This window comes from Heptranchias perlo, chromosome 19 (genome assembly GCF_035084215.1).
Source record: "Heptranchias perlo isolate sHepPer1 chromosome 19, sHepPer1.hap1, whole genome shotgun sequence".
Taxonomy (NCBI): Eukaryota; Metazoa; Chordata; class Chondrichthyes; order Hexanchiformes; family Hexanchidae; genus Heptranchias; species Heptranchias perlo.
The window spans coordinates 44,868,131-45,156,488 of record NC_090343.1 but is presented as its reverse complement, the minus strand read 5'-3'; the positions used below and the strand labels follow the sequence as shown (position 1 = coordinate 45,156,488).

The following is a 288,358-nucleotide window of genomic DNA, read 5'->3' as shown; positions in this document are numbered from 1 at the left end:
CCACAACATACACCTGGGAAGAATTTATTCCGTTCTTTTGCCAATGGACAGCCAAAAAAAGTATTGTGCATCTTAAATTACAATTTTCTGAGTGTGTTGAAATGCTTCTTTCCAGGAAATTCTGAGTTATGAACTCACAAACTCATGTAAGCTTGTTTGAATGCCTAGTGACTGATGCTCACATAAGTATCTGGACTATCTCAGTGTATTCTCAGAAATGCATTGCTTACATAGAATTTCATAGAATGTACAGCCCAGAAACAGGCCTACTGGTCCGTGCTGGTGTTTATGCTCCACCCGAGCCTCCTCCCACCCTTCTTCATCTAACCCCATCAACATATCCTCCTATTCCTTTCTCCCTCGTGTGTTTATCTAGCTTCCCCTTAAATGCATCTATGGAACCAATTGGGTTTTTCTGACAATCTGACAGCTTCATGGTCACTATTACTGGTACCAGCTCTTTATTTCCAGATTTATTTTTAACTGTATTTTTATTCGTTCATGGGATGTGGGCGACACTGGCAAGGCCAGCATTTATTGCCCTTGAGAAGGTGGTAGTGAGCCGCCTTCTTGAACCGCTGAAGTCCCTCTGATGAAGGTTCTCCCACAGTGCTGTTAGGTAGGAAGTTCCAGGATTTTGACCCAGGGACGATGAAGGAACGGCGATATATTTCCAAGTCGGGATGTTGTGTGACTTGGAGGGGAACGTGCAGTTGGTGTTGTTCCCGTGTGCCTGCTGCCCTTGTCCTTCCAGGTGGTAGAGGCCGCGAGTTCGGGAGGTACTGTCGAAGAAGCCTTGGCGAGTTGCTGCAATGTATCCTGTAGATGGTACATACTGCAGCCACGGTGCGCTGGTGGTGAAGGGAGTGAATATTTAGGGTGGTGGATGGGGTGCCAATCAAGTGGGCTGCTTTGTCCTGGATGGTGTCGAGGTTCTTTAGTGTTGTTGGAGCTGCATTCATTCAGGCATGTGGAGAGTGTTCCATCACGCTCCTGACTTCTGCCTTGTAGATGGTGGAAAGGCTTTGGGGAGTCAGTAGGTGAGACACTCGCTGCAGAATACCCAGCCTCTGACCTGCTCTTGTAGCCACAGTGTTTATGGGGCTGGTCCAGTTAACTTACTGGTAAATAGTGACCCCCAGGATGTTGATGGTGGGGGATTCGGCAATGGTAATGCCGTTGAATGTCAAGGGGAGGTGGTTAGACTCTTGTTGGAGATGGTCAAATGTTACTTGCCATTTATCAGCCCAAGCCTGGATGTTATCCAGGTCTTGCTGCATGTGGGCACAGACTGCTTCATTATCAGAGGGGTTGCAAATGGAATTGAACACTGCAATCATCAGCGAAAATCCCTATTTCTGACCTTATGATGGAGGGAAGGTCATTGATGAAGCAGCTGGAAATGGTTGGGCCTAGGACACTGCCCTGAGGAACTCCTGCAGCAATGTCCTGGGGCTGAGATGATTGGCCTCCAACAACCACTGCCATCTTCCTTTGTGCTAGGTATGACTCCAGCCTCTGGAGAGTTTTCCCCTGATTTCCATTGACTTCAATTTTACTAGGGCTCCTTGGTGCCACAACCAGTCAAATGCTGCCTTGACGTCAAGGCCAGTCACCCTCGCCTCACCTCTGGAATTCAGCTCTTTCGTCCATGTTTGGACCAAGGCTGTAATGAGGTCTGGAGCCGAGTGGTCCTGGTGGAACCCAAACTGAGCATCGGTTAGCAGGTTATTGGTGAGTAAGTGCCGCGTGATAGCACTGTCGACGACACCTTCCATCACCTTGCTGTTGATTGAGAGTAAAATGATGGAGCGGTAATTGGTCAGATTGGATTTGTCCTGCTTTTTGTGGACAGGACATACCTGGGCAATTTTCCACATTTTTCCCTCATGTTGATTCACTCACCACCTGCCGCAGGCCCAGTCTGGCAGCTATGTCCTTCAGGGCTCGGTCAGTAATGGTGCTACTGAGCCACTCTTGGTGATAGCTTCATGTCAGCACCAGCTTTCCTGCACTGAATTCAAATTCTCAAACTGCCATGGTGGGATTTGAACTCGTTCTCTGGATTTTTAGTCCAGTAACACATCCACTACACTACCATACCCATCACTGCTTCCATGCATATCCATCTGTACATGCAGCTCCTCTGTGCCCTGTGTGTATTAACACGGCTAGCTTCTGAGCTAATTGTCATGAATCTGTTTTTCACCTATTCTAAAGCTGATGTACATTGACCGTGTTAATGCAGCAGACTGCACTGGTCAACCACACAGTCGATAATGATAAAGTGTACAAAGTTAAGATCATAGGCTGGTTTTATGTACCTAGTCAGCGTACTCTGTCACAATGCACTGTTGGACTGGAACATTTTAATTTAGCTCTGTATTCTTGTGGTGTGCTCCTCCTTATCTTCTGTCTCATTCTTGCGAGGAAGTTCCTTCTCGTCCTCCTTATTTAATGCAGTGATTCCTTTTTCTTCACTAATGCCATTCTGTGGATTTCAGCTTCATGTCGGCGACAGCTTTCCACTGATTGATGAGCCGGTACTAATCCTCTGGCCACATCTTCCTCAGATATTGTGCTCTGTTTCCTTTGGATAATTTACTTAAACCAAGGAGGCTGTTTAAATTCAAGTTTGATATTTATCCCACTTGAATTGCCAGCAATAATTATAAGAAAGACTTGCATTTATATAGTGCCATTCATGACCTCAGGACTTCCCAAAGTGCTTTACGTCAATGAAGTATTTTTGAAGTGTAGTCACTGTTGTAATGTAGAAAACGAGGTAGCCAATTTGCGCACAGCAAGATCCCACAAACAGCAATGTGATAATGACCAGATAATCTGTTTTTAGTGATGTTGGTTGAGGGATAAATATTGGCTGGGACACCGGGGAGAACTCCCCTGCTCTTCTTCGAATAGTGCCATGGGATCTTTTACATCCAGCTGAGAGGGCAGATGGGGCCTCAGTTTAACATCTCCTATGAAATATGGCACCTCTGACAGTGCAGCACTGGAGTGTCAGCCTGGATTATGTGCTCAAGTTTGTGGAGTGGGACTGTGAACTCACAACCTACTGCCTTAGAGGCGAGCCTGCTACCACTGAGCCACAGCAGACACTGAAACTTCAAGCTCTCTCCCAACACTTCTGTCTTGTGTTCACAACAAGAAGACAGTTGCCATAAGCAGACTGAGTCCCCTGTGAACAGAAACCTGCCCCCTTCTACAAGCCATGTCTGGGTTAGCGTCTGCGGGTTTAACAATTAGCCTCTGGCCGTGGTATGTCAGTCATTGGAGAACTTGTGGCATACCCACCACACTGTCCTGTCCCTTCTGAAAGGCAAAAACTACTACGCTACCAAATCAATGTGTGCAGGCTAAGATTATTTAATCAGATTGATTTACAGGTCAAATATTGTAGAGAAGCCATATGATACAACACAATCAGAACAATACTTATAAACAATAACATTAGAATCAGTTCACAAGGAGTTAATACAACAATGATTTTAAATGGCTACTTTGCGTAAGTCCTCAGTACAGAAGACGATATTGAGTTGCCAATAATACGTCGTAGGGCCAATGCCATCAACGTGGATGCAGATATAGTCCTGGATCAAATAAGAGAATCTCAAAACAGATCTGGCCCTGATTCACCGCAGCTGCTCAAAGAGATGGGGGGCCATGCCCTGCCAGCCCCTCACTCATTTATTTAACAGCTCGCTGGGGCCTGGGATAGTTCCCATGGACTGGAGAGAGGCCCACGTGGTGCCAAAAAGTCAGAACTGGGAAACCACAGGCTCACTGGTTTGGCTTCAGTTGTAGGTAAGTCACTAGAAGGGATTACTAGAGGTACACTGTATGACCACCTGGACAGAGAAGGGTTAATTAGAAACTTGCAACATGGCTTTTTGAAAAGGTCATGACTCAGCAACTTGGTTGAATTTTTTAAAGGAAATTATTAGGTTTGTGGATGTAGGTAGTCCAGTCGACATTGTGCAGCTTTATGCATATGGTAGGGGCAACGCCATGCATGTGTACACAATGCAAGGTTGAGTGCTCAAAGTTGCTGAGTGGGGGGAAGGGCCTGGGTGTTACAGTATGTGAATCTTTGAAGGTCCATGACCAGTGCCACGAGACTATTGCAGAAGCATATAGAGTATTAGGATGTATTGCCAAGACGATTCAATACAAAACAAGAAATACTATGCTGTCTTTGTACAAGGCTTTGGTTAGACCTCATCTAAAATACTGTGTCCAGTTTTGGTTCCATCATATGATGGATGATATAGGACCCTGGAAAAGGTTCAGAGGAGGACCATTAGGGTGATCCCCAGTTTAAAAGCCCTCAGTTACCATGATGGGCTGAGAGAGCTGGGGCTGTTTACTCTAGAAAAGTGTAGAGATCGAGGAGATTTGATTGAGGCCTTTAAAATAATGAAAGGAACGTGTGTATGGAATATTCGAGCTAGATAGGTTAGGGAGGACTAGGAATACAAGTTACGAAAAGATACATCAGGAGGTACTTCTATTCACAGAGACTCATCGACCACTGGAACAAGTTGCTGGTTCATGCAGTGAGTGTGGATTCTCTGCAAGAGTTCAAAAGGGAGCCGGACAAGTTACTGAGTGTGGCCAATATAACCTGACATAGGAGGAGGAGGAGGAGGAGGAGTCACCGTGGTCTCCTGGTGTTTGCTTGATTGGTAGACGGAAAGGAATTTCCCAGAGTTTTTTCCAAAACTGGCCCACAGATTTTTCCCTCTAATTTTTTTGCCTCTCCCCTGAGATGGGTGGGAGGATGAAAGTTACTCCATGACTGTACAGGGTGGGCTCAATGAACCAGCTGCTCTTTTCCTGTCCTTTGTTTTCATACGTTTGTATGCACCCTTTTTAGAATATTTTTTTCAGAGTGTTGATACCACTGTGTCAGCCAATGAGTTGGACGTGGGGCAGGACTTACAGCAGGACTCGCAGCAAACACAGTCTATTTACTCAGTAAACAGTGCAGTTTAAACAGTGCACTACAGAAAACAGTCTACAGAGTCTATTTAGAAAGTGTCTCTATGAACTACAGCAAACAGAACTCATGACCGAAACTACAGCAACTTCTCCCGATAAAAGCAGGGTGATTTCTCCAGAAAAAATGCAGTGAGTGGTGGATAGTTACATAGTACAAATTTTGTGCATAAAATCAATCCTATTCACTTCCAGCAGTGTGCCTCCAGGCGTGACTGATGGGGGAATTACCCACTCATCTCCATTCTGGCTGGGAACAGTGGTGTCACTAAATGCAGCCTATATTTTTGAGCCCGACAAGCAACCAAACTTTTGGATGGGGATCTAGTTTGTCTGTAGTTTGTTTGCGGATGATGTGAATCTCAGTTCATCCGTGGAGTTCAGATCTCCTGTTAGAATTAAAGCTAAGCGATCAGAGCCTCGGGATATCTTTCACATTACAACTATTTTCCGAGAGTTTAACAGTTCTTAAACCTTGTGAAATGAAATGATAATGTCTGGACTCTCCAAAACTCAGAGAGATTAGAATCACCGGCCTGGATTTACCTGGTGAAGCCCATCCAATTTTGGGTACAGTTTGGGCTGCCAACCCTTCACGATTGGCCTGCGTCTCTGGGAATTATAGGTTAATCTCCAGAACTGCTACAAGCAACACAGGAGAAAAATCATTGGGGCATTAAAAAAAATTGTGTTTTTTAAAATTTTCTTTGATACTTTTGTTTATTAGTTCTATAAATATTGGAAATGAGGGGAATGGCTGTTTGACTGGGTAGAGTGGTTGGAGGCAGGAGGTCATGTGATGAAACCTCCAGGAATACAGGAAGCTAGAGTTGGCAACCCCAGATGCAGAGGCAGTACAAAAGAAACGGGTGGGGAGGCCTACTGCTGCAGGCCTTGTGTGACAGGCCTTTGTAGCCAACCTTATGGAAATCTCAATGGCTCACTTCTTGTGCTCTGCCTCCGGTCCCCTCCCCTCACCCTGCCTCACTCGCAGCCTTGAGGCAAAGTTAATCAACGTTCCTCAATCCCACCATTTGTTCACTCTCTACCCAGCTCCTACCAGGCATTTTCCCCACTAATTTACCCCTCTCTGTGCATAAGACTGAGCAGGGGTGAAAAAGAACCGGTAAAAAAGCTCAGCTTTTGCTTTTGTGATTTAAACCTGCATCTTAAAATATCGATTGTTGTAATATTGGGGTTTTAAAGCTCTATGTTACTGCAATGTCAGTGAACAACCACCAGATGGCAGGAAAGAGACATTAACCCAATAAATTAATTTTCTAAACTCTCTATGGGTTATTTTCTCCCTTCCTCTCCTGAAGACTCTGACTCCTGTTGTGGAACCAGTGCATCACTCAAACACCAAGGCAGTTACTGTGCTCCTATTGCTATCCCGGCTGAGATTAGCTAACTCAGCACAGAACTGAGCCTTCCTGCTCGGCCTGTCTCGTCCGCAGCAGGTGGTGCTTTAAACCAGAAGACCAGCAGAGGGAGCTGTTGTTAATACCCAACACTGCAGTGAAGGTGACCAACACTAAAACAGATTATCTGCTCATTATTGCTGTTTGTGGGATCTTGCTGTGCGCAAATTGGCTGCCGCGTTTCCTACATTTCAAAAGTACTTCATTGGCTGTAAAGCACTTTAGGACGTCCTGAGGTCATGAAAGACACTGTATGAATGCAAGTCTTCTCTTTTAAATGTAGGGGTGATCTTTGAATTTAAACGCACGGTGTGGTTAAACATTTAGGTTACATTATTTCTGATTACAATGTTGAATATTCAATGGGAAAAAATTTCAGGTGGAATTTTACATGAGGTAAAAATAATGGAGCAAATTATGAAAATATTTCACTATACAGCAGGTTCTGATTTAAGTGTCACCCACTTTTGACGCAGTGTTGGGCTTTAACAACAGAAAGAGACCATTTCCCCTGCTGGGCAGATGGGTTAAAGCACCACCTGCTGTGATTCTGAGACAGGCCCAGCAGGAACTACATGCGATCAATCCCTGGTCTGTGCCGTGTTAACTGATCTGGGACAGAGGTAGGGGACTGGTAACTCACTTGATGCAACTGGGCAAGGGAGATAAAAAAAAATCAGATGCTCTCGATTCCTGATCGATATCCAAGTAACCTCTTCCGAAAAGTGTTTGTGTGTGTTTGGACATCGGGTGAGAGCAGAATTGTGCTCACTTGATACCCTTTGAACAAATGGCTGACACTCACTGTCTGGGCTCACACATTGATTCACTTGAGTGAGGTACTGTACGGCATCCAGTGCCCTTGGAACTGTACCTGAGCAGACGGGAGCCAAGAGTTTTCAGGAGAGGAGGAAGTAAACAATAGAAAGAGAGTTTGTGGCACTTTCCTGCCATCTGGTGGCTAAACATTACAGAAACAAAGTTTTTTTACATTGAACTCTCAAAAGTGTACATTCACACATGTACTTTATTTACATTGTGCTTGCTCAGAGGAATCCATTGAAACACCCAAGTATCTTGGCCAGGATCTCCCTTTTATAACACAGCCTAGCAGTCATACATCTTCAGAAGAAACTTCCCATTCCACTGGCAGCTGGAGAGAGGTCTGTGCTCTCCTGAAGCTCCCACTGGGTCTGTCACCCCTCTTCCCCCCAGTCTGGTACCACAGCAAGTTCTCAGGAGGAATCACCTGGCATAAGAAATAGAACAGCAAATTAGAGCAACTCTTCCATGGGGATCAGGTTCAGACAATCATTGAATCTTACAGCACAGATGGAGGCCGTTCAGCCCATTGCGTCTGTGCCGGCTCTTTGAAAGAGCTATCCAATTAATCCCATCACCACCCCCCGCCCCTCCAGCTCTTTCCCTGTGGCCCTGCAAATTCTTCCTTTTCAAGAATTTATCCAATTCCCTTTTGATAGTTACTTTTGAATCTGCTTCCACCGCCCTTTCAAGGCAGTACTTTCCAGATCATAACAACGTGCTGTGTAAAAAAAATTCTCCTCATCTTCCCTGGTTCTTTTGCCATTTATCTTAAATCTGTGTCCTCTGGTTACCAACTCTCATACCAGTGGAAAGTTTCTCTCCATCTAATCTATCAAAACCCTTCTTTATTTTAAACACCTCTATTAAATCTCCCGTTAACCTTCTCTGCTCTAAGGAGAACAATCCCAGCTTCTCCAGTCTCTCCACATAACTGAAGTCCCTCATCCCTGGTACCATTCTAGTAAATCTCCTCTGTACTCTCCCCAAGGTTATGTCCTTCAACTAGTTAGCCGAAAAATATAATCTCTTCCCAGACAAGAAAGAAAATAAATTTGCATTTATATAGCGCCTTTCACGACCTCAGGATGTCCCAAAGTGCTTTACAGCTCATTAAGTACTTTTGAAGTGTAGCCACTGTTGTAGGAAATGCAGCAGCCAAATTGCACTCAGCAAGGTCCCACAAATGGCAATGCGATAATGACCAAATAATCTGTTTTTAGTGATGTTGGTTGAGGGATAAATATTGGCCAGGACACCAGGGAGAACTCCCCTGCTCTTCTAATATTGCCATGGGGACTTTCACATCCACCTGAGAGTACAGACGGGGCCTCGATTTAATGTCTCATCGGAAAGATGGCACCTCGGACAGTGCAGTACTCCCTCAGTCCTGCACCGAAGTGTTAGGCTGGACTATGTGTTCGTCTCAAGTAAGAGAACTCTTTGAAATAACCTTTTAAATAATATGCAGTGATTTCTTACCATTGCGGGGACCTGATTAATCTCCTCAATTCACACAAAGGGGAGTGGAAATCTGGAACTCCCTCCCCCCAAAAAGCTGTTGAGGCTGGGGGTCAATTGAAAATTTAAAAACTGAGATTGATGGATTTTTGTTAGGCGAGGGTACGGAACCAAGGCGGGTAGATGGAGTTAAGATACCGATCAGCCATGATCTAATTGAATGGCGGATCTGGTTCGAGGGGCTGACTGGCCTCTTCCTGTTCCTATCTTCCTACTCCGCTACCGTTTCTTGGACCTTCCGCTGGTTTTGTTCTCTTTCAGGAATCAAACTAATCAACTCTTTGCAAACAGATTTCTGATTCAAACAGAACCGTCTTTCTGTATCCTGAAAAAAAAATTACCGGGACTTCCCTGGATATTGAATAGTCCACTCCGTGGATTTAAAAAGGGATTAACAGTCAGCCATACACAAACTGAGCAAATCACGTGGCAATGTAGAAGTTTGAATTATCCTTTTCTCCAGCCTGTAACAGGTGAAACTTTCAGCATTGTATCGAAATGAACTTGGCTCAAGAATCTACTTTAATCAGCTTGCGTACAGTGACTGGATTTAAAGGGACAACCACGGAACTAGAATAAGACAAAACATCCAATTTTTGTCACGAGGATCTGACTGGCTGACTCATGTCAAGATGTGGATGAGCCAAAATTTCCTCCAGCTTAATTTCAGTAAAATCTAAATCCTCCTTTTGTTGGCTTCTCCCACACCTACATGATTCTGATCTCAACTCCAGCACACCCCGGACATCACCTCACGCTGAGTGAGAAATTGCAGAACACTGATGTGATATTCCACACAGGGCTTGGCTTCCTCTCCCACATAGAATCATACAGCACAGAAGGAGGCCATTGGGCCCATCGTATCTGTGCTGGCTCTTTGAAAGAACTATCCAATTATTCCCACTCTCCTGCTCTTTCCCCATAGCCCTGCAAATTTTCCCTTTTTAAGTATTTATCTAATTCCCTTTTGAAAGTTATTATTGAATCTGCTTCCACCGCCCTTTCAGGCAGTGAATTCCAGATCATCACAACTCGCTGCGTAAAAAAATGTCTCCTCATCTTCTCCCTGGCTTTTTTGCCAATTATTTTAAATCTGTGTCCTCTGGTTACTGACCCTCCTGCCAGTGAAAACATCTTCTTTTGAAACATCTTCTCTTTTGCCAAGAACATGCCTTTATCACCTGGAGGCTCAGCCTTTATAATGCTCTCCTAGTTGGCCTCTCTGCCACATTCCCATCACCCCATTGTATCATTACCTTCTCAGGACGACTAGGGATGGGCAATAAATTCCGGCCTTGCCAGCGACCCCCACATCCCGAGAATTAATTTTAAGAGAACAGGTTTTTAACATGAACTGAGATTGCAGAAGTATGATACTTGTGGCAAACCTCCAATGGGAATAAAGACAAGGGGAAATATTATTTGTCCCCTTCACAGAGCGAGAGAGACAGGAAGTGAGAGAGAGATGTGATTTTACAATGCTAAGCTCCCAGCAGAAAGTCATGCTCCTCTGGAGCTCAGCCTGTGATTTTCACCCATTCATTCAGCAAAAATAAAAAGATAAAAAGGACAGACTGAAATTAGTGAAGATACAAAGAATCATAAATTAGTTAAAAATACTGTGTACAGAAAGCCCTGGGACTTGTGCTGATGGTGTTGATGTATTTGATCAGATGTACGGTTGAACTATTAAATTAAACAACTTGCCTTTAAATAACCGCTTTCCCGACCTCAGGACATCCCAAAGCGCTTTACAGCCAATGAAGTACTTCTGAAGTGTAGGAAAAGTGGCAGCCATATTGTGCACAGCAAGATCCCACAAACAGCAATGTGATAAATGTGCCTTGTACACAGGGTCACGAATTCCTATCGTTTTAAAACAGAATGTGCAATTCTGCATTTAATTTCTTGCCCACGTATCAGTTCCTCTGCCCTGATCCTCAAATTTTCCAGGGAGAGAACTTGAAAGTCATTTGCTGTTATTAATAAAAACACACACTCGAATCAAACAGCACAAAGAGGAAATACATGTATCGTGAGCAGGCTCTGAAATGACTGTGGCTGGGTTCCCATTAAGTTGGTGCCTATCTACTCCATCAGCTGTGAAATTACATGGGGCTCCGAGGCAATCAGGGCCCCCGATTGGATCCCAGTGAAAGGGACACCCACACAATGGTAATAGCTGATCCCTCATCACTCTGTCAACTGTTGCCTATTGCAAACAGGTCTTTCCATGACCGTACGTGTTGAGGATCGGATAATGGATTAAGTAGGTGCTATTTGGCATCGTCGTGTAGTAAAATGGAGGGGGTCCCAAACCAAACCTTAGCACAGAGTCCCCGGAAGGGAGATGTCGCTCCTGTATGGTCACTAGTAGGTTGTTGAGGCCTCCTGTAAGGAGGTGTGAGCTCGCTCTCTCTCTCTCTCAATGTTTAGTGTTCGGGAGAAGCCAAACCCTGGCAGGTTCTTCAGGCTGGAATCAGAACATTTTGACTTTGTGTGCCTCGAATTTAAAATTCTCATCCTTGTGATCAAATCTCTCCATGGCCCCTTGCCCTTCCGTATCTCTGTAACCTCCTCCAGCCCTACAACCCTCTGAGATCGCTGCGCTCCTCCAATTCTGGCCTCTTGCACAGCCCTGATTTCCATCGGCCCACCATTGGCGGCCGTGCTTTCAGCTGCCTAGACCCTCAGCTCTGGAATTCCCTCCCTAAACCTCTCCGCCTCTCTTCCAATCTCTCTCCTTCTTTAAGAAATTCGTTAAAATCCACCTCTTTGACCAAGCTTTTGGTCACCTGTCCTAATATCTCTTCATGTAGCTTGGTGTCAATTTTTCTCTGATTACGCTCCTATGAAGAGCCTTGGGATGTTTTACTATGTTAAAGGCGCTATATAAATGCAAGCTGTTGTTATAGAATGGGCGATAGTGACTCGGCAGCCCGTTCTGCATCTCATTGACTTCGAGGAAGAATAGGAGGCCCTGCTGCAGAAGGTGTGCCAATGGGGTAAAAGTGCAGGTTCTAACAGAATGGAGGGAAGTCAGCGAGCGAGTCGACGCGGTGACTCAGGTGCCTTGTAACTGGCTGCAAATGAAGAAGTTGTTTTTGCTGGTATCAGGAGTAAGGCGAAGGTGAGTGTGCTCCTCACGTTTGTTGTGGGGCTCACTGGCAGTAGTGTAAAGCTAAGTTGGGAACTCCGACAGGCTCTGGGAGGACTCATTTTGAGCCCTGTAGAAAACACTCTTTCATTGCCCCTCAGCTGCATGGGAGTCTTTTCATGAAGATGGTGGGTCAGCAAACAGGTGTTGAGGAGTCTGGGCCGAGCTGCTCCTCTGCTGTTTGGGTCTTTCTCAGTGGGGGGTTGGCAGCCATGAATGAGCAGGATAATCCTGTTCTCCTAAGAGCAGCCCACCCAGTAGTCCTCCTCCTTCAAATAATGCGGGCAGATTGGAATGCTGCACGAGGAAGGCATCAAGGCTTCTTCCTGGACAACAAGCCACTGACGTACACAAAGATATTTCTGTGGTCAGATACCACCTGAACAGCGATTGAGTGCTAACCCTTGCTGTTCATGAAGACCATGGGGGTTGATATGGCGAGCCCTGATAACCACGGGTACCATGTGCGATCATCTGATGCCTCCTTTCAATAGGAAAAGTTATGATGTTGCTGCCCCTCGCGAATGTAGCGGGCATCACTCGTGGCAAAATGTCTCATGTGGCAAAATGTCTCCTGCGGCTTGCCTGGTCCAGATGTTCTGTGCAGGTCACTGGGCAGCTGGTTGCACAAATCCATAGCAGCCTGTCAGAGGTCCATTTACTGGTACGTGTGGAGGAGGCTCTGAGGTGGTGTTGGATGTGGCCCAAACATTTTGGAGGGACGTTGTATCTGTATTTGTATCTGGTCCTTCAGAAACTCCTCTTCTTTGTCCCCAAGAGAATATCCATCCTCATCTCTTTGCAGCAATCAAAAATAATGAAGCAAATTACAGGCAGGACAAAGAAACCCTCTAAAAATGTAAAACCAAATAACGCATGTAGCAAAATGCAATAAAAACACACACACATATACACACACACACATATATACACAAAAACTACTTCATGGAATTCTACCTACTTCTTGCCTCAGCAGGTCAGATCTCACAAGCCCCCTGCACCCAGTTTTTGTGGGCTAACCCTGTCTGAAGGCATCAGATTCAGCCTGGGAACCTAGCCAATGATATTCACTGTGTACAGATTTGGTCTTCTTATCTAAGGAAGGATTTACTTGCCTTAGAGGCAGTACAACGAAGGTTCACTAGATTGATTCCTGGGATGACCGGTTGTCCTATGAGGAGAGATTGAGCAGAATGGGCCTATACTCTCTGGAGTTTAGAAGAATGAGAGGTGATCTCATTGAAACGTATAAAATTCTGAGGGAGCTTGACAGGGTAGATGCTGAGAGATTGTTTCCCCTGGCTGGAGAGTCTAGAACTAGGGATCATAGTCTCAGGGTAAGGGGTCGGCCATTTAAGACTGAGATGAGGAGGAATTTCTTCACTCAGAGGGTTGTGAATCTTTGGAATTCTCTACCCCAGAAGGCTGTGGATGCTGAGTCTACCTGCCTTGGTTCTGTAACTCTTAATACCCTTACCTAACAAAAATCTATCAATCTCAGTTTTGAAATTTTCAATTGACCCCCAGTCTTAATAGTTTTTTAGGGGAGAGAGTTCCAGATTTCCACTACCCTTTGTGTGAAGAAATGCTTCCTGACATCACCCCTGAATGGCCTAGCTCTAATTTTAAGGTTATGCCCCCTTGTTCTGGACTCCCCCCTCCAGAGGAAATACTTTTTCTCTATCTACCCTATTGAATCCTTTAATATAAATAAAAAAACATAAACAAGGGTTAAAGCAGCAAGCTGCATCAGTCACCTCGACTGCAGGGGGTAGCCAGGCAGCATTATTATAGTCTTCTGCCCTCTTTCACTCTCTCACCTTTCTCCCTCACACTTTTATCTCTCTTCACAGCACGCACATCTCGCCAAGAAAGGAAGGAAACACTGGAGGCTGCGCTGTTCCAGCATTCACAGCAGTAATGAAAACCCTCCATTAAACTGCACGGCCTACAGCTTTAACTGTTGCTATGGATACCGCAATAGCTTCTAGCTTCATAACATTCTCTTACTTTCTACTGCTTTCCATTGAGAGAAAGCAAGAGAGATGCCGTGATATACTGGCACAGTGCAGACACATACAAGACCACATTCCTGAGGCGGGAGGGTGGGAGCCTAATCTCTTGCACAAGCCTCCCACTGAATTTCTTGTGCAAGAGATTTGTGCAAGGAAACACCGTGTTGGTGTTTTCCTTGCACAAATGGGATTGGCAGCAATTCCCAGGGAGGCCGTTCTCAAACCACCCACCTGATCACAGTCACTCAGCAATTACTTTGTTTTTATTTTGATTTAAGCATTATGAAACTTCCTTTATCTTGAACTTCCTGCTTAGGTTTGTGAGGCAAGTGAAGAGGCAGAAATCGATCTGCTTTTCAGAAAACACACACAAATCAAATCGAGAAGAGCCCATGTTCAGAGCCTCTGGATTGATTGGTTCGTTATATCTTGTTCAGAAAAGGCTGGAGATGGCTATCTGAAGGATTGAGGCAGTTGGTTTCTTCAGGTAGGATTGCACAAGTATTGGAGGTCGAGCAGCAGGGTTGGGAAAGACAGAGAGTCAACCTCCAACGGAGTGAAGTGCTCACAGAGCGAGGACATTCAACTGGGAATTTGCTGAGTGTGCGAATTAGGTGCAGAGGGGGAAGGAGGTGCTCAGCGATTTAAACCAAAGATCTAGAGACTAAGACTGAGCGAAGCATCAAGGGAGCCACACAAGGAATCAAAAATCAAGCAGAAGTCAAAAGGTGATGTTACAAGACAAGGAGAAGGGCCGAGGCTAAGTCAGTTAGTATTTAGTTCATTGGTGAGTGCTTATTGTTCTTAGTGGTTAGTGTCTTTAATGGTTGGTTAGTGATTTTTAGTAGTTAGTGTTTTAGTGTTAGATTATCAGTAAATTGCCTAAAAACTAAACAAACAGATTAAGTAACTGTTAGCTAACATGGCAGGAGAGCTGGGGCTTGTTGCACGCATGTCCTGTGCTGTGTGGGAACTCCAGAACACTTCGTGTGTCCTGGAAAACCACACGTGCAGGAAGTGCCGCCAACTGCTCGAGCTCAGAGTTTCTGAGCTTGAGGGTCGGCTGGCGTCACTACAGCACAGACGGGAAGCTGAGAGTTTCATAGATATCACGTTTCAGGAGGTGGTCACCCCGCAGCTACAGAGAGTTCAGGCGGAGAGGGACCAGCGGATGGACTAGGAGGAGCAGGCTGGCAGTGCAGGAGTCCCCTGGAAGCGTGGCACTCACAAACCAGAATACCAGTGAGGATGATAACACCTCGGGGGAGTGCAGTCAGGAGCAAATCCACAGCACCGTGGGAGACTCAGCTGCACGGGGGGGCAAGAGAAATGTCGTTATTATAGGGGATTCGATAGCCAAGGGGACAGACAGGTGTTTCAGCAACCGTGAGTCCCACATGGTGTGTTACCTCCCTGGTGCCAGGGTAAAGGACATCACTGAGAGGGTGCAAAACATTTTGTGGGGGGAAGGGGAACAGCCAGAAGTCGTGGTCCATGTGGGAACCAATGACATAGGAAGGAAAAGGGTCGAGGTCCTGCAGTCAGAGTTTCAGGAGCGAGAGAGCAATAAGGCACACAGAGCACTGGGAGGGACAAGTAGCACGAGAGTAAAGAATAGTTCAGAAATAGGAGGGATCAGACAGGGGGCAAATGCGAGGCAGTCTAAGATGAGATTGGAGTGCATGTGCGTAAATGCGTGTAGCGTGGTAAATAAGGTTGGTGAGCTGCAGGCTCAAGTCGTCACATGGGACTATGATATAGTGGCAATAACAGAGACCTGGCTCAAAGAAGGGGAGGATTGGGTACTTAATATTCCTGGCTACAAGGTATTCAGGAAAGATAGGGAAGGAAAGAAAGGCGGGGGGGTGGGTGACAGTATTGAGCAAAGAAAATATTATAGCACTGGAAAGGGATGATGTAGCTGAGGGGTCAAAGACAGAATCTATTTGGTTAGAATTAAGGAACAATAGAGGAACTATTACGCTACTGGGTGTATACTATAGGCCACCAAATAGTGGGAAGGAGATAGAGGAGCAAATTTGCAGGGAAATTACAGAAAGATCAAGAACTATAGAGTGGCGATAATTATCCCAATATAGACAGGGACAGTAACAGTGTAAAGGGCAAAGAGGGGGAGGGATTCCTGAAATGTGTTCAAGAGAACTTTCTGGAACAGTGTGTTTCCAGCCCAACCAGGAAGGAAACAGTGCTGGATCTAGTTCTGGGGAATGAAGTGAGGCATGTTTAACATGTTTCAGTGGGGGAGGATTTAGGGAGCAGTGATCACATCATTAGGTTTAGAATAGTTCTGGAAAAGAACAAGGAACAATCAAATGTGAAAATGCTTAACTGGAGGAGGGTTAATTTCAGTGAGTTAAAAGGGGATCTTACCCAGGTGGATTAGAATCAAAAATTGGTAGGCAAAACAGTAATTGAACAATGGGAGGCCTTCATGGAGGAGTTGGTTCTGGTACAGAGTAGACATATCCCAATGAGGGGGGAAAGGAAGGGCATCCAAAGCTAGAGCTCCCTGGATGACTAAAGATATAGAGATTAAAATGAAACAGAAAAAGGAGGCTTATGACGAATGCAAGGTTCATAATACAGTAGAGAACCAGGCTGAATACAGAAAGTACAGAGGAGATCTAAAAAAGGGAATAAGAGGGGCAGAGAGTGTGAGAATAGATTAGTCGCTAACATAAAAGGGAACCCAAAAGTCTTTTATAAACAGATAAATAGTAAAAGGGCAGTGAAAGGAAGGGTGGGACCGATTAGGGATGAAAAAGGAGATCTTCTTGTGGAGGCAGAGGGCATGGTTGAGGCACTAAATGAATACTTCACATCAGTCTTCACTAGAGAAGAGGATGCTGCCATTGTAGCAGTAAAGGAGGAGGTAGTAGTGATATTGGATAGGATAAAAATAGATAAAGAGGAGGTGCTTAAAAGATTGGCAGTACTCAAAGTAGAAAAGTCACCCGGTCCAGATGGGATGCATCCTTGGTTACCGAGGGAAGTAAGGGTGGAAATTGTGGAGGTTCTGGCCACAATCTTCCAATCCTCCTTAGATATGGGGGACAGTGCCGGAGGACTGGAGGATTGCAAATGTCACACCCCTGTTCAAAAAAGGGAGAGGGATAAACCCGGCAATTACAGGCCAATCAGCCTAACGTCGATGATGGGGAAACTTTTAGAGACAATAATCTGGGACAAAATTAATTGGCACTTGGAAAAGTAGGGGCTAATAAATGAAAGTCAGCACGGATTTGTTAAAGGAAAATCGTGTTTAACTAACTTGATTGAGTTCTTTGATGAGGAAACGGAGAGGGTTGATGAGGGTAGTGCGGTTGATGTGTTTTTGAATTTTCAAAAGGCATTTAATAAAATACCACATAATAGACTTGTTAACAAAATCCCATGGATTAAAGGCTCAGTGGCAGCATGGATACAAAATTGACTAGGGGACAGAAAGCAGAGAGTAGTGATGAACAGTTGTTTTACAGATCGGAGGGAAGTTTACAGTGATATTTCCCAGGGGTCAGTATTAGGACCACTGCTCTTTTTGATATATATTAATGACCTGGACTTGGGTATAAAGGGTATAATTTCAAAGTTTGCAGATGACACAAAACTTGGAAATGTATTAAATAATGTGGAGGATAGTAACAGACTTCAGGAAGACATAGACAGACTGGTGAAATGGGCAGACACATGGCAAATGAAATTTAACGCAGAGAAATGTGAAGTGATGCATTTTGGTAGGAAGAATGAGGAGAGGCAATATAAACTAAATGGTACAATTTTAAAAGGGGGTACAGGAACAGAGACCTGGGGGCATATGTACACAAATCTTTGATGGTGGCAGGACAAGATGAGAAGGCTGTTATATAGCAAATGGGATCCCGGGCTTTATTAATAGAGGCATAGAGTACAAAAACAAGGAAGTTATGCTAAATGCTAATTGTGTTCAATTCTGGGCACCACACTTTAGGAAGGATGTCAAGGCCTTAGAGAGGGTGCGGAAGGGAACTACTAGAATGGTACCAGGGATGAGGGACTTCAGTTATGTGAAGAGACTGGAGAAACTGGGGTTGTTCTCCTTAGAGCAGAAGTTTAAGGGCAGATTTGATAGAATTATTCAAGATCATGAACGGTTTTGATAGAGTAAATAAGGAGAAATTGTTTCCAGTGGCAGATGGGTCGGTAACCAGAGGACACAGATTTAAGGTGATTGGCAAAAGAGCCAGAGGCGACAGGAGGAATTATTTTTTTACGCAGTGAGTTGTTATGATCTGGAATGCACTGCCTGAAAGGGTGGTGGAAACAGATTCAATAGTAACTTTCAAAAGGGAATGAGATAAATACTTGAAGGGAAAAAATTTACAGGGCTATGGGGAAAGAGCAGGGGGAGTGGGACTAATAGGATAGCTCTTACAAAGAGCCGGCACAGGCACGATGGGCCGAATGGCCTCTTCCTGTGCTGTACCTATTATGATACTATGATTGCATAAATCCGTCTGAGGCACTGACAGAACTGGCCTGTGCAGGTAATGTTATACAAGAATGGCTCTCTCTTACTTCAATCACAACCTTTCTCCTCTCTCTATTTTATTGATATTATTACAGTCATTGTTCCTCTGAACTATCTTAATCCCCCTGAATTTCAGACACAATCCTCGTCCCACCTGATGGAAATAGGATTCATCGTATTGCCTCCTACTCTAGTTCATTCATTCTTTCCCAGGTCCTCAAAACTGTAGGACTCCTCACTTGCCTCAGTCTTCCTTTACAAACTTTTAAAACCCACGCTTGGAATCACTGAACTGCTATATCTGGGTGTATCCTATTGTCTCGCCCACTCTTTACAATCTTGGTGGTTTACTGCATATTGGGCCTTGGCCCTTCACATAGGTTTCTCAATTTGAAAAAAAGAAGTGGGGCTGGCTTAGTCAGCTAAGATTGTACAATGCAGCCCCAGGCAAGAACATAACAACATAAGAAATAGGAGCAGGAGTAGGCCATACGGTCCCTCGAGCTGATCTTGGCTGATCTTCTACCTCAACTTCACTTTCCCGCCCTATTCCCACATCCCTTGATTCCCTTAGTGTCCAAAAATCTATTGATCTCAGTCTTGAATATATTCAACGACTGAGCATCCACAGCCCTCTGAGGTAGAGAATTCCAAAGATTCACAACCTTCTCAGTGAAGAAATTTTTCCTCATCTCGGTCCTAAATGTCTGACCCCTTATCTTGAGACAATGACCCCCTAGTTCTAGACTCTCCAGCCAGGGGAAACAGCCTCTCAGCATCTACCCTGTCAAGCCCTCTAAGAATTTTATATATTTCAATGAGATGACCTTTCATTCTTCTAAACTCCAGAGAATTTAGGCCCATTCTACTCAATCTCTCCTCATTGGACAACCCTTTCATCCCAGGAATCAATCTAATGAACCTTCGTTGCACCCCCTCTAAGGCAAGTATATCCTTCCTTAAGTAAGGAGACCAAAACTGTACACAGTACTCCAGGTGTGGTCTCACTAGAGCCCTATATAATTACAGCAAGACGTCCTTACTCTTATACTCCATCCTCCTTGCATAAAAGGCTAATATACCATCTGCCTTCCTAATTGCTTACTGTACCTACAAGTTAACTTTCTATGATTTGTGTACAAGGACACCCAAATCCCTCTGACTAGCAACATTTCTTAGTCTCTCACCATTTAAAAAATATCTTGTTTCTCTATTTGTCCTACCAAAGTGGATAATTTCACATTTTCCCATATTATACTCCATCTGCCACCTTCTCGCCCACTCACTTAACCTATCTATATCTCTTTGGAGTCTCTTTGCGTCCTCCTCACAGCTTACTTTCCCACCTTGCTTTGTATCATCAGCAAACTTGGATACATTACACACGGTCCCCTCATCTAAGTCATTGATACATACTGTAAACATTAGAACATAAGAAATAGGAGCAGGGGTAGGCCATACGGCCCCTCGAGCCTGCTCCGCCATTCAATAAGATCATGGCTGATCTTCTACCTCAACTCCACTTTCCTGTCCCATTCCCATATCCCTTAATTCCCCTAGAGTCCAAAAATCTATTGATCTCAATCTTGAATATACTCAATGACTGAGCATCCACAGCCCTCTAGGTTGAGAATTCCAAAGGTTCACAACTCTCTGAGTGAAGAAATTTTTCCTCATCTCGGTCCTAAATGGCCGACTTCTAATCTTGAGACTATGACCCCCTAGTTCTAGACTCTCCAGCCATAGAGTCATAGAGTCATAGAGTCATACAGCACGGATAGAGGCCCTTCGGCCCATCGTGTCCGCGCCGGCCATCAGCCCTGTCTACTCGAATCCCATATTCCAGCATTTGGTCCGTAGCCTTGTATGCTATGGCATTTCAAGTGCTCATCCAAATGCTTCTTGAATGTTGTGAGGGTTCCTGCCTCCACAACCCTTTCAGGCAGTGAGTTCCAGACTCCAACCACCCTCTGGGTGAAAAAGTTCTTTCTCAAATCCCCTCTAAACCTCCCGCCTTTTACCTTGAATCTATGTCCCCTTGTTATAGAACCCTCAACGAAGGGAAAAAGCTCCTTAGTATCCATCCTATCTGTGCCCCTCATAATTTTGTACACCTCAATCATGTCCCCCCTCAGCCTCCTCTGCTCCAAGGAAAACAAACCCAATCTTCCCAGTCTCTCTTCATAGCTGAAGCGCTCCAGCCCTGGTAACATCCTGGTGAATCTCCTCTGCACCCTCTCCAATACTCACCAGCCAATCACTTACCTCTTCCAACCCTGGATCTATCCTATCAAGCCCTCTAAGAATTTTATACGTTTCAATGAGATTATCTCTCATTCTTCTAAACTCCAGAGAATATAGGCCCATTTTACTCAATCTCTCCTCATTGGACAACCCTCTCATCCCAGGAATCAATCTAGTGAACCTTTGTTGCACCCACACAGCTGAGGCCTAAGCACTGATCCTTGCGGCATCCCACTGGTTACAACCTGTCAACCTGAAAATTACCTGTTTATTCCTACTTTCTGTTTTCTATCCATTAACCAATACTCTATCCATGCTAATAAATTACCTCAAACCCATGAGCCCTAGTTTTGTGTAACAACCTTTTATGTGGCACTTTATCGAATGCCTTTTGAAAATCCAAATATACTACATCCACTGGTTCCCTCTTATCTACCCTACTAGTTACATCCTTTATAAACTCCAACAGATTTGTCAAACATGATTTCCCTTTCATAAAACCATGTTAACTCTGCCTAATCATATTATGATTTTCTAAGTGCCCTGTTACTACGTCCTCAATAATAGCATTTTCCCTACTACTGATGTCAGGCTAATTGGCCCGTATTCCCTGTTTTCTCTCTCCCTCCTTTCTAGAATAGCAGGGTTATATTTGCTACCTTCTAGGGAATTCTGGAAGGTCAAAACCAATGCATCCACTATCTCTGCAGCCACCTCTTTTAAAACCCTAGGATGTAGGCCATCAGGTCCAGGGGATTTGTCAACTTTTAGCCCCATTAATTTCTTCAGTACTTTTTCTTTACAAATATTAACTACTTTAAGTTCTTCACCCTTGGTTCCCCACTATTTCCGATGTTTTTTTGTGTCTTCGACTGTGAAGACAGATACAAAACATTTGTTCAACATCTCTACCATTTCCTTATTCCCCATTATAATTTCTCCTGTCTCAGCCTCTAAGGGACCCATGTTTATTTTCACTAATCTCTTCCTTTTTACATACTTGTAGAAGCTCTTACAATCTGTTTTTATACTTCTTGCTAGTTTACTCTCATACTGAATTCTCTCCCTCTTTATCAATTTTTTGGTCATCCTCTCTGAAGTTTCTAAAACCCTCCCAATCTTCAGGATAAATGGGTTTGATCGAGTAGCCATTACTGAGACGTGGTTGCAGGGTGACCAAGGTTGGGAACTAAATAGTCCAGGGTAATTGACTTTTAGAAAAGACAGACAAAATGGAAAAGGAGGTGGGTGGGTGGGGGTAGCCCTGATAATAAAGGATGAGATAAAGGCAGTCTTTAGTCTTCCTGCTCATGATGCAGTCTCCTCTACATTGAGGAGACCAAGCACAGATTGGGTGATCGCTTTGCTGAACACCTCCACTCTGTCCACAGGTGTGACCCTGACCTGCCGGTCACTTGCCATTTTAATTCTCCATCTCACTCCCACTCTGACCTCTCCGTCCTCGGCCTCTTACACTGTTCCAATGAAGCTCAACGGAAGCTCGAGGAACAGCACCTCATCTTTTGATTAGGCACTTTACAACCTTCTAACCAAATCTAAACCGTTACCTAACTATGGGGTGTGACCGTCTCCTGGGTCCAAGTGTCCAGGTAACTCTTCCCCCTCCCGGATGCATCGCAATGTCTGCACCTCGGACTCCAGCTCAACAACTCTGAGCCAAGGTTCCTCGAGCTGCAGACACTTACGGCAGGTGCGGTTGCCTGGAATCACGCTGCTCTCCACAAACTCCCGCATGCTGCAGTTACGACACACCACCTGCACCGCTATTCCTATCTAACCTTGTTTTATTTCTTTACTTAATTAAAGTTTTTATGTAATTAATTCACTTGGTTTATTTTTAAACTAATTAATTTATCTAGTTTAAGTTATTAATTTAATGAAGTATTAGCAAGTTATAGGTTCCTAGGGCTTCATTTAAACAACTCCCCTAGCTTAGAGAGGAAAAAAGTTTAATACTCACCAACCAGTCACCAATCTGCTGTCCCCCGATGTCACTCCTTCAAATTTCAATAAAGGAGTGGCTCATTCACCAATTACAACTTGCATTTATATCAGGGCTTCAACCTTGTAAAACATCTCAAGGACCTTCACAGAGGCATAAAAGAAACAAATGCTGAGCCAAAGAAGGAGAGATTAGGAAAGGTGACCAAAGCTTGTTCAAAGAGGTGGATTTTAAGAAGGGTCTTAAAAGAGGAGTGGGAGGTGGAGAAGTTTAGGGAGGAAATTCCAAAGAGTGAGACCTAGGTGGCTGAAGGCACGGCTGCTAATTGTAAGGCAAAGGGAGGGGGTTTTCACAACAGGCCAGAGTTAAAGGAACGGAGTGTTCAGGAGGGGGGGAGGTTGTAGGTCTGGAGGTGGTTACAGAGATTGGGAGGGGTGAGGCTGTGGAGGGATTTGAACACAGGGATTAGACTCTTAAATTCGAGGCACTGGGGGACTGGCAGCCAATGTAGGTCAGCGAGTGCAGGAGTGATGGGTGAACGGGGCTTGGTGTGAGTTAAGATACGGGCAGCAAAGTTTTGGATGAGATGAAGTTCACAGCGAGACTGGAGAATAGGAAGCCAGCCAGGAGATTGTTGGAATAATTGAGTCTGGAGATGACAAAAGGCAAGTACAAGGGTTTCAGTGTAGATGAGCTGAGATGTGGGTGGAGACGGACGATGTTACAGAGGTGGAAGTAGATGGTCTTTGTGATGGAGAGGATATGTGGTCAGAACTTCAACTCGAGGATTCAGGAACTGAAACAAAATCTCAGATGACTAAAAATGAAACTAACATTTCTCTGCTACTTCTGCATTAATTGTGTCTTGTTCAGAAAAGAGTGGAAAAGACTTGCCTGTCAGTGACTGTTCAGTGTCACGGTGTAGAACACATCGAGCGTGAGTCGAGATGCTGGCGAAGATGATCTGGATGGTGATGATCACTCTCCTTTTCGCTTCGCACACCTTGTGTAGAAACCCAGGACTGAAAGCAAGAGTAACACAGAAAGCCTTGGACTATGGTAAGCGTGCACAAGTTTATCAGTTTATACGTATGGGTTTTGATTATGTAAGGGTTGAAGGAGTCTGAGGAATTGCCATGTGCCACTGTTCAAACTGCTACACTTGGCTCATGGATCAGCTCCAACAAACAGAGCGATTTCACCCTCAAGAAGTTGAGTTTACAAATGTTACTTATTTTGATGTATGTGACTTCAGAAAAATTATGTTGTGCCTAACATTTCCCCATTGTTGACAACTCTTGGGCGTTATCCAAACCTGAAGCCCTCCTGTGCAGCTCCCATGCACTCCCACACACTTGTGCTTTTAATTCTATCAACCTCCCCTATTGCTCCCTTGGGCTAAGTCCGATGTGCAGTGCTTGATCCTGAACTTAGGTTTCTTGCCTAAATCCATTGCATCACCAAGATAGCCTTCCACCTTCGAAACATCACCCATCTCTGCCCTACCTCTCTCTTACTGCTGGTGAGTCTCTAATCAATGCTTCTATCACCTTGAGGCTCAATTTCTCTAATGTCCCCTTTCCCACTTCTATCCTCCATAAATTGCAACTAACTTCCCGCATCCATTACCCACTCACGATCCTGCACTTCCATCTTTCTGGTTCTCACTGGGCTCCACTGGCTCCCTGTACCCCCCATATCAATTGGCCTTGCCGTCAAATGCCTGCGTGGCCTTGACCCATCTTACCTCAGTGACCTCCTTTGACCCGATGTCTCTGCTCGCACTATTCCCTCCTCTGACCTCTTATTCCATGTCCACTTCTCTCCACTATTGGCAGCCATTCTTTGAGCCACCATGTCTCTGCCCCGCCCCCTGGAACCTCCTCCCTTAATCCACTCTGCCTTACCTCTTAATTCACTGCCTTCAAAAGTCTCCTCTACAATTAGCCACATCTGAGATGTATGCCTGACCTGAGGAATGCTATATAAATGCAAATTGTTATTATAGTACTGTTTCTGGATTGTACTAATATGAAGTAGTGTACACTAGTGGATACTATTGTGTAATTGTCTTTACTGATGTGTATTGATCTCACCAATGTGTATTTGTGGGTATTAATATGGATTGCTGTGTATTGATCCAGTGTAGTGAATACTCATAAGGAGTGGTCTGTATTGTTGTGTCCTAGCCCAGTGTTGTCCAGTAGAAATCGCTGACCAGCCACAGGTGTGGCTATGACATTATTGTGGCCACATGTACTAATTTTAATAGAAAATGTCTTACACACAATACAGGTAAATGTACTTCAGGTGTGTATATTTACTTAACAAACATCTTCCACCATTCAGTAACTAAGGAAGTATCACTCACAACGATCAAAAACACTTGCACACTCTGCCTTTCATCTTACCATTTTACCAACAAATACACAAAAAGGTTAAAGTTCACATGCTCATGCCATGCAAATATGAGTATTGAGATTGCATGCCCAACATTACTCATTGTTTATTTACTAACCAGATATGCAATTAGCCACATCTGCATTCCCAATGAGCCACATGTGGCCAGTGGTGAGTGTATGCACTAGTATTATCTGTGTGTACTTGTATGTATTGGTCATCTCATCGAATCTTCACACTCTTCCCTACCACAAGGCTACACGTGCTTCGACATCATCATTGTATGTGGCAAGGCCAGTAGCAATACAGGACTCAGACTGGAGTTGCCAGTAGAGCAGATGGTCCAGCAGCATCGTGGGGTTTGTAATGTGTAGTAGTGCCCAGTAACGATCACTAATTGTGAAGGAGAGTGCTGGCGTGTATTGCTGTGTAACAGAGCAATGGGTTGTACTGGTCTATTCTCCCTGTGTACTAGAAGGCTCTGGTATTCTCTGACATCTGGCTTGTCCCACAGGTCGGCAGGTCGGGGTCCAGGTGTTGCAACAGAAACTGCGGGAGATTCATATTCCAGACTTCAGCGGCTCTGCTCATGTGTCCGTGATTGGAAACGTCCATTACAAAATCACAGGGTGAGTGAATGGAATATTCTCCAGGAAAATGTATGAAGATGATTTGCTCCAAATTGACAACGTCCATCACTGAATGACCTAGAAATTGGACCGTGTTTGCTCCTGTTTTTCAGGCGCTAAGTGGTCTATTGAGTGCCCAAAACGGCTGGCAGGAAGTGCGCCACCCGCCATATTGGGTAAGGACAAACAACAGGCGTCCTTTACCCACACCTGAAACTCGCATTAGGCTCTTTGCATGTGCAAATAAAGGGTTTGCAAATAAGACAAAAATCAACAAGAAATCTAGAATCATACAGCACAGAAGGAGGCCATTCGGCCCATCGTGCCTGTGCGGCTCTTTGAAAGAGCTATCCAATTTGTCCCACTCCTCCACTCTTTCCCCACAGCCCTGCATAGTTTTCCTTTTCAAGTATATATCCAATTCCCTTTTGAAAGTTACTATTAAATCTGCTCCCACCAGCCTTTCAGACAAATGATTGTATCATCAGTGTCCAGACACCTCCATGACATGTGCACGCCACTCTTGTTCTTACACCAAAGTGCTGTGCAAGGAGAGGAATGAGTTAAAGGGGAAATGTATTCACATAGATAAGTACAGATGAGGGAAGCCATTCAGGCCATCTAGCTCATCCTTCCATAGAAACCTACGATCCTCCCATCGCAGCATATAACTAACTACCTCTTGAGTGATTCCAAACTTCCTATATCCTACCCAGAAAGCCAGTCCAGGTATTAATCCCTATTTCTGTAACCTCTCTGTGCTCCTTCAATTCTGGTTTCTTGCACATCCCCTACTTTCTTCGCTCCGACATTGGCAGCTGTGCCTTCAGGCTGCCGAAGCCCTAAGCTCTGTCATTCCCTCCCTAAACCTCTCCACCACTCTACTTCTCTCTCCTTGAAGATGCTCCTTAAAACTTACCTCTTTGACTAAGCTTTCAATCACCTGTCCTAATGTCTCCTTATTTGGCTTGGTGTCAACTTTTGTTTGATAATCACTCTTGTGAAGCGCCTTGGGATGTTTTGCTATGTTAAAGGCGCTATATAAATGCAAGTAGTAGTAGTAGTAGTAGTAGTAGTAGTAGTAGTTGTTGTTGTTGTTTGTTGTAATGCTTCTTAATATCAGTCCTGAAATTGCCTTTTACCAGTTTGTGCCTGAGTCCCCTTGTCCTGCACTCGTGGTTTAACTTGAAATGGTGCCCAGGAATGACCTATGCTATTACACTTGGTATCTTATATAGCACTACAAGGTTCTCGACCATTATCTCCTTTTAAGGCTGAAGAGTTTAAATGTTCCTAACCTTTCTTAATAACTCAGTCCTCTGACCCTTGAGATCAGGGTCTCTTGGCCTGGCCCTGCACCACTACCAGTAACTCAGTGACCAGAACTGAATGCAGTATTCAAAGCAAGGCCTGACCAAAGCATGATACAGCTTCAGTATGATGGCCTTATCCTTACACTCTACTTTTTCACACTCCGTTTGAAGTACTGCTTTCAATTGTGGGCACCAAACCTTAGGAAGGATATACTGGGCTTGGAGGGGGTGTAGCGCAGATTCAGCAGAATGATACCAGGGTTTAAAGGGTTGAATTATGAGGACAAGTTGCATAAACTTGGCATGTATTCCCTTGAGTATAGGAGATTGAGGGGTGAACTAATTGAACTGTTTAAAATGATAAAGGGATTTGATAGGGTAGATACAAAGAAACTATTTCCTCTGGTGGAAATAATCTTAAAATTGGAGGTGGGCCATTTAGGAAGGAAATCAGGAAGCACTTTTTCACACAAAGCGTTGTAGAAATCTGGAACGCTCTTCCCCCAAAAGACTGTGGATGCTGGGTCAATTGGAGCTTTCAAGACTGAGATCGATAGATTTTTGTTAGGTAAGGGTAGCGAGGGATATGGAGCAAAAATGGGTAAATGGAATTGAGGTGCAGATCAGCCATGATCTAATTGAATGGCGGAATAGGCTTGTTGGGCTGAATGGCCTACTCCTGTTCCTATGTTCCTTCTGATTTGGCAATATAGTTCAGCATTCTTTTTACTTTGTTATTTGATGCTCTGCAATGGTCGCTATTGGATATTCCGTCACTCACAGATCTCTTTCAGCCCCTTCCCTAGTTCATTCAAAACTACTCATTAAGTAAGTACTTCCCCTGTTATTATTTTTCCCCAGTGTATTGGATTGCATCAGCCATTGTTCTGCCTGCTTGTCTAACTTGGTGCATTGGAGTCTGTCACAGAAACTAATTAAAGGAAAGAAAGAAGGACTTGCATTTCTATAGCACCTTTCATGACCTCAGGACATCCCAAAGTGCTTTACAGCCAATTAAGTATTTTTGAAATGTAGCTGCTGTTGTAATGTAGGAATTTTTTTTTTATTCGTTCATGGGATGTGGGCATCGCTGGCAAGGCCGCATTTATTGCCCATCCCTAATTGCCCTTGAGAAGGTGGTGGTGAGCCGTCTTCTTAAACCGCTGCAGTCCGTGTGGTGAAGGTTCTCCCACAGTGCTGTTAGGAAGGGAGTTCCAGGATTTTGACCAACGACGATGAAGGAACAGCGATATATTTCCAAGTCGGGATGGTGTGTGACTTGGAGGGGAACGTGTAGGTGGTGTTGTTCCCACGTGCCTGCTGCCCTTGTCCTTCTAGGTGGTAGAGGTCGTGGGTTTGGGAGGTGCTGTCGAAGACGCCTTGGCGAGTTGCTGCAGTGCATCCTGTGGATGGTACACACTGCAGCCACTGTGCGCCAGTGGTGAAGGGAGTGAATGTTTAGGGTGGTGGATGGGGTGCCAATCAAGCGGGTTGCTTTGTCCTGGATGGTGTCGAGCTTCTTGAGTGTTGTTGGAGCTGCACTCGTCCAAGCAAGTAGAGAGTATTCTGTCACACTCCTGACTTGTGCCTTGTAGATGGTGGAAAGGCTTTGGGGAGTCAGGAGGTGAGTCACTCGCTGCAGAATATCCAGCCTCTGACCTGCTCTCGTAGCCACAGTATTTATATGGCTGGTCCAGTTAAGTTTCTGGTCAATGGTGACCCCCAGGATGTTGATGGTGGGGGATTCAGTGATGGTAATGCCGTTGAATGTCAAGGGGAGGTGGTTAGACTCTCTCTTGTTGGAGATGGTCATTGCCTGGCACTTGTCTGGCGCGAATGTTACTTGCCACTTATGAGCCCAAACCTAGATGTTGTCCAGGTCTTGCTGCATGCGGGCACGGACTGCTTCATTATCTGAGGGGTTGCGAATGGAACTGAACACTGTGCAATCATCAGCGAACATCCCCATTTCTGACCTTATGATGGAGGGAAGGTCATATACGGCAGTCAATTTGCTCACAGCAAGTTTCCACAAATAGCAATATGATATTTTTGCCATTTTAATTTCTCGTCCCACTCCCACTCTGTGCTCTCTGTCCTCGGCCTCCTACACTGTTCCAATGAAGCTCACGGAAGTAAGAGGAACAGCACCTCATCTTTTGATTAGGCACTTTACAGCCTTCCAGACTCAACATTGATTTCAATAACTTCAGACCATAACCACTGCTCCCATTTTTTGGACCGCAGCTGCTGGTAATGGTTCTGTTGTTGCCATTTACAGCTTTTGTTTCTTTACTTGTCCCATTCCCACCCTCCTTGCCTTGCACCATCATCCTTTTTGTCATTGAATCACTCCCGCTCTCCACCCTATCACAGACCTTCCCTTTTGTTCTTTCCTCCCTTCCCTCCCCCTCCGACCCCCCTCCTCTTTCCCTGGCTCACTACTTGCTTAAAAACTGTTGAATCTTTAACTTCCTCCAGTTCTGACGAAAGGTCATCGACCTGAAACGTTAACTCTGTTTCTTTCTCTATAGATGCTGCCTGACTTGTTGAGTATTTCCAGCATTTTCTGTTTTTCTTTATTTTCTTTTGGTATTGGTTGAGGGATAAATATTGGCTAGAACTCCCCTGCTCTTTTTCAAAATAGTGCCATGGGATCTTTTACCTGAGAGGGCAGACGGGGCCTCGGTTTAACTCCTCATCCAAAAGACGGCACCTCTGACAGTGCAGCACTCCCTCAGTACTGCACCTGAGTGTCAGACTAGATTATGTGCTTAAATCTCTGGAGTGGAATTTGAAACTTCTGACTCAGAGGTGAGTGTGCTACCACTGAGCCACAGCTGACAGTGAATAATTTACAACATACTAAAGCACCTTTATGTTGCATGCCTTTACATTGCAGAACGATTTGTTCTGAATCCCTCTGTACCATGGGAGATTCTGATCTTCACAGTTCCCTGTGCCTTGTGCGCGGGATCACTGGTTACCATCGTTTTACAACAGAATGCTCAATTCAGCATTTAATTTCTTGCCCAAGTATCAGGTCCTCTGCTCTGAACCTCAAACTTTCCAGAGAGAGAACTTGAAAGTCATTTGCTGTTATTAAAAAAAAAACACACTCAAATCAAACAGCACAAAGAGGAAATGCATGTATCATGAGCAGGCTCTGAAATGACTGTGGCTGGGTTCCTGTCAAATTCTGTTCTCTGGATCAATATATTCTAGAACCAACAAGAGGGCAGGCCATATTAGATTTAGTAATGAGTAATGAGCTAGACTTGTTAATAATCTAACAGTAAGGGAACATATATCTAACAGTGATCATAATATGATTGAATTCAATGTTTGGTTTGAAAACGAGAAACTTAACACAGTTACTAAGATTCTAGTGGGCATCGCTGGCAAGGCCGGAATTTATTGTGTCACTCACAGATCTCTTTCAGCCCCTTCTCGAGTTCATTCAAAACTACTCATTAAGTAAGTACTTCCCCTGTTATTATTTTTCCCCAATGTATCGGATTGCATCAGCCATTGTTCTGCCCACTTGTCTAGCTTGATGCATTGAAGCCCGTCAGAGGAAATTCACCAGAAACTAATTAAAGAAAAGAAATAAGAACTTGCATTTCTATAGCACCTTTCACGACCTCAGGACATCCCAAAGTCCTTTACAGCCAGATTTCTAATGACCATCCTGTGCTAATCCTACCCACCCCCCACATACAACATCCAATTCTGTAACTAATAGGGGAGCAAACATTGTAAAGTGGACTAGTAGGTTCCTGTCAAATTCTGTTCTCTGGATCAATATATTCTAGATCCAGAGATTTAAGCACATAATCTAGTCTGACACTCCGGTGCAGTACTGAGGGAGTGCTGCACTGTCAGAGGTGCCGTCTTTTGGATGAGGAGTTAAACCAAGGTCCCGTCTGCCCTCTCAGGTAAAAGATCCCATGGCACTATTTTGAAAAAGTGGATTAGTAGGTTCATGTTACATCTCCATTAGGGGAATTACTGTGTATCGGAAGGCAGTATTCAGCCTAATACTATGGGTCCTGTCATGGAGGATTTATTAGGAAGGTAATAGAAATTGTTGGGAGCTGGTTGTCTAACAGCACTGAACAAATTAAGATGTGTTTTACTGTTAGGGTGCGTTTGCTTTTAAGTTAATATTCCTGGAGGTAAAACTCTAACAACTGTGAGCTCCCTAAACGTTCTATTCCATGTAAAACACTTCACCCCGTTGCTTTTTATGGTTCATTTTCTTGATTCTGGCTGAGAAGGCGGGCACATGACCTGCTCCCAGACACGGCCTGCGCTCGAAGAGAGATAAATTCAAAACTCTGGAAAAATTCTTTCAGTTATTACGGCTGTAGTGAGAATGTAACGATAATTTGTGATGTAAATTTTGTTTCCAGGATGCGCATTGAGGATTTTGGTCTGCCTCAGTCTGCCGTGGGATTCTATGTCGGCACCGGCATTAAGCTCTCCATCGACAATGCCTACATACACATACATGGCAACTGGAGAGTGAAGTATCTTTTTATGTGAGTATTTTGTCTTTGTTTTTTTTTCATCAATTTCCTTTTGTCCCTTCCTGAAGCTGCTGAATCATTCCATGGTGCTGTCAACCCTCTGAAACCTCACCCAAGGGGCACCAGTTTTTGGTTGGACCTACTAGGTGAGCTTTGAACACTCCTCAGGAGTGGTAACCTGGCTGATTTTACCCCTCTGTAACCCAGGGGTCACTGAGGCCAATTTGCAGCTACTGCCCAGCTCCCATCTTCTAACCCAGTGCCGACCAGGGATTGGATTTTGGGCCTTCCTACTCTGTATGGTTTAGTACCACATCGGAAGGTGCATTTGGAGAGCGTGGAATAGATCTTAACTTTGTGCGATAGTGTAAAACGGGTGATAACGAGTCGGCAGCCCATTCTACATCTGTCCCGATTTTTATTTCCATTAAAGTCAACGAAAATGGGGAGAGATGTAAAACGGGCTGTTGACTCGCTATTACCTGTTTTATACTAGCGCACAAAGTCAAGATTTACCTGCGTGTTTTTTGTGTGTTATTTTAAAGTTGCTTTCTTTGGTTCATTTTCTTGACTCTGGCTGAGAAGGCGGGCACATGACTTGCTTCCAGACACGGCCTGCACTTGAAGGGGGATAAATTCAAAACTAATTTGCAGAAACATTATTTCAGTGAGCGAGTGGTCAATCTGTGAACAGGCTCCCTAGGGAGATGGTGGAAGCAGATAGCTGTTAGATTCATTCTGATTCATTCAAATGCAAATTAGATAGATTTCTTTCAGAAAATAACATTTTGGGATACAGTATATGAGTAATTTGAGATGTGACATGTGATAAGTGAAATATGCTTGGGAGGAACAGGTGACTTTTGACCTATGGTTCCCAAAGCTCTCCATCATTGTGGTTTTCCTCACCTCATGTCTGGGTCTGTTGTAGACTAATTGATAGAGATTGATTGCTATCATTAGTCAACAACTCCATTATTGTTGTATCATGTGATTATCTGCTGATAGGGTGAGATGAAGTAGGGAGGGAGGAGGCTCACGTACAGCACAGACCTGTTGGGCCGAGTGGCCTGTTTCTGTGCTGTAAATATTATGTAATGCTATAAAATACTACTGGAGCGTCCAATTTACGTAATTGCTCCTCATAATCCAATCCCTCCATCACCTGACAGGGTGGAATTTAATACTTTGCGTGTGGTTGGGTTGGTAATAACTGGCAGTGCCATGAGGACTCAGTTCATTCGTCAGTCTGTCTTCTGATATATCTTCTCTCCATCCAATGTCTTGCGACTGCTGATGTGTGTTTGTCTCTGCAGAAAGGACAGTGGCTCTTTTGACCTGTCCGTGAGCAGATTGTCAATATCGGAGGCAATAGGAATGAACCGCGATGCTACTGGCCGCCCTTCAGTGCGCAGTGCCACCTGCAAAGCCAACATTGGCAACTTGGACATCAAGTTCCATGGAGGAGGAAGGTAATGTGCTCAGTAATTAAGGAAAGAAATGGATCTGCCCCCGACCCCCCAGCCCCAGTTTCTCCCCTCCCTCTCTCCACTCCTCCTGATGGTAGGGCTCCATAAGTACCAGAAGCCCTCTGGTACCTTCCCCAATTGGCTGTTCTTCATTTGAGCTTAGAGGGTCATTGGCGGCAGGCTACTTGACAGCGGGGTCAATTCTGATATGTTCTTTCCTTACATAGCAGATTATGTGGTCATTTATCTCATTGCTGTTTGTGGGGTCTTGCTGTGTGTTAATTGGCTGCCATGTTTCCCTGCATTACAACAGTGACTGCATTTCAAAAAGTACTTCATTGGCTGTGAAGCACTTTGGAACATCCTGAGGATGTGACAGGCGCTATATAAATGCAAGTTCTTTGTTTCTCTTCTATTTTTAAGATATAATCTTTTCAAGGTCACGCTTTTCTCCCTCCTGGCAAGCCTTGGCTTTCAGCTCGATCCTGCGACTGTCGGTCTCGGCCTTGTTCAGTCCCACTCTACAATTGCTAGTGTTTTAACTCGCTGCACCCTTTCCCCACTGTTTCCAATAGCTGAGCCACTTGACTCCGGCTATCAGTAAATTTTTCTATAACCCTCACAGTTTCCCCATCCCTCCAACCCTGCTCTGGCCTCCGGTGCCTTGGACCAACCGCCATCAACCCCACCCCAGCATTCCTGCACCGAATGTCCAGGGCACTTCAGACCTATTCTTGACTCCAATGCATGAGGTCCCCTACTGGTACCCTCATGAAAGAAATAGCCATGGAGAAATTCAAAAGGAGTCAGCGGGCTGTGTTTGTGGGTTGCAATGGTTAAAGTTCTTGGCAGGGCTAATAGAAGGGCTGCATTCTGCAATTCACATTAAATACTTCTGTGCAAGTTCCAGCCTGTCCTGCTAGACAGGCACAGGAGCAATGTTGAGAGGCTCTGGTAGAGGCGGAGGTACCAGAATGGCCCAGGGTAATTGTTGCACTTACCTGACTCACAATAAACTGTCGAAGGCGCCGTCTTTCGGATGAAACGTTAAACCGAGGCCCTGTCTGCCTTCTCAGGCGGACCTAAAAATCCCATGGCACTATTTAGAAGAAGAGCAGGGGAGTTCTCCCCAATGTCCTGGCTAATATTTATCCCTAAACCAAGGGATTTATCACTAAAAAAACAGATGATCTGGTCATTTTTCTCATGGCTGTTTGCTGTGCACAAATTGGCTGCTGTGTTTCCTGCATTACAACAGCGACTTCAAAAAGTACTTAATTGGCTGTGAAGCGCTTTGGGAGTCCTGAGGTCATGAAACATACTATATAAATGCAAGTTCTTTCTTTTTTCTTTAAATAACTGCAGGCAACTGAGCTTGCTTTCAGTACTGATGGTGCTGTTCAGTATATAGACTAAATAAAGTGTTTATTGGATTGCTGGCGCTGATGTTTCTGGGTTTTGTTGGGTTTAACCCTAATCTTGGAAACCTTTTATGAATACTTCGGATTTAGTTAGGTTTAACGATGAAATCAGAAGACTTATTCACATGAGGGGCAGCTGATAAACCATTTGGTGACTTTTATTTCCAAACATCAACCTTCGCCCACTCATGAGTCTGGCTGCGTATTTGAGAATTATTTTGACTGCCACCTGATTTTTAAGAGACGGTTGTACGCACAGTGCAAAGATTTTCTAATTTAACCAAGCGTAACTGTTTTCTTTTACAGCTGGCTGTACAATCTGTTCTCCAGTTCTCTGGAGAACCCCATTCGCTCTTCTCTTAACCGCGAGGTAGGTCTGCTCATATCCAATTGCATGTCGGATAATTAGGCTGACTGTTCGTACAGCGACAGGGCTCTCACACTACAAACTCTACAAACTCTGGCCTGGGTTAAGTTTCTGTTAATCTTCTAATTTCCATTTACTTTCTTTTTTGACACAGATTTGTCCAAAAGTCTCCAGTGCAATCAATGGGCTGGAGCAACATCTGAAGACCATACAGGGTAGGCTGCTTTATTTCCCCTCATCCCCCTCTGACTTTCTCCTCCCCCCCCCCACCCCGATCGTCCCCCTCTGACTTTCTCCTCCCCCCCACCCCGATCGTCCCCCTCCCTCCTCTCTCCCCCCCAACCCCGATCGTCCCCTCTCCCTCCTCTCTCCCCCACCCCGATTGTCCCGGACTTCCAGTCCAGTGCCGGATGACGTCTGGCTCTCTCTCTCTTTCTCGCCCCCACCCGCCCCCCCACACCCGGCATCGCAGCTCCTGATGGCAGCCAGCCTGTCAATCAGGTTAGCTGCCGGACGCGAAACCCAGAGAGGACGTGCGATCGCATCGGAAACGGTAAGTTTGGTTCATGCGGGTTTGCCACGCGCCCACTCGCGCCCCCCCCCCCACCGCTGCCATCCCGCCTCCCCGCTAATATCGGGGCCTTTATGTCCTCCTCATAGCTTACTTTCCCAGCTAGCTTTGTATCGTCAGCAAACTTGGATACATTACACTCGGTCCTTCATCTAAGTCATTAATATAGATTGTAAATAGTTGAGGCCCAAGCAACGGTCCTTGCGGCACCCCACTAGTTACAGCCTCCAACCTGAAAATGAACTGTTTATCCCTTCTCTCTGTTTTCTGTTCTTTAACAAATCCTCTATCCATGCTAATATATTACCCCTAACCACATGAGCCCTTATCTTGTGTAACAATCTTTTATGTGGCACCTTATTGAATGCCTTTTGAAAATCCAAATATACCACATCCACTGGTTCCCCTTTATCTACCCTGTTAGTTACATCCTCAAAAAACTCTAATAAATTTGTCAAACATGATTTCCCTTCCATAAAACCGTGTTGACTGTGCCTAATCATATTATGATTTTCTAAGTGCCCTGTTACCTCTTCTTTAATAATGGATTCCAGCATTTTCCCGACGACCGATGTCAGGCTAACTGGCCTGTAGTTCCCTGTTTTCTCTCTCCCTCCCTTCTTGAATAGTGGGGTTACATTTGCTACCTTCCAGTCAACTGGGTCCATTCCAGAATCTAGAGAATTTTGGAAGATCTCAACCAATGCATCCATTATCTCTGCAGCCACCTCTTTTAGAACCCTTGGGTGTAGGCCATCAGGTCCAGGAGATTAGCTTTTAGTTTGCCCAATAGTTTTTCCCTGGTGATATTAATTGTTTTAGGTTCCTCACTCTCATTTACCCCTTGGTTCCTCACTATTTTTGGTATGCTTTTGTGTCTTCAACTGTGAAGACAGATACAAAATATTTGTTTAACGCATCTGTCATTTCCAGATTCCCCATTATAATTTCTCCTGTCTCAGCATCTAAGGGACCAACATTTATTTTTGCTACTCTCTTCCTTTTTATATATTTGTGGAAGCTCTTACAATCTGTTTTTATATTTCTTGCTAGTTTACTTTCATATTCTATTTTCTCCCTTTATTATTAATTTTTGGTTGTCCTTTGTTGGTTTCTAAAACTCTCCCAATCCCCAGGTTTATTACACTTCTTGGCAACATTATAGGCCTCTTCTTTCAATCTAATACTCTCCTTAACTTCTTTAGTTAGCCACAGGTGGATCACTTTTCCTGTGGAGTTTTAATTTCTCAATAGAATGTATATTTGTTGAGAATATTGAAATATTTCTTTAAATGTTTGCCATTGCTTTTCAACTGTTAAAGCTTTTAATTTAATTTCCCAATCTACCTTTGACAACTTGCCCTTCAAACCTATGTAATTGGCTTTATTTAAGTTTAAGACTCTAGTTTCTGACTTAAGTATGTTACTTTCAAACTCTATCATATTATTATCACTCTTCCCCAGAGGTTCTTTAACTGTGAGATTACTAATCTCATTACATAATACAAGTTCTAAAATAGCCTGTTCCCTGGTTGGTTCCATGATTTATTGCTCTAGGAAACCGTCTCAAATACATTCCATGAACTCTTCTTCCAAACTACCTTTGCCAATTTGATTTGCCAAGTCTATATGCAGATTAAAGCCCCCCATGATTACTGCATTACCTTTGTTACAAGCTCCTATTATTTAATGATTAATACTCCATCCAACGGTACTATTCGGGGATCTATAAACTACTCCCACCAGTGTTTTCTGCCCCTTGTTATTTCTTATTTCCACCCATACTGATTCTATTTCCTGATCTTCCGAGCCAAGGTCCTTTCTCACCACTGTCCTTATGTCATCCTTTATTATTAGGGCTACACCCCATCCTTTTCCATTCTGCCTGTCTTTTCTAAAAGTCAAGTATCCTGAAATATTTAGTTCCCAACCTTGGTCATTTTGCAACCATGTGTCTGTAATGGACTACTAGATCAAACCCATTTATCTCTATTTGTGCAATTAATTCATCTATCTTGTTATGAATGCTCTATGTATTCACATAAAAAGCCTTTAATTTTGACTTTTTACCATTTTTTCCTGCTTTGACCTTATTTGTTCTTGCACTATTATTGGTAAACTCCTGCTTATCTTTACCCAAGTCACTACACTGTTCTATTGTCTTAACTTTTCTCATTAGATTTCTAAATCTCCCCTCACCTGACCCCTCCACCCCCCACCCCCCACCATTTTAGTTTAAAGCCCTATCTACAGCCCTAGTTATTCGATTCGCCAGGACACTGGTCCCAGCCCGGTTTAAGTGGAGCCCGTCCCATTGGAACAGCTCCCTCTTTCCCCAGTACTGGTGCCAGTGCCCCATGAATCGAAACCCCTGTCCCCCACACCACGCTTTGAGCCATGCATTTAACTCTCTGATCTGTTTGTCCCTATGCCAATTTGCGTGTGGCTCAGGTAGTAATCCAGAGATTATTACCTTTGAGGTTCTGCTTATTAATTTGGACCCCAGCTCCTCAACTGTTTCAGCAGAACCTCACTCCTAGTTCTACCTATATCGTTGGTTCCTAAGTGGACCACGACAACTGGATCCTCCCCCTCATGCTCCAAGTTCTTTTCCAGTCGCGAGGAGATGTCCTTAATCCCGGCACTGGGCAGGCAACACAGCCTTTGGGTCTCTCGGTCGTGGCTGCAGAGAACGATATATTATCCCCTACCACTATCACATTCCTTTTTACTCCCCCCACTGAATGGCCTCCTGTACCACGGTGCCGTGATCAGTTTGCCCATCCTCCCTGCAGTCCTTGCTCTCATCCATACAGGTAGCAAGTATCTCATACCTGTTGGATAAGGTCAAGGGCTGAGGCTCCCCCATTACCAAATCCTGGGTCCCCATACCTGTCTGACTCCTCTGCCTGCACACTGAACAAATCTAAACTACCTAATCTAAGGAGTGTGACTGTCTCCTGGATCAAAGTGTCCAGGTAACTCTTCCCCCTCCCTGATGCATCGCAATGTCTGCAGCTCGGACTCCAGCTCAACAACTCTGAGCTGAAGTTTCTCGAGCTGCAGACATTTACTGCAGATGTGGTTGCCGGGGTTCACGCTGCTCTCCACAAACTCCCACATGCTGCAGTTACAACACACCATCTGCCCTGCCATCGCTTGTCGAACTAGAATTTATTTATATACTTTATAGAGTTTTTATTCTCTCGCTATTCTTAGTTTCATTAACTAATTAATTTATCTAGTTAAAGTTACTGATTTAAGTTCTTAGTTAAACCCCTGCCCTAACTTAGAGAAAAAAAACAGTAATACTCACCAATACTCACTCTATTTCTGCCTCTGGTGAGGTGACTACAACTGTGTCTCGCTCTCGCTCTCCTCTCGGGCTTTATCGCCTCCTGCTCTCCTCTCGGGCTTTCTCGCCTCCTGCTCTCCTCTCGGGCTTTCTCGCCTCCTGCTCTCCTCTCGGGCTTTCTCGCCTCCTGCTCTCCTCTCGGGCTTTATCGCCTCCTGCTCTCCTCTCGGGCTTTATCGCCTCCTGCTCTCCTCTCGGGCTTTATCGCCTCCTGCTCTCCTCTCGGGCTTTATCGCCTCCTGCTCTCCTCTCGGGCTTTATCATCTCCTGCTCTCCTCTCGGGCTTTATCGCCTCCTGCTCTACTCTCAGGCTTTATCGCCTCCTGCTCTTCTCTCGGGCTTTATCATCTCCTGCTCTTCTCTCGGGCTTTATCACCTCCTGCTCTTCTCTCGGGCTTTATCGCCTCCTGCTCTCCTCTCGGGCTTTATCGCCTCCTGCTCTTCTCTCAGGCTTTATCACCTCCTGCTCTTCTCTCAGGCTTTATCGCCTCCTGCTCTCCTCTCGGGCTTTCTCGCCTCCTGCTCTTCTCTCGGGCTTTATCATCTCCTGCTCTTCTCTCGGGCTTTATCACCTCCTGCTCTTCTCTCGGGCTTTATCGCCTCCTGCTCTTCTCTCGGGCTTTATCGCCTCCTGCTCTTCTCTCAGGCTTTATCACCTCCTGCTCTTCTCTCGGGCTTTATCGCCTCCTGCTCCACTCTCGGGCTTTATCACCTCCTGCTCTACTCTCGGGCTTTATCGCCTCCTGCTCTCCTCTCGGGCTTTATCGCCTCCTGCTCTACTCTCGGGCTTTATCGCCTCCCGCTCTCGCTCTGAGGCTGTAACTGAGTTCAACTTACTGGGATTCGACCCTCTGATCTCCCTGGTCTGTGCAGCTCCGCTCAGCACTGAATAATGCATTTATCAGTTGAACCACTGTAGCTTGGCTTTTGGTAAGAAACTCCCATTATGATGATTGTTTCTTATTCCTCTCCACATGGAAAGAATTCCCCTATTTTTCCTCCTCCAGTACAATCTTCTTCTAGCAGATGTCGGTTAATGTTCTGCTTGGTTATCTGTAACTATCACAGAGAGGTCAACACTTTGGTAAATTTTCTGGGACCACAATGTCTCCCACCTCGACAACAAAAACTTGGAGTCATTGCATAAAAGACTATGTCAGACTGCTTCACCAGGCAGAGAAGTGGATACTGAGCAGGAAAAGGGGCAAGAAAGCAAGAACAAAAGAACTTGCATTTATATAGCGTCTTTCATGAACTTAGGATGTCCCAAAGCACTTTACAACCAATTAAATACTTTTGAAGTATAGCCACTGTTGTAATGTAGGAAATGCAGCAGCCAATTTGCACACAGCATGGTCCCACAATCAGCAATGTGATAATGATCAGATCATCTGTTTTTTAGTGATATTGGTTGAGGGATAAATATTGGCCAGGGAGAACTCCCCGACTCTTCTCCGAATAGTGCCATGGAATCTTTTATGTCCATTTGAAAGGCAGGTCCTCGGTTTAATGTCTCAACTGAAGGACAGCACCTCCGACAGTACAGCATTCCCTCAGTACTGGACTGGAGTGTCAGCCTAGATTACGTTCTCAAATCTCTGGAATGGGACTTGAACCCACAACCTTCTGACTCAGATCTGAGAGTGCTCCCATTGAGCCACTGCTTACACTTGACATTTAATGATCAGGTGATGGGTTCTTGTGAGGATTTTGAAGGCAGGGAAGGAATTAGCCAGACAAAGTTGTTTTGGTAGATAATTTTGAGGGTGGGGCATAGTGATGGAGAGATTGGCCTCTGATGGTGGAGAGGAGGGAGTACAGAACAAGGAACAATCTAGAATCAGGAGGTCGGAGGAGGTAGGTAGGGATGTAGACAAAGGGAAGATCACTGAGATAGGGTACAGCAAGGCCATGGAGGGATTTGAAGATGAGGACAACGGTCTTGAAGTGATTCTCTGAAGGACAAAGAGCCAGTGGAGCTTGTCAAGGATGGAGGCAATGGTTGTCCGGGACTTTGTGCAGGAGATGATACGGAATGGAGTTCTGAATTAACTGAAATTTGTGAAGGATGGAACTGAGGAGCCTGGTGAAGAGAGTATTCAAGAAATCAATGCTCAAAGGGACGGATTAGGGTTTCAGCAGCAGTAGGGACGGATAGGGAAGTAAGTGACCTTGTTCTAAGGGTGGAGGAATGTGGTCTTGACAATGATGTAAAAAACCGTCTCCTTGCAAAACAGGATGCCGAGGTTGACCAGATGGTTTTGTTTCTTTCAACATTTGAGCTGAAGGAACTTTCAACACATCGAAAGATGGAGGGTATCAAGGCCAAACCTAATTGTGCCCTCATTAAAAGTCCACTCGTGCACTTTGAAGCAGGAGCCATTTATAGCCCTCGACCATTGCCCTGTCTGAGATCAGATAACTCAACACAGACTGGGATCGAACCTGAGACCTTTCGGGTTGCTTTGGCTCAGCAGAGAACACCTTTACCCACTAGGATATTGGCAGAACTGCTGAGAGATATAATGCTTTCTAGTTTAGAAGTACATCGCTTTTAGAAAACAAATAAGTAGGAAAACTCAATTCCTTCAATGTTGAATGGGATAATGTGAACATTCCAAGGCTAATAATTTTCTAACTTTCAGTGGAGCCCAGTCTGATATTTAATGTTCTATGTTTCCAGTCTCTTCCCGTGTTGACAAATATGCTGAGATTGAATATTCCCTGGTTAATCCAATTGCAATCACAAATATCTTCATGGACCTGGATTTTAAGGTATCCACTGATTCCTGATGTGTGTGTGAGTGAGTATGTGTGTGTGAGTGAGTACGTGTGTGTGAGTGAGTGTATGAGTGTGTTGTAACTTAGTTCAGTTGCCTTGAAACATGATCCTTGGTCATAGGCTGTGTTTCAGCTTTAACTTGTTTTTGTGAGTTGTCAGCGTTACTCTATGAAGCCGTTCCTCAGCTTGTCCAAGTTCTATAGGTTGGCATGTATGCTTGTTGGGTGAGTTCAGATAATACCCAGTAAAATCAGATGTAACTGAGTGAAGTGTGATTTGGATCCTAAACAATAAGAGGGTGTAGGTTCTGTTCTTTCGGCAGTTTCCTATCCTTCTCCTGTTCTTACTTCCTTTATTATATTTTTATTCCACTGGCTCAGAGTGATCAAAAGATCATTCATACTCAGAAGCTTGAGAAAGACTGAGTGGATATGTCTAAAGAGTGAAATTCAACTGCTCTGCAAACATCCCAATAACATGGAGCCTCTCAGAACAATAATCTGTCACCTCTGTATGTATGTATTGCGTATCTCAGGTTTGATGTATGTAATTATTTTTACAGGGTGAATTCTATAGTGTAGCACAGCATAAAGAACCTCCCTTCAGTCCACCCCCAGTCAGCCTCCCCAAACAAGCTGATCACATGATGTACCTGGGACTGTCGGATTTCTTTGCTAATTCGGCAGGATTTGCGTATTATGGAGCTGGAGCCTTGCAAGTGAATATCACCGATGATATGGTAGGTAGAGACTGTTCCTTCCATTCATTCACAACTGGCATAGTTGGTGTAGTCCCGTTAGTATTGGGCTCTTGTTCAGAGGGCACAGTGTTATCATTCAAACTCCACTTCCCCACTGACTGACTGGGTGAGTTTTTGGAATGGAATGATGTTGGTCAATGAAAGACCACACCACTAGAGGTACACCTGTCTTGTCCTGCTGAACAGCTGTATTATGAGATGGAACTAGGGCAGCCATTAATCTGATTTTGGACTGGATGGCCCCATTTGGGTGTGGTGTCTAAAAGCTTCAAAAAATGTAAACCAGATTCTAAAATTGGGTCTTTAAAACTACTTCTATTAATTATGGGATTTTCAGTGAACTTTCAATATCAGCAAAATATCAGAACTCAAGCCTTGAATCTTCAGTACCCTTTGCCCCACCCCTAACTTCCCCCCCATCCAGTTTTTAACTTGGCAAATAATAGCACCAGTAGACACAACGTATTTTGCTACTTGCCAGCAGCAGTTGTTGTCATATCAAGTTGCTCATTCTATCTTGAAATAGAAGGCATTAACAGAGTGGATTTCTCAATTGTCCAATGTAAACTAGACATTCATTTTCAAAACTCCCCTGTGTTCCCCACTCTGAAACTTCAAAATGTCTTTCAGGCCTAAATTTGTTGGTCCTTTTCTTTCTTTTTGGAGGTACAAGAGTTGAGGAATAATGCAAGTTTGAAATATGCTTAATTTCGTCTTCCGCACATCTTGATAAGAGGGATTATAAATACGATTTATCGTATTTTGACGGTGTGTTAATAATATTTTAATCCCTCCAAGAAGTGTGAGAGAAAAAAACAAATTAAGCACCTTCCAGATTGAAGCTCCTTCAATTTGTATTTTCCATTTGTGGGAGTCATAACACTGTATTACAGAAAATAATTCAAAAATAGAAATATTAGATTTGAATATTCATAGTGCAACAGACGTTAGACATGTGTCCCTGATTTTGGCCATTTGTCCATGGTTTTTGGAGCCTGTTTCCTTGATTTTTGAGTTTGCAGGTTAAGGGACATGCCCAGGATCATTGATCAATCACTTTAAGCCAATCCAAACTTAATTGTGAAGAGCAAATTCTTTAGAAATATTACATTCTTTGCAATGACTTCCAAAAGTCTCCATTGTCTCTGGGCTAGTATCTGCGATCAGCAAAGCCAATCGAGGAAGTAATCCAAATCCAACCTCAAAACCAACCTCAGAAGTGCACAGGTGTTTTGAAAGCCACACTACGTCCCACTAGTCCATTTATAACTGCTAGGTATCACTTTCCTTTGCAAATGGTTTGACATCATAATCACACCAAATATATAACAGCTTTAGTTAATTGACTTTTTGCTTTCTCCAGATTCCGAAACAATATCCCATCAGATTAAACACATCAAGCTTCGGTGCTTTAGTGCCTCAGGTAAGTGCTTCATGAGGTTTGCATACTTTGTTACCTGATATTAACAGTCAGTGCCGCCCCCTAGCCCCCACCAGGATGGGCACTGCCACCAGATGATAATACTTTGTAGCGCCTCCCCCCCCCCACCCCCGAGGGGAAAGAGATGCAAATATTAATAGCTTGTACCTCTCCCCAGGTGAGAAAGCTCTATCCCAACATGTTGATGCTAATGAACCTCCATGCCAATCGAGAGCCTGTTCTGAAGGCCGCACCGAACAACATCACCGTTCAAGCACTTGGCGCTATCGATGCATTTGCAATCCTCCCGAATTCATCCCTCGCACCGCTTTTTGTCCTGGACATTGTGAGTACAGTTCTAAAGTCTTTCTTGTCTGTGGTGTATCCTAACATTTTTACAGTCACCGAACTGCCACCGTGAGAATTTTTATTATGTGTTTTCGTCTGTTACAGTTTGCTAGTGTCTCCGCCAAGATGGCGATCTCTAAGATGAAACTGATTGGATCACTGAAACTCAACAGGTAAGAAAGAAAGACTTGCATTTATATAGCACCTTTCACAACCTCAGGGTGTCCCAAAGCGCTTTACAGCCAATGAAGTACTTTTGAAGTGTAGTCACTGTTGTGATATAGGGAAACACAGCAGCCAATTTGCGCACAGAAAGCTCCCATAAACAGCAATTGAAATAAATGACCAGATAATCTGTTTTAGTGATATTGGTTGAGGGATAAATATTGGCCAGGACACCAGGGAGAACTCCCCTGCTCTTCTTTGAAATAGTGCCATGGTATTTTTTACGTTCACCTGAGAGGACAGATGGGGCCTCAGTTTATCATCTCATCTGAAAGACAGCACTCCCTCAGTACTGCACTGGAGTGTCAGCCTAGATTTTGTGGTCAAGTCTCTGGAGTGAGGCTTGAACTCACAACCTTCTGACACAGAGGCAAGAGTGCTACCACTGAGCCAAGACTGACACCTTTCATACTTTGCAGCAGGGATCATTCGATCATGATCAATATTGTAAATATTTGATCAATATTATCCCCTCCATAGCTTGGGGATATGGAGACTGTTAAAGTTTTGGCTTTTGCCCAACCGTTTATCTCATGTTCACTTTCAGAAGGCAGTATCCATAAACGGACCAAGACATGAACTAAAACATGTGTCCTTTTGGATGCTGTGTGTGAGTTAGCGTGCCAAGGTTTAACAATTGACTTCTGGTACATTGATCACTAGAAAATACCTGCTGACCACAAGCTCCTGTCCCTTTCAAAAGGCAGAAAATACCATGCCATCAGACCAAAACATGCAGGCTAAAACTAGCTGGTCAGATTTATTCACAGATTAAGTAATACACAGAAGCAGAGCGACAGCACAACACTTAGAACAATTAAAATAGGTTTAATCCACAAAGGCTTAATATAGCCTTTCTAGAATGTGTTACTTTCAGTCTGAAAAGGACCTTTGAATGAAACAGACGGATTTGTCTCTTTATAAACCTTCAAGATATGATGTGGTATGTGGACAACACAAGTTCCAGTTCACCCATGGAGTTTGGTTGTCTTGCCAGAACTAAAGCTTAACAATCAGAACTATGATTGGTGCTGTATCTTTCATATATTTTTCCTTTGCTATAAAGAAGCAGACCGAGATGTGAATGCTACTTCCTCCATTTTTTCCCCTAGACAGAGTTATGTCCCTACAATGGATTTCCCTAATTACTGTGCATTCAGAGTGATTAGAATTGTCCTTTCCATTATCTGTCAATCTGCATATATTAATATTTCAAACAAACTGTTCCAGCCATGAAAATAACTTGAATTAATTGGTTTCTGAACAAAGACATTGGGCTCCAGTCCTCCATGTTGAATTTTGGTAAGGGAAGGCAGCTTCCATTTTAACTCTACTTAATTTGAAAACTGTACAAAATAGACAGAAATTTCCCTGTTTGTCTTAGAGGCAAATCCCCAACATCAACCAACTCCACACAGATCAGGGATCAAACCTGAGAGTTTCCTGGTTGGTATGGCACAGTTCTTCATTGAAGGAATTTAAGTATACAGTCTGTGTGCTCATGTTGCTTCAACATTATTATAAACTATGATTACTGACAATTTCCTCCATAACTCCTAATAGTGCTCTTTTATGTTTCTTTTGTATAGTCTGCACTTATCTCTTGGACATTCCGATGTTGGCCATTTTAAGGTAAGAACAACGTTTTACATCGTAGGCTAATTTTGTTTATTTGTCATGAAACACACTGAGATCAATACTTGACGGTGTTGCAAACTCAAGTCTTGTCACTGACTGTTCAAAGTAGCAGCCTTAGTCATTCATCATATTTGAAATGAACTGCTCAGTATAATGCTTTGCAGCTCCAAGATCTGACTGTGTTCCTCTTGACTTATGGCAACCCTGCCTGTTACCAACTGAGCATCGAGGACTGGTGACCAAAACACTTGTGCAAAGCACTCAATCCCCCCCACCTCTCCACCTCCAAAGCAGACAACCATTTATGGGCATGATGCTCTCTTACCCTCCCTCAAACCAAGAGACTCCTGACCATATATGGGAAAGACTCTTCACCTCTCCCATGGTAGCACACTTGAGGATATTATTTTCAGGGAACAATGGATAAAATCGCAGAATTCAATCACAAAAGAGCAGTAATAATCCAAGTTCCATGTAATAAAACCAGAATTTAATTTATTCTGCCATGATAAATCTTGGTCCTAAATTATAAAGAGACAGAACCACAGAATGTAAAAATCCTCAAAGACTGCAAAAATCCTGGAATCCCAGTCAGGAAATCAGAATTTGACTTATTCAGTCACCATAAATCAGGAGCTGTGCCAATGGTTCTTCTCCACTCATGTAAAGACACACTAAATTATTTCAGTCTAAAAGGTTTTAGTTTAAAATCTTCAGTGACAAAGGGCTTTTAAAAATGTCTTCATTCTGAAACTTGTATGTTACTTATATTTAAATAAATTACCTTGGCTGAGGCCATGTAAAGTGGGTAATGCTATGAGACTGCCACCTTCGCCCCCCATCCCCCATCCCCCATCCCCCATCCCAACTCCATGTTGACCCTCTGATCTCTACACTTTTGGCCTGGGTACCTGTACTCTACCATGAACTTCGCACCACTCTAGAAGGACTCTTAATCAGAGAGGAAACTGTTAATATTTCCTTTCGAATAATGTTTAAGCTCATTCTATGTCCTTTCTTATTGCAGGTGGCCAGTCTACAGGGGATATTGAACCTTGCAATAAAGATAGTGGTATTACCGAAAATCAATGGTAAGTCCACAGCGAAGACCATTTGGATAACAAAGATGAAAGTGGACAATAGTACTGAGCAGCATCGTCATTTAGAATACATAGGCTGAAATCTAGAAAAATATACTTTGCCCATTGTTACTATCAGATAATAGTGTTCCGTTTCTGAGCCTGTGTTCTTGCAAAAAAAAGGTCTGCTGTTATTGATTTTGTTATTGATGTCTTCATTGTTAGACAAATTAAGGAAAGAACTAGCATTAGTTTATCATCTTTGGCATATTTTCAGGACATCTCCAAGTGCTTCACAATCAATGAATTAGTTTTGAATTAGTCACTGTTGTTATTTAGGCAAATGCAGAAGCCAGTTTGCTCACAGCAAGGTCCCACAAGCAACACATGAGATGAATGATCAGTTAATATCTTTTGGATAGTTTGGTTGAGGGAGGAATATTGACCTGGCCACCAGGAGAATTGCCTGATCTTCTTGAAATAGTGTCATAGGATCTCTTATGTCCAGCTGAACTTGCTTCATCAAAAGGAAACAGCTTTGGCAATGCATGTAGCATACTGCACCATGTTCAGGTTCTGGAATGGGGCTTGAGCCCATAACCTTCTAACTTGAGTGCTACAAACTGAGCTAAGCTGACATTATTCCCATTTATATTTTTTCCAAAGTTTCTGTTTTTAATATTTTACCCTTACTACACAATAAATCAATACCAAATGTTAAAGGAGTGTAGGCAATGTGAAAGGAGGGGGAGGGATTTATGTAAAATTACAATAATTTAGTTCAGTGAATGATGTAGAAAAATTGTTACGTGTTTCGTTACAGCGAGACTGGCCAATGGATTTCCACTTCCAACTGTGGATCACTTAAGTTTCGTAAACCCACTCGTTAAGGTGAACCAGGTGAGTAACTACAGGATACAAGATCCTCTTAGTGATGTTCATTATGCTTGACATACCAAGGTTCGGCAATCTATCCAACTGGAAGAAATCATAAGGGGACAGTTATCCCCTAAAGAGACAAATGAGGTAGAGCCATGTGATTCTTCCTTCTTGTCCAATCTTGGGATGGCTGCCCACAGTTCATTTTCTTTCATTGCCAAGTAACATTATATCTATTTCATTACAAGTGATACCATTCTTGATCAATTGGATGGCCTTTGCAATTTTTGGTACAACTGTTTTTGTAATCTTGTGCCTAACTTCAAGTTCTGTATTCATCACAGAATACCCTTACAGACAGTGGCCTCCTGCCCTGAATTGTTTCACCATGTCATGTGAGACCTTAACAGGGTTCAATGGGAGAATGACATGAAAAAAGCTCCAGTGTTTGTAATCCTTCATAAGAAGGAGCTAATTAAGCACGTCCTTCCCTTCCTAATTTCTGGAAGTTAGCATAAATAACTCAAACTTTTGCAGCATTTCAAAACTTTCTTCAGGACTAACACCAGCAAAAGATTTCTAAATTGCAACCCACTGTGTTCAGCCTAGTGCCTGTCCAAGTTGTGTTTCTCCCCATTTTTAGTGTGCTAATACAGACAATGCCAAGGTCTAACCTGGACATTTGGCTCCATGCCAAACAATAGTCTCAGATGGACTACTTTACACTATTGATTATTGAAGCTTGTCAAATGGGGAAGGTAGTTTTGTTCTATGGTACTTGATTTGAGACATCGCACAGCTGTTGGGGAGAGCAGACATTCATTTTCTCTGTCTGGGAATTGAACCCAGGACAGTGTTGGAAATAAATAATGAGGCAACTTGAAAGAATATTACCAAGCCAAGACCCAACATTAGCAAAGTCCCATATCCAGACACGGGATCTGTACTTAAGATAGTCCAGCTCCAACAGTACTGTGGACTGTAGTTGCCAGTTGCAAGAACAAGCCCTTGTAGTCTACTCAATTAAAAGGGAAACCCTCCCTTATGTGACAAATGATTAGATGTGGAAAGTTTATCAAGTCCTATCACCTAGCATCAGGCCAAATATAGCCACTGCCATATATCTCAGGAGAACTGTCCTTGTGGGAGAGACTTCTCACTGGCCAACTCTGAAGTGTGGTTGGAGAGGGAGGTTGATCATGACATTGTCCTCTCAAAGGGGTAAGAGGAGGACACATAGTTGGTACTCAATACTACAGACAATATCATAGTTGTCTATTACCTTAATAAATAAGTATAAAATACAAGGTTCTAAATAAAGATGAACTAGAGTCAGAGCACCAGAAAAGTAGACAGTCATACTCACTACTCGGCTTCTAGTTAGAATAGAAAACCAAAAGAGCTGATCCCTTCTACCCTGATACCCACTCTACCTTCTATGTTGCCTCAGTATTTACTTTGCTTCAAACACTGTCCTTTGTAACCTGGGTTCAAATCCTTTCCTGATAGTTGAAATGAAGATCTACTCCCTAATAGCTACGGGGCAAATTAGACCCAGTACCACAGTTCAAATCTATCCTTTCCATTAGGCGCCAAGGGAAAACAACTAATAGTAAGATGTGGCAATATGTGGAGCTAGGGCTGTAGAGTTAGATTGCAATGCTGTGTTTCAGAGCATGCTGCAACAGTGTTGTGCTGAGAAAGGAGGGAACAACATTCATAATATTGTGATATTGCTGTTTTTTTTCAGGATATTCTGGTGATTGCGACTGACATCCATTACGGTTCTTAATCAGCTGCTGTTCCCAGCAAGTACACAGTGATGGAAACAAGGCCAGGCACTTGACTGCTTTGATCATCTGGAACAAGCCAACCATTTCTTAAGCTGAGAACCGGCAATGCTTACATAAAGCCATAGATTGCAGTTTTTCACCTTTTCTGTCTTAACTATTGTTAATTTCTAATTTGGTGCTTTTCAATCAAGGGAGATACCTAAAAAGATAAAGAAAAATAAATAAGTATCGCAGGCCCTGTTGGGAAAGTATAAAGCAAGGATTCCAGCCTAACAGGAATCGAGCCTTTCCTCTAACAAGTAACAAGCATGTGTCAAGCTGTATATATCCTTTTATTTCAACCTTTGTGTTTTTCTCCTGTGAGAGGGAAGGGAAGAGACAATTGGTGACTCACCTAAAACACCTTTCATGTGAGCTCGAAAGCTTGCTCTGAGCCTCAAATACTGTGGATTCCTCTGAAGTCTCTATATTTGTTGCAACTAAGCATGATTAAAAAGTAAAGGCTGTGGAATTTCTGTAGATGGTGCCTTTGCTTTCACAACAACAACTTGCATTTATATAGCGCCTATAATGTAGTAAAACGTCCCGAGGTGCTTCACAGGAGCAATGTTACGGAGGTAAGCGGTCTTGATGATGGAGGGGATATGTGGTCGGAAGTTCATCTCAGGTTCAAATAGGACGCCAAGGTTGCGAACGGTCTGGTTCAGCCTCAGACAGTGGCCAGGGAGAGGGATGGAGTCGGTGGTGAGGAATCAGAGTTTGTGGCAGGGACTGAAGACAATGGCTTTGATCTTCCCAATATTTAGTTGGAGGAAATTTCTGCTCATCCAGTACTGGATATCGGACAAGCAATGTGACAGATCAGAGACAGTGGCAGGGTCGAGAGATGTGCTATGAGGTAAAGCTGGGTATCGGCAGTGTCTCGCTTTACAACCCTGAGGACTAGCTCAATAGTCACGGGTTTATAAGAACAGCGACAGGAAAGTGAAACTAGTTTAGGTTGCTCTTTGATCAGAAATAAGGAACAAAGCCTCACTTTGTGGGATAAGTGAACTCTTTCAGAACTGAATTCACTTCCCCTTCAATGAAGCCGATTTGGCATTAGGTCGCTGATTATGAGTTTGTGGATTGTCACTAGCTGCTATGTGGTTCCTTGTCTCTCTTTTAATCAATGTACAAACTTTGAGGAACATACATTTAGTCTGTATGACCCACCTTATCAAGTCCTTCTCAACATACATTTGGGAGAGCACAAGGTCTGAGGAACTAAAATCAATGCTCCTGCAGAACTGATTGTGCATCAACTTCCCATACACTGGTTGGTACTTTGTGTACAGATAAATTTTTTAAAAACACAATGAACATGTCCATTGACCACTGTGGCATCCAGGGTCACGATCTTGTAATAGTATTCACTGGAGTGTGTTGCTGGAGTGTTTTGGATGTTATTCTGCCTCCAGCCATGGTAAAATTCAAAATATAAATGCACTGAAGAGAAGCATCAATAAAACCTCTCCGTACTTTGCTGCATACCTACCCCACAGTAGTAAACCTAACTTATGGATTTCATTGCTCACTAACAGATTCCCCATGGTGTTGCGCCTGGTTATGAGACAATATGCTGTTTTATAACAAAAAGGGTGCTATAAGAAAAGTATAATGCCATATCGTGGCTGCAATGTGCACTGTCTAAAGGATGCAGTGCAGAAACACACCAAGCCTTCTTCGACAGCTCTTCCCACCTAGAAGGATAGCAGGTGCATGGAAACACCATCGTCTCCAAGTTCCCCTCCAAGTCACACATCATCCCGACTTGGACATATATCGCCGTTCCTCTATCGTCGCTGGGTCAAAATCCTAGATCTCCCTACCTACCGGTACTGTGGGATCACCTTCACCACACGGACTGCAACGAGTCATGAAGGTGGCCCACCACCACCTCCTTCTCAAGGGCAACTAGGGATGGGCAATAACTGCTGGCTTTGTCAGAGACACCCAAATCCTGAGAATGAATAAAAAATGGAAAGTGATACAGGAAGTGCGCACCGCATGGAAGACTTTTAACATATTATTTTGTTTCTAAAATTTAAGGACAACTGTGTTGTGGGAAAAATCACCACTCGGAGTCAGACTTAAAGATTCAACATGCAGTTTATTGGACAAAGTACTTTGGGAGAAGACTGGGCATTCCGCAATGCACGCAGATAGCTTCTCAACTTTAAAATGGTTGTCATGCTTTTTTATACCTTTGAAATACAGATTTTCAGTAGCTTTTACATCATTAATCTTGATTACACACATTAACCAATTAAGTCCGCACAGCAACAACGGACAGTTTACACATTAACCAATTAAGTCCGCATAGCAACAACGGACTGCTTACGCATTAACCAATTAAGTCCGAACAACTATTATCACCTTAAGACAGCCTGCCTTTGTTTCATGCAGTCTGGTTCTATAGTTTTATCAGTTCGTTGTGAAATGTCCTTTGTATTCCCAGACTGTAAGCCAGTTCTGGAATGTACAAACTCAACACTTTTAACTGTCTTTCCCACAGTCACAGAATCCATTTTATTTAATAGTGTCCATTTTATTAGTAGTCAAGCGTTATATTTAAGCCTTTAATTAAGGTTAGTCTAATCTACACAAAAGCGCATTTCAGTGTGGTTTTAGGGTAAATACCACTGTCGTGTACCCATTAGTCACTTCATCGTTGCCTTTAATTCAACAGTCCAAAATCCACGCTAACAACTGTTATGTGCAACATAATAAATACTTGCAGAAACTGCAGTTGTGAGACTGACCAATAATAAAACATCAGTCCCCTGGTGTTAAATTTATGAAATCAAGTGTGTAATAATCATCTGCGAATATTCTAACACATACTTTGCTACTTTCAAAGCTCTTGCATCCATAATTTACCATTATAGCCCTGCACTGCAGTCAATATTTGTCTAAAATATCTATTCTCAAGTAATGATCAGTTTGTGTAAGGGTCATAGAATCACAGAAGGAAGCCATTTGGCCCATCGTGCCTGTGCCGGCTCTTTGAAAGAGCTATCCAATTAGTCCCAATCCCTGCTCTTTCCCCATAGCCCTGCAAATTTCTCCCCTTCAAGTATTTATCCAATTCCCTTTTGAAAGTTATTTTTGAATCTGCTTCAACCACCCTTTCAGACAGTACATTCCATATCATAACAACTCGCTGCGTAAAAAAAAATCTCCTCATCTCGCCTCTGGTTCTTTTGCCAATTACCTTAAATCTGTGTCCTCTGGTTACCAATCCATCTACATAAGAAATAGGAGTAGGGTAGGCCATATGGTCCCTCGAGACTGCTCTTCGGTTCAATAAGATCATGGCTGATCTTTGACCTCAACTCCACTTTCCCGTCCGATCCCCATATCCCTTGATTCCCTTAGAGTCCATAAATCTATCGTTCTCATTCTTGAATATACTCGTGATGTGGAGATGCCGGTGATGGACTGGGGTTGACAATTGTAAACAATTTTACAACACCAAGTTATAGTCCAGCAATTTTATTTTAAATTCACAAGCTTTCGGAGACTTCCTCCTTCCTCAGGTAAATGTTCAGGATCTCCTTGAAGCCTACGCATTTATACATATAGAACAATACATGGTGTTTACAGACTGCCCCTGCAACTGCCCGTTGCCAAGGCAATCACCGTGTTCAGACAGAGAGGTGTCACCTGCAGAACCCCCGAATACACATTCAACAAAAAAACAAACAGGGAAAAAAAACAGAGAAGAAAAACAGAGAGAGGCAGAAACATCCGGAAGGCAGAGAGAGCCAGCAAATGACCCATTATATTAAAAACAGATAACATTTGTTCGCTGGTGGGGTAACGTGTAGCGTGACATGAACCCAGACGGGCACCTCAGCACCTCACTCTACCGCAAGCCCACGGACAACCTCACGATGCTCCACTTTTCCAGCTTCCACCCTAACCACGTCAAAGAGGCCATCCCCTATGGACAGGCCCTGCGAATACACAGGGTCTGCTCAGACGAGGAGGAACGCGATGGACACCTACAGACGCTGAAAGACGCCCTAGTAAGAACGGGATATGACGCTCGACTCATCGATCGACAGTTCCGACGGGCCACAGCAAAAAATCGCATAGACCTCCTCAGGAGACTAACACGGGACGCAACCAACAGAGTACCCTTTGTCGTCCAGTACTTCCCCGGAGCGGAGAAACTACGCCATGTTCTCCGCAGCCTTCAACATGTCATCAATGAGGACAAACACCTCGCTATGGCCATCCCCACACCTCCACTACTCGCCTTTAAACAGCCACCCAACCTCAAACAGACCATCGTTCGCAGCAAATTACCTAGCTTTCAAGAGAACAGCGTCCACGACACCACACAACCCTGCCACGGTAACCTCTGCAAGACATGCCAGATCATCGATACAGATACCACCATCACACGAGAGGACACCACCCACCAGGTGCATGGTTCATACTCCTGTGACTCGGCCAACGTTGTCTACCTCATACGTTGCAGGAAAGGATGCCCCAGAGCATGGTACATTGGCGAGACCATGCAGACGCTGCGACAACGGATGAACGGACACCGCGCAACAATCGCCAAACAGGAGGGTTCCCTCCCAGTCGGGGAACACTTCAGCAGTCATGGACATTCATCCACCGACCTTCGGGTAAGCGTACTCCAAGGCGGCCTTCGAGACACACGACAACGCAAAATCGTCGAGCAGAAATTGATAGCCAAGTTCCGCACCCATGAGGACGGCCTCAACCGGGATCTTGGGTTCATGTCACGCTACACGTTACCCCACCAGCGAACAAATGTTATCTGTTTTTAATATAATGGGTCATTTGCTGGCTCTCTCTGCCTTCCGGATGTTTCTGCCTCTCTCTGTTTTTCTTCTCTGTTTTTTTTCCCTGTTTGTTTTTTTGTTGAATGTGTATTCGGGGGTTCTGCAGGTGACACCTCTCTGTCTGAACACGGTGATTGCCTTGGCAATGGGCAGTTGCAGGGGCAGTCTGTAAACACCATGTATTGTTCTATATGTATAAATGCGTAGGCTTCAAGGAGATCCTGAACATTTACCTGAGGAAGGAGGAAGTCTCCGAAAGCTTGTGAATTTAAAATAAAATTGCTGGACTATAACTTGGTGTTGTAAAATTGTTTACAATTGAATATACTCAATGACTGAGCATCCACAACCCTCTAGCGTAGAGAATTCCAAAGATTCACAATCCTTTGAGTGAAGACATTTCTCCTCCTCTCAGTCCTAAATGGCTGACCCCCTATCCTGAGACTATGACCACTAGTTCTAGACTCTCCAGCTAGGGGAAACAGACTCTCAGCATCTACCCTGTCAAGCCCTCTCAGAATCTTATATGTTTCAATGAGGTCACCTCTAATTCTTCTACACTCCAGAGAGTATAGGCCCATTCTACTCAATCTCTCCTCAAAGGACAACCCTCTCATCCCAGGAAGCAATCCAGTGAACCTTTGTGGCACTGCCTCTAAGTCAAGTATATCCTTCCTTCGGTAAGGAGACCAAAACTCTACGCAGTACTTCAGGTGTGGTCTCACCAAAGCCCTGTACAATTGCAGCAAGACTTCTTTACTCTTGTACTCCGACCCTCTTGCAATAAAGGCCAACATACCATTTGCCTTCCTAATTGCTTGCTGTACCTGTATGTTAACTTTCTGTGTTTCATGTACACGGATACCCAAATCCCTGTGAACACCAACATTTAATAGTTTCTCACAGTTTAAAAAATATTCCGTTTTTCTAATCTTCCTTCCAAAGTGAATAACCTCACATTTCCCCACATTATACTCCACCTGCCACCTTCTTGCCCACTCACTTAACCTGTCTATATCCCTTTGCAGACACTTTGTATCCTCCTCACAGCTTACTTTCCCACCTAGCTTTGTATCGACAGCAAACTTGGATACACTGCACTCGGTCCCTTCATCTAAGTCATTGATATAGATTGTAAATAGCTGAGGCCCAAGGACTGATCCTTGCGGCACCCCACTAGTTACAGCCTGCCAACCTGAAAATGACCCGTTTATTCCTACTTTCTGTTTTCTGTCCGTTAACCAATCCTCTCTCCATGCTAATATATTACCCCCAATCTCATAAGCCCTTATCTTGAGTAACCATCTTTTGTGTGGCAACTTATCGAAAGCCTTTTGAAAATCCAAATATACTACATCCACTGGTTCCCCCTTTATCTACCTTAGAATCATAGAATGGTTACTGCACAGAAGGAGGCAATTCAGTTCATCGAGCCCATGCCGGCTCTCTGCAGGAGCAATCCAGCTAGTCCCACTCCCCCGCCCTTTCCCTGTAGCCCTGCAAATTTTTTCCCTGCAAGTACTTATCCAATTCCCTTTTGAAAGCCACGATTGAATCCGCCTCTATCACCCTTTCAGGCAGTGGATCATAACACTCACTGCGTAAAAAAGTTTTTCCTCATGTCACCTTTGGTTCTTTTGCCAATTTCCTTAAATCTGTATCCTCTGCTTCTCGACCCTTCTGCCGATGGGAACAGCTTCTCTCTATCTACTCTGTCTAGGCCCCTCATGATTTTGAACACCTCTATCAAATCTCCTCTCAATCTTCTTTGCTCTAAGGAGAACAACTCCAGCTTCTCCACGTACCTGAAGTCCCTCATCCCTGGAACCATTCTTGTAAATCTTTTCTGCACCCTCTCTAAGGCCTTCCTAAAGTGCGGTGCCCACAATTGGACACAATACTCCAATTGTGGCTGAATCAGTCTTCTATAAAGGTTCATCATAACTTCCTTGATTTTGTACTCTATGCCTCTATTTATAAAACCCAGGATCCCGAATGCTTTTTTAACCGCTTTCTCAATCTGCCCTGCCACCTTCAAAGATTTGTGCACATATATCCCCAGGTCCCTCTGTTCCTGCACCCCCTTTAGAATTGTACCCTTTAGTTTATATTGCCTCACCTCATTCGTCCTACCAAAATGTATCACTTTGTACTTCTCTGCATTTAATTCCACCAGCCTATCTATATCCTCTTGACGTCTATCACTATCCTCCTCACTGTTCACTACACTGCCAAGTTTTATGTCATCTTCAAATTTTGAAATTGTGCCCTGTACATCCAAGTCCATGTCATTAATATATATCAAGAAAAGCAGTGGTCCTAGTACCAACCCCTGGGGGACACCACTGTGTACCTTCGTCCAGTCCAAAAAGCAACTGTTCATCACTACTCACTGTTTCCTGTCACTTAGCCAATTTCATATCCATGCTGCCACTGCCCCTTTTATTTCATGGGCTTCAACTTTGCTGACAAGCCTATTATGTGGCACTTATCAAACACCTTTTTGAAGTCCATATACATCACATCAACCACATTGTCCTCATTAACACACACTGTCTCCTCATCAAAAAACTCTCAGGTTAGTTAAACATGATTTGCCTTTAACAAATCTGTGCTGGCTTTCCTTAATTAATCCACACTTGTCCAAGTGATGGTTAATTATCGTTTCTAAAAGCTTCCCCACCACCGAGATTAAACTGACTGGCCTGTAGTTGCTGTGTTTATCCTTACCCCCTTTTTTGAACAAGGGTGTAACATTTGCAATTCTCCAGTCCTCTGGCACCACCCCCGAATCTAAGGATGTTTGGAAGATTATGACCAGTACTTCGCAATTTCCACCCTTACTTCCCTCAGCAAGCTAGGATGCATCCCATCCGGACCTGGTGACTTATTTGCTTTAAATACAGCCAGCCTTTCTAGTACCTCCTCTATCAATTTTTAGCCCATCCAGTATCTCAACTACCTCTTTTACTGTGACTTTGGCAGCATCTTCTTCCTTGGTAAAGACAGATGCACGGTGCTCATTTAGCACCTCTGCCTCTCCGTTTTGGTCCCTAATCGGCCCCACCCCTCCTCTTACTACCCGTTTACCTTGCTAGTTACATCCTCAAAAAACTCCAGTAGATTTGTCAAACACTATTTCCCTTTCATGAAACTATGTTGACTCTGCCTAATCATATTATGATTTTCTAAATGCACTGTTACCACGTCCTTAATAATAATTCCAGCATTTTCCCGACTACTGATGCCAGGCTAACTGGCCTGTAGTTCCCTGTTTTCTCTCTCCCTCCTTTCTTGAATAGCGGGGTTACATTTGCTACCATCCAATTCACTGGGACCATTCTAGAATCTAGGGAATTTTGGAAGATCACAACCAATGCATCCACTATCTCTGCAGCCACCTCTTTTAGAACCCTAGAATGTGGGCCATCTGGTCCAGGGGATTTGTCGGCTTTTAGTCCCATTAATTTCTCCAGTACTTTTTCTTTACTAATATTAACTACTTTAAGTTCCTCACTTTCAATAGACCTTTGGTTCCCTATTATTTCTGGTATGTTTTTTGTGTCTTCTACTGTGAAAACAGATACGAAATATTTGTTTAACGTCTCTGCCATTTCCTTATTCCCCATTATAAATTCTCCTGTCTCTGCTTCTAAGGGACCCATGTTTACTTTCGCCAATCTCTTCCTTTTTACATACTTGTAGAAGCTCTTACAATCTGTTTTTATATATCTTGCTGGTTTACTTTCATATTCCATTTTCTCCCTCTGTATCAATTGTTTGGTCATCTTTTGCTGGTTTCTAAAACTCTCCCAATCCTCAGGCTTACTACTTTTCTTGGCAACATTATAAGCCTCTTCTTTTAATCTAATACTATGCTTAACTTCTTTAGTTAGCCACGGATGGATCCGTGGGGTTTTTATTCCTCAATGGAATGCATATTCGTTGGGAATTTTGAAATATTTCTTTAAATGTTCGCCATTGCTTATCTACTGTCATATCTATTAATCTAATTTCCCGAATCAATTTTAGACAACTTGCCCCTCATACCTATGCTTGGTTTAAGTTTAAGACTCTAGCTTCAGACTTAAGTATGTCACTCTCGAACTCAATATGAAATTCTATCATATTATGATCACCCATCCCCAGAGGATCCCTTACTATGTGATTACTAATTAACCCTGTCTCATTACACAAAATGACCTTTTCCCTGGTTGGTTCCATGATATAATGTTCTGTAAAACTGTCTCAAATGCATTCCATGAACTCGTCCTCCAAACTACTTTTGCCAATTTGATTTGCATAGTCTATATGAAGATTAAAGTCCCCCGTGATTATTGCATTACCCTTGTTACGAGCTCCTCTTATTTCTTGATTGATACTCTGTCCAACACTATAACTATTGTTAGGGGGCCTATAAACTACCCTCACCTCTGTTTTCTGCCTCTTGTTATTTTTTATCTCCACCCATACTGATTCTATTTCCTGATCTTCCGAGCCAAGATTCTTTTTCACTACTGTCTTTATGTCACCCTTTATTGTCAGGACTTGCCCCCCACCCTTCCTTTTCCATTTTGTCTGTCTTTTTGAAAAGTCAAGTACCCTGGAATATTTAGTTCCCAACCTTGGTCACCTTACAACCACTTCTCAGTAACGGCTACTAGATCAAACCCATTTATCTCTATTTGTGCCATTAATTGTTACAAATGCTTGGTGCATTGAGATAAAGCCTTTAATTTTAACTCTTTACTATTTTTCCCTTATTCACTAATGCACTATTACCATTAAGCTCTCTGTCCCTTCTGCCACTGGAAAGTTTCTCCTTATTTACTCTTATCAAAACTCTTCATGATTTTGAACATTTCTATTAAATCTCCTCTTAACCTTCTCTGCTCTAAGGACAACAACCCCAGCTTCTCTAGTCTCTCCACGTAACTGAAGCCCAGTGTCCATGGTACCATTCTAGTAAATCACCTCTGCACCTTCTCTAAGGCCTTGACATCCTTCCTAAAGTGTGGTGCCCAGAATTGAACACAATGCTCCAGCTGGGACCTAACCAGTGATTTATAAAAGTTTAGCCTAACTTCCCTTTCCCTTTAATCACCTGTTATTTCAGCATCAGTTTGGAAAGCACGCTGTATACCAATTTTAATGGTAATGCATGCATTGTAATTGTAACATTGAGAAGCAGACCATAATAAGAGATAGGAGCAGGAGTAGGCCATTTGGCCCCTCGAGCCTGCTTTGCCATTTAATGAGATCGTGGCTGATCTGATTTTTACCTCAATTCTACTTTCCCGCCTTTTCCCCATATCCTTTGACTCCCTTACTGATCAAAAATTTGTCTAACTCAGCCTTGAATGTATTCAATGACTCAGCCTCCACAGCTTTTTGGGGTAAAGAATTCCAAAGATTCACGACCCTCTGGGAGAAGAAATTCCTCCTCATTTCCGTCTTAAACGGGCGACCCCTTATTCTGAGACTAGGCCCCCCAGTTTTAGATTCCCCCATGAGGGGTAACATCCTCGCAACATCTACCCTATCGAGTCCCCTCAGAATCTTGTATGTTTCAATAAGATCTCTTCTCATTCTTCTAAACTCCAATGAGTATGGACCCAGCCTGTTCAATCTTTCCTTATAAGACAGCCCTTCCATACCCGGAATCAACCTAGTGAACCTTCTCTGAACTGCCTCCATGCAAGTATGTCCTTCCTTAAATAAAGGCACCAGAACTGTACGCAGTACTCCAGGTGTGGTCTCACCAGCACGCTGTACAGTTGTAGCATGACTTCCCTGCTTTAATACTCCATCCCCCTAGAAATAAAGGCCAATATTCCTTTTGCCTTCTGGATTACCTGCGGCACCTGTATGTTGACTTTTTTTGTTTCATGTACGAGGACACCCGGATCCCTCTGTAGCGCAACATTTTGTCATATTTCTCCATTGAAATATTTTGCTTTTTTATTTTTCCTCCCAAAGTGGATGACTTCACATTTTCCCACATTATATTCATCTGCCAAATTTTTGCCCATTCGCTTAACCTGTCAATATCCCTTTGTGTTCTCATCGCAACTTGCTTTTCCACCTATCTTTGTATCATCAGCAAATTTGACCATAAGACACTCTGTTCCTTCATCTAAGTCATTGATATAGATTGTAAATAGTTGAGACCCCCAGCATTGATCCCTGCGTCACCCCACTAGTTACAGATTGCCATTTTGAAAATGACCCTTTTATCCCAACCCTTTGTTTTCTGTTAGTTAGCCAATCCTCTATCCATGCCAGTATATTACCCCCAACACCATGAGCTCTTATCTTATGCAGTAATCTTTTATGTGGCACCTTATCGGATGCCTTTTGGAAATCCAAATATACTGCATCCATTGGTTCCCCTTTATCCACCATGCCCGTTACTTCCTCAAAGAACTCTACTAAATTTGTCAGACATGATTTCCCCTTCATAAATCCATGTTGACTCTCTTTGATTGTATTATGAGTCTCCAAATGTCCTTAATAATGGATTCTAGCATTTTCCCAATGACAGATGTTAGGCTAACTGGTCTATAGTTATCTGCTTTCTGTCTCACTCCCTTCTTGAATAGGGGTGTTATGTTTGCGGTTTTCCAATTCGCTGGGACCTTTCCAGAATCTAGTGAATTCTGGAAGATTACAACCACTATCTCTGTAGCCACTTCCTTTAAGACCCTTGGATGCAAGCCATCAGGTCCAGGGGATTTGTCAGCCTTTAGACCCATTAGTTTACCTCGTACTTTTTCTCAAATGATAGTGATTGTTTTTAGTTCCTCCCTCCCCTTTGCCCCTTGATTTTCTACTATTATTGGTATGTTATTAGTGTCTTCTACTGTGAAGACAGATACAAAATATCTGTTCAATTCCTCTGCCATTTCCTTGTTTTCCATTATTATTTCCCTAGTCTCATCCTCTAATGGACCAATGTTTACTTTAGCTATCCTCTTCCTTTATATATACTTGTAGAAGCTTTTACTGTCAGTTTTTATATTTCTCGCTAGTTTACTCTCATAATTTATTTTCTCCCTCTTTATTATTCTTTTAGTCATCCTTTGCTGGTTTTTAAAGTTTTCCCAATCTTTGGGTTTACCAGTAATCTTTGCCATGTTGTATGCTTTTTCTTTTAACCTGATTCCATCCTTGACTTCCTTAGTTAGCCATGGTTAGTTCACCCTTTTTGTGGAGTCTTTCCTCCTCACAGGGATATATTTTTATTGCAAGTCATAAAATATCCTTTTAAATGTTTGCCACTGCTTATCCACCATCATACCATCTAATCTGTTTACCCAGTCCACCTTAGCCAATTCCGCCCTCATTCCTTTATAATTGCCCTGATTTAAGTTTAATACAGTAGTTTCAGACCCAAGATCCTCGCTCTCAAACTGGATGTGAAATTCTATCATGTTATGATCACTGCTTCCCAAGGGATCCTTTACTTTTATCATTAATTATCATTAATTAATCCTGTTTCGTTACCCATTACCAGATCCAAAATGGCCTGTTCCCTGGTTAGTTCCCCGACGTACTGGTCTAAGAAACAGTCCCTAATAGGAACATAGGAACAGGAGTAGGCCACTCAGCCCCTCGTGCCTGCTCCGCCATTTGAAAAGATCATGGCTGATCTGTGATCTAACTCCATACACCTGCCTTTGGCCCATATCCCTTAATACCTTTGGTTGCCAAAAAGCTATCTATCTCAGATTTAAATTTAGCAATTGAGCTAGTATCAATTGCCGTTTGCGGAAGAGAGTTCCAAACTTCTACAACCCTTTGTGTGTAGAAATGTTTTCTAATCTCACTCCTGAAAGGTCTGGCTCTAATTTTTAGACTGTGCCCCCTACTCCTAAAATCCCCAACCAGTGGAAATAGTTTCTCTCTATCCACCCTATCTGTTCCCCTTAATATCTTATAAACTTCGATCAGATCACCCTTTAACCTTCTAAACTCTAGAAAATACAACCCCAATTTGTGTAATCTCTCCTCGTAACTTAACCCTTGAAGTCCGGGTATCATTCTAGTAAACCTACGCTGCACTCCCTCCAAGGCCAATATGTCCTTCCAAAGGTGCGGTGCCCAGAACTGCTCACAGTACTCCAGGTGCGGTCTAACCAGGGTTTTGTATAGCTTCAGCATAACTTCTGCCCCCTTGTACTCTAGTCCTCTAGATATAAAGACCAACATTCCATTTGCCTTCTTGATTATTTTCTGCACCTGTTCATGACACATCAATGATCTATGTACCTGAACCCCTAAGTCCCTTTGGACATCCACTGTTTTTAACTTTTTACCATTTAGAAAGTACCCTGTTCTATCCTTTTTTGATCCAAAGTGGATGACCTCACATTTGTCTACATTGAATTCCATTTGCCACAGTTTTGCCCATTCACCTAATCTATCAATATCCCTTTGTAATTTTATGTTTTCATCTACACTGCTTACAATGCCACCAATCTTCGTGTCATCGGCAAACTTAGATATGAGACTTTCTATGCCTTCATCTAAGTCGTTAATAAATATTGTGAATAATTGAGGCCCCAAGACAGATCCCTGCGGGACTCCACTAGTCACATCCTGCCAATGTGAGTACCTACCCATTATCCCTACTCTCTGTCGCCTTTCGCTCAGCCAACTTCCTAACCAAGTCTGTACTTTTCCCTTGATTCCATGGGCTTCTATCTTAGCTACACCTCCTCAGGGCTATTTTTGCCAATTTGATTCATCCAATCTATGTGAAAGTTAAAATTGCCAATGATTATTGCATTACCTTTTTTACAAGCCCCCCTTATTTCCTGATTTATATTTTGCCCTACTACTGACAGGGGGCCTATATACTACTCCCACCAGTGATTTCTTTCCCTTGCTATTTCTTACCTCCACCCAAATTGATTCGACATCTTGATCTTCTGAGCCAAGATCATTTCTCACTCTTATACCAATTTCATCCTTTATTAACAGAGCTACCTTTACCTTTTTTCCTATCCTTCCAAAATGTTAAATAACCCTAAATATTTAGCTCCCAACCTTGGTCACCTTGCAACCACGTCTCTGTAATGGCCACGAGATCATACCCATTTGTTTCTATTTGTGCTGTCAATTCATCTATCTTATTACGAATGCTGCGCGCATTCAGATAAAGAACCTTTAATTTTGTCTTTTTACCATTCTTTCCTACCCCGGCCCCATTTGCTAGTGCACTCTAATGTTTGTACGCTCTGTCCCTTCCTGACACACTCTGTTTATCATTACCCCCATCACTTTCCTGTACTATTTCCTTGTCTTTTCTCTTTATCAATCTAAACTTCGCCCCACCTGAGCCCTCCTCCCCTCTATTTAGTTTAGTTCTCTACCGCCCTAGTTATTCAGTTTGCCAGAACACTGGTCCCAGCATGGTTCAGGCGAAGCCATCCCAACGGAACAGCTCCCTCTTTCCCCAGTGCCCCATGAATCGAAACCCACTTCTCCCACACCAATCTTTGAGACACGCATTCATCTCTCTGATCTGATTTACCCTGTGCCAATTTGCTCGTGGCTCAGGTAATAATCCGGAGATTATCACCTTTGTGGTTCTGCTTTTTAAATTTAGTCCCTAGCTGCTCAAACTCCCTCAGCAGAACCTCTTTCTTAGTCCTACCTATGTCGTTGGTACCTACGTGGACCACGACAACTGGATCCTCCCCCTCCCACTCCAAATTTTTCTCCAGCCCTGAGGAGATGTCCTTAACCCTGGTATCGGGTAGGCAACACAGCCTTCGGGACTCTCGCTCTTGGCTGTAGAGAACAGTGTCTATCCCTCTAACTATACTGTCGCCTAATACAACCACATTCCTTTTTACTCCCCCCATTTGAATGGCCCGCTGAGCCACGGTGCCGTGGCCAGTTTGCTCATCCTCCCTGCAGTCCCTGCACTCGTCCACGAGGGCTGCAAGAACCTCGTATCTATTGGACAAGTGCAGAGGCTGAGGCTCCTGCAATGCTACCTCCTGGATCCCCGTACCCGCCTCACTCAGTCACACCCTCCTGTCCCTGACCACGTGCCAATTCTACAGTATTTAGTCTAAGGGGCGTGACTGACTCCTGGGTCAAAGTGCCCAGGTAACTTTCTCCCTCCCTGATGCATCGCAATGTCTGCAGCTCGGACTCCAGCTCCTCAACTCAGAGCCGAAGTTCCTCGAGCTGCAGACACTTACCGCAGAAGTAGTCGCCCTAGACAAAACTGTCCAGTAGCTCCCATATATTGCAGCTGCAACACATCTCCTGCCCTGTCATAACTATTTTATTTATTTAATTGATTACTACAATGCCAATCAGATTATTTTTAGGTTGAATCAAGTACTGGCCTTGTTTAATTTATTAAATTAAGTTTAGTTTTTTTTTAAGAATTTAGTTTTATGCTATGTTACTTAGCCCACAGTCCTAAGAAAGAAGAAAACAGAAGAGATACTCACCACCAACCACCTACCTGCCTTACCTCTGACGTCACACTGCAGTTTTGTTGTTGCTGTGACCCGCTCTTGGTCCGCTCCTCTCCACTCTCGGTACGCGCCTGTCCGCTCTCGGCGCGCTCCCCTCCGCTCCCGGCCCGCTCTTCTCCGCTCTTGGTCCGCTCCTCTCCACTCTCGGTACGCGCCTGTCCGCTCTCGGCGCGCTCCCCTCCGCTCCCGGCCCGCTCTTCTCCGCTCCTCTCCACTCTCGGTACGTGCCTGTCCGCTCTCGGCACGCTCCTCTCCACTCTCGGCCCGCTCCTCTCCACTCTCGGTACGTGCCTGTCCGCTCTCGGCACGCTCCTCTCCGCTCTCGGCCCGCTCCTCTCCACTCTCGGTACGTGCCTGTCCGCTCTCGGTACGTGCCTGTCCGCTCTCGGCACGCTCCTCTCCGCTCTCGGCACGCTCCTCTCCACTCTCGGCCCGCTCCTCTCCACTCTTGGTACGTGCCTGTCCGCTCTCGGCACGCTCCTCTCCACTCTCGGCCCGCTCTTCTCCGCTCTTGGTCCGCTCCTCTCCACTCTCGGTACGCTCCTCTCCACTCTCGGTACGTGCCTGTCCGCTCTCGGCACGCTCCTCTCCACTCTTGGTCCGCTCCTCTCCACTCTCGGTACGCGCCTGTCCGCTCTCGGCACGCTCCTCTCCGCTCTCGGCACGCTCCTCTCCGCTCTTGGTCCGCTCCTCTCCACTCTCGGTACGTGCCTGTCCGCTCTCGGCACGCTCCTCTCCGCTCTCGGCACGCTCCTCTCCACTCTTGGTCCGCTCCTCTCCACTCTCGGTACGTGCCTGTCCGCTCTCGGCACGCTCCTCTCCGCTCTCGGCCCGCTCTTCTCCGCTCTTGGTCCGCTCCTCTCCACTCTCGGTACGCTCCTCTCCACTCTCGGTACGTGCCTGTCCGCTCTCGGCACGCTCCTCTCCGCTCTTGGTCCGCTCCTCTCCGCTCTCGGTACGCGCCTGTCCGCTCTCGGCACGCTCCTCTCCGCTCTCGGCACGCTCCTCTCCGCTCTTGGTCCGCTCCTCACACTCTCGGTACGTGCCTGTCCGCTCTCGGCACGCTCCTCTCCGCTCTTGGTCCGCTCCTCACACTCTCGGTACGTGCCTGTCCGCTCTCGGCACGCTCCTCTCCGCTCTTGGTCCGCTCCTCACACTCTCGGTACGTGCCTGTCCGCTCTCGGCACGCTCCTCTCCGCTCTTGGTCCGCTCCTCTCCACTCTCGGTACGCGCCTGTCCGCTCTCGGCACGCTCCTCTCCGCTCTCGGCCCGCTCTTCGTCCGCTCCTCACACTCTCGGTACGTGCCTGTCCGCTCTCGGCACGCTCCTCTCCGCTCTGCTGACTAATCAAATGCACCTCACCCCTTACTGCACCGACTCCCCTCACTCACCAAATTCCCAATTATAGACTCTGTCAAAACCAGACTCCGTTGATAGCTGCTACTCCGTGCTCCCTCACAGCAGAAAAATAAATAAAATGTGAAACAGTGAGTGAAATAGGCAGTGGCTTTTCATTAGTTTTTGAGTCAAAGACCAGTTGTATACTGTGACTGAATGCCAAGATGTACGTGTTTAAACTGCTGAAGGATGAACAACCTTTAACTAAACAGACGACGGACCGCCCTTAATCCAGTTTAAACAATTCCAATTCACTTCCATTCATTTTGATCTACAATGTACTACAGGAGCTTGGGGCCCAGCTATTCACAATCTATAATCAATGATTTGGATGAGGGGACCAAATGTAATATTTCCAAGTTTGCTGATGACACAAAACTAGGTGGGAATGAGTTGTGAGGAGGATGCAAAGAGGCTTCAAGGGGATATAGACAGGCTAAGTGAGTGGGCAAGAACATGGCAGATGGAATATAATGTGGAAAAATGTGAAGTTATCCACTTTGTTAGGAAAAACAGAAATGCAGAGTATTTTTTAAAATGGTGAGAGATTGAGAAATGTTGATGTTCAAAAGGACCTGGGTGTCCTTTTACATGAGTCACTGAAAGCAAACATGCAGATGCAGCAAGCAATTAGGAAGGCAAATGGCCTTTATTACAATGGTGAAGGCTGGTTGATGATGGCGCTGTTGAACATCATTGATGAAACAGCTGAAGGTGGTTGAGCTAAGGATGCTGCCCTGAGAAACTCCTGCAACAACGTGGGGCTGTGATGATTGACTTCGAACAACCATGGCCATCTCCCTGTGCATCAGATCGAACTCCAGCCACTGAAGTGTTTCCCTGTTGACCGCCCCAGATGCAACTGTCATCAGAACCCCAGCATTCACGTTAATGGGTCCTTAACAGTCAGTAAAATTTACCAGATTGCTTGACGTTGGGGGCTGATTGTGGCAGGAATTGATATCACTTGGACTTGCTCAAATGAATCCAGAGATGAAGACTGGGATATTGGGATATTTGAAACCTACAGATTGGGTGCATACTGCTCCAAAAAGGAGAAGTGTATGGGCTCAAAACACATGTCGGGGCTTAGTCTTGAGGATTAGACATTCACGCACTGTTGAAACTTAACAAGATGTTCCTAAGCCTTATTCCAAAATGGTATTTTGCCATTAAAGTGCATGCCCAGAGGCCCTGCGCAGGATATAAGAGGTCTTTATGTCTACATCAAATGCAGCCAGGAACTGTATTTCACTGGCACCCAAACATTTTTGATGTGACTTGCAGCAGTATTTATAGCAGATGGTCTCAGATCCCTTATATAGCTGCCGTATCTCACTCTAGACTTGCCCAGTAGACACGTTACATAAAATAGAGAGAAAAGCGGTGCTCGTTAAGTCCACCCTCTGCTCGACATCACCCAGCTTCCTTAATTCTTTATTGGGGAAACTAGGTTCTTGGTCCCTTTACTAATTGTAATTAGTCAATCTCAACAGCAAAGATTAGAGGTTCCATCAGTCTCCTGCAACCTTGTACAGCAACCATGGTAACTTTGTGGCTTTCCTCAGCCCCTGCTGAGGATGGATTTAACAGAAGGTCTACAGTACAACCGATGGAACGCTGTAGATTTTAGAAAGCATTTCCCCACCATAGGGATATTTAGCAATGTCTACTTTCAGCATCAATATCTGTAGATAAACCATCCATGAAATGTACTAAAATTACATTTATTTGGTTTAAAGGGGCACAGCAGGTAATCACAATTCAGAGATCAAATATCATTAAAACAGCTTATTTCAAGTGAGTTACATATGACTAAAACACACAAATATCAGCTCATTAAGTTCCACACATGGCCCTTCCCCTCTGTGGCCTGTGGTGATAATAGATACAGAATGCTGCTTGAGAACTATTTTGCTACAATACCGACCAACCCAATAAGCAAACAGGAGTCATGGGATTCATGTTTGTGCCTCAATTCCCCATACAGCAAGCTCCTGGACTAGGCTAAGGCATTAAGGGAGGTAGCAGCAGACAGAGGCTAGACACTTCCCCATAGGGGAGAAATAAAAAGAATGACTGCATTACAGTCTTGCTCACTCCCGTATAGAACACACCTATGCCCTGCCCCATGAATACCAAAGCAAATACACTCCAGTTCCTGAGGTCGAATGTGATGTGCTTCACACATCGTTAGTGATTTAATAAGTAAAATATTTTACAGCTATTAAAAAGAGCAAAGTTCCTGAAATTAAAATAAATATACAGATTGTCAGGGAATATCAGAGACAGGGAGGGGGACAGTGAGAGAGGAGAGAGAGAGAGAGAGAGAGAGAGAGAGAGGGAGAGAGAGAGAGATATGAGTAAGAGACAGAGAGAGAGAGACTAACATTTCAGGTGGAACCTTTCATCAGAAGGTCTCAGCTGAAATCATGGGGTAAAATTGACTCAGAAAAGGAAGCTGACTGCCCTGGCATTTCTCCAGGTACCGCCCCTGCATTACTCGTTCACTCTGTTCAACCCAAGCCCCCAATAAGGGATGGTCTCGATACCATTAGCAAGGAATAAGCAGTCTTACCCAAACGTATAGATCTAGGTCAGATCCTCGCTGTACTTGTAAGCATCACATAACCTGAAATCTACCACAATCCCATAATCGGTGAAAACTTTGCTGCCTTTAATAAAAATGTAAGGGGGGAGAAAGCTTGCAACTTCCATTTTATCCACAATCAACAGGAAAAACAGTTGAATATTTCTTCTGATTTCAATTCTTGTTGCTTGTGCATCTGGAAGAATTAGTTAACTGCATCTGAAAATTTAGTCAACTCTCCTGGTATCTCTAAATGTTATAATCACTACTGTCCTGCTTTTTGAATTGGGTCATAGTGACCTGTGTAGATGCCTATTGATATTAAATATTTTGCCACTATCTTAATTAAACCTGATTCTTGCTTCAACAACCATCCACCAGGAGTAAAAACGCTCAGTGGTAGTCCCTAAAGTTCATACCCTGTTTCCATAAGAGCTTTGTGTTTTTAAAAAATTAAGTAGAATTAATTTAAATAGATTGCGCAGTTTGTAATGAGGGGGTGGCTAAGAGCTGAGTAAGTTTTTGAGTGAGTAATCAAGTACATTCTTGCAGGTACAAAATAAGTTTGTGCTAGGGAGAGACTTCTTGAACTATGAGAGGCTAACTGAGCGAGATGTTGACAGGACGTGTCTTTGCTGAGAAGATAAAGAAGTGAGTTTGGCCTGAAAAGAAGTTTAGTGCTGAGACACAGTGGATCTGAATCTGCAAGATGCGGCTAGTGAGAATTAGTTCTAATTCATTTGTCTAGAATATCATAGCAGTAAGGAGCTAAGTAACGGCAGTTCAGGAGCTAGGCTAGTGATGTGCATGGCATGCATAATGTGGCATGTACTGGATCTGCAAAGTATCCAGGAAGAGAAGTACATAATGCAGGGACTGTCAGAGTTGTGTTGCCCTAGCAGAAGAGTACGGAGCTCGAGCACCAAATGACTGCGTTCCACAACATTCATAGGGAGGATTTCTAGAAGACATATTCCAGAGGGTGGTTACCCCACAAATAAAGAGGAATAGCGAACAGAGGAAGGAGAGTGAGTGACTGTCCCCGGGGGGAAAGAGAGAGGGGAGAAGAACTCAGGACACAAATACCCTGTGGATTATCCAATAGGTATACAGTTCTCAACACTCATGACGAGGACAAAGATTGAGGCATGGGGGATGTAATCAAGAACGACGCCATGGAACAAGAGGCTACACCTGGGCAAAAGAGAGACTCTAATAACAAGAGAGAGAATGGTAATAGTGGGGGATTCTATAATTAGGAAGAGAGACAGCCAGTTTTGCAGCCCTGACCAGGAGCCATGAATGGAGGGTGACTCCCAGTTGCCAAGGTAAGGAACATAATCAAACAGGCGGAAAAACTTTTGAAAAGGAGAAGGTATCCAGGCAGAAATCACAGTTTAGGAAGGAACCTGTGACACAAGAAAAAGTAGGATGGAGATCTTACAGAAAGAGTTTGAGGAGGCAAGATCTAAAGTGCAAGACATCAAGGGCAGGAATATCTGGATTCCAGCCTATGAAGTTCTTTTGAATTGCAGTCACTTTTGTAATGTAGGAAACACAGCAGCCAATAGGCGCACAGCAAGGTCCCACAAACAGCAATAAGATAATGACCAGATAATGTTTTTAGTGATGTTGGTTGAGGCCTAAATGTTGGCCAGGACACCAGGGGGAACTCCCCTGCTCTTCTTCTAATAGTGCCATAGGATCTTTCATATCTACCCAAGAGGTGATTACTCCTGGTACCATGAATGCACGCACTGGCCCAGCTAGGGAGAAACCGATAAATCTCTCAATATTATTCAAAATTCTTGAGGGAATAGATGAATTGAATCTCTATGATATGTTCAACACTGCCAAAAGCTCTAGAATCAGAGGACAGAGGCTCAAGCTTGGAAGAAGGAAGGTGCAGAGTTAGTTTAGACTTAAGTACTTTATGCAGAGGATAGTGAATGTGTGGAACAGTCTGTCCAGAGAGGCAGGTGGTATGGAAAAACGTAGGGAGAATTGGTCAGATATTTGAGGAAGTGGGCGATCAAATGGAAGACTGCAGTGTCTTTTCCGGACATGTACTTTTCTATGTGCCACTGATCGGGCATTACTGCAGTGTTTAATTACAAAATAGGGAAAATATAGAAGTTTAAAAATAACACTGCAAATGTCACAAGGAAACACCAACTGTAAATTTCCATGCATTTCCAGCACTTTCCTGGTTTCTAATTATTTTGCTTACACTTGTGTGTTAGATGCAGTGATCATCTTGTGGTCCTTTTTTTGTAAACATTTTTGGATAGAACATGCACTGGATTTCTGGTTCATTTTCTCCATGTAAAAGACGCACGATATATGCGAAAAATTAAGATAACAAGCTAAATCAAATGAGGTTGATTCAAATCAAACTTTGCTCCATTAAGAGAAGATAACTCCACTAATATTTGGTTACACCCATACCTCTGTTAAAATTTCTTGTCTATACAAATCAGTCACAGTGGCTTTTTGTTACTTTCCTGACTAATTATTAGACAAGTATAAATATTTCAATTAAAGTCAGCATTGGCACCAGGCTTATATATGTACATTTGTGGTATCAACAGGCTACTGGAGAGAGAGAAAAAAAAATCACATGGGACAATATGCTTCAATGTTGCACAATACATCTCACACAAAACTCTTAATTCATCACCTCAAAGTGCTCCTATGACAACCAGGAACAGATTGTAACCAGCAGTATTTTCCCCCCAATGTTGTACAGCTCAAAATACTCTTGACAAGGACAACCCAAATTTTAAGGAGCAAATCCATGTGAGCAGTTGGGTGTTTTTCCACAGTTCAAATGGACATACAAAAATTTCACACATCCTAGTGACAACACTGAAATGAATTTGATGCTTACACTGGTATCCCAATCCTTACAATTAGTCAGAGGGACCAGTCCATTCTCGATGCAATAGGTGACAATCTAACTAGTTCCAATCATGGACTGGAAAACATAGACACAAAGTTTAAAGCATAATACAGGCACGTCTTTGCACAGCAAATGTAAAACATGTGAAGCAGAACCCTGGGATCCTATACAGCATAGGCTCAAGGAGTCATCACTGGTGTATGACATCCTCCTCTTCACTGGCCTCGTTTGCCTCCCCATTCCTTAGCAGCAGCTCCATATCAATATCGGTCAATGTCATGTCATGGAGTCTGTCCATCCTTTTGTCTTTGGATGAGTCTGAGAAAGGGGAAAGACAACGATGGAAAACCAAAGTCAGAGAGACTCTGAATGAACGATGAAACTGTAATTATATATTTTTGACATTTGAGGTACTCAAAGTAAAAATCTGTATTTAAAATAAAAAATGTCTTGCATTAAATTCTTTGAGACTGAATGAGTTGATGAGATCACCCATGTTTCCAAACATAAGGATGTCCTGACCCTGCTTGTTCTGTAAGGGAGAACAGCCCGAGTTTCCCCAGAAAGCAGAGAGAAAATTTAAAAGCAAGTCACCCCAGACTATTAACATAAAGCTGCACTTCCAAACATAAGCTCAAAACAAGTTAAATCTCTCCTCACCCATAAACAAGCAAATATGTTTTGCCTGCGCCCAAGCAGAACCAGTTGAAATACACCTTTCGCCCACAACCTCTAACTAAGGAAAATCCTCGGTTCCGGAGCTCATGGTGAAGACAAGTTTTGAAGAAAAGTTTAAAGGAAAAATAGGAACAGCAGTAGGCCATTCAGCCCCTCAAGCCTGCTCCGCCATTCAAATAGATCAAGGTTGATCTGCACTTCAACTCTATTTACCTGGCTTTGCTCCATATCCCTTGATATAACTAACAATAATCTGTATAGCTCATAAGCCTCGACAGCTCCAATGATCCTAAGGGGGGGGGGGGGGGGGAGAGAAGAGAGCTCCAAATTTCTACTACCCTTTGTGTGGAAAAAGTACTTCCTGATTTTGCTCCTAGCTAGCTCTAATTGTAAGATTATCTCCCCTTGTTCTTGATTCCTCCACCAGAGGGAACAGTTTCTCCATATCTACCCTATCAAATTATTTTAACATTTTAAACACCTTGATCAGATCACCCCTCAATCTTCTAAACTCAAGGGAATATCAGCCAAGTTATGCAACCTGTCCTCATAATTTAACCCTCTAACCCCCTTCTAAATGGAAGGAAGAGAAGCAGAGTACATAAATAAATATAATTTTACACTAAAACTGCTTTGTGTGTGTTTTCAGGCTACTTGTCACTCAATTAAAAACTTTTACAATTTTGTTTTTTTACTTGTTCTTGGGATGTGGGCAATACTGCCAAGGCAGTATTTATTGCCCATCCTGAGTTGCACCGAGGGCATTAAGTCAACCACTGTTTAGTAAAAAAGTGTGTGGGAGAGGAGTCACAAGTAGACCAGACCAGGCCCGCGTGGCAGGTTTTCTTCCCTAAAGGACATTTGTGAACCAGTTGGGTTTTTACAACAATTTAGCAGCTTTAATGGTCAATATTTCTGGTGCCCACCCACAAATTACCAATTTATTGAATTCAATTCACAACTTAAGCACATGACATCTGGGTTACTAGTACCATAACCACTAGACTACCAACTTGATTCAGAGTTCATAAACTAATAAATAGTTTGGCCTTTTTACTGAAAGGAAAAGGAAAGGATTTGCATTCAGACTATCACAGTAAGAAATAACTTTACCTTCTGAATAAATGACTTTAAGTGCAACATGTAATGAGATTCCAGAGAGACACGCTACAAATCCCAACCAGTTCAAAGGGCTCAGCTGGTCACCCATCACATGGCTAGCAAGGATTAGTGTGCACACTTCCTGCAAGAGAAACACAAAGCTCCTTTGGTATCCATTTCCACAAGCTTGCTCTCCTTCCAGTAGATATAAAGCACATTCCAAAAACACACATTCCAAAAATACACAAGCCTTTTTTGGTCACTTAACACTGGCTAAAATGGATTTTCTTCTCCGTTTCAATTTCACGGCAATTCAATCAGTTGTTGCTTTGTCTTAACTGCAGATGGGAAGGAAAGGACAAGTATTACTGACTCACTGCAGGTGTAGTTACCTTCCATCTTCAAACGCAGTCAAACCTCCGTATACAAATAGGATATTTAATCAGTTGCACGGGAAAAAGTAGTGATGATGGCCAGTTATTAGTTTTGGGAGCATCTAAAAGTTGATAAGGCAATAAAATGCGCAAATAAAGTACTGGGGTTAATTTCCAGAAGAATAGAATGCAAAAGCAGGGAGCTAATGTTAAATGCATATAGAACCTTGGTTAGACCACACTTGGAGTACTGTGTGCAGTTCTGGTCTCCATATTACAAAAAGGGCATTACAGCACTGGAAAAAGTACAGAAAAGGATGTTACCGGAATTGAGAGGATGCAACCAGCAGGAATGATTGAGCAGATTGGGGTTCTTTTCTTTGGAACAGAGAAGATTACAAGGAGACCTGATAGAGGTCTTTAAAATTATGACGTGGTTCACTAGGGTGGATGTGGAGAAACAGTTTCCACTTGTGGGTGAGTCCAGAAGAAGGATAACCACTAACAGATCAAATAAAGAACTTAGGAGTAATTTCTTTACACAGAGTGGTGAGAATGTGGAACTCGTGGTGGTTGAAGTAGATGGCATTGATGTTTTTAAGGGCAAGTTTGATGCATATGTGAGGAAGAAGGGACTAGAGGGATACTAGAGGGCAGTGTGGGAAGAAGCAATTAGAGTGGGACAAAGCTCATCAGCCTTGAATGGCCAGTTTTAGTGCTGTAGATTCTATGTGATTCTATACAATCTAGAGGCCCATTTGCACTCAGTTGTACTTCTAGTCTTGCTCTGTACACACCATCGGCAGGGACATGGCCCAAGTATACAGTGGAGTAGAATATCCTATCTGTATGTGGAGACTGGTCAAAGAAGGTTATTTGTTTCTAATGGATCTTCAACCCCGTTCTTTAAAAAAAGTTTAAAATCACAACCCAAAATTAAAAAGTGGGCTAACTCGCCTTTTTTTTAAATCATTGCTCGAGAAGATAATACCCCACAAATATGAGTAAGATATGTAACCCAGAAAAATCAAAGATCAAGGTTGTCCCTTCATGAAACTTTTCAACTGAAACTCATAACTTTCCCGCAGGATCTGCCCTCTTTGTGCAACAGCTTCAGTCCTTCAAACATAGGAGCTTGAATTTTTTTTTTGTGTTCTGTAATAAAACCTTCAAGGGCAAACTATCACCAACACCCATGGAATTGTACCCCAGCAAATGTCTTCAGGAGAGAAGGCAGAGGACAAAACTACTAAGAGAGTGTCTAAAGCATGCAGTTTTTTTCTCCCCTCTTCTGCTGAAGGCACAGATTCCTGATGAAAAGTTCCATGGGCAACAGCAGCCCTCTGGCACCTCATCCAAATGGCCATTTGTCATGTGCAAGCCTAGGTAATGAGTATCAGCAGGAAGGCATCACAGCCAAGCAGAGTTCTGGTGAAGGGTAGACAACCGAAACATGAAGACCTGTCTTTTCTCTTTACAGATGCCAATTGACCTATTGTGCATTTCCAAGTTTTATTACAGCCAAGCTCATTCCTTTCCTCACTCATGCATTTTCTAGCAGGAGTTACTGGATAGTCATATACCAAAAAAAGGCAAACATTTTTTTAAAAGCAGCTTTTTGTATATCAAAAGCACGATTATAGCACAGGCTATTTTTGCAAGGAATGAATTTGCAATCTATGTGCTATTTAAATTTGCCCAAATCCTGAGACTTCTCAGTCACTCACATAACAATGGGCCAATATAGAGATCTGATGAAGGGTCCCACTCAAAACACTAACCTAACTTTCTCCTTCAAATGCTGAGTAACCCAGTATGCATTTTTAGAACGGTGTGTTTTTACTTCAGATTTCCAGCATCCGCAGTTCTTATTGCCTCCATAGTCCGGACAAATACTTTGCGATCACGACTAGAACTTTTCTCTGTGACAGTGTTCAAGACCAGAGTGGCTCACCTTAAAAATACCCGCTACGGATAGGGTCAGGCTGGAGGTTTTAGCAACCAATAGGAATTCTGAGAAGCACAGTCCAAATGCCAGAAGTCCTCCTGCAGCCAATACAAGCATTATATGCAGCAAAGTAGAGGCCTCGTGGTAACGAAAAAGTTTCTCCGAGGTAGACAGGCTTAGTCCTTGAGAAAGGGAAAACTCAATGTTAGTAGAGCGCCGAGGGCCAGTTAAACTAGCAGTGATTTAATTCCTGTTTAAAATACGAAAGGATTTCTTCTGCATTTCAGTGACAGCTTGGCTCAACGGTACCACTCTCACCTCCGAGTCGAAGGTCAGGGGTTTAAGCCATAGTCAAGGCTGACACTGCAGCACAGCACTGAGGCCATACATCACTACCTTCAGAAGAGAGGGGAAAAAAACCTGTGCCATTTGGAGATGTTCACCGAGCACCCTCCCAATTCTATTAAACCCTGGTACTGCCTTCCCAACTCCCCTCCCACAGCCATCAGTCCTCCAATGCTCTCACAGGCCATGCCTCTACTCCAAATTCTCTCAGGCCCAGCTTTCCCACAACCTCATCCTCACTACTTCCACACCCAATGGCTCTCCTCCCTAATTCCCCCAGAATCCAACACCTCTCCATTTTTCTCTGACCCCAGCACCCCATTTCTAGTGTTCCCGCAGCCAAGGACCACTAGTGCAACTCAAAACTTGCAACAAAGGAAGTAAGGATCTGTGGACACAATGTGCACATCATATGCAAGACTCATAATACATTGTCCTCCCAGAGTCTTGCAGTCTGGACAAACACCAGACATCCAAGATCTACTGAACCCTAAAAGATCCTTTTGTTTTATACACCTAATTCTTTAAAGATAGGGCTGTCAAACAATCATGATTGAAGCAACTATATTGCTTTGACCTGTAGAGGTTTTTTTTACAGAAGCTTTTTTTTTTAACATTAAAGAAAGAACAGCACAAATATGACAACTTGTGACACTTGCTGTAGAGTTCCAAAAACAGACTTGCATTGAGATTATCCAACACTCATTGATCTGTATAGGTGATTATAGTGAATTTTTGGCCCGAGTTGTTCTTCACTCAGGTCTACAGAGCATCGTCCATCATCCCAACGTACCTTCATTGAACACAAACAGTGGGAAAAGGCCAATGAACATCAGCGGCTGGAGATGGTACATGGTGTCAATGGGATTCTGGAAACCTGAACAACAAGACAGATTAAAGTTTAGCCATTCCTTCACATCCTGATATTCCTTGGAAAACTGTAATAGGGCAAGTCTACTTCAATTTAAAAACAAACTTTTTACTTCAGTGGTTTCATAATAGCCAAAATAAACATAGAAAATAGGAGCAGGAGTAGATCATTCGGCCCTTCGAGCCTGCTCCGCCATTCAATATGATCATGGCTGATCCTCTATCTCAATACCATATTCCCGCTCTCTCCCCATACCCCTTGATGCCTTTTGCGTCTAGAAATCTATCTAGCTCTTTCTTAAATATATTCAGTGACTTGGCCTCCACAGCTTCTGTGGTAGAGAATTCCACAGGTTCACCACCCTCTGAGTGAAGAAATTTCTCCTCATCTCAATCCTAAATGTCCTACCCTGTATCCTGAGACTGTGGCCCCTTGTTCTGGACCCAAGCCAGGGGAAACATCCTCCCTGCATCCAGTCTGTCTAGCCCGGTCAGAATTTTATGTTTCAATGAGATCGCCTCTCAGATATCTAAACTCGAGTGAATACAGGCCAAGTCAACCCAATCTCTCCTCATACCATAGACCTGCCATCCCAAGAGTCAGTCTGGTGAACCTTCGCTGCACTCCCTCTACGGCAAGTATATCCTTTCTTAGGTTAGGAGACCAAAACTGCACACAATACTCCGGGTGTGGTCTCACCAAGGCCCTGTAAAACTGCAGTAAGACATCCTTGCTCCTATACTCAAATCCTCTTGCAATGAAGGCCAACATACCATTTGCCTTCCTAACTTCTTGCTGCACCTGCATGTTTGCTTTCAGTGACTGGTGTACAAGGACACCCAGGTCCCTTTGTACATCAACATTTCCCAATCTATCACCATTTAAATAATACTCTGCCTTTCTGTCTTTCCTTCCAAAGTGGATAACTTCACATTTATCCACATTGTACTGCACTTGCCATGTATTTGCCCACTCACTCAACTTGTCTAAATCACCTTGAAGCCTCTTTGCATCCTCCTCACAACTCACGATCCCACCTAGTTTTGTGTCATTAGCAAACTTGGAAATATTATATTTGGTTCCCTCATCCAAATCACTGATATATATTGTGAATAGCTGGGGCCCAAGCACTGATCCCTGCGGTACCCCACTAGACACTGCCTGCCACCCCGAAAAAGACCCATTTATTCCTACTCTCCGCTTCCTGTCTGTTAACCAATTTTCAATCCATGCCAGTATACTACCCCCAATCCCATGTGCTTTAATTTTGCACATTAACCTCTTATGTGGGACTTTATCAAAGGCCTTCTGAAAATCCAAATAAACCACATCCACTGGTTCTCCCTTATCTATTCTACCAGTTACATCCTCAAAAGACTCCAGTAGGTTTGTCAAACATGATTTCCCTTTCATAAATCCATGTTGACTTTGTCTAATCCCGTTGATATTTTCTAAGTGTCCTGTTATCACATCCTTTATAAACAGACTCTATCATTTTCCCTACTACTAAAATAAAGCTGAAAACATGGAAATAAAATGGAAAATAAAAGCGTATAATACAGTGGCAACATTCAGTATGAGCAGAACCAACATGGGATATGAAATCTGGTAAAAAGACAAAAATGAAACAAGATTCACACAACCTTCTGCACCAAGGACACATTAAGAGTACCTAGGCTGTGCTGAGCAGGTCAGAGTTTAACAACTTTAAATCTTAACCACTGCACCCATTTTCTTGGACAGCAGGTATTGGTAATGGAGGATGGCTGCACCAGAGCCACTAGGAGTGGAGGAGGTGTGGGTTAGTGCTTGGGGTAGGGGTCCCCTATTGGCACACACTCCTGGGTTCTACCCGCCTTTCTCCGCCATGTACCTGGGCCACAGGAGCCATCTTCTCTTTGCCAGAGTTTCCATGCTTCCCTCTCCCTCTGCTTTCTGTTGTAACTCCTCTGAACATTTTTTTCTTTACTTGTCCCATTACCACCCTCCTTGCCTTGCACCATTATCCCTCGTCATTTAATCACTCCTGCCCTCCACCCTATCACAGACCTTCCCCATTGTTCTTTCCTCCCCCCTTTCTTCCTCCCACCTCCCGTTTCTGTACTTGCTTAAAAACTGTTTATTTCTAACATCTTCCAGTTCTGATGAAAGGTCATCGACCTGAAACGTTAACTCTACTTCTCTCTCCACAGATGCTGCCTGACTTGCTGAGTATTTCCAGCATTTTCTGCTTTTATTTCAGGATATATTTGGCAGCTTCTGGAACCAGAACACATGTTCAGACCTGGACTAACTCTGAAGCATCTGGAGTTATGAATAATCAGCACAGGCCAAACCCCAGGGTTCTGTCTAGGTCTTAAGTTGGAAATGAAGCAAATTTTCATCTATTTATTCACATAAATAAACAGTGTATTTTGATGGTGCACAGTTTCAATCGGTACCACTTCAATTTTTTCTCCAAATGTATCTGTGCCAGTTGAATTCAAAAAGGACCCCAATTCAATCTAATGACAAATCCAGTGTCAGTTAACAATATCTTAGAAGTAGTGCACTGTAATTCATTCTACCAACTATATGCCAAATAATACATAATTGTTTTCATTGTTGCAGGCAGAAAACCAAATTTTGCTAGTTTGTCAGGATCAAGCAGAATCCAGCTTTGAGACCCCATTCACCTGAAGCCTGACCCAGTTTCACAGGCACCAACAGGTGAGACAGGCACACTAATGTGTGTCATTCCTGCTAGCTCCCGGCCATGCAGTTTAGAGGTGCCACTAGATTTAGGGGATGAATTGCTGAATGATCCAAGTACAACAATTTTTGATTTTTGCACGAGAAAAATATAATAAATGGCTAGAAAGGCAGCACCTAGGGAGGGAAGAGCAGAGCAAGCAACTGCTCCCCTTGTGTTTCTTAAGAGATTGTCTTTACCTTATTCAGGGATGGGGTGGATTAATTCCCATAACTTCTCAGCTACTGCCTCAGTTGTTTGCGTTTGCCCTGGAGTTATACCAGACGTTTTAAAATTCCTGTACTCCAGGGAATCACCCCATCAGTCCCTATGGCTCCCCAGAGCACAGAAATTTTGAATCTGCTATTAACTCCCTCAGTGGGCGTGCACATTGTGCCTCAGTCCTACCTCCCCCAGTGCTTCGTGCAAGTTGGTGCTCATGTTGATCAGGGAGGAGTAGTTGGCCTCTATGAGGAGACAGACTGTCTGAAAAGCTCAAAAAAGCATCACATATGCACAATATTACACATATTACAGCTTTTACACAAAATCCCACCATGTAGATACCCAGTTATGGACTCCTTTCCACTCCAAAAAGGTGTCGTACTGAGGTAATGAAATTACCTAGCTCTGCCTTCTGAGTAAGAATCTGCGTCAGCGTCCACCGTATGCCTCCGACGAAGGATGCGACCAGCACCAGAATGAATCCTTTCATGTTAAACTGGGTTGACTTGTACGTAAACATGAAGAGGCCTCCAGCTATTAACAAGATTACCACGATCAGCCATGGTCTCTGGGAACAAAAACAGCAACACAGCCAACAGATTATTGAATAAATAACTAAACTATCAAATATATCTCCACTCAATAAAGTAAGCAGGCAATATATCAAATATTTCTAGTGTAAGGTTCCCACCCAAAACATTTCTTGCAGACAGTCTTTGCAGCACTTTGTTTGAGAAACCTGAAATAAAAACAGGTCAGGTATTCATGAAATTGAAATTAAGGAAGGAAAAAAAACACCAAGTGACATTGGACCAAATAGGCCTGGAGGGCGAGCGACATTATATAACTGCCCAAGAAAGCCCCCTTGGTGTATTCCATATCACCTTTTTTTTGAACGTTGTAAAACGTCATTATGAAAGCCAGGTTTGGGTGCCCTTTCAGCGATCTCCAAGGTTATTCAGCAGCGCAGTCTCCACCTGCTGCAACGGCCAGTTAATGGAAAGGTTATACTGTCACATCCCACAGTATGACACCACACTCAAAGCTGCTACACCAACTTCATGGCAGCATGTTCAGAGTTACTGCCTGTCATGTGCGACCTACAGCGGGAGTGGCTTTCAATTTCATAAGTGACATTATTTGCAATTTAAAAATAAACACAAAGTATCTTTAAAATATGCTGCACAAAGGACAAGTAATATCATCCAAAAGTTTCAAATGGAACACCTGACCTGCAGTGTTGACCCACAACTCTTTATAATGTAAAAAAGTTACAACATTCTCATTGCACTATTCTATTTTTTTAAAAACTAACTCCCCTGGCTACAATATACCCATTTTCACCCAATGCAGTCTCACGCACCCCAGTCACAGCTTACCTAGGAACACTGCCTGCAGCTCTGTGTCACTCATCCCAGCTCCAGGATCTACAGTTCAATATTACGCAGCTTGACTCTACTAAACCCATTTACACAAACTGCACACTCCAAAGACAGTCTCAATTTTAGTGACCAATATTCACCCATTCGCAAAGTGTTGCGCAATCACTTGCACACATACTTTTTAAAAAAAATTCATTCTCAGGAGCAAGGCTGGCATTTATTGCCCATCCCTAGTTGCCCTTGAGAAGGTGGTGGTGAGCTGCCTTCTTGAACTGTTGCAGTGTGGTGAAGGTTCTCCCACAGTGCTGTTAGGCAGAGAGTTCCAGGATTTTGACCCGGCAATGATGAAGGAACGGCGATATATTTCCAAGTCGGGATTGTGTGTAACTTGGAGGTGAACTTGGAGGTGATGGTGTTCCCATGGACCTGCTGCTCATGTCCTTCTAGGTGGCAGAGGTCACGGGTTTGGGAGGTGCTGCTAAAGCGCGGCCTTGACAAGTTGCTGCAGTGCATCCTGTAGATAGTACACACTGTGCGCCGATGGTGGTGGGAATGGATATTTATGGGTGGTGGATGGGCTGCCTATCAAACGGACTGCTTTGTCCTGGGTGGTGTCGAGCTTCTTGAGCCCATCCTGCCCACTGCTGGTTTGAGATTAAAAATAAAAGGGCTAGTTTATCCAATTAGCCCTTTCTATTCCCAATTTTTTTTTTAGGGTTTTTAACTCTTGACCTGTGCCAGGGGTATGGAACTCAACAGCAATGTTTCAAGTGATTTCATGGGTTGTCAAGTTACTTGCCACATACGTATTTCTCCAGTCACAAAAACAGTGTGCTTGTTTAACCTGCAAACATTCTCGATAGCTTTGTAGAGAAGTGCTGTGCTTAGTATGCAATTGGAACAACTAAACCAGAAGACCCCAGGTTTAATCTCTGCCCTGTGCCAAAGTCAGCTGTTGCTGAGATTTTTTTTTTGGGGGGGGGGGGGGGGGGGGGGTGGAAAACATACGATTGACTCCGGACCTTTGGGCTCGGGAGGAGGAGAACTAAAACGATCCAAGTTCCCACTTCTGATTGCTACAATGTGTTGGAGTCTGGTCATCGGTTCAGGAAAGAATCAGCCAGACAATGATGCCCTTCATGGTAGAAGAGCATGCCAATCCCCTTACCATCTACGCTCACCCATGAAAACAGCCACCTGACAAGGTGCTAGAGGGCTGTCAGCACACATGGGGCCAGGCCTCAGCACTTCTAGGAGAGAAGAGAAGAAAATAAAATGAAGCCCAAATATTCAGCACTTTACTTCCACAATGTCTGTAAACCACCCCTACTCTCCCACTCAAATCCAGATCAACTGTTATCTACTTACAAAAAAACCATCAACAACTTGCATTTATATAGCACCTTTAACATAGTAAAACGTCTCAAGGCATGTCACAGGAGCGTTATCAAACAAAATTTGAGCCACATAGAGATATTAGGACAGGTGACCAAAAGCTTTGTCAAAGAGGTAGGTTTTAAGGAGCATCTTAAAGGAGGAGAGAGAGAGGCGGAGAGGTTTAGGGAGGGAATTCCAGAGCGTTGGGCCTAGGCAGCTGAAGGCATGGCCGCCAATGGTGGAGTGAGTAAAGACGAGGATGCGCAGGAGACCAGAATTGGAAGAGCCAGAACTAGGGGCCACAGTTTAAAAATAAGGAGTCTCCCATTTAAGACAGAGATCAGGAGAACTTTTTTCTCTCAGAGGGTCGTGAGTCTGTGGAACTCCCTTCCCCAGAGAGCGATGGAGGTAGGGTCATTGAATATTTTTAAGGCCAAGTTAGATATATTCATGATTAACAAGGGAGTCAAAGGCTATAGTAGGTAGACGGGAAAGTAGGGTTGAGGTCACAATCAGATCAGTCATGATCTTATCAAATGGCAGAGCAGGCTCGAGGTGCCGAATGGCCTACTCCTGCTCTTAATTTGTATGTTCGTAGTTTTGAACACCCCCACAAACATCTTTAAGCTGCATTTACACCATAACTAGTATTAGCGTGTAGCTAACAGCACAGGTGAGGAAAGTGCAACTGGAGGAGGTTACAGAGATAGGGAGGGGCGAGGCCGTGGAGCGATTTGAAAACAAGGAAGAGAATTTTAAATTCGAGGCTTTGCTGGACCGGGAGCCAATGTGGATCAGCGATCACAGTGGTGATGGGTGAACGGGACTTGGTGTGAGTTAGGATGCGGGCAGCAGAGTTTTGAATGAGGTCAAGTTTATGGAGGGTGGAAGATGGGAGGCCAGCCAAGAGAGTATTGGAATAGTCAAGTCTAGAGGTAACAAAAGCATGGATGACTGTTTCAGCAGCAGATGAGCTGAGGCAGGGGCATGAACGGGCGACGTTACGGAGGTGGAAATAGGGGGTCTTGGTGATGGAGTGGATATATGGTTGGAAGCTCATCTCACGGTCAAATTAGGATGCCAAGGTTGTAAATGGTCTGATTCAGCCTCAGACAGTGGCTAGGGCACGGAGTTTGTGGCAGAGACTGAAGACAGTGGCTTCAGTCTTACCCATATTTAGTTGGAGGAAATTTCTGCTCATTCAGCACTGGTGTCAGACAAGCAGCGTGACAAATCAGAGACAGTGGAGTGGTCGAGAGAGGTGCTGGTGGTGGTGGTGGTGAGATAGAGCTCGGTGTCATCAGCGTACACGTGGAATCTAGTGTTATGTTTTTGGAACATGTTGCCGAGGGGCAGCATGTAGATGAAAAATAGGAGGGGGCCAAGGATAAATCCTTGGGGGCGCCAGAGTTAATGGTGTGGGAGCAGGAAGAGAAGCCATTTCAGGTGATTCTCTGGCTATGAATGGATAGATAAGAATTGAACTTGTGGAAACATTTTCTCTACGTCTACCCTATCAAACCCTTTCATTTTCTAGAGAAAAGAGCCCCAGCCTGTTCAGCCTTTCCTGATAAGGATATCCTCTCAGTTCTGGTATCATCCTTGTGAATCTTTTTTGCGTCCTCTCCAATGCCTCTACATCCTTTCTTTAATATGGAGACCAGAACTGCACAGTACTCCAAGTGTGGTCTAACCAAGATTCTATACAAGTTTAACATAACTTTTCTGCTTTTCAATTCTATCCCTCTAGAAATGAACCCTAGTGCTTGATTTCCCTTTTTTTTTTAATGGCCTTATTAATCTACGTCGCTATTTTTAGTGATTTGTGTATCTGTATCCCATTTAGACTCTTATTATCCAAGCAGTATGGGCCCTCCTATTCTTCCTACCAATAAATGTACCACCTCACACTTATCTATATTGAAGTTCATTTGCCAATTACGCGCCCCCATTCTGCAAGTTTATTAATGTCCGCTTGCAATTTGACGCGTTCTTCCTTTGTATTAACTATACCCCCCAATTTGGTGTCGTTCGCATATTGAGATTGTACTTCCGATTCCCGAATCCAAATAGTTAGTGTAAATTGTGAAGAACAGTGGTCCCAGCACCGATCCCTGTGGAACACCACTTCCCATCTTTTGCCAGTCTGAGTAACTGCCTTTAACCCCTACTCTCTGTTTTTTATTTTGTAGCCAGCTTGCTGTTCATTCTGCTACCTGTCTCCTGACTCCGCATGCTCTGACCTTAGTCATCAGTCTACCATGCGGTACCTTACTGAAGGCTTTTTGAAAATACAAATATATTACATCTACTGCGTTATCCTTGTCTATTCTTTCTGTTACTTCTTCAAAGAATTAAATAAGGTTGGTCAAGCATGGCTTTCCCTTCTGAAATCCATGCAGACTACTCTTCATTATATTTTCATTTTCTAGGTATATTTTTCTATTACATCTTTGAGTAATGATTCCATTATCTTTCCTACCACCGACATTAAGCTAACAGGAGAGGACTTGTTCTATCTCCCTTTTTAAATACAGGAATATTAGCTGTCCACCAGTCTTCTGGCACTATTCCCTTTTCTAATGAATTTTTACATATATGTAATAGTGCCTCTGCTATCTCCTCCCTAACTTCTTTTAATATTCACGGATGCAATCCATCCAGACCAGGGTTTTATCCTTGCTAAGTTTGATTAGTTTATCAATTATCTCCCTCCTTTCTATCTTAAATGTTTTAATATTTTTTTTGACCTCTTCTTCTGATGTCATGTCCACCCTGTTAATCTCTTTGGTAAATACTGAGGCGAAGTAATTATTCGATATTTCTGCCATTTCGCTGTCGTTACCTATGAGTTTATCTTGTGCATCCCTTAGTGGCCCTATCCCTATCCTGATTTTTCTTTTGTTATGTATGTGTCTGTAGAATACTTTACTATTTCTTCTTATATTTCTTGATAATTTAAGTGCGTAGTTCCTTTTTGCTTTCTTAATTTTTTTTTGACTTCTTTCCTAACCTCTTCGTATTCCCTTTTGTCATCCTCTCCTTTATTTTGTCAGTGTACTTAGTGTATGCCTTTTTCTTGAGTTTCAGTTTTACCCATATCTCTTTATTCATCATGGTGTTTCATTATTGGCTAGTTTGTTCTTGCTTTTTAGAGGAATATACTTCTCCTGATATATTTCTCCTGAACTCTATTGATCACCATTTTAAATATTTCCCACTGCTGTTCTATCTTTTTGTCTGTCAAAATTTTTTTCCCGTTTACCTTCCCTAGTTCCATTCTTATCCCCTCAAAATTCACTTTTTTCCAATCTATTACTTTGGTCTTTGTCTTACTTATATCTTTCTCAATCATTATTTTAAACCTTATTATGTTATGATCGCAATAGCCTAGATATTCCCCTACGCTTACTTCTCTTACCTGCTGTGGCTCATTTCCCATTACTAGATCCAGCAGTGATTCCTCTCTTGTTGGGCTTCTCACATACTGGGTAAGAAAGCAGACCTGTACACACTGTAAAAATCCCATTCCCTTTTCCCTTTCTCTTCTTGCCAATTTATTTGGGGGGGGCGGGGGGTAGTTGAAATCTCCCATGATTATTATTCAATGTTTTTTTTACTAATTTCATAGCTTTGTCTACATATTTCATCCTCCACTTCCCTTCCACTATTAGGTAGTCTGTAGAATATCCCTATTAACGTGACCGATCCCTTCTTATCCTTTGTCTCAATCCATATGGATTCTGTTTCTATCTTATTGTTACTACGTCCCTTTTTTTCTATTGCCATTATGTTGTCTCTAATTGGAACAGCTACCCCATTCCCCCCTTCTTCCTTCCCTATGCTTTCTAAATACATCATATCCTGCAATATTTAACTGCGAGTCCTGTTTCTTATGTAGCCATGTTTCAGTTAACCCTACCACATCTGGCTCCTCGTTATGAATTATTGTCTCCAGTGAGAAGTTTGGCTTGGTGGGCTAGGGGAAGGGAGGGAAGTGGCAGAGGCAGCTGAATGGATGGTCTCAATCTTCGCAACAAAAAAGTCCATGAGCTCCTTGTTCTTTTTGTTGGAGGTGAGGGTGGAGGAGGCACGGGAGAGGGGTTTAAGAAGATGTTTTTGTAGTGAAGAGAAGCAAGGGATTCTCTTTGCTGATCCTGGAATGAGCAGTTTTGGCAGAGGATAGCAGGACCAGATAGTGCTTTATGTGGTCCAGCCAGATCAGGTGATGAATGGCTAAACCAGTTGTCCACCATAAACGTTCAAATCTGCACCCCTTAGACTTGAGAGCAAAGATGAGGGCTATACCTGGGGAAATGACCTGGGTGAGAGACAGTAATGGTATTAATGGGGACAAGGGCACCAAAGGTAGAGGTGAGGGTGTGATTGAGCAAATTGGTAGCTGCAGAAATGTCGTGGTGAATGGTGGACCAAAGACTAGACAGTTGGGAATTTGAAAGCGCCATTGTAAGTGACTTAGGGGAGAGTTTTTTCCGGGTGGGGGGGACACAGAAGGAAATGGGGTTGGGAGGGGGAAGGGGGATGTGAGTAGAGAGGGATACATGGAAGATATCAGAGATGGCCTTATCTGTGATTGACAAGATGGGAGTAGAGAGGCCACGTGAGATGGCAAGGTCAAGGGAGTGGCCGCAAACATGGGTAGGGGGTTTATATGGAGGGAGAGATTAAGGGAGGGTAGGAGGGCCAGTGAACTCAGAGGAGACACAGCATGATGTGTTGAGATGGAGGTTGAAAGCATAGAGGATGAGAAGTCGCTTGGTCCAGAGGCTGAGGGAGGAAAGCAGCGAAGATATCGCGTTGAGAAACTTGGCGTGGTACTTGGGTGGGCGGTAGAGAACGAGAATTTTAAAAGGAATGGTGAGAGGGATTGAACAAGGTGTGATGTTCAAAGGAGGAGAAGGTGCCAGAGGAATAGGGGGACAGACCAAGGTGTTATTTGGTGATAAGGGCCACACTACCACTATGGCGTACTGGGTGGGGCAAGTGGTGGAAGGTATAGCCAGGCGGGGAGGCTTCATTAAGGGGGAAGGTATCATCACCCGTCAGCCAGATTTCCGTCAAGGCCATGATGTTGATGCAATCATCCACAACAAGCTCGTGGATGGCAAGTACCTTGCTAACAATTGAACGGACATTCTGGAGGGAGCTGCAAAGAGGGGTGGTGATTGCTGATCCGCTGGCAAAGTCCACAGGGTCAGTGCTGGGAGGGGCGAGTGAGACAGGAAGAAGATTGGCAAGATTAGGCCCCAGGGGCACGCTGGGTGGGAAGGTCAGAGAGAGTGTAGGATGGGGCAGTTGGGGTTGATACTTGTAAGGAGGCAGCGATGGGTGTCGCAATGGGCCCTTCGGAGGATGCCAAGTGAGGCACAGAGGGAAGCTGTGGGCTTATCTAAGAGGGAAGTCAAGCTTGGGATGGCGGCAGGACAGTAGGAAGGTCGAGGAGTGGTGAAGTGTTGGGGTAGGCATTTGCGGGGGGCAGAGTACCCGAGAGGGGAGAAATGAAACAAGGCATGATGACAGGAGAGAGAGGCCTAGGAGGGGTAAAGAGATAAGAAGCGATGGGCTCAGGTCTGGAGCGGCAGCCAAAACGTGATTGCAAATGGACACTCAAGTTACATAGGTGTAGTTACAAAGCAAGATTAGGATAGATATGTCCTGGTAATAATTGAGGAATAGAGAGAAGACAATGGGAGGGAGTCCAAAGTTAAAGTCAGAGGTCCCGTGGTAGGATAAACTTGATGTAGGTAGGTTGAAGTCAGCTTGGAGCATCAACGAATTGATGTCCAGGTTCGGAGACGGGTGTGGAGCATGATTGAGTAGGATAGGATATCGGAGGACACACTGCTGGAGGTATTTCCATGTTAATGAAGAGCCAGGAGGTGTGCAGAATCAATCGCAGGACAGGAAAACAGTGGCGAAGTTGGAGGTCACTCTAAGATCTAGAAGCAGCGGAGAAATGGACAACAGCTCAGGAGAGTGACTTTCTGGCCACGAACCACACTGTAGCAAAATAAAGCTGAAAAACCAGTAGGACAGTCATAAATCAGCAGGTAACAGCAGCGGTGGGGGATGGGCTGCAGGCTAGATAAGGTTACCTTACAACGTAAGCAATTGGATAGCAGATCAGAGTCACACCAGCTGAGTATTATAATGAAGTCCAGTGTAGTCTAGTGGAGTAGCGTAGTCTTGACGGCAGAGAAGTCCAGGAATTTGGAAGCCAAATTTGAACAAAGATCCAGAGCACACAGATAAAAACAAAGAGCAGGCATGGTTGGGGGATGGGCAGTGGGCCCAGCTAACTTCAACTTGCAGCTTGAACTTGTAGTTAGGGCTAAATGACCCCACTATTAGAGCAAGGTGAACTTAAACAGTGGAAGAGGGGAGATTGGGGGAGAAAGGGCAACAGATAACCAAGATTAGAGTCTCACAGCAAAGGATCTCCCTAGGGAGCTGCCAGCCTAGGAGCCATCTTGATAAATCACACTTCCAAAACCTCCAATCACATCATCAACAAGGTTATTCATCTCTGAACCTTCATCCTCTCACTCTAGATCACAACCTGTCTCTCCCACCGATCCATCAATACTATGCTCAGTGTTTCTCTGAACTGTTCTCTTGTCTTTTTAAGCTGCAAATATGCTGTCCTAAAATGCGTTTCCTCTTCCCTAATTCACCACTGTTGAAATCAAGACCATGTCCGACTAGCTCATTCTTTCCCAACATCTCAGAACTGTGGATCTTTTTACTTCCCTTATTCTTCACTTCCTATGGACTTTTAAAACCCAAGCGAGGCATAGGTCTCACCACTACTTCCTGATTTACTTCATCGGGGCTTTTCAGCCTAGGTAGTCCTGCACATTGGCCTCTGTTTCTCAACTAAAAAGTAACCTATCCACGGGAACCTTATCACATTCACAGTATGATTCCAGTAATGATTTACCCTCGTAGCTGAAGGGGCAATGCTTACCAATTTCTCTAGCTTGAATACGACTGAAAAAAATAAAATAAATAAGATAGCAGTTGATTTTGTCATTGTGTACCTGAAATAAAGAGAGAGCAGGATTTAGAACCAATGTAAGGAAGGAACACACATAATCTCAGTTATCATCAATCAGAATCAGTGCAAGGAAGCAACTCAAACATGTCTTCAGCTGAGAAATTTGTCATCCTTGAAAATGTAGAGACAATGAAGGTCTGGTGAGGTACTGGACCATATAGAATCAGGAGATACCAGAATCAATCCTTGGTGTCTCCTTAGTTCACAAGAGAAATACTAATGTGGAAGACCATTTGCCAATACAGAATAGAGACTAATCCCATATCACAGCAAGTGCCATTTCTTAAATGTCTCCAAGGCTGTTTCCTCCTCCACGTTGATCACTCTGTATGAACAGCTCGCTGACATCCGTCTTAAGTGTGCCTTTCGCTAGGTTCACCCCTTGCCCTATCAGTTTAATTTGAAGCAATGTTCTTGATTTACATTTACTATCTTATACACCCCCTTGAGGTCCCCACTTAATTGACTCCTTTGATGACTGAAAAGCCTGAAATTCTTTAGCCTCTCCTTATAACTCCTGATGCTAGCGTTCAGTCTCGTGGCTCACCTCTGCACCAGCTCCAGTGTTTCAATGTTGTCCTTATACCTCAAATGAACAAATGTGGACACAGTGTTCAAGGTGCTGACTGACCAGAGTACAGTTTTGAGAGGATATTATGCTTTATGCTGTTTTGTCTATACAGTACAGCATTCTATTTGCTTTATTGATGTCCTGTCACTGTAGGTGGGCAATGTTAAGAGCTGAACATACTAAAACCCAATGTCTTTAAATTTTCTTCCAATGTGCAGTACTTTATGCGTACTTGCACTGAATTTCATGTGCCACTTACAGATTCTAACCGATTTATATTGTAGGTCCTTGGCTGCCTCGCTAGTTTGTCATTGTTTGCCAATTTGACCAATTAACATTGTTGTTAATGGAAATTAGAATCAGTAGGGGTACCAATACTGATGCCTGGGGCACTCTGCTCAGTACTTGCGCCACTCAAATTCACTTCCCAAATAAATATCTGCTCCTTCCGACTGTTCATCCAACTCCTTACCCATTCCCAGGTTTTACCTTGAATTCCCACTTCAAGTTTTAACTAGTAGCCTTTTACCCAAACCGCAAATAGGAGTATGAACCCAAATAGGCTCCAGAGCAGGTTTAAATTCCTCCTTGTGCTGTTAGGGTACTTCGTAATTAATCAATAAAATGAAATAAAGTTAGTTTTTAAAATCGGTGTTTTGCCAGAAGGTCACTGGGCAATCTCCTGTCCTCACCCAACATTTCCGGTAGGAGTCACTGGAAGACAATCTAGAGCAAGAATATGCTCATTTTCCCCTACCAAACACAGGGCACCAAGGCTCAAAATCAGTTCACTCGCCCAAGTCAAACCCAAGACCTTCCTGGTTTGTATGGCTCAGCTACTTAATGCCTTAACTCGCTGAACCATCAGGGGAAGCAAAAGACCATAAGAAATAGGAGCAGGAGTAGGCTATATGGCCCCTCGAGCCTGCTCCACCATTCAGTAAGATCATGGCTGATCTTCTACCCCAACTCCACTTTCCTGCCCTATTCCCATATCCCTTGATTCCCTTAGTATCCAAAAATCTATTGATCTCAGTTTTGAATATACTCAACAACTGAGCATCCACAGTCCTCTGGGGTAGAGAATTCCAAAGATTCACTGGATGACAATCTAGAACAGGAACTCTGCTCATTTGGAGGAGGACCCAGTCTTTATGAGTGGGAAGGACTTCCCCCTTATCTGCTGAACACACCAGTCACTAATGGGGAGATAACTATGGATGAATTGGAAAACACAAAGGAAGTCCAACATACCAGGTTCAGTACTGGAACTAATGGAAATTTGGCTCATTCTTTGAAACATTTTGCTGAAGGGTTTGTGGTTTAGTCTGATAACACAGTGACAATGATAGTCTGCTGCATATTGTAAGCTCAGAGGGTCTTGATTCAGAAAGGGCTTGATATAGTAAGATGCCAAATCACAACAACAACTTGCATTTATATAGCACCTTTAACGTAGTAAAACATCCCAAGGCACTTCACAGCAGCATTATCAAACAAAATTTGACATCAAGCCACATAAGGAGATATTAGGACAGGTGACCAAAAGTTTGGTCAAAGAGGTAGGTTTAAAGAAGCGTCTTAAAAGGAGGAAAGCGAGGTGGAGGGGTTTAGGGAGAGAATTCCAGAACTTAGGGCCTACACAGCTGAAGGCAAGGTTAGAGATAGTTATCAGTGGTGAATAGATCTCAAAGATGCAAAAAGATACTAACAGACCAAATTAATAAAAGCCCAGCGACATTCCTCCTCCTGTGCGGAGAAATAACTCAGGACTAAACAATGGGCAGCAATGACTGGAGTATTAAGGTTCTTAATGAGGACCATCAGGGTCCCATAAATCAGTGATTAGTTGAAAAACACATTACCAATAACCTTATAATCAAAAAGCTTATAAAAAACCCTCGAACAAAAGCAGTTGATTGGAAACATAGTTATTCAAAAGGTCAAAGCATGTTGACAGTTACACAGAACGTCATTACCGCTCCAAGTAGCAAGATGGGTGACTTACAGTGAGACTGTAATAAACAGGAAGCTCCAATTAGACAGTCCGATGTCCAAGGCAGTCGCCAGGGCTGTAACAGCGAGACATAAAAAAGGACTGAGTAGGAAAAATTGGCACAATGAAGTTAATCACTAGCTGATCTCCCACAGTGGTACTAATGGATGAAAAAAAATTGTGTCTCTACATGTTTATCAGCTGCCCACTCTAATCCTTTGTGCCCTTTACGCCTTTCTTTTCATCTGCCACAATTTGTCTGTTTGCTTCTCCCACACCTTTTAGCACTCTTTCTATAAGTTTCCCCTTCCCGCTTGTTGCCTCTCTTTCTATTGTCACTGTAAAGCTCTCACACATGTTCTTTTACCAATATTCAATTTCTATGCCGTACCTTCATTAAAAGCCAAGGTACAGAACAAGTTGGCAGTCAACATGTACCATGTTAGAGATAGATACAGGGACTGGGTGACGATAGGCTGCCTGGGAGGTGGTGCAACATGTATGGAAGGCAAGAATTGGGGGGGGGGGGGGGGGAGGGGGAAAGAGGTGGCTAAACCCTGGGGTTGGCATGTGGGCAGAAGCAGTGGGACTAGACAACTAACTGGGGCTCAGTGGTCTATGGCCCGAGAGCTCTTAGGAGGCCATTTGAGTGAGGTAACGGAGGACCTGCTCTCATGAAACTGTCAGTTGGGTTGTTTTAAATACTCGCAAAGGTGAGGGAGACATTGCCTCAGGCCAATTTGACGTTGTACTGAGTCCAGTGTCACTCCAGCCTGATGAAAAGTTTCATTCTATAAGTGTAACAAAACTTAAACTTTATATCCTAACTTTTTCACTAGTTTTAATGCAGAAAGCAGACAACAACTTGGATTTATATAACACCTTTAACATAGTAAAACATCCCAAGGCGCTTCACAGGCAGGGGTTTAGGGAGGGAATCCAGAGCTTAGGGCCTAGGCAGCTGAAGAGACGACTGCCAATGGTGGAGCGATTAAAATCAGGGATGCACAAGAGGCCAGAATTGGAGGAGTGATTTGAAAACAAGGACCAGGAGCCAGTGTAGGTCAGCGAGCACAAGGGCGATGGGTGAACGGGACTTGGTATGAGTTAGGGAATGTACAGCAGAGTATTCCTGCCCGTGTTCTCCCAACTGAAAAATTAATCATTCGAAGAGTGTAACATTGGGCTTATGTTCAAGCACGCACCACACGAGCACAGTGCTACTTTCTAGATGCACTCAGTGCGATTGACAGCCAACATAACTACAGTCTGTCAGCTGAAAGCAGTTCCTGCAGCCTGGGATTCTGTCCCCCCACCATGTGTCTGTGTGAAGCAGACTCCCAATCTGTACAAATTTCACAGATTGCCAGTGCCTGGTGTGGGTGACAAAGAGAGATGGCGAGAGTAGGGAATAAAGTTACCTGTAGCAGCAACCCTCTTCAGATACAGTTTCCATGACAGGCAGATGTGTGACTTGCCAGTATACCACGAGGTGAGTGTTCGGCTTATTCCGGAGAACACAAAGATAATCACAAGGTGAACCAAAGTCATGAAGATAGGGTAATGAAAGTTCTAAGAAATGGGGGAAAAATACAATATTGCTTAACAATCATTAAAAAAAATTATAAATGTCCAATGCTTTCGCTGGGATTTTGGATGATACGGTTTTATAATGACAGGAGTCCAATATCATGTACTGTACAGTGTATTATGTAATATACAATGTATTAATCGGTTCATATGGTCAAACTATGTCCCTTTAACGTCACAAAGTCTATTTGCTATGAATTAAACACAGTGAGGTCAGAATCCAGGATGAAATACTGAGCTTACTTTTACTTTTTATTTATAAAAAGTATTTTTTCTAAGGTCAGAGGCTGAAGGAATTGCAAACTCTGTCAAGAAGTTATTTGTAAACAATTTTACAACACCAAGTTATAGTCCAGCAATTTTATTTTAAATTCACAAGCTTTCGGAGGCTTCCTCCTTCGTCAGGTAAATGTTCAGGAGCTCCTTGAAGCCTACGCATTTATACATCACAGAACAATACATGGTGTTTACAGACTGCCCCTGCAACTGCCCGTTGCCAAGGCAATCACCGTGTTCAGACAGAGAGGTGTCACCTGCAGAACCCCCGAATACACATTCAACAAAAAAACAAACAGGAAAAAAAAGAGAGGCAGAAACATCCGGAAGGCAGAGAAAGCCAGCAAATGACCCATTATATTAAAAACAGATAACATTTGTTCGCTGGTGGGGTAACGTGTAGCGTGACATGAACCCAAGATCCCGGTTGAGGCCGTCCTCATGGGTGCGGAACTTGGCTATCAATTTCTGCTCGACGATTTTGCGTTGTCGTGTGTCTCGAAGGCCGCCTTGGAGTACGCTTACCCGAAGGTCGGTGGATGAATGTCCATGACTGCTGAAGTGTTCCCCGACTGGGAGGGAACCCTCCTGTTTGGCGATTGTTGCGTGGTGTCCGTTCATCCGTTGTCGCAGCGTCTGCATGGTCTCGCCAATGTACCATGCTCTGGGGCATCCTTTCCTGCAACGTATGATGCCCCAGAGCATGGTACATTGGCGAGACCATGCAGACGCTGCGACAACGGATGAACGGACACCGCGCAACAATCGCCAAACAGGAGGGTTCCCTCCCAGTCGGGGAACACTTCAGCAGTCATGGACATTCATCCACCGACCTTCGGGTAAGCGTACTCCAAGGCGGCCTTCGAGACACACGACAACGCAAAATCGTCGAGCAGAAATTGATAGCCAAGTTCCGCACCCATGAGGACGGCCTCAACCGGGATCTTGGGTTCATGTCACGCTACACGTTACCCCACCAGCGAACAAATGTTATCTGTTTTTAATATAATGGGTCATTTGCTGGCTTTCTCTGCCTTCCGGATGTTTCTGCCTCTCTCTTTTTTTTCCTGTTTGTTTTTTTGTTGAATGTGTATTCGGGGGTTCTGCAGGTGACACCTCTCTGTCTGAACACGGTGATTGCCTTGGCAACGGGCAGTTGCAGGGGCAGTCTGTAAACACCATGTATTGTTCTGTGATGTATAAATGCGTAGGCTTCAAGGAGCTCCTGAACATTTACCTGACGAAGGAGGAAGCCTCCGAAAGCTTGTGAATTTAAAATAAAATTGCTGGACTATAACTTGGTGTTGTAAAATTGTTTACAATTGTCAACCCCAGTCCATCACCGGCATCTCCACATCAAGAAGTTATTTGCTGTTGCTGGGAGAGTTTTCTGTACATTGCAAGTGATTGGCTATTTTTAAAAAGAGCTACTTTTTTGAAGCATGACAGAAATTTGCATGTAAACAGGTGTGAGGAAGAAAACATGCACCTCACATACCATTTAAAAAATATATTTTCTTTATATCAAAAAAAATAATTTCCTCTTTCCAAGTTGCTATTCTTAATATGCAAGCCTAAATAGTAAGGATCAACAGGCCATTCAACCTTGGGGGATTATCGTAGCTGATATCTGCACATGCACACTTTCCACACGGTGAATCATCAAACAGCATCTCGTAAAGCTCATCAACAGCGAGTTAACGTACAACCCAAGTCTGTACAGAAAGCTTAAACCTCTCCTTTAGACGAGAAACAAAACGTGAAAGAAAATTAACAAGCAGATTGAAAGGCCTCTCACAGCCTTCTCTGTAACTGTTAGCTCGACTCAGTTGGGAGATGATCGGGAGCAGTAATTCTGGCTGATTTCTCCTTCCCTTCCCAAGCCCACTAGCCTTGAAGCCAATTGTATGAAGCACTTTACTGCTGCACCAACCAAGATCAGCCCACTCAGCACAGACTGCGAATTGAACCCAGGACCTTCTTGTCTATATGATTTAGTGCTACATCAGCACTAACAACTGAGATATCAGGGTAGCAATTCTGTCTCTTAACTACTTCGACCACTTGTGCAATTAAACAAACTCCAACAAATAAATCCGTCCGAGATACCAATCCTTAGTACAAACATTTAGAATGTAAAAAAGACATTTTAGTCCCATTTAGTTGTTATTCTGGATTCACTTTAAGCAGTTCCACCCGATAGAACGGTCTATCCTGTCAGAACAGTGGTGAGTGTTGTTGCTGACAAAAGGATCAGGAGATTAACCAGATAAGTCCAATAATCATAGCCGTATGCAAGTAAAATGTTTGCTAAGACAGTATGTAAGGAATCTTACAACACCAGGTTATAGTCCAACAGTTTTATTTGAAAATCACAAGCTTTCGGAGGCTTTCTCCTTCGTCAGGTGAAGTATACTAAGGCAGTATAACAATGTCTTGCAATACAGGTGCAGATCAACAACTAACATGCATTTAAACAAAATAAGATTTAATATAGACCTTCCAAATTACCTTCATTTCATAGGCAACACCATAACTTGTCATCACGCACCTTTTTAACATGAGTGCATTTATATTATCACAATACTGGGTTTGCTGGTAGATTCCTATCAAACAGAATGAAGGGTTTGTGCAAAACCCAGATCATCCCCTGGTTGATTTGGTACTTAGTCAAATCTTCCCCCCCTCAAAGTACTCCTCAGGTCAGAAGGTTTGCTCATACAACTCAGGGGCTGCCTTATAAAATGTCTTGCTTTTTAAGAAAAGAAATGAAATCACAGGTCTACAGAGGACCTTTAATCAACTCTGCCCATTGCTCTTCCCTCAACCCAAGGCCCAGTCTGCAACTGACAGCTCAGGTTTTTGATTTTATTTATGAAATGTATTACTTTGCCCTGAAAGAGATGTCAATGACATCCTTGGCTTGTGCATCTTTGCCATAATCCTTGACAACACAGCTGCAGCCTACAACTTTGCGAGGCTTCCCTTCTCGATCCATTTTGCACAGGCCTACCCATTCACCAAGTTTCTTCTTGTCATCAACCTTAATCAGGTGGATCTGATGCTCAGCACAGAGTGCCTCTACCAGCTTAACATACAGTGCCTCATTACAGTTGCCTGCCAGGACATAGAAGTGGGTCGTTTGTCATTTTAAATAGTAATTTTGTGTCAGCTATGGTTCAGTGGTAGCTCTCCTACCTCAAAGTCAGAAGTCATGGGGTTCAAGGCCTACTCGAGACTTGAGCACATAAACCAGGCTGACACTTCAGTGCAGTACTGACGTAGTGCTGAACTGTCAGAGGTGCCATCTTTCAGATGAGACGTTAAACCGAGGCCCCATCTGTCCCCTCAGGTGAATGTAAAAGATCCCATGGCACTATTTGAAGAAGAGCAGGGGCGTTCTCCCCGGTGTCCAGGCCAATATTTATCTCTCAACCAACATCATTAAAACAGATTATCTGGTCTTTATCACATTGCTGTTTGTGGAACCTTGCTGTGCGCAGATTGGCTGCCGCGTTCCTACATAACAGTGACTAAACTTCAAAATTGCTGTGAAGCGCTTTGGGACATCCTGAGGTTGTGAAAGGCACTATATAAATGCAAGTCTTTCTTTAGATAAATGCAAGTTGTTGTTGATTATCACCTTTGCAGCTTCAGTGAAGACCACAACAACAGGTCACAGCACCACCGCGGCCGAGACCACAACAACAGGTCACAGCACCACCGCGGCCGAGACCACAACAACAGGTCACAGCACCACCGCGGCCGAGACCACAACAACAGGTCACAGCACCACCGCCACGACTCACAGCACAAGCTATCATGGATGTCAGCACGTAACTCACCTTCATCACCCACTTGTTGTAGAAGGTGATCCCTATGGAGAAGCAGTAGTACAGGAGCACCAGTATAACGGTCAGCAGGGCTTTCCTCAGGAAGGACAGGCACAGGACAACCTCAGTCATGGCCCGGCCTGGCCCAGTCCCAACTCCTCGCTCCCTCCAACCGATGCCCAGGATCCTCAATCCGGCCACTACTCAGGGCTCAGTAGCGACTGCAGGCTGGTGAGGGTGCCTCGCTCGCCGGCCTGCCGACTCCATGCTGCTGCCCTGGCGGCCTGCAGTCACCGGCTCCGCTCACCGCCCGCCCGCCCGTCACTGACTGACTGACTGACTACTGACTGACGTGGCCTCCCGCCGCGCACCGTACCCTGGGCGGAGTTACTCGGAGTTATAATTTAATTATTCTCCCGTTGAACGATCGGTCTGCTCCTTCTCAAACGTACCCGTTGTAGATTTAATTTTTTTTTACGCGAAAGGATTGCATTTTTTTTTTGTCCGTTAGCTTTTTTTAATTTAAACAAACAGTCGAACCCGTCCCCGCCCGCCGGCCATGTTGGTAAGGTCAAGGATTGTGGCGCTGAATGAACGATTGCCTGCAGGAGGGCCATGGGAGGATGGCCATTTATTACATAGAATTAACAGCACACAAACAGGCCATTTGCATCAACTGCTTTATGCTCCACACGAGCCTCCTCCCACCTTACTTCACCTCACCCTATCAACATATCCTATTCCTTTCTCCCTCATGTGTTTATCTGGCTTCCCCTAAAATGTATCTCTGCTATTCACCTCAACTACTCCTTGTGGTAGCGAGTTCCACATTCTAACCACTCTTTGAGTAAAGAAGTTTCTCCTGAACTCGATGTTGGATTTGTTGGTGGCTATCTTATGTTTATGGCCCCTAGTTTTGGTCTCCCCCACAAGTAGAAACATCTCTACATCTACCCTACCAAACCCTTTCATAATCTTATCAGATCACCCCTTACTCTTCTCTTTTCTAGATTACTGATCCATTTAAATATAATGCATCAGTGTTTTATTTTTGAAGAGTGACATACATCAAAATGGTTCAGATGTTTAAATGAGTGCTTGTCACTTGACTGAATGAATGATACAAAACAGGTTTGCTGCAGGGCACTTAATTCATCTTTAAATGCAAATCCTGCATTTGCCTACATAACAGTGACCTCACTTCAAAAATAATCCATCACTTGTAAAAAGCACTTTGGGACACCGTGAGGACAGGATCAGGCGCTGTATAAAAGCAAGAAAAAATGTCTGATCATGATAAGTGGGTTTTGTTTTCGCAGCTATTACCAGGGTCTCCAAAAGAAATGATGTGGAGATGCCGGTGATGGACATTTTTCACATCGTTCACCTGACGAAGGAGGAAGCCTCCGAAAGCTTGTGAATTTAAAATAAAATTGCTGGACTATAACTTGGTGTTGTAAAATTGTTTACAATTCTCCAAAAGAAAGGCTTTGTGAAAAGATAGCATTTTTCTCACCCTCAGGATATCCCAAAGCACTTTACAGCCAACAAAGTGCTTTTGAAGTCTAGCTACTGTTGCAATGTAGGGAAAATGCAGCAGCCAAATTGCTCACAGCATGGTCCCTCAAACAGCAATGAGATAAATGACCAGACATGTTGGTTAAGGGATAAATATTAGTAATGTTGGTTAAGGGATAAATATTAGTCAGGATGCTGGGGAGAACTCCCCTGCTCTTCTTCAAATTGTTCCATGGGATCTTTTACGTCCACCTGAGAGGGCAGACGGGGCCTCGGTTTAACGTCTCATCCAAAAGACAGCACATGTTCTGTTATATTGTATCTTCCCAAAGAGCTTGTATTGTTAAGTAGGAGTGTTCTTTACATTCTCCAGATCTAAACAATATAACATTGCCACATTCTCTTAACTTCTCTAAACCCTCTTCTAACATCCTTAATCCTTCAAGTAACTTCCTAAAACCTTATAATTTTGGTCAATGATGTTTGACTTTAAATACCTCAAGCTACTGGTACTGATTGTCACTTCAGATAATCTAACCAATTAAATCAAATTTATCTTTGGGAGTCACATTGAAAGTACAATTCAGCTTTCAAATATACCATAGAAATTGTAGCCAAATTTAACTTTTCCTACATCAAACTTGCTCCCATGCCTCTGGTACTTGCATGGATACTGGTGGGATTTCATGCTATAATGATAATGTCCTCCCATCGCCTCAACTACAGTATAGTATTGGCCCCAAGAACAGGAGAATTAAATCCCTCTGCCTTAATTCTACTGATGATGTGGAGATGCCGGTGATGGACTGGGGTTGACAACTGTAAACAATTTTACAACACCAAGTTATAGTCCAACAATTTTATTTGAAAATCACAAGCTTTCGGAGGCTTCCTCCTTCCTCAGGTGAATGTCAAGAAATCCTCGAACCTTTTGCATTTATAAATCACAGAACAATACCTAGTGATTACAGATAGTCTTTCCAACTGCCCGTTGCCAAGGCAATCAAAGTGTTCAGACAGAGAGGTGTTACCTACAGGGCCACCGAATATACAAACAACCAAAAAAAAAACAGAGAGAGAGAGGCAGAAACATAGAAAAAACATCCGGAAGGAAGAGAAAGACAGCAAATGACCCGTTATATTAAAAACAGATAACTTTTGTTCGCTGGTGGGGTTACGTGTAGGGTGACATGAACCCAAGATCCCGGTTGAGGCCGTCCTCATGGGTGCGGAACTTGGCTATCAATTTCTGCTCGACGATTTTGCGTTGTCGTGTGTCTCGAAGGCCGCCTTGGAGTACACTTACCCGAAGGTCGGTGGCTGAATGTCCTTGACTGCTGAAGTGTTCCCCGACTGGGAGGGAACCCTCCTGTCTGGCGATTGTTGCGCGGTGTTTGTATATTCGGTGGCCCTGTAGGTAACACCTCTCTGTCTGACCACTTTGATTGCCTTGGCAACGGGCAGTTGGAAAGACTATCTGTAATCACCAGGTATTGTTCTGTGATTTATAAATGCAAAAGGTTCGAGGATTTCTTGACATTCACCTGAGGAAGGAGGAAGCCTCCGGAATTCTACTGCCCACTCCTCATTCATGCTAATACACCTTCAGCATTGCTACCATATGAGTTTTTTTTTAACCCCTGGGTAAAGAGTTCCTTTGTCTGGTCAATAATGCCTGCAACCCTACGCAGTGTTTGTTCTTCCATTTGAGTGCTCAAATCATGTAAGAAATTCACCGACAACTTCCCTAGAAACTGCTCTAGCAATTTTGTGTCCATCGAACAGGAACTGTCTGCATTAAGGAACTCAAACAATATAAAACCTCCAATAAATAAAATATAAATTATAAGTATCAAATGAATATCTCATTTAAGTTATTACTTTGTGTTGCTAAAAGTAGTTATAAGTTGTAAAGTTAGTTGTCAATAGTATGTTTATTTACAAACCAAAACGTTCAGAATGACGTGCTACATTTAGGGTACGCTTTCAACTATTCGAACATCAAATTGAAATCACACAATTATATCAAATAAAGGAATTGTAGGATAGAAATTATTCAGCAGACAACTGCTTACTGTGTTTGTATGGCATTCATTGGTCACTATTTTCACATATGCGTTAATCTGTTTGTCTTAAATGGGTTAACAGATCCAATAAAATAGCAAAGGAATGTCATATGAACATGTTAAGCATTCTTCCACTAATCGGCCAATTTATGGATTATGTGCTTAAATCAAATGTTAGACCAAGTCACGCTCACCCATCACCCCTGTGCTCGCTGACCTACATTGGCTCCCGGTCTGGCATCGCCTCGATTTTAAAATTCTCACCTTTGTGTTCAAATCCCTCCATGGCCTCGCCCCTCCCTATCTCTGTAACCTCCTCCAGCCCTACAACCCTCTGAGATCTCTGCACTCCTCCAATTCTTGCCTCTTGTGCATCCCCGATTTTAATCGCTCTACTATTGGTGGCTGTGCCTTCAGCTGCTTAAGCCCGAAACTCTGGAATTCCCTCCCTAAATCTCTCTGCCTCCCTATCTCTCTCTCCTCCTTTACATCGTTCCCTAAAACCTACCTCTTTGACCAAGCTTTTGGTCACCTGTCCCAACATCTCCTTATGTGGCTCGGTGTCAAATTTTGTTTGATAATTGCTCCTGTGAAGCGCCTTGGGATGTTTTACTATGTTAAAGGCGCTATATAAATGCAAGTTGTTGTTGTTGTAGTAAACCTGATTCATCGTAATGAATATACCTGAATGAATAAAAGTTACTGAAAGCAGATAAACCTCTTCTCATAGCCTGCGTTCATTACACTCCAAATCAGGGATAACCATGTGGGAAATGCTTGTGTCAGGTTATATAACAATCTCCTAAATGTTGCAGGAGTTCATTGGATTTCTTTTATTAAATGGTTGCAAACTGCAAATATTTCCAGTAACTAAATTTCATTGACGCAAGTTGTTGGTGAAGTTAATTAATATGCAAAAAGTATTCATTCTTTCTGTCATCGGTGTTAGGCTGAATTTAAAAAAAGCCTTACCAAAAAACCTTGCTCTGATGTAGAGATTTAACTAAGTTACTTTTCATCTCTACATTTGTGTTGTCGTAAAAAGATAAATTTAACAATCAATAGGTCTATATTTACCTATATTGTACAACTGGTACATCTAGTGTGCACCTCCTGTCCATCACACTTGAAGTGTCACACTTCCTGAGTCACACTCAGGTGTCACAACCTCATAACACACAAATTTCTCAGTTGATTGGCTTATATATAAAAATCCTCTAGCTCAATTCACTTTTTCTGTCAGGTTGCCATATTTCCATATGCAAACTTATTAATTGTGATTCAATTTTATTAATTGTATTTCAGTCATATGCAATTTCCTTGGAAAAGAGAGGTCAAACTAATCAAATTTCTCAAAATATTTTTAGAACAATTTTTCAACATTAATTTCTTCCCCTCAGCTTGCCAACCATTGGCTCGAAATAAGGTTTCTAACATAATAAAACATTTTAAAAATATATATATTGCAATGCTTTATCCATAAAATTGTATTTTGTGTCTTTGAGTGCCTTCTTTTAGGATTTAACTTGGAGGCCTCAGCCTCTCACAAAAACCTGGGCTTGCGGTTGATATTTATCCTACAGCTATCACTCTGTGCCCGCAATTCCTTGGATGCCACAGCCTGAGCATGTGGAGAGTACAGAATTTCCCAGCATTAACAGAACGATTCTTCCAGTGCACACACTGAAGCTTCCCCATCCTTGTGTTGTGACAGGATTTCTGAGTTTATTTGTTTTTCTGAATGATTTGAAAACCAGAAGGAGGATGAATTTTAAAAGCTTTTTGCACTGTCAGTTTCACATTCAAAATATTATATCACATAATGCATAATTTTTATTTCAGAGAGACAACCTGGTGTTTATAAGCACACCCCTTGCAGTATAATGGAAATGCTTGAGGTAATTCATTTTTTGTATAAAAGTCTGGTAACAATGCAATCCAGAGATTTTAGTGGGACTTTTAATCTAAGAAAATTATGTTTATCTGAGGGAAATTCTAGAACCATTTTATGATTGGCCACAAGACTGACCACTCAAAGCATGCAAGAACATGCTCTTTGTAAAACATACATTATTACAAAGACATTGAGAATTGTTGACAGAACAAAGACAGGAACCATTTTTGGGATTAATGGTAAGAATAAATGTGACTTTTTTTGTACAACAAAATGGAAACAGCATAAACCATTTACTTTGTAGCTTTAAAGAGGCACAAATCTACATTTTGCCTGGTATAATGTTCCACCAAAAGCAGGGTATCCTCCGACTGATTATGAGCAGCATCACAAGAGATTTTCCAGTCTACATATAAAAATCAGGAATTATATTACAAAGCGTCAAAACCATAAAAAAGGGAGACATAAAAGCAGTCATTTCATGCTGATTTCTTCTGACCCAGCGCTGGAATTTACAAGCACCTGTCACTCTGCAAAATTAAACTTTAAATCCCCTCAGGATGTGCCATTTTACAGAATTTAGACTTTGTGGCTTTAAAAGGACGGGCCACATTAAATGCAGATTCATCGTTAGCAGCAGAATAATACATTGTGCGTCACATGGTATAACACTCCTGTCATTATAAAACAATGTATTCTTCAACTTGAGCAATATCATGGGAGATCTGCTGGTGTATTTTAAAATGTATGATATAAACAGAATATACCACTGGTTGACTGGGGTGGGCAGAGCAGCAACATGGCATAAAGAGCCTAACGCAAAGATCCACTAAATGGAAGGTGCAGATTCCACTCCCTAGTCAGCTTAGAGCCTTAACCTCAGCTTTTTCTATATTGCCCCCTCAAGCAATCACAGGGCAGGTGAAGCAAGAAGTAGATAGAGAGTAAAGCTGTCTCTACCTTAACAATGTACTTTATCCCAACTCTTATAAAGCTAACTCCATTGCATCAGTGTGACAGTTTTATTTCTCGCCTATGAGTCAGAAGGTTGTGGGTTCAAGTCCCAGTCCAGATCACAATATCTAGGCTGACACTTCAGTGCAGTTCTGAGACAGTGCCACACTGTCGGAGGATGCCGTCTTTCAAATGAGACGTCTGCCCACTCAAGTGGATGTAAAAGATCCCATGGCACTATTTTGAAGAAGAGCAGTGGGGTTCTTCCCGGTGTCCTGGCCAATATTTATCCCTCAACCAATATCACTAAAAAAAATTTTGAACAGGTTATCTGATCATTTATCTCATTGCTGTTTGTGGGATCGTGCTGTACGCAAATTAACTGTCGCCAAAATAAATTCTTTCTTTCTTTCCCCCTTGCCTGAGCCTCTGAAAGATACTGCCGACTTCCTGAAGGAAAACAGTATCATCATTGTGGAACCCGTGTTTTATTTATCTCTTGTAACATTGTGTATAGGTAGTTTGGAATCTGGAGCACAGTTGTGAGGGTAGATTTTACTGCCCCCCCCTTCCCCAACCCCTGTTATGTCATTGGTTAATGTAATAAGCTCTGTCAATGCCATTGTCACATTAGAGTCCATAGTTTGTGCATTTCCATAGAGTGGTTATCCTTGCACTTTGTATTCCATCAGGCCACATGCACAGGCTCTGGAGAGTCACCAGCTATCTCCAGGTGAACAAGAGCTGTCACACCGCCAATACCTTACCATCTGTTGGAGCCTCATTTTTGCAACTATGACTTCAGCAGTGCACTGCTTAACACCGCCCTTATCCAACTCCATCAGTGCCACCTCTCCTACATTTAGCTTTTCAGTTGGTTTTAACCGTTTGAAGATTTCTGTAGAATTTTAGCACAATATTTGTGTGTGGGATGTGGGCGACCACAACTAAAACTAGATGAAAACTAGAGCAAGATGTGAACCAAGACATCTTTTTTGACCTGGGTCATTCTCCAATTCTATTTTCTAACATTCCCCATTAAAAATCTGCAACTACATTTTTTTTAAGGAATGTTGTATCAAAGAGACATGGTGGAGGTGGGGGTTAGTTGGCTCAGTGGGATTACCCCTGCTCATCCATCGTGGGTCCTAGGTTTGAATGTAACACAGACTCAAGGGCTGAAAGTCTCCTGTCTTTGTCTTGGCTGTAAGAGTCTTACATGAAATGAGTTGGAACAATTTCATCTCAGTTCCTGTGCAGCGCAAACTCACAGTACAATGTTCCCCATGATTGAGAATCAATTGGTTTTAAATTGGTATTCTTACCTGGACCACTGGTATTACAGGTGTGAGAGGTAAAAAGAAAGAATTTACATTTTTATAGTGTCTTTCATGACCTCAAGAAGTCCCAAAGCGCTTTACAGCCAATGAAGTACTCACCTCCGAGTCAGATGGTCATGGGTTCAAGACCCACTCTAGAGACTTGAACACATAATCCAGGCTGACATTTCAGTGCAGTACTGAGGGAGTGCTGCACTGTTGGAGGTGCCGTCTTTCGGATGAGGCATTAAACCAAGGCTCCGTCTGCTTTCTCAGGTAGACGGAAAAGATCCCATGGCACTATTTCAAAGAAGAGCAAGAGAGTTCTCCCTCATGTCCTCAATATCTATCCCTCAATCAATGTCATTAAAAAAACAGATCATTTGATCATTTATCAGCGAGTTCCCACACTTGCTGTTTGTGGGACCTCGCTGTGCGCAAATTTGCTGCTGCATTTCCTACATTACAACAGTACTTCAAAAGTACTTCATTGGCTGTAAAGCGCTTTGGGATGTCCTGAGGTTGTGAAAGGCGCTATATAAACGCAAGTTTTTCTTTTATTATTCCCTTTTTTATGGATTGTGTTGAACTTGAGTCACAGCTTCACAGCCTGTCAAACAACACTGATGTTCATCCAAAAGAACACAGTCACTGGTGGGGTGAGTGACCATTAGTTTGTTGCCATTTAGGGGACGCTTTTAACTTGGGGCAGGATCGGTGCACACAGGTGCCGGGGCTAGCGACAAGCACACCGGCCCTCCGCAGCATGAGGCCTAGAGTATTTTAATCTAACGGGCCTCATTTAAATGGAGCTTGCCGCGGGCAGGAGCGGGATTTCAGCCTCCCACTCCTCCTGGCCCACAAGGAAAACGAATAAAGGATATTTAAAACAATTTACCTCGCTGGGCCTTTTCTGGCCCTTGTGCAGCTCCCGGCTGGATTGGCCTGGCGGGTAAAGCACCACATGCACCCACGCTCAGGCCTCAGGCTAAAATTGCAGTTAAGGCCCCGATTACATCATCGGGGCCTGATCTCCATATTTAAAGCAGGACTCACTGCCTTCCAGCGAGTGTCCTGCGTGCCTGCTGAAAACAGCAGTTTAAAATCAAATCCTCCAGGAATCCTCCGGGATCTGGGGGGAAGGCAGGTAAATTACTGCTCTTATGTTAACTGCCCCCCCTTGCCCCGTTTCCATCGGGAGGGGGCTAAAATTTCCCGCTTAGTTGCACCGATCAGGAATGGATGCAAATGTGTCTCCCAGTTAGGTAGGGGCTCATGTCTGTGCAATCCCTGTCACCTCCTATAGGGGACACTGGCACTAGGGTGGCAGCCTGCGAGCAGTCCATGTGTTGGCTGGAGACGCATCAAGCCAGGTGGGACAGGAAGGGGACTACAAATAAAAGCACGGTCACTGAGATCTGCAGGTTAACATTTGCTAGCGAAAGGCTTTCAGCCAATTCTTCCTCCTGCATGTTCTGCTCTGCCCCAGGGTACACATAGACAGCAGATGTCGGCCTGAGTGTGGTCCGAGATTGGTAGCTGCAGTTCAGGTTCCAGCCAGGCAGAATCCTGTTTACATTGCATTGCTCCTGACTGTTTAGGAGAGAGCTCTGCGTGTTCCTGGATACACCCGAGGACAAAGCTAGCCCCAAAAACATTAGAAACTCAGATCTTCAGATTTACCAGAATTAAATTATGAGGACAGGTTGCATAAACCTGGCTTGTATTTCTTTGAGTTTAGGAGGTTGAGGGGTGACCCGATCGAGGTTTTTAAAATGTTAGAAGGATTTGATAGGGTAGATACAGAGAAACTGTTTCCTCTGGTGGGGGAATCAAGATCAAGGGGGCACAATCTTAAAATTAAAGCTAGGCCGTTCAGGAGCGAAATCAGGACGCACTTTTTCACATAAAGAGCAGTAGAAATCTGGAATTCTCTCCCCCACAAAGGCAGTAGATGCTGGGGTACAATTGGAGCTTTCAAGACTGAGATCGGTAGATTTTTGTTGGGTAAGGGTATCAAGGGATATGGAGCAAAGGTGGGTAAATGGAGTTGAGGTACAGATCAGCCATGATCCAATCGCATGGCGGAGTAGGCTCAAGGGGCTGAATGGCCTACTCCTATTTCTAATGTTCCTACGTTACTAAATTTAAATGTTTAGAGAGTGCGAGGCAAGAATCTCAGTCCTCTAAACACCTGCGTCCTCTCTCAATGCTGCATATGCTTTTTTTGTGTAGTGGTGACTTAGTATTCCAAGTGTGAGCTGACCATTGTAAAGCCCAGAGGCGTAGCCACAGGTGGGCATACACAGGGAGAGCAGAACAACAGGATTAAAGCCCAATGAAAAAAGGGATGGGCTGTGTGGAAAGATCAAACTGTGCAGTCTAGACTTAATCCTGTTAAAAACATAAAGTAAAGGCAGGATATTAATTCAAATTAAACCAGGAAAGTGGGGCTAGGAGGATATAATTTAAATTAGTGAATATAGAAAACAGATATTACAAAGACCTTCCTTGTAAAGTCAGAGCAGTGGAAAGCATTCAAGGGGCAGATTCAAGGGGTTCAGAGTAAACATGTTCCCACAAAGATAAAGGGTGGGGCTGCCAAATCTAGAGCCCCCTGGATGTCACAAAGTATACAGGGTAAGATAAGGCAAAAAAGGAAAGCTTATGTCAGACACCGAGAGCTCAATACTAGAGAAAGCCTAGAGGAGTATAAAAAGTGCAGGGGTGAAATTAAAAAGGAAATTAGGAAAGCAAAGAGAGGGCATGAAAAAATATTGGAAGTAAAATCACAGTAAATTCAAAGATGTTTTATAAATACATTAAGAGCAAGAGGATAACTAAGGAAAGAGTAGGGCCTATTAGAGACCAAAAAGGTAACCTAGATGTGGAGGCGGAAGATGTTGGTATGGTTCTTAATGAATACTTTGCGTCTGTCTACGCTAAAGAGAGGGACGATGCAGACGTTGTAGTTAAGGAGGAGGAGTGTGAAATATCGGATGGGATAATCTTAGTGAGAGAGGAACTATTAAGGGAATTAGCAGCTTTGAAAGTAGATAAATCACCAGGGCCGGATGAAATGTATCCCAGGCCGTTAAAAGAAGCCAGGGAGGAAATAGCCGAGGCTCTGACCATCATTTTCCAATCCTCACTGGATACAGGCTTGGTGCTGGAGGATTGGAGGACTGCTAACGTTGTACCGCTGTTTAGAAAGGGAGAGAGGGATAGACCGAGTAATTACAGGTCAGTCCGTCTAACCTCGATGGTGGGCAAATTATTGGAAACAATTCTGAGGGACAGGATAAACCGTCACTTAGAAAGGCATGGATTATTCAAGGACAGTCAGCATGGATTTGATAAGGGAAGGTCGTGTCTGATTAACTTGATTGAATTTTTTGAGGAGGTACCAAGGAGAGTCGATGAGGGTAACGCATTTGATGAAGTCTACATGGATTTTAGCAAGGCTTTTGACAAAGTTCCACATGGCAGACTGGTCAGAAAAGTAAAAGCCCATAGGATCTAAGGGAAAGTGGCTAGTTGGATCCAAAATTGGCTCAGTGGCAGGAAGCAAAGGGTAATGGTCAATGGGTGTTTTTGTGACTGGAAGGCTGTTTCCAGTGGGGTTCCGCAGGGTTCAGTACCAGGTCCCTTGCTTTTTGTGATATGTATTAATGATTTGGACTTAAATGTAGGGGCCATGATTAAGATGTTTGTAGATAATACAAAAATTGTCTGTGTGGTTGGTAGTGAGGAGGAAAGCTGTAGACTGCAGGAAGATATTAATGGATTGGTCAGGTGGGCAGAAAAGTGGCAAATGGAATTCAATCCGGAGAAGTGTGAGGTAATGCATTTGGAGAGGGCAAACAAGGCAAGGGAATACACAATAAATGGGAGGATACTGAGAGGTGTAGAGGAAGTGAGGGACCTTGGAGTGCATGTCCACAGGTCCTTGAAGATAGCAGGACAGGCAGATAAGGCGGTTAAGAAGGCATATGGAATACTTTCTTTTATTAAACGAGGCATAATATATAAGCGCAGGGAGGTTATGCTAGAACTGTATAAAACATTAGTTAGGCCGCAGCTTGAGTACTGCGCACAATTCTAGTCACCACATTACAGGAAGGATGAATTACACTAGAGAGGGCACAGGGGAGATTTATGAGGATGTTGCCAGGACTGGAGAATTTTAGCTATGAGGAAAGATTGGATAGGCTGGGGCTGTTTTCTTTGGAACAGAGGAGGCTGAGGGGAGATTTAATTGAGGTATACAAAATGATTAAGGGCCTAGATAGAGTGGATAGGAAGGATCTATCTCCATTAGCAGAGAGGTCAATAACCAGGGGGCATAGATTTAAAGTAATTGGTAGAAGGATTAGAGGGGAGCTGAGGAAAAAAATGTTCACCCAGAGGGTGGTGGGGGTCTGGAACTCACTGCCTGAAAGGGTGGTAGAGGCAAAAACCCTCATTGCATTTAAAAAGTGCTTGGATATGCACTTGAAGTGCCGTAACCTACAGGGTTACGGACCAGGTGCTGGAAAGTGGGATTAGGCTGGGTGGCTCATTTTCGGCCGTCGTGGACACGATGGGCCAAATGGCCTCCTTCTGTGCCGTAAATTTTCTATGATTCTATGATGCTATCCTTTATGCCAGCCATGGCTCAGTTGGTAGCATGCTCACCTCTGAGTCAGAAGGTTTGAGTCCCACTCCAGCGATTTGAGCATGTAATCTAGGCTGACACTCCAGTGTTAGAGGTGCTGTCTTTCAGATGAGATATTAAACTGAGGCCCTGTCGACCCTCTCAGGTAGATGTAAAAAATCCCATGGCACTATTTCAAAGAAGAGCAGGGGAGTTCTCCCTGGTGTCATGGCCAATATTTATCCCTCAACCAACATCATTAAAAACAGATTTCCTGTTCATTATCTCATTGCTCTTTGTGGGATCTTGCTGTGCACAAATTGGCTGCTGCGTTTCCTACATTACAACAGTGACTACACTTCAAATATGTACTTCATTAGCCGTAAAGCACTTTGGGATGTCCGGAGGTCATGAAAGGCGCTATATAAATGCAAGTCTTTCTTTCTTTTCTTTTTTATTCTAATTCTATTGTTAAATGTTTGGAACAATCTGATGCGTGGGGTCAGATTACTATGCAGGGTCCAGATTCCAACCATCATGCTGGACTTTGACTGCCAGGTAGACGTGGAATCCAACAGTCAGGCGGGTCCTGTACTTTGACCACCATCCTCAAGCTATATCTCACACTCTTATCATCATGTATAACTGAGCTCACAGTTTGTCATGTGATTTGAAGCTACCACTCTGTGTCCACTTATATGAACGTGTTGGCTGCTGCTCTGGTTCCAATCTCACTCCCTTTCTTTGTGACTGTGTCTCAGTCCCACTCTGTTCCCCTCTTCATTATCCCGCCACCCCCTTCTGATTTCTTTCCTTAACACTTCCCATCTCGCCTCCATCTTATTGCATCAAGTCCTTTTCAAATCCCCCCCCCCACCTGTCATTACTCCCCCATTAATCTCCTTCACTGCCACTCTCCCAGGCTCAAGTACCTCATAAAAAAACCTATGGTTTCCCTGTGTTCCGACGTAAACATCCTCCACCTTGCCCAGCACAACATCCACCACTGTCTACCCTGAAGGCAAGATCACTTGCCTCATCCTCTTCTCCTGATGCACATCCCATTCAATTCATACCTAAAGGTAAGCTTCTTGAACCTCCTCCCCATCCCCTTTTCTCCTGTGGGTCCCCCTCCTACTCAGCCACTCTCTATCACCCTGCTCCAATATGAACAAGAGCCTCCCCTTCCATGATGTCATCCTGATGAATACATCAACACCTTGGGCCTGACCAAATCCTAGTCCTCCTCAGCTTTCAATATGGTTGACACTCCATCTTTCCGTACTACCTTTCCTCTGGTCAACCTCTGCGACACCACCTTTTCGTGGTTCCACTCATACTGGTTCAATGTGGCCAAATGCATCTCCTGCAATGGCTTCTTCTCCTATGGTCATGCCTAGTATGTCCAAGTGTCCATCCTTGGCACTCCCCTTTTCCTCTTCTACGTGCTGCTCCTCAACACCGTTACCTATTGACATGGGTTCAGCTTCCACCTGTATGCTCACCAGGCTCAGCTTTGCCTCTCTGCCACCAGCTGGACTTCATGACTGTTGCTGTGTTGTCCAACTACCTGCGCCAAAATCAAACCGTGGATGAGAACCTCCTCCAGCTAAACACTGGCATTATTGAAGACATCCTGTTGGGTTTCTGCCAGAAGCTGTGCAGCTTAATCTGCGATTCCACCTCCTTGCCAGTTGCTTGCTCAGGCTAAACCCTAAAATACGCAGCTTTGGTGCCATGTTCAATCCTGAGCTCAGCTTCAAACCTTACATCATGAAGACTTTCGTTTCCATGGCTGCATCCATCGCTACCTCATCCCCACTGCCATTTACAACCTCATCCAGTTTTGGCATCTCCAGCCTTGATTTTTCCAATGCTCTCCTTGTCGGTCTCCAAAGCTGCACCCTGCAGAAACACAGAGTTATCCAGAACTCCAGTGCCCACAGCCAACCTTGTATTAACCCCAGCCCACTTAATACCCCTGTCTTTGTCAACCTCCAGTAGCTCCCCAGCACACAGATTTAAAAATTCTACTCCTTGCTGTCAGCTGTGGCTCAGTGGGTAACACACTCACCTCTGAGTCTAGAAGATTGTGGGTTCCAGTCCTACACCAGGGAATTGAACACAAAATCTAGGCTGATACTTCAGTGTAGTATTGAGGGAATGCTGCATTGTTGGAGGTGCTGTCTTTTGGTCCAAGTCTGCCCTCTCAGGTGGGCGTAAAAGATCCCACTATTTCAAAGAAGAGCAGGGGAGTTCTCCCCAATGTCCTGGTCAATATTTATCCAACATCACTAAAACAGGTTATCTGGTCATTATGTGGGACCTTGCTGTGCACAAATTGGCTGCCACATTTCCTACATAACAGTGATTACATTTCAGAAGTACTTCATTTGCTGTAAAGCGCATTGGGATGTCCCGAGGTCATGAAAGGCGCGATATAAATACAAGTTCTTTCTTTTCATTTATAAATGCCTCAATGACCATTGCTCTACCCTACCTCTAAATGCTCTTCCAACCCTACATCCAGTTCACAGCCTCTGCTCTACTGACTCTGGTCTACTTTGCCTACAGAAGCTGCCTTTTGCAGTGAGAACAAGTAACAATGACTGCCTGCAAGCCCAAACCATATTACCCCTGTGCTCACAAATTCTCTAACTAAGCCCCTCTTTCTTACCTCTCACTGCTCACCTTCAAAAGCCTCCTCAATACCTACCTCTTCAACCACTCCTCAGTCACTCTCCTTAACTCTTTTCCTAATATGGTACTAGAAGGATGAGTTTTAATGGGCCAAATGGCCTTTACCTTATGTCCTTGCATCACAGTATCTTGAATCATAGCACAAGGACATAATGGCCCCATAAGTTCATGGCTATCACCAGATTTATTTCAATGGACAATTAGAGTGTACTTAATTCTACCTAATTAGCTTCAATTACGAAAAAAAACTATTAAAGGTAAATTATGATCCATGAAATGCAGAATGCAAACCTCTGAAGTGAGTTTAAAGTAAGAATGAGTTATATTTTATGTCCTTTAGAGACTGCTGCAGCTGGTCCGACTCATGTGTTTAATTTAGTTTCATTATATTGCAGGCCTTTGACAGTGTAGAGATATGGCATGCCTTGAGGATGTATGGTATTCCTGAGAAACTTGTCAAATTGATAGAAAACATCCATAACAAGTCCCTGAGCACTGTTAGAGTGGAGAGGAAACTGACAGAATTGTTTAGATCAACAGTTGGGGTGAAGCAAAGATGCACACTGATTTATTTAATCTAGTACTGGAAGCAGTAATGAATTTTGCAGTAAAAGATGATATTGGAGGAGTCTCCTTACGTGGCAAGTTTTTAACCAATCTCAGATTTGCTGTTGTCATTGGCCTTATAGCAACATCTAAAATAGATTTGGAGAGATTAACTGATAAGGTGGACGTGGAATTTGGATTACAGATTAACACAAAGAAGACAACGTTCATGCTATTTGGGAAGCATCAGGAAGATGTGCACATTACAGTTGGAGGAAGTGCAGTTGAACGGGTGGAAAAGTCTGTATACCTTGGTGGGTTAGTGTTAGAGAATGGGAATTGCGAAAAAAACATCAAAAGAAGGATCGGACTTGCTTCTGCTGCTTATGGAAGATTAAGCAGGATATGAAAGACTAAAGATATTTAGGTAAAAAGGAAGGTAAGAGTTCATGGAGTGATAGTTATCCCCATATTTTTATACGAATCTGAGTGTTAGAACATGAAAAAAGTGGACGAGCAAGAATACTAACAGCAGCGATGAGTTGGCTGAGAGGAATACTGGGAGTATCCAGGATTCAAAGAGTGATATAATAAGAACACGGCTTGGACAAGGAACAACACTTATACAGAAGACCCAAGAAAGACGACAGGGGTGGTTTGGGCACATTTCAAGAATAGAAACAGCTAGAACACCTTTCATGGCCCTGCACACAGAGGTAGACGGAACAAGGAGCGAGGAAGAGTAAGGAAGTGTTGGATAGACAATGTCAAGAGTGACTTGCCACAGAAAGGATACAGATGCCTGAATTGGCCAGGCTAGTTCACAACAGTAGAGGGAATTTATCGTCACTGCTGAGCTGACAGACGGGAATTTAGTTAGTTAGTTAGATATATTACAGGATCCACCAATGTTTAAAATCACACTGCTTAAAGGACAAGAAATGCCTGCAAATGCTGAAAAATATCTTGCAAACATGTACTTTTTTCTCTTAATAATTCAGTTACTATTTTACAATCACTCCCCTGAGATGGTTTAAGGGTTAGGAACATAGAAACAAGAGTAGGCTATTTGTCCCCAACGAGCCTGCCCCACCATTTTGTTACCTATGTCATCTCTTTATCTTTCTGATCCTATTTCTCTGCCCTTTCTCCATGTCCCTTAACATCCTCCCTTCTATGAGTATTTGTAGGAGCTTATAGGGTTTGGGAGACATTGATAGCAATGCTTGATTTTAGTACAGGGTCCTTACAAAGAAAAAAAAGACTTGCATTTATATAGTGCTTTTCATGACCTCAGGACACCCCAAAGTGCTTTACAGCTAATTAAATATTTTTGAAATGTAATCACTGTTGTATTGTAGGAAATGCAGCAGCCAATGTGCGCTATTTTGAAGAATGGGATATGACGCTCGACTCATCGATCGACAGTTCCGACGGGCCACAGCAAAAAATCGCATAGACCTCCTCAGGAGACTAACACGGGACGCAACCAACAGAGTACCCTTTGTCGTCCAGTACTTCCCCGGAGCGGAGAAACTACGCCATGTTCTCCGCAGCCTTCAACATGTCATCAATGACGACGAACACCTCGCTATGGCCATCCCCACACCTCCACTACTCGCCTTTAAACAGCCACCCAACCTCAAACAGACCATCGTTCGCAGCAAATTACCCAGCTTTCAAGAGAACAGCGTCCACGACACCACACAACCCTGCCGCGGTAACCTCTGCAAGACATGCCAGATCATCGACACAGATACCACCATCACACGAGAGGACACCACCCACCAGGTGCATGGTTCATACTCCTGTGACTCGGCCAACGTTGTCTACCTCATACGTTGCAGGAAAGGATGCCCCGGAGCATGGTACATTGGCGAGACCATGCAGACACTGCGACAACGGATGAACGGACACCGCGCAACAATCGCCAAACAGGAGGGTTCCCTCCCAGTCGGGGAACACTTCAGCAGTCAAGGACATTCAGCCACCGACCTTCGGGTAAGCGTACTCCAAGGCGGCCTTCGAGACACACGACAACGCAAAATCGTCGAGCAGAAATTGATAGCCAAGTTCCGCACCCATGAGGACGGCCTCAACCGGGATCTTGGGTTCATGTCACGCTACACGTTACCCCACCAGCGAACAAATGTTATCTGTTTTTAATATAACGGGTCAGTTGCTGTCTTTTCTATGTTTCTACCTCTCTATCTCTGTTTTTTTTTTGTTTGTTGTTTTTTTTGGTGATTTGTATATTCTGAGACCTGGCAGGTAACACCTGTCTGTCTGCACACTGATTGCCTTGGCAACGGGCAGTTGAAAAAACTGTCTGTTATCACCAGCATTGTTCTGTGAATTATAAATGCGACTTCATTTCGAGGACTTCATTTCCGCATCGTTCACCTGAGGAAGGAGGTAGCCTCCGAAAGCTTGTGAATTTAAAATAAAATTGCTGGACTATAACTTGGTGTTGTAAAATTGTTTACAATTATTTTGAAGAAGAGCAGGGGAGTCCCGGTGTCCTGGCCAATATTTATACCTCAACCAAATGCTAAAACAGATTATCTGGATTATCTGGTCATTTATCTCATTGCTGTTTGTGGGACCTTGCTGTGTGCAAATTGGCTGCTGCATTTCCTACATTACAACAGTGACTACACCTCAACAGTACTTCATTGGCTGTAAAGTGCTTTGGACTGTCCTCCCTTTTACAGCATAGCTAACGACGTTAAGGTTTGTAGATGATTAGGTTACAGTCCAGCCGTACGTGAACAATGAATGTGAGTACTTCCCAGATAATCCACTAGGTGGGGATGTTTCATAGCAGACAGATCTATAGAACCATCTGCCTTCTGTCAAAATGAAGTTTAAATTCTCAATTATATAAAAAAATCTAATTCTGAAAACTAAATGTGCATCTCAGGGAAGGCACTTGCAGCTCCTGTTCCTGTAGAATGACACCTGTAATATTCGGAGCAGGGACTAATTATAGAAGGCAGGGGCTCTAATTTTATACAGATGGGCAGTGAAATGCTGCTATCCAACTGCTCATTTAGAAAAAGTTTACCATTAAAAACTGCTGTTACTGGAGCTGCCTCTCTGACAGGCCTTCTGGTCTTCAGACACCAGTAACTCAGTAAACCCTGGCTGAAGGCTCCAACATAACTAGGGATCAACCTTTTTTGTTTGCCAGACTGAAGTTGTTACAGGGTCAGACCCGGGGAGTCCCCTTTTACATCAGTCACTGTAGTTGATCAAGAGACAGGGTGGGGGACCAACGGGGCTGACGGCACACTAATGTAGTCTCCCCTGGGTGCACTGTCCCTGGGAGCCAGCTTAGGGAATAATGCACTGGGATTAGAGACTACACCCATAGTGAATGCACAGTGCACCCAGAGCAGTCTGCATGGTGAATAAAGCACCCAGAGGAGGCTGCATGGCAAATAATGCACCCAGAGGAGACTGTATGGGTGACAGTGCATGCAGAGGAATCTGCAAGGGAATAATGCAACCAGAGGAGTTTGCATGGGGAATAATACAACCAGAGGGGCCTTCATGGAGAATAATGCACCCAGAGGGACACTCTATTTTTTTTTATTCGTTCATGGGATGTGGGCGTCGCTAGCGAGGCCGGCATTTATTGCCCATCCCTAATAGCCCTTGAGAAGATGGTGATGAGCCCCCTTCTTGAACCGCTGCAGTCCGTGTGGTGAAGGTTCTCCCACAGTGCTGTTAGGAAGGGAGTTCCAGGATTTTGACCCAGCGATGATGAAGGAACGGCGATATATTTCCAAGTCGGGATGGTGTGTGACTTGGAGGGGAACGTGCAGGTGGTGTTGTTCCCATGTGCCTTCTGCCCTTGTCCTTCTAGGTGGTAGAGGTCGCGGGTTTGGGAGGTGCTGTTGAAGAAGCCTTGGTGAGTTGCTGCAGTGCATCCTGTGGATGGTACACACTGCAGCCACAGTGCGCCGGTGGTGAAGGGAGTGAATGTATAGGGTGGTGGATGGGGTGCCAATCAAGCGGGCTGCTTTGTCCTGGATGGTGTTGAACTTCTTGAGTGTTGTTGGAGCTGCACTCATCCAGGCAAGTGGAGAGTATTCCATCACACTCCTGACTTGTGCTTTGTAGATGGTGGAAAGGCTTTGGGGAGTCAGGAGGTGAGTCACTCGCCACAGAATAACCAGCCTCTGACCTGCTCTTGTAGCCACAGTATTTATATGGCTGGTCCAGTTAAGTTTCTGGTCAATGGTGACCCCCAGGATGTTGATGGTGGGGAATTCGGCGATGGTAATGCCTTTGAATGTCAAGGGGAGGTGGTTAGACTCTCTCTTGTTGGAGATGGTCATTGCCTGGCACTTGTCTGGCGCGAATGTTACTTGCCACTTATCAGCCCAAGCCTGGATGTTGTCCAGGTCTTGCTGCATGCGGGCTCGGACTGCTTCATTATTTGAGGGGTTGCGAATGGAACTGAACACTGTGCAATCATCAGCGAACATCCCCACTTCTGACCTTATGATGGAGGGTAGGTCATTGATGAAGCAGCTGAAGATGGTTGGGCCTAGGACACTGCCCTGAGGAACTCCTGCAGCAATGTCCTGGGGCTGAGATGATTGGCCTCCAACAACCACTACCATCTTCCTTTGTGCTAGGTATGACTCCAGCCACTGGAGAGTTTTCCCCCGATTCCCATTGACTTCAATTTTACGAGGGCTCCTTGGTGCCACACTCGGTCAAATGCTGCCTTGATGTCAAGGGCAGTAACTCTCACCTCACCTCTGGAATTCAGCTCTTTTGTCCATGTTTGGACCAAGGCTGTAATGAGGTCTGGAGCCGAGTGGTCCTGGCGGAACCCAAACTGAGCATCGGTGAGCAGGTTATTGGTGAGTAAGTGCCGCTTGATGGCACTGTCGACGACACCTTCCATCACTTTGCTGATGATTGAGAGTAGACTGATGGGGCGGTAATTGGCCAGATTGGATTTGTCCTGCTTTTTGTGGACAGGAGATACCTGGGCAATTTTCCACATTGTCGGGTAGATGCCAGTGATGTAGCTGTACTGGAACAGCTTGGCTAGAGGCGCAGCTAGTTCTGGAGTACGAGTCTTCAGCACTATAGCCGGGATGTAGTCAGGGCCCTTGGCCTTTGCTGTATCCAGTGCACTCAGCCGTTTCTTTATATCACGTAGAGTGAATCGAATTGGCTGAAGACTGGCTTCTGTGATGGTGGGGATATCAGGAGGACGCCAAGATGTATCATCCACTCAGCACTTCTGGCTGAAGATGGTTGCAAACACTTCAGCCTTGCCTTTTGCACTCACGTGCTGGACTCCGCCATCATTAAGCATGGGGATGTTTACAGAGCCTCCTCCTTCCGTTAGTTGTTTAATTGTCCACCACCATTCATGACTGGATATGGCAGGACTGCAGAGCTTTGATCTCATCCGTTGGTTGTGGAATCGCTTAGCTCTGTCTACAGCATGCTGCTTCTGCTGTTTAGCATGCATGTAGTCCTGAGTTGTAGCTTCACCAAGTTGGCACCTCATTTTTAGGTATGCCTGGTGCTGCTCCTGGCATGCTCTTCTACACTCCTCATTGAGCCAGGGTTGATGCCCTGGCTTGTTGGTTATGGTAGAGTGAGGAATATGCCGGGCCATGAGGTTACAGATTGTGCTGGAATACAATTCTGCTGCTGCTGATGGCCCACAGCACCTCATGGATGCTCAGTTTTGAGCTGCTAGATCTATCCCATTTAGCACGGTGGTAGTGCCACACAACACGTTGGATGGTGTTCTCAGTGCAAGGACAGGACTTCATCTCCATGAGGACTGTGCGGTGGTCACTCTTACCAATAACTGTCATGTACAGATGCAATTGCGACAGGTAGATTGGTGAGGACGAAGTCAAGTAAGTTATTCCCCTCGTGTTGGTTCGCTCACCACCTGCCGCAGGATCCAGTCTGGTAGCTCTGTCCTTCAGGACTCGGCCAGCTCAGTCAGTAGTGGTGCTACCGAGCCACTCATGGTGATGGACATTGAAGTCCCCCACCCAGAGTACATTCTGTGCCCTTGCTACCCTATACCCTAAGTGCTTCCTCCAAGTGGTGCTCAACATGGAGGAGGACTGATTCATCAGCTGAGGGAGGACGGTCGGTGGTAATCAGCAGGAGGTTTCCTTGCCCATGTTTGACCTGATGCCATGAGATTTCTTGGGGTCCAGAGTCAATGTTGAGGACTCCCAGGGCCACTCCCTCCTGACTGTATATCACTGTACCGCCACCTCTGGTGGGTCTGTCCTGCCGGTGGGACAGGACATACCCAGGGATGGTGATGGAAGAGTCTGGGACGTTGGCTGAAAGGTATGATTCTGTGAGTATGGCTATGTCAGGCTGTTGCTTGACTAGTCTGTGGGACAGCTCTCCCAATTTTGGCACAAGTCCCCAGATGTTAGTGAGGAGGACTTTGCAGGGTCAACTGGGCTTGGTTTGCCATTGTCGTGTCCGTTGCCTAGTGGTACGTCCGGTTTAATTTTTATTTTGACTTTTTGTAGCGAGATTGTACAACTGAATGGTTTGCTAGGCCATTTCAGAGGGCAATTAAGAATCAACCACATTGCTGTGGGTCTGGAGTCACATGTAGGCTAGACCAGGTAAGGACGGCAGGTTTCCTTCCCTAAAGGTCATTAGTGAACCAGATGGGTTTTTATGACCATCTGGTAGTTTCATGGCCACCATTACTGATACTAGTATTTTAATTCCAGATTTTTATTTAATTAATTGAATTAAAATTCCCCAGCTGCTATGACGAGAATTTGAACTCATACCTCTGGATTATTCATCCAGACTGCTGGATTACTAGTCCAGTAACATAACCACTATGCTATCATACCCGATTCTCTCTGTATGTTTGTCTTTCTCTATGTTTGTGTCACTCTCTATGTTTGCCTCAGAAACATCTCAAAGCTCCTCACATACAATTGCAGTGACTGTTACTATGCTTGTAGCAGCCATTCTGTATATAGTAGGATTCCATAAACAGCAATGAGATGAATGAACAGTTAATCTGATTTTGATGGTGGTTGATGGGGGAGGTATGTTGGCTAGGACAATGGGAAATCTCCTTGCTCTTTTTCGAATAATTCCATGGGATCTTTAACATCCACCTGAACCACTGGAGCAGGCAAATGGGGTCTCAGTCTCATCTGAAGCATGGCACCTCTGACAATGCAGCACTCCCTCTGTCCTGCACTGGAGCATCAGCCTAGATATTAATCTCAAGACATGGGCTGGGGCTTGAACCCACATCCTTCTGACTCAGTTGGTAGCATATTGAAACATTGAAACTATGGTGGTGTATAGCTAAATGATAAATTGTGTGCCATTCAGAATTATTATTATTTTGCTAATTAATATAAGAAAAACTGCCCTTCCATACCACGGTCCACCATTGATCTTAAATTGGATTGTTGCATTGTCCAATAGAGAAAATGATAGGGGGTGTGGGAAAGCTGTCTCTGTGTACAACACATTGAAAGTGTGTTTTCCTGTGCACATAGAATTCACTATGGTATTCTCTGGGAGTCCTGTCTACCATTTATTAATGTTTAAAGTGTCAGCTTGGCTCTGAGGTAACATTCTTACTTGTGAGTCAGAAGGTTGTGGGTTTACATCCTGCTCCAGGGCTTGAGTGTCTAATGCAAGCTGACACTTCAGTGCAGTACTGAAGGAACGCTGCAGTGTTGGAGGTGCTGTCTTTCAGCTGAGATGTTTAAACTGAGGCCCCATTGCCCTTTGCAGCCAGATGGTAAAGATCCCATGGCACTATTTGAAGAAGAGCATGAAGTGTCCTGGTCAAAATTCATCCTTCAACTGACACACATTGTCTGGTCATTTATCGCATTGCTGTTTGGCTATTTGTGTGGAAATTCATTGCGAAACGGTAACCACACTTCAAACATAATTCATTGGCTATGGAGCACTTTGGGATATGGTGAGGACATGAGAGTATATGTAAATGCAGGTCTTTCTTTAACAACATATCATATTACACAGAATGTACAGCACAGGAGCAGGTCATTCGGCCCACAGTTCTATGCTGATGTTTATGCTCCACACGAGCCTCCTCCCACCCCTCATCATCTAACCCGATCAGCATTCCTTTCTCCCTCATGTGATTATTTAGCTTCCCCTTAAATTCATCTATTTGTTTATTTCTTTATAAATGAATATTTAGAGGTGTTCACTATTAAATCCCGGAGATTGACTTTGCAATTAAAATTAGGTGTTTTAAGCCATTAATTCGCCACCGTCTATTTTAACCTGAATAAACCGTTCAGAGTATACATCAATATCCAATAATATATGATAACTTTGCGGGCGCTGCGTTTCGCTTTAATTAGTGTTTACAGTAAAACGTCGCCAAGCACCCCTTTGCAACAGAGAAATGATTGACAGCGGGTTGGACCAATCGGATTCCAGCTTCGGGCCGTCTCGGGCGATTGACAGCGCCCCGCGGGGGAGGGCTGGGCCAATGGGAAGGTTTGGCTCGGCGGCGAGTCCCGCCTTGCCCCACAGGGACCCGAGCTCGCGGAGCAGGGTAGCGGAGCAGTGTAGCGGAGCAGTGTAGCAAGAGAGGCAGAGCCGGAGAGAGAGAGAGGACTGGGGGGCTTTCCTCAGGGCAGGGGCTGCAGCCGGACCGAGCTCAGGTAAGATGCAGGTGGAGGCTGAAGGATGTTCCTGGATATTAATGCTGTGTTTCCTCCTCCTCCTCCTCCTCCTCCTCCTCCCGCAGTAGTGCAACTGGCTCATTCAGACAACACTCTATCCCTGTAGCAGGGTTGCAAATCGGGGTTGTTTGATTTAATTTAAAAAACAACTGTTCTTCAAAAGGAACAAACCCCCCCCCCCCCCCCCCCCCCCGCCAAAAAAAAAATGCGTGTGTGTAATTTCCTCAAGAGGTATTCACTACCAGTGGAAAAATTGTGTCCTGATGTTGATGTCCTTCTTATTAGATAAAGTTTAAAAATAATAATAAGCTTGTCCTAAGGGAAGCAGAACAGCCTTGGGATGGAGATATTACCACAAAGGGAATGAATAATCATCCAGAGGAATTATTTAATTAGACGAAAAATAGTGTGTGTGTTTGTAAGTGTAGTCACAGCAAGGACAGGAGAATGATTCACACCTGCAAGAGGGAGGCAGAAGCTGTTTTGCAGCCATATGGAGAGGCTGATGCTGGAAAATTACAACACAAGCTCTTAGGTGTAGCATATTTCAAATGTATTTTTGCATTTTTCTCATGTGTATATATATGTGTGTGTGTGCAGGCTACTTGAAAGGATCAAGTGGAACAGTTTTATTCTGTGTTTTGATGCACATGTCGAAAAATTCTGAGCTGCATCTAATTCAAGACTGAATTTATCACGTGTGTGTCAAAGGGGGGTGAGAGTGAAGTGTTTTGATAGATGAAATATTCAAATGATGAACTTGGAAGTGTGGAAAGTACTTTGATGTTCCCCTCAATCAGAAGGTTTTACCTTTTTTATCCCCCAGAGGTGCTAGGCCACCATTTTGAAAATTCCTGCAAAAAGGATTTGAATTAGACTCTGCCCCTGTTCACCATCAAACAGTTTTAAATAATGCTGGTCAATCTTCCATGGTGTTACATGTGGGGTGTGGAGATGGTGTAGTCTTTAAGTGAAGTCAGGATAGAGGATGGGGGTTAATTTGTACAGAATAACAAGTTTTCATAGGCAATTCCCTTTATAAATGTGGACATGGGAATTTATAATGGCAATTCAGAAATAAGGCCAGATTGAATGACTTTAAAGTGAGGATTGAATTAAATCTGTACAAATTAACCCCCATCATCTATCCTGACTTCACTTAAAGACTACACCATCTTCACACCCCACATGTAACACCATGGAAGATTGACCAGCATTATTTAAAATTGTTTGATGGTGAACAGGGGCAGATTAGCTACATAAGAAATTTATAAAGGGAATTGCCTATGAAAACTTGCTCTGTCCTGTTAGTGGTGGTGCAGTGCCTCTCATGGTGGGAGGGTGTAATTACAGCATAGCAAGTTTACATAGGTAGTTTCCATTATAAATGTGGGTATAGGAATTTATAACAGAAAAAATTGATAGGAAGTATGAGCAGACTTTTAATATATTTAGATTTTTCTAGTGAGAAATTTAGGTGACTGGACTAATACCTGTAGTATAGGTTAGTACCAAGGTTAAAAGTGTGAAAGAGAAGGTGAGCTACATTGGGAAGTGGTGATTAGATGATGTTAGGTTTGAGTTTTAAAAGTCTTGATGATTGTAGGAAGAAGGGAAGACTGAAGGAGGTGAGTGGTCCCAACAGTTTTGAGGTCATGGGAAAGAATGAGTTAAGAGTAGGAGTTGATGTGATGAGCCTTGATTTCAATGTGGTGATAATGCAGGGATGAGGAAGAGTATGTAGGGATGTGTATTTGCAGCTTAGGAGGAACAAGGGAAGGTTGTTCATTCAGCAGCACTGACTAATAGAAGAGATTTAAAAATGTTATGACAGAGAGAAAATGTTGGAGGGAAAGTTGAAAGAAACATCTATAAGATGGCAAGTATTTTTTTCTTGTCTCCAAGAATACAAAAGATGCTGGAAGAACCATCTTTTTAAATTTGGAAACAGTATTCAGATCTTTGGAATTGGGCGAGAGAGAGGAGTTGTTGAGTGGAAATGAAGTTCTTGACGGAACAGGAAACGGAGCTCCTTGGAGGCACGTTTAGAACTGGAGGTTGGAGTTTGACTCGAATAGTTCTGTGATAAATTAGAAGATATGTCATTTAAAAAAAAAATTCTTGAGACTTTGTGCAAAGTGTTCCTCTGGTGGGAGAGTCCAGAACAAGGGGGCATAAGCTTAAAATTAGAGCTAGCTTGTTCAGGGGTGATGTCAGGAAGCACTTCTTCACAAAGGGTAGTGGAAATCTGGAACTCTCTTCCTCCCCAAAAAACTGTTGAGGCTGGGGGCTCAGTTGAAACTTTAAAATCTGAGGTTGGTAGATTTTTGTTAGGTAAGGGTGTTAAGGGTTACTGAACCAAGGTGGGTAAATGGAGTTAAGATACAGATCAATCAGATCATGGCTGAATGGTGGAACAGGTTTGAGGGGCTGAATGGCCTACTGACGTTCCCATGTTCCTGTCAGTGACTACGATGTGGATTGCTACATTTGCTGGCCTCCCCCTCTTGCTAGGAAGCAGGTGATGGCAGCTTTCCAGCACTTCACCCAAGTGGCCATTCTTTACATATGAGCCAAGGCAGTGTGTTGCCATGCTATTTGCCTGAGTAGGGAGTTAGAGCCAAGACAAATTCTGAGACACATCTTTAATCAATGTACAGGGACTTTAAAGGGGTCACTTTCTAGCAATCAGTGAGTGGGAACCCTAGTTCATCCTAGGGCTCCCCCAGCCCAGATGTGCTGAGGAGGTATGTTGTAGCACTCCAGCTGCTGCCTCACTCCAGCCTAGTCAGCTAGCTCAGCTTCTCACTGGGCAGAGCATTTTTTTATTTTCACTTTTCACCAACTTTTCTCCACTCCCCTTCTGGAGGTTTTGACTCCTTCCTTGTTGACCTCTGGTACCTTGCCTAAGTGACCCTCGTTTATTTGTGAGCCTTGTCAATAATGTTGCTGGGCTACTAGACTACAAGGGGGCACCTTAGCTGAGTTCAATCCTGTCCTTGCCTGATGGCCATGCACGTGCACTTCCAGCGTGGCTGTCAGCTGTGGCTCATTTGGTAGCATTCTCGCCTCTGAGTCAGAAGGTCGTGGTTTCAAGTCCTACTCCAGGGACTTGAGTGCAAAATCTAGGCTGACACTCCAGTGCAGTACTGAGGGAGCGCTGCACTGTCTTTTGGACTGAGGCCCCGTCTGCCCCCTCAGGTGGATGCAAATGTTCCCATGGTACTATTTCGAAAAAGAGCAGGGGAGTTCTACCCGTTGTCCTGGCCGCTATTTATCTTTCAACCAACGTCACTAAAAACAGATTATCTGGTCTTTATCTCATTGCTGTTTGTGGGACCTTGCTGTGTGCAAATTGGCTGCTGTGTTTCCCTACATTACAACAGTGACTACGCTTCAAAAATATTTAATTGGCTGTAAAGCGGATTGGGACGTCCTGGTTGTGAAAGGCGCAATATAAATGCAAGTCTTGCTGGGTTATGATGAGGAACAGGAGCCCTGGCCACTTGTACTGCTGTTTGGATTATATTTCAGAGGGATTCTAGCTCAAGTCTTTTGAGGGTAGAGATGGCCTGTAAGATCAATTTTACTTGTGAAAGTCAACAACACAGTCTGTCCATTCACAGGAACTGTTCTGTCGACTGATCCTCCTGGCAAGTGCAGCACAGTTGAATCCCTGCCTCTGTGTTCTGTTGAAACTAGGAATTCTTTATAATGGGAGTGAATGGTACTTTGGAATTCCTTATTTGGATGAGGACATTTATCCGGAATTCATTGTAAAAATGTTAATGGCATTTCAAGGGAGTTGCATGCCAATTGGTTTGGCAGTTTTCTTGTCTGATGTAATTTGAATCTGTAGCCAGAACTTTTATAATTTATTTATTTGTTATAATCATTGTGAGGGTATGAATGCCTCTCTTTTCTTCCCAATTTTCTTGAGACCATGTGTGCAACCTGCAGATGAGTGGCAGGCACCCGATCTGCCTCTGGATCCCTGCCAATCCTGCTCTTGAATGGGTAGCTAGGAGGCAAGAAACAGTTGCCCAAAGATGACACTTCCTATTTTCTATCTTCCCCTGCACCCCCCCCAGCCTCCATAGTATTGCAGAGATCCTGAGCTCAGACTCCTGTGTCCCACCCCTGCCATAGTGCAACCGGTAGCTCTATGGCACTGCTGTCCATAGGAGTCGGTATTTATTTGCACACTACATTTTCACCTGCACTTTATTTTGCCCTGTGCTTAGGCTGTAGGCTCAGTTGCATCCCCCTTTAATGCGGTCGCTTGCTTTGCATATTAAGTGACTTTATGTAGTTGGTCATTTTTCCATTGCTTTCCGACTCCTACGACTGCTGGCAAGTCCATGAAATTCCAGGCTCCCTGGATGACTATTATTTTTAACATTTTTCAGCTCCCACACAGAGGCTGAAACAAAACATTATTATTACAGTAATAAAGCTACTGAAGCATTAGCTTAATTAGCCCATTAGTTGAAATAGTATTTTAAGTGTGCAATTTAATTGTAATGTATTTTAAACATTAATTCTAATTGCTTGCCCTTTCTTTTGTTTCTCCCCATTCTAATGTTTTATTTTTGTCTAATACATCCTGGCCTGTTTTTAAAGTTGCAAACCATTTTCCTTAAATTTCTTAAACGAAAGCAAAAATACTGCGGATGCTGGAAATCTGAACTAAAAAACAGAAAATGCTGGAAAACAGTCCGCAGGTCAGGCAGCATCTGTGGGGAGAGAAATGGGGTTAATATTTCAGGTCGATGACCTTTCATCAGAACGGGATGATGTTAGAGATTTAACAGTTTTTAAGCAAATAGAGTGAGGGAGAAGGGGGCAGGAAACGAACAAGAGTAGAAGGACTGTGGTAGGGTGGAGGGCAGGAGTGATCAAATGATGAAAGTGATGATGGTGCAAGGCAAAAAGAGATGATAATGAGACAAGTATAGAAACAAACGATGGGTCCAGAGGTGGTGTAAATGGTTATAGCGGAGGAGGAGGGAAGCATGGAAAATCTGGCAAAGAGATGGCTCCCATGGCCTGGAAATGTGGTGATAGAAAGGCAGGTAGGTCCCAGGTTTACTTAAATTTCTTTCCATGCCCTAAAAGACCCACTTTCCATTTTGGAAACTTATTTAACTGCATTGCCAAAGGGCCGGGAGGATGGGATGGGGTGGGGTGGGGGGGGCACTCCTGTTCCTGCTCCTCGACCCCTGGAGGTAAGGGATGAAAATCTGGCCTTATCCACTTGATCTTATTAATCTTCCAAGTCAGCATGTCCAATGATAGTTGTTGAGTTATTTGTGCTTCTGTGGCTGCTTCTGTGGGAAAGGATGTGTGGTGGCCTTGCCTGGTCTTGTAAATTATGAGCTATATTGGGTTATTGTGCAACATCTGTGGGTCAAGTGGGAAAGGGAAGAAAAATTTTCCTTGGGTGATGACCTTGGTTCCAACATTGCAGATGAAAACTGAAGCGGATTGGGAGATTATGCAAATAGCCACGTGCTGATTCAGGGAAAATCAAAGTCCGAAAGCTTCTCAGAATTGTGCTGATATAGTAGGAAATGCTGCAATTCAGCAAATTAAGTCTACTGCAGTAAACTTCTGCATTTAGAAGTCAGAGTACCAGAACAATGCTGGCGAACCCAACTCAGTTTTTCTCAGGCTTTGCTAACTTGCTGTTCTGAGGGAAGGAAAGGAGAAGCTGTGCTCCATAGGGAGCAGGATTCCAAACCTAGCAGTCTGTTCAGAATCGCATCTTTTAACTTTTTTTCAGGATTTCAGTATTCGATGCAGGAAGTCAAAGTGGGGAAAGCAGTAACTGGTGAACTGTCCCTAGACCTCACTAGCATGCTTTGTAAATGTGATGTATTTACACACATGACTTTGTCAAGATGGTGATCTACTTCTACCAGTAAATGAATTAATGACTTGTGTTGGGCAGTGCAGATTCACCAGAATGATGCTGGGGGTTGAAAGGTTAAATTATGAGGACGGGTTGCGAAACCTTGGCTTGTATTCCCTTGAGCATAGAAGATTGAGGGGTGATCTGATCGAGGTGTTTAAATTGATAGAAGGATCCAATAGGGTCAATAAATACAATCTCTTTCCTGGTGGGGAAATCCAGAACTAGAAGGCATAATCTTAAAATTAGAGCTAGGCCATTCAGGAGTGAATTCAGAAAGCACTTCTTTACACAAAGGGTAGTAGAAATCTGGAACACTCTTCCCTCTAAAGATTGTGGATGCTGGGGTTCAGTTGAAGCTTTCAAGACAGAGATTGATCAGATTTTTATTAGGTAAGGGTATCAAGGGATATGGAGTATAGGCAGATAAATGGAGTTGAGGTGCAGATCAGCCCTGATCTAATTGAATAGCAAAACAGGCTCGGGGAGCTGAATGGCCTACTCCTGTTCCTGTGCCCAAGTCACCTTTAATCACTCTAGAGACTCCATTTGGAATGTCAGTTTGTTATTAGAGCTTTGGCATATGCCTATATCCAACCCTGGAGGTGGAACATCCATTGGCCAGTCACAATTTCACTTTTTTTTAAAATGCTTATCATGATCTGTGCTGAGGACTGGAATAATATTTCCACTTGCAGCAGCAAAGATCACTCGGATTGCCAGTTTTCTGGACAAGTCTGTTTGTTCTTTAGCAGGTTGACTAGATATTTCCAAAATGTAAACTAGAAGGAATTTTTTCCCCCCACTTGTGTGTTGTGTGGAGACATTGGAGGAGACTTTCTTGGTCTTCGCCCGGGCGCATTGCAAATGTAAGAATCGGGCCGGTTCAAGTGCCTGACTTTCCTGCCTTTCCTCCACTCATTTAATTGGAGGAATCAGGCGGGTTCCTTTTACAGCCATGTGAAAGAAAGAACTTGCATTTGTACAGCGCCTTTCACAACCTCAAGACATTCCAGAGCGCTTTACAACCAATTCAGTACTCGTGACGCATGGTCACTGTTGTAATGTAGGAAATGTGGCAGCCAATTTGCTCACAGCTAGGTCCCAAAAACAGCAATGAAATTAATGACCAGATCATCTGCTTTAGATTTAGTTTTGAGGGATAAGTATTGGCCAGCACACTAGGGAGAACTCCCCTGCTCTTCTTCGACTAGTGTCATGGGATCTTTTACGTCCGCCTATGAGGGCAGATGGGGCCTCGGCTTAACATTCCTATGAAAGGCGGCACCTCCGACAGTGCAGCACTCCCTCAGTACTGCACTGGAGTGTCAGCCTAGATTATGCACTCAAATCTTTGGAGTGGGGCTTGAACCCACAACCTTCTGACTCGGGCGATAGTGCTACCACTGAACCGCGGCTGACACACAAGATTTCCCAATATTTGCTATGTTTAAGTGCAGCCCCAGGAAAATCTACTCTATTAACTGGTTTTATACCCTGCCCGATTTTAGTCACTGAAGAGTAATATTGGGCTGAGTGTGAAACTGGCATTGCACCCGACCCTGTGGCTTTCCTGCCCGGCTGGTTGCGACAACAACTTACATTTATATAGCGCCTTTAACGTAGAAAAACATCCCAGTGTTCTTCATAGGAGCGTTATCAGACAAAAATTGACACCAAGCCACATAAGGAGATTATGGTCCAGCTCTTTGCTGAAAAAATAACAGCATGTGAACTATGCACGCTGTTATTAATGTGCAAATTGGCCAGCAAGTTGTACCGCTCTGCTGTTAGCTACGCAGCATCTTGCCCTTAACTTCCCCGTGATTTTCATGAAGTTGCTACAATAGCATGTTAATTGCCCACTAAACTCACTACAGAAAGTCAAGTCTAGTAATTAACAGCGTAAGTACCCTTTTTTTATTCGTTCACGGGATGTGGGCGTCGTTGGCAAGGCCGACATTTATTGCCCATCCCTAGCGAGATTTTTACAACTGAGTGGCTTGCTAGGCCATTTCAGAGGGCAATTAAGAATCAACCACATTGCTGTGGGTCTGGAGTCACATATAGGCCAGACCGGGTAAGGACGGCAGGTTTCCTTCCCTAAAGGACATTAGTGAACCAGATGGGTTTTTACGACAATCCGGTAGTTTCATGGCCATCATTACTGATACTAGTATTTTAATTCTAGATTTTTTATTTAATTAATTGAATTTAAATTCGCCAGCTGCCGGGATTTGAACTCGTGACTCTGGATTTTAGTCCAGGCCTCTGGATTACTAGCCCAGTAACATAACCACTACGCTACCGTACCCTATATTTAACAACATGATAATTGTTAGTGACTGCCAGTCAACCTCCCTTGCCCTGAAAGTGAACAGTTACTTGTGGAGTCTCATTCCATCAGGTTGTGAATTGTTGTTGGGACATTTTAAAAATATCAATTTTTAAATTAATTTTTTTTTCTTTTTCCTTTTTTCTCACTTAATTCAATCTTTCCCTCTTTTTATTTCTCTTCTGCACCTGATTTGACATTGAATTCACCCACTCTAATTCACCCTCCTTCTCAGTCCTTCCTCTTTATTTCTCAGTCCTTTCATCTAATTGGTTAAGGAGATACAATGGTGGCCCCGTTGTTCACCAAGGTCCCAGATGTCCCATTGCCCTCATCGTACGGTTATCAGCTCGCACTTCCAGTAACTTTTTGTGCAAAACATTTTTGAGCTGAAGGATGCAGGAACAAGTCTAACTGACTGGGCACGTCGTGAGATGCCCTGTCCCAGCAAATTCTGGGCCATTAGTATAGGTGACCAAAAGCTTGGTCAAAGAGGTAGGCTTTAAGGAGCGTCTTAAAGGAAGAGGGACAGGCGGAGAGGTTTAGGGAGGGAATTCCAGAGCTTAGGGCCTAGCCGGCTGAAGGCATGGCCACGGATAGTGGAGCAAAGGACCTCGAAGATGCGCAAGAGGCCAGAATTGATGGAGCGCAGAGATTTGAGGGTTGTAAGGTTGGAAGAGGTTACAGAGATAAGTTAAATGACCCTCTTTATTTCTATTTGCAAACTATAACCGTGAGTTAATTTGGAAATTTGTTATTTCCAGGCATTGCACACTGGCATTGTGTGTTCCACTGACATGTAGTCACAAAGGAGGCGGGAAAGGGCTAATTTGCCCTAGCTTGGTTCAGATTCCAGTCTGAGCCACATTGAGTGGAGGCTGGGGGGGTGCTGGAATTGGATAGGATGACATACCTCTTGAGTAGGTATGACATACCTCACAAAAGATGATATCACCAGTCTAGAAACTGGTTGCTTGCTCATCTTGTCACCATAGAAACACAACAAGGAGAATCTGAGGGTGTTTGCCAGGGGCACTGGCCATCCTCCAGTGACTCTTCTTCAATGACATTGAATGTCAGCAGGCTATTTGAAGGTGAGGGGATCATAGCTGAGCCTGGACTTGTCACCTGCACTTGTCAATAGGGTTGCTGGATAGCAGCTATGGCCTAATCTTATTTTTAATATTCCCCCTTTTCCACCCCCCCCCCAATAGGCCAAGGGCACTGAGGCCACTTGAAATGCTCCAACTGGCTGAAATCAGCCAATTAATACACAGCCTGTGACATTCTGGTCTGTATGGAGTGGTACTGCACCAGACAGTGCCTATACCTATAGGCCCTTACCTACTAAGCCTTCAGTATTTCTGGCAGGATGTATTTCTGGAGATTTCATTGCATGACTTCCTCTCCAACTGCCCTGCCCCCATGTATCTGCTCTTCTTCCCCCACCCCCACCCCCACCCCCCACCCCCCCCCCCCCACCATTGGTCACCTGACATGTCCATTCTCATGGTGCAACACTTTTCCACTTCAATTGGACTCTTTACCCAATTGGATGATTCTTGACTGTCAGTCAAACAGCCTCTTCTTTCCCATCTCCAACATTTTTATAACTAATATACAAAAGTGTTGAAAGATTTTTTTTTAATGCCCCAATAATTTTTCTCCTGTGTTGCTGCCAGCAGAGTATCCTGAACATTAAACTTTAATTCCTGGAGACTGCAGGACAATTTTGGAGGGCTGGCGATTGTAGGCTCCAGAGAATAAATATTCTTTTCAAAGAATGTAGCCAAGATCAACACTATCATGAGAATATGTACTTAACACCCACTTTCTTAGAAAATATGTTTTTTTTTCAATTCATGATACCAAATTTTAATTAGTACTTATAACATCTATTTATGTTCATAGTGCCCCCCCCCACCCACTGTATTTAAAAAAAGACAAACTGAAAGTGAGTCTCTAGATTTGTGGCTGTAGTGTTTGTAATTCTATATCTGACTGCATCCCCAGATAAAAGTTAATTAAAAATGTTTTTCACATGATGATTTTTGTAAGTGTGGGAGTGCCCTTACTTTCCCCCAGGATATTTCTAATCTTGGCGAGTGAGCGATTTGGAGAGGCTTTATAATATCAAAACATAATCCCGCGTTCTGGTTTATTTAAAGTGCCACTCCTCCTGAAATTATAACTGATTTTTAAGAAGACAGAGTACACAGGGGCTGGATACAATGGGTCAGGCAGTGACCTTTCACCTCTGCAATTAGGGCTCAAATGCAGTCCAGATTAGTGGGGTGAAAGCCTTCTGTGTATGCTGGGGGTGAGAGTTCAACACAAACTGATCATTCATTTCTTAATGTCCTGAGGCCATCTGTGCAAAACCAATCCTGACTTCAGCATAAGCTGGCAGATCTGACTTGGAGAGGCCACGGGATGCCTGGTGTGGGAAATGGAGAAAATGCAGTAGGGATTGGGGCTGTGACTATTGTTGCCAACCCTCCAGGATTGGTCTGGAGTCTGCAGGAACTGGACACTGCTCTGAGCGACCCGGGAGAAAAATCATAGGGACATTAAAAAAACACTCTTTTTTCCATTTTCTTTGAACATTTCTCTTTATTAGTTATAAAAAAGGCTATTTGACTGACAGTCAAGAATCATCCAATTGGGTAATGAAGTGTCTGTTCGCTTTCCAATTGACGTGCGAAGGCGGTGCGCTGTGAGGATGGACGTGTTAGGTGACCAATGGCGGGAGTGTGGGGACAGGTCATGAGATGAAACCTCCAGGAATACATGGTAACCTCAGCTGTGATGCCTTGGTGTAATAGAATAAAGGGAGCTTCACTGTGAATCCAGCCTTGCAATACCTTGACCTGGGGGTGCTTGATGGTGACATAGGTTCCTCAGAAAGAGAAGTGTTGCATTTCCTGCACTGAGATCCTCCAACTTGATGAGGGCAAAATTCCAGGATTTATACTTCAATGAGCCAAATGGCCCTTTCTTATCTCTGACTTCTCCAGTTGCACTTTTTTAAAAATAAAAATGTAATTGTTGCTATGACCAGCCCTGCATATAATTGTATAAAGAGAAGTAGTTCAGATAATCTGACTGTTTCAAATTGATGACACGCAATCACAGGATGTGTCTAAAAAAGAACTTTTTTTCATGGTGCCTTGGGCATGAAGTAATTTTCTCAGAAGAAGCTGCAGTTTTCATATCCCCTGAATGACTCAGGCAGCCAGCCATGAGCAAATTAGTTTTGAGTTGGAGACATTCATCACCACGGGTCAATTGATGGATTTTCTCCCCCCGGCTAAAATGGCTACTCTATACTGTCAGTGTCTTTTCCCAAATCAATGCTGCCACCACCACAACTAATACACCCCAATGGCACAAGTTATCAGGAGATGCAAGTCAATGTAAGTCCAACTTATTATAGGGTCTTCATTGTGTGAAGTAATTTTCAAACTACCTAGCAGTGCCTTGGCTACAATCTCATTTGTGATTGTTGGAGAGAAATGGCCTGGGCCTACCAGCCAAAGTCTGGCAGCCTGTGTGGTCAGAATTTTAATGTCCTTAAAGATTTACTCTTCGTAGTGTCTTTTTTTACAAAAAAAATCGGAAGCGCACTTAAAATTCTCATCCTTGTTTTCAATTCCTTCCATGGCCTTGCCCCTCCCTATCTCTGTAACTTCCTCCAGCCCTGCAACCCTCCGAGATCTCTGCGCTCTTTTAATTCTAGCCTCTTGCACATCCCCGATTTTAATCACTCCACCATTGGACGCCGTGCCTTCAGCTGCTTAGGCACTAAGCTCTGCAATTCCCTCCCTAAACCTCTCCACCTGTGCTAATATCTCCTTTGTGGCTTGGTGTCCAATTTTGATTGATAACTGTCCTGTGAAGCTCCTTGGGATGTTTTACTATGTTAACACCACTATATAAATCCAAGTTGTTGTATATAGAAAGTACTTACAATTTCACTACAAATAGCAAACAGAGCATATCTTTCTCCCACCTTTCTCCTCTTTCCCTGTCTAGTAATTACAATGTAATCTTCGATTACTAGTTAGTATCTGGGCCTGTGTCCACAACAGCTTTAACATACTGAGATTGGTGCATTTCCAAGAGCTTGACTATGTGGAGGGGGGGAAAAATAATTAAAATTCTGATATGGCAGCAGTGAATAGTTTTGCTTGGAACAGAATCCAGATTTAACAACGCAAGTCCAGTGCAGGTGAGCTACAGGTTGCTCTGAGATTTCTCGGGTTGCAGTGGGAAGTCTAGAAGGTTAGTTATCGTCCTTGAAAGAGGCAGAACTGGTTCCTTCCGGGAAGGCATCACTGTCGTACTGTCTGCAACAAAGAGGGCACAGATTTAAGATGATCGGCAAAAGAGCCAGAGGTGATATGAGGAAACATTTTTTACGCAGCAACTTGTAATGATCTGAAATGCACTGCCTGAAAGGGTGGTGGAAGCAGATTCAATAGTAATTTTCAAAAGTGAATTGAATAAGTACTTGAAAGGGGAAAATTTACGTGGCAGTGGAGAAAGAGTAGGGGAATGGGACTAAATGGATAGCTCTTTCAAAGAGCCAGCACAGGCACGATGTGCCGAATGGCCTCCTCCTGTGCTGTACCTACTATGATATCATTAATTTACATCAATGCCCAATTTATAACATCTCAGCATATACTGAGCCCCCCCCCCCCCCACCCCATTACCAAAGATAGCCAACGTTTTGTATCAATCCTAATCATAATTTGGAAGCAGGTGTGACACTGTTAACCATCGAGATGCCATGAGGCATAACCATTTGCATACCAACCTTGATGTCCATTTTTAGTGGCATCTTCCCACTCCCCCCATTTCATTCCCTTGGGAGAGCCCCAGAAGCATTCAGGAAAATGTTGTCCGTATAAACTATAATCTCTCTAAATAATTCTGAGATCATAATGCAGCACGTGTCCTCTAGTGCCCGCAGGTTAGAGGGATTCCAATGGATGCCATTGGTTATATTTACACCAGGATGTGCTGGAGAGGTCACATTATTATTGGCCAATAACTTGCATTATTAATAATAAAGCCAATAATTGTTGAGTCTATGGAAATGGAGCTCCCAGCTTTTCAGAGTCTATTATATTTGGATTTGAAGGGCCAACTGTTCTCCTTTTTGTCTCCACACTCAAAGGCCTGGACCCTTAGCCAGCGGAAAGAAACTGTCATGTTCTCAAAGGGAATTACACTCCCATATAAGTTTTTACATATATATCCGATCTGTGTTAAGTTGGTGGATCTAAATGAACCAAGTGATTCGAAAGGTTAATGTCATTTGATGCCAGGGTGCAGTCCAGACAGAGAGCACCAGATATCGGGAGCATATCTGCTAGACTAGGGAAGCTGGGATTGTTCTCCTTGGAGCAGAGAAATTTAACGGGAGATTTAATAGAGTTGTTCAAAATTATGAAGGGTTTTGATGGAGTAAATAAGGAGAAGCTGTTTCCACTGGCAGGAGAGTCAGTGACCAAAGGGCACAGATTTAAGATAATTGGCAAAAAGAAGACAGTGGGAAGATGAGGGGAATTTTTTTTTAGGTAGTGAGTTATGATCTGGACTGCACTGCCTGAAAGGGTGGTGGAAGCAGATTCCAAAGGGAACTGGATATACTTGAAAAGGAAAAATTTACAGGGCTATGGGGAAAGAGCAGGGGGAGTGGGACTGATGGGGTAGCTCTTTCAAAGAGCTGGCACAGGTACAATGGGCTGAATGGCCTCCTTCAGTGCTGCATGATTCTATGAAGATTTATGCAAAGTAGAATACATGAAACCCCAGCCCAATAGAATTGTGGGTGGGGGGCGGGTGGTGGGTGGGGGGAACAGTGAGGAGCTCATCACAATTTCATAGGTGATGTTTTAAGGTATTTTGATGCAATTGATTTCATTGGGTGCTGTTAAACAGATTCCAAGAATGTGTGCAAACATTTTTTTTTATTAAGATGGTGCTCTTTAAATTGTAAATTAAATGACCCAGATCCTAGCAGGTGTGCTGCTTGCTGACTTCTTTGAGCACTGCCTCACTGAAATGCAGCAGCCTAACCTCGGCCCTCTGCATGCAGAATGGGTATTACAGAAGGATCATATTTCTGTGCCTAAAGATACCAGTCGCTCATTGCTGCAGTGCGAGTGATGATATTGGAATAATTCTGACGCTGCAAAGATTTTTCTCTGTACTCGTTAACATTTATACATAATGCCTGTTTTGTGTTGTCTTCTGTAGAAAGTGAAGAGAACCTTTTTTGGGGCTTGGCTTTTGTTCTGGATGCGGTATCCTTGGCAGCTCGTGAAGGTGAGTTTGACATTTTGTTCTCTCAATGAAACACTGCCCGTATTAGTGATCTACGACAATCTCCTTCAAGGTTGAATCAGTACTGGAGCTCCTTATATCCCTCAGTCTTTCCTTCCTTCCACTACCTTCAGGCTTTTTAAAACCAAAGCTTGGCATCACCTAATCACTCCATCTTGATTCACCACCTTCTTTCTGACTCTTCTCAGCCTAGGTGGAATCCTGCACCGAGGGCCCTGGTCCTTTTTACTTTGAAGGTAATCAGTTTTTTTAAAAAGAACAAAATAATTGTTCCATTAGCACGCACTTACAATCTGGTTTGACCAGACTACAAACAGGATGGCCGTACTGTTTCAAGCATGACGGTGACATAGATCAGTAACCCACAACTCATTATTCACTCATTCATCATTTACCCATTATAGCTGTCATTGTGAGAATCATGGCAAGAATCAGTCAAAGGGATGCACGTTGCCCTGAGATTTTTCAACTGAGACCTTCCCTTTCTGGGGCTGAGAAGAAGACAGCCATCTTGTTTCTTCAGGCCAGAAGAGGCATCTCAAAGGGTCAATATTAGACTGTCCAGTCTTATTTCTATATGACTGACATCAAGGTTAGGAAACCATCCCTCCATCTCTGCGTGATGTTGGCTGACCCATTGTGAGGTTTGGGCTGCCTTTTTCAATGGTATTTCACTTTGTTTTGTTCACTCATACTGCGGCAGTCTCTAAATGACTAAATGCTAAAAGCTGAAACCGACAATCGCAAAGAAAGATCACGTGGACTAGTGAGATTGGTCAATGGAAGCACTAGTAAAGCTGCTGAGATCAGTTAGATTGTTAAAATGTTCATCATAACACGTGAGAGAGCTTTAGGAAGGAAATAAATCACTTCCATGCATAGGGCTTGGCTGTGGCCTACTTGATACCCAAATCCTGGCAGGTGAGTAGCAGGCCGATCCCAGTGCGTACTGACCTCCTCCTGTCAGGTTACTCAGGTTTACCAGTCAAGAGACAAAATTGAGTAGAATGGAAAAAATAAAACACAAGGGCTATAAACCTAGTCCTCCACAAAAATCGGCGCACTGTAGGTTTCAATTTGACTTGAGACTAATGTATAGAGCGTAATCGTACAGAACTACGTGTAGGGTCCTAAATTAAATTTGTTCCTTTAATCATTCACCTCCCGTACACTAACAGCAGCTGGAAATGCCAGGGACTTGTTGTTCCAAGTGCTGTTCTTTCAGCTGGCTGCAGACGGCATTGAAAATAATGAGTTGGTGAGGTTGCCAAGGTAATGGCAGCACGTCTTGATGAGGAGTACTCCTACTGGGCTCACTTAAGCTCTGCGTGTGTATATCTGAATTGCCGCTGTGTGCAGGTTAGATTTCTGTAGCTATATTTCACACTGAAGCATGTTGCAAATGTCGTCATGCATTTGTGGAACATATGACCATAGTTGCAGCACTCGAACAGGCTGTTCAGCCCATCAGACCTGCAGCATCACGGGCAGTATAAAGTTGTTTGCAGTGTGACTTCAGATAATGAAGTAGGACTTTGATTAGCTCAGTGAGCTGTTCATCGCACTTCCTCGCCCAAATTATTGAATTCTTCCTATAGTGGCAAACTATAAATGGAGCACATACATGTCTCTAAATATAACCAGCAACAGTCCACTTAGTGTACAAATTATGCACACTTGTTCAAAAATAACACGTGGCTGTGTACTGGGTGTCCACTGCTCTGTAAATAGTGTGCGTGCATGTGTTTGTTCTCATTCGGGTCAGCTAACTTCAGACAGACTCTTCTTCACCCACCCCCCCTATAGATCAACGACTCACTGCCCCCACTTCCCTGAAGCATCATTCTCGCTCAACATCTGTGAAATATCACTTTAATTTCTGTCCTTTTCAATCATCTCTCGCGCTCTCTCTCCATTCTACGTGTCCCCACAGACAAAGCAATCTGAAAATGTCCAATAAATTTCTTTTTTTAAGTGTTCTCCATAAATTCAATTAATTAAATAAAATCTGGAATTAAAATACTAGTATCAGTAATGGTGGCCATGAAACTACCGGATTGTCATAAAAACTCATCTGGTTCACAAATGTCCTTTAGGGAAGGAAACCTGTCATCCTTACCTGGTCTGGCCTACATGTGACTCCAGACCCACAGCAATGTGGTTGATTCTTAATTGCCCTCTGAAATGGCCTAGCAAGCCACTCAGTTGTAAAATCTCGCTTAAAAAAAAAGTCAAAGAATAAAACCGGTCGGACCACTAGGCACTGGACACAACAATGGCAAACCAAACCCAGTCGACCCTGCAAAGTCCTCCTTACTAACATCTGGGGACTTGTGCCAAAATTGGGAGAGCTGTCTCACAGACTAGTCAAGCAACAGCCTGACATAGCCATACTCTCAGAATTATACGTTTCAGTCAACATCCCAGACTCTTCCATCACCATCCCTGAGTATGTCCTGTCCCACCGGCAGGACAGACCCACCAGAGGTGGCGGTACAGTGATATACAGTCAGGAGGGAGTGACCCTGGGAGTCCTCAACATTGACTCTGGCCCCCAAGAAATCTCATGGCATCAGGTCAAACATGGGCAAGGAAACCGCCCTCCCTCAGTCCTCCTCCATGTTGAACACCACTTGGAGGAAGCACTGAGGGTAGCAAGGGCACAGAATGTACTCTGGGTGGGGGACTTCAATGTAGCACCACTACTGACCGAGCTGGCCGAGTCCTGAAGGACATAGCTGCTAGACTGGGCCTGCGGCAGGTGGTGAGCGAACCAACACGAGGGGAAACATTTACTTGACCTTGTCCTCACCAATCTACCTGTCGCAGATGCATCTGTCCATGACAGTACTGGTAGGAGTGACCACCACACAGTCCTGTCTTCGCAGTGAGGATACCATACAATGTGTTGTGTGTCACTACCACCGTGCTAAATGGGATAGATTTAGAACAGATCTAGCAGCTCAAAACTGGGCATCCATGAGGTGCTGTGGGCCATCAGCAGCATCAGAATTGTATTCCAGTACAATCTGTAACCTCATGGCCTGGCATATTCCTCACTCTACCATCACCAACAAGCTAGGGGATCAACCCTGGTTCAATGAGGAGTGTAGAAGAGCATGCCAGGAGCAGCACCAGGCGTACCTAAAAATGAGGTGCCAACCTGGTGAAGCTACAACTCAGGACTACATGCATGCTAAACAGCGGAAGCAACATGCTATAGACAGAGCTAAGCGATTCCACAACCAACGGATCAGATCAAAGCTCTGCAGTCCTGCCACATCCAGTCGTGAATGGTGGTGGACAATTAAACAACTAACGGGAGGAGGAGGATCTATTAAACATCCCCATCATCAATGATGGTGGAGTCCAGCACGTGAGTGCAAAAGACGAGGCTGAAGCGTTTGCAACCATCTTCAGCCAGAGGTGCTGAGTGGATGATCCATCTCTGCCTCCTCCTGATATCCCCACCATCACAGGAGCCAGTCTTCAGCCAATTCGATTCACTCCACGTGATCTCAAGAAACAGCTGAGTGCACTGAATACAGCAAAGGCTATGGGCCCTGACAACATCCCGGCTGTAGTGCTGAAGACTTGTGCTCCAGAACTAGCTGCGCCTCTAGCTAAGCTGTTCCAGTACAGCTACAACACTGGCATCTACCCGACAATGTGGAAAATTGCCCAGGTATGTCCTGTCCACAAAAAGAAGGACAAATCCAATCCAGCCAATTACCACCCCATCAGTCTACTCTCAATCATCAGCAAAGTGATGGAAGGTGTCATCGACACTGCTATCAAGCGGCACTTACTCACCAATAACCTGCTCACCGATGCTCAGTTTGGGTTCCACCAGGACCACTCGGCTCCAGACCTCATTACAGCCTTGGTCCAAACATAGACAAAAGAGCTGAATTCCAGAGGTGAGGTGAGAGTTACTGCCCTTGACATCAAGGCAGCATTTGACCGAGTGTGGCACCAAGGAGCCCCAGTAAAACTGAAATCAGTGGGAATCGGGGAAAACTCTCCAGTGGCTGGAGTCATACCTAGCAGAAAGGAAGATGGTAGTGGTTGTTGGAGGCCAATCATCTCAGCCCCAGGACATTGCTGCAGGAGTTCCTCAGGGCAGTGTCCTAGGCCCAACCATCTTCAGCTGCTTCATCAATGACCTTCTCTCCATCATAAGGTCAGAAATGGGGATGTTTGCTGATGATTGCAGTGTTCAGTTCCATTCGCAACCCCTCAAATAATGAAGCAATCCGAGCCGGTATGCGGCAAGACCTGGACAACATCCAGGCTTGGGCTGATAAGTGCCAGGCAATGACCATCTCCAACAAGAGAGAGTCTAACCACCCCCCCTTGACATTCAACAACATTACCATCACCGAATCCCCCACCATCAACATCCTGGGGGTCACCATTGACCAGAAACTTAACTGGACCAGCCATATAAATACTGTGGCTACAAGAGCAGTTCAGAGGATGGGTATTCTGCAGCGAGTGACTCACCTCCTGCCTCCCCAAAGTCTTTCCATCATCTACAAGGAACAAGTCAGGAGTGTCATGGAATATTCTCTACTTGCCTGGATGAGTGTAGCTCCAACAACACTCTGAGCTCGACACCATCCAGGACAAAGCAGCCCGCTTGATTGGCACCCCATCCACCACCCTAAACATTCACTCTCTTCACCACTGGCGCACTGTGGCTGCAGTGTGCACCATCCACAGGATGCACTGCAGCAACTCGCCAAGACTTCTTCGACAGCATCTCCCAAACCCGCGACCTCTACCTCCTAGAAGGACAAGGACAGCAGACACATGGGAACACCACCACCTGCACGTTCCCCTCCAAGTCACACACCATCCCGACTTGGAAATATATCATCGCTGGGTCAAAATCCTGGAGCTCCCTTCCTAACAGCACTGTGGGAGAACCTTCACCACACGGACTGCAGCGGTTCAAGATGGCGGCTCACCACCACCTTCTCAAGGGCAATTAGGGATGGGCAATAAATGCCGGCCGCGCCAGCGACGCCCACATCCCATGAACGAATTTTTTTTTTTAAAATGTGATTTATTTTTCTGACCTGGAGCACATTGAGTGGCAATATCTACACCTCCATCTTGGGAGAATGATCACAAATCGTGTCTTCCAACATTAAGTTTTTTTTTAAACCTTTCTTCAAGAAATAAAGAATGAGATTTGCTGCTTTATTAACTTGTCCCCTATCTTCCCCTTCATGACCAAGGCATCTTTTGAACGAAAGTAAGAACTTGCATTTATATTAGCGTCTTTCATGACCTCGACGTCCCAAAGCACCTTTATAGTACGTTTGAAGTGTGGTTGCCATTGTAATCTAGAGAAACCTGGCAGTCGGTTTGCACACAGCAAGGTCCCACAAACAGCAATATGATGATGATCCGATAATTTGTTTTATAGTGATTGTTGGTTTAGGGATAAATATTGGCTAGGATGCTGGGGGAAATCTCCCCTGCTCTTCAAATAGTGCGGTGTGATCTTTTACATCTACCTCAGAGGGTAGAGGGAGCCTCTGATTAACGTCTTGTCCGAAAGACAGCACCTCCGACAATGCAGCACTCACTCAGTACTGCACTGGAGTGTCAGCCTGAATTATGTGCTCAAATCTCTGGAGTGGGACTTGAACCCACAACCTTCTGACTTGGAGGTGAGAATGCCAACCACTGAGCCACGGCTGGCACCTTTGCTAATGAAGGGGCAGGCATTCTGCCAGCTAGCAGATTGTTGGAAGTATGTTTCGTGACCAGCTACCAGTAGGACCCAGAGCAAACCAATGCGACTCCTTCCAATTCTCCCCTTTTTCTTTGCAGAGAGATACTGCAAGCTCTGGCTCGATTGGGAATTGAGCAGAGCAAGAATCGGACTTGTGATTGTCCCCACTCTCTGGATGAGTTCCACCACCCATTTCCTTCCCTCACCCCAACCCCTTTGCTCCTTGCCTTATTTATTGATTAGTCCCTGTCCATCTACATTATACTGCACAATACTGAGAATTCACCCTGCATGAAAAATTGTAATCCAATCCAACCCATTTAACTGGCCACAGAATTAGACAGGTACTGCAGATGGACAGATGAAAGGCCTGTGAATGACGAATGTGTTGAACTAATATTGGGCAAAGGGCCAAGAATATAATTAGCTCATCGTCTCCGCCTTGCATGTTGCTGGGCCTGGCGATTGGTCGTGTTCTGACAGACCCAGACCCAGACCCAGACTCTCGTGACTTCCTGTGAAACTCTGGCCCTGATCCCATCTGTCTCCCTCCCATGCCAGGTTTGGGTTAAACACCTTGCTGATCCATTATAACATCCGTGCTGCTGGCTTGAATTGTTTCCATGGTAACCAAGTGTGACGAAAATAGAACTTTTTTATGCCTTTTTGTTTTCCTGTATGTTTTAAAAGCGCAATCTCAGCATGTAAACACGTGATTGTTGTGATTACTGCAGTATGGTCACCTGACACTATGGTGCTTTCACGAAACACAAACACTGGTGAGATTATCCTGCCAAAGTTAGAAAACTGTTCTCACAAGTGACATTCTTCAGGACCCTCTTGGGTGAGGAGGGAGGGAGGCAAGACTTGTATTCGTATAGCACCTTTCACGACCTCAGGACGTTCCAAAGTGCTTTACAGCCAATTAAGTACTTTTGAAGAGTAGTCACTGTTGTAATGTAGGAAACGCCGCAGCCAATTTGCGCACAGCAATGAGATCTGTTTGTGATGTTAGTTGAAGGATAAATATTGGTCAGGACACCGGGGAGAGCTCCCCTGCTCTTCTTTGAAATAGTGCCATGGGATCCTTTCGGCCCACCTGAGGGCAGACAGGGCCTTGGTTTAATGTCTCATCTGAAAGATGGCACCACTGATAGTGCAGCACTCCCTCACTACTGCACTGGAGTGTTAGCCTAGATTTTTGTGCTCAATTCTCTGGTGTGGGACTTGAACCCACAACCTTCTCATTCGGAGGCGAAGAGCACTCCCCACTGAGCCATGGTTAACTCTACCTCGTAGAGTTTCAAAATAATAGTAATGGAGGCTGTTCCTTTGCTGAGTATAGAACTCGGGGGTGGGGGGGGCATCTGTGGTAAAGAAGCAGCATAGTTTGTTCATGAGTTAGGGAATAAAGGTTCTCTTTGGGAGATGGAACGACGGAAATTAAAATGTTAACGGCTGTGGCGTTCCGCAGACTAACCTGTAACTTCCGATAGTTGTGTTCGGATAGTCTAGGGGAGACGGGGGAAAGACCCCCCCCCCCCCCCCCCCCCCCCCAAAAAAAAGAAAGTACAACTGTTGCAAGCAATTCTCTCTTACTAAGGTGTGACACAACATTTTGTTTCTCTGATCACTTCAAAGATATTGCTTTCGCTTCAAAGAAGGAAATTTTTAAAACTGGAATCCTTTCATGCACAGATGTATTTCCTGGAGTCCCGCCCGAACCTGGCCAGCAGGGTGGAGCGGGAATTCGGTGGCAAGAGGCCACAGCTGGGAACCAGTGGGAATGGTCCCTGGCAGTCAGTTGAGGGGGCTGTGTTGGTGATTGGGGGGAGCCCGGGGCCAGGGAGGCCGAAGGCATCCTCATAAGGCTAGGAGGAGCGCTCCTGCTCCTCCTGTCCCACAAGGAAAATTAAAATGCTTTAAACTTAACCTGCCTGGGCCTCTTCTGGCCCATGATCCAGGTCCCGGCAGGTTTGCCGTGACGGGGAAATGGTCACTGTCCCCCCGCTCAGGACTCCAACTAATATTGCAGGGACCCGATGACATTGACATTGGGTCAGTCCCTGCGGACCTCCCCTGCTCTTTTTTTCTCTTATTTTCTCTCTTTTTTTCCCCCCCCCCCTCCTTTTGCGGGCCTCTGCGCTCGCCTGCTCAATGGAGCAGGTTAACATCAGGACACGACGGAAATGCAGCGGGATCAGTAAGTGACTGCCCTCACTTAGCTGCCTCCCCCCCCACCCTCGCTCTGTTTCTGCCAGGCCGGTGGTGGGGGAGGAGTTAAAATCTGGACTACTGTGTCACCCTCCAAGCTTTGTAAAACGTTTTTTTTGGGTCTCAGAGGAAAAAAACAGTAATACGAGATTAAATGCATCAACTTTGTGCTTTGTGCTGAGACTCGATTATCATTGTGGATTATGTGGGATTGAGCTGGACGGGTGCACCTCATGCGGTCACTGCTCACAATCTGGTCTGCTGGTTTTGCTGCACCGCCAGAAGTCTGTTTTGGTGGTCTTACTCCAGATGAGATTAAGCTGCTGATAATCTGAACGAGGGCAGAACTGCAGTGACAGCAAATGATAAAATCTTGGATCAAAGCAGTTTAAGCAGCCAACGCACGTCCGTGTAGTTCTGGGTGACCGAGCTCTCTGATTTTATTGCCCAGATCCTCCTGTTGTCATTTTTCTGGCTGTCCTGAGAAGGCCATTCTCCTCACAGCGGAGGATGCTGGTTCATAGCTAACCATGAGTTTAGGGACATCCTAAGAGTTTAAAATTGAGAAGGGAAGATGGGCAGTTTTGTGTTTTTTTTCTCACTAAAATGAGGGATATTAATGCTCAATTTTTCACTTTTGTCGCTTGGTGTCAACATGAAGCTTCTAAGTTTGATTGATACCTGTAATAGACCTCCAGGACAGTCATTCCTACTGATGAGGAAATATGTTCAGAAATTGCTATGGCTTCAAGACTGGGCCTAATTTGATTGGACCAGGCTGAAGCACTGAGTGAACAGCGTGGATCGTGAACTGAGTGGGAACGAGAGAATTTGCTGAGAGGGAATTAGGTAGAGGTGGAAGGAAGTGCTAAATTTAAAAGAAAAAAGCGAGGGGGGTGGGGAAACAAAACAGATTAAATTATCTATTTAATTATAATTACTTTTTAGTCAAGAGAAGTGGCGCAGAGCCCCAGATATCAGTACAGAAGCCGGAGTGGAGCGGAGACGTGAGTAGCGGTGCTGAGCTCCAGTGGAGGAGCCCTTTCCCCATTCAATAAGAGCAGAGAGTGACGTCACGGAAATGAGGAGGAATTTCTTCTCCCAGAGGGTCGTGAATCTTTGGAATTCTTTACCCCAAAAAGCTGTAGCGGCTGAGTCATTGAATACATTCACGGCTGAATTAGAGAAGTTTTTGAGCAGCAAGGGAGTCAAAGGAAATGGGGGAAGGGGCGGGAAAGTGGAGTTGAGGTAAAAATCAGATCAGCCATGATCTCATTAAATGGCGGAGCAGACTCGAGGGGCCGAATGGCCTGCTCCTGTCTCTTATGGTCTTATGACAGTAATAAACTTCAAGAGGACATAGACAGGCTGGTGGAATGGGCGGACATATGGCAGATGAAATTTAACGCAGAGAAGTGCGAAGTGATACATTTTGGCAGGAAGAATGAGGAGAGGCAATATAAACTAAATGGTACAATTCTAAAGGGGGTGCAGGAACAGAGAGACCTGGACGTATATGAGCACAGATCTTTGAAGGTGGCAGGACAGGTTGAGAATGCGGTTAAAAAAGCATACAGGATCTTGGGCTTTATAAATAGAGGCATAGAGTACAACAACAAGGAAGTTATGTTGACCCGTTTATAAAACACTGGTTGAACCACAACTGGAGTATTGTCCAATTGTGGGCACCGCACTTTAGGAAGGATGTGAAGGTCTTCACGAGGGTGCAGAAAAGATTTACTAGCATGTTTCCTGGGGTGAGGGACTTTAGTTACCTGGATAGACTGGAGAAGCTGGGGTTGTTCTCCTTAGAGCAGCGAAGGTTAAGTGGAGATTTGATAGTGTTCAAAATCATGAAGGGTTTAGACAAAGTAAATAGAGAAACTGTTCCTGTTGACGGAAGGGTCGAGAGCCAGAGGACATAGATTTAAGGTGATTGACAAAAGAATGAAAAGCGACATGAGGAGAAACTTTTTTAACGTGGCAAGTAGTTATGATCTGGAATGCGCTGCCTGAAGGGGTGGTGGAAGCAGATTCAATTGTGGCTTTCAAAAAGGAATTGGATAAATAGTTGAAGGGAAAATATTTGCATGGCGACAGAGAAAGAGTGGAGGAATGGAACGCACTAGATTGCTCTTATAAGGAGCTGGCATGGGCCAAATGGCGGCCTCCTGTTTTGTAACCATTCTACGATTCTATGACCAATAAGGGTGACACCATTTTGTCCTAGTGTCACCAAACAAGGGTTGGCACAATTGCCCCTTTTTAAGGTGCACTAATATCAGGAACAAACATATGGTCCAGTCAAACTAAAAGATGCCAAAATAAGCAACAAAGTCCCCAAAAAAATAAAAGGAACCTCACTTAAAAGCCAATATTGATGCTACCTAACCATTAAATATTAATTTGATGTACCTTGTCTTCTCCCCTATGTTTTTTCAAACTTGATGGTATTCATAGAATCATAGAAAATTTAAGGCACAGAAGGAGGCCATTTGGCCCATCATGATCCTGCCCTTGTTCTGCTGTATGGGCTTTTTGCTTGAATAGGTCTCCAATTAATAATAAAAATCAGGTAGACTTGGATTGGGTAAAGCTTGATATAGATTCAAAGCAAAGCCCCAGCTATGTGCTTGAATTCCAGCCTAAGTGTCAGCTTTGACTCAGTGGTAGCATTTTTGTGTGCGTTAGAAGGTTGTAGATTCAAGCTCCACTCTAAAGACTTGAGCACATAATCTGCAACAACAACTAGGCTGATACTTCAGCGCAGTACTGAGGGAGTGCTGCACTGTCGGAGGTGCTGTCCTTCGGAAAAGGCATTAACCGAGGCCCCGTCTGCCCCCTCAAGAAAAGATCCTGTGGTATTATTCAAAGAAGAGCAACGTTGATCCTTCAACCAACATTTAAAAAAAAAACCCAGATGATCCGGTCATTTATCTCACTGCTGTTTGTGGGACTTTGCTGTGCACAAATTGGCTGTGTTTTCCTACATTACAACAGTGACTACATGTCATTAGTTGTAAAGTGTTTTGGGACATCATGAAAGGTGCTATATAAATGCAAGTCCTTTCCTTTTAAGTAGATCACCCTTACTGCGTTGGTGGGAATTTGAAGTTAGTTGCTAGATTTGATATTATCAGAGCTTTTTTATTCCTGTGAGGCTGATGCTTTAACATCCTCTCTCCTTCTTCTGCAGAGAAGGATTTCCCCATGTGGTGGTCTGTGTTTCTTAAAACTCTCTCTCTCTCTCTCTCTCTCTCTCTCTCGTGTTTCACAGAGCTTGTGATACATTGTGAGTCAGGACTGATTCAAACCAAGTTAATGGCTGTGATGTACTGTAACTCCAGCAGTGAAGCCCAGATGCCTGAACGTCTGCTAACTGTACTGTTCTTAAATCTTCATTCCTTTTATATAAAAAGAGTCGGGGGGGGGGGTGGTGAGTCAACATTCTGTCTTAAACTATGTTTTCTTAAAAATTCCAAACATTCTTTCAGATGTTCTCTGCTAATTCATTTACTGTAAAGTAAATTTTATAAAACAGTCCTTCAACACAATGGACGTCTAATCAGACAATCTCTTGAACTCTCTCCTGCGATGTGAAATGTTGAACGTGAGTCACTGGTCCCTTGATCTGTGATTTGCAATGTGTGCTTCAAATACCACATTGAGATGTGGTCCTTTTTGATTTCAGCCTTCATACTGGGTCAGTATACAACATCTTCAGACTTGCTCAGCAATCCTTCAATCACTGTACGGTTGGAGTAAATTTTCTGTTATCTTTGCTTTAGTTTTTCTAGAGAGAATGATTCTGTTTCCCTTGAACAAAATCACATCTTGAGGGAACGGTTCGTCCCTAAATGAAAGTACTCTTCAAACTGAGGGGAGCGGGGGCTGTGGGTGGGGGGGTAATCATTTTTCCATTTTTGACCATTCAGTCAGAATGGTGAGTTTTCGGCAGCATATTTATTAATCTGTAACTTCAGTAAACTCCTCTTCAGCTTTGGTCAGGAGTACGTCATGACCATTAGTCTCTTTGTTTGACTCCGTTTGTGTAGGTAAGCAGGCTCTGCTCAAAGTATCAACAATGTAACCATCCTTTTCTTGCTTGTACTTTCACTTTCAGAGTGGACTTCTGTGAAGCCAGCATTTTTGTCAGCCATGGCTCAATTGGTAGCACTCTCACCTCTGAGTCAGAAGGTCATTGATTCTTGCCCCACTCCAGAGACTTGAGCACATAATCTAGGCTGACACTCCAGGGCAGTACTGAGGTGGTGCTGCACTGTCGGAGGTGCCGTCTTTCGGGTGAGACGTTACACCGAGGCCCTGTCTACCCTCTCGGGTGGACGTAAAAAATCCCAAGGCCCTGTTTCGAAGAGGAGTTCTCCCTGATGTCCTGACCAATATTTATCCCTCAGCCAACATCACTTATTTTTTTAAAAAAATAATCTGGTCATTATCTCATTGCTGTTTGTGGGACCTTGCTGTATGCAAATTGGCTGCTGCGTTTCCTACATTACAACAGTGATAACACTACAAAAATGATTCATTGGCTGTAAAACTCTTTGGGATGTCCTGTGGTCATGAAAGGCACTATATAAATGCAAGTCTTTTCTTTCATCCAGCAGTTTTTTTTAGCACTTATGACACCATGTACTGACATGATCTATTTTTAGTAACTTCTTTCCTATCTGCTGGCCTTTTTTGAACTTTTTCATAATGCTTCACATAAAACACGACCCACAATACTGTGACTCAATTGGTTCAAACCAATTTTGGCCGCTTAACCATTTTGTCTTGGTGGCTGTAGCTCCAGGGATTCGAGCAGTACATAAAGATCCCCAGGTGTATGGTTCTACCAAGACTGTTCCCTGTTTCCTGGATGCTGGCCACGCTCCCAGTATCTTGTCCAAGTGGCCACATGTCAACTAGACGCTTGACCATGGGGGCGCTTCGCGGCTGAGCCGGATGCTCGATTCACCTGACGTAAACACTCTCTCTAGTTTTGGGAGTGAGAAGCCTGGTTGAATTCCCTCCACCCACCCCCCAACCGTGAGGTGAATTGCACTGCCCTTGTCTCTACTCTAACTCAGCATAGCCAGTGAGACCTTCCTGATCAGTAACATAAGACTTTACCCCCCACCCCCCAGCAGATTCCAACATGCTGCATTGCTTTTTGTGGCCTTTTTATGAATTGCTTGGAGGTCCCCGTGGGTTACAGAGCTGCAGCTGGTACTGGTGGGAATCCTAGAGTGTGGGGCACATGACCTGTGGAGCACTTTCTCCGAGCTGAATGACAGGTCTCCGGGGGAACTAGTGCCTTTGACTCTTCCTTAGCTCTAGGCTTTGCCTGTTTGTTCAAGTGCTATTCAGGAAGCACTTCACTTCCTGTCTTCAATCCTAGCTTCCCAGTGCACTCCCTACTGCATCATTAATTATTCATTTCCTGTTAAACAAAGCATGTAAGCAACATTCTTTGGATGTATTTATACTGCCTCACTTGGCCTCTTTTTAAAAAAAAAACTCTGAACTTTGTTGGCTGCGGTAGCTGAGCTGGTGACAGCTGCATGGACACAAGAGCTGTGATTTCTTTCAAACCAAGCCTTGGTGCATTGGTTTCTGGGGGTTGGTGGGGTGTAGGGAAGGGATGAAGTGAAAGAAAAGGTGGGCTGTGTCTTCAGAATTGTTTTTTTTTCCCAGTGCAGGAAGAATGTAGGGTACGTAGGTTCTTTACAATTAACAAAATACTTGTCAGCTGTGGCTCAGTGGTAGCACAACCCGCCTTTAGGTCAGTAGGTCATGGGTTCAAGTCCAACTCCAGAAACTTGAGCACAAAATCCAGGCCGACACTGCAGTGCAGTACTGAGGGAGTGCTCTGCTATCGGAGGTGCTGTCTTTCGGAAGAGATGTTTAACCAAGGCCCTTCCTGCCCTCTCGAGAGGATGTGAAAGATCCCGTGGCACGATTTCAAAGACGATCAGGGGAATTCTCCCTGGTGTCCTGGCCAACATTTATCCCTCAACCATCAATAAAACAGATTAACTGGTCGTTACTGTTTGTGGGAGCTTTCTGTGCACAAATTTCTGCGTTTCCCTGTATTAAAACAATGACTAAACTTCAGATGTACTTCGATGGCTGTAAAGCGCTTTGGGAAATCCTGAGGTCGTGAAAGGCGCTATCTAAATGCAAGTTCGTTCTTTATTTCTGTACTCGGTGAAGAAAATCCATGTTATTGCTCTACCTGTTCATTAAAGCACATTGCCCTCTAATCATAAGTCATCTATCTTATTTTAAATTGCCAATCAGGGGCATCACATTCCCACCTGTGACGATGATGTGTGTGGAGAGGCACTTGCAATATGTGCTGTCAGCCAAGAGCGTTCTATCTGAGTGACAAATATCCCCTGCTCCTGGGTTAAATAGCACTTTCCTCTGTACTAAGAATGTACAGGCGCAGGAAGAAGTTTCTGGTGCACGCGTAACGCTAAATAAGCGCTTCCTCACGTCGTCTGATTTGCAGGCTAGGTTCAGTGTTTTGTAGAAGCAGCAGCTATGCTGCATGAAGACTTATTGCTGGAACATTTACACCTGGAATGTTAAATGTCAACAGAGGCTGGATATGGATTTGATGTGCCACACGAATGGAAACCTCTGTGGCTCTGATTAGCCCCATTCTCACACTCAAACTATTACTGAAATTGTCTTTCATTGAACTAGAATCCAAATCTGCATGTACCCAATGCTACTTGTAGAAAACGGTGCATTTTATCCATTAGAAGTTACTATTGTATTCAGGGAAAGAGCCCAAGATGATGATTTTGATCGGTTGCAGTGATCCATTAAGGATTTTCCTTAAGTTGAGGAAAACCTGGCTCCAATGGATAAGATACTCAACAGTCCTTTTTCTCCTGCCTATATCTTACATGATCAGGAAGGAGGGCCTCCAATTCACAGGTGATAAAAGGGTCCTTAATTTTTTTAGAACTTTTGTACAATGCATCACAACAGTGAATTTTTCCCTTGTATGTACCTTAATATGGAAACTCAACTTTTTAGAACAAAGTGATGGGGAACATCCTGCAGTGTCATTACCAGGAAAACCATCACCTTTGAATTTTTTTATAGGTTTAAAATGTATCAGATTGGCTCCTCCACTTGCTTGGTGAGCAAAATTCACCACAATGGAATGGAAGGTCTCTGCTGATGTAGCTGATTGCTGTTGAGGGAGCAGTCGGGCTACTGTTGGGAATTGGACAGTTTTTAAATATAATTCTCCATTTGGTGTTGAGATGTTCCCTTTTGAATCAGGGGTGGGGACTCACCATAATTAACGTAAGCAAATTAACAGTAATGAAGAAAATAATGGCACTAAAGAGTGACAGATCCCCGGGGCCAGATGGTTTCCATCCCAGGGTTCTAAGGAAGTAGGTGAGAACATTGCAGATGCTCTAACTATAATCTTCCAAAGTTTCCTCTATTCAGGAACTGTTCCTTTTAGATTGGAAAATTGCACATGTCACTCCGCTATTTAAGAAAGGTGAGAGGGAAACCAGAGAATTATAGGCCAGTTAGCCCAACATCTGTTGTCGGGGAAATTACTAGCATCTGTAATTAAGGACAGAGTGACTGAACACTGAAAATTTTCAGCTGATCAGAGAGCCAGCATGGATTTGTAAAGGGTAGATCATGCCTAATGAACCTGATTGGATTTTTTGGAGAGGTGACTAAAATAGTGGACAGGGGAATGTTTATGGATGTTGTTTATGTGGAATTCCAGAAGGCATTCGATAAATGTAGGCAAGTGTGAGGTCATCCACTTTAGAACTAAAAAGGATAGATCAGAGTACTTTCTAAATGGTGAAAAACTCAAAACAGTGGAGGTCCAAAGAGACTTAGGAGTCAATGAACAAAGATCATTAAAATGTCATGGACAGGTACAGAAAATAATCAAAAAGGCTAATGGAATGCTGGCCTTTATATCTAGAGGACTAGAATACAAGGTGGTCGAAGTTATGCTACAGCTATACAAAGCCCTGGTTAGACCACACCTGGAGCACCGTGTTCAGTTCTGGGCAGCTCACTATAGGAAGGATATATTGGCCTTGGAGGGAGTGCAGTGTAGATTTACTAGAATGATACCTGGACTCCAAGGGTTAAATTGCGAGGAGAGATTAAACAAACCCGATGTATTCCCTGGAATTTAGACGATTAAGGGGTGATTTGCTTGAAGTTTTCAAGATATTAAGGGGAACTGATAGGGTAGATAGAGAGAAACTATTTCTGCTGGTTAGGGAGTCTAGGACTAGGGGATATAGCCTAAAAATTAGAGCCAGGACTTTCAGGAGTGAAGTTAGGAAACACTTCTACACACGAAGGGTGGTAGAAGTCTTCCGCAAACAGCAGTTGATGCTAGCTAAATTATTGATTTTTAAATCTGAGATTGATGGATTTTTTGTTAACCAAAGGTATTAAGGGATATGGGGCTAAGGCGGGTATATGGCATTAGGTCACAGATCAACCATGATCTCATTGAATGGCAGAACAGGTTCGAGGGGCTAAATGACCTACTCCTATTCTTATGTTCCTTCCTCTGTTCCTATGCTGAACGACAAACAAAATTCAGCAGGTGGAGGGAGGGCAAATAGAGCACAAGAAATGGAAGTGGGGTCATCGAGTCGGGTAAGGGAAGAGTAAAGCTGATGAACATCCAGTAGAAGGTCAGACACAGTGATGTAAAGAGCACCATGCATTGCTTCACACGCGTCGGAGTTTTGTTTCTATCTTGCCCATCCATTTGAAGTCTTGGGTGCAAAGTTTCTGACTGTTTAGTGTGGGATCATATTTCCTCCTTCAGATCTTATGTGTGATATGACTGCCATGGCAGTTTCCACCCAAACTACTATAAATTTGTTATATTAAAAAAAAATAAAAGTTACCATGTATATGTTTTTAAAAAAAAAATTGAACAATTCACAAAAAATATAACCCTACAAGCCTCCGAGAACTGTGTTCCTCCAATTCTGGCCTCTTGTCCACCCCCCACTTCCTTCGCTCCATCATTGGTGGCTGTGCCTTCAACTGCCTAGGCCCTAAGCGCTGGAAGTCCCTCCCTAAACCCCTCCACCTCACTACCTCCTCCTTTTAAGACGCCCTTTAAAACCTACCTTTTTGACCAAACTTTGGACACCTGTCCTAATGTCTCCTTTTAGCTCTGAGTCAATTTTTGTCTGATTACTCTCCTGTGAAGTGACTTGGGATGTTTTACTAAGACGCTATATAAATGCAAGTTATTGTTGAAGTTCCAGAGATGCTGAGTGACTGCTTATTTTTACCTGAAGCTAAATGAAGTTAACCAAACACCGAACACAAGCTCCCCAAAAGTGTAATACTGCAGAACCAGTTGGATTCTGTATGCTGACTTTAGGAGTTTAAAAAGTGTTCCAGTAAGGAATCTATTCATCAGAGGATGTTTAACGTAGCATTAGTGAGAGAAATTAACTCCCATTGTAGCACCCTTAAAGTACGAGCTGTTTTTTTTTGCCAAATACATGACTCTTGTGAATGGTTCCACAGGTGCTGATGTTAGAACATCTAAGTCATAAATAAAAACCTTCCTCTATCAACTCAAATCAATAAGGTTCTTAGCCGTTGGAGCCAGTGTTCATAGTTTATTAAGTACTATTACATGCACTGTATGCTTAACGTTGACTTAACAGATAGTACTTACAACCGCACCAGGGCATGGACAGGCTGGGACCTCAAACACTAAGTTCTGAGTGCAGCATACAGGTTGGTCAGACCTTTTCCCAGTCCTAGATATCTGTATAAACTGCTACTTTTTATAAATTTATCTTACCCCCTCTATGAGACAATTCACATGTTTCTGCATTACGTGATTATACAAAAGTTTAAATACAACTCCACATAAGGAGAATTTAATTGAACTTGTCCTTTATCAATAATTTCTTAGTTAATAAACTGGTTTCCTTTCCTAATGAGCTCTTTTTCCCTTGGGCTAACGAGATTGGTATAACCCCCTTACTTTGTTACCTTATCAATAGTTACGCTCTTGTTACGTATAATTGCTATTCCACCAAGTAAAACCTTTAATTATAAGTCTGTCTTTTGATTCTGTATCATTTGGTATCAGCTAAATTTCGTTATTCTAAAAAGATAATGTTTACCCTGATGTTTTTCTTTTGCGGGTCTAATCGTTGTCCTTGCACCCATTATCAGCGATTACAGCTCCCTGAATCTTAGGAACCAGTATGCACTGGCACATCTTTAAGTTCCCTCACTAAGTAGGTGATTACCTCATACTGAAACTGACTATTGCCGTAGGGTCTGCCTCAGTTCATAACTTCAGTGGTCATTACTTTTAAAATTGAACCGTACTTTCCTGCTTAACAAACAAAGGCTAACGTTACTACAATATAAAGAAAAATCAATAGCAGCGTAACATTAGTAGACTTCAGAAGGGTCTGATTAACCCTTTTCTTGCACTGCTGCTCCTCTTGATACTTCACATTCTGGGTATCAAAGCCGAAACTTTCTGGTCTGTAAGGGATGCCTGGGGTTCAATCTCTTGGTCTGTGCTGATTTAGCTGATCTGAGCTGCGATGGTAGAAAGATTCCTACAGTTGCCCTCAGTGTCCCTGGACTTGGGAGAGGAATGTCAGCCAAGGTTTCCATTCTTGATTGCGATTCATGACTACTGCTGGAAAGTGCATGTGGCTGGATGTTAGGGCAAGGATAGGACCAGGCTTGTGCATGGTATCCGCTGCCGTTGAATTGGCTGTCCACACTCACTGAGAGACTTGCATGAGAAGCGGCCACTTGATGAGGTAACAGAGTCTGATACCTGTGCCTGTGGGAGGAAATTGGAAGAAAAGAAACCCAATTTATTGGGACACTGAGGACTGAATCTGTTTGAAATGTTTATTTAAGGGGTCACAGTCTATAATCTGTTGATCCATGACTAAGGGTTGCATTTTGCTTTGGTTACTGAGTAATATGGTATTTTCTTTTCGTGTAGTGACCGTCAAGTTTTCAAAAAAAAATTCAGGAAATAACTTTAATCTCTGAATCTCCTTAGTGCATTCTGCAATTTGACTTCCTTTTTTTCAAAAAAAAAGTGTTCTGGTTTCTTAGATTTCCTGAAATGTAACTGTCTAACTTCTGCTCTGATTGGAAAAAAGGAACCACCCTTGGGGCTAACCATCCCTGTATGGAAAGGATGCATGTGGGTTGAACACTTGAGGCCTAAGGAGTTTGCACCGCTGACTTTGACTGTTTGTAGGAGCTTGTCTTCCCTTACATGGGGACTTTTAAACAAAGGGATAGAACTGAAAAGCAGGAAAGTTATGTTAAACTTGTATAGAACCTTGATTAGACCACTGTGCACAGTTCTGGTCTCCATATTACAAAAAGGATATAGAGGCATTGAGAAGGTGCAAGAAAGATTTACAAGGATGATACCAGAACTGAGGTTCCACCTATCAGGAAAGACTGAACAGGCTTTCTCTAGAAAAGGGAAGGCTGAGGGGTGACCTGATGGAGGTCTTTAATATTATGAAAGGGTTTGATAGGATAGACATAGATAAAATGTTTCCACTTATGGAAAATTCAAAACTAGGGGCCATAAATATAAGATAGTCACTAATGAATTCAATAGTGAATTCAAGAAAAACATTACCCAAAAAGTGGCTAGAATGTGGAACTTGGTAACAGATGGAGTAGTTGAGGCAAATATGCTGATTAGATGAAGAGGGGTGGGAGGAGGCTCGTGTGGAGCATAAACACCAGCATAGACCAGTTGGGCCAAATGGCCTGGTTCTGTGCTGTACATTCTGTGTAATTCCATGGAGGTTAGGACCTTTCCAACAAGAAGTCTAAGCCGTATGAACTAAAGACTGGAAGATCGTCTGCCTTTCCTCTCAGACTGAAATGGCCAAAAAAAAAATTGTTTTAAAAACAATACCAAGAAACTGTGCTATCCTCGGCTCTCGGGCAGGCCATTGCATGTAGCAATGATGCCATTAGTTGCTTCTGAACAGTAATGGATGCTAATAAATAGGTGTTCACATTCCATCTGGGTTCAGTGTCTGGGAATGCCTTGATCACATACTATTCAATGAGCACCTAGAACGATACATTACAGCAGTAACTACACTTCAAAAGTACTTCATTGGCTGTTAAGTGCTTTGGGACATCCTGAGGTGGTGAAAGGTGCCATATAAATACAAGTTCTTTTATAAAACTCAGTCCTCCGCTTCACTCAAAACTAACTTACAATGGATAAAAGTGAACTATCTATTTGGATTTTTGTTAGGACAATCAACTTAAGACTGAGGGGGGGGTAGTTGATGATAGATATGCAGCATTCAACTCCCCATGAAACGCCTATATCTCTAGCCCAATCTTTTTAACCTGGAAAGGCAAAATTTACTCATCCATTTGCACTCTAACCTTCTGTACTTGTATAAGTGGCAGTGTACTGAGTGTTTAATACTCAAGAAATACATGTTTAGATACTTTATTGTAACCCTGTAGGAAATGTTGACAACAGTTATGATTTGTCTTCTATTATCTGTTGTTAAGTGTCGCACAAGGTCAGTCTCCTGACAGCTCTGGGACAGCAAGAGTGACGGAAAGAAAGGGAAATGTGACATTGCAGTGGGGAAGTGTGTGCTTCCTCCACAGACTGAGTTGCTCTGTGTATCACTAATGCATTGGAGCATCAACGCCTGAAACCACAGTATGTTAGAATTGAAAAAGAAAGGAAATCACCCAGTCTCTAGGCATGCTGAGGTAAAATGAATAAAAGGCATACCTCCCAAGACACAATGAACATAACCACTGAAAAGAAACAGCCAGATTCTTCAGTGACTGATGGAAAAGGGCCAACGTTTTGGTTGCTGTTTGTACTGCTCGTCGAATCTTCCTGCCCTTTTTGTAAGTAAGGCACTTTTGGGTTTTGGAAGGAACAACCTCGTCAGTTTGCTCACTTTTACTTACTCCTCCCCCATCTTTCCTCGTCTCTTGCAGTTGCTGGGTACAGTCTGTGACCCTGCAGCATTTTGATCAGTGGGCTATTCAAGTATGAGGGGTGGTTCTTGCCCAGGGTCCACATAAGGACACTTGTTAGCTGCCAGGAGCAAGGACCATGGTCTAATCTGTCTCCTCCTTAGCTCAGGATAAGGGTAGCACAACAACTGCTACCTGTCTGAGATCAACTAACTCTGCACACACCAGACATTGAACTTTGAACCTTCTGGCTTGTATAGCGCAGTACCACCTCATGGAATGCATTAGCTCACTAAGCCAACAGGGAGCTTATTCCATTTTTGTACAAGTCAAGCCCAGGGTATATTAATAATATCCTGTTTTATCTGTCTGTGCTTAACCTCGGTCTCAGTTACAAGTCCAATGTAAGATTAGAAGAGAAGGTTCTTTGGCTGCACTGACTGATCTGAGATAACTAAAGCCTGCTTTAGTAACCTAGTTGGCAATGAGTCTGAGTCTGTAACTTCCTTTTCCTGTTTCACTACGTTGGGCATATTTACTGTTTTAAAAAAAAATTATGTCTGCACCGCATCCTCTCACCACCCAGTTCCTGGAAGGAGCTCTTTAGGAGCTGTAAAGAAATAACTTGCATTTCTGTTGTACTTTTTCATGCCTTCGATATCCCCATGCACTTCAGTCTTATGAATTGCAGCCACTGTTGTAGATAAATGCTGCAAATCAGTTTGCACACAGCGAGGTTCCATAAACAGCAATGAGACAAATACTCAGTTAATCTGTTTCAGTGGTGTTGGTTGAGGGATGAATGTCGCGCAGGACATCCGGGAGACATCCCTGCGTTTTTTTTTCAATTGTAAACAATTTTACAACACCAAGTTATAGTCCAGCAATTTTATTTTAAATTCACAAGCTTTCGGAGGCTTCCCCCTTCGTCAGGTGAACGATGTGAAAAAGATCCCATGGCGCTTTTTTTTTAAAAAAGCGCCATGGGATCTTTCTCACCTGAAAGACAGCATCTTCAGCAATGCAGCACTCTGTGTGCTGCGCTGAAATGCCAGCCTGGATTATGTGCTTAAATCACTGGATTGAGGCTTGAACCCACAATCTTCTGACTTGGATGTGAGAGTGCTACCACTGCACCAAACTGTACAATTGTGTATTTTTTAAACTGAGAAACCATGAAGGGCCAGCACCATTGTGCAAGACATCTCAGAGCTCGTGAAGATTAGGAGAAAATGAGTTCACTTAAGAATAGTGGTTAGGCTTGATATTTAAAAATCTGTAGGTTGTAAAGAAAGACTTGCGTTTATATAGTGCCTTTCACAACCTCAGGATGTCCCAAAGTACTTCACAATCAATTAAGTTCTTTTGAATTGCAGTCACTGTTGTAATGTAGAAAACGTGGCAGCCAATTTGGGCACAGCAAGGTCCCACAAACAGCAATGAGATAATGACCAGATAATCTGTTTTTAGTGGTGAAGGATAAACATTTTCCAGAACTCTGGGGAGAACTCTCCTGCTCTTCTTTTCACATAGTGCCATGGGATCTTTTACATCCACCTGTGAGGGTAGACGGGGCCTCTGTATAATGTCTCATCCAAAAAAAATGGCACCTCCAACAGGGAAGCATTCCTTCAGTACTGCATTGGAGTGTCAGCCTGGATTATGAGATCAAATCTCTGGGGTGGGGCTTGAACCCACAACCTTCTGACTCGGAGGCGAGAGTGCTACCCGTTCTGTTGCTAAATTCAGCGCATGTTGTCTGACTGTTAAACAACATACCAGCAGGAAACACATTTAAGGGGAGGTCTGATGCATGCATGCATGAGGGAGAAGGGAATAGAAGGATATGGTGGCGGAGTGTGAAGATGTAATTAGAGCGGGTGAAGGCTCGTATGGAGTATAAAGACTGACACAGACCAGTTGGGCTGAATGACCTGTTTCTGTGCTGTAGATTCGATGTAAAAATATTTTGTAGAACTAAACAGTTTTGCATCAATCAAAATAATGAGATTGAAATCAATTGATTCTTGTGATATCAATGTGATATAAATAATTTAGCAGTGGCAAATGTTTGAAATGGATAAACTTTTTTTTTTCTTATCTGTGAAGCTGGTGGCAAAGGTGGTCATACAGAGTCCGTCTGTGAGGCTTCCTGATGCCAACCTCAAATCCCCATCCAGTCTGGCATCATCTAATTTAGCATTCTCCGCCCCCGTCCCGTGCTGCCTCTGATTGCTCAGTGAGCTTTTTATTATTCATTCATGGGATGTGGCCGTCGCTGGCAAGGCCAGCATTTATTGCCCATCCCTAATTGCCCTTGAGAAGGTGGTGGTGAGCTGCCTTCTTGAACCGCTGCAGTCCGTGCGTAGCACGTGCACCAGGCTCCTGTACTATTTTTTTTTTAGGAAGTGCTGAGTGGGGCGGGGGGGGGGCCAAGGTTTGGGAAGAGGGTAGGAATGGTGAGTGGAGCACCCAGGGTTGGGGGAGGTGGGGCAGGAGTGATGAGTGGTACCCAGGGGTGGGAGGGTAGAGTAGGTGGGGTGCCCAGGGTTGGTGGAGGGGGGTAGGAATGCTAAGTGGGGCACTCGGTTTTTGGGGGGGGGGTTGCGGAGGGTAGGTGGGATTCACAGGGATCGTTGTTTCTAATTGCCATCAACGACTTGGATTAAGAGACTCAAACAGATTGGTCAAGTTTGCAGATGATACCAAACTAGGAGGGACAATTGAATTTGAAAAGGCAGCTCAGGAACCACAGAGTTGGACAAAATGTGTAAGTTGGTAGAATAATAAGAGATGAAAATTAATACAGACAAGTGTAAAGTACTGCATGAGCACCAGGAATGGTGCCAAGAAGCTAAGGATGAGAGCAATCTAGAGGGTAAATTTGGTGTACAATATGTCCAATCATTGCAGTGCAGCAATCATTAAAGAATGTTGAACTATATAGCTAAAACAGTGGAGTACAAGTCTGAGACAGTCATACCGAAGATGTATGGTGCTCTGGGCAGACCGCATCCTGAGTGCTTTATCTAGTTCTGGTCATCGACACAAAAGAGACTTTTCTGTCTTGAAGAGAGGAATCCGCGAGATCTTGTGGAGGCAGATAAGATTGTAAATGAGATGGAAAAGAGATCCAGAAAATTACTTCAAACTAGATTGAGGGAGTAGGCCAATGGGACGCAGGTTTAAGCTGGTAAAAGGGTAGATTGAGGACTAATGTCAGGAAGTTCTTCACATGGAGTGATCAACACATGGAATGGACCTCTGGGTGGACTAGTGCAGGCAAAAACCCAATTATTTCTTAAATAATTCCAGGATCTCAAGATGTGGGAACTATAAGGGGTCTCAATCTGGCTTGCTGCCAGCCGGTAAACAGAGAAAAAAAAAATTTGAATGAGGTCCTGCCTTTAAATTTGGCAGGACTTCCGTGTCACCCGTATTTCTGGACGGTACCTGTGGAACTATCCAGCAAGAATTGGCACCTCCGAGAGCAGGGAAGAAAATTGGGGAAGCAGAAATACCCTTTGTCAAGCTTTTAGGTCGAAGCTTGTGAAATAATGGCCTGGAAATTCTTCGGAGCTGCTCTGAGGAATTTCCTGGAAAATTTGGGGGGATGTAAAGAAGCGTAGCACAAATCTGAGTGTTTGTTGCTGAATGGGATAAAAAATTGTTATCTGTTTTAATGGCGAACAACATTTATATTCAAAGCAGGGAATGGGGCATTTCTCTCTCTGCTCAGCAACAATCAATCTCTGCTCACGTATAGATAGCATGGGTCAGGTACAGAGACAAGCTCTGTGTACTTTGCTCATCCACAACTCCGAGTCAGATTCAGCATTGGTTACTTACAGGATAAAGCTCCCTGTACAGTATCTCATATGGACACTCAGTCAGATATAGAATAGGTTGGATAGAGAGTAAAGCTTCTTGGACAACTTCTATCGCCTCCCCCTGGCACATAATCCATAGCTTAGATACAGATATGACTCTCTCTTACATCAAATACTATCAATTAGATGCATCACAGGTTGGATACAGGTAAAACTCTGCGCATTACCCTCGACAGTAGTGCAAGATACCCACTAACTGTTGCTCCGTTTTAGATACCCCTCGTTTTACATCAGTACTCTATATCCAGTACCAGGTGACTAGTACCCAACACAGAGAGCCTGGTGGATATGATACTGGGCTGGAATCTAGAGATTGTGAGTACACATTCCCCACATGGCAAGTTATGAAATTTAATAAATCTGGTAATTTGTGGACTGCCACCAGAAAAAGTGACCAGTTTGTTGTAAAAGCCCAACTGGTTCACTAATGTCCTTCAAGGAAGGGAACCTGCCACTTCTCCCGGTTTGGCCTGCAGGAGACTCCAGACACACCCTACGTGGTTGACTTTTAATGCCCTCATTCCAACTAGGCCTTGCCCGATGCACTCAGTCCTACAGGATTTCCACCTACACATTGCAGTGTTTTTTTAAATTGAGAAGCCTGGGTGAAGGCTGAAAGCTCCTTGTGTAAGACACCACTATACTGGAAAAGAATTGGATAGAAAGTAAGTCAAGAGGCAGTGGTTAGTTGACACCAAGGTTGGGTTTTAAAAGCCTACAGATTGTAGGAGGAAGAGGAGCCTGATGGAGGTAAGGAATTCCAAAGTTTTGGGAAAGAATGAATTAAATTAGATGTTGCAATGAATCTTGATTTACTTCCTCTTTGCCACCTGTAAGCTGATGCATTAATATAATAGGCATAACTTATGTATGTCCTGTCACTGAGTCTGTGTGAGGCCAGATGTGTAACTGCAATGGTGTTGAGCGAGTCAGTCACTTGAATATTTCAATCTTGGCATTGGGATCTGGAAACTGACCTTTCACCTCCTCTGATTTCCATCCGGTGAAGTCCCTATCCCATCCCATCCTATTCACGTGCTGGGGATTTGGAAATTCAATAGCGAAACTGGATGCAGTTCAGTGAAGCATTAGGCACGGTAAAGGTAGCAAGTTCTGTGTGTCCCAGTGATTCCGTACCTCAAAGACCTCGTCCCCTCAGTACCCTGGTGGGGGGCGGGGGAGGGGAGCTGCCCGGTGACACTGCAAGCCCGCACCAAGTTTAGCGCTTTCTGGGTCGGTCTCTATTCAGGCCCCAAAAAACACCATCGTAAGAATGCAACATGCCAGAATCTTACAAATATCTCCTTCCTCTGGGAATCGAGTCACTTCAACAATGCTTCCATTTAGTGCTTTGGGTCCCTGAAGATGTGTGCGCTTTAAAACCTTTGCATCAATCATATTGAAAGGTACTCATGTCCAAATGATAGCAGATGTGATGTGGAGACTGGAAAAATACCTAAGTGTATAAGCTGCTCAATCCCTTTTAATGTGTGTGTTTATTTTCAAGATTTTCCCCCTTTTAGTTTCCTTTGGAAACGGGTGAGACTTTGAGGTGACTTAACAGAACCTGTCAGGATTATTGAAGGAAATTGATCAAGTTGATCCAGGCAAATGAAAAGGACACAGTTCAAAAAGGAGGAACAGCAATGTGGTTGATTCTTAATTGCCCTCTGAAATGGCCTAGCAAGCCACTCAGTTGTACAATCTCGCTACAAAAAGTCACAATAAGAATAAAACCGAACGGACCACTAGGCAAACCAAGCCCAGTCAACCCTGCAAAGTCCTTCTCACTAACATCTGGGGATTTGTGCCAAAATTGGGAGAGCTGTCCCACAGACTAGTCAAGCAACAGCCTGACAAAGCCATACTCACAGAATCATACCTTTCAGCCAACGTTCTAGACTCTTCCATCACCATCCCTGGGTATGTCCTGTCCCACCGGCAGGGCAGACCCACCAGAGGTGGCGGTACAGTGATATACAGTCAGGAGGGAGTGACCCTGGGAGTCCTCAACATTGGTTCCAGACCCCACGACATCTCATGGCATCAGGTCAAACTTGGGCAAGGAAAATTCCTGCTATCCACCTATCGCCCTCCCTCAGCTGATGAATCAGTCCTCCTCCATGTTGAGCACCACTTGGAGGAAGAACTGAGGATAGCAAGGTCACAGAATGTACTCTGGGTGGGGGACTTCAATGTCCATCACCAAGAGGGGCTCGGTAGCACCACAACTGCAGAGCTGGCCAAGTCCTGAAGGACAGAGCTGCCAGACTGGGCCTGCGGCAGGTGGTGAGCAAACCAACATGAGGGAAAAACCTACTTGACCTCGTCCTCACCAGTCTACCTATCGCAGATGCATCTGTCCATGACAGTATTGGTAGGAGTGACCACCGCACAGTCCTCGTGGAGACGAAGTCCCCTCTTCGCACTGAGTGCCACACAACACTCAGTGGTGGTGTCCTATCACCATGCTCAATGGGATAGATTCAGAACAGATCTAGCAGCTCAAAACTGGGCATCCATGAGGCGCCGTGGGCCATCAGCAGCTGCAGAATTGTATTCCAGCACAATCTGTAACCTCATGGCCCGGCATATTCCTCACTCTACCATTACCAATAAGCCAGGGCATCCACCCTGGTTCAATGAGGAGTGTAGAAGAGCATGCCTAGAGCAGCACCAGGCATACCTAAAAATGAGGTGCCAACCTGGTGAAGCTACAACTCTGGACCACATGCATGCTAAACAGCGGAAGCAACATGCTATAGACAGAGCTAAGCGATTCCACAACCAACGGATGAGATCAAAGCTCTGCAGTCCTGCCACATCCAGTCGTGAATGGTGGTGGACAATTAAACAACTAACGGGAGGAGGAGGCTCTGCAAACATCCCCATCCTCAATGTTGGCGGAGTCCAGCACGTGAGTGCAAAAGGCAAGGCTGAAGCGTTTGCAACCATCTTCAGCCAGAAGTGCCGAGTGGATGATCCATCTCTGCCTCCTCCCAATATTTTTTTTATTCGTTCATGGGATGTGGGCATCGCTGGCGAGGCAGGCATTTATTGCCCATCCTAATTGCCCTTGAGAAGGTGGTGGTGAGCCGCCATCTTGAACCGCTGCAGTCCGTGTGGTGAAGGTTCTCCCACAGTGCTGTTAGGAAGGGAGTTCCAGGATTTTGACCCAGCGACGATGAAGGAACAGCGATATATTTCCAAGTTGGGATGGTTTATTATTTGTAGGGGAACATGCAGGTGGTGTTGTTCCACGTGCCTGCTGCTCTTGTCCTTCTAGGTGGTAGAGGTCACGGGTTTTGGAGGTGCTGTCGAAGGAGCCTTGACGAGTTGCTGCAGTGCATCCTGTGGATGGTACACACTGCAGCCACAGTGCGCTGGTGGTGAAGGGAGTGAATGTTTCGGGTGGTGGATGGGGTGCCAATCAAGCGGGTTGCTTTGTCCTGTATGGTGTCGAGCTTCTTGAGTGTTGTTGGAGCTGCATTCATCCAGACAAGTGGAGAGTATTCCATCACACTCCTGACTTGTGCCTTGTAGATGGTGGAAAGGCTTTGGGGAGTCAGTAGGTGAGTCACTCGCCGCAGAATACCCAGCCTCAGTCCTGCTCTTGTAGCCACAGTACATATATATGGCTGGTCCAGTTAAGTTTCTGGTCAGTGGTGACCCCCAGGATGTTGATGGTGGGGGATTCGGCGATGGTAATGCCGTTGAATGTCAAGGGGAGGTGGTTAGACCCTCTCTTGTTGGAGATGGTCATTGTCTGGCACGAATGTTACTTGCCACTTATCAGCCCAAGCCTGGATGTTGTCCAGGTCTTGCTGCAAACGGGCTTGGACTGCTTCATTATTTGAGGGGTTGCAAATGGAACTGAACACTGTGCAATCATCAGCGAACATCCCCATTTCTGACCTTATGATGGAGGGTAGGTCATTGATGAAGCAGCTGAAGATGGTTGGGCCGAGGACATTGCCCTGAGGAACTCCTGCAGCAATGCCCTGGGGCTGAGATGATTGGCTTCCAACAACCACTACCATCTTCCTTTTGTGCTAGGTATGACTCCAGCCACTGAAGAGTTTGTCCCCTGATTCCCATTAGACTTCAGCCAATTCGATTCACTCCACGTGATACCAAGAAACGGCTGAGTGCACTGGATACAGCAAAGGCTATGGGCCCCGACAACATCCCAGCTGTAGTGCTGAAGACTTGTGCTCCAGAATGAGCCACGCCTCTAGCCAAGCTGTTCCAGTACAGCTACAACACTGGCATCTACCCGACAATGTGGAGAATTGCCCAGGTATGTCCTGTCCACAAAATGCAGGACAAATCCAATCCGGCCAATTACCGTCCCATCAGTCTACTCTCAATCATCGGCAAAGTGATGGAAGGTGTCGTCGACAGTGCTATCAAGTGGCACTTACTCACCAATAACCTGCTCATCGATGCTCAGTTTGGGTTCTGTCAGGACCACTTGGCTCCAGACCTCATTACAGCCTGGGTCCAAACATGGACAAAAGAACTGATTTCCAGAGGTGAGGTGAGAGTTACTGCCCTTGACATCAAGGCAGCATTTGACCGATTGTGGCACCAAGGAGCCCTAGTGATACTGAAGTCAATGGGAATCAGGGGGAAACTCTCCAGTGGCTGGAGTCATACCTAGCACAAAGGAAGATGGTAGTGGTTGTTGGAGGCCAATCATCTCAGCCCCAGGACATTGCTGCAGGAGTTCCTCAGGGCAGTGTCCTAGGCCCAACTATCTTCAGCTGCTTCATCAATGACCTTCTCTCCATCATAAGATCAGAAATGGGGATGTTCGCTGATGATTGCACAATGTTCAGTTCCATTCGCAACCCCTCAGATAGTGAAGCAGTCCGTGCCTCCATGCAGCAAGACCTGGACAACATCCTGGCTTGAGCTGGTAAGTGGAAAGTAACATTTGCGCCAAGCAATGACCATCTCCAACAAGAGAGAGTCTAACCACCTCCCCTTGACGTTCAACGGCATTACCATCGCCGAATCCCCCACCATCAACACCCTGGGGGTCACCATTGACCAGAGACTTAACTGGACCAGCCACATAAATACTGTGGTTACAAGAGCGGGTCAGAGGCTGGGTATTCTGTGGCGAGTGACTCACCTCCTGACCTCCCAAAGCCTTTCCACCATCTACAAGGCACAAGTCAGGAGTGTGATGGAATAGTCTCCACTTGCCTGGATGAGTGCAGCTCCAACAACACTCAAGAAGCTCGACACCATCCAGGACAAAGCAACCCGCTTGATTGGCACCCCATCCACCACCCTAAACATTCACTCCCCTCACCACCGGCGCACAGTGGCTGCAGTGTGTACCATCCACAGGATGCACTGCAACAACTCGCCAAGGCTTCTTCGACAGCACCTCCCAGATCCACGACCTCTACCACCTAGAAGGACAAGGCCAGCAGGCACATGGGAACAACAACACCACCTGCACGTTCCCCTCCAAGTCACACACCATCCAGACTTGTAAATATATCCATGATGTGGAGATGCCGGTGATGGACTGGGGTGGACAAATGTAAGGAGTCTTACAACACCAGGTTATAATCCAACAGTTTTATTTGAAATCACAAGCTTTCGGAGGCTTCCTCCTACGTCAGGTGAGTGTAAATATATCTACTCCTGTAAATATATCGCCATTCCTTCATCCTCGCTGGGTCAAAATCCTGGAACTCCCTTCCTAACAGCACTGTGGGAGAACCTTCACCACATGGACTGCAGCAGTTCAAGGCAGCGGCTCACCATCACCTTCTCGAGGGCAATTAGGGATGGGCAATAAATGCCAGCCTTGCCAGTGATGCCCACATCTCATGAACAAATTTTTTAAAAGTTAGGAGTAAGAAGGGAAGTTGGGCAGAACCTTTTCATTCAAAAGGGTATGAAAAATGTGGAATAATTTATCATGGAAGGTCTTGGAAGTGAGGTGTAGAAATGGGTTGAAGAGGCAGTTTGCTGCATTTCTGGAGTTTGAGATTGGTTGACATGGTGATGAGGCACCAAGGTAACTGCTTGAGAACCATCATAAAGTGACCATTTTTAAAGGCTAACAGGCCTTTTTCTGTTCCTGAAAGCTCCTGCATTCTTTATTGAATCTCTTGCTATGGTTGGGGAGTAGGACAGGGGTCCAGTACACTCTGTTTTTAAGAAAAAAAACACCTGGTGTCCTAGACAATCACGCGTGCAGGAAGTGTTGTCAGCTGGAGTAGCTCGCGTTCCAGATTTCGGAGCTTGAGCAGCAGCTGGTGTCACTGCAGTGCATCCGTGAGGCTGAGAGCTATGTGGACAGCACGTTTCTGGAGGTGGTCACCCCACAGCTTGAGGGTGCAGGCAGAGAGGGACTGGGTGACCACCAGACAGATGAGGAGGACCAGGTAGGTAGTGCAGGAGTCCTCTGGGGGCATCTCATCTCTAACCAGTATTCAGTTCTGAATACTGATGAGAGAGAGGGTTCCTCTGAGGAGTGCAGCCAGAGCCAAGTCCACTGCACCATGGGTGGCTTAGCTGCACGGGCGGTGGTGGGTGGGGGGGGCGGTGGTGGAGAAAGGTCAGGAGAGCAATAGTAATAGGGGATTCTATAGCTAGGGGAATAGATAGATGTTTCTGCAGCCGCAGACGAGATTCCAGGATGGTATGTTGCCTCCCTGGTGCCAGGGTCAAGGATGTCACTGAGCGGCTGCAGAACATTCTGGAGGGGGAGGGTGAACAGCCAGAAGTCGTGGTCCATATCAGTGTCAACACATAGGTAGAAAGAGGGATGAGGTCCTGCAGGCAGATTTTAAGGAGATTAATAAGCAGGACCTCAAAGGTAGCAATCTCCGGATTAGTCCCAGCGCCACGCACTAGCAAGTATAGAAATAGGAGGATAGAGAAGATGAATGTGTGGCTGGAGAGATGGTGCAGGAGGGAGGGTTTTAGATTCCTGGGACATTGGGACTAGTTCTGGGGAAGGTGGGTCCTGTGCAGGCCAGATGGTTTGCACCTCAATGGAGCCGGGACCAATGACCTCGCGGGGGAGGTTTGCTAGTGCTGTGGAGGGGGGTTTAAACTAGTTTGGCAGGGGGATGGGAACCAGAGTGTAGATTCAGAAGGGAGAGAAGCAGAGCTGGAAATGGAAGGCAGAAAAATAGTAAGTGAGTTTGGAAGGCAAAGGAAACAAAGGTTAGAAACTATATAACAAAGGAGTTTGGCAGTGCTTAATGGTGTATGCCTCAATGCAAGGAATATAGTGAATAAGGCAGATGAGCTAATGGCACAGATAGATACATTGAAGTATGATATCTTAGATATTACTGAAACATGGCTTTAACAAGGGCAGGAATGACAGCTCAACATTCCTGTTTACAGGGTTTTCAGACGAGATAGAGAGGGGGATAAGAAAGGAGGGGGTTTGGCAATATTGGTTAAAGAAACAATTATGGCTGTGAGGAAGGATGATATGTTAGAAGGATCATCAAATGAGGCCATATGGATGGAACTGAAAAACAAAAAAGGGGCAGTCCCACTGCTGGAAGTGTACTATAGACCCCCAAACAGTCAGAGGGAGGTAGAAGAACGAATATGTAGGCAAATTTCTGAAGTGCAAAAACAATAGGGCAGTAATAGTAGGGGATTTCAACTACCCTAATAATTGGGATACAATCAGTGCAAAAGGTATAGAGGGTCCAGAATTCTTAAATTGCATTCAGGAGAACTTTTTTTAGCCAGTACATAGCAAGCCCAACAAGAGGGGGCAGTTCTGGATTTAGTTTTAGGGAATAAAGCTGGGCAGATGGAAGGAGTATCAGTGGGAGAGCATTTTGGTGGTAGTGATCATAATTCAGTTAGATTTAGCATAGTTATGGAAAAGGACAAAGATAGAACAGGAGTAAAAGGCCAATTTTACTAAGCTGAGAAGTGATTTAGGAAAAGTGGACTGGAAAAGCTACTTGAAGGTAAATTAGTGTCAGAGCAGTGGGAGTCATTCAAGGGGTGCAGAGTAAACATGTCCTCACAAAGATAAAAGGTGGGACTGCCAAATCTAGCGCCCTGTGGATGACAAGGAGCATACAGGGTAAGATAAGGCAAAAAAGGGAAGCTTATGTCCGACTGAGAGCTCAATACTGCAGAAAGCCTAGCGAAGTATAGAAAGTGCAGGGATGAAATTAAAAAGGAAATTAGAAAAGCAAAGAAAGGGCATGAAAAAATACTGGCAAGTAAAACCCAAAAATGTTTTATCAATACATAAAGAGCAAGAGGTTAACTAAGGAAAGAGTAGGGCCTATTAAAGACCAAAAAGGTAACCTAGATGTGGAGGCGGATGATGTGGGTCTGGTTCTTAATGAATACTTTGCGTCTGTCTTCACAAGAGGGGGACAATGCAGAGATTGTAGTTAATGAGGAGGAGTGTGAAATATTGGATGAGATAAACATAGTGGGAGAGGAAGTATTAAGGGGTTTAGCATCTTTGAAAGTAGATAAATCGCCAGGCCCAGATGAAATGTATCCCAGGCAGTTAAAAGAAGCAAGGGAGGAATTAGCGGAGGCTCTGACCATCATTTTCTGATCCTCCCTGGCTACAGGCATGGTGCTGGAGGATTGGAGGACTGCTAACGTTGTACTATTGTCTCAGAAGGGAAAAAGAGATAGACCGAGTAATTATAGGTCAGTCAGTCTAACCTCGGTGGTGGGCAAATTATTGGAATCGATTCTAAGGGACAGGATAAATCGTCATTTAGAAAGGCATGGGTTAATAAAGGACAATTAGTATGATTTTGTTAAGGAAAGGTCGTGTCTGACTAACTTGATTGAATTTTTTGAGGCGGTAACAAGGAGGGTCGATGAGGGTAACGCATTTGATATAGTGTACATGGATTTTAGCAAGACTTTTGACAAGGTCCCACATGGCAGACTGGTCAAAGTAAAAGCCCATGGGATCCAAGGGAAAGTGGCTAGTTGAATCCAAAATTGGCTCAGTGGCAGGAAACAAAGGGTAATGGTTGATGGGTATTTTTGCGACTGGAAGGCTGTTTCCAGTGAGTTTCCACAAGGCTCAATACTAGGTCCCTTGGTTTTTGTGATGTATATTAATTTGGACTTGAATGTAGGGGGCTTGATCCAGTAGTTTGCAGATGATACAAAAATTGGGTGTGTGGTTGATAGCGAGGAGGAAAGCTGTAGACTGCAGAAAGATATCAATGGACTGGTCAGGTGGGCAGAAAAGTGGCAAATGGAATTCAATCCAGAGAAGTGTGAGGTAATGCATTTGGGGAGAGCAAACAAGGCAAGGGAATACACAATAAATGGGAGGATACTGAGGTGAGGAGGAACAAAGGGACCTTGGAGTGCATGTTCACAGATCCCTGAAGGTAGCAGGACAGGTAGATAAGGTGGTTAAAAAGGCATACAGGATACTTTCCTTTATTAGCCGAGACATGGAATGTAAAAGCAGGGAGGTTATGCTGGAACTGTATAAAACATTGGTTAGGCCACAGCTTGAGTACTGCATACAGTTCTGGTCACCACATTACAGGAAAGATGTGACTGCACCAGAGAGGGTACAGAGGAGATTTACGAGGATGTTGCCAGGACTGCAGAATTTTAGCTATGAGAAAAGATTGGATAGGCTGGGGTTGTTTTCATTGGAACAAAGGAGGCTGAGGGGAGATTTAATTGAGGTATATAAAATTGAGGGGCCCAGATGGAGTGGTTAGGGAGGACCTATTTCCCTTAGCAGAGAGGCCAGTGACCAGAGGGTGTAAAATTTAAAGTAATTGGTAGAAGGATTAGACAGGAGCTGAGGAGAAGTTTTCACCCAGAGGGTGGTGGGGGTCTGGAACTAACTGCATGAAAAGGTGGTAGAGGCAGAAACCCTCAACTCATTTTAAAAAGTACTTGGATGTGAAATTGAAGTGCTGTAACCTACAAGGCTACAGACGAAGTGTTGGAAAGTGGGATTAAGCTGGAAAGATCTTTATCGGCTGGCACGGATACAATGGACCAAATGGCCGCCTTTACTGTAACTTTCTGTGATGTGTAGTGAGATGACCCCATGACAGGCATGTAATCTGCCTGCAGGCCTCAGTGATGTTGCTCTGCAGCCAGCTGCTAGCAGGCCTAGGAGCAGTGCGGATGCAACTCTTGTTCCTCCCAATGGAGACATTGTTGGCCTAGCATGGGTGCTGCCAGGGTTGGACAAATGTTATACTTCTTTCAGCATCCTCAGTACGCTGTGAGAGTTTTAACCCAGTCCTGGATTGGTTCTAGACACACTCACCTGCTGAGATTTCGACGTCTGAGACTTCTTTGGGTCTGTATGTGACATCCTGCTCCTGCATAGTGAGCCAGGTCTCCATCTGTGAAGTTGTTACATCTAGTAACCCAATGTAGTACTGAGTGCCGCACTGTCTGAGGTGCCGTTTTCCAGATGAGAAGTTTAAACCGAAGCACCTTCTGCCCCCTCGGGTGCCAGTAAAAATCCCACGGCACTATTTGAAGGAGTAGGGATGTTCTCCCCGGTGTCCGGGTCAATATTTATCCCTCAACCAATATCACTAAAACAGATTATCTGGCCATTATCACCTTGTGCGCAAATTGGCTGCTGCGTTTCCTATATTACAACAGTGACAAGACTTCAAAAAGTACTTCATTGGCCGTTAAGCGCTTTGGGACATCCTGAGGTCATGAAAGGCGCTTTATAAATGCAAGTCCTTTCTTGCTGATACATCAATTAAAGGTTGTTTTGGTCTAGATTTGACAGCCATCAATGATGCTTTCAGTAGATATGCCCTGGTCGCTGCAGAGGCCTTTCTCCTACAGTCATTTGGTATGTGGGGTATATTGTAGGAACTTCATTCCTTGAATGTGTGCTCCAACCACATGCTGCACGCATGGACTCCTGAAAGGCTCCTCAGACCATGCAGTGTGTGTGTGATGTTGGTTTAATGAAGTTGGTTGTTAGTTCAAAGTTCTCTAGATTCAGGAACTGTCCCTCAAGATTGGAAAATTGCACGTGTCACTCTGCTTTTTAAGAAAGGAGCGGGAGGGAAACCAGGGAATTATAGACCAGTTAGCCTAACATCTGTTGCGGGGAAAATGCTGGCGTCTATAATGAAGGATAGGGTGCGTGAACACCTCGAATTTTCGTTAATCAAAGAGAGCCAGCATGGATTTGTGAAAGGTAGGTCGTGCCTGACAAACCTGATTGAATTTTTTGAAGAGGTGACTAAAGTAGTGGACAGGGGAATGTCAATGGATGTTATTTATATGGACTTCCAGAAGGCATTTGAGACTGTTAGCTAAGATAGAAGCCCATGGAATCGAGGGAAAAGTACGGACTTGGTTAGGAAGTTGGCTGAGCGAAAGGCGACAGAGAGTAGGGATAATGGGTAGGTACTCACATTGGCAGGATGTGACTAGTGGAGTCCCGCAGGGATCTGTCTTGGGGCCTCAATTATTCACAATATTTATTAACGACTTAGATGAAGGCATAGAAAGTCTCATATCTAAGTTTGCCGATGACACAAAGAATGGTGGCATTGTAAGCAGTGTAGATGAAAACATAAAATTACAAAGCGATATTGATAGATTAGGTGAATGTGCAAAACTGTGGCAAATGGAATTCAGTGTAGTCAAATGTGAGGTCATCCACTTTGAATCAAAAAAGGATAGAACAGGATACTTTCTAAATGGTAAAAAGTTAAAAACAGTGGATGTCCAAAGGGACTTAGGGGTTTAGGTACTTAGATCATTGAAGTGTCATGAGCTGGTGCAGAAAATGATCAGTAAGGCTGATTGAATGCTGGCCTTTATATCTAGAGGACTAGAGTACAAGGGGGCAGAAGTTATGCTGCAGCTATACAAAACCCTGGTTAGACCGCACCTGGAGTACTGTGAGCAGTCCTGGGCACCGCACCTTTGGAAGGACATATTGGCCTTGGAGGGAATGCAGCGTAGGTTTACTAGAATGATACCCGGACTTCAAGGGTTATGTTACGAGGAGAGATTACACAAATTGGGGTTGTATTCTCTAGAGTTTCGAAGGTTAAGGGGTGATCTGATCGAAGTTTATAAGATATTAAGGGGAACAGATAGGGTGGATAGAGAGAAACTATTTCCACTGATTGGGGATTCTGGGAGTAGGGGGCACAGTCTAAAAATTAGAGCCAGACCTTTCAGGAGTGAGATTAGAAAACATTTCTACACACAAAGGGTTGTAGAAGTTTGGAACTCTCTTCCGCAAACAGCAATTGATACTAGCTGAATTACTAAATTTAAATCAGAGATAGATAACTTTTTGGCAACCAAAGGTATTAAGGGATATGGGCCAAAGGCAGGTATATGGAGTTAGATCACAGATCAGCCATGATCTTATCAAATGGCGGAGCAGGCTCGAGGGGCTGAATGGCCTACTCCTGTTCCTATGTTCCTAAATCACTTGTGGGTCCAGCATATAACCTGCTGCTGTTCCAATAGCACCATCTGACCAGGCAGACACGGCTTCACTTTGTGTCCTCCAATGGGCAGTTCCTCCAACAATGCAGCACTCAGTATTGCAAAAAGCAAAATGCTGCAGATGCTGGAAATCTGAAACAAAAATAGAAAATGCTGGAAACACGCAGCAGGTCAGGCAGCATCTGTGGATCGAGGAAGGTAGAGTTAACATTTCAGGTCGATGATATTTTGTCAGTACTCTGTTGCATAGAACTTTGAAACTAGATCATGCACTCCAAATTGTAGGGTGTGGCTTGAGCCCACAACTTCTGACTCAGAACCCAATGTGCTGCAAATTGAGTGACTGCAACACGCAATTAGCTTCTGATTATGACTTGACGTATTGGAGTCGTAGGAGTGGGATACCACATGCAGCATCATGTAAAACCTCAGATATCAAAATGTGAAGTGAGTGCGCCTCGCATGTGGTTTGCCCATGATGAATGCAGGCCTGGGTTGACTCCTACAGCGTGTGGAGGATGTGTCATAATTTGAAGAATGAACTAGGCACTGTATGGTAGAGTCATGCATTTGAAATCTGTGTGTTGCATTCCAGATTGAGAGACTTGATAAGTCTGATTGTAGGGAAGTCGTTGAGATGTTGGGTGTAAATGTCCACCATTGCATTTTACTGAGACCAGGGACTCGCTCGCTCACTGTCTCTATCTGGCTTAAGGTTTGAATTTATGCATTGTAAATGATATGTCACGTCATAATTTTATGTTAATTATATGCCAGCTTGGCCTCAATTTGGAGCGCTTTGGGATAGAGATTATGGGTTCAAGATGCGCACAAGATTTGAGCATGTGATCTAGGATCTACATTCAGTGTCACACAGCGGGTTGCATTGTGGGCTGGGACGTCCATTGGATGATACATGAAACGAGACCCCGTCTGCCTGATCTAGTTAAAGGTTAAACTGTTCAGGTTAAAGGTGCAATTTGATGATGAGTAGGGAATGCTCCTGGTGTTCAGCATTTCTCCCTTGACCAATAGCATCAAAAACAAAGATTAACGTCATTCACCTCAGTGCAGCCTACGGATCCTTGCTTGTGCAATCGAATGACTGCCTGATTCTTCTCTCTTGGTCACTGCGTACTCTGCATATGAAGTGCTTTGAAACCTCTATGACCAAAATCGTGAGACGCAAGTCTTTTTTTCTAGATTTAATTATTTTTTTACACCTAGTAATGCCTCATCTGCAAAAGTTTTAAAATAAACCTCTTAATTTTATATCTCCCAATGGTGGATAGAGGACTAGAATATTTGTCACAGGGGTTCATCCAGCACCCTTTCCACCAGTACAGAAGTTTCACTTTTTAAAATGATTTTTGGAGAAGGCAGGGAGCTGAAGAGATCGGAGGAGGTCAAAGGCTGCATCAGTTTGTTTGAGGTGTAAAGATTGAGCGTCCTCTTGTAATACATCCTGCTTTAACCACGGATGAAAAGTCACTAATTTCAGTTCAGTAAAAAGCCTGCGGGACGATGTATTTTACTGCTGTTCTTTTCCTCTATTTGCTGTATGAGATGCTTTTTCTTTTTAGAGGGTTTTACATTTTTATTTCCTCCTCATCCTCCCCTGACGACAGTGATTCCCGTCGGCGTGCAGTTCCACAGCCGCTACGCATCGCGACAGGACCTTGAATAGGTGGCCGATTTTACTTTCAAAAGGGAATTGGATATATACTTGAAAAAGAAAAATTTGCGGGGCTATGGGGAAAGAGCAGGGAAGTGGGGCTAATTGGAAAGCTCTTTCAAAGAGCCAGCACAGGCATGATGGGCTGAATGACCACCTTCTGTGCTGTATAATTCGATGATAATAAGTGTGAGCCTAGACTGAGTGTGCTGACAGGTTTATTTTGATAGTGGGTGTATCACAGTTGGATCCTCTCTACACCTGATATCCATGCACGTGCACCTTCTAGCTCTGGATAGTGACCAGGAGCCAGACTGCTGGCTGATTCCCTTCCCTTTCCTAGCTGGGGGCCCTGTCAGTTGTAGCACTCCTACTGAGATCATTCTATAGCTGTGGCTATGTGGCTAAGTTACACATTAAGGTATTGATAAAGTGCCACATAATAGACTTGTTAGCAAAATTGAAGCCCGTGGGATTAAAGGGACAGTGGCGGTGTGGATATGAAATTGGCTAAGGGACAGAAAGCAGAGAGTAGTGGTGAACGATTGTTTTTCAGACTGGAGGGAGATGTGTAATGGTGTCCCCCAGGGGTCGGCATTAGGACCACTGCTCTTTTTGATATATATTAGTGACCTGAACTTGTGTATACAGGGCATAATTTCAAAGTTTGCAGATGACACAAAACTTGGAAATGTAGTAAGCAGCGAGCAGGATAGTAACAGACTTCAGAAGGACATAGACAGACTGGTGAAATGGGCAGACACATGGCAGATAAAATTTAATGCAGAGAACTGTGGTGATTCATTTTGGTAGGAAGAATGAGGAGAGGCAATATAAACTAATTGGTACAATTTTAAAGGGGGTGCAGGAACAGAGAGGTCTGGGGGTTTATGTACACAAGTCTTTGAAGGTGGCAGGACAAGTGGAAAAGGCTGTTTTTAAAAAAAGCACATGGGATCCTTGGCTTAGAGGCATAGAGTACAAAAGCAAAGAAGTTATGCTAAACCTTTATGAAACTGGTTAGGCCACAGCTGGAGTATTGTGTCCAATTCTGGGCACCACACTTTAGGAAGGATGTCAAGGCCTTAGAGATGGTGCAGAAGAGATTTACTGGAATGGTACCAGGGATGAGGGGCTTCAGTTACATGGAGAAGCTGGGGTTCTTCTCCTTAGAGCAGAGAAGGTTAAGGGGAGATTTGATAGCGGTGTTCAAAATCATGAAGGGTTTTGATAGAGTAAGTAAGGAGAAGCTGTTTCCAGTGGCAGAAGGGTCGGTAACCAGAAGTCACAGGTTTAAGCTAATTGACAAAAGAACCAAAAGCAACACAAGGAAAACATTTTTTACGCAGCTAGTTGTTCTGATCTGGAATGCACTGCCTGAAAGGATGGTGGAAGCAGATTCAATAATAATTTTCAAAAGGGAATTGGATAAATATTGAAGGGGAAATATTTGCAGGGCTGTGGGGAAAGAGCGGGGAAATGGGACTAATTTTTTTAGCTCTTTTGAAGGTCCGCGCAGGTGCGATTGGCAGAATGGCCTCCTTCTGTGCGGTATCATTCTATGATAAAGGAATGAGTCATTGTATTACTGGTTGGAAAATGTACACGTTTTAAATAGATTTTTAATTTCAAATCCCTCTGTCGCACAGGTTTGACCTCTGATGTCTCACTGCACTGATCCATTGCTTTGAGCTGTAATAGAGCAGGACTGTCTGTCCCAATGCCGCCCCCATCAGACATCGTGAAGGTGGCGATCGAGTGGCCAGGAGCCAATGCCCAGCTGATTGAAATCGATCAGGTGAGTAGTGGTGATGCTGACCAGATATCCAATGAACAGAGGCTGTGTGATAAAGGAGTTTAACAGAGATCCTTAGTCAGATCATTTGGACGATGGAATAGGTGGAATTAACCAGTTTCATTATTAAGTGATTCACTGGGAGGGAAGCTGTACAGACTAGGGAGGGTGGGGATGGAGCAGGGTGGGGACGGAGCAGAGTGTCGGATGGGGAGGGTGGGTGATAAGAGGTGGATAGAGAGATTCAGTAAAGCAGAGTGAGGCTGAACATGTCTCCCTTCACTGAGACTCTTGAGAGTCATATTGTTGTGGGATGTAAGGTGCTACTTGGCACACTGCCACATGCAGCTGTGAATTTGCTGCTGATTCAGCTCGAGGACTGGAACTTCTGCCAATTAATTTAACGTTGGTTTGAAACATCTGTGCAGAGCAGCAGCTGGTTCTGCGAAGCTTCATATTATCACTGCAGGCAGTTTGCCACCTGCTAATGAGATTTTTATTTCATGGGTTTTCGAGCGAAAGCTTCTTGGTTTGACTCAACTTAATCAGAATCTCATCCCTTTGGCAGAAAACTGTTAAATAAGAGTGATACATCATGGATCCCACTTTTGATTGCTATCCAGTTATCCCTGCTGGAAAGTGCTTGTATGTGGATTTTAAGTGAGGACAACATCTAGTTTGACTGTGGTGGCCCCACTTTTGAATAGCCTGCATTCCTCCAACACTGACATCTTGTACACCCCACCACTTGCGGCCCTGCCTTCAGCCATCTAGGACCTAAGCTCTAGAATTCCTTTCACAAAACGCTCTACCTCTCTCCTCCTCCTTTAAGATGCTCTTTAAAACCCACCTTTTTGACCAAGTGTTTGCTCACCTGTCCTAATGACTGCTTCTTTGGCTCAGTGTCAAAATTTGTCAGATAACAGCTCCTGTGAAGCACATAGGGGTGTTTTACTACATTAAAGGTGCTATAAAAATGCAAGTTGTTGTTATTATCTGGCATCTTACTATATCAAGCTCTTTCTGAATCAGGACTGTCTGAGCTTACAATATGCAGCAGAACATCATTGGGCATATACTTCCCCTGATGGTTCAGCTAGTTAAGGCATTAAGAAGCTGAGCCATACAAACCAGGAAGGTCTTGGGTTTGACTTGAGTACTTAAGGCCATTCGGGTAAAGTAGCTGAGAGAAACTTGGAATATATAAAACATACTCGTGTTACGTGCTGATGACTAGCTGAATATTGGTGTTCGGTATATTTGCGTTTATTCTACAATCTTCTGTTCTTCCCTGTGGTCCTCTTAGCCCATCATCATGGCTGTGGGGGAACCAGGGAAATGGAGGGGCGTGGTGGGTTAGAACATTTCACTGCTGGGACCTTGGTTTAAACCCACCCCAGACAGACGGTGAAAGTCTCCGCCAGCTGTAAGGGCACCACGTGAGATGTTTGGGCAGCTTTAACCCAGTTCCTGGTGAGTTTGTGTCCAATTGGAACTGAAGTCTTCATGGCCCTCAGAGAGGCTGATGTGGGAGATGTCGGTGTGACACTGATGCAATGGTAAGGGTTGGCATTGGGCTACACTTGGGTTGGGGAGGGGGTGCGGTACGATGTTGGGGCAGTGTAGAGAGGGCATTGCTCTGCAGATAATTGTACTACAACTACTACTTGCATTTGTATAGCGCCTTTAACACTGAGCCACATAAGGAGCTATTGAGGTAGGTTTTAAGGAGTGTCTTAAAGGAGGAGAGAATTGTTTAGGGAAGGAATTCCAGAGCTAAGGGCTTAGGCAGCTGAAGGCACGGCCACCAATGGTGGAGTAAAGAAAATCAGGGATGCGCAAAAGGCCAGAAAGGAGCACGGAGGTCTGAGGATTGTAGGGCTGGAGGAGGTTCGAGATAGGGAGGGGTGAGGCCATGGAGGGATTTGAACACCAGGATGAGAATTTTAAAATGGAGGCTGTACCTGATCCGGGAGCAGCTGACGCTGAAATGGAAAAGACAGCCTTCTCCAACAGTGCTTCACAAGAAAAAGAATTGCTGAGGTGTCTACAGGGATTTGCAAAGTAAAAGAAGGAAAACGATCCACACAAACTTCACATTATAAAAATAAAGCGGATAAGTGAGCAACTTCAAAAGTATAATCTTGTCTCTGGGCTCACGCCACAGTCATCAATCACTCACTCTGTTGTTGTGGCTTCTGATGTCAGTCCGATTCCAGAATTGCCTTCAAGTAACCCAAGGTCCTACAGGGGATTGAGAACCAAGAGTTTCAATCAGTGTCAGTTTGTGTGTGGCTGAGTAGGCCGCTGTACAGAAGAGGAAGGCCCCAGGCTTGATTCCCACTCGGTGCTGAGTTAGGTGATCTCTGCCAGGGGCAGATGTTGGGGGGCCCCCTCCCCCACTGACCTGTGACCTTTGGCAGCTGTATTGTTCCGTGTCTCAGACTAGGTCTGGATTCGTGGGCCATTCCGCACTGTGGGATGTTGACCAAGGTGAGATACCACACAGTTCCTTCTCTTTTTTTTGCTTTCCAACAATACAGGGCAAGGGACTATAATTAGAATGAGGATTATCCCTCACAAAAGTGGCAAGAATGAAATCAGGAGCTCATTGTGAAATTTCAGGCACAGAACTGGGTTCCAACTATTGAGCATGCTCTCCCTTGTAATGGAGTAAGACTATACGTTTATCGAAATCAGAGATCCTCATGGGTTTTATCCAAAATAAAAGTTACGGAGAGAACAGCAGGTGGCGTTTGGATGGTGCCCCTTTCAATCACACCAAACTCCTCTCCTCTTCTCTCAGCAGAATTAATCCTGGTGTCAATCCCCCCGTCCCTGCCCGCTCGAGTACTGGTGCTGCTGCCTTTTCCCCACTTGCCCGAGGTCCATGCCATTGCATTCTTCCAGCCCTCCTGAATCCTGATGCTGCTGCCTCTCCCTAAGGAAGGGAGAAAGGGAACAGAAGAAAATCTGGAGCAGAAATAGGCCGTTTGCTTCATGAAGCCCACTCCATCCAGAGTCCATCAATAAATATTCTATCGTGGAGATCTTTCTCTTTTTTCCCCCCCAACCCGTTGACCCCCTGCTTTAAAGAATACTAAATTCTTTGCCCAGAAAATAAAATCAAGTAGTGTTATTAATGTCTCCATGAACTCTAAATCCTCCTTCGGCCCTCAAAGGCTTCAATTGATCCCGAATCGATTGCCTTCCTTGGAGTCTCGTCCATGTCTCCATTATGCCTTGGGAGTTGGGCATGGAAGTTTTATAATGACTGACCTTGCTCTAGGCTTGTACTTCCACGGGTACAAAATTTTGCAAGTGTAGACTGAGTGGAGAGAGACGCAGACAGGTGAAGGAGAGAGAAGGTATCTTTGCATTGGGACTGCACTGTCTGTGGTAGACGTATGGTTCTCCAACCCTTAATAACCAGTGACCTGAAATATTGGGGACATACATTTCGTGGGCCTCACGAGCTGCCATCGGCCTTCAGTTACCATTTGATGTTTTTTTTGAGAAGCAGCAGCAGCTTTGAATATAAACTGGGAACATAGGAATTGTTAGACGAAAAAAGACAGAGGTACATCTAGTTCGCCTTCTACCATCCTGGTGGTCGCACAATACAACGATAATGGAGTTGCTGACTAATCGTAGCATTCAATATCTATCAATTAGTTTACAACAAACCCAGGCACGAGGCGAGGAAAACCCCCAGAGATGGTGAGCTTTGGAAACCATAGGTCCAAAGTAACCCGTTCCTCCCAAACACGTTACACTTGTCATGGATACCAGTGAACTGAGGCTGCACAGAGCAGCAGCTCCCCACGGCTATTAGTAAATGTACGGTTGCAAGGGAGAGACTAGTTGGGGGGGGGCAGTGGAGGGAGGGAAACGGACAGAAACCAGAGAATCAAACAAACCGGTGCTGAAGACAGCAAAACTGGAAAGGGAGAGAGATATGTGGGGGAGAGGGATAAATATAGAAACCAGAGATTCAAACAGGTGGGAGAGAGAGAGGGGAAAATCAGAGAGGAAGAGATGGACAGAAATTGAGGGGGGTGTGGGGTGTGGGGATACGAGAGAGAGAGAAACTGAACTGGTAAGATTAAGAGAGTGATCTGTTTCCATGACCTTTTGACAATTTTATTAAGACCAACCCACGATTCTCTGTTACCTTGGCAAGATTACAGGTCTTCAAATGACTGGCCACTTACACATCAATCACTTGCGACAGCTGCACCTAAGTGTGTACAAGATTACCCCAGCCCCTGACCGCAGTGTTGGAGCTGGATATGGGGCGGGAGCTTGTGTCTGTGAGGTGGCAGGAACCATAACCCGGGGTTTAGAACATTTGGCCATTGTAAATAAACCTAATGCTCTTGTGGTTTTGAGCTGATGGTGAAACGCTCTTTCAGTGTAACTGGGGTGTATGGTTTGATGTGATCTGAAATATGAACTGGTTGCTTTAATTGCTAATTGATAACTTTGTCATTTGCAGAAAAAGCCGCTGATTGCAATTATCAGAGAGGTCTGTGATGGGTAAGTACCGTAGTGCCACAAGAGCACGTGGGTAAAAGAGGGGTATGGTGCAGTCCGTGATGCATTCTGGGTAAAAGTGGGCTATGGTTCATTCAGTGATGCATTGTGGTTAAGGGATGAGTAAGGTCGTCAGACTGATGGATGTGGTGCAGTCAGAGTAACAAATGGTAGGTAAGTGTCTGTTCAGTTAGTGATTACTGATTAGTAAGGTGGTATTTTGTACTTTACCATGTGCAGCATTTTATTGTGTACTTGAGACATCTAGTGATAATTATAAGGCATTGCACATTTGCTGGTTGTAAATTAGTATTTTAAGGATGGATATTCAGATTTGACCCTATCTCCATTTGCCAAGTGGTCATTCATCCCGTTTGCTGTGCAGAAATTGGCTGCTTCATTTGCCTACAAAACAATGGAGATTCCACATCTGTTAGCGAGGATAGGTGTATTATTATTTATAATTTACTCCAATCAACAGGGTTCTTAAACATTGAGTATCAGGTATCACAGATTTGTTAAATATACAGTACATGCATAATAATACTTAAACATACACTTAAAAGGCAGTACTTGCAGCAAAACCTTACGGGTTTAGTTGAGAGACTCAAACACATCACAGTTCCGAGCTCGGTATTCATCAGATATTATCAAATCGCACATCTCTGTTCCAACACCCATTTTTTTTTTTAGACCTATTTCTTACCCCCTCTCTGTGATTATCCACATGTTTCTGCATTATATGATCATACAAAAGTTAAAGTACAATCACATATAAGGAGAATTTTAATTAACTTCTTCCCTTGTCCCTTATCAATAATTTTAGTTTTAACAAGTTCTTTTTCCATAACTTGGTACAACTCCCCTACTTTGTTATCTTATGTATAACAAGAGACAAGTTATCGATAATTGCTATTCCACCAAGTGAAACTTCTAATTATAAGTCTGTCTTTGATTCAGTACCATTCCACATCCATCGCATACTTTTAAAAAGGATGATGTAAACTCAGATGTTTTCCTTTGCAGAATTAACTGTTTTTCCTTCATTTGTTATCAATTGATTAAAGTTCTCTGAAATATATACGCCTCAGTATGCACTGGAATGTCTTTTAATTAGGTTTACGAAGTGACACAACTGGCCACTGCTTTAAGGTCAGTCTTAGTTCAACAGTTCAGTGGTCGCTGCATCTAAATTGACTTATACTTCCTCACTTACCAGGCAAAGGCTAAATGTCAATATTACTACAATATAAAGAGAAATTAATAGCAGTATAACATTAGCAGACTTCAGGATGGTCTGATTAATCCTTTCCTTACAGACCAATAATTGGATGTGCAGCACTTTGAGATATCCTGAGAACTAAATGAAGTGCTATATAAACTTCCTCCTTTACTTTTTCTTGTTTCTCCTCCTTTCCCCTTCTTCCCCCTCTTCCCCCTTTGTCCTTGTCTTCCTCTTCTTCCGCCCCCATCCCCTTCTTCCGCCACTTCCTTGCCGTGTCTTCCTCCTCCCGCTCTTAATAAAAATGGACAAGGAAAAATTACCGTGTGTAGCAGAGACTTGCGTTTGATTTTCCTGCTGCCTACCCTGCCGCAGTACTGAGTTTACGCTCGGTGTGGAATGGTGGAGAGAGTCCGAATGGAACTCATTGCCGTAAAGAGGAAGAACGTGACAATTTGTTCAGCGTTTCTGTACCGTAGTATTGCAGGAAAATCAGTAGAAACTGGACCCTTTTATTTCCTCCAATTTTGTTATAAACTGACAGCAAGTGTTACGATGTTGTGAATAAAATGGCACAGTACCTTGGCAGATAGCTTAAAAATCTCACCAATACAATTCATTTTCCAAATTAATATTTTATGTCACTGAAAGAACTTGCATTTATATAGCACTTGGAGTTCTTGGGGCATTTTACATCCAGTGAATTACTTTGTAAAGTGCAGTTACTCTTTTATGTAGGCGAATGCAGCAGTCAAATTTGGCACAGTAAGATCCAACAAACAGCAAATGAGATGAATGACAAGTGAATCTGTTTCTGGTGGTGGTTGAAGGAGGAATGTTGGCCAGAATAGTGGAAATGTCCTGTTGTGTTGGTCTGTTATTTGTTTTGCCAGAATCTTATTTTTAGGCTTCTTGTCTTGCACTGTGGGCCTTTTAGCTAGCTCAATCAATAGCAAAAAAAGGCTCCATAGGTAAAGGAAGTCGGTGAGAGTAGTGTCACAGCCTTGCCCTCTTCCTCCACTTTGGCAGTGGCCTGAGAGCAGACCAGCTGGCTCAGCCCCAGGAGGTGCATGGCCGACTGGAAGATAAGAAAAACGGATGAGGAAAAGTTTGTAGGTGGAGCGTTCCCTTGTAAATATGACCAGTACTACATCCCTACTCCTTTTATCTCGAGTACTCGGAGAAAGAACGAACGAAGGAAAGAATTGCATTTATACAGTGCCTTTTGCAACCTCAGGATGTCCCAAAGTGCTTTACAGCCAATAAAGTACTTTTGAAATGTAGTCACTGTTGTAATGTAGAAAACACAACAGCCAATTTGCGCACAGTAAGGTCCCAAAAACAGCAATGTGATAATGACCAGATAATCTGCTTGTAATGTTGGTTGATGGATTTATATTGGCCAGGACAACGAACTCTCTTGCTCTTCTTTGAAATAGTGCCATGGCATCTTTTATACTTTTACTACAGCCCTACCTCTTTTTATAAGAGCTCCACCTGTGGAAGTTTGTGTGCAAACAGGCCAGAAGTTCACGAGTTTAATCCCCAGTCATTGCTGGGCTAGCTGATTTCAGCCAGGGTGCCAGTGGGAGCAACGAAATTAACCTTTGTGCCACTGGGTTATCGAAAAGAAAAATCAGCAGGGGCGTCTAGTTTCTGTGACGTCCAGGTGACCCCTGCTGGAAAGTGCATATGGCTGAATGTCTGGTGAGGACAGCCTCAGACTCTACTGTGATGCCCTCCAAAGTTGAATAGTCACAGTCTAGGCTCACACGTGGAATGGCCACTTGGGAGAGGGGCATTGCCACCTGTGGAACCAAATCGCAGCACAATTCAACACCTGCAGGAGTGAAGAGGAAAAAAATAACCAAAGAGAAAATTGGGAAGATAGGACGGGACTGGGGAAGGAGAAAAGAAAAACAGAGGAATTTGGGAGAGGCCTCAATGTAATAATCAGCCATACAAAAAATCAACACTTCTCTCCTGATTACTGTGTGCATCAGTGACTTGAATTCAAGACCAGTCATTTGCTACCCTTTCTGGGTTGGGGCAGTAATTTTTGACCTATTTTCTTTTACTGCACCCCTCTTATTTACTGCACCCTCTTATTTAACAGGACCTCCCTATGAGAGTTAAACCACTTCCTGGTACGTTCATCTAACGAGCATCTGTCTTTCTTGAATTCGTTCCTTAAACCTCGCTACTTCTCTCTCCTCCTTAAAACCTACCTCTTTGACCAAGCTTTTGGTCACCTATCCTAATATCACCTTATGTGGCTCGGTGTCAAATTTTGTTTGATGATCGCTCCTGTGAAGCGGCTTGGGACATTTTACTACGTTAAAGGCGCTATATAAATGCAAGTTATTGTTGCTGTAACTGTTAAGAGCTATGCCTGTAAACGCTCTCTCCTCCCCCACACTTTACGTACAGTTCAGCAGCTGCTGAGCCAGAGACCCCACACGGAAAGGAGCCAAGCTCCCTGTGGGCTCACTGCTCTCCAGACTAAACCATCCGGAGCAAATACAAAGCAAATTTGTTCCAGCCTGCAATAATGAGGGAGTAAGTGATGGATGGGAATTGCTATCTACTAGTTACTCCGGTAATCCCACGGTCATTAACTCCGGAATTAATGTTTGTATTTGCTTTGTCAGCATAACCCTAACCCTAGTCAATGTGGGTGGGAAGTTTGTTTATCCATGCTGGTGAACATTATTAGTGTCCACAACTCTGGGGAAATCCCTCTCTCTGCACTGTAGGTTGTTCCTGTACTTCCTAAAGTTGAGTTAAGGATCAGAAAAGCTCAATGGCCCCGAAGGCATGTGACAAAAGGTGGTCCAGACCTGGAAGCTGCAAAGGGTGGTCACCAACCTGCGTAGGATTCTGGAAGATGAGAGGGCGGTGGGGGCTGCGGGAGAAAATAGTTCGACATGAAGGAGCCAAGAGATGGGAGGAGAGGGAGGGACAGTGGGATGGAAAAAGGGATTTGATGGAATGGGGAACTAGAGGCAGATACAGTGAAAGGAAATGAGTGAATGTGAGTGAGGTAGTATGGTAATGATGTGGTGGGAATAATGGAAAGTGGAAGTTGGGGGAGTGATGGAATGAGGATGCAAAAGGGGTAATAGAATGGGTTGCAGTACTTCTATATTTGGGTTCTCTTATTTAATAGGAATTTGTGTTTCCAGCAACAAATACTTGCATTTACATAGTGCCTTTAATGTAGAAAAATGTCCCAAGGTGCTTCACAGAAGTGTAATTGGACAGAAATGGATGCTGAGCCAAAGAAGGAGATATTAGGAGGGGTGACCAAAAACTTGGCCAAAGAGGTAGGTTTTAAGGAGAATCTTAAAGGAGGGGAGAGAGGTGGAAAGGTGAGAGATTTAGGGAGGGAATTAGTGTATGGCCTAGCTGAAGGCACGGCCGCCAATGGTGGGATGAAAGGAGGGGAGATGCACAAGACACCAGAGTCAGTGGAACGCAGAATTTTGGAGGGCTTGTAGGGCTGGAGAGATTACATAACTGAAAAGGGGCAAGGCCGTAAAGGGAGTTAAACACGAGTTTGAGAATTTTAAATTGAAATTGTTAGGGGACCGGGAGCCAATGTTGGTCAACGAGGACAGGGATGATTGGTGGCTTTTTGTCATGTGCAGTCAGTGGGGTCTTTGTGATGGAGGATAAGGGGTCGGAAGCTCAGATCAGGGTCTTTATAGAACGCAGAGGTTGTGAACAGTCTGGCTCAACCTGAGACAGTTGCCAGGGAGGCGGATGGAATGGGTGGCGAAGGCAAGAAGTTTGTGGTGGGGTCTGAAGATGATAGCTTGTCTTCCCAATGTTTAACTGGAGAAAACTGTGGCTCATCCAAGACTGGATGTCGGACAAGCAGCCTGAAAACACAGGAAGAGGTGGTCGAGTGAGGTAGTGATGAGGTAGAAGTGAGTGTTGTCATGTACATGTGGAAGCTGACCCCATGTCTTTGGATGATGTTGCCAAGGGGCACCATGTAGATGAGAGAGAGACGGGGCCAAGAATAGATCCTTGGACTCTAGAGGTAACGATTTTGGGGCAGGAAGAGGAGTCATTGTTGGAGATGCTCTGACTACGATTAGATTGGTAGGAATGGAACCAAGTGAAGCAGTCTCCCTGAGCTGGACAACAGAGGAGGATTGTTAGATCAGCTGTTAATAGAGAAGTTGAGAATGACGAAGAGGAATAATGTATCACTGTCACAGGGGACGTCATTTGTAACTTTGATGAGGTCCATTTTCGTGCTGAGGCATGGGTGGAAACCTGATTTGGAGGGGTTCAAACATGGAGTTGCGGGAAAGATGGGCATGGATTTGGGATGCGACAACACGTTCAAGGACTTTGGAGAGTCGGTGGGAGCACCATTGTGGACTCTGCACACACCCCCTGGGGATTGGTGCCTTTACCCAAGAAACCATTGGCGAGCCAGCACAGCCCAGAGATCAGTGCCTTCACCTTTGTTAGCTTTGAGGATTGGAATGCTTTCCATTTCAGACACAACTGCCTGGAACAAGCACTTCTGCTAGGCTCAATGGAGTACAGCTCTAGGTACAATGGAGTACAGCTCCCTCTACTTTGCCATCACAAACACATCTTTGTGCCTGAGCTGCAACCATGTGCCTTAATGCCAACATCAGCAAGAGCCCCCTCTTCTGCACCATTTCCTACACCAGCCATCCTGTGGCCCCTCTGAATGAGGAGGTGAATTTAGTGATTTGGACACATTCCCACTGGAGCAGGATTGAGACTTCCCCGGCTCATTCCACACATAACAGCCAGCAGACTGGGCTGAATTGGAACCAGTGGTTCAAGGCCTGTCCATTGCACCATCTAGTACCCAGTTCATGCACCATCTTTCAAAATGGCTACCATCAAAGTACACGATTCATCCAGCTGAAAAATGGCAGCCATTGTGTTGGCAGTGGTAACTGCCTGCTCAGCTCAGGAAGGTACATGGCACAGGTTGACCCAAGAAAGGCAAAAAAAAAGCCACTGAGTTTCAAAAAAAAAATCATAAGGCTAGAAATTGCTGTCTGTGATATTAGTGGAGAAATGGATAACCTGGGTACAATGTCCTTCTGTCCAGTATTTGTGTCTGAGCCAATGTAAAATGATTGGTTAAAGTCTACAGTAAAAAGAATGTCATTTGGGTACTTGAAGCATTCGTCTGCCCAATATCCACAGCAATAATTTCCAGCCTACACCCAGTGCAGGATATCCCCCATCTCACAAGGCTTGATATCTGATGTCCACACTAGCACAGCTTTGTGATATTGTATGATGAGGGTGATTCAAGCCACACAGATCCACAGAGACGACCAGATGGTGCACCAATATCTCCCATCACTGTAATTGTGTTGTGTTTGGCTGCAAGGGACCATACTGTTAGCTGGATGAGGTTAGAATGTTACACCTTTCATTGAGTATTTCATCGCTCCCTTTGGGGAGGAGGAGGTGGGGGTGTTCGGTGATGAATTTGGGACCCACAGAAATAAACTGCCCATAATTAAACGCTAGATTGTAAGGAAGGGCGATGAGGACAGCTGGTGTGGGTAATGGAAATGTCACTGGTGCAGTGGGAAGTCTGGGGTTAATGTATATGTTGGGGATATGGCAGAGGGAGCGTAACTGTGTACTCCATGGGTCAAGCACAGTGTGAACCTCCCTCTGCCCCACCCCCCACCACGTACTTCGACCCCTCCCCTCTGAAGAGGGAGGGAAAGAAATCAGCCATTGTTTCCAGTCCTGATCGCTATTCAATAACTCCTTATGGAAGGGCGTGCTTGGGAGGCTAGCTGTAGATTGGTTCAGACTTTGTTGTGATACCCACCATAGTCTAATAGCCTGCCAACACTCACTGTTCAGGCTTACACATGAACGATTATATCGAAGGAGGATAGGCATCTCAACACGAATCAAAGTAGGGAGGCATATTTAAAATTACTAACTGGGGTTGTTCTCCTTAGAGCAGAGAAGGTTAAAGGGAGATTTAATGGAGGTATTCAAAATCATGAACGGTTTTGATCAAGTAAATAATGTGAAACTGTTCCCAAGAGGGCTGGCAACCAGAGGACACAGTTAAGATAATTGGCAAAAAAGCCAGGGGGAGATGAGGAGACATTCTTTTACGCAACGAGTTGTTGAGATCTAGAATGCACTGCCTGAAAGGGTGGTGGAAATAGATTCAGTAATAACTTTCAAAAGCTCTCCGTGTATTGAACAGGGCATTACACGGGGCTCTCTCTGTGTGTATTGAACAGGGCGTTACACGGGGCTCTCTCTGTGTGTATTGAACAGGGCGTTACACGGGGCTCTCTCTGTGTGTATTGAACAGGGCGTTACACGGGGAGCGCTGTGTATTGAACAGGGCGTTACACGGGGCGCACTGTGTATTGAACAGGGCGTTACACGGGGCGCACTGTGTATTGAACAGGGCGTTACACGGGGCTCTCTCTCTCTGTATTGAACAGGGCATTACACGGGGCTCCGTGCATTGAACAGGTCGTTACACGGGGCTCTCGCTCTCCGTGTATTGAACAGGGCGTTACACGGGGCGCTCTCTCTGTGTATTGAATAGGGCGTTACACGGGGCCCACTGTGTATTGAACAGGGCGTTACACGGGGCGCACTGTGTATTGAACAGGGCGTTACACGGGGCGCACTGTGTATTGAACAGGGCATTACGCAGGGAATACTGCAGAGTGATTAGGAACAGGCTGGAGGGGGTGAGGAGGCGTGGAGTGGAGGAGAAGAAGGGACTGAACAATCACAGGAGTTTGCGTGCAATGATCTGAAGCATTGTGTACCGTGGAGAAGTTGGTGTTCCTGACAACTGCAGAACACTTCCTTAGTGCCACTGTTTTCTGAATAAATCAGTTTTCAAATTGAATCGAATGCAGTTTTAAGGGTGGGACATCATCACAATAATTTAATTGTAAACAATTTTACAACACCAAGTTATAGTCCAGCAATTTTATTTTAAATTCATAAGCTTTCGGAGGCTTCCTCCTTCCTCAGGTAAATGTTCAGGAGCTCCATGAAGCCGACGCATTTATACATATAGAACAATACATGGTGTTTACAGAATGCCCCTGCAACTGCCCGTTGCCAAGGCAATCACCGTGTTCAGACAGAGAGGTGTCACCTGCAGAACCCCCGAATACACATTCAACAAAAAAACAAACAGGAAAAAAAACAGAGAGAGGCAGAAACATCCGGAAGGCAGAGAAAGCCAGCAAATGACCCATTATATTAAAAACAGATAACATTTGTTCGCTGGTGGGGTAACGTGTAGCGTGACATGAACCCAAGATCCCGGTTGAGGCCGTCCTCATGGGTGCGGAACTTGGCTATCAATTTCTGCTCGACGATTTTGCGTTGTCGTGTGTCTCGAAGGCCGCCTTGGAGTACGCTTACCCGAAGGTCGGTGGATGAATGTCCATGACTGCTGAAGTGTTCCCCGACTGGGAGGGAACCCTCCTGTTTGGCGATTGTTGCGCGGTGTCCGTTCATCCGTTGTCGCAGCGTCTGCATGGTCTCGCCAATGTACCATGCTCTGGGGCATCCTTTCCTGCAACGTATGAGGTAGACAACGTTGGCCGAGTCACAGGAGTATGAACCATGCACCTGGTGGGTGGTGTCCTCTCGTGTGATGGTGGTATCTGTGTCGATGATCTGGCATGTCTTGCAGAGGTTACCGTGGCAGGGTTGTGTGGTGTCGTGGACGCTGTTCTCTTGAAAGCTAGGTAATTTGCTGCGAACGATGGTCTGTTTGAGGTTGGGTGGCTGTTTAAAGGCGAGTAGTGGAGGTGTGGGGATGGCCATAGCGAGGTGTTTGTCCTCATTGATGACATGTTGAAGGCTGCGGAGAACATGGCGTAGTTTCTCCGCTCCGGGGAAGTACTGGACGACGAAGGGTACTCTGTTGGTTGCGTCCCGTGTTAGTCTCCTGAGGAGGTCTATGCGATTTTTTGCTGTGGCCCGCCTACAGATAACAAATTATTGTTATTTATTGTGTCTGATCACCAGTAATTGTGACTCACTATTGGTTATTGCTCCCGATAATCAACTGCTATGCTGCACACGGAAGGAAATTGCCCTCTTTTGTGATGTGGTTTGTCTGTTTTGCTTTACAGGTGGTCTTTGCCGAATCCCGAACACTACACTCTACGCTATGCTGATGGGACGCAGCTGTACATCACAGAGAAGGTCAGCTTCCTATCTCTGGGAACTATAAAATCTCCATGATACCTTGCATTTAATCTCCTTCAGTAACTTAGTAACACTCGTTACACACGTGTAATGGGTGAGGAAAGCCATTCGGCCCATCTTACTTTATCTGTCCAGAAAGATCCTATCGTCCTCCTGTTGCAGCATCTGATTGTTGCTGAAATTATTATCTCCTTCAAACTCCCAAACTCACTAAAGGCACAGCTGCTCTGGTATCTGCGCGCCCTCTGGTATCTGTCTCCTTCACACACTGACAAATGTAAATTAATTGCTGTTCTCCCTTTTTAAATTCATGACTTTCCACTTTTTTTTTCTCTCATCCTCTCCAGACTCGCAACGAGATCAAAAATGGGACAATACTGCGGCTGGCCACCTCCCCCGTAAGTGTTAATTATCTTACGCATCTTCTGAGATATAAACACGAAGGGGGTGAATTTTCATCGTGCCAACCTGCTGGAACAGGTAGGCCCGAGGCACACTCGATATTGGGCCACGGGCCTCATTGAAGTGAGACTGGCGAGCTGCCAGTGCCTGGTGCATGTCCCCAGGCATCTCTCCCGCAAAGCGGATTTAAATTTTGGGCTGCTGCGTCGCCATTAGTAACCCTCAGGTAGGTGTTTTTAAAATAAGCAAATGTGATCCCAGCCTTCATTTATTAATGACCGGAGTGGGTAAACTGCACTTATGCTTAACTTGGAAATGAAGCTCAGGTGAACATTTCCTATGTGTCAGGATACCAGAGTGTGTGGCTGGCTGGGATTTTTGGAGAAGATGGGAATCCACCTACAAAAGCCACCGTTCTCCTGCAGAGTGTGGACAATCCAGGATCAACAAACAAGTTCTGCATCATAGATCGTGCTGCCTCCACAGCTGAAGATCTGAGTAGAGACGAGAAGACGGTGCAAAGGGATAAATTTTGTTTAAATAACCGGCAACGATTTAGGGCACCTCCTTGTGACTGGTTCAGAGTGGGTTTGCTGGATGCCTGGGAGCAGGTGGGCTGTCCGGTGGCATCTAGTACTGAGGTAACAAGGAAAGGGTGGAAGTAACATAGAAAAAGAGGGTTTTGTTCTCAAATCAACAACAACTACTTGCATTTATATCGCACCCTTTAACGTAGTAAAACGTCCCAGGAGGAAAACGTCACAGGAGAAATAAAGAACAGAAGTGCCTGTTGACTCAGTGGGTCAGGATGGCACCCTGTTTGGTACTGAGCCTTACAGACCAGGAAGGGCCTGTGCAAATGAGCAAGTCACTTGTCTGATTTCACAAGATGACGCAAACTGGTTTGGATGGAGTTGTGGATTCCATCACCACGTGGAGGCTGGTTGGGCAGCAAGGGTTGTCCGCTCTGCAGACTGTGTCTTGTGCCTGTGCTGAGATGACTGATCGCAATTGGGGCAGCTGGAAGAGTGCAAGAATCAATTTCTATATGAGCGACCCTGCTGGAAAGCGTGCTTGTGAGGACAGGATTGGGTTCGGCTGTAATTGTCACCCCACATAATTCGATAGCCTGTTGACACTCGCTGTCTGACGTCACGGGTGAAGAGGTACCAGAGGGCCACTGCCCATGGGGCTATAATCTTGCAAGAGTCAGCAAGGAGAGGAGTAACCATTGCAGTCTGCTTCCTCAAGAAGGTGGATCAAGGGCAGCAGAGGCCTGGAATAAAAGGTTCCAGTCGTCTGCTTGCCCTCTTGTCAGGCATTGGTGTGTGGCAAGGGCACGCTTAAAGGGGAAGAGCAGAGAGCGGAACAATTGGATGCATTCTTGTGGTATTATGTGTTAGACTTTTTATCGATTTTTTAAATTGATAAAATATCTAGTTACAGAAGAGCCTGGTTAATGTGCCATTTCTCACTGGGTCTGTAACCTTAACCTCCAACTCTTGTTTGCAGACTCGAGCAGCCCGGCAGCTGTTGGAGAGGATCCAGTCTTCGAGCCTGGACTCGCGACTCGACGCGCTGAAGGAACTGGCCAAACTCTCTGCCGACTCCACCTTTGCCACCGAGTTTATTAACATGGAAGGGATTTTCATCCTGACAATGCTGGTGGAGAGTGGAACTAAGTTAGTGTCAGATTTTTTTTTTAAAAAAAACAACTTTTAAACGATTGTGAAGTAGGAACTTCGGTGTATAAAATGGATACAGTAGCGTTCCACACACTTTAGAAACCCCCTTTACCACTTCTTGCACCGTGTGCCTCGACATCATCGTTGGGAGCATTTCTCACAGGTACTTCATCTGTGCTGGTTGCCTGCAAGCTGAAGGTTTCCTCTGCAAATGTTGCCCAATGTCAGCCTGCAGAGTGGACAACCATTGCTGCTAAACCAGCCCCAACGTGGTGATGGAATCCACAACTCCATCCGAACCAGCTTGTCATCTTGCGCAATCAGACAAGTGACTTGCTCATTGGTTCATGTTGGTGAAGTAGCCTCCATTTCACTGGTGGCCTTGTAAGGCTGCAATCAAGAGGCGACACTGCTGGGCCCCCAAACCTCTGAGACCAGGCCGCCCTCCTTCAGCCACCACCTGTGACTCGCCCTGTGTTCATGCACAAATTCATTAAGACCCTCCAGTGTGCACCTCCGAGGTGATTCCTGCTTAAGATGAAATGGTTGATAGAGTGCTGAGGTGAGCCTCACAGGGCCACACTACTGCTTGTTCCTCAGTCTTCTTTGTTAAAATAACAGAACAATGGCACAGAATGAGCACTGTCATAATTTGTCATAAACATCATTCAATCGTGATATGAGCCATGTTTGGTGACTGGGTACAAATGCTGCTTTGAACCGGATGAAAATGTAACTTGTTGCCACGGTGACCATGTACAATGATCATTCAGCGAACCAGGGGAAGCATCAGCACCAAACACAAGCTTCTTAAGCCCTGTGCAGGTACCCAACCCATGGCCTCAATGATGGCCCCCGTGAAGATACCCAACCCATGGCCTCAATGATGGCCCCCGTGCAGATACCCAACCCGTGGCCTCAGTGATGGCCCCTGTGCAGATACCCAACCCGTGGCCTCAGTGATGGCCCCCGTGAAGATACCCAACCCGTGGCCTCAGTGATGGCCCCTGTGAAGATACCCAACCCGTGGCCTCAGTGATGGCCCCTGTGCAGATACCCAACCCGTGGCCCCCTGTGCAGGTACCCAACCCGTGGCCCCCTGTGCAGGTACCCAACCCGTGGCCCCCTGTGCAGGTACCCAACCCGTGGCCCCCTGTGCAGGTACCCAACCCGTGGCCCCCTGTGCAGGTACCCAACCCGTGGCCCCCTGTGCAGGTACCCAACCCGTGGCCCCCTGTGCAGGTACCCAACCCGTGGCCCCCTGTGCAGGTACCCAACCCGTGGCCCCCTGTGCAGGTACCCAACCCGTGGCCCCCTGTGCAGGTACCCAACCCGTGGCCCCCTGTGCAGGTACCCAACCCGTGGCCCCCTGTGCAGGTACCCAACCCGTGGCCCCCTGTGCAGGTACCCAACCCGTGGCCCCCTGTGCAGGTACCCAACCCGTGGCCCCCTGTGCAGGTACCCAACCCGTGGCCCCCTGTGCAGGTACCCAACCCGTGGCCCCCTGTGCAGGTACCCAACCCGTGGCCCCCTGTGCAGGTACCCAACCCGTGGCCCCCTGTGCAGGTACCCAACCCGTGGCCCCCTGTGCAGGTACCCAACCCGTGGCCCCCTGTGCAGGTACCCAACCCGTGGCCCCCTGTGCAGGTACCCAACCCGTGGCCCCCTGTGCAGGTACCCAACCCGTGGCCCCCTGTGCAGGTACCCAACCCGTGGCCCCCTGTGCAGGTACCCAACCCGTGGCCCCCTGTGCAGGTACCCAACCCGTGGCCCCCTGTGCAGGTACCCAACCCGTGGCCCCCTGTGCAGGTACCCAACCCGTGGCCCCCTGTGCAGGTACCCAACCCGTGGCCCCCTGTGCAGGTACCCAACCCGTGGCCCCCTGTGCAGGTACCCAACCCGTGGCCCCCTGTGCAGGTACCCAACCCGTGGCCCCCTGTGCAGGTACCCAACCCGTGGCCCCCTGTGCAGGTACCCAACCCGTGGCCCCCTGTGCAGGTACCCAACCCGTGGCCCCCTGTGCAGGTACCCAACCCGTGGCCCCCTGTGCAGGTACCCAACCCGTGGCCCCCTGTGCAGGTACCCAACCCGTGGCCCCCTGTGCAGGTACCCAACCCGTGGCCCCCTGTGCAGGTACCCAACCCGTGGCCCCCTGTGCAGGTACCCAACCCGTGGCCCCCTGTGCAGGTACCCAACCCGTGGCCCCCTGTGCAGGTACCCAACCCGTGGCCCCCTGTGCAGGTACCCAACCCGTGGCCCCCTGTGCAGGTACCCAACCCGTGGCCCCCTGTGCAGGTACCCAACCCGTGGCCCCCTGTGCAGGTACCCAACCCGTGGCCCCCTGTGCAGGTACCCAACCCGTGGCCCCCTGTGCAGGTACCCAACCCGTGGCCCCCTGTGCAGGTACCCAACCCGTGGCCCCCTGTGCAGGTACCCAACCCGTGGCCCCCTGTGCAGGTACCCAACCCGTGGCCCCCTGTGCAGGTACCCAACCCGTGGCCCCCTGTGCAGGTACCCAACCCGTGGCCCCCTGTGCAGGTACCCAACCCGTGGCCCCCTGTGCAGGTACCCAACCCGTGGCCCCCTGTGCAGGTACCCAACCCGTGGCCCCCTGTGCAGGTACCCAACCCGTGGCCCCCTGTGCAGGTACCCAACCCGTGGCCCCCTGTGCAGGTACCCAACCCGTGGCCCCCTGTGCAGGTACCCAACCCGTGGCCCCCTGTGCAGGTACCCAACCCGTGGCCCCCTGTGCAGGTACCCAACCCGTGGCCCCCTGTGCAGGTACCCAACCCGTGGCCCCCTGTGCAGGTACCCAACCCGTGGCCCCCTGTGCAGGTACCCAACCCGTGGCCCCAGTGATGGCCCCCTCATTGTGGGTCGGGATCTCCATGCCACCATGAGTCCTCGCCCTCAACCAACTGTTTAAGGTCGTTCTGCAAAGATCAATATGTATTGTTTTTGAGAGATATATTGCAGAGTATGGGGAATGCTATAACACAGTAAAGTAAAATGTGAAGTATTTGGCTGGCTGAAGTTTTTGGAAAGAAGAGCAAATATCTTTTGTTGCTTCTATGTGTGAATGAGAATAATTAGTCAACAATATTGCTTGTTTTTCCTTTCTGGCTTGTTCTAATACTTAACAAATATCCTCATTTATCTCCCTTTTGTGCTTCATTTCCAGCAACTTACTGGATAAATTCAGGTAAACATAACTCTTGTGTTAAACTATTGAGACAAATATGGCTGACAGCTTCAACTTCATTGGATAACCATTTGTACCAGCATTAAATAGTCACATTGCTGTATAGCAGTGACAGTCATAGCCATATAGAGCAGTGTGAGATAACTTGCAGTCATCTCCCTTGCTTGCAATGGCAAATCAGACCCCCTTCACATATCCTTTTGCAGTATGATGTATAATGGACACCTGATCAGCTCCATGTGATGACTTCCCATGCCTACTGGACTCTGTTTATTGGATCAGTTTACTCTTCTGACCACGAGTGCATTTCACTGCTCCCCCTCACTCCGTCCACAGTCATCTGCAGGGCACTGTCAGCGAGATGGGTTTTTCAGGATCCCCTTGTCTCCTCTGTGAGCATTCAAATTATCCTCTTGCACAGGTAGCTTTACATGCTGAATTGCTTGTAGCAGTTTCGTCCTCACCCTGATAGTTAGCCGGTGACTGGATAGCACTGTCACAGGTACAGCCTTGACTGGCTGTTCTGCTGACTGCTGGAATGCAGAGGACCTCTGAGAAAGCACACTGTGTAAACATGTGGATTCCTGCGAGCCTACTAATAAAAAAAATAATTAATTCTCATTTAACACACACATTAAACCCCTCTCTGTGCACTGTTCCACAGGTGCTGGCAGTTGTTCAGTACTTCAACCGAGTGGTGATCCATAATTATTGCCGTGGATTATAGGAGTTTGAGGGGTAAAATGTTAAAGGCATTCGATAGAGTAAATAAGGAGAAACTGTTTCCTCTGGTGGGGGAATCGTGAACAAGAGATAATCTTACAATTAGATCTCGGCCATTCAGGAGTGAAATCAGGAAGTAGTTTTTCACACAAAGGGTAGTGGAAATCTGGAATTATGTCCCCCAAAAGGCTGTGGATGCTGGAGGTCAGTTGGAGCTTTCAAGACTGAGATCGCTAGTTTTTTTTTGTTGGGTAAGGGCATCGAGGGATATGGAGCAAAGGCGGGTAAATGGGGTTAAGATACAGATCAGCCATGATTTAATTGAATGGCGGAACAGACTTGAGGGGCTGAATGGCCTACTCCTGTTCCAATGTTCTTATTGACCGTAGACATGCAAGTGTGAGCAAGCTATTTAACATCGGAGGGCATCGCACTGAGTCTGATCCCACCTCGTTGGGGAGGGGTGGGACAGGATCGTTGGCTAGCGATCATGATCAGAAATCCCCTCTGATTTTCTTTTTCCCTTCCCCCGTCTGAACCCATAGTGCGGAGGACAGTATTACCGTCTGTTTTCCCAACCTGACTGAGATCAGCGAGCTCAGCACAGGCCAGGCCTCGAATCTGGGACCTTCCTGGTCTCTCTGGCTCAGTAACCGCGCTGGGTAATACATTTACTCTCCGAGTGTTCAGGGGCGCCCCTTAGATTTTAAAAGGCTGTCCGACTTGCGCACAGGACGCGATTATCGAGTTGAAGTCGCTCACCGATGCAGACTCGGGCATACACCACAACCCTCTAGCTTTCTGGGTGCTGACCGTGTGCATGTTTCCTTGCAGTTTCGGGGAGATGCTGGCCTTCACGCTGACTGCGTTCCTGGAGCTGATGGACCACGGGATCGTCTCCTGGGATATGATCTCCACCGCCTTCATCAAACAGGTCAGGAGAGAGAGAGAGAGAGAGACACACTAACAAACTGATCACTGGAGTGGCTTCCTGCTCAAGAGTCACTTTGCCCTCTGCTTCCTTTGAATTAAACAGACACAGCATTCCTTGCTGGCTGTCTGGCATCCCATTTATATTGGAGATCTGTTTCCAAATGGAGTGGATCATTATTATTCTCTCTCTTCCGTTGTTAGAAAGAAAAGAACTTGCATTTATATAGCGCTTTTCGCTACCTCAGGACAAGCCTAAAGCACTTTACAATGAAGTACTTTTGAAGTGTTTTCACTATTGTAATGTAGGAAATGCAGAAACCATTGGACAGCAAGGTCCCACAAACAGCAATGTGATAATGACCATACAAAATTCTTACAGGGCTTGACAGGGTAGATGCAGGGAGGATGTTTCCCCTGGCTGGAGAGTCTAGAACCAGGGGTCACAGTCTCATAATAAAGGGGTAGGCCATTTATGACTGAGATGAGGAGAAATTTCTTCACTCAGAGGGTTGTTATTCTTTGGAATTCTCTACACCAGAGGGCTGTGGAGGCTCAGTCATTGAAGGCTATTCAAGGCTGAGATTGATAGATTTCTAGATATTAAAAGCATCAAGGGATATGAGGATAGTGCAGGAAAATGGCGTTGAGGTAGAAGATCAGCCATGATCTTGAATGGTGGAGCAGGCTCGAGGGGCCGGATAGCCTACTCCAGCTCCTACTTCTTATGTTCTTAGATCCTTATGACCAGATGTGATGTGACGTTGATTGAGGAGGGATAAATATTGGCCAGGACACCGGGGAGAATTCCCCTGCTCTTCTTTGAAATAATGCCATGGGATCATTTACATCCGACTGAGAGGACAGACGGGGCCTTGGTTTAACCCTTGGCCTCATCCAAAAAACGGCACCTCCAACAGCACAGCGCTCCCTCAGTCCTGCACTGAAGCATCTGCCTGGATTATGTACTCAAGTCTGACATGAACCCAAGGCCTCCTGACTCAGAGGCGAGTGTGCTACCACTGAGCCAAGGCTGACACTTAATTTTGCGAACAATTTTAATAATCCAATTTTACTTATCTCACATTTTTAAAAACACAAGGCAGGGTAGAAATTTCTCAGCAGCTCCTGTGCCCACAGAATTGCAGAGCACTAGGGCACTAGAGGTCAAATTAAGGTGAATGTAGCTGAATTAAAGTGGGTGATGGATGGCATTTTGAAATAAGTTATTTATTTTGCCAGTTTATTTATTCTTCCTTCTCCCATTTCTCACTCATGGCCTCATACCATAGACTCCTTCGACTGGGATATGTGCATTGACCATGAGAGTGGGGGAGGGGGTCTCTCAACATCCGCCACAACATTGAGGCAGCAGAGGTTCTAAGGGCTTTTCCATAACTACTGTCCCTTTATCCATTCTCCATGGAGTAATGGAAAACTACCAGCATTACAATTCTCCTTCCTCCTAGATGGAACTGTAGATGATGAGCTGGATGGTGCAGCTGGCTAGACATTGCCCCATCACCTTTGGGTCTGGGTTCAAATGCAGCCCAGACTCCTAGGATGAAAGTTTCCTCTGTCTGCCAGCTATAACCATCCTACATGAAACAAGGGGGTTCCTAGTGTGCAAGGACTTGCTGCCAATGTAGGGCCCATTTGTGGTAAATTAAGGACATTCTTCCTCAAGAGACCGCAGGCCTGGTGGCGCGGGAAAAAGATAAATATTCACACTGGTGCAGGAGGAGGGGTTGCTCTTCTGTAGTTGGAGCTGAGGCAGATTTGGGGCAGAGGGAGATTTACTGTGCACCCATCCATCTCATACGTACCCTTCGGAGCTCCTGCTGCTGACCCTGGGTCACCAAAATGGAAGGTGCTTCGTTCCCTGGCTCCTCTCGTCTTGATGAGCACAAAATAAGCGAGGACTGGCAGCGATCCACCTCCAGTGGAACCTGGGACTGAGCACGGACCAATCTTGCTCCAAAAGTGGAGGTTTTACATTCCGAGGCCAGTAATGTCTCAAAGTTCTGGACATTGTTTTAGTTGGAGATTGAGAAAAATCATGAGGGGAAGGCATTAAACAGGCACAATGAAGAAGTGATAGTAAGCAGACAGAGCTTTGGGAATCAATGAAGCCTTCAGAGTTTAAAACTCACTGTGCCCTTTGTTTAAAAAAACGGGAGTGGTTTGGTGTCTGAGGAATTGGCACCAAATTAAGGAATTATCCCTGTCAAGTATTTAACCTCAAAGTTTGTAGATTCCTTCTGGATTCTTTGAACTCAGACAAAGGTCATTGAGCCTGGTAGTAATTCCAGACTCCCTATCCCGTGGGAAACACCAGTGTGAGCTTCAGCCAAGAAATTCTTTCCCACAGCCCAGAAGCTTCTTGCAAGGACGCTTGAGTGGCACAAAGCCAGTGAGGTTAAATCCTTTTTCACAGCGTCACATCCATTGCCCAGGAGCATTCACTGATCTGTCAGGGGAAACTTTCAGAAAATGGGAATGCTGCAAAACTGAGAGATAGAAACAGAAAATGTTGGAGTTGTAGCTCCATCCGCATCTGAAAAAGGCAAGTTAATGCTTCGGGTGTAGATTCTTCATAAGAACCGGTTTCAAAGTTAAACTGGGTTAAATATATGGTCTGAGGCAAATGCTGTATTAATTCTAGTGGAATTAACTGTGAATCGTTTAACAGGAGTGAGTATAGACAGAGAACAAGTTTTTAAATTTAAATCTCACTCGCGCTCATTTTCACACGCACGCCCCTATGCCTCACCTGGGCAGAGGGGTTGGGAGGGGAGCTGGCCATACAGGCCTGTCACTGGTCTTGGGATGCCCACCTCTCCCCCAGATTGTTTACCTCCTTCTGTACAGAGAAGCTCCTGATTTACACTTGCTGCTTTCACCTCTGTGTGACCGATGTGACTGAGATCAGACACTCGGGCTGTGGGGAATTACAGGCCCCTGAATTTTTTTATTATCTAGTTGTAGTCTTGGAGGTTTAGTTAGGTCAGAGTGAGTAGCCATCCCAGTGGCTGAGGTAAAATGTACATTTTGGAATTACAAAGACCAGGAAGGTCCCAGATTGAATTCCTGATCTCCGGTGATAGGCACAAAATTGGCTGCAGTACCCCGGGTTAGGGAAATTAAAACCAGCCTGGATTCTCTCTCCCGCTGACTATCCAGTGACCTTTTGAATGTGTGTGCGCATGCGTGATTTGAGTTCGGTTGTGATTCCCCTCACACAGCTTGCTCACACTTTGCTATTGGTGCCTGTGGCACTAGAATCGCAGAATGTTACAGTCCTTTCGGCACATCTAGTCCGTGCTGGTGCTTATTCTCCGCATGAGCCACACAGTTTAATCCCACTCTTCCTGCTCACTCTGCTTTGCTGACGATACAAAGCTAGGTGGGAAAATAAGCTGTGAAGAGGACAGAGTCTGTAAAGGGATATAGACAGGTTAAGTGAGTTGGTGAGAAGGTGGCAGATGGACTATAATGTGAGGTTATTCACTTTAGTGGGAAGAACAGAAAAACAGAATATTTTTTAAATGGTGAGAAACTATTAAATGTTGGTGTCCAGAGAGACTTGGGTGCCCTGGTACAAGAAACACAAAAAGTTAGCCTGCAGGTACAGCAAGCAATTAGGAAAGCAAATGGCATGTTGGCCTTTATTGCAAGGGGGTTGGAGTACAAGAGTAAGGAAATCTTACTACAGTTGTACAGGGCTTTAGTGAGACCACACCTGGAGTACTGCATAGAGTTTTGGTCTCCTTATCTAAGGAAGGATATACTTGCCTTAGAAGCAATGCAATGAAGGTTCACTAGATTGATTCCTGGGATGAGAGGGTTGTCCCATGAGGAGAGGTTGAGTAGAGTGGACCTTTACTCTCTGGAGTTTAGAAGAATGAGAGGTGATCTCATTGAAACATATAAGATTCTGAGGGAGCTTGACAGGGTAGATGCTGAGAGATTGTTTCCCCTGGCTGGAGAGTCTAGAACTAGGGGACGTAATCTCAGGATAAGGGGTCGGCCATTTAAGACTGAGATGAGGAGGAATTTCTTCACTCGGAGGGTTGAGTGTCTTTGGAATTCTCTACCCCAGAGGGCTGTGGATGCTGAGTCATTGAGTATATTCAAGGCTGAGATAGACAGATTTCTGGACTCTAGGGAAATCAAGGGTTATGGGGATTGGACGGGAAAGTGGAGGTTGAAGATCAGCCATCATCTTATTGAATGGCAGAGCAGGCACGAGGGGCCGTTTGGCCCAGTCCTGCTCCTATTTCTTGTGTTCTCTCCATACGCTTCAATATTCCTCTTCCTCGAGCAATTATCTAATTTCCTTTTAAAAGAACTGTACCTCAGTGAAGAGCTGGTCTTTAAGACAACAGGGGAGAAAAATTTGAAGGAAAAATATAAGTTGATAAATTCACTGCTGTGTGTGTGTTGTCTTTTTTTCTCTATCTTTGCCTCTATCTCTTTCCCTTTCTCTTTTCTCCTTTTTCTGTCTCTCTTTCTCTCTTTCTCCTCACTCTTCACATTCTCCCCACTCTTACACTCTCGCTTCTTTTCTCTCTCCAGTCTCTCGCGCTCTCTATCTCCTTCTCACACTCTCCTTGCTCTCTCTTGCGGGCTTGCTCGCTCGCTCTCGCACACTCTTTCTCTGTCTCTCTCACACATGAGACCACAGGGACTGTTGGGAGGCAAAAGATACTTGTTATCAGAATCAGGTCACACAGAAGCAGAGTGCTGAGGTTTGCAGGTTTGATGTCACACCCTGGGAACGGTGCTGCGTGTTTTAATTAACATCAGCCCTGCCTATTCTAATTAGCACTTACACACTGTGACTGTTGATGTCGGACAGGATTGGTGCTGCCACCAGCTCCTAAATTTCTGATTGCTGTGATTTATTGTTTTTGGGGAAAAAGACCCCTGGATAAAACACATCCACGAAGAAGTATCTGGTATATTACAGAAAAATATTAATATCTTGGTGTAAATCAGTAAAATGAGTGGATTACAGAACCCCCAGCAGTCTGTTCCTCAAAGGAAAGATGTATTTATACATTTATCATTTATCATACTTTAAAGTGCAGTGATTTGTAGGCAGCCATTTTGTGCATAGAACGATCCCACAAACAGTAATGAAATAAATGATGGCTCATCTTTTTTTGGTGGTATCGGTTGAAGGAGCCAGGACATTGGGAGAACTGCAAGCTCCTGTTCAAACAGTGCCATAGAATCCTTGACGCTTGCTGGGGTCAGGTGCCTCAGCCAAAGGACGGCCCCTTCAGCAACTCCACACTCCCTCACTAGCGCACTCTAGTGTCAGGCCGGATTGAAGTGTCCGGCAGCAGGACTTGAACCAGCGACCTTCCGACTCACCGGCATGAGTGCTGCAAGTTGCCTCTGAGTCCAGAAGGTTGTGGAGTCCAGGCCCGCTCCAGGATCTGGTCTGGTACAGGATGATCCCAAACTGTGGTGCCAATCCCTATAATTCGATATGCCTCTTGGCTCGTGAAAAACTAAATTATTTAAGAGGCCCTGGTGAGCCAGTCCTCCCTTCTATTTTTTGTAATCTACAGTTGTTCAGTATTGTGGTGTTGATTCTTGTCTCCAAGTCAGAAGGTCATGGGTTCAAGTCCCACTCCAGAGACTTAAGTACACAATCTAGGCTGACACTTCAGTGCAGTACTGAGGGAGTGCTGCACTGTTGCAGTACCGCCTTTCAGATGAGACCCTGTCTGCCCTCTCAGGTGGACGTAAAAGATCCCATGGCACTACTTGAGGAAGAGCTCTCCCCAGTGTCCTGGTCAATATTTATCCCTCAACCAATATCATTCTTTTTTTAAAAAAAGAACACAGATTACCTGGTCATTTACTTCATGTTTATGGGATCTTGCTATGCACAATTTGGCTGCTGCGTTTCCTACATTACAACAGTGACTGTACTTCAAAAGTACTTCATTGGTTGTAAAGTGCTTTGGGACGTCCTGAGGTTGTGACCGGCGCTATATAAATGCAAGGTTTTTCTTTTGCCTTCCTTCTCTTCCCTCCCCCCCTCAGTGTAGGATGATCCCAAACTGTGGTGCCGATTCCTATTATTCAAATAACTCCTGCGGTGTGCCTCTTTGCTTGTGAAAAACTGAATTATTTTGAGAGGGCTGTGATGGTCCTTCCTACTGCAACGGATTTATTTATAGTGTTCTACAGTTGTTCAGTATTGCCATATGTTGTGTTGGTTTATGGTGTAGATAGTGCATATTTGAAAAAGGGTTGAGTCTGTCCAAGGCAGCTGGCTTATAGCCCTGTGTATTTTGCTTTGTTTCCTCCGGTTTGTTGTCTGTAGGTTAAGCATCAATTTTATACCTCTTCGCTAACTCGCTGGCCTCGCGTGCCGGAAGATTCTGCCCGCGGTTTTCTGTCCGTCAATTTTAACGTGCGTTAAACAAGACAGTATTTCCAAATCAACAATTTGCTATTATGTTATAAGGTCCAAAATCAGAGAGACAGTTAGAACCATAGACGTTTTACAGTGCAGAAGGAGGCCATTCGGCCCACTGTCTTTGTGCTGGCTCTTCGCTAGAACAATGCAAAACTAATCCCACTGCCAAATGCTCTTCCTATGTCCCTGTATCAGCCTTTGCTTCAAATATTCACCGAATTCTAAGCACTAAATGGAAACTTTTACCCCAAAATGGAGACTCTGGGAGTCAAGTAACTTCAGAACACGGAATGCAGCGGTTCAAGAAGGCGGCTCACCACCACCTTCTCGAGGGCAATTAGGGATGGGCAATAAATGCCGGCCTCGCCAGCGACGCCCACATCCCATGAACGAATAAAAAAAAAAGAACAGTAGATCAGGTATTTGTACTCTGTTTTAATCAGTCCTTGGTTCCCATCCCTAATGATGCATGGCTTTTATTTCCCAGATTGCAAGCTACGTCAACCAAACAACCGTGGATGCCTCCATTTTGCAGCGGTCCCTGGCTATTCTAGAGAGCATGGTGTTGAACAGTCAGAGCCTGTACAAGAAAGTGGCAGAGGAGATCACTGTCGGACAGCTCATTGCACACCTCCAGGTGTGAGTATTACACAGCTTGGCAGATAGCACGCACTTCCTTAGACCTTGAATCCTGAGCGAAGATTCACAGCAAAAGTGTTGAACCGAGCAGCTTAAATCATTGACCAAATCTGAGGCTTGGCTGCAGTGTGTGTCTGTCTGGTTTTCACTGCTGGGAAACGTTATCTTGTTTTCAAAACAATATTAGACCTGCTGCCCCGCCACGGGGTCTGGCCCGCTACTGATCGGAGGGGCTGCCTGTGGGGACACTGCCATCTAGTGGCACTGTGATGTTATCACCTCAAAAACACTTTCATTGCTCTCACCCAAAAAGGTAAATCAAACGAAAGTTGAGAACACCTGTCTCACATTTCATCAATGTTATTTGTCCATGGCTAGTTGCATTTCTTGGCATGACATTTCCATGATTGCAACTGCTCAGAAAGGTGGGGGTGGGGGTGGTGAGCGAGGAGGGAGAGACTTGTCATGCATCGCACAGTTGGTGACACTAACTAATGTTTGGTTTGAAACTGTAACCTCAGCTTCCACGGCCCCTGAAGTGTGATGCAAAGTTGTGCAGAGTAAAGGCCCCCTTCCCGATCCCTGGTCTGAGTTAGCTGATCTCAGTCAGGGCCCCAATAGGAGTGCTGCAATAAACTTCAGAGCCCCTGGGCTAGGGATTGAAGGGGGAGGGGGCAAAAATTACGAGGATATTCTTCTAGTACAGTAACCCGCCCATCAAACCATGCATTGACTGTCTTTATGAATGCTTTAGTCTCTATGTAGCTGTGCCTGGTAGATTATCCCAAACATACATCATTCTCGAGTAACGAAGGCCTTCCTAATATCCAGGGGGAGCTGAACTCTCGCGTGGCTGGAGGGTTGGTTTGACATGTTGCAACTTACCTCCGACCCCACTCTCCCTCCGAGCACAGATCCCCGCTAGAAGCTCGGGATCGCAGAACCTACCCCTCAAGACTGATCCTAAGTGTAAAGGGACTGAACTATGAGCACAGATTAGAGAAAGGACAAGCATTATGACCTAGAAAGAAGATGGTACCTCACTGAGGTAAATCGAATAGTAAATGGCACAGACAAAGTGAGTGCAAATGATTGGTTCTACTTTCCTGAATTACTTTGAAGCAAAGTTTAAAATGGGGTATTGGGAAGACTCTCATCACTCAAGAATCATAGCACAGAGGAAGGCCCTTTGGCATCTTGTGCCTGTGCTGGCTCTTTGAAAGAGCTGTCCAATTAGTCCCATTCCCCTGCTCTTTCCCCGTAGCCCTGCACTTTTTTTCCCTTCAAATATTTATCCAATTCCCTTTTGAAAGTTATTATTGAATCTGCTTCCACTGCCCTTTCAGGCAGGGAATTCCAGATCATAACAACTCGCTGCATAAAAAAACTTTCTCATCATCTCCCCTCTGGTTCTTTAGCCAATTATCTTAAATCTGTGTCCTCTGGTTACTGACCCTCCTGCCAATCAAATCCCCTCATAATTTTGAACACCTCTATTAAATTTCCCCTGTCTGTCCAATTGAGGTTGCCACTGATCTAAATTCTTCTCTAAACCTTTTGCTATGTCCTCTGTCTCTACTGCTCTCCCTATTTTAGTGTCATAGCAAATTTGACAAGCTTAAATTACTATCCATTATTATATATTAATGTAAACAGTGAACCTAAGTGTCTATCCCTCTGGAACTTAACCAGTGTCTCACCCCAGTCTAACATTACACCTCATGCTTGCACTCTGCTTCCTGTTTTTAAACCAACCTCTTCTCCAGTCCTATGTACCCTTGATTGGTGTGGCGTTTTAGTTTAATTAGAGGTCTTTCATATAAAACTGTTGTCAAAAGCTTCTTTAAGGTCCAAATAAGTTATATCATAAGGAGTTCATAGAATCATACAGCACAGAAGGAGGCCACTATCTACTTTAACTGTAGCGTTCTCAAAGGAGTTGAGGGGGTTTGTCAGGCCGGGCCTTCCCCTTTAAATTCACGCTGTTTGTTTCTTTCTAAGTTGCTGAGATACAGGGAATCCTGCAGCCTAACTCTGGTTCCCTGATGGCATCATATATCCACATTGAATGCAGTGCTGAAGGAGTGCAGCACTCCATCGGAGGTGCTGTCTTTTGGATGAGACGTTAAACCCAGGCCATGTCTGCCCTCTCAGGCGGACGTAAAAGGTCCCATGGCATTATTTGAAGAGCAGGGGAGTTCTCTCTGGTGTCCTAGTCAATATTTATCCCTCAACCGACACCAAGAACAGATTATCTGATCATTATCTCATTGTTGTTTGAGAGATCTTGCTATGCACCATTTGGCTGCTGCGTTTCCTACATTACAACAGTGCTTCAAAAAAAAGCACTTTGGGACGTCCCGAGGCCGTGAAGGCGCTATATAAATGCAAGTTCTTCATTTCTTTATTCGTACAGTGCAGTGAACAACTACTTTTAGGCATGATACAATGCATGCCGGGGAAAGGGTGGGGGGAACTAGTTACTTACCGTGGCCTGTATTCCTTGCCACACTTCTAAAAGCAATCCACTCGCACCTGGCATGTCGCCCCCTGCTCATGCTGAGTCCTGGACCACCGAAACTGGATTCAACTTTCCTTTCATTTGTAAGTTGTTTTTTTTTTGCAGTGGGTCTGAGTGGATGGTACAGTGACACACGAGGGTGTCCTTCAACCCCCCCCCCCGCCCCCCCCCCCCCAACTCCATTCTCCGCAACAGTGAACTGCCAATTGCCTCTTTCAGTACGGAGGAGCATCTCTGATACACTAACCAGGCTTAAGCTGCTGTACATTAAATCAAATGGTTGCAGGGAATGTTTCGTATTACTCTGCTGGATTATCGGGGACTTAAATTTAATTGGATTCCAATTATATCTCAACTGCCTCCAAACAGCTTTTCATCTTCCTCAGCCAGAAGCATCTAGAATGCAAAGCACACAACAAGCCGTCTGACAGTTCTGATTATTCACAGTACCTGGCACATCCTGGGCTCTGTTAATCTGTTATACTTAATCCTGCAGCTTCTTGTCCCTTTTAGCTTTACTCTGGCAATAAGATGTGCTTTGTATCTACCTAATGAATTTGAAAGTTTACTAATGTGACAGACTGAGACGATAAAGCTAATGCTTTGCTCCTCCCCACCCCTGCAACTTGGTAATCCTTCACTGTCTTGTGAAGCTAGGTCTGTGTATTGGGATGTCCATCCCAGGTATGCATTGTTTAATCAGACATCAGGCATTCCATAAGGTTCCACACAAGAGACTGTTAGCTAAACTTAAAGCTCATGGAATTGAAGGCAAATTATTGACCTGGTTAGGAGATTGGTTAGATGGTAGAAGACAGAGTAAAGATAATGGGTATGTACTCAAATTGGAAGGAAGTGACTCGTGGTGTCCCACAAGAATCTGTGCTGGGGGCTCAACTATTCACTATATTTATTAATGACTTAGATAACACAATAGAGAGCCATATATCCAATGACAATTACCGATGACACAAAGATGGTGGCATAGTAAATAGTGTAGACGGGAGCATGAAATTACAAAGAGTCTTTGATAAAGTGAGTGGGCAAAACTGTGGCAGATGGATTTCAACGCAGGTAAGTGTGAGGTCATCTATTTTGGACCAATAAAGGGTAGATCTGAGTGTGTTTTAAATGGTGAAAAGCTAGGAACAGTGGAGGTCCAAAGAGATTTACAGGTCTATGTATACAGATCACTAAAATGTAGTAGTCAGGTAAAAAAAATAAACAAAAAGGCTAAAGAAATGTTAACCTTTATAACTAGAGGATTAGAATATAAAGGGGAGGAAGTTTTGCTACAGCTATGTAAAGCCCTGATTAGACCCTGTGTACAAATCTGGGCATCGCACCTTAGAAAGGATATATTGGCCTTGGAAAGAGTGCAGATTCACCAGAATGTTACCAGGGCTCCAAGTATTAAATTATGAGGGGTGATTACATAAACTAGGCTTCTATTCCCTTGAATATAGAAGGATAAGGTGTGATTTGATTGAGGTTTTTAGGATTTTGAAAGGAAAGAGGTTAGAGAGAGGGGGAAACTTTTTCTGCTGGTGGGGAGTCTAGGACAAGGGGACATAACCTTAAAGTCAGAGCAAGATCATTCAGGAGAGAAGTTAGGAAACACTTCTTCACGCAGTGGGTGGTGAAAGTGTGGAACACTTGATGCTAGATGCTAGCTCAATTAATAATTTTTAAAATTTGAGATCGATAGATTTTTGCTGGCCAAGGGTATTGAGGGATGTGGAGCCGAGGCGGGTAAATGGAGTTAGGTCATAGATCAGCCATGATCTCATTGAATGGTGGAACAGGCTCGAGGGGATGAATGGCCTACTCCTGTTCCTATGTTCACTGCAAGTGTTCACTTGGTCAGTTTGGAATAATTAACTGCTGGTTGCTGATCAATCAGTGTGGACATCTCAGATCAGTGATTGAGGGCACTGACGGGCAGTGTCAGTGGATCTCTAGTGTAGCAGACAGATTTCCTTGAAATTCCTGGTATGTGAATTCAAGACTGTAATCTCTCATTTTGGGGTTCAAATGACTGTTCTAAATCAATCTTGTCTGTTTGTAATAACAACAACTTGCATTTATATAGCACCTTTAACGTGGTAAAACATCCCAAAGCACTTCACAGGGACGATTAACAAACAAAATTTGACACCGAGCCACATAAGGAGATATTAGGATAAGAGGTAGGTTTTAAGGAGTGTCTTAAAGGAGGAGAGGGAGGGAATTCCAGAGCTTAGGGATTAGGCAGCTGAAGGCACGGCCGCCAATGGTGGGGCGAAGGAAATCGGGGATGCGCAAGATGCCAGAATTGGAGCGCAGAGATCTGGGAGGATTCAGGCTGGAGGAGGTTATGGAGATACGGAAGGGCGAGGCCATGGATGGATTTCAAAACGAGGATTTGAAAACATGGCCTGAACAATCGGTGATCTGATTACTGCCCTGTTAGCACTCCTGTGGTATTGCTGTTTGTTTTTGTTATCAATCCATGTTATTCTGTTCTCAGCCTTGCTAGAGATCTCTGGTGATCTAAAGGTTAGGATTCAGTCCTCTCTCTTCCGTGACCTGGGTTCGATTCCCAATCAGGGAATGTGATTTCATGATGTCAGCCTTGGCTCAGTTGGTATCACTCTTGCCTCTTGAGTCAGAAGGTTGTGGGTTCAGTGCAGTACTTGAGGGAGTGCTGCACTGTTGGAGGTGCCGCCACGTCTGCCCTCTCAGGAGGATGTAAAAGATCCCATGGCACTGTTCAAAGATGATCAGGGGAGTTCTCCCCAGTGTCCTGGCCAATATTATCCCTCAACCAATATCACTAAAACAGATTATCTGGTCATTATCTCATTGCTGTTTGTGGGACCTTGTGCTCAAAATTTGCTGCTGCGTTTCCTACATTACAACAGTGACTACACTTTAAAAAGTACTTCATTGGCTGTAAAGCGCTTTGGGACATCCTGAGGTTGTGAAAGGTGCTATAGAAATGCAAGTTTTTTTTCTTTTTCTCCCTCTATCTGTCTCTCTCAGATAATTGACTATGCAAAATATTTCCGACACAGTCCTGAGCCCTTTCCTACAGTGTCAAAGTTCACATGTACAGAATGAGTGCAGATATTTATGGATCCCTACCCCAGCCAGAATTCATACTTTCTCGAGTTTACAAATGTGCTACCTTGGTAAGGAAGCTGAACACACGGTCTCCCACGATCAGACCTATAGAAGTGGTAAAGGTGCCTCGGGGGTGTTTGGTGTTTCCTATAGAGGTGGAGAGAAAGTGAATGACACAACCTTCACTGTGGATTCACGTGGTCAATAATTCTGAATGTGCCATTTTCTCTGCAGATCAAACCAGGAGATCCAGACGTACGCCATTGCGCTGATCAACGCTTTATTCCTGAAAGCACCGGAGGACCGCAGGCAGGTTGGTCTCTCGTCTCTGTCTGTGTCTCTCTGCTTCTGTCTGTCTGTGAGCGTCTCACTTTCCCTACTATAATCTCTTCCGATCTCTCTCGCAGCTTGCTTATCCTGTACTGTCATCCGGCTTAAAACATTCTGCATTAGAGCTGCTTTATTAAGGTCATTAACCGGTATTGTTACTAACAGAATCCTCTGTGCTGCTCACTGCTGACTACAACCACTCTCCATTCATTGCTGCTCTCTGCTTCCTTTTGCCAATTTTCCTCAACGACAGTAAAAACTTGCAATTATATAGCGCCTTTCACGTAGTAAAATGTCCCAGGTGACCAAAAGTTTGGTCAAAGAGGTAGGTTTTAAGGAGCGTCTTAAAGGAAGGGGAAGAGGGAGTTCCAAAGCTTAGGGCCTAGACGGCAGAAAGCATGGCCGTCAATGGGGAGGCGAAGGAAGTGGGGGATGCACAAGAGGCCAGAATTAGAGGAACGCAGATTGTAGGGAGGATTGTAGAGTGGGAGGAGGTTAGACTCGTGAAGGTGAAGGCTTTTGCTGGGTTCTGGCTCCGCAGCCCTTCCCATTGCTCTTTGCGTGCGAGCCCGGACCGTGACTGTCAGCGAACTATTCCACCTGGGGAGCGGGGAGATCGCAGTTCAGCCCGAACCGGTCCTTTGCCTGACGTTCACATGCACGCTCTCTCCAGCAAGGGTCACTGGATAGTGATAGCTCAGAGGTGCTGAGGCCATTGCAGCCCACCTATCACCCTGCCCTGCCTGAGATCAGCTGACTCTGCACAGACCAGGGAACATCCTGATCTTTATGACTCAGTAAATACCCGCTTAGCCAGTTTCTGCTTTATAATGGGTGGCCCGTTCTCTATCTATCTAATCAGCAGTGTCATTCTTGATCCCACCAACTAGAAGGACAAGGGCAGCAGGCCCATGGAGACACCATCACCTCCCAGTTCCTCTCCAGGTCACACATCATCCTGACTTGGAAATATATCGACGCTGGGTCATAATTCTGGAACTCCCTACCTAACTGCACTGTGGGAGAACCTTCACCACATGGACTGCAGCGGTTCAGTAAGGCGGCTCACCACCACCTTCTGATGGGCAATAAATGCCGGCTTTGCCAGCGACGCCCACATCCCAAGAATGAATTTTTAAAAAGGTCCTTTGTCTTGCCCATTGAGAGGCCTTTTAACAATTGATTAGAGATTTCACCCCCAGGTGTGGTACAGGTTTTACCCGCTTTCCTTCCCCTCGGGGGTAACCCAGATTGGGGGTTCAAGCTGGCTTTTAAAAATCTGGTATCAGCGTCAAAACGATTTCCCCTTGATCCCTAAAGAAAGCAAAGAGGCAGAATAGGGGTGCAAAGTGTGGGGAGATTACTAACTCGTCACCCGAGTTTCCCTTTTAAAATGCTGTAGCTACATAGTGAGCTAGACATTCGCCTGATTCCTGCCGTGTATACAGGACAGATATCATTCAGGAAAAGAGGGAATGTGTTTTACATGATACATTGCAGCTACCCACTTAACCAGCCCCCTCTCTATACAGATTGGGGTAGCTTTCTCTTTACTGCCCATCAAACTGATCTACCTGCTAGCACTCCGTTGATGGATGTTTGAATATCTGCAGAATCATAGAATTTTTCAGCTCAGGAAGAGGCCGTTCGACCCATTGCGCCAGTGCAGGCTGTCCGAAAGCACTCTCCACTTCATCCCATTCCCAGCTCTGTGAAAGATCTCTCCACTTAGTCCCATTCCCCATGCCTTTACCCATTCGGCCCATCGCGTCTGTGCCTGCTCTCAAAGAACCCAGTCACTTTTCTCGCACCCTTTTAATTTTTTACTTTTTAAAGTATTTATCAATCTGCCTTTGACAGTAAGTAGTGATCGCGCTTTTTAGAAGCTGTTTTGGATTCTGCTTGCACCACTGTATCGGTGGAGCATTCCATGTCCTAACAAACCTCTGTGTAAAAAGAAGATTGGTCCTGCCCCCTCCTCTTCATTCTTTTGATTATCTTAAATTTATTCCCCATAGTTACAACTCACTGACCAGTGGAAATAGTTTTTCCCAATTTACCTTCTCTAAACCCCTCTTAATTTTGAACACCTCTCTCAGATCTCCCCTTAACCTTCTCTGCTCTAATGAAAATAGCCTCAGTTCCTCCTCATAGCTAAAGCCTCTCATCCCTGATATCATCTTAGTGAATCTCTTCAGTACCTACTCCATGGCCTTGACATTCTTCCTAAATATTAGTTATGGAATATACGGGGGTAAGAGGGAAAAGATAATGTTGTGGATTTGTATTTTTCCCTTGCCCCCGACTATGTCTATTAGTCACAATTTTCCGTTTTGTTAGCGTGCTGCGTCCCATAAGGCTTCACTAGAGTTTATGCCTTTACCCTGGGGATGTGTTTGTTAGATTCCCATCCCCTCGGGCTCCAGTAGAGGCTTGTGGCCCCTCCACCCCACCTCCCAACCCCGGCTCTGTTGTGCTCTTTTCTGCCTGTCTCACTAACCGCTTATCTCTGTTCTTGTTGCTGCTCTAACTCATGCTGTGTGGATACGGTCCGTTGGTGTGACGCTATTGCTTTGGGGGTCTCTGCTGTCACCCGTCAGTCTGTCCATCCCCCCTCAGAAGGGGAGGAGTCTGGCCTCGATCTGCCTTTGACAGTAAGTAGTGATCGCGCGTCGTTTGGAACCTTCAGTGCCACAGCAGGCAGTAACGGGACACTAATTATCCATCTTCATCGAGCATTATCCGCACATTGTAGCACTGCTGGTGCGAGAGAAAATGTCTTTGTCGTGTTGTACTTAGTTGTTGCTGTATGTGGTCTCCTACTCCCACATCCTATGTAAAGTCCCAAGAACTCTGCCTTAGACCCACTTTGTTCTCACCCAGCTAAAGACACTGCTCCCTGATCCTCATGTCTTTTTTTTCATAAAATATACTTTATTCATAAAATTTGCAGCAAAACATACAATACAGTTGTTATATCACATTCCAAAAGTACACAATACAGATTATCATGTCACACCTTTCACTGTGGGAGTGGTTCAGACTCTCTGGGGTGGAGTGTCTATCAAATAGATCATGCCTTTCGATTCCCCCCCACCCCTCTACACTGTACGGTCGTTTAATTCTATTTCCAAGCAACCAGTCTGCAATTCCTTTCCCTTTCACGATGTGGAGATGCCGGTGATGGACTGGGGTTGACAAATGTAAGGAATCTTACAACACCAGGTTATAGTCCAACTGTTTTATTTGAAAATCACAAGCTTTCGGAGGCTTTCTCCTTTGTCAGGTGAGCAAGTGTCACCTGACTTGCTCACCTGACGAAGGAGAAAGCCTCCGAAAGCTTGTGATTTTCAAATAAAACAGTTGGACTATAACCTGGTGTTGTAAGATTCCTTACATTTCCCTTTTAGAACTTTGATCCCTAGAACCCAGGATGTTAGCAAACATTGCTACTGACTGACACACCTCTAATACAATGTCAACAAAACAGTGCTGTCCTTATTAGGAAAGAGATAAAATGAACGGGTGGAAAAAGAACATCAATTTGCATTTAAAGAGCTTTTAACATAGGAAAACGTCCCAAGGCGCTTCACAGGAGCTCTATCAAACAAAGTTTGACACCGAGCCATATTATGAGGTATTAGGGCAAGTTGGTCAAAGAGGTAGGTTTTAAGGAGCGTCTTAAAGGAGGAGAGAGAGTTTAGGACCAAGGCACGACCGCCAATGGTGGAGTGATGAAAATCGGGGATGCGCACGAGGCCAGAATTGGAGGGGCGCAGAGATCTCGGAGATTTGTTGGGCTGGAGGAGGTTACAGAGATAAGGAGAGGTGAGGCCATGGAGGGATTTGAATACGTGGATGAGAATTTTAAAATCGTGGCATTGCTGGACCAGGAGCCAATGTAGGTCAGCGACCACAGGAGTGATGGGTGCAAGTTAGGATACGGGCAGCAGAGTTTTGGATGAGTAAAGCTAAATGGATTCTGTGATGTTGCAAACTGAACTATAAGCTTTTTTCAGGTCATGTGGCAACATTGATCAATCACACACTCTCGATGTGCCATGAGGAAGCCATAAAAGCAGGCAAAGAAACAAAAGGGCACAAATGAACAAGGGCGAGAGAAGCTGGGATTGTTCTCCTTAGAGCAGAGAATAAGGGGAGATTTCATAGAGCTGCTCAAAATTGAGGGGTTTTGGATAGAGTATGTAGGGAGAAACTGTTTCCACTGGCAGGAGGGTGAGTAACCAGAGGACACAGATTTAAGATAATTGGCAATAAAACCAGGGGGGAGATGAGGAGAAATTTTTTTCAGCAGCGACTTATCACGGAATCATAGAATGGTTACAGCACAGAAGGAGGCCATTCGGCCCATCGAGCCCGTGCTGGCTCTTTGTAAAAGCATTCCAGTTAGACCCATTCCCCCGCTTTTTCCCCGTAGCCCTGCAAATTTTTTCCCTTCAAGTATTTATCCAATTCCTTTTTGAAAGCCATGATTGAATCTGCTTCCACCGCCCTTTCGGGCAGCGCATTCCAGATCATAACTACTTGCTGCACAAAAAAGTTTTTCTTCATGTCGCCTTTGGTTCTTCTGCCAATCACCTTAAATCTGTGACCTCTGGTTCTCAACCCTTCTGCCAATGGGAACAGTTTCTCTTTATTAAAAGGGCACCCGCCGACATCCCCCCCCCCCCCCCCAGGGGGGGTAGGGTTGAGGAAGACAATGCCAACCTCATCCTCTTCCTAGGATGATATGCATTTGTACCATGACCCATCTTGCCACGCCTGCCATCAGTTCACTCCCTACTGCTCCTCAGCAAAACCCAGGCCCTGGTGCTCCCCCTCCAGAGGGCAGCCAGATTTCTCATACTGACCCTCCAGAGGAATGGTAGCTTATTCTCCATGAACGATTTGGGTCCCTTTACAAATCCATTTGCCCTTTGGATGTCTCTATAAAAACTACATTCCATCCTGCAGGTTAAATCTACCTAGAGGTGTCCATCCAGGAATTCCCCCGTCAGTTCACAGGCATTTATGAACTCTGAAGGAGAAGAAGGAAGTGGTAAACTGCCCGAGGCTGGTTTGCAAGACCAACGCTCTACATTTATACAAGTGTTCGATCGGAGATGTTGCTGAAAGCCTCCAATGTCCTTGTTCCAGAGGTCCCAAACCTGAGAGACTAACCTTTCCTCTCGGATGACTGACTTTTGTGGAGTATCTTATGGTCACTTTTCTGTGGACCACAATCACAGGTGTCTGGGCTGTCACAGAAAGTTATTGGCATCTGTTCCCAAAATAGATTGAGCATACAGGATAGTCTGGCAGAACATTTCTACAGCAGCTTAATTGCAGATTTAGCAGAACCCTGTCAGCGCCCCAGTTGCAGATTCGGTGGAACCCTTCTGCAGTATCCTGAACATGCAACAACTTTACTGGCAGAGGTCTTATCGAGTCCCTGTGTTGTGCCAGCAGGCCAACTGAGCAGGGTTTGTCCACCAGAAAACAGGACTGCTCTAAAAGCAGATTTCTGTGGGCAATCAGTGGCCTCACCAAAGACTCCCTAACCAACATCACTAAATCAGATTATCTGGTCATTATCTCACTGCTGTTTGTGGGACCTTGCTGTGCACAAACTGGCTGCTGCGCTTCCCACATTACAACAGTGACTACACTTCAAAAGTACTCCATTGGCTGTAAAGCGGTATGGGATGTCCGTCCGAGAGATGCAGTGCCGAGGGAGTGCTGCACTGTCGGAGATGCAGTACCGAGGGAGTGCGGTGCTGTGCTGTTGGAGATATCGTCTTTCGGACAGACATCCCAAACCGCTTTACAGTCAATGGAGTACTTTTGAAGTGTAGTCACTGTTGTAATGTAGGAAGCACAGCAGTCAATTTGTGCACAGCAAGATCCCACAAACAGCAGTGAGATAATGACCAGATAATCTGATTTAGTGATGTTGGTTACATCCACCTGGAGAGGGCAGACGGGGCCTCTGTTTAACATCTTATCCAAAAGACAGAACCTCTGACAGTGCAGCACTCCCTCGGTACTGCACTGGAGTGTCAGCCTAGATTTTGTCCTCCAGTCTCTGGAGTGGGACTTGAACCTGCGATCTTCTGACTGAGGTGAGAATGCTACCACAGAATGAAGAAGGATAGATTACATGCGTTGTACATGTTTTCTTTATTCTTCAAATGATCTCTATCCTACACAGAACAGGGTCTCTCTCACCCAACTGTTCCTCCAGGGGTTTTGGGGATTAGGGGGTTTGAGATGCTTAGCTGATATTAGTTTAGGTTCAGGATAAAATCAACCGTTGCAATGACTTAGACCCAGGACTTTGTATGACATGGGAGTAGGACCTAACGAGTCGCCCTGCAGAGCAGGCAATCTAACTTTCGGGCAGGAAACCTGTTATGCATACAATTCTAACCTTGTATTTCATCAGGATTGGGAGATTCTACAGAACACGGTCATATTATTTCAGAGTATACGATGAGTATTGATTATTTAAAAGAAATTCCCAACTGCCCTGTGATTCAGTGAGTTCAATATCGAGGAGACGGTTCATGTCGAGCGAGAAATAAACTTGTACTGTGAAAGTACATGATATTTAATTCACTGTAGCTGCCATGAATGGTCCAGCAGGTTTTAGGGAGTAGGTCAAAGCTGCGCTCAGCATGTCAAAGTTTGACATGATGGCCAAAGGGGACAGGGAGCTGGATCGAGCACAGGGTGATGGTTAGAGGGGACTGGGAGCTGGTATAAAGCATGGAGTGAACTATATATGTCCCTCACTATGTTTACCTGCAAGTATTAGTAAAATATACTATAGCATGTACTCAATGAAGTGGTGTCCTGAAAACATATAAAGTTGTTATAAAATAAAAACAAGTATGGGGTGATAACCAGTGTGGCTGGGAAGTTGCTTATAACATGAGGTGATGGTTACAGGGGGCAGGGAGCACAGGATTAATGGGCGTTACTGCTTCATTCAGTGTAACTACCAATAGACAGAAAACATGAAATAAGAGCTTAGAAAAAAAATTGATTTTAAAAGAGTGTCTTAAATGATCTAATGAAATGTCAGTCAGTTTCCTTCCTTCACCTGAGGGTACTGCCTCATGCTGGGGTACAGTTCCACAGGTGGCCAGTCAGGTCCGAGCCCATGTCGTGAGTAGTGGTAAGCAGTTTGACTTTGGGGGGGTATCACGGCCAAGCTCAGTGCTGTCCTCACTGATGTGCACATTTCAGCAGGGGTCACTGCGTAGCAAATGGGAGCGGTGACCTTTGTCCCCTCCAATCTGGTACCTAGCGGTTGTGAGGTGGCTGTACAAATGTGCCCCTAATTCAGAAGGTCATTGGCAATCTCCATCAAAGGGCACAGGTCAGCCAGGGTAGGAAATGGAAAAATTGTCATAATATCACAATAAATGGTGGTTTCCTGATCGTGGGGCTAGGGCACACTGTGTTGGAGCAGAGTAAAGGGAGAATTACTCGTCATCCTACCTGTGCTTTAGCTGACCTGGAAGTGCTTGTTGCTGACACTGAGCAACAAAGTTGGAAAAATATTCCCTCCCCAACAGTGACCAACCTCTGTTTAATAAACACAACATTCACAACCAGAAATTGACCACAGTGGAATGGGCAGAACTATTAATGGATAAAACTACAGATGAACAGTGGGAGGTGTTCAAAGAAGTATTTGGTAGAATACAAGATCTGTATATACTACTAAAGGGCAAGAGCTCTACTTGTGCAATTAAACAGCCTTGGTCAACAAGGGAAGTGAGAGATAGTATAAAACTTACAGAAAGGGTTTATACGAATGCAAAGAACAGTAGAGATCCCGAGGACTGGGAGAGATATGAAGAATAGTAAAAAGGGATACAAAGAAAGTAGTAAGAGCTGCAAAAAGGGAATATGAGAAAAAACTTGCGAGGGATATCAAGGACAACATTAAAGGTTTTTACAAGTATTTTAAGAAAAAGAGGATTGCTGAGTGTAATGTGGGCCCCTTAATGACAGACTCAGGTGATATTGTTAATGGAATCAGGAAATGGTACACTTACTAAATACTTACTTTAAATCAGTCTTCACAGTAGAGGAAGATGATAAAATAGCAGAGATACAAGGAAAAGTAAAAATAAATCGGGGGGGGGGCGGGGAAACTTACTACATTTAATAAGTTTTTTTTTAAAAATGGTAATGAAGAAAATAATGAGATTAAAGTCAGACAAATCTCCGGGACCCAATGGTTTCCACCCCAGGGTGTTAAAAGAAGTCGGTGAGGGAATTGTTGATGTGTTAGTCATGATCTTCTAAAACTTTCAATTCAGGAATTGCCCCCTTGGATTGGAAAATTGCCAATGTTACTCCACTATTTAAGAAGGGTAAGAGAGATAAACTAGGAAATTATTGGCCTATTAGTCCAACATCAGTTGTGGGCAAGTTACTGGAATCTATTATTAGGGACAGAGTGACTGAGCACTTGGACAAACATGAACTGATCAGACACAGCCAGCATGGATTTGTCATGTCTAACGAACTTAGTTGAATTTTTTGAGGAGGTAACCAAGAGTGTCTGTGGATGTTATTAATATGGACTTTCAGAAGGCACTTGATAAGGTTCCATACAAGACTCTGTTCTCAAAAATGAGAGCGCATGGAATTGGAGGCAAGGGTTGACATGGGTTGAGAATTGGTTAGGAGGTAGGAGACGGAGAGTAGGGGTGTATCCTCAAATTGGCAGGATGTGGTGTTCCCCAGGGATCTGTACTGGGGCCTCAGATTTTCATTATATTTATAAATGACTTTGATGAAGGAATAGAGAGCTGTGTATCCAAGTTTCCTGACTACCAAGTTAGGTGGCACACTAAATTGTGTAGATGGGAGCAGAAAGTTGCAAAGGGGCATTGATAGATTGAGTGATTGAACTCCATCTGCTACAGTTTTGCCCAATGTGGGGAAGTGTGAGGTCATCCACTTTGGAACCAAGAAAGAGAGATCAGAATATTTTCTAAATGGTGAGAAGCTAGGAACTGTGGAGGAGCAGATAGATTTAGGGGTCCAAGTACAGAAATCAGTAAAAGCTAGTGGACAGGTACAAAAAATAATTTAAAAGGCTAATGGAATGTTTGCCTTTATCTCAAGAGGACTGGAATACAAAGGGGTGGAAGTTATGATACAGCTGTACAGAGCTCTGGTTAAACCCGATCTGGAGCACGCCATTCAGTTCTGGGTACCGCACCTAAGGAAGGATATATTGGCCTTGGAGGGGGTGCAGTGCAGATTCATCAGAATGATACCGGGGTTAAAATGGTTAAATTATGAGGACAGGTTGCATAGGCTAGGCTTGTATTCCCATGAAGGGGTGATCTAATTGAAGTGTTTAATATGATTAAAGGATTCAATAGGGTAGATAGAGAGAAACTATTTCCTCTGGTGTGGGAGTCCAGAACAAGGGGGCATAACCTTAAAATTAGAGCTAGGCCGTTCAGGGGTGATGTCAGGAAGCACTTCTTCACACAAAGGGTAGTGGAAATCTGGAACTCTCTCCCCCCAAAAGGCTATGGATGCTGGGTCAATAGAAAATTTCAAAACTGAACTGATGGATTTTTGTTAGCCAAGGGTATTAAGAGTTAAGGAACCAAGGCGGGTAAATGGAGTTGAGATACAGATCAGCCGTGATCTAATTGAATGGTTGAACAGGCTCGAGGGGCTGAATGGCCTACTCCTGTTCCTAGTCTCAAGATAAAAATTGCCTTCAAGCCAACAAAGAAATGTGGGATTGGAGACTTTGCATGCAATACAACAAGTTGTCTGTAGGTGTTGTACAAGTCCAGTCTAAGGAGTGAGAAGGTAAGCGATTTTTAATGTTGATGTTTGGTACCTGAGCCAAGTCTGTCTGAATCCTGCTGTGTCCCCACAGGAGATGTCCAATGTCCTGGCACAGAAGCAGCTGCGGTCCATAATATTAAATGTAAGTACAACGAAAGTGAATTCAGCTCTGAAATATTTTAATATTCAACAGCTTTTGAGGGAAGTGAAATTATTTTAATTCAAAGATAAACCATCCTCTCTGTTATGACGATGTCTGAGGGAAATCGAGCAGCTCTATCTCATATTAAAGTGAGCAGCTCCTCTTTTAGCACAGGTAGTGTAGTGGTTATGTTACTGGATTCTGTTCTCTTAATCCAGATACCAGAAGTTCAAACTCCACCATAGCATTTTGAAAATTTGAATTAACGTTTTGATCAAAAATCTGGAAATAAAAACCTGGTCTCAGTAAAGGTGACCACGAAGCTGTCAGATTGTAGTAAAAACCCAACCGATTCATTGATGTCCTTTAGGGAAGGAAACCTGCGTCCTTACCTGGTCTGGCCTATGTGACTCCAGTCCCACATCAATGTGGTTGACTCTTCATTTCCCTCTGGTGTGGCCTAGCAACCAACTCAGTTGTATCAAACCTCAAGCTTGTGATGGGCAATAAATGCCAGCCTTGCCAGCAACACCCACACCCCGAGAATGAATACGACTAAGAAAACTTGGCACCTGGAGTAATGACCAGCTCTGCTCTGACTCTTTATAGGAGCAGGTCTGTCTTCGAATGTCACTCGCCAGAGTAAATGAGGAGCTCTGCCTAGAACTATAACAGTCCAATGTTACAAACTATTTCTACAGGTCCATTTGACTTGTTACTATTTTCAGTAGACTTGTTGAATCATAGATGGGGCTTATACTAACTGTGAATAGCACCAGCCCCTCATTGTATTTATTCTACGTGTCGGGGATATATTCCGAGAGTACTTCAAAAGCTGGTCGAGCTCGTGCAAGGGTTCTGAGCGCTTGCATGTTCTTTTCCGAATGGATTTGTAGATTAAAGCTCCTTGTTGTCTCCTTTCTGTAGCACATTATTCGAGGAAATCGTCCAATAAAAACAGAAATGGCCCATCAGCTGTACGTTCTTCAGGTTCTGACCTTTAATCTTCTGGAGGAGCGAATAATGACCAAGATGGACCCTCAGGATCAGGTCAGTGACAGATTTTGTTGTTTTATTATTCGTCTCGCTCTTTCTCTTTTTCCCTCTCTCTTTCTCAGTTTAATGTCTCATCCGATAAACGGCACCTCCGACAGAGCAACAATCCCTCGGTACTGGAGTGTCAGCCTAGATTATGTACTCGAGTCCTGGAGTAGGGCTTGAACCCATGACCTTCTGACTTCGAGTCAAGTGATGCTACTGAGCCAGGCTGACCAAATTGGTTAGGCGAGCCAAAGATCTTTTCTCGTTGCACACTTTGCTTATCTCACTGTGTCATGTGACTGAGAGGAAAGGCTACACTATAGTACCCTGCACCCTGGTTGGGAGGGTAGATTGTGTTAGAACGCCATGTCATTGTTACTGTCTCCTACCCTTACCTCACTGCTTCACAGGACTTAAAAACTGTGGCACTTGTTACTCCCTCAGTCTTTTCCTCCGACAGTTTTCAGGCTTTTAAGAGCCAAATTTAGTGCCACCTAGTCGCCCATTCCTAATTCATCTTAGCTTCTCTTTTACTCTTTTCCGCCTCAGTGGTGCACTGCAGTAAAAGGCCTTGCCCTTCACCTTGGTTTCTTAATAGAAAATAGAGAGTGCGGGATTGTGCTACCATGGAAACCAGCAGAGGGAATCATTCATATGTACACACAATATATTTGCTTTAAGACCTTCTGATCTCCTAACCCAAGTGCAGGACAGGGATAAATGATCCTATAATGTATCATCCTTGGGACTCGCCAGCTTCCAGGTCACTGGCGCTATTCAGGAACTAAAAGTGAATGTTTACATGTGATCCGGGTGTAACCCTGGCCTCGTGCTGACCGTGATCCGGGTGTAACCCTGGCCTCGTGCTGACCGTGAGCCGGGTGTAACCCTGGTCTCGTGCTGACCGTGACCCGGGTGTAACCCTGGCCTCGTGCTGACCGTGACCCGGGTGTAACCCTGGCCTCGTGCTGACCGTGACCCGGGTGTAACCCTGGCCTCGTGCTGACCGTGACCCGGGTGTAACCCTGGCCTCGTGCTGACCGTGACCCGGGTGTAACCCTGGCCTCGTGCTGACCGTGACCCGGGTGTAACCCTGGCCTCGTGCTGACCGTGACCCGGGTGTAACCCTGGCCTCGTGCTGACCGTGACCCGGGTGTAACCCTGGCCTCGTGCTGACCGTGACCCGGGTGTAACCCTGGCCTCGTGCTGACCGTGACCCGGGTGTAACCCTGGCCTCGTGCTGACCGTGACCCGGGTGTAACCCTGGCCTCGTGCTGACCGTGATCCGGGTGTAACCCTGGTCTCGTGCTGACCGTGACCCGGGTGTAACCCTGGCCTCGTGCTGACCGTGATCCGGGTGTAACCCTGGCCTCGTGCTGACCGTGACCCGGGTGTAACCCTGGTCTCGTGCTGACCGTGATCCGGGTGTAACCCTGGCCTCGTGCTGACCATGACCCGGGTGTAACCCTGGCCTCGTGCTGACCGTGATCAAATGTGCCGTCTCTAGGTTTGATTCCATAGGAGACCATTGCTGATTGGGAAAGTACAGCCTTCTTGACACCTGTGCTGGAGTTATATTCTCGGCTTGCTCGAGCTGGGGAGGATCCACTGTAACGTACTTTCCTTTCTGTTTGTCACAGGCTCAAAGGGATATCATATTTGAACTTCGAAGAATTGCCTTTGATGCTGAGTCTGACCCGAACAGCAGCAGCAGTCTGGAGAAGCGCAAAGCCATGTACACAAGGGATTATAAAATGCTGGGATTCATGGTATGTCCAGTACCTGTGATTTCTGATCTACAGCAGTGTGTTCCTCACAGGAGCAATTAAGGACTCCATACAGAGATCTTCAGATTTACAGCTAAGGAATGAATATCATCTCATCAGTTCCTAACTCACAGTCACTGAAACACAAGAATGAATAAAAGGAAATTACTCCACAAGCCACTTGCACAAATAGAGAATTGGCCTCCATTACACTCCTGCAAGTGCACGCATACAGAAACTGTCACAAATAACGGTACCGAGGCCCGCACAGATGCCACGCACACAATCACAGGCACATGCATGCAGAGAACATTCTCACACATGCACACAAATACAGGGGCACACAATCCTCGAGGCATCGTAATAATGAGTCCTTGCAGCCCTCGGTTACAAATGAAAAGCATCAATATTGCAGATGCTCTCGGTGGGAATATTCATGGCAAATTATGCCTTCCAAATCCGTGCCAAGGTAACCAAGATTCCCTTTTGGGGGAGGCTTCCTCCTCCAGTAAATTGGAATCGTGCCAGCATGTGATTCTGATAAATGTCCTCCTTCCTGCTGTGTATTATCCCAGTATCACACGTGACAGTCTTCCTCTTTTACTTGCTCTCTGCTAAGCCCACTGCATAAATTTACATTTTAAGGTAATGATTCTGTGCTAGGAAATGTGCAGCTCACTTGAAACCATTTCTGGTATCGAGCTGCACTGTTAGGAGCTGATTTGTATATTTCTTTCTCTTTTTTTTTTCTCCCCCTCCCCCTCCCCCTCCCCCTCCCCCTCCCCCTCCCCCCCCCCCCCCCCCCCAATTTTCTCTCCTCTACTGAAGTCATGGACCCAGGGTTGGTCTAGCATTCATGGGTCCACCTCTTGCTTGAAGGAATTCAGCGAATCGGAGTACACCATACGAGCTGGCGGCCTGTTCCACAGGTCCATTATCCTCTAGTTAATGAACCGCCTCCTAACATCTAGCTTAGTTCTGGCCATACGTAATTTGAGATTCTGACCCCTGGTACTCCCATATCGATGCATTGTTTGTTTTTTTGTGAATTTTCAGCAACAGTTGGGGATTATGCATTTCACCAGGTCAGTAACGTTCCTTCGTCCCTACCCTCTTGTCTCCGCAGAATCATGTCAACCCAGCCATGGATTTTACCCAGACTCCGCCAGGAATGCTGGCGCTGGACAACATGCTGTACCTGGCCAAGGCTCACCAGGATACCTACATCAGGGTGAGAAAACACGTGCTCCCTTCTGTCCTGGTTTCATGCCTCCTCTTGTGTTTGCTGATTCTTGCTGGGTGCAGTTCCACAGGTGCTAGTAGCCCTCTGGTACCTTGCCCAATAGCTCATCATCACCTGTGCGATTCGACTATGGGGGGGGTCCCAAGTCCAACATCCAAACATGCACTTTCCAGCAGCATCGTTGAATAGCAGGAACCTTGGCTGATTTTCTTTCTTTTTCTTCCATTCCTCAGCTCCGATGTTTTGAGGTGAACTGTGGCAGGTCACCTGAGCTCAGCACAGACTCGAATGGAACCTAGGACCATCCTGCTCTGTGTGGCTCAGTGCACTTACCCACTAAGTGCGTAAATTCCCATTCTTGTCAGACTTTTTGATCAGTTTCACTTTCATCTTATGTCAGCCTTGGCTCAGTGGGTAACACTCTCGCCTCTGAGTCAGTAGGTCGTGGGTTCAAGCCGCACTCCAGAGACTTTGAGCACATAACCCAGGCTGACACTCCCAGTGCAGTACTGAGGGAGTGCTGCACTGTCAGAGGTTAGACATTAAACTAAGGCTCTGTATGCCTGTTCGGGGGAACGTAAAAGATCCCATAGCACTATTTCAAAGAAAAGCATTGAGTTTTCCCAGTGTACTGGCTAATATGTGCCCCTCAACCAAAGGCATCACAAAGATTATCTGGTCGTTTATCTCATTGCTGTTTGTGGGTCCTTGTCAGCAAATTGGCTGTGGCATTTGCCTCAAACGGTGACTGCACTTGCGTATTGGCACGTCCCGAGGTTGTGAAGGATGCCATACAAATGCAAGCTCGTTCTTATATGCAAAACTTACTTTTTTTTAAACAAAAAAGCTCTTCAAAAAGTTGTTACAATTTAACGTCATTTACTTCAATTTTAAGCTAAGGGGAACTAATCTAAAGGGTATTACCAGGCACTAATAGCCTGCCATGGGAATTGCTTAGCAACTCACAACTTGCTAGATGATAAAAGACCACGTTCATTGAGTCTATAGCACAGAAACAGGCCTTTTAGCCTAAATGGTCTATGCCGGTATTTATGCTGCACACGAGCCTCCTCCCTCCCTCCCAACTTCATCTAATCCTATCAGTATATCTTTCCGTTCCTTCTTCCCTCACGTGTTTATCCAGCTTCCCCTTAAATGCGTCTGCTATTTGCCGCAACTACTCCTTGTGGTAGTGAGTTCCACGTTCTCACCACTCTGGGTAAAGAGGTTTCTCTTGAATTCCCTATTGGATTTTTGAGTGACTGTCTTATATTGGTGACCTCTAGTTTTGGACTCTTTTTTCCCCCCCCCCCCAACAAGTGGAAACATTTTCTCTGCGTCTACCCTATCAAACCCTTTCATTATCTTAAAGATCTCAATCAGGTCACCTCCCAGATTTCTCTTTACTAGAGAAAAGAGCCCCAGCCTATTTAGTCTGTCTTGATAAGTATATCCTCTCAGTTCTGGTATCATCCTTGTGAATCTTTTGCTGGATCCATCTAGTTCGCCTTCTACCATCCCGGTAGTCGCACGATACAATGATAATGGAGTTGTTGACTAATCACGGCCATCAATCTCTATCAATTAGTCTAAAACAGACCCAGACATGAGGTGAGGAAAACCCTAGTGATGGAGATCTTTGGGAACCATAGGTCTAAAGTCACCTGGTTAATTTAACTGTGGCTGCATCTGGTTCTAGATGACTTTCGGATTGTGCATTATCTATCGTGAGCTGAGATTCTTTGTACCGTTCGCAGTTCTGCTAACTAGTGCATCATGTCTGCTCACAGATTGTCCTGGAGAACAGCAGTCGAGAGGACAAACACGAATGTCCATTTGGACGCAGCAGCATCGAGCTCACCAAGATGCTGTGCGAAATCCTGCAAGTCGGAGAGCTGCGTGAGTCTCAATACTCTGAATCGAAACACCTTGAAATGACGGTCTATACTGTAGTCAGTCTCAACAAATAGCTTGCATTGATGTAATGCCTTTAACATAAAAGAAAATACCAAGGCACTTCGCTGGACTGCAGCGGTTCAAGAAGAAGGCCCATGACCACCTTCTCAAGGGATGGGCAATAAATGCTGGCCTTGCTAATGAAGCCCACATCCCAAGCACGATTTTTAAAAAAAAGATTGGCCATTTTTCATATACCTATGAGCGAAGAAAGTAGGGTTAGGGTTGACTTGTTTGAAGCTTTGTTGAAGGCTTTAAAGGAGGGGGGAGAGAGAGAGGCAGAGGATTATGGAGAGAATTGCAGAGAGCTGAAGGTTGTGCTGCTGATGTTTGGGAATGCATAATAGGAAATTGTAGATCTGGGATGGGGTGAAGCCGTGGACGGATTTAAAGACCAGGATGAGGATTTTAAATTTGAGATGTTGGGAAATGAGGGGCCAGTGTAAGTCAGCGAGGACATGGGTGATGGATGAGCGAGACCTAGGATGAGACTGGATATGTGCAGCAGACTTTTAGACAAGCTGGAGCACGTAAAGAAAGATTCTTAAAATAAAAAAAATCCAAGACCCGGATGGAGAACTGCGGGTAAACGTCAATCAGTGATGCTACTTTCTCATAGTAATATCGTCTTTAATTCCAACCTCTGAAGATCGCCCTTGCTGCACCAATATGACATCTTTTCACTCCCTAGAACAACCAGCTTGCAGCAGATGGTAGTGTAGATGGATTTTCAAAATGTGATTGATAAGGTATCTCTCGAGGCTTGTTACGAAAATTCAGGTGTAAGGCATAATTGGAACTCTAGTTGCATGGGAAATTGGTTGACGGACAGGAAATAGTCAGAGTAAACACGGTGGCTCCAACTGGAGAAGGGTTGGAGATGATGTGTCCCAGGCATCACTGCAGGGTCCACTTTTGTTCTCACTGATTTGGACTTGGATGTAGAGAACACAATCTTGAAATTTTCTGACGACACAAAAGTAGGAAGTTTGGCAAAGTGTGACCCAAGAACAGAAGAAATAGGATCAGGAGTAGGCCATACAGCCCCTTGAGCCTGCTTCCCCATTCAATCAGATCATGGCTGATCTTCAACCTCAACTCCACTTTCCTGCCCGATCCCCATATCCCTTAATTCCCCTAGAGTCCAAAAATCTATCTATCTCAGCCTCAACAACTCAGCATCCATAGCCCTCTGGGGTCGAGAATTCCAAAGATTTATAAAACTGAGTGAAGAAATTCCTCCTCATCCCAGTTTTTAATGGCCGACCCCTTATCCTGAGACTATGCCCCCTAGTTCTAGACTCTCCAGCCAAGGGAAACAACCTCTCAGCATCTACCCTGTCAAGCCCCCTCAGAATCTTGTATCTTTCAAAGAGATAACCTCTCATTCTTCTAAACTCCAGAGAGTATAATCCCATTCTACTCAACCTCTCCTCATGGGACAGCCCTCTCATCCCAGGAATCAATCTAGTGAATCTTTGTTGCACCGCCTCTAAGGCAAGTATATCCTTCCTTAGATAAGGAGACCAAAACTGTACTCAGTACTCCAGGTGAGTTCTCACCAAAGCCCTGTACAATTGTAGTAAGACTTCCTTACTTTTGTACTCCAACCCCCTTGCAATAAAGGCCAACATGCCATTTGCTTCCCTAATTGCCTGCTGTCCCTGCAGGCTAACTTTTTGTGTTTCTTGTACCAGGGCACCCAAGTCTCTCTGGACACCAACATTTAATAGAATATTTTTTAAATGGTGGGAAATTGTTTTTCTATTCTTCCTACCAAAGTGAATAACCTCACATTTCCTCACATTATACTCCATCTGCCACCTTCTTGCCCGCTCACTTAACCTGTCTATATCCCTTTGCAGACGACTGTCAAAGACTTTAGGAAGATATAGATTAGTGGATTGGGCAGACTGGTGGCAGTTACAATTTAATGTCGATAAGTGTGAAGTAATACATTTTGGGAGGAAAAAGCAAGGAATGGGACTTTTTTACCTTTTTTTTCCGTAAAGACCCCTGCACGATACTTACTGTTAGGTAGTCAAATTACCTGCCACTTCAACAGAGTGTCTTTGATTTCCTCACCAGAGGAAATAGTTTCTCTGTATTTACCCTATCAAATCCCTTAATCATTTTAAACACCTCGATCAGATCAATCTTCTATACTCAAGGGAATACAAGCCAACCTATCCTCATAATTTAACCCTCTGAGCCCCCATGAATCACCCCGCTGCACCCACTCCAAGGCCAATATATCCTTCCTGAGGTGCGGTGCCCAAAACTCAACGCAATACTCCAGATGGGTTGGAGTACTAAGGTGATGCCAAGTTTGAATTTTTAAAGCTTGTAGATTTGTAGGAGGAAAGGAAGACTGAGGGAGGGGGATTTCCATAATTTTGAGGTCTCGCATGGAGTAGGGGGTGAAAATGAATTGGCATTGGATGCAGTGCGAAGAGTCTTAATTTCAACACAATGAAGATACAGGAAGAGGAGGAGCATGTAAGCTCAGGAGAAGGGAGAGTCCACAGCAGCACTGACTAGTAGAAGCAATAAAATGTAAAATAAAGCAGAACGATAGAGAGGGGGTTGGAGGCTAGAGGTGAGCGGATTTTCTTGAATGGGAGGTACTACATCACTAAGCTTCTTGTTATTCGGGACTGGCTAATGGAGTAAGAATGGTCTGAATAAAAATTGTTTAACCATTTAAAAGATATTCTGATGTCTAATCATTTATATTTTGTGGATGCAGCGAATGAGGGCTGCAATGAGTACCATCCCATGTTCTTCACCCATGACCGAGCTTTCGAGGAGTTCTTTTGCATCTGCATCCAGCTACTCAACAAGACTTGGAAGGAGATGAGAGCGACGTCAGAAGACTTTAACAAGGTGAGATGGTGCTGCCTGGTATAGTGTGAATTAAGGCAGAGCGAAACAGGAATGCTTGAATTATAATCTGTGCGGTAACACTAACCCATTCTATGCCAGAACAGTGTGTGAATCATAACATTAAGTTATTCTGCCCTGAAACTGGATGTTTTACCATAGCAGCAGTTCATTTTGCCCTGAAACAGGGTGCGTATTATATCAACTCACTGCGCCCACAGTGCAGCTGCTTGTGTCACTAGTTCCTTGAGCGTGGGATGATTGTGCATATATAATGACACCAACATATTGTGGATTAGCACACAGTAAACAACAACAACTTGCATTTATAGAGCACCTTTAACATAGTAAAACAACCCAAAGGTGCTTCACAGGAGTGTAATCAGACAAAAATTGACACTGAGCCAAAGAAGGAGACAGTAGGACAGGTGACCAAAAGCTCGGTCAAATTGATAGGTTTTAAGGAGCATCTTAAAGGTGGAGAGGTTTGAGGAGGGAGTTCCAGAGCTTAGGGCATAGATGGCTGAAGGCATAGCTACCAATGGAGGGGCGAAGGAAGTGGGGATGCGTGAGGCCAGAGTTGGAGGAATGCAGAGTTCTTGGGCTGTAATGTCACAATCATTAGTCTCGCCATTATTATACATCAACTATATTGGTGACCACCATGTGTGTGTGTTTATATAAAAAATTATAAAGTGTGTTTGGGGTAGGGGGCATAAGGCAGGAGCAGGACGGGATTTGGCTGTGATATCCGCTGCAATTAAATAGCTTGCCGATGCTCACTATGTAGCCTCGTATACGAAGAATGGGCACTTGGGTGAGATGCTGTACCATAGCGGGAGTGTGGGCCTCCAGGAGAAGGTCGTATAGATAAACTGAAACCCCCTTACTGTGCTGCGTAGGTGGGTTAAGAGCAGTGATTGATGACTGGGGAGATTAGATATAAAGATCAGCTAAGGTTCTCACTTCCGATCACAATCAATCAGCTCTTGCTGGAAGATGTCTGTGTGGATAATGGATGAGAACAGGCTCAGGCTCAGCTGTGATATGCCCTCTATGGTTGACCAGCGTACCACTATCAGACATGGCTCAGTGGGTAGCACTCTCGCCTCTGTCAGAAGGTTGCAATATCAAGTCCCATTCCAGAGACTTGAGTACGTAATCCAGACTGACACATCCTAGTGCAGTATTGAGGGAGCAATGCATTGTCAGAGCTGCCGTCATTCGGATGAGATATCAAACCAAGGCCCTGTCTGCCCTCTCAGGTGAACGTAAAGGATCCCATGGCACTAAGATAAGAGAGGAGTTCTCCCTGGTGTCCTGGCCAAGACTATGACACTCCAGGAGCTGCTGATAGTTTTAGCAGGAAGATGATTGATGCTCTCTGGCCTCTTATCTTTGTTGTGTTCCCTTGGCAACCCAAAATTACAGGGTAACGGATAATTGCAGGGAAGCCGAGGTAGCGTTTTTGTGGAGTACTTCTGCTGTCAAAATAACTGCCAGCCCCAGCTGAGATAGCGAGCTTAGTCTCTGCCATTTATAGTTACACCACCAGGAAAATTGCTCAGAAGCTTAACTCTTTCAGGTCCAACAGCGATCCGTTTCTCTCCCCACCCCTTCCTACAATTTTCAAATCTCCTTACCTGGGGCAGGGTTCCACCCCGTCTGGTAACTCACCCAATGGATACTTCTGGTGCTAATCTAGACAGTGACTATTGGTAGGCTATTCAACCATGGGGGGCACATCACGCCTGAGCCTGTCCACATAGGCACTTTCCAGCAAGAGCAGATTGATAGCCATCGAGAGTGGGACCTTGGCTGGTCTTTATATACCTTCCCAAGCCCAGGGTATTTGTGTCCAACTTGCATCACTGGTAACAACTCGCTGCCGAATAAAACATTTCTCCTCATGTCGCCTTTGGTTCTTTCGCCAATTTTCTTAAATCTGTGTCCTCTGTTTACCAACCCTCCTGCCAGTGAAAACAGCTTCTCCTTATTTACTCTGTCAAAACCCCTCATAATTTTGAACACCTCTATTAAATCTCCCTTTAACCTTCTCTGCTGTAAAGAGGACAATCCCAGTTTCTCTAGTATCTCCACGTAACCGAATTCCCTCACCCCTGGTATCATTCTAGTAAATCTCCTCAGCACCCTCTCCAAGGCCTTGACATCCTTCATAAAATGTGGTGCCCAGAATTGGACACAGTACTCATAAACCAATTATAAACTAAAAGTGGTACAATTTTAAAGGGGGTGCAGAAACAGAGAGACCTGGAGGTGTACGTACATAAGTCTTTGAAGGTGGCAGGACAAATTGAGAAGGCTGTTTAAAAAGGCATATGGGATTCTTGGCTTTATAAATAGAGGCGTAGAGTACAAAAGCAAGGAAGTTATGCGAAACCTTTATAAAACACTGGTTAGGCCCCAGCTGGAGTATTGTGGACAATTCCAGGCACCACACTATAGGAAGGATTTCAAGGCTTTGGAGTGGGTGCTGAGGAGATTTACTCGAATGATACCGGGGATGAGGGACTTCAGTTACGTGGAGATACTAGAGAAACTGGGTTTGATTTGCTTCGAGCAGAGAAGGTTAAGGGGAGATGTGATAGAGGTGTTCAAAATCATGAGCGATTTTTGACAGTGTAACTAAGGAGAAACTGTTTCCAGTGGCAGAAGGGTCGGTAACCAGAGGGTCAGATTTAAGGTAATTGGCAAAAGAACCAGCGGTGACAGGAAAAAAATTCTTATGCAGCGAGTTATGATCTGGAATGCGCTGCCTGAAAGGGTGATGGAAGCAGATTCAATAATAAGTTTCAAAAGGGAATTGGATAAGTACTTGAAGGGGAAAAAATTGCAGGGCTACAGGGAAGGAGCAGGGGAGTAGGACTAATTGGATGACTCTTCCAAAGAGCTAGGATAGGCTCGATGGGCTGAATGGCCTCCTTCTGTGCTGTATCGTTCTGTGATTCTATGATACTCCAGCTGAGGCCTATTTGCTTTAGAAAATAACCCCACAGTTTTCGTACATTTTTATCCTGTTTTATTTTGTCTGTGCTTTCAATTTTGTGCTCGCTTCGAAATCTTGTCCCAGGACAGCAACCTCCGTGAGCTGCTTTACTCTGTATTAAGCAGCGAGTCGGCAGCTGGTGTCTATGGAGCTGCTGGGCTCCAGTCTGTCACACGGAGACCCAGTGTCCGAATGCAGACATCGCCTCAGTGTTTACAGGCGCAGGCTCCCTTAATGCGGCGGAACGTTTGCAACCCCACGATTTCATGGAACTTCCTGCCCTCCCAAATCTCTGCTTCTTTACCCCATATAGTGCAGCTAACAGAGTGAAAAACTAGAGGAGATATTTTAAGCCCAGTGCCCAGTGGGAATGGTGCAGGCAGTAGGGGGAGGGGGTTTGTGTCGCATTCCCGCCCCTTCCCCACCATCTTAACTCGGAGTAACTAAGGAGCTGCACAGTCTTGTATGCTGATCAGTCCCGCTCGCCAACGTTGGCGTCATTCCCGCTGACTCCGTGCGGGAGTCGGTGTCGGAGCACGCAGAAATCTCCTCGGCCTCGCTCCGGGGAGGATCGCCACCCTGATTCCTGCCCTGAGTTAAAATCAGGACTTAGGTATCTGCTTCGAACAGCAATCCTACTGAATAAAAGTGCACAGCAAAGATAGACTCAGAGTATTGATCAGAGCTGAGAGCCCTGCTTCTACGCTGCACTGATCGTTACTTTTCGATATTCCAAAGGGCTGAGGCTCTACTGGGAGCTATTTTCAGCTTGCTGATTAATGAGCCTATTTAACATTCCTGAGTTCAGTATTTTAACCATGTCATAAACTGATTTGTTTATAATTTTGTTTCAGTAAATCAGTTATAGTGCACACAGTAATTTTACAAGCTTGTGAACTAGTGCGCTGAAAGTGCCATTCAATGAAATCTCAGCCTGGAAGTTGAGATATTTTTGATTTGATTTTGCCCAATGTGTGACACAAATATCATGAAAAGCAGTTTTTCGACATCTGCTCTTACTTCACGATCCATTTGCCACCAGGTAGATACCTGGAGTCCAACTGTTTGCCTTCTACATGTTAATTAGCAAGCCACCCACCTAACCAGGTTAGAGCCCATTACCCTATATAATTGGTCAGTAAATAACGGAGTCAGTGCATCACTCCACCTAACTCTGTTGAGGAATAGCTGTGAGAGAGAGGTCATGTCTAGGACTGGTTAAATTAACCTGTTTGAATTTAGATTTTGTTCTCGGGTTGTGGGTGGCCCTATCAGGGCTGCGTTTATTGCCCCTTGCTAATTGTCCTGAGAAGATGCTGGTGGGCCACCGTCAAGCAACTGTTTGTATAACTGAGTTGCTTTGCAGGGCACTTCAGGTGGAATTAAGTCAACCGCGTAGTGTGGACAAGAGTCCAGTGTGGGCAAGACCGAGCAGGTTCCCTCCCCTTCCCTGTTAGGTTTTTAGGACAGTTCGGCAGCTTTCGTGGTCATTTTTTTTTTCCTGTGGTGCCAGCCACCAATTACCAGATTTATTGAATTCAGTTCCACAACTCGGGATGGAATTTGAACTCATGATCCCTGGGTTGCTAATGCGGTACCATAATTACTGTACCCCATGGTGTGTGCCCTGAGCTCCTCCAATAGTTCAGATGGTGATTCTAGTTGGTACAGAGTCGTAACATCTCGGGCCTGAACTCCAGTCTGTTGATCTCTGGGATTGCTATGAGGGATTACTGTTGTCCCCTACAGTGGAATAACCACCAGCACTCTTTGTCTAAACTCAGTCCCCAATACCGCACCTAAGTAGCATATCACCCATGGAATCGCAGCTCAACACAAGGCAGCAGAGGGAAAGGAAATTTGGGATGGAGGGAGTGGAAAAGAAAAGAAAAATTGTAGGATTTATTGTCTCCCGGTCTCTAGTAAAGGTGCCTTAAAAATACTCCTCTAAGTGATTTCGGTCCATTCATTTAATCCTGAAATGCGTGTATTCACACACACTCATGGATTCTGTAACATCTGAAAACTGATCTGCTCCAGTCGTCAAAGAGCTGACATGACACAGAACCTCATACTGAAGACCACTGAGCAGCAAGTTCGGTGCAGGAAGTGTTAATGAGATGATGGGGGGAGAGATGGAGATAGATTTCACAGCTCATTGAGCTCTCTGCCACACCCCATTATTGGAGTACATCATTCCCGCTCTGCTTGTGCTCAGCATTGGTGTTTGAGTGGCTCTGATTGTTCACTCCTCAGACAGCTGCCTGTTCTACAGAGATGGAGTCCAGTCATACTGGTGAGTATTGTGGCTTTTCTGTGTTGTTCCAGGGCATGGATTTCGTTGCAAATTGAGATGTTCTTTATCCTTCTATTCTTTCAAACCACATTCACTCTCTCTTGCTCTCTCTGTTCTGCATCTTTCCCTCTCCGGTCATTTTTCTCTCCCTTTTTCTTTTTTTCCTTCTCTGTACCTCATTTCTCTCTCTCTCCTGTGCAACTCTCCTTTTCTAATTAGGCTCTTTTTCTCTTTTTTTCTTTCTCTCTGCTTCTTTCCTTACTTGGTCCTTTTTAATTTAATAAAAATTACTTGCTGATCTGCATTAATATTAACCCGTGGTACAATCCTGTTCATAGTATCCTATAATCCTGATTTATTTTATTCTCTCTTGCTGGCAGGCCTTTGACATTGAGAGTTTTAGGATTAGTTACTGCAGATAATTGGGCCAGTGTTTGACAGTGCATGTTGTTGCAATCCCTTTTATTGACACTCTCCTGCTGCCAGGATCTCTCAGCACTGACTGCACCAGGTGCCAGCAATATTGCTACTTGGGTATAATTACTATCAAAAGTGTTCACTGTAACTGGGTACCAGGCTTGCCAGGGACCACATCTCCCAGTCTTTGCAGTTACCAAGGAAATGAAGATGCAGCTGTGTTGGTGTAAATGGGGTGCTACCATTCTGTAATCACTCTGCCCATTGCTCTTCACATGAATTTAAAACAGCACAGCCCTCATGATCTATACCCTCCAACCAGATCCGTGAGCCCAGGACCCTCGCAGAACGCACTGTGCCCAGTAATGAACTGTTAGCACCGACTACCCACTATGCTGCTGATGTTGGCTAAAGAATGAGCGAGGGGTATAAGAGATAGAGGATATTATGGTATTTTTGACCTTTTAGGGCTGCCCAGATGGACTGCGATCACCTTCTCAGATTTTGTATTCTGAATCTGGATACTCAAGGCACTTGTACTGTGGATTATTACAGAGGGTCAGTATGTGACTAATTAATAAATTGGATGGATTCTTCACATCAGTTTTCACAAAGGAGGCTTATGTATAAAAAGTGTATGAGTAAATGTGTCTGAGTGACACGTACCACAAACAGAAATTAGCAAAGAATGCATTATGCAAAAAACTGTAATGATTCAGTATCCACTCCTAGGCCAGATGGGATACATCCTGGAATCCTTCCGGAATTAAAGGAGGAATTGGTGATCAAAAAACAGAGTAAAGCATAAGCCTGGTAACTACATAGCAGTTAGCCTAACATCCATAGAGGGGGCAAATGCTTGAAGGCCTTCTATAGGATGCTACAAATGAATATTTAAATAGCTAGGGTATCATGGGGAGCAGTCAGCCTGGTTTTAGATATAATAGATCATGTCTTACAAACCTACTGGAATTCTTTGAGGGGCTATCTAGGTGATTGTGCCAGTCTGGTGATTGTGCCAGTGTAATATTTTTTCCGGTCCGGTTTTATTGCTGTACAACAGTTACTGTGCAGCACCGGTGCCTGCACTTGGTTTGTATGTTTACCGAGATTCAGCAGTGGGAACCCTGCAGTGACACAGACTGCCTCCTTTGCTGATTGTGGCACAAAAAAGGTCTCACCGACAGAATAAAACAGCTGAGACACACCCACACAGAGCAAACTCTGCCAACAACCCTTCAAAGACCGAGTTTCCTTGGCAGGGTTCCAGACTCTATCACCATGGAACCAGATCGGGCACATTCTTTTTTGCTGCCGTTGCTTTGCTGTTGCAACACTGTCATACATTGTGTTCATGCAGTATACGCTGTATAGGCTCTGTGTGATAGTGAGTGAGCCTCACTGTGTGGCTTGTGGACAGCGCTGGATACTAGTTCTGGTGAGTGGTACTAATATTGGGGGATAGTGCTGTGATTGCCCACATGGACATGTTTCTAATGATTATTGTATAGTCAGAGGATGGACATAAATTATTTCAACTTGATGCATGTTGGGGGTGTGGGGTGGGGAGGAGGAAAGAGTACTTGTGCACGAGACTGTTTTTCTAGTTTTGTACTGACCTGTTGCTCATTTTAACCTTGCCAATGATCACCCTGTATTTCGGTACTTCAGAGGGAGGGGCCAGAGGGGGAATAATGGAGATTGTGAGATGGGCCAGAGAAGGAACAATGCAGATTATGGGGAGGCAGATGGAATGTGAGGGTGGGCAGACTAGAAGGGAGAGGGATAGCATTGTGTTAGCGAATTGTTTGGTTGGGTAGACACGGCATTCGTAGGGTTTGTGGGGAAGAGGGAACGGTAGTGATTGTGAGCAAGCGGGCGGAGGGCGCTAGTGATTGTGAGCAGGCGGGCGGAGGGCGCTGGTGATTGTGAGCAGGCGGGCGGGGGCGCTGGTGATTGTGAGCAGGCGGGCGGAGGGCGCTGGTGATTGTGAGCAGGCGGGCGGAGGGCGCTGGTGATTGTGAGCAAGCGGGCGGAGGGCGCTGGTGATTGTGAGCAAGCGGGCGGAGGGCGCTGGTGATTGTGAGCAGGCGGGCGGGGGCCGCTGGTGATTGTGAGCAGGCGGGCGGGGGCCGCTGGTGATTGTGAGCAGGCGGGCGGGGGCCACTGGTGATTGTGAGCAGGCGGGCGGGGGCCGCTGGTGATTGTGAGCAGGCGGGCGGGGGCCGCTGGTGATTGTGAGCAGGCGGGCGGGGGGCGCTGGTGATTGTGAGCAGGCGGGCGGGGGGCGCTGGTGATTGTGAGCAGACGGGCCTGGTGAAAGGCCTGGATTAATAATCTGGAGACATACAAGGAAGAAAATAACGATGGTCTGGATGACACAAGAGTAGCAGATCTAGCCTGGTGGAAGCACAAACTTCTCAATGAGTCCATTATTGTGGCTTTATTCCAAAGCCAGTTTAAATCAACAGTACAGTGTCTAACTTGCCATAAAAGATCTCGATCTCGAACATTTGAGGCCTTTATGTATCTGTCTCTGCCACTTCCATCTTCTAGCAAATGTTCTCTGCAGGATTGTCTCAAATCATTTTCCAAAGAGGAGAAGCTCACCGACATCAAATCCTACCATGGCAGCTGGGGAATTCAGTTAATTAAGTGAAATCACTAAAAATCTGGAGTAAAAAGTTAGCATCAGTAATGGTGACCATGAAACTATCGGATTGTCGTTTTAAAAAAAAACTAATTTGGTTCACTAAGACTAAAAGACCATAAGAGATAGGAGCAGGAGTAGGCCATTCAGCCCCTCGAGCCTGCTCTGCCATTTAATGAGATCATGGCTGATCTGATTTTTACCTCAACTCCACTTTCCCGCCTTTTCCCCATATCCTTTGTCTCCCTTGCTGATCAAAAATTTGTCTAACTCAGCCTTCAATGACTCAACATCCACAGCTTTTTGGGGTAAAGAATTCTAAAGATTCACGACCCTCAGGGAGAAGAAATTCCTCCTCATTTCCATCTTAAATGGGCGATTCCTTATTCTGAGACTATGCCCCCTAGTTTTAGATTTCCCCCATGAGGGGTAACATCCTCGCAACATCTACCCTATCGAGTCCCCTCAGAATCTTGTATGTTTCAATAAGATCTCTTCTCATTCTTCTAAACTCCAACGAGTATAGACCCAGCCTGTTCAATCTTTCCTCGTAAGACAACCCTTCCATACCCGGAATCAACCTAGTGAACCTTCTCTGAACTGCCTCCAATGCAAGTACGTCCTTCCTTAAATAAGGACACCAGAACTGTACGCAGTACTCCAGGTGTGGTCTCACCAGCACCCTGTACAGTTGTAGCATGACTTCCCTGCTTTTATACTCTATGCCCCTAGAAGAAAAGGCCAATATTCCGTTTGCCTTCTGGATTACCTGCTGCACCTGTATGTTGACTTTTTGTGTTTCATGTACGAGGACACCCAGATCCCTCTGTACCGCAGCATTTTGTAGTATTTCTCCATTCAAATAATATTTTGCTTTTTTATTTTTCTTCCCAAAGTGAATGACTTCACATTTTCCCACATTATATTCCATCTGCCAAATTTTTGCCCATTCACTTATACTGTCAATATCCCTTTGCAGACACTTTGTGTCCTTATCGCAACTTGCTTTTCCACCTATCTTTGTAGCATCAACTAATGTCCTTTTAGGGAAGGAAACCTGCCGTCCTTACCCTGGCCTATATGTGACTCCAGACACACAGCAATGTGGTTGTTTCTTAACTGCCCTCTGAAATGGCCTAGCAAGCCACTCAGTTGTACCTTCACCACATGGACGGTAGTGGCTCACGTAGGCGCCTCACCACCACCTTCTCAAGGGCAGTTAGGGATGGGCAATAAATGCTGGCCTTGCCAGCGACGCCCACATCCCATGAATGAATAAATTTTTTTTTATAAAGTTAGCATTGTGGGCAGAATGTTGGAAATGCAATTGAGATTGGGAATTGGGGTGATTGAGAGAGATGGTAATGGGACAGTGTAGATGATGATTGGCAATTGGAGGGCGGAGGGGAGCAGTGTAAATTGGATGTGCACATTGGAGGGAAAATTGCCTAATTTCATTATTTTGAACAAATTTGATTGAAGGTGAAGGAAAGTCTAGGGGCACAATTTTTGTTCAAAGTTCTATTGGGGAGGAAATTATAAATATTCTTTGATCTTTTTTAAAACATCAAATTTCTTACTGTAGTGAAGACCTGCCGTTTTTTAAAACAAAAATCATTCATGAGATGTGGGTGTTGCTGTCAAGGCCGGCGTTTATTGTCCATCCCTAGTTGCCCTTGAGAAGGTGGTGAGCCGCCGCCTTGATCACTGCAGTTGGTGTGATGAAGGTGCTGCCACAGTGCTGTTAGGTAGGGAGTGCCATTATTTTGACCCAGTGACGATGAAGGAACGGCCGATGTATGTCCAAGTCGGGATGATGTGTAACTTGGTTCTCCTTGTCTTTGGACTGTTCTGCTGATGTTACTGATGGGACATAGCCTCACATATCCCTGAGGATCTTCATTCATTGCAGTGGGGGCTGCACTTTGAACTTGTCTCCGGGAAGAAATGTTTATTTAGCGCATCCACAAAGAAATTCTGTACCATTGCTGGCTGGAGGCAGCAGCAAGTGACCAGGGAAGGATTCTCTGTTCTGCTTGCCATTGTAGGTTGTCCAAGTAGCACATGGCGCTTAGTTGTCAGGTAGTGCTAGTTATAATAGTCACCAGGCTGTGCGTTTTCCTTCACTGCAGGTAACCAGATTTCATCGCTCCTCTCGTTGCAGGTCATGCAGGTGGTGCGTGAACAGATAACTCGGTCCCTGAGCACGAAGCCAAACTCACTGGATCAGTTCAAGAGTAAAGTGCGTTGCCTGGGTTACTCGGAGATCCTGAGGCTGCGGCAATCTGAGAGAATGAGCCAGGACGACTTCCAGTCACCGCCGATCGTGTATGTTACTCTGTTGACCTTCCCCTTCCCCCACAGACCCTTCAGTAATTACAGCAGTGTCCAGGTTATGTAATTGTTGGGGGGAATTATTTTTTATTCAATGGAGGCCACTCTGGGTCAGGCCCCTTGGGCATGAAGCTGCTCTGGTGTCAGCTTGGTTCAGTTGATTGCGTCTTGCCTCTGAGTTAGAAGATCGCACATCCAAGCCCACTCCAAACCTTACCACGCAAACTAGGCTGACAGTCCATTGTCATACTGAGGGAGTGCTGCAATGTCAAAGCTATGGCCCTTTGCACGAGGTGTTGAACCATCAGCCTGCCCTGGTAGTTCACGTATATGTTAAGGATCCCACGGTAGTATTTGAGGAAGGGCAGGGAGTTCTGCAACATTCCTCCTTCACTCAGTACTAAAAAAAACTGAAACTGACCATTCATCTCATAATTGTGGGATACTTCTGAGTGCAAAATGGCTGCTATGTTTCCCTGCTTAGCAGTCACTGTACTTTAGAATAATTAATTGTACGTAAAGTGATTTCAGATAATTTTGAGACAGGTCCAATGTAAATGCAAGTCTTTTGGATTTTGCCTCAGAAGGAGTAACCAGCACATCTGGCCAGCAACGTATTTTTCCAAGGTCACTTTGCCTGGGATTGGTTCTCAGGCCAACTGAAGGTCATGATCCACGTTGGTTTCAGTGGAGCTACTGCAGGGTGCTCCTCAACATTGATGTCATTGGAGCAGTCTGACAGTGAGGGGAACCAACCGGACAGGTCTCCCTGGGAGGTGATGATTTGTGAAAGTCCCACAATATTTTTTTTTAAATCACTGCATATTTTTTTCAATAATACAATGGAGCAAGGCTTTCTTTGCGCTAGGTGTTGCTCTGACTGGTTGCTGCGAGTGTGCTTACCTGAAACTCTCTGTTCTCAGTGAGCTGCGGGAGAAGATTCAGCCTGAGGTGATAGAGCTCATCAAACAACAGCGTCTGAACCGGCTGTGCGAAGGCACCAGCTTCCGTAAAGTCAGCAGTCGCAGGCGACAAGGTACTGGTTTATGGTGTGTGTTTGTTTGGTACTGGTGAGTGCACTGTGCTGTGTGTTTAAAGCAAAGTTTTATGTTTGGCTATTGTTTATGAACAACTAGTTATTGGTTGACTGCGGTGTAGTACTCTGAACTTCTGTGCATTCCCCCTTCCCATCAACCTTCGCTGGTAGAGCTTTCAGTCCACTTGGCCTTCTACTTTCAGAAACGTTCCCTCCTCCTCCTGTCTGTCTCATCCTCTTCCTCGCTCTATAAACTCCTTCACCTTACTACATCTCTCTGTCTCCTTCAAAAGCCTCCTCCTCAAAACCTGCCTCTTCCACTGGGCCTTCAGTCACCTACCTTGACTCTAGTACTGGTTGTCTGTTTTTACTTCCTTCATTTAGCAGGTCCCAGCTGACCTCCAGTACTTCAAGCACCCGGCCATCCTTCACGTGCGAGGGAGTCGACGAGTATTGGTGACCCTATTCAACTGAAGGAAGCATCACAGCTGAGCCAGATCCTGTCCTCATGCAACCTCCACATGCATACACTTTCCAGCGGGGATCACTGGTTAGCGATTGGGAGCGGGAAGCTTGGCTACTTCCCTTCCTCGCCCCCACCCCCCATCTTCTCTAGACCAGGGGCTCCGAGACCAACTGTAATGTCCCCATTGTAGTCCAAGCTGAGATCAGAGAACTCAGCACAGACCAGTGACCAAACCTGGGACCTTTTTGGTCTGGTCTATGAATTTACTGGGCGGTGAATTTACTGGTCTATGAATATACTGGGCGGTGAATTTACCAGCTCAGCCATCAGGGGGTTAAAATAATTAGGGCAATACTCTGTTCTTGGTTGTTGGCTATCCCAATATTGACCAGACAATTACTGGTTGATTCTGTGTGGTGTAGTTACTGGTTAGTAAAGTGCCTGTTGCTCGCTGACCTACTTTGGCTCCCAGTCCTGCAATGCTTAGAATTTAAAATTCTCATCCTTGTCAAAGACAAAATGTATTTGGTTAGAATTAAGGAACAATAGAGGAGCTATTACACTACTGGGTGGATACTATAGGCCACGAAATAGTGGGAAGGAGATAGAGGAGCAAATTTGCAAGCAAATTACAGAAAGATGCAAGAACTATAGAGTAGTGGTAATGGGGGACTTCAATTATCCTAGTATAGACTGGGACAGTAACAGTGTAAAGGGCAAAGAGGGGGAGGGATTCCTGAAATGTGTTCAAGAGAACTTTCTGGAATAGTGTGTTTCCAGCCCAACCAGGAAGGAAACAGAAGTGGATCTGGTTCTGGGGAATGAAGTGGGGCAGGTGGAGTATGTTTCAGTGGGGGAGCATTTGGGGAACAGCGATCATAATATCATTAGGTTTAGAATAGTTATGGAAAAGGCCAAAGAACAATCAAATGTAAAAATACTTAACTGGAGGAGGGCTAATTTCAGTGAGTTAAAAAGGGATCTTGCCCAGATGGATTAGAATCAAAAATTGGCAGGCACAACAGTAATTGAACAATGGGAGGCCTTCAAGGAGGAGCTGATTGGGGTACAGAGTAGACACATTCCCATGAGGGGGAAAGGAAGAGCATCCAAAGCTAGAGCTCCTTGGTCGACTAAAGATATAGAGATTAAAATGAAACAGAAAAAGGAGGCTTATGACAAATATATGGTGCTGAATACAGAAAGTACAGAGGAGATCTAAAAAAGGGAATAAGATGGGCAGGGAGCGATTATCAGAATAGATTAGCGGCTAACATAAAAGGGAACCCAAAAGTCTCTAAACATATAAATAGTAAAAAGGTAATCAAAGGAAGGGTGGGACCAATTACGGACCAAGAAAGAGATCATCTTGTGGAGGCAGAGGGATTTATTAGAATGGTACCAAGGATGAGGTATTTCAGGTATGTGGAGAGATTGGAGAAGCTGGGATTGTTCTCCTTAGAACAGAGAAGGTTATGGGGAGATTTGATAGAGGTGTTCAAAATCATGAACGGTTTTGATAGAGTAAATAAGGAGAAACTGTTTCCAGTGGCAGAGGGTTGGTAACCGGTGGACACAGATTTAAGGTGATTGGCAAAGGAGCCAGAGGCGACATGAGGAACCATTTTTTATGCAGTGAGTTGTAATGATCTGGAATGCACTGCCTGAAAGGGTGGTGGAAGCAGTTTCAATAGCAACTTTCAAAAGGGAATTAGATAAATACTTGGAGAAAATATTTGCAGAGCTATGGGGGAAGAGCAGGGGAATGGGCAATAAATGCCGGCCTTGCCAGCGACGCCCACATCCCGTGAACGAATAAAAAAAAAAATTAAAAAAAATTGGATAGCTCTTTCAAAGAGCAGGCACGATGGGCCGAATGGCCTCCTCCTGTGCTGTACCTACTATGATATGATTGTGTTCGAATCCCTCCATGGCCTCGCCCCTCCCTATCTCTGTAACCTCCTCCAGTCCTACAACCCTCCAAGATCTCTGCGCTCCTCAAATTCTGGCCTCTTGTGTGTCCCCCAGATTCTTCGCACCACCATTGGTGGCCGTGCCTTCAGCTGCCTAGGCCCTAAGCTCTGGAATTCCCTCCCTAAACCTCTCCACCTCTCTACCTCTCTCTCCTCCTCTAAGACATTCTGCCAAACCTACCTCTTTGACCAAGCTTTTGGTCACCTGTCCTAATGTCTCCTTACTTGGCTCGGTGTCAAATTTTATTTGATTATCGCTCCTGTGAAGCACCTTGGGACATTTTACTACATTAAAGGCACTATATAAATGCAAGTTGTTGTAGCTGTGTTGTGTGTATGGTTACTGATTGGTCCAATGCTCAATGTGTGGTACTGTTTAATTCTGTGTGGCATAGCTATTGTGCAGAGTACCATTTGGTTGAGATTGCTGGTTAGTGCAGTGCTGTGTACCCCCTTGCTCTGGATTCCCCCACCAGACAAATGGTTTCTCTGTATCTACCCTATCGAATCCTCATCAGTTTAAATACCTCAATATCATCAACCTTCAAAATGCAAGGGAATATAACACGTGAGTAGTTACTGGTTAATGCAGTACTGTGGTCTCACTTGTTTCTTTTCTGTTCATTCCACAGATAAGTTTTGGTACTGCCGACTGTCTCTCAATCACAAGGTGTTGCACTATGGAGACCTGGATGAGAACCCACAGGGTGAGGTGGCCTTTGAGTCGCTGCAGGAAAAAAGTAAGCAGAAGTTTGTGAGGGTGGAAAACTCCATTGACTGACTGTACCTCCATTCTCCAATAAATAGTTCTGCTCACTATCTCTGCATACTGACGTGAACACCAAACCTTCTAACTAGCGTTGCGCACTGGCCTCCCCTCCGTCGTTGCCAAATACTGGATTAGCGGTGTGACCGGCTTTAATATAAGAACAGGAGTTGGCCATTCAGCCCCTCAAGCCTGCTCCACCGTTCAGTTAGATCATGGCTGATCTGTACCTCAACTCCATTTACTTGCCTTTGCTCCATTTCCCTTTGATACCCTTAGCTAATAAAAACCTATCTATCCCAGTCTTGAAAGCTCCAATTGACCCCAGCATCCACAGCCTTTCGCTCCTGAATGGCCTAGCTCTAATTTTAAGATTGTCACCTTGTTCTTGATTTCCCCCACCAGAGGAAACTGTTTCTCCTTATCTACCCTATCAAATCCTTTAATCACCTTAAACACCGCAATTAGATTACCCCTTAATCATCTATACTCATTGGAATACAAGCCTAGTCTATATAACCTGTCCTCATAATGTAACCCTGTTAAGCCCTGGTATCATTCTGGTGAATCTGCACTGCGCCCCCTCTAAGGCCAATATATCCTTCCTGAGGTGCGGTGCCAAAAGCTGAACACAGTATTCCAGTTGGATTGGAGTACTAAAGTGACGCCAAGTTTGATTTTTTTTTTTAAAAGCCTGTAGGCTGTAGGAGGAAAGAGAGACTGAGGGAGGTAAGGATAGTTTTGAGGTCTCGTGTGGGGTAGGGGGTGAGAAATGAATTGGCATTGGATGCAGTGCGAAGAGTCTTAATTTCAACACATTTCAATTTCAATTTCAATTTCAAATTATAGTATCAGTAATGATGGCCACGAAACTACCGGATTGTCGTAAAAACCCATCTGGTTCACTAATGTCCTTTAGGGAAGGAAGCCTGCCACCCTTACCCGGTCTGGCCTATATGTGACTCCAGACCCACAGCAATGTGGTTGATTCTTAATTGCCCTCTGAAATGGCCTAGCAAGCCACTCAGTTGTAAAATCTCGCTACGAAAAGTCATAATAAGAATAAAACCGGACGGACCACCCGGCATCGGACCACTAGGCACCGGACACGACAACGGCAAAACACCAAGCCCAGTCGACCCTGCAAGGTCCTCCTTACTAACATCTGGGGACTTGTGCCAAAATTGGGAGAGCTGTCCCACAGACTAGTCAAGCAACAGCCTGACATAGCCATACTCACAGAATCATATCTTTCAGCCAACGTCCCAGACTCTTCCATCACCATCCCTGGGTATGTCCTGTCCCACCGGCAGGACAGACCCACCAGAGGTGGCGGTACAGTGATATACAGTCAGGAGGGAGTGGCCCTGGGAGTCCTCAACATTGACTCTGGACCCCATGAAATCTCATGGCATCAGGTCAAACATGGGCAAAGAAACCTCCTGCTGATTACCACCTACCGTCCTCCCTCAGCTGATGAATCAGTCCTCCTCCATGTTGAACACCACTTGGAGGAAGCACTGAGGGTAGCAAGGGCACAAAATGTACTCTGGGTGGGGGACTTCAATGTCCATCACCAAGAGTGGCTCGGTAGCACCACTACTGACCGAGCTGGCCGAGTCCTGAAGGACATAGCTGCTAGACTGGGCCTGCGGCAGGTGGTGAGCGAACCAACACGAGGGAAAAACTTACTTGACCTCGTCCTCACCAATCTACCTGTCGCAAATGCATCTGTCCATGACAGTATTGGTAGGAGTGACCACCGCACAGTCCTCGTGGAGATGAAATCCCGTCTTCGCACTGAGGACACCATCCAACGTGTTGTGTGGCACTACCACCGTGCTAAATGGGATAGATTCAGAACAGATCTAGCAGCTCAAAACTGGGCATCCATGAGGCGCTGTGGGCCATCAGCAGCAGCAGAATTGTATTCCACCACAATCTGTAACCTCATGGCCCGGCATATTCCTCACTCTACCATTACCAACAAGCCAGGGGATCAACCCTGGTTCAATGAGGAGTGTAGAAGAGCATGCCAGGAGCAGCACCAGGCGTACCTAAAAATGAGGTGCCAACCTGGTGAAGCTACAACTCAGGACTACATGCATGCTAAACAGCGGAAGCAACATGCTATAGACAGAGCTAAGCGATTCCACAACCAACGGATCAGATCAAAGCTCTGAAGTCCTGCTGACGATCCGGATTCTTTCCCCTCAGTCTGGTTCAGTAATAACTGAAGTCGAATACATTTTAAAGTTCAACACATCTTTAATAGCCGGGTTCTTAGTCTGCAGCATTGATTTGGACTCCTGATAGAGTCCCTCTATGCTGGCAGAGCAAGAACAAGAAACATACAGAAATCCACACGTTTTTATACAGATGAATAGGGTTGGAACATACTTAACGAGGGTCAACACCAATCATAAGCCGGGCACAGGTTGCCATGCGAGGTTACATTATTTCCGGCCAATCATAAATAATCATGTGCTGACCATGTTGCTGTTAGACATCAAAGGGGATACTTCCTCACTTTCCAACTTGGAATGTTCTTCCCTGTTCCTTCTGTTCCTTATCTCCCAACCTGGAATGTCTTTCAACTTTGGCTAAGCTCGTTACCTATATTGATCTGCCCTAAACATGGAGACATTCAGACCAGTCCTTGACTCACATCAAAGACTCTACATTGCTAAGACCATGCAAACCTGCTGACTACGCAAACATATGGCCCAGCAGGAGGGCCAGGCCACTTGTATCAATCTCAGTTACTAACTAATTAACCCTTTCTAACCATTTTGCATTCTGCTTCTTTGCCACATAGGCATCTTAATATTTTACCGAAAACTGACCACGTAGGGATTCTCATTCCCCCCTTTTATCATATCATGATAACCAATTATTACGGTGCTCACTGGTTCTGCAGGTTCTGCAGCGCAGCAACATTTAAGTAAGCAATAAACTATAAGAATTATAACAATAAATATGACTAGCCCTTGAACTAGAGAAGTCCCAATAGAACACAGACATGTTTCATCAATACGCCTTTGTACTCTTATCTGTTCTCAGGAACAGACTCCTTCTAAACATCTCTCAAGTAAGTTGCGAATGTCCTTGGTCAGCTAAACCTATTCATGTTAGTTTGAAAAGGCTAACATAGTCAAATATCCTATGGTGCTTTATATTTTGTTTCCAGCCTAACTAGACTGAATGGTACCTTTCAGACCATTTTACACCTGTGAATTGGTGCCCTCCCCATTATATCCCTTAATCCAAATTCTCCCTACAATATCCCGTTAGATGCTGTACCTCATCTTAACCAGGTTCCCTTCGTGTTGGCCACCAGTCCGGGTGGAAGAGAGGCAGAGCATCTGATAATCCTATCAAACTATAATTGTCTTCCCTTTTACATGCACCTTACCCCAGCGGGTGCTACTCCCGGTACCATTAAGATGTGTTCTTAGTTGAAACCACAGAGACAATGGGGACATTCTCACCCAGGCTCTGTTTTACTATCTTTGCCAAACCCTTCATCCTCTACTTACATTGATTACATGCAATGAAAATCAAGAAGCACATTACAACAAACTGCACTACGACTAATACATATGAAATTAATCTAATCCAAGGATGGATCTGTATATTCAGTCCCAAATTCCAGAGGTCATTTGACCAGGTGGTGACTTTAATTTGGTCAATGTCATGCTTAATGTTACTGTCCTGTTGTAGGTTATAATAAACCTTCTGGGAGAGGCGTATCTCCATTCGCAATGCTTCCAAGTATTTAGGCAACAGGGGTGTCAGATACCCAAATGTGTCCTGATATGCTTTGAAGTCCTTTCTGACATTCTCAGAAACTTGTAAGGTGGTGAGGTTATGCCGGTGTATCTCTACCAGTTCCTCGGGTCCAATCCGAACCAGGACTTCAGAAATGGAGTAGAATTCTGGACTTAAAATATCACAAGTTAGATTGGCATATTTAAACGTTTTCAAATTAGTTGTAACACAGTATTCGCCCTCTCCGGCATATGCCACTTAACTGGGTTTTAGATCCGCCTCTAGGGCCTCCATGGTACAGTTAATATCCCGATTGGTACCGGTATTATTAAACCCACACTGTGCTTCTGGGCTGTGTCCAACACAATGTGGACACACAGTGACAGCATGTCTAGTAACACAGCCCTTTAATTTTGTTCCAGCCAATCAGCTTAAATCTACGTCCTCTAGTTCTTGAACCCTCTGCTAGGGGAAACAGGTACTTCCTGTCTACTTTATCCGGGCCCCTCATAATCTTGTAATTTTGTATCCATCGTGCGGATATCTTCTAAATATTGTTTCTCCCAATTTTATTGTTAACTGATGGGAACCTAACCCTGAATTTTGGAAATCCAAATTACTGTGTCCCTCTTTACTTTAATTTCAGTCCTTTTGATTGATACCAGTGTTTCCTGACTGTTTCATTAATTAGTTGGTTTCTCTATGGACCATGTGTCAGTGCCTTGTTTAAAAGGATTTCTCACTCGCCTGGACCACATTAACCATTTTCCTGTTGTGCTGTTGTCAAGTAACTGAGCCTGTCTGAGACTCATTCTTCAATGTATCTTCTTCATGTATCTCCGCATACTAGCAGCATCTCATAGGAATGAGCTTTGTGTTCTTGGATATTAACTTTCTGCTGGCCAGTCTCTTCTTCCTCATGGTATTTCCGAACATTTTCCATGGCACACATCATATGTCCTGTAGGATTCAGTCCTGTAAAAGCAACTGGTTTGTTTAAAGAGTGGTTGCAATAGCTCACCAGGCCATAGGCCTTTGTAATCATGTTCTTCATCCTGATCTCCGTTTCAGATGATGGCAACATACATTTGTATCTTTTATGTCCACTGTAGCCATTCTTAGGTTTTCAGGTTATCTTATCAAAAAGATCAGGGGTGTCTCGAGTGCTTATCTCCCCCTGAATGGTCACGATGTCAGGGTAGTGGCCAGGCTATTGAGTGTAGTTTTCTCATTATTCATTTAGGCAAGGACACAAATATCTCCACGAGAAAGCTATCAATTTACTATTCTCAACTACACTTTCCTGACTTCCACTAGATTGTATATTTATGCCAGATTGATTTTTTATCATGCCCAATTCAATGACTTTAGAGAAATTCCCATATCTCCCCACCTCGAGCATTCTGTCGCGGAAGACAACAAATAGGTTAAAACAAAACAAATCAAAATGTTTTCAAAAGAAGAGAATCAGGTTGATATCACCACGCTGTGACATTTGGTATCCGCTGATGTCTGCAGCTAAAGTCTTAAATCTTTAACACCACTGGATCGTTTCCTGCACCAAATTTCTCCAGCAAAGGTTGCACCGTAACTTTGTAACTACTCTTGGTAATCCTGCACCATCAACACTCACGTGGTCCCAAAAAAAAACCAGGGTCACCTGTTTTAAAAGAAACACAGAAAATCCATTGCGGCTCTTCTTGAGAGCCCAAGTGATTAATTTGTCAAATCTTCATTTATTATTTATTTATCCAAAGGAATAATCCCTATACCCAAAACAAATTTAGAAAACAAAACAGGAGAGAGAAATTGCCTAGTTCCACTCTCGCCCTCTCTCTGAAGCACGCAGCCTGTCTGAAATAAACACGGTCTCTCCCACATACAGATGTACGCAGGGCTGCAGACTGGAATTTCTAACTCCAAGTCCTAATCTCTGTGTTTTCAAGATGTAACCACATTAAGCAGATATCATTAGCAGCCGCCTGCTAAGATACGTTATATTCCTCTTTTATTAATTTATTAATGGTTTGGGCATGTGTTTCTAGCACTGTAGCTATCCTTTGCAAATATATGGTCAGCATTTGATCCTCAGACAATTCCTTATCTGTATTTTCATTTATCTTTTAATATATCTTTAATGCGAGACCCTAAATCTCTGACCTTTTGATCTAATGTTGTCAAATCAATGGTGTTAACAACTGAGGCAAAGGCAGTTGCTATATCACTTATCACAGATCTTTACGTCTCCATATTTGCCTATCTCTTTTTACGATGTCCACCTTCATTCCATGTCGCTCTTTGTTTTAACACTTGAGTTAGGAGGTGTTGATCTAATTGTTGAGTTTTCTTAGCATTCTCAATGCGAGTTATATAATTTGTCAGGGAAGATCTCCCCTCTTTGGTCAGATCTTGTATTCTACTATTAATTTCAAATAAAATTGAATAGCCCCAGAACTTGTCAAAACTTCCTTAGCATACTGTGGCAGGGTAAAACTGATAGGCGTTTAGTACCCTGTGTCAGTACATAGCTCAAGTAATGGACTTCCAATTGTCTAACCTATGCTTCCTTTTCATATGATTTGTTTTACATTCCTTTCTTATCAATTTTTCACTGTAGCGTGAAAACTTATATCTCAGTCAATTGTAGCCTTTGGCATTTCCGAGTGATTGGGACAATTTTACTAATATAACCGATACCAATTGTTACCTCATGTTCACCTGTGTAATGGTTAGCCTCAGACAGTTCTCAACCGACTGGGTCATTTCTATCTGTTTGAACTGGTCTTGGCATGACAGTCTGGCTTCTTGGGATGGAAGGGGTTAATATTAACTTGCTCTTGTGGTAGGAGTAACTTGATCCTTCTCCCTTTTGAGATTAAGTTCCCACCTTCAAAATTTCACTTCACACAGGTTTGACTGATTTGTTTACTTCTCACATTTGTGGATTGCTTTATACTATATTTTTGCACACTATTTTTCACATACTTTTAGTGGGTGTGATTATAATCAACGCTCCGAGCTGTTCCAGCTTTCCGACTTTTCCAAACACAATGATCCTGATAGTTTTTTTAATGTATCCCGTTAATTTTTAACCTTTTTAAACCACAGCCAATCACAAAATAAACATTCAAAATGCCAATTTTTTGAAGATCCCATGTCTGGAATTTAACATGCCCACACTTTATAAGAACCAGAATTTAATAGGTCACTTAACCTCAATAACTCCAATTTTAATTCAGCAGTATCAGAATTAAACACACGACAAGACAGATACATTACACAAAGGAAGAAAACACATAAGACACAGTAAGAAGGGGGCGTGGCCCACAACACCGACAAAAAAAACACTGATCAAAGACAGGCTTTTTAAAGGGACAGTACACTTAAACAACAAAACCTTTCTTTTTCGGGTCTCTGTCTTTTAAACATTTGTCTAGTCACTTAATTCTATCCATTTTTTTTTTAACAGTACTGTCTCCATAAAGCAATTAGTTCTTTGGCTGTGGTACCTCTGTTATTTTTCCAAATTAATTCCTGAGCCTTTTTTGGCGGCATCTAAGTTTTATCACTAGTTCCTGTTTATATCCAATCATCAGGAACTTAAACCCTGACTACCCTCAGTGATATTAACCACTGACCTACCGCTTACAAGTTATTCCCTCAGTGATATTCGACCACTGACCTCTTCCTGCTATATCTGTGTATTCGCCAGACTGACCTGAATCTTGTAAGGACGCCACACGAGTGTTAGCGATTGGACGATTCGTCGTCAGACTGACGGATTGGAGGAAAACCGACGTAGTAAATTAAGACTACTTACATCGGGGCGCCATTTCCTTCCTCCGTGTCTGAGACAATCCGCCTCTTACTCCGCGAACTCTCGGTGAACGACCGTTAAGATCCCACCGCTGCCACCAAATGACGATCCGGATTCTTTCCCCTCAGTCTGGTTCAGTAATAACTGAAGTCGAATACATTTTAAAGTTCAACACATCTTTAATAGCCGGGTTCTTAGTCTGCAGCATTGATTTGGACTCCTGATAGAGTCCCTCTATGCTGGCAGAGCAAGAACAAGAAACATACAGAAATCCACACGTTTTTATACAGATGAATAGGGTTGGAACATACTTAACGAGGGTCAACACCAATCATAAGCCGGGCACAGGTTGCCATGCGAGGTTACATTATTTCCGGCCAATCATAAATAATCATGTGCTGACCATGTTGCTGTTAGACATCAAAGGGGATACTTCCTCACTTTCCAACTTGGAATGTTCTTCCCTGTTCCTTCTGTTCCTTATCTCCCAACCTGGAATGTCTTTCAACTTTGGCTAAGCTCGTTACCTATATTGATCTGCCCTAAACATGGAGACATTCAGACCAGTCCTTGACTCACATCAAAGACTCTACATTGCTAAGACCATGCAAACCTGCTGACTACGCAAACATATGGCCCAGCAGGAGGGCCAGGCCACTTGTATCAATCTCAGTTACTAACTAATTAACCCTTTCTAACCATTTTGCATTCTGCTTCTTTGCCACATAGGCATCTTAATATTTTACCGAAAACTGACCACGTAGGGATTCTCACTGCCACATCCAGTCGTGAATGGTGGTGGACAATTAAACAACTAACGGGAGGAGGAGGCTCTGCAAACATCCCCATTCTCAATGATGGCGGAGTCCAGCACGTGAGTGCAAAAGACAAGGTTGAAGCGTTTGCAACCATCTTCAGCCAGAAGTGCCGAGTGGATAATCCATCTCAGCCTCCTCCCGATATCCCCACCATCACGGAAGCCAGTCTTCGGCCAATTCGATTCACTCCACGTGATATCAAGAAACGGCTGAGTGCACTGGATACAGCAAAGGCTATGGGCCCCGACAACATCCCAGCTGTAGTGCTGAAGACTTGTGCTCCAGAACTAGCTGCGCCTCTAGCCAAGCTGTTCCAGTACAGCTACAACACTGGCATCCACCCGACAATGTGGAAAATTGCCCAGGTATGTCCTGTCCACAAAAAGCAGGACAAATCCAATCCGGCCAATTACCGCCCCATCAGTCTACTCTCAATCATCAGCAAAGTGATGGAAGGTGTCGTCGACAGTGCTATCAAGCGGCACTTACTCACCAATAACCTGCTCACCGATGCTCAGTTTGAGTTCCGCCAGGACCACTCGGCTCCAGACCTCATTACAGCCTTGGTCCAAACATGGACAAAAGAGCTGAATTCCAGAGGTGAGGTGAGAGTGACTGCCCTTGACATCAAAGCAGCATTTGACCGAGTGTGGCACCAAGGAGCCCTAGTAAAATTGAAGTCAATGGGAATCAGGGGGAAAACTCTCCAGTGGCTGGAGTCATACCTAGCACAAAGGAAGATGGTAGTGGTTGTTGGAGGCCAATCATCTCAGCCCCAGGGCATTGCTGCAGGAGTTCCTCAGGGCAGTGTCCTAGGCCCAACCATCTTCAGCTGCTTCATCAATGACCTTCCCTCCATCATAAGGTCAGAAATGGGGATGTTCGCTGATGACTGCACAATGTTCAGTTCCATTCGCAACCCCTCAGATAATGAAGCAGTCCGAGCCCGCATGCAGCAAGACCTGGACAACATCCAGGCTTGGGCTGATAAGTGGCAAGTAACATTCGCGCCAGATAAGTGCCAGGCAATGACCATCTCCAACAAGAGAGAGTCTAACCACCTCCCCTTGACATTCAACGGCATTACCATTGCCGAATCCCCCACCATCAACATCCTGGGGGTCACCATTGACCAGAAACTTAACTGGACCAGCCATATAAATACCGTGGCTACGAGAGCAGGTCAGAGGCTGGGTGTTCTGCGGCGAGTGACTCACCTCCTGACTCCCCAAAGCCTTTCCACCATCTACAAGGCACAAGTCAGGAGTGTGATGAGTGCAGCTCCAACAACACTCAAGAAGCTCGACACCATCCAAGATAAAGCAGCCCGCTTGATTGGCACCCCATCCACCACCCTAAACATTCACTCCCTTCACCACCGGCGCACTGTGGCTGCAGTGTGTACCATCCACAGGATGCACTGCAGCAACTCGCCAAGGCATCTTCGACAGCGCCTCCCAAACCCGCGACCTCTACCACCTAGAAGGACAAGAGCAGCAGACACATGGGAACAACACCACCTGCACGTTCCCCTCCAAGTCACACACCATCCCGACTTGGAAATATATCGCCGTTCCTTCATTGTCGCTGGGACAAAATCCTGGAACTCCCTTCCTAACAGCACTGTGGGAGAACCGTCACCACACGGACTGCAGCGGTTCAAGAAGGCGGCTCACCACCACCTTCTCGAGGGCAATTAGGGATGGGCAATAAATGCCGGCCTCGCCAGCGACGCCCACATCCCATGAACGAACAAAAAAAAAACTCGCTGCTCACAACGCAGTCTCCTCGACATTGGGGAGACCAAACGCAGATTGGGTGATTGCTTTGCTGAGCACCTCCGTTCAGTCCGTAAGCGTGACCCTGATCTGCCGGTTGCTTGCCATGTTAATTCTGTGTCCCACTCCCACTCTGACCCCTCTGTCCTCGGCCTCATACACTTTTCCAGTGAAGCTCAACGAAAGCTTGAGGAATAGCACCTCATGTTTTGATTAAACACTTTACAACCTTCTGGACTCAACATTGATTTCAAAAAGTTCAGATCATAACCACTGCTCCCATTTTTTGGTCAGCAGTTGCTGGTAATGGATCTGCTGCTGCCATTTGCAGCTACTTCTGACCAATCTTTTGTTTCTTTACTTGTCCCATTACCACCCTCCTTGCCTTGCACCATCATCCCTTTTGTCATTTAATCACTCATGCCCTCCACCCTATCACAGACCTTCCCTTTTGTGCTTTCCCTGGCTCTGTACTTGCTTAAAAACTTTAACTCTTTAACATCTTCCAGTTCTGACAAAAGTCCTTTCTCCACAGATGCTGCCTCACTTTCTGAGCTTCTCCAGCATTTTCTTTTATTATTTTAGATTTCCAGCATCCGCAGTATTTTGCTTTTGATTGTTTTATACACACTTGGTTCGGGAACAGTTCCTCGCATCTCTGCTGCCTTCACACCTTGCTGGTTGTAGGCAACTTGTGTGTTCCTGAGACGTTTTTTTGAAAATGAAAACCTGGCCTTTGCATGGAATCCCCAGATTCCCTGGCAGTGAGTTCCTGAGGTATGATGTGATTCCTGGGATGGCAGGACTGACGTATGAGGAGAGATTGGGTCGACTAGGCCTATATTCACTAGAGTTTAGAAGAATGAGAGGTGATCTCATCGAAACATATAAAATTCTAACAGGACTAGACAGACTAGATACAGGGAGGATGTACCCGATGGATGGGGAGTCCAGAACCAGGGGTCACAGTCTCAGGATACCGAGATGAGGAGAAATTTCTTCACTCAGAGGGTGGTGAACCTGTGGAATTCTCTACCACAGAAGGCAGTGGATGCCAAGTTATTAGATGCATTCAAGAAGGAGATGGATATATTTCTTAATGCTAAAGTGATATGGGGAAAAAGAAGGAACAGGGTACTGAGTTAGACGATCACCCAACATTTTGAATGGCGGAGTAGGCCCGAAGGGCCGAATGGCCTACTCTTGCTCCTATTTTCTATGTTTCATGTTAAAACATCAGGTGATAGAGTCTAGAAACATATAACACTAACGCACAATCTCAGTTGTGTGCTTGAGCCTCAGGGATGATGTCACTCCAGGGCACTTCTTTCCCATATACACTGACTAAACTTACTGCATGCTCTACATGAACTCTGATATGCCTTTACTGTGTATATTGAATACATTGTGTGGACTATTCATCCTGTACGTTTCCCTTGTGCCTGGTGTCAGCCATTTGGTAGCACTCATCAGAAGGTTGTGGGTTCAAGTCCCACTCCAGAGACTTGAGCACACATTCTAGGCTGACACTCCAGTGCAGTACTGAGGGAGTGCTGCACTGATCGGGAGGTGCCGCCTTTCAGATGAGTCGTTAAATCGAGGCCCCGTCCGCCCTCTTGGGCGGACATAAAAGATCCTACGGCACTATTTTGAAAAAGAGTAGGGGAGTTCTTCCTGGTGTCCTGGCCAACATTTATCCCTCAACCAACTACTAAAACAGATTATCTGGTCATTATCACATTGCTGTTTGTGGGAGCATGCTGTGTTCAAATTGGTTGCTACATTTCCTACTTTACAACAGTTCATATTTGTCCAAGTGCTCAGTGCCTCTGTCCCTAATAAAAGATTCTAGTAACTTCCCCACAACAGACGTTAGGCTAATAGGTCCATAACTTCCTGGTTTATCTCTCCCACGCGACATTGGCAATTTTCTAATCAAAGGGGACAATTTCTGAATCTAGGGAGTTTTGAAAGATCATGACTAAAGCATCTACAATTTCCTCACCTACTTCTTTTAATACCCTGGAGTGGAAACCATTATAACTGAGTTATTCTGCATTGGAGATTGCATCTCAGGTCTCTGATAGGTGGAACCACCATATTGTCCCATATCTCATTCCTATAACAAAGGGGCTGCATTGTTACAACCCCCAGGTCACGCTATCATATGACTGTGGTCAGTAACGGTAAACTCCTGATCATAAGGTATGTAGGATCTGTTTACAAGAGAGTTCAGTGAAGCTGGACTCTGATATCTAGATCAGACCTGAAATTTGTGACAGTGACATTACATTCTGCTGGTTACTTGTGCACTGTGTTATACTCTGATCACTAATTGACTACAATTCACATTGGTTACAAGGATATCACAATACATACTGGTCACCAGACATTGACTCTGGTCACCAGTACACTGCCAGTGGTATTCACTAGTGTGCTTCTCTCTTTCTTTAGTTCCTGTTGCAGATATCAAAGCTGTGGTAACTGGGAAGGACTGTCCCCACATGAGAGAGAAGAGTGCCCTAAAACAAAATAAGGTACAGCTTAACTGTTTGTATAATGTGTGTGTGATATGTGTCTGTCTGACCGTCTGTCTATAATATATTTGCTTCTACTACCCATATTCCCCAAATTCACAGATCTGCTTAAACTGTATAATGCTCAATTTCTCTTCAATGACATGGATGAATATACGGCCCCTCCCCTACATCTTAAGTTTCTTTATTTAAACAAATGCTTTATATAAAAAAAATTAAAAACACACACAATAAAAATAATTAGCCATAGTTTTACAATTCAAGCTTTCTCCTTAATCTTTCTATCTGTGTTCACTTCAAAATGCAGTTTCCACAAGGTAGACCTATACACATCCTTTATTTGAAACTTGCTCTTTTCTCTAGAAGATGTTACCACTTGTGGGGAAGACCAAAACTAAGGGCCATAAATACAAGATAGTCACAAATAAATCCAATACAGAGTGGTTAGAATGTGGAACTCGCTGCCACAAGGAGTAGTTGAGGCAAATAGCATAGATGCATTTAAGGGGAAGCTGGATAAGCATGTGGGAGAAAGGAATAGAAGGGTATGCTGATAGGGTTAGATGAAGATGGGTGGGAGGAGGCTCATGTGGAGCATAAACACTAGCATAGGCCAGTTGGTCCAAATGGCCTGTTTCTGTGCTGTAGACTCTGTAATTCTTTGTGTGCTTTGAAAGGGAAGTGTGTAATAAATTGGATAGCGAGGTGGTGAAGGATAGAATACTAGAGCCTGATCTTCAGTTGCTTCCAAGCCTTTATTCAGAGATTCACATTACACACTCCACACTCTAAATCAGCTCTCTTATAAATGGATACGAGAGTCCCCAATTGATATGCACCACCTGAATACAATTAACACCACTGATATAAATCATATGGATACAATTAACATAGTGTGTCAGAGGATTAACAATTATCCTTCAGAGTTATTCTGCATTTGAGATCGCATCCCAGATCTCTCATAGGTGGAACCACCATAATGTCAGAATGTGCCATTCAGGTTAAAGCTGATAACCAAATTTATTTTTAAAAAATATAATTACACAGAAGCAAAAGGAATACTTCAAGAAACCACTTACACAAATTCTTATAAGAGCAACAGAGAGTTGTCCACAAGGGTTTAAATATCTTCCAAAGTATTTCTTAGACACAGTTTAATAAGATTTCTAGAGGCGACAGACTTTTGCAGACTTCCTCTTTGCATGAGGATGATGCAATATGCTTGACTGTTGCATGAAATCCAAATGTCAATTACAAAAACTGAAAGAGTTGAACACTAGATGTGAAACTAAAGTTGGCTAGCAATAGCGGCCTCTATGCCAAAAGAAACCTTTCATGTCACTGGTGTTAATCTTGAGACAATATTGATCTTCCTTTCACGATATCTCCTGATAGGTCGACCATTACAGATAACTACTTTGCCTACTTCCCCAGCCTACAGATTTGTATGTTAACAGTAAAGAAAACCATTCCTAATGTTTGTTGGACAGTGGTTGGAGTTTGCAGATCAAATACCTCTTGTCTTTCAAGAGACCACCTATTAGATTGGTTTGAGTTCATTGTCTACTGGGACTTCAGTCCACATAACCTAACTGTGAACTTCATTTTGCAGATGCAGTCAGCTTCCCCTATAGATGCCACTGACCAAAGTTCATTTTAATGGCACAATATATTGGCCCATCTAAAATCTCATAGGGGATATAGACAGGCTGGGTGAGTGGGCGGAGATTTGGCAGATGCAATATAATATTGGAAAATGTGAGGTTATGCACTTTGGCAGGAAAAATCAGAGGTCAAGGTATTTTCTTAATGGTGAGAGACTGGAAAGTACTGCAGTACAAAGGGATCTGGGGGTCCTAGTGCAAGAAAATCAAAAAGTTGGTATGCAGGTGCAGCAGGTGATCAAGAAAGCCAACGGAATGTTGGCTTTTATTGCTAGGGGGATAGAATATAAAAACAAGGAGGTATTGCTGCAGTTATATAAGGTATTGGTGAGACCGCACCTGGAATACTGCATACAGTTTTGGTCTCCATACTTAAGAAAAGACATACTTGCTCTCGAGGCAGTACAAAGAAGGTTCACTCGGTTAATCCCGGGGATGAGGGGGCGGACATATGAGGAGAGGTTGAGTAGATTGGGACTCTACTCATTGGAGTTCAGAAGAATGAGAGGCGATCTTATTGAAACATATAAGATTGTGAAGGGTCTTGATCGGGTGGATGCAGTAAGGATGTTCCCAAAGATGGGTGAAACTAGAACTAGGGGGCATAATCTTAGAATAAGGGGCTGCTCTTTCAAAACTGAGATGAGGAGAAACTTCTTCACTCAGAGGGTGGTAGGTCTGTGGAATTTGCTGCCCCAGGAAGCTGTGGAAGCTACATCATTAGATAAATTTAAAACAGAAATAGACAGTTTCCTAGAAGTAAAGGGAATTAGGGGTTATGGGGAGCGGGCAGGAAATTGGACATGAAGCTGAGTTCGGATCGGTCAATGCCCTGTGGGTGGCGGAGAGGGCCCAGGGGCTATGTGGCCGGGTCCTGCTCCGACTTCTTGTGTTCTTTAGATTTGTGGTTGGGATCAGATCAGCCATGATCTTATTGAATGGCGGAGCAGGCTCGAGGGGCCGATTGGCCTACTCCTGCTCCAATTTCTTATGTTCTTATGTTCTTATGTATAACAAGAGATGTTACAGTTTGAAGCAAGACTGGGCTTTGCTTCTGTTATGTTGTATAAATAGACAATTGCAAGGGCCCCAGTGTGACACCATATTTAAATAACTCATGGATCTGATTGGATGTAATCTTGGCTTTGTAGTCTATGTGTAATGCAGTCAGGACCACTCATTGTTTAAGCCTGATATTGCACAAGGGATGGCATCCTTCATTATTCTGTGGGAAATTTAACCTACGAGCATCATAGGCTACAGGCTTGAAATGTAGAGTTTCTAAATAGAAACCAGTTCATTTCTGTCTACTTTATTGTTTTCTCTCTCTCTTTACAGGAGGTCCAAGAGATGGCCTTCTCCATCCTACATGACCCTGATGAGGCCTTGAATTTCATCGCTCCAAACAAATATGAGGTAAGCGTTCATTGTTTGATGCAAGGTGTGAAAGAGAAGGCACTCTAAGAGCAAATGAACATGTTACGCTCCACATGACAGACAGCGAGTAATATCTGGAAGGCTAGTCCATTTAGTGTGCCACACAGCAACCCCTCTTAAAGGGCCTAGTGCTTGATGTGCCTCAGAAGTTTGTTCTTCTCATGTGCCAGATTGTCCTTTTTTTTTTATTGCCATCACTTTACTCCTCTCCTCGCCTGAAGATGCTGGCATACAGTTTCACAGACCTTGCCTAGGTGGTCACTGGTTATGTGTGAGCCTTGATGCTGAGTGTTAGCAGCCCAACCATGGGGGGGCATCGCAATGAAGCCTGATCCTGTCCTCACCCAGTGTCCATGCATGTTTCCCCATTTAATGCTATGAAGATAAACTTGATTAAGAAAGGGGTTGCAAGTCAAAAAATATTGGCAAAGTAGATCAAGTATGTTGCAGAACACAAACACTCCATTCCTGTTGAGCAGGAGAATTGCCAGAGCAACTCAATGCAGAGAAATAAAAACTGCAAATGCTGGAAACACACAGCAGGTCCATCAGCATCTGAGAAGATAAGTTCATGTTTCAGGTACAGAGTCTTCCTTTGAAAACTGTAAAAGGAAGACGAGTGAGCCCTAATATAGGGCTGATGGATACAAAGGGCGGATGGGACTGTTATGATTTCTCCTTTCACCTAGCATTTTCATCTTGAGCTTGTGGTAAAAAGACAGCTTTGTAAGTAGGCTGAGTGGATTATAAACTGATACATGCAGCCTTACATGTGCTGTGAATATATAGTTGCATGCAACTGATCGAACTACTGCCCTTCAAATAAGGTACTGCATGACAGAGACCACATGGGATAGCCACCACTCTCTCCTGTCCACTCCAAATGACAGCAAATACCATAGTATCAGGCTTAAACTAAGTTGCAGAAAGCATTTGTAATTTACTACGTAAGAGATGTGAAAATGAAGGAACATAATATTAAAGAGATGGCTAGGGGATTGAAAACAGATGAAGTTTTACAGATTGTGGATAGTGGTGTATTCCCCTGGAACTTATTTTTTGTTTAAAACTTTTACATAAATAATTTGAACATAGGCACAAGAGGGATGATGAAATTTGCTGATCCGAAATTAGGAGGCGTGTGAAATTGTCAGCAAGAATATAAGAATTACAGTAGGACATAGACCGGTTAGTGGAGTGGGAAAATAGGAGGCAAATGCAGTTATATTGCAGAGAAATGTGAAGTAGTACATGTGGGAGGAAAACCTGACTGATATTACCTCGGCATATCGTTCACACTTTTCACCTCTTTCCAACTCTTCTGTTCACGGGCTATTAAACCCATTAATGGTTGCTTCGTACTAGTAGCCAGTATATTTGAGCATTGCCTGTTCTGATTCACCCTCCCCCACCTTGGTGATTAGATTTACGACCTTGGAGAATGTTGAAGGGATGGACAGGCAGAAAGCAGTGACAGTATTTAAGACTCAATGAAAGGTGGAGAGAAATAAGGACACAATTAGGAGTTTCAAAGACAAAAATAGTGAAGGCTGGACTACTGCCATCGTGATTGTGGAACAGTGAAATGCTAAGTAGGATAATTGTCATCAATTACTGGTTAAACAGATGGCGTAAGGAGAAGGAAATAGGACCCCTGCAGTTCACATTGAGTTGTGTTGGGAAGGCAGAACTTTGAGGTGAGCACTATCATTCAGTGACTTACCAGGTGCACAGATGAATAGCAAATGTCATTTTAATATTGAGTAACAAAGTAATATATATACTTGTATATAATACATATGTGTGGTCATGTTTGGCACTATTGCAATGGCTAATAGAATATTAGAGTACATGCGCAAGTTAAAGTATAAATTGTCAAGAGGTCACTTTGAAGTGTGCCCAGATTTGGTCATTTTAGCTGTTAAAAGAGATGGAAGCATTGGAAAGGGCAGTGAGAATGGTACTGAATCTTGTGCAGAGAGGCTGTTGAAGCTAAATAAGTTCTCTGATGTTGGAGTGGGGAGGGACACTCAAGTTTTTAAAGAAGTGATTAGGATGATGTGAAGAAATCCTCTGTTTATAAACGCACTCTACCGGTGGAGAGCTTTGTCCATTGCCATGAAGATTGGGGAATATTGGTCTTGCTGCCTGTGAATTTCCGTCCCTTAGAAAAATTACTGAACCAAAAGTCCTGGGCAGGGCACCCATTATTTCCATGTATGCATGGATGGTGGATGAGGCCCCCACTGCTCGTGCTCATTCATAAAATCAGCACCTATAAACTAAGTGACTACAAATCTTAATGCAAGTTAAAAAGCTAAATACGGAAGGAGATTGCAGTTCTGTGAGTTTGGACAGTACTGCAACTTCAGACTCATTTACAGTATTTTTTTTTGAAAAGACAAATGGACAGAATCCTGATTCATTAAGACTTCAATATACAGACTTTGCACCAAGGCTGAAGGGAGATCAAATTAGCCTGAGCAAGTACTGCAATGAGACAATTGGATCAAACTTGATTTTCTGGTCTTGCAATCTTCGTTTTTAATGTTTTCTGCAGAATGTAACCGATCGGAGTTGAATAATGTGTATCATGACGACAGGGAAAAAAAAGACTTGCATTTATATAGCGCCTTTCATGACCTCAGGACGTCCCAAAGCATTTTACAGCCAATTAAGTACTTTTGAAGTGCAGTCACTGTTGTAATGTAGGAAAAACAGCCGATGTGTGCACAGCTAGGTCCCACAAACAGCAATGAGGAAATGACCAGATAATCTGTTTTAGTGATGTTGGTTGAGGGATAAATATTGGCCAGAACTCCCCTGCTCCTCTTTGAAATAGTGCCATGGGATCTTTTACGTCTACCTAAGAGGGCAGACGCAGCCTTGGTTTAATTTCTCACCCTTCAGGACAGCATCTCCGTCAATGCAGCACTCCCTCAGTGATGCACTGAAGTGTCAGTCTGGAGTTTGTGCCCAAGTCCCTGAAATGGGAATGTTGGGTTATTATCCTGGAAGTTTGCCAAATTGTTTTTTTTTGGGGTGGAGGGGGGTGGAGAAAGATTTCAAGGAAGAATCTCAAAGTATTCTTTTCCGGAGTCTTTGCCCACACATGAATCTTTGGGAAGAGACTATGATGCCGCTAGCTGTACGTGATCCATTGGAGAGAAGGGGATCACAGTCTCAAAACTATCTCCTCTTGTCCCAAGCTTTCCATTTCCTTAACATTCCATTTTGTTCCCTGCAGTATTGTATCTGGACTGATGGACTAAACGCCCTGCTGGGGAAAGAGATGACCAGTGAACTGACCAAGAATGACCTGGATACTCTGCTAAGCATGGAAATGAAACTCCGTCTGTTGGACCTGGAGAACATACAGATCCCTGAGGCACCTCCTCCAATTCCCAAAGAGCCCAGCAGCTACGACTTTGTCTATCACTATGGCTGAACGGTGGGATGACCAGCACCTTACAAGCACAAAAAACAATTTAAAGGAAAAACACAGCAACACCCAGTGAGCAAAGATAACACCCTGTTTGACCAGCTGTTGGAGAGACCTGCCTCCGTTGAGAAGCATGTAAAGCGCCGTAAGCTGTGGAAAGGCAGCGTTACAAGAAGCAAAGAGCCAAACGTGCTGTGTTTCTACTCTGTTCTAGGGGTCTTGTGCAGAATCTGGGCCTTTTAGAAAGAATTCTGTATTTAGTATTTAGACAGGTTTAAGAATTTGGTGGATAATGTGATTTGGTACAGTGAAGTTTGTATGATGGCTAATAATTTATTAGTGTTCTATTAGGCCAACCTGCTTATGTAGATTTTTCACTGTACGCAGACAATGCTCCATCAAATATTATTCAACCCTGTTGTTCCATTATGGGACAATGGATTGTGTTTGTATAATCTATGCTGTATATAGTACTTGTGAATGTCACAGCACATATATACAATGAGAGCCTCCTGCAATCTCTGATACTTGGGAGTGCCTTCAAGGCTGTTACCCAGGGATACTTTCTAACCTTTTTTTTTTGAAGGCTCTAATTTTGAGCAGTGACATGCTTGAGGGGAAACAGACCTACCAACTTTATTCTTCTTTCTTTAATCACAGTTTCTTCTCCCTCCCCTGCATCTCAGTTCCTGCACCCTCCCAGAGCTCGCAAGTTGTGAAGTGAGATGCAGAGACACCTGGAGATGCAGGTCTGTAGGTGAGGGGGAGGTGGGCCATAAGTAGCCATTGACCTGTTTTATGAATGCCACTGCTGCAATCCAATACCATTCATAAACTGTCCGAGCTTTGCTTTTCACCTTTTTGTGATTTGTGACATCACTAGATTACAGCCTTGTAGCTTATTCTGATGATTCCGTGACTCTCTAATTTGGATAGCCCAGGCGCACATACCAGGATGGTGCTGGTACAGGTAATGACTGCTCCACAGCACTAGGCCCCTTTAAAACTGCTAGAGCTCTGGCAAAGATGCTCAGTCTCCTCATTGTTTACCAGCTTTGCACCAACCTTTGATTTTGATTTGGGACCTCAACAAATTGAACTGAATAGGTACTTGAATGGGTTGGATTATAGACACTGAATTGAAAGGTACTCAATTGGTCTTGGTAAGGACACTGAACAGATACTTGAATGGACTAGATTGCTGATGCTGGATTCAAAGGGTATTTGAATAGAGTAGGCAAGGACACTGATTTAAACAGGTACTCAAATTGACTGGATTATAAATACTGAATTAAAACAGGCCACTTTGTCAATGAAGACTGACTCTGCTTTTAGCTTTATTAGAAGGCTCCAGTGTTGCTGTATCTAAGCTATCCATTAATAATATATAGCTGTAAGTTAGAGATTCCTCTATATCCATAAGTATTATTAATCTTCAGGTAATGTTAGCAGCATAGGGATTACTATCCTGTCAAAGCAAACCTGTGTTTTATTGAGTGACCGAAAAAGAGTTTATTTCCAAACTGAGAGCCACGTTGCTGTCAGTCTCTTAGCTGAAGCACTGTCTTAACAGTGTCAGATTTTAAAACAGGCAACTGTATTGAAACTCCGTTTAATTATGGGGTGCCAGAATTGGCTGGAGCAAATGTGATGGCACAATTTGGATCCACTGCAAAACTTTATACTGTTGTCTCATGCATTCATTTGTGGTGACAATTGACTCTTTTTAAAGGGAAACCGTGACGAGCTATAACGTAACGCCTGCAGTGCACACAACTTCACCTCGTGCCATAACTTCTCATTCATGATTGTCGAAGTATGAGAATATGGTGCTTCAGATTTACAGTCTTTGTTGATCTGAGGTTAAGCAAACTACACCTTCTGTTTTGTTTCTAAAAGAATGAGAAGCTTTAACAGCGGTATTAAGTAACCGCTCTGAACCACTCAAATAGTCCTAACATGAGGCAGTTTACACTTTGACACAAGGCATTTATTGAGAAAAATGTTTTTATATTTACAATGATCGGACAGTTTGGGACTGAGTCAGGAGCTTCAGAATACAACATTTATACTTGCTCAACATTCATACACGCTTCACTAAGGTATCAATATTATCCAATTGAGGAACAGATTATAGTTCAGGAGTCAGTGTAGGCCATCAAACTAAGTAAAGCACTGCAACCCTATCCAATAATATTTAAATGACACACTAGGAAGAGGCTTCCACGTAAACAAATACAGGAAATTATGTATTTTAAGTAACTGAACTATAAAATGGATTGAATTTTAATGAGATGCCATTGTTACACGCTTCCCATTGAAAGACTGAGTCTTGCCACAGAGGAGCATTGGACATACATACCACATGCTGATTGGACCATTCTCACCCCCAAAATAATTTAGATTTTATACAATTCTGGTACAGTAAATATGGGCAGTAACTTTCTATGGACAAATGATAATCTGCAAGACTCGATCTTATAATAAATGTAACCAATATTATTAAAGGGGAAGAGGTGAAATGAAAAACTGCAAATAAGAAAAGTGCTGGAAATCCAGTGCAAGACGCATTCAGTTTGAAAACACTACACTGTTCTTGTCTCCATCAAATATGCATCGGATGGGCCAAAACACTGTGCTCTACGCTTCTTCCAAACCAAGAAATGTGTGCTTTACCCTGGCAGGGCTGTAGGGTAAGTAGAAGAATGAATTGTACTTTCCCCAATGTCCGCCCATTATTGTGAGGTTAAGTACTCCTCCAATTTTGCTACTTTCCTCTCCCACAAGCCCTGCTGCCTGGAAGGTGTGGTACCACTCCAGCTATTCCATTGTGGGCTGGCTGAGTGCACTTGTGCAGTCCAAGATTTGAGCTAATAAGCTAATAGGAACGCTGTCAAGATCCCCTCTGATAAGGTAGAAAGCCTGAAGAGAAATCTGTAAAGATCCAGCTGAAAATGGAAGTGATCTCCTTGGGGCGTCGGTGAACATCATTTTATAAATTAAGCTCAACTCTCAACAGGAGGTCGAGATCAAAGGGCTCCCAGAGTTTTTAACTTTAAATTTATTGACAGCAAAAACATTTAACAATTTATTATGATCCTTCCATTGTAACAATCTCTATTGTGATTTATGTGTGAAGCTTTTTAATGTAATTTGGGAGAATATTTGTCTATTGTACTGTTAATTGGTCGGAGTGTTATAATGGTTAAGAAAAAAAATGAAATGGAAACATTTACACAATAAACAGAACAATCCTGCTGTAATGAGTCCTTATTTTTGCTTTATGTACAGAAAACTGGGATAACTTGCTAACCCTGCAGTCTTTGCATTGATGAACTAGTGATGTTGAGATACTACTGCAAGGGTCTATTAACAAATGTGAAAGTTCAATCAGTCCTGACTCTGTACTTTGCTTGGTCACGAAGGTATTCCTGAGTGATCTTACATTTTAAAAACATTCTATTGTGTTCATTCATGAGAGTGAGAGGCACATGCAGCTTGATGGGAGGATGGGGTTGGTTATCCTTAAATGACAAAACTTGGGATGGGGGTTACAGTGTGTTCCCTCTAGGTTTGGGATGGGTGGTCTGGAGTATATAGGTTTAAGATGGGTGCACTGGGTTTGTGAGTTTGGGATGTGGTGTACAAATGGTGCACATTGTCATCTTGGAAAAGTTGTACAGTGTGCCATTTGCTTCCTTTTAGTATGGGTTTACAATCTGCTCTGGGCAGATTCAGTAGAAAACCAAACCTATCCTTTTCAGCTTCTGCTAGCACATTACTGTCCCTGGTTCTGACTCTCAACCGCCCTGGCTGCCTTCCCTGGCTTATCCGTGACCTTGACATCCACTTGTTTTCTAGAACCATGTTGATCTATCTCAGGATCATTGCTTACTTAAACCCATACACATCCTTTCTCCCCCCTCCCCCCTCCACCTCCATCCCTTAAAACCCTAATCCAAGTCTTCATTATCTTAAGGAAAGTGTTTGAGAAATCAGTCCTTATCGGCCTCCCTCCCTTAAACTTAGGCCAATTCAGAACTCTGTGCCCAAATCAACTCCTATACAAAGTCCCATCATCCCCACTCTCACCCAGCTCCACTGACTGCCAGTGCCCTAATAAATTGACTTCATGATGCTCATTCTTGTCTTCAAATCTCTCCACAGCCTCACTCCAACTCAATCAATTTATTTTTTTCACATCCCTGCCCTCACCCTCCAGGTCTCTGACTCTGGATTAGTCCTTTCCTGCTCCACTATTCTAGGCAGCTCATTCAGATGTTGTACTGATGCTTTCTGGAATTCTTTCCCAGAACCACATTCCTCTCTTCAGTTGCCTCTTAAAAATCCATTTTTTAATGTGCATTCGGTCTCTCTCACCCCACACCACCTCCTCCAAATTGCTTGTGCAGTGCTCAAAGACATGAGGATTGCTATATAAATGTAGGTTGTTAATGTTTTGGGATGTCTGAATATTGTGTGCTTTGTAAGTTTGGGACAAGATGTACAGACTGCCCTGTGTAGTTTGGAATGGGGTATACTATGCTCTGTGAGTACAGATATAAGGAGCATAAAGTCTGCCCCCAATAGATCTAGATGTATTCATAGTCTGTTGTGTGTAGGTTTGCGATACAAGATAAATACAGATGAGGAAGGTCATCTTAGCCCATCCATGCAAAAAGCCTACAGTTCAATCACAGCATCCAAATGGCTCTTGAACGACTCTTCATAGAATCATAGAAGTTACAACATGGAAACAGGCCCTTCGGCCCAACATGTCCATGTCGCCCAGTTTATACCACTAAGCTAGTCCCAATTGCCTGCACTTGGCCCATATCCCTCTTTAAGGTTTCAATGCTACGACTGTGTCAGAGGTGGATTTTTGCCTGTGTTGGATTTGTAATTCATTTTGTATCGAAACAGCATGCAAAGTCAGAGTATGTCAACAAAAAAAAAATCTCAGCTCAGAGTCCAGACAGGCTGGCTGCAAGGGCTTTAATTGTTTGTGGTTGAAGTAATCATATTCGATCATGCACTTATTTGTCATTGTCAAAGATTGGCCATCCAATCAATATTGATGGATGAGTGGATCTAATGTAATTATGAGAGATGCTGATATTTACTACCTTCTGTTTCTGTATAACTTCGAAATGGTTTAGATTATATTTCTGTGGGTAAGCTTGCCTGAGAAAAGCAGTCTGCAGTGAGCATAGATTTTTGCAGCCAGCAGCTGAAGAGCTATGTATTTTAAGTTTTCTGCTACTCCAGCAAGGAAGCTGGGCCAGGTTGAAGCTACAGCAAGTAAATTTCTGTTAAAGTCTGTGGGGTCGATTTCAACTCTGGGCAGGTTTCGGGTGGGAAAAAATGCATTCGTTTGAGAAAACTTGAGTCTTGGGCTAGCTGGAGGTACTAGAAAGGCTAGCTGCACTTAAAGTAGATACATCACCAGATGGGATGCATCCTAGGTTGCTGAGGGTGGAAATTGCAGAGGTACTGGCCATAATCTTCCAATCATCCTTAGATACGGGGGTGATGACAGAAGACTGGAGAATTGCAAGTGTTACATCCTTTTTTGAACAAGGGTGTAAGGATTAACGCAGCAACTACAGTTTAATCTCAGTAGTGGGGAAACTTTTAGAAACGATAATCCGGGACAAAGTTAATAGTCACTTGGACAAGTGTGGATTAATTAAGGAAAGCCAGCGTGGATTTGTTAAAGGCAAATAGTGTTTAACTAACTTGATTGAGTTTTTTGATGAGGTAACAGACGGTCGAAGAGGGCAATGCGGTTGATGTGTATATGGGCTTCCAAAAGATGTTTTGTGCCGCATAATAGGCTTGTCAACAAAGTTGAAAACCATGGAATAAAAGGGGCAGTGGTTGCATGGATACAAAATTGGCTAAGTGACGGGAAACAGAAAGTAGTGGTGAACGGTTGTTTTTCGGACTGGAGGGAGGTATACAGAGGTGTTCCTCGGGTCGGTACTAGAACCACTGCTTTTCTTGATGTGTATTAATGACTTGGACTTGGGTGTACAGGGCACAATTTCAAAATTTGCAGATGACACAAAACTTAGTGTAGTGAACAGTGAGGAGGACAGTGATAGACTTCAAGAGGACATAGACAGGCTGGTGGAATAGGTGTACACATGGCAGATGAAATTTAATACAGAGAAGTGCAAAGTGATACATTTTGGTAGGAAGAACGAGGAGAGGCAATATAAACTAAAGGGTACACCTCTAAAAGGGGTGCAGGAACAGAGATCTGGGGGTATATGTGCACAAATCTTTGAAGGTGGCAGGGAAGGTTGAGAAAGCGGTTAAAAAAGCATACAGGATCCTGGGCTTTATAAATAGAGGCATAGAGTACAAAATCAAGGAAGTTATGATGAACCTTTATAGAAGACTGGTTCAGCCACAATTGGAGTATTGTGTCCAGTTCTGGGCACCGCACTTTAGGAAAGAAGTGAAGGCCTTAGAGAGGGTGCAGAAGAGATTTACCAGAATGATTCCAAGGATTACCCTTCAGTTACGTGGATAACTGGAGAAGCTGGGTTGTTCTCCTTTAGAGCAGAGAAGGTTGAGAGCAGATCTGATAGAGGTATTCTAGACAGAGTGGATAGAAAGAAACTGTTCCCATTGGCGGAAGGGTCAAGAACCAGAGGACGTAGATGTAAGGTGATTGGCAAAAGAACCAAAGACGACATGAGAAAAATCTTTTTTTACAGTGAGTGGTTATGATCTGGAATGCACTTCCTGAGGGGGTGGTGGAGGCAGATTCAATCGTGGCTTTTAGAAGGGAATTGGATAAGTAATTGAAGGGAAAAAATTTGCAGAGCTACGGGGAAAGGGCAGGGGAGTGGGACTAGCTGGATTGCTCTCGCTGAGAGTCGGCATGGACTCAACGGGCCGAATGGCCTCCTTCCGTGCTGTAACCTTTCTATGCTTCTTTGATTCTATGAGTTTAACTCCCGGGACTCATTAACATGTTACGGTGCCACTTCCTGCCCATTCCAGTTGCTGGCATGAAGGTAGGTATGGGGAAGGGTCTCGCAGGAGGGGTGTCTGGGGCAGGGGAGGCCACAACTTTCCTTTTGGGGCCTAGTGCAGCACTTCTGTTCCTTTTCGCCCCACAAGGGGAAGGAAAAAACTTACCTGTTTGGGCCTCTTCATCTTCCTCAAGTGTCCCAAATCCCTTCAGCCTGGATAGAAAATTGTGGCGACTTCCTCGCTCAGGCCCGAGTTAAAACTGCAGTTGGGGCCTGATAATGTCATCGGATCTTGATCTGCATATTTAAAGAAGGACCCCTTTGGCCTGAGTGTAAATCGCGGTCGGCAGGATCTGGGCGATTTTCTAGCGGGTAAGTAACCTGGGGCATTTTAACTACCCACCTGCCTGGGTTTTCACCAAGTGGGATACAGTTAAAATCGCCCCCTCACCTGCATGTTTAGGGGTAAAGTGTGAGGCGTATTTATTATTTTATGTATTGAGAATTGTAGTGGAGTGTATAATTCAGTTTTATGCCGCACACCGTTCATTCACCTGTTCTATTTTAATAAAACCATTTGTGATTCAGAGCCAAAGGCCCTTATATTAACATGGAGGCGGGAAGGATGTGGGGGACCGGGTAGTGGGCGATGAACCTGGAAGGCCGGAGACATGGCGGCCCTGCTGATCTTAACGGCAGGGACCCATTTAAATAAATATGTGCGGACTCCCACTTGACACTCGGCCAGATTGACAGCCTGGCTGGCGAACGGGAGTGGGAATTTAGAGGCAGGAGGTACATGGGGAGGAGGAAGGCTCCGAACATGATCACGAGAGGGGGATGGGGGAGGCTCCGGGCACGATGGGCTGAAGGCTTCCTTGTAAGGCCTGGGGGGGCACTCCTGCTCTTCTTGGCCCACAAGGAATTAAAAACCAAGCAAAGTTGTAAAACTTATCTGGGCCTCATCTAGCCAGTCACCTCCTCTACTACGTTTCTGCTGCCGAGCAACAGACAGCGCGGGACTCCCTTCTATGGTGAGGTTAAAAATATGTCGTAGCGCAGATGATATTATTGGACCGCCACTTCTGAATCTTAAGTAGGCCCCCGCCTGCTTTTAGTGGGAGCCTCATCCAGGACCTGAATCGTCGCCGTAAATATCACAGGATTGGGGTTGGGCTGCGCAATTCTGATATTTTAACACCTCCCCCCCCCCCCCCCCAATCCCAACCCTCTCCCGTCCCCGGGGGGATAAATCGAGGCCATAGTCTCACTTTGCTAAGAGTGTATATTCAGTCCGCTTTTCGAAAAGGGGAGACTCGTGGTGCAAGATGATATGTTCAAGTATAATTTCAAAATTTGCAGATGACACCAAATTGGGGGGGTATAGTTAATACTGAGGAAAACTGTGACAAAATACAAGAAGACATTAATAAACCTGAAGAATGGGTATGTAAATGGCAAATGAATTTCAATATAGATAAGCATGAGGTGTTACATTTTGGAAACAGGAATAAGGAAGCCACATACTCCTTGGAAAATAAGAGTCTAAATGGAATAGAGAAGCAAAGGGACCTAGGCGTACACATTCACAAATTAGTAAAAGTAGCAACGCAAGTTACAAGGCCATAAAAATGCAAACAAAGTACTGTGGTTCATTTCTAGGGAATAGAATTGAAAAGCAGGGAAGTTATATTATACGTGTATAGAAGCTTGGTTGGACCACACATGGAGTACTGAACAGCTCTGGTATCCATATTACAAAAAGGATATAGAGGCACTGGAGAAGGTGCAAAAAAAATGTACACAGATGATACCAGATTTGAGAGGTTATAACTATCAGCAATGACTTAATAGGCTGGGCTCCTTACTTGATAAAAGAGAAGGTTGAGGGGTGACCTAATCGAGGTGTTTAAAATTCTGACAGTGTTTGATAGGGCAGACGTAGAGAAGATGTTTCCACTTGTGGGGGAGTCCGAAACTAGGTGCCATAAGTATTACAGTCAGTAAGTGAAGGTGAAAATGTTAAGGGGTTTAGCATCTTTGAAAGTAGATAAATCGCCAGGCCTGGATTAAATGTATTCCAGGCTGTTAAGAGAAGAAGGGAGGAAATAGCAGAGGCTCTGACCATCATTTTCAAATCTTCTCTGGCTACAGGCGTGGTGCCGGAGGATTGGAGGACTGCTAATGTTGTACTGTTGTTTAAAAAGGGAGAAAAGGATAGACCGTCTAATTACAGGCCAGTCAGTCTTACTTCAGTGGTGGGCAAATTATTGAAAACAATTCTGTGGGACAGTTATTAATCATCATTTAGAAAGGCACAGATTAATCAAGGACAGTCTGCATGGATTTGTTAAGGGAAAGTCGTCCCTGACTAACTTGATTGAATTTTTTGAGGAGGTAACAAGGAGGGTCGATGAGTGTGGCACGTTCGATGAAGTCTATATGGATTTTAGCAAGGCTTTTGACAAGGTCCCACATGGCAGACTGGTCAAAAAGGTAAAAGCCCATGAGATCCATGGGAAAGTGGCATCCAAAATTGGCTCAGTGGCAGGAAGCAAAGGTTAATGGTCGATAGGTGTTTTTGTGAATGGAAGGCTGTTTCCAGTGGGGTTCCACAGGTTTCAGTACCAGGTCTCTTGCTTTTTGTGGTATATATCAATGATTTAGACATAAATGTAAGGGGCATGATTAAGAAGTTTGCAGATGATACAAAAATTGGCCATGTGGTTGAAAGTGAGGAGGAAAGCAGTAGACTGCAGGAAGATATCAATGGACTGGACAGGTGGGCAGAAAAGTGGCAAATGAAATTCAATCTGGAGAAGTGTGAGGTAATGCATTTGGGGAGGGCAAACAAGGCAAGGGAATACACAATAAATGGGAGAATACTGAGAGATGTAGAGGGGCAGAGGGACTTTGAAGTGAATATCCACAGATCCCTGAAGGTAGCAGGACAGATTGATAAGGTGGTTAAAAAGGCAAAGAATATAAGAGCAGGGACACAGCTTGAGTATTGCATGCAGTTCCGGTCACCACGTTACAGGAAAGATGTGATTGCACAAGAGATGGTGCAGAGGAGATTTATGAGGATGTTGCCAGGCCTAGAGAATTTTAGCTGAGAGGAAAGATTGGATAGGCTGGGGTTGTTTTCAATGGAACAGAGGAGGCTGAGTGGTGATTTAATTGAGCTATATAAAATTATTAGGGGTCTAGAGTGGATAGGGAGGACCTATTTCCCTTAGCAGAGGGGTCAGTGACCAGGGGGCATAGATTTAAAGTAATTGGTAGAAGGATTAGAGAGGAGCTGAGGAGAAGTTTTTTCACCCAGAGGGTGGTGGGGGTCTGGAACTCACTGCCTGATAGGGTGGTAGAGGCAGAAACCCTCAACTCATTTAAAAAGTACTTGGATGTGCACTTGAAGTGCCGTAACCTACAGAGCTATGGACCAAGTACTGGAAATTGGGATTAAGGTGGATAGCTCTTATTTGGCCGGCATGGACACGATGAGCCGAATGGCCTCCTTCTGTGCCGTAACTTTCTATGATTCTATGATAAATCCAATAAGGAATTCAGGAAAAACTTCTTTACCCAAAGAGTGGTTAGAATGTGGAACGTGTTACCACAAGGAGTAGTTGAGGCAAATAGCATAGATGCATTTAAGGGGAAGCTAGATAACTACATGAGGGAGAAAGGAATAGAAGGATATGCAGATAGGGTTAGGTTAAGTAGGGTCGGAGGAGGCTTGTGTGGAGCATAAGCACCTGCACAAACCAGTTGGGCTGAATGGCCTGTTTCTGTGCTTAGAATGGTCTGTTTCTATGTAAGTTTAGACAATAAAGACTTCTCTTTCACGATCGCTTGGTCTCACTATTACTTACCTAGATATTGGGCAGAAAAAGGCAGGCACCAAATCATAGGGAATATGAAGTTCACTAATTCAAGTGGTTGCTGATACTGAACAAGACAAAATATCTAGCGTGAAAACCCAAAAACATGGCACTTACCTGGAAATATGTTTGTGTTCTTCGCTCTTAGGAAGAACCTCTTCCTATTGGTCCCAGATTTGTTCTTTACCACTTTGAACCTGTGTCTCCTTGTCTTGTTATGGCTTATCTTGAAGTAGTGCTCCAGATTTATTTTATATTGTTTAAATATTGTATCCTTGAGTAAGGACACCCTCCTTTCAAGGCTGAAGAGCTCTAATTTCTTTAGTCTTCCCTCACATCTCAGTCCTTTGATACTGGAGATCAACCTCTTCGCTCTTTACTGTCTGACCTCTGAGACTTGAATCTTTCTCTTGGGCAGAGAAATGTACAGTTTCAGCATAGCTTCTCCTGATTTATAGTCTGCTGATCTGGCAACATAGTTCAGCACTCTGTTGGCTTTATCAATTGCTGCTCCACAGAGACTTGACATGGCAAGGGTTGAGTCCATCAATGTCCCCTGTTTTATTTCAGCTTCACATTTAGCTATCTCTACACCATTCATAGGGTGTGTATATTTCATGCTGCAATTTGCAGTACTTAGATTCTGTATTCTTAAATTTCATCTGTCCATTTACAGATTTTGGAGGGGGGAGGCCAAGCTGGATTAAAGGATCCATAGATACAGACCATTCTAAGCACAGAAACAGGCCATCCCGAGAGCTCGCACCCGTGATACGCTCCTCCTGCGCTATGTGGAAAGTCATGGACACTACCGGTGTCCCTGGCGACCATGTGTGCAGGAAGTGTGTCCAGCTGCAGCTGCTGGCTAACCACATTTCAGAGCTGGAGCTGCGGGTGGATTCACTGTGGAGCATCCGCGATACTGGGATTATCGTGGATAGCACGTTCAGTGAGGTGGTCACACCGCAGATAAAGATTACGCAAGCAGAAAGGAAATGGGTGACCACTAGGCAGGTAGAGCAGGAGTCCCTTGGGGCCATCTCCCTCTCAAGCAGATATTCCTCTTTGGATATTGTTGGTGGAGATGGCTTATCAGGGGAATGCAGCAAGAGCCAAGACCGTGGCACCACGAGTGACTCAGCTGCACAGGAGGGGAGGAAAAAGAATGGGAGAGCAATAGTGATAGAGGATTCCATCGTAAGGGGAACAGATAGGCGTTTCTGCGGCCGCAGACGTGACTCCAGGATGGTATGTTGCCTCCCTGATGCTAGGGTCAAGGATGTCACGGAGCGGCTGCAGGACATTCTGAAGTGGGAGGGTGAACAGCCAGAGGTCGTGGTCCATATCGATACCAACGACATCGGTAAAAAAAAAGGGATGAGATCCTACAAGCAGAATATAGGGAGTTAGGAAATAAATTAAAAAGCAGGACCTCTAAGGTAGTAATCTCAGGATAACTCCCAGTGCCACGTGCTAGCGAGAGCAGAAATAGGAGAATAGAACAGATGAACGCATGGCTTGAGAGATGGTGTAGGAGGGAGGGGTTTAAATTCCTGAGGCATTGGGACTGATTCTGGGAAAGGTGGGACCTGTACAAGCTGGACAGGTTGCACCCAAGCAGAACTGGGACCAATATCCTCGCGGGGGCATCTGTTGGGGAGGGTTTAAACCAGTATGGAAGGGGGATGGGAACCAAAGGGCAGGTACAGATAGGACAAATTCAGACCAGGAAACAGGAAGTAGAAAAGCAGCTAGTGACATAGTTAGCAATTCAGAAAGGCAAAAGAAGCAAAGGTTAGTGTTTAGCACAGGAATTTGACGGGGATAAAGGGTATATACTTCAATGCAAGGAGTATTACAAACAAAGCAGATGAGCTAAGGGCACAGATAGACACATGGCAGCATGATATCATTGCTATAACGGAAACCTGGATTAAAGAGGGGGACAATTGGCAGCTCAATATCCCTGGATATAGAGTTTTCAGGCAAGATAGAGTGGGTGATAAAAAAGGAGAGGGAGTAGCATTTTTGATTAAAGAATCAATTACAGTTGTGAGAAGGGATGATATGCTAAATGGATCATCAATCCAGGCCATATGGGTTGAGCTAAGAAATAAAAAAGGGGCTGTCACACTACTAGGAGTGTACTATAGACCCCCGAATAGCGAAAAGGAGATAGAAGAACAAATATGTAAGCAAATTTCTGAGTGCAAAAATAAGAGGGCAATAATAGTAGGGGACTTCAACTACCCTAACATCAACTGGGATTCAAACAGTGTGAGGGGCACAGAGGGTGCAAAATTCTTGATCGGTGTCCAGGAGAACTTTTTTAGCCCGTACGTGACATGCTCAACAAGAGGGGATGCAATTCTAGATTTAGTCCTGGGAAATGAAGATGTGCAAGTGGGTGAAGTGACAGTGGGTGACCATATTGGGGATAGTGACCACAATTCAGTTAGTTTTAGCATTATTATGGAAAAGGACAGAGTTAAATCAGGAGTAAACATTTTAAATTGGGGGAAGGCAAATTTTACAGAACTAAGAGGTGATTTGACAGAAGTGGACTTGACACAACTACTTGAGGAGAAATCAGTGGCAAGCCAGTGGGAGGCACAAAAAAGTGAAATTCTACGGGTACAATGCAGACACGTCCCCTCAAAGAAAAAGGGTGGCACTGCCAAATTTAGAGCCCCCTGGCTGTCTAGAAGTATACGGGGCAAGATAAAGCAGAAAAAGAAAGCTTATGACTGTCACAGAAAACTAAATACTGCAGAAAGCCTAGAGGAGTATAGAAAGTACTGGGATGATGTAAAAAAGGAAATAAGGTAAGCAAAGAGAGGGCATGAAAAAATATTAGCTAGTAAGATTAAAGAAAACCCAAAGATGTTTTATCAGTACATTAAGAACAAGAGGATAGCTAAGGAAAAGGTGGGGCTATCAGGGATGATAAGGGTAAATTGTGTGTAGAAGCAGAGGATGTGGGTAGGGTTTTAAATGAATATTTTGTCTCCGTATTCACAAAGGAAAGGGATGATCCGGACGTAGTAGTTAAAGAGGAGAGGTGTGAAATATTGGATAAGGTAAATATAACGAGAGAGGAAGTACTAGAGGGACTGGAATCCTTGAAAGTTGATAAGTCACCAGGGCCGGATGGATTGTTTCCTAGGCTATTGAAGGAAGCCAGGGAGGAAATAGCAGATGCTCTGAGGATCATTTTCCAATCCTCACTAGATACAGGGGAGGTACCGGAGGACTGGAAGACAGCAAACGTAATACCATTGTTTAAAAAGGGTACGAGGGAAAGGCCGAACAATTATAGGCCGGTCAGTCTTACCTCGGTGGTGGGCAAACTATTAGAATCAATACTGAGAGATAGGATAAACTGTCACTTGGAAAGGCATGGTTTAATCAGGGATAGTCAGCATGGATTTGTTCAGGGAAGGTCATGCCTTACAAATCTGGTTAAATTCTTTGAAGAAGTGACAAGGAGGATTGATTAGGGTAGTGCATTGGATGTTGTCTACATGGATTTTAGTGAGGCATTTGACAAGGTCCCACATGGCAGACTGGTCAAAAAGGTAAAAGCCCATGGGATACAGGGAAATGTGGCGAATTGGATCCAAAAATTGGCTCAGTAACAGGAAACAAAGGGTAAAAGTTGATAGATGTCTTTGCGAATGGAAATCTGTTTCCAGTGGTGTGCCACAGGGCTCAGTGTTGGGTCCCTTGCTGTTTGTGGTATATATTAATGATTTGGACTTGAATGTAGGGGGCATGATTGGCAAATTTGCAGACAACACAAAAATTGGCCGTGTAGTTGATAGTGAAGAGGATAGCTGTAGACTCCAAGAAGATATCAATGGGTTGGTAGAGTGGGCGGAAAAGTGGCAAATGGAGTTCAATCCGGAGAAGCGTGAGGTAATGCACTTAGGGAGGGCGAACAGTAAAAGGGAATACACAGTAAACGTGAATATATGGAGAGGGGCAGAGGAAGTGAGAGACCTTGGAGTGCATGGGCACAGGTCCCTGAAGGTGACAGTACAGGTAGATAAGGTTGTGAAGAAGGCATACGGAATGCTCTCTGTTATTAGCCGAGGTATAGAATACAAATGCAGGGATGTAATGATGGAACTGTATAAAACGCTGGTAAGGCCATAGCTGGAGTATTGTGCGCAGTTCTGGTCACCACATTATAGGAAGGAAGTAATTGCTCTGGAGAGAAGATTTACAAGAATGTTGCCAGGGCTTGAAAATTGCAGCTACGAGGAGAGATTGGATAGGCTGGGGTTGTTTTCCTTGGAGCAGAGGAGAGAATTGATTGAGGTGTACAAAATTATGATGGACCCAGATAGAGTAGACAGGAAGTGCCTGTTTCCCTTGGCGGAGAGTTCAAGAACTAGAGGACATAGATTTAAGCTGATTGGTGGAAGGATTAGAGGGGACATGAGGAAAAACTTTTTTACCCAGAGGATGGTGGGTGTATGGAATTCGCTACCTGAATTGGTGGTAGAGGCAGGGACCGTCAACTCTTTTAAAAAGTACCTGGACCTACACCTAAAGTGCTGTAAGCTGCAGGGCTACGGACCAGGTGCTGGAAGGTGGGGATTAGAATGGGCACCTGGTTGTTCTTCGAGCCGGTGCTGACACGATGGGCCAAATGGCCCACTTCTGTGCTGTATCTTTTCTTTGGTTCTATGGATGGGAGAAGGGGAAGGCACAGCCAAATTTGAGGCTGAGGGTAAAAAAAACCAAATGGTCAACGGGTCAAATAACAGATTCAGTTGTACGTTGCCACAAGAGACGCAGGAGCTGGGAAACAGAACAGATGATGTGCTGCAGAGACACCAGTGGTGAAGGGCGGAATTTACAGTGTGACAAGATTACAATGAGAAAACCTATTGTAAATATAGGAAAAAGCTAGCCAAAAATGTGACAACAGGAAGTCAAGTGATGCAAACACTTGAAGTAGGAAGAAGGCAGAGTTGCAAGCTTTTTAATAAGATATAGCTAGATAGACTAATAGCAGATTTTCCAGGATTTAAGGTGATTGGCAAAAGAACCAGAGGCGACATGAGGAACAAAAAAATGTAAGCAGAGAGTTCTTGTGATCTGGAATGCGCTGCCTGAAAGGGTGGTGGAAGCAGATTCAATAGTACCTTTCAAAAGGGAATAAGATAAATACTTGAAGGGAAAAAATTTAAAGGCCTTTGAGGAAAGAGGAGGAGAGTGGGACTAATTTGATAGCTGTACCAAAGAGCCGGCAAAGGCACGATGGGCCAAATGGCCTCCTTCCTTGTTGTATCATTCTATGATTCTATGACATTGGTTACAGTGAGTTGGAAGAGTGTGATGAGTAAAGTGTGACTGCTAAAGTGTTACTAGAACTACAGGAAGTGTTCTGTTCACTTGCTTAAGACTTTTAATATATTAGAGATAGATAGATATTATTACATAATATCTCCATGCTTATCTCAGGCTATATGTCAGTTTACAATAAAAGTCAAAGTCATCAAAGTTAGCAGTTAAGACACTATAACAGGCCTCAATATCCCGTGTGTGAATATTGGGTTAGTACAGCATTGGGCTCAGTTGTGATAATCCCCACAGTGAAATAGCCTGGCATTCACTGTCTAGGCTCACAGGTGAAGTAAGGCCAGTTGAGCAAGGGTATAGGAGGGCTGCCGGCATGGAACTGTACCCCAAAAGTCAGTGCCTTCGAGAGCAGAGGGTGAGAAAATTTCTGTCAAAGCATAAGAGATATGGGGATCTACAGCTTCTGAAACTCCATCAAGTGGTAGAAGTACCTGACTGTACGTCACAGAATGGTGATGCCCACATTAGGAGTGTGCTACATACATAGCAAATTCAATAAATTACACTTGGACCCAGTGTGCTCCTATGGAATCAGCTACTGTGGGTTTCCTTCAGCAAAACATGTTCTCATTACCCAGTATGATTGCCTGCCACAATGTAGCAGCCATTTGATTTTAAGGGGTCCCTGTAGGAAGAAGGTAAGATTTGCATTTATATAGCACCTTTCGCATCCTCAGGACGTCCAAAAGCACTTTACAGCCAATTAAGTTCTTTTGAAGTGTAGTCACTGTTGTAATGTAATACTAACTACATACCTACTATATTTTACTTCAAAGATTCAGACAAACAAGAAATTAAGTAAAACTTATACAGCTCTTAGCCAAGGACAATTCCTTAAAAAACCAAAGATTGAGCCCTGACGTTGCATCTCGCATAGTCTTCTGTGACATACAGTCAGGTACCTCCACCACTGGATGGAGATTCCCCACTTTAGCAATCTGACAGCCTATGCTTTCCAGACATAAAAGTGAGCTCCATTCATCAGAATCATATACTTTCAAAACAGTATGTAGCTTCATATTCACATTCTCAATCACTTTTTGATTTGTCCAGCTTCCTGTCCATTGCTTAAGTGAATTTTGGCTTGAGAGTGATTTTGCGGTAGTCTCTGATGAGAAAACCATCTCAATCACACAAGTTAGCAGAGAAGGGGCTGTGAAGTTTGGATGTTTATAGCAGCCTCAATTGTGATAAATCTCAGCATTCAGGAACTGCTAAGTCTGAAGCTATGGTGAAGCAATCCAATAATCTGGAAATAAGATACAAGGGCCAGGAGCATAACCCTTTGAGTACTGAATATGCCATTAAAATGTACATCTGGTTGCTATAATGTAACAGCTACAAAACCAATATACTGCTTCTTATCAACACTGAATATTGTAAATTAGAATAAACAAATATGGAACCAGGTAGCACTTTTGTTTTCATCATTCTTCGTGATATGGGTGTCGCCAGCATTTATTGCCCATCCCTAGTTGCCCTGGAGAAGGTGGTGGTGGGCCTCCTTCTTGAATCGCTACTGTCTGTGTGGTGAAAGTGCTCCCACAGTGCTGTTAGAAAGGGAGTTCCAGGATTTTGACCCAGTGACGATGAAGGAACGGTGATATATGTACAAATCAGGATGGTGTGTGACTTCTACACTCGCAGCACTCTTGGAACTGAAAATAAAATACATTTCAAATAAATAACAAATGGATTTCTTTTCCTAATTGAGATGGAAAGAAGCACTGCAAATGCTGGAAATGTGAGCTAAAGACAGAAAATGCTGGTCTTATATAGCAGGTTAGCCAGAAGTATAAGAGAGAATTCAGATTGATCTTTTGGGTGGAGAATCTTCATTAAAGGATTTCCAATTGACATGTTAACCTTACTTTTCTCCTTCAAAAGTGCATGGCTCTACCGTGCATTTTCTATCTTCATTTTTACACATCCTAGTAAGTACATTGGACTGGGTGAATACACTTCATGCAGCAGATTCTTCAAGGAAAAACCTAATAATATTGAAGTCTCTATTCAGCTCACTGACGCTGGTGCCTTTGAACCTTACCTAATGTATTAAAGTTCTTCCCACAGGCAGAACAGGGGATCAGCTTCTTCCCAGAGTGGCTATGCTGGTGCGATGAGTAGGTGATGGTCTTCCCACACACAGTACAAGCCAGTGTGGAAGCTTGTGCTTTAAGAGTACTGAGCGAAACTGGACAACGAAAGGGCTTCTCACCGGTGTGGATGCGCCGATGAACCAAAAGGCGGTAGGAGATGGCAAAGGTCTTTTTATAGGAAAAGCACTGGAATGGCTTTTCCCCAGTGTGGATGCTGCTTTAATGCTTCAAGAGTTGTGACAATCAAGTAAAACTCTTCTCACAAAATGAACACTGGAATTGCTTCTCCCCTGTGCGAATGCGCTCGTGAACTCAACCAACATCACTAAAAAGAACAGATTATCTAGTCATTATCATATTGCTGTTTGTGGCTGCTGCATTTCCTACCTCTACACTACAACAGTGACTACACTTACAAAAAAGTACTTCTTTGTCTGAAAAGCGCTTTGGGACGTTCTGAGGTCATGAAAGTTGCTATATAAATGCAAGTCTATCTTTTTTACACCAAGAGATCTGATGACCAGATAAAGGTTTTCTCACACATGGAGGCAGTTAGTTGTTTCAAGGTACTCACAAAGCCCTGCTTCAAAGTAATTAATCTAACAGGGAATTGATCCGATATTAAATCCATGAAGATACAAACAATGTTTTCCAAGTTTCTTTATGTTCTGTTACAATCTGACTTGCTCAATCTAATAGAACCATAATGGTCCTTCATGGTCACTAGCTCCACCAGCCTCCCAAGCTCCACTTTACACAAACTTCAACTCATTGAGAATGCTTGCTACCCACATCCTACAAACTACTAAATTCCCCCTCCCCCACCCACCCCGCCTATTAGTTAAGCCCTTGTCAACCTCTCGTGGCTAACCACCCCCTCTCCCAGTGCTTTGAGTTCAAAATGCTCCTCCTCATTTTTAAACTCCACCATGCCCTTGCTCCAAGCTGACCCCTACAGCCTCCTCTAGCCCTCTATCCTAGGTAGAACCTTCTGCCTCTTTCAACTCTGGCCTACCTTTCATCCCACACGCTCCAGCACTGGGGCACAGGCTTCAGTCATGATGCTCCTGCACTGGGAACTCTTTTTCTAACCCTCTCCATCTTGTAATATCACTCCCCAATTTCAAAGCTCAATTGTGCCTTTTGGACACCACTTCTTACCTCCCTCCCAAAGACTTGCTTGACATCTATTACCCCCTTGGTGAATTTTATAGAATGTCCCACATTCTATAAAATTTGTGGGCATTCTATAATATTTTACAATTTCCTCCAGTAAAATAGTGACTGCACTTCAAAACGTACATAATTGGCCGTAAAGCGCTTTGGGACATCCTGTAGCCGTGAAAGGCGCGATATAAGTGCAAGTTCTTTCTTCTTTGTTTCTTATTCATTCTACATTAAAGGTGCTACATAAGCACAAATTGATGTTGGAGCTCATCCACATTTCAGGAATAATTACTTTTGCATCAAAGAGGGGACGAAATTAGCATGAAAATCTTTTGTTACTATTTAAGTTCAATTTTTGTTTCATAGAAATATGGAAACATAGACAATAGGAGCAGGAGTAGGCCATTCGGCCCTCTGAGCCTGCTCCGCCATTCAATATGATCATGGCCGATCCTCTATCTCAATACCATATTCCCGTTCTCTCCCCATACCCCTTGATGCCTTTTGTGTCTAGAAATCTATCTAGCTCCTTCTTAAATATATTCAGTGACTTGGCTTCCACAGCCTTCTGTGGTAGAGAATTCCACAGGTTCACCACCTCTGAGTGAAGAAATTTCTCCTCATCTCAGTCCTAAATGTCCTACCCCGTATCCTGAGACAGTGACCCCTGGTTCTGGACCCCCCAGCCATGGGAAACATCTTCCCTGCATCCAGTCTATCTAGCCCTGTCAGAATTTTATATGTTTCAAGGGATCCCCTCTCATTCTTCTAAACTTGAGTGAATACAGGCCGAGTCGACCCAATCTCTCCTCATATGACAGTCCTGCCATCCCAGGGATCAATCTCGTGAACCTTCTCTGCACTCCCTCTATGGCAAGTATATCCTTTCTTAGGTAAGGAGGCCAAAACTGCACACAATACTCCAGGAGTGGTCTCACCAAGGTTCTGTATAACTGCAGTAAGACATCCTATCTCCTATACTCAAATCCTCTTGCAATGAAGGCCAACATACCATTTGCCTTCCTAACTGCTTGCTGCACCGGCATGTTTGCTTTCAGTGACTGGTGTACAAGGACACCCAGGTCCCTTTGTACATCAACATTTCCCAATCTATCACCATTTAAATAATACTCTGCCTTTCTGTTTTTCCTTCCGAAGTGGATAACTTCACAGTTTTGTGTCAACTTGAAAATATTACATTTGGTTCCCTCATCCAAATTATTGATATATATTGTGAATAGCTGGGGCCCAAGCACTGATCCCTGCAGTACCCCACTAGTCACTGCCTGCCACCCCAAAAAAGACCCATTTATTCCGACTTTCTGTTTCCTGTCTGTTAACCAATTTTCAATCCATGCCAGGGATATTACCACCAATTCCATGTGCTTTAATTTTGCACACTAACCTCTTGTGTGGGACTTTATCAAAGGCGTTCTGAAAATCCAAATAAACCACATCCACTGGTTCTCCCTTATCTATTCCACCAGTTACATCCTCAAAAAACTCCAGGAGGTTTGTCAAACATGATTTCCCTTTCATAAATCCATGTTGACTTTGTCTAATCTTGTTGATATTTTCTAAATGTCCTGTTATCACATCCTTTATAATAGACTCTAGCATTTTCCCTACTACTGATGTTAGGCTAACTTCAGTGAAGTCTTGACTATAAAAAATATAAGCTTCACTCACTGGATGATCCACAGTAATTGGATAAACGTACTTGTTTCTAAAACAGGCACAACGCACCTAAAGATTGAAGGGACATCAGTGGCAATTCTGGGATTTAGAATAGAAGAGGGAGCGTAACCGTCCCAAAAGTATTTTTGGTTTTTTTTTTATATTCGTTCACGGGATGTGGGCGTCGCTGGCAAGGCCGGCATTTATTGCCCATCCCTAATTGCCCTTGAGAAGGTGGTGGTGAGCCGCCTTCTTGAACCGCTGCAGTCCGTGTGGTGACGGTTCTCCCACAGTGCTGTTAGGAAGGGAGTTCCAGGATTTTGACCCAGCGACAATGAAGGAACGGCGATATATTTCCAAGTCGGGATGGTGTGTGACTTGGAGGGGAACGTGCAGGTGGTGTTGTTCCCATGCGCCTGCTGCCCTTGTCCTTCTAGGTGGTAGAGGTCGCGGGTTTGGGAGGTGCTGTCGAAGAAGCCTTGGCGAGTTGCTGCAGTGCATCCTGTGGATGGTGCACACTGCAGCCACAGTGCGCCGGTGGTGAAGGGAGTGAATGTTTAGGGTGGTGGATGGGGTGCCAATCAAGCGGGCTGCTTTATCTTGGATGGTGTCGAGCTTCTTGAGTGTTGTTGGAGCTGCACTCATCCAGGCAAGTTGACGGACACATCTCCCTTATCCCCCTTTTCCCAGTAGCTGTGTTGTAATACTTTTCAAACATTGGAAATCTTCCAAAAACTCCGGTTTCAGTGTAAATTCAACTTAATTCTGATCGTTAACAAACATTCAGCAGGACTGTACACCAGAGAATCAGATTCACAAGGGGAATCTAGACAAGAGCTGTCAACATGGGGGAACTGTTAGGTGTGAGATTAATGATCAAAGAGTGAAACACGTTGCAAACCCATTTAGACATATGGAAGTGTGCTTCTTTGAGTGAGATGTGCCTGACGAAGGAGGAAAGCTCCGAAAGCTTGTGATTTCAAATAAAGCTGTTGGACTATAACCCGGTGTTGTACGGCTCCTTACATTAATCAGTTGTAAACAATTTTACAACACCAAGTTATAGTCCAGCAATTTTATTTTAAATTCACAAGCTTTCGGAGGCTTCCCCCTTCCTCAGGTGAACGATGTGAAATGAAATCCTCGAAATGAAATCGCATTTATAATTCACAGAACAATGCTTGGTGAGTACAGACAGTTTTTTCAACTGCCCGTTGCCAAGGCAATCAGTGTGCAGACAGACAGGTGTTACCTGCCAGGTCTCACAGAATATACAAATCACCAAAAAAAAAACAACAAATAAAAAAAAACAGATAGAGAGGTAGAAACATAGAAAAGACAGCAACTGACCCGTTATATTAAAAACAGATAACATTTGTTCACTGGTGGGGTAACGTGTAGCGTGACATGAACCCAAGATCCCGGTTGAGGCCGTCCTCATGGGTGCGGAACTTGGCTATCAATTTCTGCTCGACGATTTTGCGTTGTCGTGTGTCTCGAAGGCCGCCTTGGAGAACGCTTACCCGAAGGTCGGTGGATGAATGTCCATGACTGCTGAAGTGTTCCCCGACTGGGAGGGAACCCTCCTGTTTGGCGATTGTTGCGCGGTGTCCGTTCATCCGTTGTCGCAGCGTCTGCATGGTCTCGCCAATGTACCATGCTCTGGGGCATCCTTTCCTGCAACGTATGAGGTAGACAACGTTGGCCGAGTCACAGGAGTATGAACCATGCACCTGGTGGGTGGTGTCCTCTCGTGTGATGGTGGTATCTGTGTCGATGATCTGGCATGTCTTACAGAGGTTACCGTGGCAGGGTTGTGTGGTGTCGTGGACGCTGTTCTCTTGAAAGCTAGGTAATTTGCTGCGAACGATGGTCTGTTTGAGGTTGGGTGGCTGTTTAAAGGCGAGTAGTGGAGGTGTGGGGATGGCCATAGCGAGGTGTTTGTCCTCATTGATGACATGTTGAAGGCTGCGGAGAACATGGCGTAGTTTCTCCGCTCCGGGGAAGTACTGGACGACAAAGGGTACTCTGTTGGTTGCG

At 44.5% G+C, this 288,358-nt stretch overlaps 3 protein-coding genes across 4 annotated transcripts; 2 read left to right on the top strand and 1 right to left on the bottom strand.

Moving 5' to 3' along the window:
• The first annotated feature begins 14,275 nt into the window (after positions 1-14,275).
• On the top strand, positions 14,276-50,182 carry LOC137335338 (bactericidal permeability-increasing protein-like). The gene is made up of 16 exons (XM_068000668.1): positions 14,276-14,442; positions 23,564-23,749; positions 25,605-25,719; positions 31,448-31,576; positions 32,881-33,036; positions 34,761-34,824; positions 34,976-35,036; positions 41,431-41,522; positions 42,092-42,268; positions 43,653-43,712; positions 43,888-44,055; positions 44,163-44,230; positions 45,872-45,914; positions 46,948-47,011; positions 47,823-47,899; positions 49,629-50,182. Exons 2-16 carry the CDS (start codon positions 23,638-23,640, stop codon positions 49,668-49,670), a joined length of 1,428 nt encoding a protein of 475 aa, XP_067856769.1. The 5' UTR covers positions 14,276-14,442; positions 23,564-23,637; the 3' UTR covers positions 49,671-50,182.
• Positions 50,183-68,147: 17,965 nt separating this feature from the next.
• On the bottom strand, positions 68,148-98,634 carry slc35c2 (solute carrier family 35 member C2). The gene is made up of 9 exons (XM_068000666.1): positions 98,317-98,634; positions 94,027-94,177; positions 92,618-92,681; positions 89,949-90,021; positions 80,601-80,769; positions 77,168-77,251; positions 76,036-76,211; positions 73,720-73,849; positions 68,148-72,246 (listed from the first exon to the last, which is right to left on the bottom strand). The coding sequence occupies exons 1-9, from the start codon at positions 98,434-98,436 to the stop codon at positions 72,119-72,121; spliced, it is 1,095 nt and encodes a 364-aa protein (XP_067856767.1). The 5' UTR covers positions 98,437-98,634; the 3' UTR covers positions 68,148-72,118.
• A 23,874-nt stretch (positions 98,635-122,508) lies between these two features.
• On the top strand, positions 122,509-268,392 carry LOC137335336 (engulfment and cell motility protein 2). Of its 2 annotated transcripts, XM_068000664.1 has the most exons (23): positions 122,509-122,636; positions 137,177-137,245; positions 177,935-178,083; positions 182,579-182,619; positions 191,998-192,070; positions 192,421-192,471; positions 193,988-194,157; positions 197,342-197,362; positions 198,920-199,019; positions 205,945-206,096; positions 211,957-212,035; positions 221,981-222,031; positions 222,959-223,081; positions 224,713-224,841; positions 225,965-226,069; positions 227,872-227,980; positions 230,787-230,923; positions 241,455-241,618; positions 242,548-242,660; positions 245,732-245,839; positions 258,504-258,586; positions 261,589-261,666; positions 264,935-268,392. In XM_068000664.1, the coding sequence occupies exons 3-23, from the start codon at positions 178,006-178,008 to the stop codon at positions 265,133-265,135; spliced, it is 2,166 nt and encodes a 721-aa protein (XP_067856765.1). In that variant the 5' UTR covers positions 122,509-122,636; positions 137,177-137,245; positions 177,935-178,005; the 3' UTR covers positions 265,136-268,392. The 2 variants fall into 2 exon arrangements, with proteins under 2 accessions (XP_067856765.1, XP_067856766.1); XM_068000665.1 differs by lacking the exon at positions 197,342-197,362.
• The last annotated feature ends 19,966 nt before the right edge of the window (positions 268,393-288,358 follow it).

Coding starts and splice junctions, on each gene's coding strand:
- LOC137335338 (XM_068000668.1), top strand. CDS start 23,638: ATGCTGGCGAAGATGATCTGGATGGTGATGATCACTCTCCTTTTCGCT. Junction 25,720..31,447: donor GTCCATTACAAAATCACAGG/GTGAGTGAATGG, acceptor TTTTGTTTCCAG/GATGCGCATTGAGGATTTTG. Junction 47,012..47,822: donor GGTATTACCGAAAATCAATG/GTAAGTCCACAG, acceptor GTTTCGTTACAG/CGAGACTGGCCAATGGATTT.
- slc35c2 (XM_068000666.1), bottom strand. CDS start 98,436: ATGACTGAGGTTGTCCTGTGCCTGTCCTTCCTGAGGAAAGCCCTGCTG. Junction 92,682..94,026: donor GAAGAGGGTTGCTGCTACAG/GTAACTTTATTC, acceptor TCGCTGTTACAG/CCCTGGCGACTGCCTTGGAC. Junction 77,252..80,600: donor TACTCAGAAGGCAGAGCTAG/GTAATTTCATTA, acceptor CTTGTTGTTCAG/GTTTCCAGAATCCCATTGAC.
- LOC137335336 (XM_068000664.1), top strand. CDS start 178,006: ATGCCGCCCCCATCAGACATCGTGAAGGTGGCGATCGAGTGGCCAGGA. Junction 192,472..193,987: donor TGCGGCTGGCCACCTCCCCC/GTAAGTGTTAAT, acceptor TCTTGTTTGCAG/ACTCGAGCAGCCCGGCAGCT. Junction 227,981..230,786: donor CCTGCAAGTCGGAGAGCTGC/GTGAGTCTCAAT, acceptor TTGTGGATGCAG/CGAATGAGGGCTGCAATGAG.